Genomic DNA, 288,358 nt, shown 5'->3' with positions numbered 1-288,358 from the left:
AAAGCCAAAAATCTGAACAAGTTGTGTTTTAAATTTTAGGTTGATATCTCAAAAAATGAGCTTTCAGTGAGATTTAGTTTGGGCGCAGTACCACACTTTTTCACTAGTTGACATTACTGCCCATATAAGGGCGCCTGTATTTCCATATATGGTTTTTCTTTATTTCTAAAACATTTTCAGACCTTTTTTTCTAAAATAATTGAACAAATGCCATCTTTTGAACTCTTGGCATGAAAACAAACTGAGGTTTCTACCATTTTTTTCATGATTTTTCATGTTCATCACTATTTCAAAATGAACACCTGAACACTGAACACCTTAGGAATATGAAAATATTATTGTTGCAAATTGATAAATTACAGCTCCTCTGTAATATATTTTGAAAATCAGTCACCAAATATGAAAACTAGAGATTGTAAGCTTTCAAATGATATATAGTTTGTCAATATTAGTTTAGGTTTAGTATAGGATATTACTATTTTAAATATGTAATGAATTTGGGCCCACCGGTGGGCCGGTGACACTTAAGGAGTTTTAAAGTAAGAAATTTTTTTGAGACCGAATCTAGGGGCTCAACGGAGCCCCAGATAGGCCTTCTAAAACCAAAGCCAAATCCCAAGCCGGCATCCTAGTGCAAGTTGCAGGCCTTAGCCTCAGGGTGCCACGAAGGAAATGAGTAATCAGGGGGTCTCGACCCAAAGATGTACCACCCACCGGGGTGTGGAAAGCTGCAATATCCGCCACAAAACCTACAAGGTGGACGGACATAAACCTGACTCAAAGCGCTCCTGCAGGAACTCCAGTACTGTGTTTACTGAACAGGAAACCGGATCCCACTGACGCTGGTGACACCAAGAAGTGAAAAATCTCCACTTTAAAGTGTACAACTTCCTTGTAGCGGGAGCTCTGGAGCTTAGAATGGTCTCAACAACCTCGGTTGAGAGACCACTCTCTACGAATTGGGCCCCCTCAGAGGCCAAACCCATAGTTTCCAAATCTCTGGTCGGGGGTGAAATATTGTGCCCCCGGCCTGAGACAGAAGGTCTCTCCTGATCGGGATCTCCAAGGGAGAACCGTCTAGGAGATGAATCAGGTCCGCAAACCAGATTCCTCCAGAACTCCTGGGAGCAGAGCAACAGGGGGAAGGGCGTACAGCCGTAGCCTCAGCCACATCTGTACCATAGCATCCAGCCACAGGGGGGCTGGGTGAGTAAGGGAGAACCAAAGTGGACAGTGCGCCGTGTGATGAGACGCAAACAGGTCCACTTGAGCCTGGCCATAAAACTCCCATATCTTCTCCACCGCCTCAGGGTGGAGACTTCAATCCCCTGGCCTCAGCTCCTGCCTCGACAGGTCGTCTGCTCCGATATTATGTACCCCCGGAATATACACTGCCCTCAGAGAGCGTAATTCCGGCAAGCACAAGGTCCTCAGGTCTGGGAGGAAGTGCCTCAACGCATTGAAAACGGCCATCATCTCCAGGCAATATATGTGCCAAGAGAGATGATGACTCCTCCACAGACCCTGAGCTGAGCGGCCTTCCATTACTGCTCCTCAGCCAGTGAGGGAAGCATCTGTCGAGATCGCAACTCGATGACAAAGAGCTCCCAACACCGGCCCCGGGACAGGAACCAATGTTTCCTCCACATAACCAAGGCGCGGAGCACCGCCGCGTGATCTTGATTACCCGAAGTGGGTTTCCCCTCGGGGAGAACCCTCTGGTCCTGGGCCACCACTGCAAAAGGTCTCATGTACAGCAGGCCAAAGGGTATCACATTGGACGCCGCTGCCATGAGGCCCAACAGTCTCTCGAACTCTTTTACAGTGCGTGACTGGCCTAGCTTTAGCTCTTTCGTGGCTGTAAGGATAGCAGCTACACAAGCGGGCGATAGAACGGCCCGCATCGTGACTGAATCCCATACCACACCAAGAAAAGTGGTCCTCTGAAATGGAGACAGCACACTCTTCTTGGCGTTTGAGCCCCAACCCCACCGCATATAAGCGAGAACAACACCTCGGTGCCGAACCGCTAACTGCTCTGATTCCGCTAGAATCAGCCAGTCGTCTATGTAGTTCAGAATACGTACCCTGCAGCCTGGCGGGGCCAGAGCTGCATCTACGCATTTCGTGAACTTGCGGGATGATAGTGCTAGACCGAACGGAAGTACCCGATACTGGTATTCTTTGCCCCCGAAAGAAAACCTCAGGAACTTCCTGTGCTGAGGGAGGATGGAGATATGGAAGTAAGCGTCTTTCAGATCTATTGTAACAAACCAGTCCTCGGATCTGATTTGAATCACAAATCTAAAATGGGACGCAACCCCCCATCCTTTTTTGGAACGATGAAATAGCGGCTGTAAAAACCCGATTCCCTGTCGGGTGGAAACACCTGCTCTATAGCCTTCTTGGCTAACAGAGCTTTCACCTCTTGCTCCATCACCAGAGCCTGCTCGGGACGCACTAACGTGAGCAACACCCCGTTGTAGTGAGGAGGACGAGAACCAAACTGGATTCTGTATCCTTTCTCTACTATATGCAGGACCCATCGAGAAACATTTGACAGAATCTTCCTCTCTGACAGAAATTCTACTAAGGGAACCAGCCCCTCGGGGCTGGTCTCTGGTGTAACTGAGACACTCAGCTCGGGGACCTGAAACATACCGGCATGAACTACCCGAACTGATTGTTTTTGAACCCCCCTCAGAAGGTTCATTTCCGACTCAATGTCGGGTCGACCTTGCGCCAGACATACGCTGGGAACCACTGCGCCCCGAAGCACCAAGGGTGGCGGGGTTGGCAGAATGGTCCCCTGAGGACACCGAGGTGGAACGGACACCGTATACTGAGGTGTGACCCGCTGCACCCCGGGTGGGGCTGCCCTCACTGGTCTGACGCCATTGGCGTCAGGACCTTTTCTTCTGAGCCTTCTTAGCCTGAAGAACGGTCCTCAGATCCGGTTTCGGCATTGAAGACTTCGACTGAGAGTGTTGCGTCTGCTTCCAGTATTTTTGCGGAGGTGCACGGGACGCAACACTCTCCTTTTGCTGACCTCTATATGAGGAGCCTGACGGCTGGGACTGCTCACGCACAGCAGCCCCAGGGGGTTGGACTCGGCGAGGGAGAAATTTTTTAAACGCCTCTGACTGCTTCTTAGCCTCCTGGAATCTATCAACGACCGAATTGAAGGAGTCGCCGAAGAGACCAGAAGGCTCGACAGGAGTATCCAGCAGAAAAGCACGGCCTTTGTCTTTTAAATCTGCCAGATTCAGCCAGAGGTGCCTCTCAGTGGCTACAAGGGCTGCCATAGACCGCCCAATTGCTCTGGCGGTCTCCTTAGTAGCCCTGAGAGATAAATCTGTGGCCCGACGAAGTTCTCGAACCTCCTCGGGACCAACTCCCTCACTTTTATCCAAATCCCCCAGCAGATCAGCCTGATATGCCTGGAGCAGTGCCATAGTGTGCAGACACGCTCCAGCCTGACCTGCTGCCGTATATGCTTTGCCCACTAATGTAGATGTAGTTTTTAATGGCTTAGTGAGCAAAGCCGAGGTCTCCAGAGACGATGCTGAACCGGGTGACAGATAACTCGCGAGCATCTGTTCAGCCCGAGGCATCGACTCGTAACCATGCTCTCTCAGCCCTCTAGTCCCCGAATAAATATGAACTTGAGGACTAAAGAGCCGAGAAGAATACGGTTTATCCCACGATCTAGACAGCTCACTGTGAAGATCAGGAAAAAATGGAAGACCTCGTGGTGGAAGCGAAATATTAGAAGATAAGAAACGCTCGTCTAATTGCTTTTCGGACGAGCGCCCCTTTTCTCGGCTGGCCATTCAATATGTAATTTATCCACAGCACGAGTTATCACTTCCACCAGCTCCTCATATGCTGGAGAAGAGGATGGCGAGTCCCCTTCTCCAGTGATTGTGTCACTGCCAATGCTTAGTACATCTACCTCCTCGGAGCTAGAGCACTGAAGCATTGGGCTCTCTACCCGGGCAGAAGAAGCCGCAGAGCGGGCTTCCGACACCGGAGAGAGAGCGCTGGATCTCCCAGGACAGGAAGGAGATAAGGTCCTCGGACCCGTCTCCAACCCTTCTGAGAGATCCTTTTGCGATCCCCAGGAATGCATTCTCCGTGCTGCCTCGGCAACAGCGGGTCCTGCACCCTGAGGATCGCTAGCCTGACCACTCTCCTCGAAGAGTGACAGACGGGAGCGGAGCATGCGAAGCGGAAGCATCTCACAATGCTGGCAGTCAGCCCCCTCGAAGGCTGACACCGCATGCTCCACTCCCAAACACATTACACACAGCTCATGTGTGTCCCCACCCGTTAAACAACGCGGGCAGGGAGAAGCACACAGCCTGTATAATTGTTTCGCCATATTCCTAAGATATATATATATATATATATATATATAAATCACAGAAAACAGTAAATAGACAGACAGTCAGTACACAGATTTGTTTGCTGAGGCAAAAAAGCTGAAGTGCCGGTTTCACCGGATTCGCTTTTGTATCTTCCTGGTCATGACGTCACCCGCACGTGCCGCTCATTCATTCATTCCTTTGGACTAAGTTGACACAGCTGCTTCAGATACGTTCACGCTGTAGGCGTTCCCAAAGCGTCATCGACGCATCGCGAGTTCCCTCGAAAGGGAACTCCCACGTTGCTGTCTGTGATTGCTGTTACGTACGGAGACAAGAACAATTCCTCTCAGATCTTCAGATTTGGTCCTCAGTGGAATATACAATCAAACCCTGAGACGGACTTTGCTGAAGAGTCCCAAATTGAATAGGGTAATGTATTTTATGCTTACATAAAGTATGTATCTCGCCATGAAAAAGCCATGTTCCCTCTTGCTTTCTCAATCATTTCACTTTTTTAATTATCTATGCTTTTAGATCAAAGGAAACATGGTAACCAGTTATCACACCAGAATATTTTAAATAAAAGTATTAGAGAGAGGAAGAAAAATTATATTTTTAAAGCCATTTTTAATGTATATGTCCACCAATTATAAATCTATTCTGTTCAAGTGTTTCCTCATTGAAAGAGGCAAACGTGGCTCTTTGTTAGAGTCATCGGTCCTCATTTCTGCCATCCAGTGCTTCAGAAATGAAACCATTTCAAGAATCACACAGTTTTCTCTGTCTCTGGTGGAGCACTGTGCTCTTTAATGAGGTAATAATGTGGTAAAAGTGATGCACTGCATTGTCCAGCTCAACAGTGGTTATTGGAATTCCGTAGAGTTTTTAATGAAAACTCCATTGAACACGTTGCCGCCCGGTTCATTAAGGAAGCAAAGCTTTCGTATCCCAATCCCCAAGCGATGGTGTATACCTTTCTCATTAGCTAAAAAGGTACTCCATGTAGACATTTCCAGATTCTCATGAGGGCAACAATGCAACAAATTGATCCACATTATCTATATTGAAGCGGTGGCAAAATGTTGTGGTCTTTCCCTTCCTTGATCCTCTACCACATTGGTTTGACTCTGAGCAGGTAATAAAGAGGAAGATCAGACTCTAATGTTGGTTTGCTAAAAGGCTGATTCTTCTACTTGTCATTTAAAAGGAGAGACAGAGCATCATCTGCTGGAGAGACCATGAAAGACAGAGACTCAGAGCTGAAGCATTGACACTCCATCTACACTGAGGTTTGCTGGTTAAATCCCATTTTCACCTGGATTTAAAGGATTATTTCCCCCGTAATGATTTCTTATACTCATCCTCATTATGTTCCAAACCTGAGTGACTGAAAAAATAAGATGATATTTAGCATAATTTTAATTCTTATCTTTTCAATGCATGTGTGGCAAGAGAGGTCATAGGAGAACTTACCAGGTAACAAATGAAACAATAATCCTATAGTTGATTACGCCACCCAGAATACCCTGGGAAATAACAGCCTATGCAAGGGCATGCAGGTTCGTTGCCAAAGACAGGGTGAGCATGGAGACGGGGACAAAAATATATAGACAAATCACTTTATTCAAGCATATAAATAATTTATAAAAAGGTCAATCAATACAAAACTTCACACAAGTTCCCAAATCACAGCACAAAGACAATACCAAATAACATACCAAATAACATACAAATCCACAGGTACAATAATAAAAGAAACAGAGAGGGAGATGGCCAGCAGAGACCCTCAGATTTCTACCCCACACTCAATACCCACAACAGACATTGTGAAAGCAAGGCAAAATGTTAAGCACAGCACTGTAGACACACCAGTACAGGTTAACCATGCCCAACCCCTCTCACTTTAAAGATGTAACTCTACAGATAAAAAAAATACAAAAATAAACGAACAAGAAACTCAAACGTTAACTGGTACAAACTTCAGGGTGTAACTAATTAAACCCAAAAAGCAATAACACTTTAACAATAATCAAAAAGAAATTAAGTAAATAATTAACTCAAAAGGAACACATACCAATCAAATCATTTCAATGACAAATTAAGGAAACAAAATGGCCAGATTGCATAAACGTAGCCTCCCAGCTAAGTCCCACTCAGGCCAGTGCAATGCTGTGTCGGTGACTCCAACACAAACTTACACAAATATAACAAAACCTACCAAGGTGAGATCTAGGCACAACTGCAAGTTAAAACTATACCAAAGCAACAACAACAAAAAGCGCAGTGCAGTCACAACACTTAATGTGCATTTGGCTCCAATTAAAGTCATAGGAAACCCCTGGACGTGCAGTTAAACCTGCCGAACAAGAAAAAAGATGGCCGCCAGCGGGTTTCGAAACTTTCGCCTCTGACGCGCGTAAATTCCGCTTCAAATGTATGTTTTAACGCGCATAAATTTCGCTCTTGACGCGCGAATGGACACAAAGTGATCAAGCGTATAACTAGGCAGGCGCGAATTTGACGCGCTATTAGCGTCCGGTGTGAACGCACAGTTCACTACACTATTTATTGATTGTAATTTGACATTTTTATGATTTAATTAATTATTAACTTTTCATCACCTAACAAATTCCTTTGCGAACCCCAGTTTGAAACTCTGAAATAGGGAATGTTCAGGACTAAACTATCTAACAACCACACTGGAGTCAAACTGAATCATTACTTTATTCCTGTATATAGAGAGCAATGCCATTTTTCAAAAGCCACTTTGTCTTGAACTAAAAGCCTCCCAGAATAAGAGAAATGGGATGGGAATTAAGGTATGTCACTGATGCATTAAGATCGGAGAGAAGATAGATGTAATTTCACATTTGGAGAATCCTTGCGCAGAGGCAATTATCAAATGACATTAGGATGTGACAGACTGTGGGGGTTATCAAGAGGTCCTTAAGCCCTGCAAGACTGTTATAACTTTACTCAGTTCATCTGAGGACCCGGAGTTGTACTCGCAGCACCTCCAGTACATCAGCCAGCCTTCACACAAGTCTTGATTGAGAGATAAGAGTAGAACAACTTTGTAGGTCAGTCTGCACATAAACGGTTTGAAGTTTAAGATGAAGAAGTCAATGTAGAAAACAGTACAGTTGATCTTTTCTAGCCCTCTTTTTATTCGTTAATACAGTTAACCACAATTGTTCCAGTAATGTGGGTCTTTATGAGATAGTGAGAAAAATGTCAATGCCAATAAGAAATATTTTTGAGCAGTAAATCAGCATATTAAAATGATTTCTGAAGGATCATCTGACATTGAAGACTGAATTAATGATGCTGAAAATTCACCTTTGATCACAGGAAAAAATTACTTTTAGTGCTGGGCAACGATTAATCGCGATTAACCACACCTAAAATATAAGTTTGTGTTTACATAATATATGTGTGTGTACTGTGTTTATTTAATACAAAATATGTCAACCCGATCTCACCACAATTTGTACGTATTTCACGAAATGGCTAATTTGAACGAATTCGTAAGATTTTAGCAAAAACGTACATATTTTACGCGTTGCCCAATTCGTATGAGTTCGTACAAATGACCTACCCCTGACCCCACCCCTAAACCTACCCGTCACTGGTTTAGACAAATCAAATTCGTATGAATTAGTCACCTCGTACTCACTCGTACAAATTTGTACAAATTGGTCATGAGATAGCGTTAAATATTTATATATAATATAAATTATGTATAAATATATATACAGTATACATGCAAATATGTATTAAATATATACATGCATATGTGTGTATTTATACAAAATAATTATACACAGTACACAGACATATATTATGCAAAAACACACTTTTATTTTGGATGCAATTAATTGTGATTAATCGTTGCCCAGCACTAACTACTTTAGAATATGTTATTATTAATCTGTTTTTATATTTGTATTATTAATATATCATATTATTATTTTTAAATATATTACAACAGAAAACCATTATTTTAATATCATAAATCATAATATTCATTTAAATCATAATATTTCACAATATTACTGTTTTTACTGTCTTTATAAATGCAGCCGGTGGCTAAAGGTTTGGGAACTGAAGTAAATAACAAATATGAAAAGGAATGCTTCATTGCATCTTTTTGTTATACTGTGTGATTGAGGATCAATCATAATCAGTTTGTTTCTTTTTTAAATTATATTTGTAAATATAAACTATGATCTGCTAAATAAAAAATATTTACATTATTAATCATTGATTTCAGATTTGCTATAACTATCTGTCTGTCTCAGTGTCTTTTATGAAATCGTGGCTTATGAATCTGCATATCCTGTCATCACTCATTATGACGAGCCATCATCACCCACTGAAAGCCTAAGTGAACAGAGCAGTTTCTGTAGGAGAAACAGAGGGAGAGAAAAACCAAACAAGACTAGTGATGAGAACGACTCTGAACACAGTCACTCACACTTCTCCATGTAAATATGTAAATGTAACGGAGGCTAGCTAGTCAGAGCTATAGCCTACCTCACTCCCTTGGCCTGAAGAGGCACATTAGCAACTAGTGCTAGAGGCTGCCATCTTTAGCGCCATTGTTAGCGCACGCGCTTCCCATGCTAGAAACACCGGTTGCAATCCCGCTCGAAATGGTGTGAGTAGGACCGGAGGGGTTACATTAGTGTCGTGACCTGGATTGGAGTGAGGATTAGGGGAGTGAGTACAACAGGCCAGATAGTAGCGACTCAAGCTAGAAGCTGCTGTCTTTAGCGTCCTTGTTAGCGCACATCTTCCATGCAGGAGATTATTAAAGACTAGATAACATTGAATGAATGTTCTATTAATGTTACTGAAAGAAAGTTTGCGCATTACTTTGGCAGAACCTTGCCAGAACATTCTGAGAATGTTCCCTGTTTGCTGGATAGCCGTCGTTGGAGAAAAAAACGGGTTTGAAAGTCAATTGAGTTTGCTTGTGTGACAGTGTGGGCGATCACTGTTTAGATATTTCGCTGCTAATCACATTTCCAGAGTAACAGTGATTTCTCTGATTTGAGTCAATGCTGAAATATGCTTCAGGGTTAATGGTAGCACTTTTTTTTTCTTTGTAAGCATTGGTTTGGTGCTACGCAGGGGTGCGTTTCCCGAAAGCATTGTTAGCCAAATATGTTCACAAGTTATGTCGTTATCAGCATAGTTCAACAAGTCGGTGTTTCCCGAAACCTTCGTTCTAACAAATATTTGCAAACAGCATCGCAAAGTTGTGTGTTTGGAACGACAGCTCTCGACCTGTCGTTAGAAGCAGAGTTCTACCAGAAAGACTCGGGAGAATAAATACTGTGACAATTAAACATTTATTAGCAGCCCAGCAAGCAATCAAGTTCTTTGGCGTAGGCCCCGTCCGTAGCTTCCAATCCGAGGGTCCGGACTCTGCATATCCTGCCTGACGAAGGCAGGGGCGCAGCCGACCCCCTGCGAGGTATGGGAAGGGACCATCCTGATGATGGTGGGGTGGATGGAGGAAAGAGACATTCCTGGTGGGGGTGACCTCATCCCGATCTTTTATACCACAAGTATAAGAATATGATTGGATAGATGAGAAGGTAATAAGTGATGTAACAAAGGAGTCTTCCCGGCAGAACTTATGCTAAAGTTTTAATTTTCTCGTTTTCATGACATGTGGACTCAATACATCCTTATCATGAGCCAAATAAGCAAGCTGACATTCAGTACAATCTATATCTTATACTTAGAATACATACAAATGTCATTTACGTCTTTTAGTCAGTCAAGAGATTTAAAGTGTCGTTTTTGAAGAGTGCGCATGTGCAAACCTGCTCTAGTACGCAAGAACGAGCCTATGATTGAATCTGGAAATAAAGCAAAATAACTGAGAAAAATGAGAAATGATCTCCAGATGCGATGTCCATGTCATGTTTATAGCAAAACATCTAGCATTAATTCAATCTCAAACAGATTCATTAAAAGAAGTTATAACTCCACCACTTGCGTGACATTATTAACCAACGTGGTTGAACGACCAATTTGAGACAATATGACCAGCTAGGTGATTTCTGTACTATAACCAGCTAGGTGATTTCTGTACTATAAGCAGCGAGTTACGTCGTTGTACGGGAAACACACTCCTGGTCAATAGTGTAATAATGACAGCAAGGGTATCCGTGGTCTTGTGGACATTTAGAAATGAAACTCTCCTAAAACACTGTTCAAACTCACTTGTTTATTTAATCTGTCTACTACTTCACTTCTGCTCCTGAAGGTCCTGTAATTCTAAATGATCCTGAAGACCTTGATTCGCTTTTGCAGGTGTGTTTGATTACAGTGGAGCTCCAGGGGCTGAACTGAAGAACCCGGCTCTACTACTGAGATTGTAGGGTATATAAATCAATCACAGAGGAATGCTGTTCTTTTAGAAGAATATTGGGTAACACTTTACAATACGGTCCCATTATTTAACAATGGTTAATGCAATAACTAACATTGAGCAAAACATTTGTTCCAGTATTTATTAGTAGTATTTATTAGACATTATTCAAAATACAACGGTTCATTGTTAGTTCATGTTAGCTCAGTTTCATTAAATATTAACAAAAACAACTTTTGATTTTAATAGGGCTAGTACATGAATTAGTAAATGTTGAAATTAACATTAACTATGACTAATAAAGACTTTAGAAGTATTTTTCATTGTTGCCTCATATTATTTTGAACAAATCTTAACCATTTTGTGGTGGAAATGACATTAAGCATTTTTGGACTTTAAGCAACTTCTCTGTCTTGCTAAGAGTAATGGCATAACTAGTATTGCATGTGTCCTACATATATGAAGCTATATATATATATATATATATATATATATATATATATATTGATTTTTGCACATTGCACAATGACAAACTTTACATGATTTAATTAGTTTTAAATAAGTACAAATTTTGGGAATTTCAGAGTTTAGCATTGGGTCTGGGTCTGGGACGATGCACAAACATTAAAATCGATAGATTCATGCATTTGAAAAATATCAAAGTAAATAATGAGCGTGTTGAAAAAAAGTCAAAAACAGTTTTAATTTGGCTTTCATATTAGAAAAAATAAATAAAACTGTTACTTTAAATAAAAATAACCCCTGGGACGTAAAACTGGCCATAGTTGAAGAAACACCCAATGTTGAAGTTAGTGGTGCAAATAGATGGAAAAGTCCTGTTTAATTAAAACAACAAACTTATTTGCGGGGCTGAATGTAATGTTAAGAAGAACTATTATTTTTCTTTTCTTCAGCGTACAGAGTCTGCCCCAGTCTGTCTGTCTATAACTGAGAAAACAGAGATAAAAACACAGAGTGGGTAAAAAAAGTCTTAGGTCTGATAAAGGCAAACACAAAACGCAGACGCAGAGTTACTGCATGATGCATGGACACACATCTCATATACCACACTAATCTCTGAGCAAACACAAATAACTGCACGGCCATAAATGGAGCTGTGTGCCGGAGACGGGCTTGTGTGTGTGATAGCATCACAGACTCATCTCAGTCGAGCAGGAGGGCTGAGCAAATACAATCACTGGCGCTCAATCAGACCCTCGGCCCGGCCCATTCACTTCACAGGGACCGCAGGACACACACGACGTCCCACGTGCTCTCTGTGTGTGTGTCCATGTGTGGGCGATGAGGACTTCATGACGGATGATGAGTTATTCTCATTCAGCCGCATGTGCAGGAGCAAAACAATAATGACCACCAATAATGACCACTGTATTACTCACTGTCATGAGAGCGGATGCGCTGATTGCTGATCTTTAATATTTAGTGTAATAAGTGTTCAAATATGATCTCATACTGTAGCTTATAATGGTATTTTCTGACATAATTACTTACTTTTATTAGGTTTTTCATTTATATCAAAGACTACTTTGTCTCATATTTTAGCATTTTTCTTTTTTTCCATTAATTTATTGACAGCTTTATCTGAACGTAAAGAAGTGTGCCTTTTTTAAAGACCACTAACCATGTCCAAGGTGGTGTGTGTGTGTGTGGGTGTGTGTGTGTGGGTGTGTGTGTGTGTGTGTGTGTGTGTGTGTGTGTGTGTGTGTGTGTGTGTGTGTGTGTGTGTGTGTGTGTGTGTGTACACAAATTTGTATAATGACATGCGTATTACACTGGTATTACAACTTAAACGTGATTTATGAGGACATTGCATGAGTCCTCGTAATTCAAATAGCTTAAAAAACGATGTTTTACTAAAAATGTAAAAATGCAGAATGTTTCCTGTGATGGGTAGGTTTAGGGATAGGGGCCGTGTAAGAGGATATAATATACAGTTCTCCTATGGAGAGTCCTCATAATGTAGTTGCACCAACATTGCAATAATGCATTGCAAGCTCACCCATCTGGTTTCAAGCTCACACATTATGGGCCCTATTTTAACGATCTGAAACGCAAGTGTCAAAGCGCAAAGCGCAAGTAACTTTGTGGGCGGATCCCGGCGCTGTTGCTATTTTCCCGGCGGGATAAACGACTCTTGCGCCTGGAGCAAATCTAAAAGGGGTTGGTCTGAAGTAGCTTCATTATTCATAGGTGTGGTTTGGGCGTAACGTGAAATAAACCAATCAGAGCGTCCTCTCACATTCCCTTTAAGAGCAGACGCGCTTGTTCCACGGCGGATTGCTATTATAACGGCGGATTTGCCAGCGCACGCCAGGAGCAGTTCACAGCCGAGGAGACCGGCGTTCTCGTCAGGGCCGTAAAACACAGAGAAGGGACATTGGGGATGATGGGAGAAACCCACCCAAATTAGCTTCGGTTAAACAGGCGTATAATTTGGGTAAATGTGTAGCCTAATCTAGATTATTATTATTTTTTTATCTAGATAGATCTTTTTCACATCTTCACGGACACAACAATGATTTCCCTCGTGTGTTAATATTTTTCCTTGTAATAATGTATGATTTGCAAAAATGAAAACTGCTGCGTCTGTTTAGAATTATTAGAGAATCAAAGTGGATGCGCGTTAACACGCTACATTATGGCCAAGCACGCGCCCTTAAAATACCATATCACTAACGCGCAACGCGCCACTGTCTTTAGACTGTTTTTTTCTTGGTCAGTGGCGCAATTGCTTTCTAAAACTGGAAAATAGCACCAGGGAAGTTTTGCGCCAGAACACGCCTCCTCTTTTCGCTGAACCGCCCCGCGAGCGCAAGTTCATTCCCTAATTTACCAACGTGCGTCTGTGGAGGGAAAAGTCCGCTGTGCGCGGGTGCAAGATAGGAATGATACATGCGTCGGTGTTCAAAGTCAATTGCGCTGGGTGCAAGATAGGGCCCTATGAGTCATGGCTTGCTGAACAGATAACATTTTTAATAATAACCAAATGATTGAGATATCTATTAATAAAGTACACTTTAAATTCTGTATCCATATCAGTGAATTACTCTGAAATAAAATGCTGTTTCATCATGCTTTACATATCAAACATATGTTCAAATGACAGTGGTGGCCAATTGCACAGTTATATTCCAAATGTGAATTATTTAGTATCTTGTGTTTTTTAAGAAAAATGCCATGAAATCCACAGTAAATTTTTGTACAGTAAGACAAATATCGACAAATGTGATTGTGCTCTAAAGACTTTCCTCATATTCTAGTTATATAGTAATGTGTCTATACATATACATTTTTACTACTGAAACAGGTTTACTAAGTTAAACATCACCTGTTTTCATAAATGAAAGGCGTTAATTTAAAAATGATGAAGAAAACGCATTAACTATTACGTTTCAAACATACGACATATTGCATATTTACGGTACAGGCCTTGTGTTTCAGACCTGTACTGAGGAGATACAAAATAGCATATTTTGTAAATATTTTCATTTTAAATGTGGACAACTTGACATAAATATAAACATTTTATATCTCACTGCTATGACTGTGTTTAATTGGATGTTACTATGTTTTTTTACTTTTTATATAAGTTTATTTTTAAACTTCCCTTAAGTGAAGTTTAAACAAAGAGATACAAAGAGTTACTTAGTATCAACATACTCATTAAAAACGACTGATAAAAACCTTACACATGTGCATCTTATCACATCTCTAGCAGTGATGATGTTTATGATTTATTTTCTCCCTCACTGCGCCGTGCATGAGGATGTAAAGGACGGGACACAGCTACATCTAGTGGTGAGGAACGGCGCCGTGGACTAGGACAAGATTAATGATCTGCCTCTTCTACAGAGCCTTTGAGTGCTTTTTCTCTCCTTGATTCATTCCTTATTTATGTCAGGTATTGTTAACTTGACCTCAGAGCAAGAAAGGTGATGGAAAAGATCTTGGAAAGGTTACAACAGCATTTAAGTTCTGCGGACACTGGCGAATCCTCCTATTGCTCAGTTACAAGTAAACAGCACGTGAGGTCACACACTTGATTTTATTTTCAGCCTAATTGCTGAAAGCAAGACCCCATTTCCTTTGACCCATCTTCCTTTGGCCCATGTGTGCAGAGGGTCAAATACTCATAGGCCTACGTGTTGACCTACTTCTAACAAAAACTCTTCTAATTCACAAGGCGTTGGAAACTGCTGGGTTATGACCCAAAAATGTGTGGCAGGTCGGTCTGTTCTGAGTATTGTGGTTAGTGAAAATACTAAAGTGCAGCTAATCATTTAATCATGACACCTAGCGATGGTTAATTTAATCTGTGAACAAACGTGTCTGCTAACCCCGCTAACCCTGGTTTATGCTGGTATTGTGCTGGTCTAACTGGTTGACAGCATAGCCGTGGTAAAGCTGGTTCACCAGCATGGTCTTGTGGGGTTGAGTTTGAGTAGGCCAGCTGTCAGTATGCAAGCAGTGTTTTGTGGAAAAGCATTGCTTGCATATTTCTATTTTTAACACATTAATGATGTAAAGGAAAACCAATATACGATTAAAACATATGATTTATTGAAATATATCATTATATCTTTGTAATTTATTTGTTTCCTCGGTTTACAGTAGAACTGAAAATTATTATTTTTTTAGTTATGATTACATTATTAATCAATGTCATCTGAAGTTTTAAACAATGTAAAATTCAAACTGGTGAAACGTTTAAAAGGATTTGTCTCCTGTTTCAAAAGATCTTTAAACAAATCAGTTAAAAAGAGATGTTTTTAATCGGCTTAAAATCTGTTTTGTGTACATTGCAAAACAAAAACATTTAGATATGAAAACAATGAAAAATGCCCCAAAAAAACCTATATAATCATAAGCATTTTGTTCAATGACATGGGTTATGATAAGAGCTCTTGATTAGAAAGAGCTATTAATAATGAAAGCTCAAAATTGAAAGTTGCTGTTTTTAAAGACTTTAATGGTTATTTGGGAACGCACATGTCAAACTGCAGCTGTCAGTCACTGATCCCAAAAAGTGTACGTAAGGTGTGTCATTGCAGTCAGGAGCATAAAATATTGGGTCACACTTTATATTCAACACAGTCGTTGTTATATTAGGTGTCTTTAACCAGCAGCCATATTACCCTGTAGCCCAAGACTGGTTGCCCACTGAAGCTAAGCAGGGTTGAGCCTGGTCAGTTCCTGTATGGGAGACCTCCTGAGAAAACCAGGTCACTGCTGGAGGAGGTGTTAGTGAGGCCAGCAGGGGGCGCTCACCATGTGGTCTGAGTGGGTCCTAACACCTTAGTATAGTAATGGGGGCACTATACTTTCAAAAAGCACCATCCTTTGGATGAGACGTTAAACTGAGGTCCTGACTCTCTGTGGTCATTAAAAATCCCAGGATGTCTTTCGAAAAAAGAGTATGGGTTCAACCCCAGCATCTTGCTCATTTGCCCATATCTGTCCATCATGGCCTCCTGATCATCCCCACGTATACTGATTGGTTTGATCGCAGTAAGCTGGAGTGTGGTGGGCGTTCTGGCGCAATATGGCTGCCGTCGCATCATCCAGGTGGTGCTGCAATTTAATGGTGGTTGAGGAGATTTCCCCTTATATGTAAAGCGCTTTGAGTATCCGAAAAGCGCTATATAAATCTAACAAATTAATATTATTATTATAACCACTATGTACTTACATCAAAAAATAAGCACAATGTACTTATGTGCATGTTGTTTTGCAAAAGACTTGTGCTGCTATTGAGGTGGGATACTGGTAAGGTTGTAGGGATAGGTTTGGTGGTTTGGGTTGTTTACGGGTTGCTTTCAGGGTGGGTTAAGAGGTAGGGGAAGGGTCAACAGTGTGTTATTATAAATGTAATTACTGAAATTAATAACAGATCTAATTACATGCAGTCAATAGTGATAGCAGTTCAACCAAAGTCAAGGGCCAAGTGCCCAACTAAAAGTTACATGATGAAACACTAATCACCATAATGGCAACTTCAAACAGACTACAACATCTTTTAACACATACGCAAGTTTTGTTGTGGTCTTGCTTAAATTATATCAGCACCCAAAAGACAACATGTGCCAGTCATCCAGCATTTTAGCATGCAAAACCTTATGCTGGTATCCAGCAATGCTTGATTTTTCAGCAGGGAATAAGGGTCATTATCGAGATAAAGTGAGAACTTAAATGTGAGTGAACATCAATTAAAATAGATCTTTAAACTATTACATTTTCTATATTTCTTTATGGATACAACTCGTGCACTGTTAAAAGTGAATCACTTGCAGCATGGATAAACATGGTTGTACCACCCACAATATGTTTTGAGCAGTGAATTACTGGCTGCCAAGAGTATGAAACCATTGAAGACAAGAGACATTTAGAAAGCAAGCCCTCAAACTATAAAGACAAGCATTTTGAGTTTTTCAAAAGAAAACAGTGGGATCCAAATATATCACAACAAATCATTAAATGTACTTGGGTAACTTTTGGCCCTCTAGCAGTTAAAAAAACAAAACTTTTGTGGCAGAACATGGTTTTGGATGACTGTTATCCTACTGCTCACAAAACATTCACTACCAGGCTTTAGAGATATAACCAGTTTAGATGGAAAGGATATCAAGCTGACTTGCTGAAGACGCTACTATACCGACAAGTACTTCCTTGAAAATAAATTCCACCACAGCGCTACAACAACCATAATGAAATGACCCTTCACAATAGATAAAGATTTACAATAAACTGTTAGAGAGCTACATATGGCAATTTATCTGTTCAATAATATACAGTACCTTATTCACCTGTTGAGTAATAAAACCACCATCTCTACATCACTTTTACAATTCAAATCGCTCCGTTCTTGCCATCTCCGAAAACCCAAACCAATGTTGATTCTAGTTTTACTCAGATTACAATGAATTTTGAAGCCTTACAGTTTTTTTCAATCGCTAACAAGCGCTTACCCATACTTCAGATATTTTTTCTAAACTCTTAACACAGACTCACACCTACAAAACACAATTGGCCAAATGGTTGATTTTCTTCTCAAAAACACATTTTGTTAAATATATACTAACTCTTCATTTCAAAATAGAACACATCTTTCTCTGCACACACTAACTTTACCAAAACACTGGAAATCTGACTCAAAATGAAATTATTCTGTCAAAGAATAACACTTGATTTCTTTTCACAAGGTACATGCAGTCAATCAAAGTACACCAGGTTTCAAAATACTGGCTATTCTTGACATTACAAAAACTGCATAGACTTTTATGTTTCAGTTTTACAGGTATTTGCATGCAAACCATGCAATCCACCGTTTTTACACTAAATGTCTTGGTTGGGAACTGTATGTCCACATGTACAGTAATGTTCTCATTCAAAAGCATTCCAGTAAAAAGCAAATCAGTTTTTTTCCTTTTACTCTTTACTACAGGAGGTACAGTAGAAACACGGTATGATAGAACAGAAAAAGTTTTACAGTATTGCTTACAGTGAACAAAATATCCATGAAACACATAAGAGTATTCTGAACAAAACAAAAAAACAACAGCAAAAAGCACAAAATTACTGTATCTAATCTCTGCGATCTTCAGGGTTAGGCCACATGTTTTCATCAACATCACATCTGATATTATCCAAGGCGATGCACCTGGGATAAAACCACTAGGTATGTTGGATCCACCCTTGGCAATCAAGAACTGTGATGTCCCTGCACCAGCATCCATGGCTTCAAGGAGGGACATCTGGTCATGTGGTTGATGGTCATAAACCGTCCACCTCCATGCAGAAAATAACTCCTCTCTGGGGTTGAGGAAAGGTGAATAGGGTGGAAGGAAGAGACTTACCAGTCTTGGGTGGACTTCAAACCATGTTGTTATTGCTTGCGAATGATGGAAAGCCACATTGTCCCAGGTAATTACAAAGGTCCTCATGTTTTCACCCTCCTGATCCTGCTCTGGACCCAGGCGCTGGTGGAGATCATTGAGAAAGGCAAGGATGCGCTCGGTATTATAGGGTCCACTGGCTCACTGCACCTCTCACTACATCTCTCACTGCATCTCTCACTGCACCTCTCACTACATCTCTCACTGCATCTCTCACTGCATCTCTCACTGCATCTCTCACTACATCTCTCACTGCATCTCTCACTACATCTCTCACTGCATCTCTCACTGCATCTCTCACTGCATCTCTCACTGCATCTCTCACTACATCTCTCACTGCATCTCTCACTGCATCTCTCACTGCATCTCTCACTGCATCTCTCACTACATCTCTCACTGCATCTCTCACTACATCTCTCACTGCATCTCTCACTGCATCTCTCACTGCATCTCTCACTGCATCTCTCACTACATCTCTCACTGCATCTCTCACTGCATCTCTCACTGCATCTCTCACTGCATCTCTCACTGCATCTCTCACTGCACCTCTCACTACATCTCTCACTGCATCTCTCACTGCATCTCTCACTGGGCCGGCTCTTCTCACTGGGCCCCTTGCTCTTACTCTTCCTCTTCCAGACATTACAGTGTTTGTCTTTTTCTGTTTCTGTTTCCAAAAACATCACTCCTCACAGTCCTTCTTTTACTGTATAAGTGTCAATGTAATAGAAAAAATAACCCCTGCCACTCTAAGCCAGTCTAAGCCAGACTGGAATCAGCTGTGGTTGGCCCAATTTACCCAACATAAATAAGCTCTGTGTCAATTATTCAATTGTTTGTTTGTTATCAGCTGAGATATATTGTTTTTGAACTGATCATTGCAGATGCAGAGGTTTTTATACTGTATCTAAGGTTTGGAATATTGTTTTTGCTATTTTGGGATGTTGTGTGTTAACATTCGTAAATACTACAAAAACAATCCATAGTTTTATTGGGAGGTATAGCTTGTCTGTTAAGAAAATGTAAGCATTATGGAAATGTGTTCACTGACTGCATATTGTTTGAAAACGACATGAAATGTGTGAATGGTATGGCCACAAAAGACCGATGCTGTGCTAATTGTGTTTAGAGTTTTGAAAATGTGACAACTGGCTGGACAAACGCTTGTTAGCGACTGAAAAAAACTGTAATACAATCGGCAGAAATAGAAAGCTAGCCATAGGCTATAAACGATCGCTCGACTTCAACGCCACCACCAGCAAGCTTCCGACAACGCTTTCAGTCTTTATTTAAAGAAATGTTTTAGTTAAACATTAACTAATGTACTTTAAGTTCACTTGTATAGTTGCAGGAAAACATAGTTGTAAACTAACTGTGTACTCAGAGTTAACTATTGTTAGACTTAAAGTATACTTTTATACACTAATAAGTGGACAAAATTAGTCCCAGGTAGAATTGAAATAGTATACTTACCAATATACTATTAGTACATTGATATTAGTATACTTACTACATAAAGTATTCTTAAAGGGCACCTATTATGGAATTTTGAAATTTACCTTTCATGTAGTGTGTAACATAGATCTAAGTGAACAAAAACATCCTGCAAAGTTTGAAATATGAAAGTGCACCGTATATAAAGTTATTGTCTTTCAAAAGTAAGAGTCGACTCTGAGTCATTTTTATGAATCGTTAGAAGACCGAAGCTTTTTCTCTGACTAGATGACGTCAACTTGTCAAGTTATTTGAATACGATACGCCCACTTATTGCGCTCCAAGGCCAGGGAAAATATCATGGCGACGAGACGCTGTGTTCTGAAGTGCGACTCAAAAGCCAACTTTTTTCATCTGCCCAAGGAGGAGCATTTGAAGACTAAGTGGCTACAATTCATACAACTATACCACAGAAGTATAGTCCGAGCCTTGTGCTTTGTTCGCGCCATTTTGAAGACGATTGCTTTTTAAATGCAATCAAACTTGGATTCGCGAGCCGGTTGATATTGAAGGAAGGTTCATTTCTAAGTGTATTTGCATCAGCTTCCTCCTCCGTATCACAACCTGTAATTAATAATTGTTGCATTTATGTTTTATGTAGCAGGGTTAATAATTATTTTTTGTTGTGTAAGAACCGTTTAGCTTCTAGGTCTTCAATGACAATTGTATTGAGATATGTGAAGTGTTTGTCGTTGGTTTCGGAGTTGTCTTAAAGAATATAATAATACCTCATAGTAACGTAACTGCATTTTTTTTTTTTTTTTTTTTGTAAAAACGTTATGTTTATGCATCAGGCTAATGCAAACAAAGACTGATTGTGCTTTTACAATATGAACTCTGGGCTATGCTCGCTAACATAACATTAAATTCTTTATCTTATTTTTAGTTTTTTACTACAAACTACAAAGCAGTGGACTATAATCATTATTATAACACGATTTAATTGATAAAAGCATCATTGTACTCCGTGTTAAACAATAAGTATTATCTCTGTAAACACTGCTGGGTCATCTGACCAATGAACGCAGATTAGCGTCACGCAAAGGAGGGATTTGGAAAAATGAGTCGTTGAACGAATCATTTGGGAGTCGGTGAGCAAATCAAGTAAAAATAAATGCATATTATACGAAAACAAAAGTGTTTTTTGACATTGCATGCGCGTAAAACTGTTGTTGGGGACTCCCTAAACAACATTAGGAACATTTTAAATGTCATAATAGGTGCCCTTTAAACAATTACTTCAACTTTACTTAAGTATACTTAATAAAATTAACTTGAAGTATACTTTTTTTAGGGTATTCATACCATTTTGTTTACACAAAGACATTTTAAATACATTAATAAAGAGAATAAATAAATAAAAACAATAGTGCACACAATAGTATTGAAACGTGTTTGTGCTGGAACAAATTTAATGTAAAATATTTCTGTTGTTTTGTTTATTTTGATAACAGATTTAATTATTTAATGTCTGTAATTCTTTAAAGCTACACTGTGTGATTTTTACCCCCATCTAGCGGTGAAAAGGTATATGACCATCCAGTGAATATTAGTTTCTGTTCCTCTCAATTCCGATTTCGTTTTAACTCCTACGGTGGCCAATGTAGTCCAAGATTAACATGGCTTCCAGTTCGACCTCGTCCATTGTGTTCCTTCAAGTGATGAGGTTACTTTAGAAAACTATTATAATTTGCAGTAATTTAATTTGTCAGTTAACATATAGGTTATGACATCTATGTAAAATGAATAATAGTTTTATGTTTTTGTTATTTTTTTTACCATTTCATTGCTAACATCAGCTATCAGGTAACTATTGGAAACTATGATACAAATTTTCATGATTCTTTGATGAATAAAAAATTAAAAGAAAAGCATTCATTTACAAACTAAATATTTTGTAACATTACACACGTTTTAATGTCACCTTTGATAACTTTAATGCATTCTTACTGAAAAAAAAATTCTGACTAACCAACACATTTTTGAACGGCAGTGTACATTCAGTAGGTTATTATTTATTGCAATATAAACACTGTCAGAGTGATCAACAAGGTATCTCTTCATTTACCAGTCGAAGACGGAGCAACTTTCTGCTCTTATGTTTACTCCGTGCACTGTCAAGGTCTTCATCATATTTGTCGTGGTACCGGTCTTTGCAGCAATTATTTTACCGCAAATACTGCATCGCGCGCTGTTGGCATCGAGCCTGGAGAAATGTACCCACACTTTTGATCGACTTTTCCACATCTTTAAGGTATCATGTCAGTGTGCTCGCGTCTCAAATGAATATGTGCGCGGATAATTTGTGTGTGTGTGTGTGTGCTCTCGTCTCAAATGAATATGTGCGCGGAGAATTTGTGTGTGTGTGTGTGCTCGCGTCTCATATGAATGTGCGCGGAGAATTTGTGTGTGTTTGCTCGCGTCTCATATGAATGTGCGCGGAGAATTTGTATGTGTGTGTGTGTGTGCTCGCGTCTCATATGAATATGTACGCAGAGAGTTTGTGTGTGTGTGTGTGTGTGTGTGTGTGCTCGCGTCTCATATGAATATGTACGCGGAGAGTTTGTGTGTGTGTGTGTGTGTGTGTGTGTGTGTGTGTGTGTTTCTCGCGTCTCATTTGTCTTGTTGATTTGCCTGTTGCGTTGCCGTCTTAATTCTCTTTTTCGCTTCCTTGGCGACTCATACATATCCTCGAGAATAAGAGTGATTCAGGTTTTTATATAGCAGTCTCAAGCAATCCCCCTCTTCACATGTGCCGACACGGTGCCGTTCCATCGAGTGTTAAAACGCGAAAGGCGAAGCTTGAATTAACGGGTATGTCCCTCTTTGGCTAATGTACTTTCAAGATGGAGGGGCAACATGGCGACCGGCATTCGAACCCCCCACCCGTATGTATTTTCAATGGCATATTATACACTCACGAGAATACTTTATTACTTGAACGAAGTAAATATACATTAATGAGCACATATATTTTTGAAAGAACTAAGTGTTTTTAGCTAAGAATAAACTAAAAAAGTTACACAGTGTAGCTTAAATGTTATTCAAGGCTTTAATTCTCTTATTCGCTTTATTTATGGTTTAGAGCTCCACCTAGTGGCATTTAGGGTCATATCGCTGTATTCATTAAATATTTTATTTGCAATAATACTTTATTTGCAAGCAGTACAGAATATGTACAGAATATGACATTAATGTGGATGTTGATATGATGCTGTAACTATTAATTCCTGGACATTATTATTAAAATATGTTTATTTGTAGTTTCACTCTATACCCAAGACCATTAAACCTGTGGGCGAACAAACTTTTTGTCTTCAGAGTCGTGTGAGGGAAGGGAGTTTATCTGACTGTCAAAACACTAAAACTCTGTTGAGGACAGTAAAGTTTTGTATGTACTAGGGGTGTAACAATACCCTCATGTCACGATTCGATACACATCACGATACTGAACTCATATGATATTATTGCGATACTCCAAAACATATGTCTGTAAATCTTTGATGTGAACTCGCAGCACTCAGTAGGTTTGGAAATTTCTTCGCTGTTTTCTCGCAGGTTTCTTTTTAGAGCTCCCCCTACAGTTTCGGAATAGATATTTGAGAAAACTGTCGTCAAACCATTGGCAACGTTCCCCCCTCCCATCTTCTCCCTCTGGTCACGTGCATTTGTTTTCAGAGAAGCCGCCGGCGAACGCACGGAGCCATGTCCACTGAGGTATTAGAATGTGTGTATGATACTTACGTGTGCAGTGCCGTAAAGCAATTCGTTACATCGCGAGACTTGATATCACGCGATACTTCCTGACACGGAGCCCGCCGGCCCAAAGTTGCAAGTGTGGTTTTTCCGCTCACAGGCGCTCGGGGGGTGCGAGGCGACCACCATTCAACCCGAAAAAAGTCATATAACTATCCAATGACTCCGAAGCTGTTTGGTTAACGTAAAATAAGTTACTTAGAGCACCTTTAAACAAACGCCCCCTTTCAAAAATATTGCTTCCAGCTTTAATATAGTTATCATTATAATTATTGTAATTGGTGTGAATGGGCCTTAAATGTAACATCGTGTCTACAAGTAAGCAGCGTGACATGTCAAAAGCAAATAGAACCCATTGAAATCAGTGATGCTGTCTCACTGGATGCGGCGCAACACGTAAATTGAAGCCCCGGAAGAATAATCAATTCTTCAAAATATGAAGAATAGTAAATTCTATTCCTGACGCACTTCAAGCGCTCGCGCTGCTTCTGACACGAGGAACAAACCTTTTTTCAACGGTCGCTTTGTCTCATCTAGTGACAGCCTCAAGCTATTGTGGCGTGAAGTCCTTTGATGAGATTCATACAAAAACATATATATATATATATTTTATTTATGTTTTCGAACAAATCAAATCATTAATTTTTAGACAAAAATAAGCAAAACGGACACGCCTAAATCTAACCATCAATGGTGCACAAGAAGATATTACTAAAAAAAATACGGATGAGACTGTACGAATTCACCACCAATTCGCCAAAACATTCACTATGAATTGCCATGAGTGTGTAGGTTTATCATTTAAAAATACACAATTAAATTGTCTAACCAAGTCCTCAAGCAAAGCTTGTTAAGAACCGCTGGTGTATAAAATGTGTCTGAAAACCTTCCTTTAGAAGCCCCAGTTGCAGAAATCGCACTGCATCCTGACAGAGAGGAAACTAGGAGTGCAGTGAGAAGCGCCATGAGCCTTTTTTAATCTCTTGAGAGACATACTTGAACTGTTTGTGTGCGAGCGTGTGTATAATCTGTCCCTGTTGCTTGCAACATCTGTACACCTCATCATATGAAAGAATTCCTGTGTGTGACCCGGATATCTCATCTCTCTACCTCTGACCTGCTGCTATGATGGGTTGTAACTAGAGCCTGCTTTCCTCTTTGGAGTTTGAGGTTTAGGAAGGAAGACTAATTTACTGTGGAGGTCCCACACTGTGGCCTACATTTCAAACTGAGATCTCCTTCATGGCCGTAGCCTGGGGATAACGGAAAACACGATGAAGTGCAGAGGAGCTTTTACATACTAGTGATAAGCTTGGCTAACACTGGTTAATCAAACCAATGTCTGATCTATAAATATCTCAAGGAAGACTATGAGTGCCGTTTGCATTAAGAAGCATATAAGCCTAATTGGTACAAGAGGGTAGCAGATTTTTTACTCTCTGTTAGTCATATCACACACATGAGCTGCTAAAGACTATAAGAGAAATTGTCCATAAAACAGCACAAAGCTGGATTCTCTACTGAAATTCTGATGAAACTCACTGGACAAATCCAATGATGTGAACTAAAACCCAAACAAGGACAATCCCGCATGATATCAAAATGAAGGGTGTAAATGTTTGAGTTGGTGTGTGTGTAAGTCTACATTACGCTTGCACAGTCAGACTTGGCTGCCCACATTAAAGTTTATTCTGGCTAATTTGTTCCATTCGACTCAAAAAGTCTTCCCAGCTAACAATATGTTCTAAAAATATTTCGCTAACGTTTTTGTTAAGTTATTGGAAAAAAAAAATTCTGAATGTTTAAAATGTCCAGGGTTTTTTTTATGTTTATAAAAATATATATTTCTTGGTTATACGAATGTTTAACCAATTTTGCAAACATTGTGGAAACGTTATTTTTAAATTTTCTTTAAACGTTCTGAAACAAGTAGTAACACTTAAAAAAAAATGTTAGACAGACTAAGACACTTCAGAAAAATAGGTCCATGATCGATGTATAACATTTTTGTGCTCACGTTTTTTAGAATATTATTAAAGACCAGACAACTTTGGATGAATGAGCAATAATTAGTATGGCTGCACCCTAATAGTCAAAGAGATTTTATTAGTCGGTTAGTCGCAGAAAAAAAACTCCACAGGAAGTGGCAAAGTCACGCAGTCTGAGAGGGTCAACAAACGTTGTGCTTTTGTAAAATAAAGAAAACAAACAGGATGCGCTGTCTGCCGTCTTGGTCTCCCTAAACAGCAGTCCCATTAATGAACCGAAACGTACTCGGTTACTAACGTAACCTCGGTTCTCTCTAGGAGAGGGAACGAGTACTGCGTCGATTAGCGACGCTACGGGAAAGATATTTCTTTGTCGAGATTGAAGCCCAAAAATTAATCCTTAATTTTGTAATATGTAAAACGCTTTTCTGTAGCATACAACCCTAGGCGGAGCAATACAGCTCGCCCATTGGCTGCTCCGCCAGAAAAGCACAGCCTATGCGAGGCCAGTGACGCTGACCAATGAGGGCGCTTCGCGCCCTTCTGCGTCATCTCCCGCCGAAACAGGCGTGGCCTAGGTCTATAAATACCAAGCATAGCTGCTTCCACTCCGATTTTTGTCACAGAAGCGACACATCGTGGGCATGCACGGCATGAGACGCAGTACTCGTTCCCTCTCCTAGAGAGAACCGAGGTTACGTTAGTAACCGAGTACGTTCTCTTACGTAGAGTTCTCTCCTACTGCGTCGATTAGCGACGCTACGGGAACCCCTGTAAGACGCCGTGCGTGTTCTTGGACCGACACAGACACCCAAGGGCGCGCGCACGCGCCCTGGCATGCCAGAGCCTACACCAAGAGTATACAGGGAGAGCGGCTAGGATAGCATCATCCCTTTATAATAGGGCCCCTAAGGCCATAATAACATATATATGTAAATAATAGATATATATGGGGGGGTAAATAGCATGCTCATGGGACACATTGTCGGTGAGTGATGCTTAAACATTAGTGACCTGGGCCGCAGTGCGGGGCAGGAACACTATACCTGGTCTTAGACCGAGAGCAGTTTAGCCTGCAACGCAGGAACCTCTAGGTTATAGAACCTAATAAATGTAGACGGGGAGGCCCAGCCTGCCGCCATACAAATATCATGCAAAGAGATTCCGCTATACCAAGCCCACGACGAGGCCATGCCTCTCGTAGAATGTGCTCTGATGCCCAGGGGGCATTCCAAACCTCTAGATGCGTAGGCTAGCGCAATGGCATCCACTACCCATCGAGATAGGCTCTGTTTCGTCGCAGCACGCCCTTTAGAGCGCCCACTGAACGAAACGAAGAGCTGCTCCGTCTGTCGAAAAACAGCGGAGCGGGACACGTAAGCTCTTAATGCCCTGACCGGGCAAAGGAAGCTATTTCCGTCCTCAGAGGCCGGCAGAGCCGACAGGGAGATGACCTGAGCCCTGAACGGTGTGTTGAGGGACTTAGGTACATACCCGTGCTTCGGTTTCAACACGACTATAGAGTCGTTGGGCCCGAACTCCATACAAGAGGCTCTTACTGAGAGCGCTTGCAGATCCCCCACACGCTTCACTGAAGCGAGAGCCAAAAGAAACATGGTCTTGAGAGACAGATGTTTCATGTCAACTGAGTGAATAGGCTCGAAAGGGGCCCCTTTCATAGCGTTCAACACTGTAGAAAGGTCCCAAACGGGGACTGAGGGAGGCCTTGGAGGATTTAACCTTCTGGCTCCTCTAAGGAAACGTACCACCAGGTCGTTTCTGCCCAGTGCATGGCCAAGCGTCGGATTGACGAACGCTGATATGGCTGCCACATAGACTTTGAGCGTGGATGGGGTCCTACCCTTATCCAACAGCTCCTGCAGGAAGGAGAGAACCTCCGTTTCACCGCACTGAAGAGGTGATAGACCTTGGTCTGAACACCAGTCAGAGAACACCGACCATTTGGAAGCGTAGAGCCGTCTAGTAGACGGGGCCCTAGCCTGCTCGATCGTGTCTAACACTCCTCTTGGGAGTTTAGCGGGTACCCGTTTATGGCCCACACATGAAGGGACCATAGCTCTGGGTGAGGATGCAAAATCGAGCCCCTGGCCTGCGAGAGGAGATCCCTCCTCACCGGGATCGGCCACGGAGCAGTACTCTTGAGCTGCATCAAGACTGGGAACCAGGGTTGATTCGTCCAGTATGGTGCTACAAGAAGCACTGAGCATCCGCTTTTCCTGATTCGCTCGAGCACTTGGGGCAGGAGCGAGACAGGGGGAAAAGCATAGAGCGGACGGCGGGGCCAGACTCTGGCGAGCGCGTTCGTGCTCTTTGAAAAGAATTCCGGGCAGTGAGCGTTTTCCTGGTTTGCAAACAGGTCTATCTCCGCTCTGCCGAACGTTTTCCACAGCAGACGCACTGTCTGTGTGTGTAGGGACCATTCTCCTGTCGGAACATTGTTCCGTGAGAGTCTGTCTGGTCCTACATTCAGGCGACCAGGCACATGGATCGCTCTCAGCGAGCGCAGGTTGTGCTGGGCCCATACCAGTATGCGTTCCGTCAGCCTGTAAAGGTTTCGGGATCTCACGCCACCCTGGCGGTTTATATAGGCTACTACCGACGTGTTGTCCGAACGGACTAGGACGTGGTGTCCTTTTATCCGAGGACAGAAGCGCCTCAGCGCTAAGTCCACTGCCATCATTTCTAGGCAGTTTATGTGCGGTAGTTCGACTCGTTTTGCCCATTGGCCAAAAAACGGTCTGCCTTCGAGCAGTGCTCCCCAGCCTGAGGTGGACGCGTCCGTGGACACCACCTTCAGGCTCGAAGAAGTCCCCAGGCTTACACCTGACCGGTACCAGTCTGACGCTCTCCATGGTGTCAGGGCTGAAACGCATTCCTGATTGACCTTGAGGCGATAACGACCGTGGACCCATGCTCGGCGCGGTACACGCGCTTTTAGCCAGAACTGCAGTGGGCGCATGCGCAGCAGGCCCAACTGTAGAGCTGTCGATGCTGCGGCCATGAGGCCTAGCATTTTCTGAAATCTCTTGAGCGGCACTATGTGGCCGCTGCGGAAGGATTTCGCCATCCGCAGGGCATTTCGCCTGCGTTGTGATGACAGTCGAGCTGTCATAGACAGCGAGTTCAGCTCCAGTCCTAAAAAGGAGATCCTTTGACTGGGAAACAGTGAACTTTTCTCCCAATTGACTCTCAGACCCAAGCACTCGAGGTGATCGAGAATTAGGGTCTTGTGGCGGATGAGTTCTGAAGGTGATTGAGCTAGAATCAGCCAATCGTCCAAATAATTCAGAATTCGAATGCCGCGGAGTCTCAGGGGTGCCAGCGCCGCGTCCATGCACACTGTAAATGTACGAGGTGCTAGAGACAGGCCGAATGGCAGGACTGTGTACTGATATGCCTGGCCCTCGAAGGCGAATCTCAAAAATCGCCTGTGACGTGACGCAATTTGTATGTGAAAATACGCGTCTTTCAGATCTATTGCCATAAACCAGTCTCCTCGGCGAACCTGCGCGAGGATGGCTCTGGTCGTGAGCATTCTGAACTTTCGCTTTGTCAGCGCTTTGTTCAGATGCCTGAGATCTAAAATGGGTCTGAGACCCCCGTCTTTTTTCGGTACCAGAAAATATCTGCTGTACAGACCCCCTTCGCTCTGAGCTTGAGATAAAGGCTCTATGGCCCCTTTGCTCAATAGCTTCGCTATTTCGGCTCGAAGTAGATGTGCTACTTCTGTTTTTACCGTTGTTTCGACTTTCTCCGTGAAACGGGGAGGGCGTCGATGAAACTGTAGCGAATAGCCTCTTTTTATAGTCTCTAGCACCCATTCTGAGACCCCGGGAAGTCTTTCCCATGCATCTGCACGTGTGACTAGGGGTTGAATGTAATCTGGGCCCTGGTCGCGAAATGGCGGCGACACGAGAGCAACCGTGTGCTGTGACATGGACGCCGTGGCGTGTGAGGCGGGGGGCATGTTTAACACAGTATGCATCCCGCGCGCGCTCGGCTCTCTGTGTCGAGAGAGAGCGCGCGGGACGAGTCCCGTAGGGCTCGATATGTTTGTGAATAAACGTGGGCGCTTGGTGGCGGGCACATTTATAACACCGGGGACACTGTGTTTGTGTACTGACTGACCGTTCGTTAGTTTCGTTTTTACAGAAACCGCGGAACGTGCAGTGTGTAGTGGTTGTGGGCACTGGATAGTGGGCACGCTCACTACATGCAAAGCACAATCGGCATGAGCCGATTTTATGTGTGCAAACCCTGTGTTGAACGGGGCTGTGCTTGTGTGAATGAATGGGCACTGGGTGGGCATTGCAGTTACACACATTACACCATCGGCCTTGGCCGGAACACCAGAAATTAAACTCTTTTTTAGATTTATCTGGGTCGCCATGAAAACGGCGTTTGTGTGCAGGCAAACGGGCTTTACGGCCGGTTTGTTGGCTGCTAAATACACTGGTACAAACACGGAACTTAGGGCTGTACAAGCGAAAATCTTTGGTGGAAGTCCGGCCGCAGCGGGACCCGAACACCGTCTTTTTCCTAGCAGGGCTAGGATGGCGCCGAGGCCTCGGGCTTGAGTGAAATCTTGGGCCGAGGACCACGCGGTGGCGGGCGGCGTCCGGCGGAGCGAGACCGTGGTCTCTCTCGGGCCTGTTGCTGCTGGGCCGGTGCGGCGGGCGCGGGGCGCTGCTGAGTTCGGGCAGGCGGCTGTTTAGGGCGGCCTGTTACGGAACTGGAGCGCTTTGGCAGAAAATGTCTCATGGCCTGCGAAGTTTTCTGTACCTCGGCGAATCGGTCCGCGAAGTCCTTCACGGAGGATCCGAAGAGGCCCGTCGGTGAAATGGGAGCGTCGAGGAACGCAGAGCGCTCTGACTCCGCCATTTCAGAGAGAGTCAGCCACAAATGTCTCTCGGAAACAGTAGCTGAGGCCATAATCCTGCCGATGGCGTGTGCGGCGGACTTTGTAGCGCGAAGAGCTAGGTCTGTGGCGCTACGTAAGTCCGGAACACTGATCGCGCCCGGGCCTTCCTCGTCTAGCTTGCAGAGGAGGTTAGCCTGGTGGATTTGGAGCACCGCCATGGTGTGCAGCGCCGATGCAGCTTGTCCGGCGGCGGAATACACGCGGCCGTTCAGAGCTGACGATGTGCGGCAAGCTTTCGATGGTAGGACTCCCTTAGCCCGCCGTCCAGCAGAGGGTGGGCAAAGGTGAGTCGCTACAGCCTCCTCGACCGGAGGGAGAGCGTGGTAGCCTCTGTCTCGAGCACCGTCCACTACGGAGAATGCTGGCGAGGCAGAAGTACGTACTCTGGCTGAAAAAGGCGCCTTCCACGATTTCGCTACCTCTTCGTGAAGCTCAGGAAGAAATGGTGCGTGTCTGGAGGGGGGCGCAGCGCGGTCTCCAGAGAGGAAGCGGCCATCCAGCCGGTTGAGTGCAGGTTGTTCGGGCGTCGACCACTCGAGGCCGAGGCTCGACACGGCCTGTGTGAGCAGACGCATCAGCTCTGTCTCGATGCTGATCTTCCCTCCTCGACGTTCCGGAACGGCGGGGGAGGGGAGGTCCACAGAGCTCGCCCATCCCTCGCTCTCCGAAGCGAGAAGCGAACAGCAGTCGTCATCCCCCTCAGATACAGCTTGCTGGTCGTCCTCCATAACGGACAAAGCGGCGTGCTGCGGCTGTTGTCCGTCGGTGAGCGACTCGAGCGAAACATTGAGAGGAGCTAGCGGCGGTGGCGGCGGCGAGCTCCTCGTGGAGGGAGGTTCCGGGACCCGCTGAGCGCGGCGCTTCTTACGGCGCGGCGCTACAGGGGGCGGTTGAGCAGCTTCAGCGAAAGATGCCAGGCGAGTCCGCAGAGTCGCGATTGGCATCATGTCGCAGTGATGGCAGCCGCCATCACCGAGAGCGATAGCTGCATGTTCCTCGCCCAAGCAGGAAACACATAGTTCGTGGTGGTCCCCGTCGATGAGCGCAGCTCGGCAGGAGCCGCAGGAAACGCGAGACATCTTTAAAAAGACACTCGTTGCTCTTTTGTGAGGAAAAAATGTGTGACGCAGTAGGCGAACACACACACAAAACACACACAAAGACTGAAAGGATATTCCACGCCGGAGAAGCGCAGCAGGGAACGGCGGCTGAAGGCGGCGATGACCAGCGGCTTCAGGTAAGGGCTCGTCCTGCTGAGGTGCTGTGTCAGACGGCTGTGGTGGCTCGAATCCGGTCCAACGATGCGTGTAGCTTCGTGAAGTAAAGAAAATCGGAGTGGAAGCAGCTATGCTTGGTATTTATAGACCTAGGCCACGCCTGTTTCGGCGGGAGATGACGCAGAAGGGCGCGAAGCGCCCTCATTGGTCAGCGTCACTGGCCTCGCATAGGCTGTGCTTTTCTGGCGGAGCAGCCAATGGGCGAGCTGTATTGCTCCGCCTAGGGTTGTATGCTACAGAAAAGCGTTTTACATATTACAAAATTAAGGATTAATTTTTGGGCTTCAATCTCGACAAAGAAATATCTTTCCCGTAGCGTCGCTAATCGACGCAGTAGGAGAGAACTCTACGTAAGAGAACTCAGTGTATAGGCTACTTGCCTCACAGACATGAAAAATATATCTATAGAAAGCTTGAAATTGTGTATAAACCTTTGAAATGTGTTAAACCTTTATACCCTAGACCAACATATACAAACAGGAAATAGAGTATTTTCAGAAGAATGTCTCCATATCAAAAGTAAATAAGTCTGCTGGAAATGCTCTGACACTAGATGAGATTAACAAAGCTCTCCAACACATGCCAAACAACAAATCTCCCAGTCCAGATGGTTACACAGTTGAATTTAATAGAGTATTTTGGCATTCTCTGTCCCCTCCCTTTTTTTTGTGTTATTTTTAGGATTTATTAAAGGGAGACATCCTTCCGAAAGTACAAGACGGTTAACAAATGTAATTACTTTTTATAATAACTTCATGCCAGAAAATACATCACATTTCTTAATTGCATAGATGCCAGGTGGAATGGTCATTTATCTTCTCCACACTTTGTCATTTTGGTTTTAAAACACATTTTAACCAACTGGGTTAAAATACTGTATGAATCCCCTGCAGCCTCAGTTTTAACCAGAATAATTTCAAAGCCATTTCCCTTAAAAAGAGGTACTCGTCAAGGATGCCCATTGTGTCCTTTATTATTTGCACTCTTTATTGAACCACTGGCAGCGGCAATCAGGCAGTCCCATAGTATTTCTGGAATTCAATCAGATTCACACCATCATAACATAAGCCTTTATGCTGAAGATATTATTTTATATAGTGCATACCCATCATTTAGACATGGACAAAAAATTATGAAACAATTAGATATTAAGAATCTACCATTTATAGACACACCTTTAAAAATGCATCAAACCTAGTAAGCAATAGACGTCATTTCACCATCTAGGTTAACTATAGACCCGATCTAGTTCGGCTGTGAGTAACAAACTTCTAGCCAAAATAACCTTGAATTTGGTTACATGTCGATTTTGCCCAAAATAACTTGCGAGATGTATGATATTCCATCATGTAAGCGAAGTCAACAGTGATTACAAGGTTTTTGGTTTCATTTCTTCACTCATTTCTTTATGTAATTGATGACTAGTCTATTATTTCGCTATGTTTTAGACTATAACATTTTCAGACAGCCCAAATTTGTCCTTGTTTTAGCCTAGACATCTAGGCTGTGTTTGGACGGCTATTAGACGTCTTTTAACTGCTGGGCAGTTACTATCTCTAACACAATGAATGCCTGGTGGAATACTCACAAGGTATTAAAATACAATCAGATCATATGCCACTGTGGCACAAACAGGCCAAATATACACTGATGGTCTGCTTATGCTCAATTAAAATATAACATTCCAAACCAGGCCTACTTTCGAAACACACAGTACAGTTTAGAGAAGTAATAAGAAAAGCAGTTGGTTCAAGGAACTTACAAAACTATCCCCTCTTTACCAAGCCCTCTCACTTTTAAAACCATAGAAATTGCTGTCACAAATATATAAGTTATTAATAACAACCAAATTAATGACAAATTAATAGCCATTGCTGTCACGGTTCATGAATCGGCTGTCTCATGCTGATGTGTCTGAGTGAGTGTAATTGTGTGGGTGTGGTTACTCGTTGTGTTGATTAGTGTCACCAGCTGTCATTAATTCCAGTTCCCTTTATATGCCCAGTAATTTCCCTCTCATGTTGTCAGATCGTTGTGGTTGTTCCTCGGTGTGTGTCCTGTTCTCGTGCCTTGTCTGTAAAGTTCTTCATCTGGATTTCGTCAGTTCTTCGTGTCGTCTGGATGTTCCACGGTTCCTGGGTTTCACTCGAGCATGCTGACCACCGCACCACCACCGGATCGCCATCTCGTCCCTGCTTTGTTTGCCACCTGAGTGTTTGTCCCCGACCTGTGTCTTTACATCTGACCACACTATAATAAACTGAGTTGTACTTGCATCTTGCATCCTCCTGTTATTTCCTCACAGAACGATCTGACCAGACCATGGATGCAGCAAGCACGTCCCAGCTCAACGACTTCATTGCTCACAGCATCTCACGTATGGACCAACAAGAGGAGAGCATCTCGGGCACAGGTCGAGCGGTGCAAGCACTCATGAAGCAGGTGTCCGAGCTCACCCAACAGGTACAACTTCTACGGACTCCCACTGCGCCCCCCACGCCGCCCGTTCCCCCACCACCAGCGCCTGCAGCAGCAGAGAGACCAGAGCCACGCCTACCCACACCAGAGGGATATTCCGGTGATCCTGAATTTTGCAGAGCGTTCCTCACGAGGTGTTCCATGCATTTTGCCTTACAGCCACGCACTTTCCAGAGCGAACAGGCTAAGGTGGCATTTGTATTAACCCTGCTGTCAGGGAGAGCAGCGCTTTGGGGAACGGCGGTGTGGGAGAACGGAGACAACTGCTGCACCTCGTTCCAGGCACTCTCCGAAGAAATGAAGAGAGTTTTCGATCGTGCAGTGGCGGGTAAGGAGGCGGCCAGATTACTCGCCGAACTGCGACAGGGAGAAGGCTCGGTGGCGGACTTTTCCATTCGGTTCCGCACCCTGGCCGCAGAGTGCCGTTGGAACGAGGAGGCGCAGTGGGATATGTTCCTGCATGGGCTGGCTGACCGCGTTCAAAAGGAGATTTACGTGATGGACTTACCGGAGACGCTGAACGGACTGGTGGAACTTGCTCTGAGAGTAGACGCTCGACTGAACCGTGTGACCAGATTGACGCGCCCCAGCCGTCCACAGTCCAGCACGGAGGACCACCAGCCCGGTGGTGCGAGCGCGGTCAGCCCCGCATTCGACCACGAGCCCATGCAGGTGGGGAGAGCTCGGCTTTCCCGGGAGGAGAGGGAAAGGCGGAGATCCCAAGGACTCTGTCTATACTGTGGCCGGGCGGGCCACTTCATCCACTCCTGCCCAGTAAAAGAGCAAGCCCGGTAGTAAGTATGAGGCTACTATCGGGTGGGATCTCCGCCGAGAAGACCTCATCACCATCATCGACCCTCCTCCCGGTAAGACTGAGATGGCGAATGTCGACGCACTGCACCAACGCACTACTGGATTCGGGAGCGGAGGGTAATTTCATGGACTTCAAACTTGCACTTAAGCTTCAGATCCCCGTCACTCCTCTCTCGCACCAGATTACCGTCAACGCACTCAATGGTCAAGAACTTCCCCGGATTACACATTCCACTGAAGACATCACCCTCATCACTTCTGGCAATCACACAGAACTCATCTCATTCTTACTCATGGACTCACCACTTGCACCAGTGGTTTTGGGACACCCGTGGCTTTCCAGAAACAACCCCCGTGTCGACTGGTGCACCAACACTGTTTCCACATGGAGTAACCACTGTCATGAGTCCTGTTTAGTGTCTGCCTGTCCCTCTGTGTCTGGTTCTGTGTTTCAGAGTGAGGCAGCGGATTTGTCTAACGTGCCCGCGGAGTATCTCGACCTGAAGGAGGTGTTCAGTAAGTCTCGGGCTGCTTCTCTCCCTCCGCATCGTTCCTATGACTGTGCAATAGATCTACTGCCAGGTAAATATCCGCCTAAGGGCAAACTTTACTCTCTTTCTGTTCCTGAGAGGGAGGCCATGGAGAAATATATTTCTGATTCTCTGGCCTCTGGGTTCATCCAGCCTTCCTCTTCTCCTGCGGGGGCGGGGTTCTTTTTCGTTGGGAAGAAGGATGGTTCTCTGCGACCTTGCATTGATTACCGAGAGCTGAACAACATCACGGTAAAGAATTCTTATCCTTTGCCGTTGATGTCTTCCGCTTTCGAGAGGTTGCAGGGAGCATCCATTTTCACGAAACTGGACTTACGTAATGCATATCATTTGGTTCGCATCAGGAAGGGGGATGAATGGAAAACTGCTTTTAATACCCCTAGGGGGCACTTTGAATATTTGGTTATGCCTTTCGGGCTTTCCAACAGCCCAGCGGTTTTCCAGGCACTCGTGAATGACGTGTTGAGAGACATGGTAGATCAATTCATATATGTTTACCTGGATGATATATTGATTTTTTCTTCGTCTCTCCAGGAACACGTTCAACACGTCAGACGAGTGCTCCAGAGACTGTTAGAGAATGGGCTTTTCGTCAAGGCGGAGAAATGCGCGTTTCATGCACAGTCTGTTCCCTTCCTAGGGTACATCATCTCCTCTGAGGGAGTGCGCATGGATCCTGACAAGGTTAAGGCTGTGGTAGATTGGCCAAGTCCAGATTCCCGTAAGGCCCTACAGCGGTTTCTGGGGTTCGCCAATTTTTATCGGCGTTTCATTCGCAATTTCAGCCAACTAGTCGCACCTCTGACTGCCTTGACCTCCCCCCGAACGACGTTCAGGTGGTCGAACACTACCGAGGCAGTGTTCACCAACCTCAAAAGTCGCTTCGTTTCGGCTCCCATTCTTGTCACCCCTGATCCCAAACGTCAGTTCGTGGTGGAGGTCGATGCATCAGAGGTGGGAGTAGGAGCAGTGCTTTCACAACGCGCTTCCTCAGACGACAAGATGCATCCCTGCGCGTTTTTTTCTCATCGACTATCGCCTGCCGAACGTAATTATGACATTGGTTACAGAGAGTTGTTGGCAGTTAAGTTAGCGTTGGAGGAGTGGCGTCATTGGTTAGAGGGTTCGGGGGTACCCTTTATCGTTTGGACCGATCATAAGAATCTTGAATACATCAGATCTGCTAAAAGACTCAACTCCAGGCAGGCTCGGTGGGCTCTTTTTTTCGGACGTTTTGATTTTGTTCTCTCGTACCGCCCGGGGTCCAAAAACATCAAACCCGACTCTTTATCTCGTATTTTTGATCCATCCGAACGCCCGGTGACTCCCGAGTGTATTTTACCTGAGAAAGTTGTCATCTCCACTCTGGTATGGGAGGTCGAATCGAAGGTCAAGACAGCCTTAGAAGGGGTAACGCCTCCGCCTGGTTGCCCACCGAGTCGTTTGTTTGTTCCGGAGGGGTTACGGTCCGACGTTATTCGATGGGGTCATTGCTCCAACATGGCTTGTCATCCAGGAGTGACTCGCACCAGTTTTCTAGTTAAGCAACGATTCTGGTGGTCATTGATGGCTCGCGACATTCACGATTTTGTTTTGGCTTGCTCAGTCTGTGCCACTGGTAAGACATCTAACCAACCCCCAGACGGGTTACTTCGACCGCTGCCTGTCCCTTCGAGACCCTGGTCCCATATCGCTCTAGATTTTGTCACCGCCCTCCCGCCCTCCAATGGCATGACGGTTGTTTTAACCGTAGTGGACCGGTTCTCGAAGGCGGCACATTTCATCCCCTTGCCCAAATTACCTTCAGCCAAGGAGACAGCGGTCACAGTCATAGATCACGTCTTTCGGTTACATGGCCTCCCGATGGACGTGGTCTCTGACAGGGGTTCCCAATTCGTATCCAAATTTTGGCAAGAATTTTGTAAGTTACTGGGGGCCACGGTCAGTCTGTCCTCGAGCTATCATCCCCAGAGTAATGGCCAGTCTGAACGAGCCAATCAGGACCTCGAGAGAATGTTGCGATGTTTGGTTGCCAAGAATCCGTCGTCCTGGAGCCAACAGCTTTCTATGGTGGAGTACGCCCACAATTCGTTACCAGTGTCATCCACGGGCCTCTCGCCATTTAAGTGTAGTTTAGGTTACCAGCCACCAATTTTTCCGAGTCTGGAATCCGAGGTCGCGGTTCCCTCCGCTCACGCATTCGTCCAGAGGTGCCGCCGTACTTGGACTAGAGCCCGTGAGACTCTACTCCAAGCGGGGGGGCGCATGAAGGCCAAGGCCGATCGCCACCGGTCAAAGCCTCCCGTTTACGTCGTGGGTCAAAAAGTGTGGCTTTCTACCAAGAATATTCCACTCCGCTCCGTGTCTAACAAGTTAGCTCCCAAATTCATTGGCCCGTTTCCTGTCACCAAAATTATTAGTCCGGTGACAGTCCGACTCAAACTCCCTCCTGCGTACAGGAGAATTCACCCCGCCTTCCATGTGTCTAAAGTCAAGCCCGTGTTTTATTCTCACATTAATCCGCCTGCCCCGGTTCCCCCCCCGCCGCGACTCGTAGATGGGGAACCCACGTATTTGGTAAACCGCATTCTGGACTCGAGACGGAGGGGACGCGGATTTCAGTACTTGGTGGACTGGGAGGGTTACGGTCCGGAGGAGAGAAGTTGGGTACCTGCTAGAGACATACTGGATCACTCCCTTATCGATGATTACAATCGACAGGTAAGGTTGTCTGGGAACGCCAGGAGGCGTTCCTAGGGGGAGGGGTACTGTCACGGTTCATGAATCGGCTGTCTCATGCTGATGTGTCTGAGTGAGTGTAATTGTGTGGGTGTGGTTACTCGTTGTGTTGATTAGTGTCACCAGCTGTCATTAATTCCAGTTCCCTTTATATGCCCAGTAATTTCCCTCTCATGTTGTCAGATCGTTGTGGTTGTTCCTCGGTGTGTGTCCTGTTCTCGTGCCTTGTCTGTAAAGTTCTTCATCTGGATTTCGTCAGTTCTTCGTGTCGTCTGGATGTTCCACGGTTCCTGGGTTTCACTCGAGCACGCTGACCACCGCACCACCACCGGATCGCCATCTCGTCCCTGCTTCGTTTGCCACCTGAGTGTTTGTCCCCGACCTGTGTCTTTACATCTGACCACACTATAATAAACTGAGTTGTACTTGCATCTTGCATCCTCCTGTTATTTCCTCACAATTGCTTCCTACTCAAAAATGGACTACTGACATCCGGTACAGAGAACTGTCATTATGTCTGCAATAATATATACTCTGTATTGGATCAGTTGAATTTTACTATTACATGACAAACTGCTACATAGAACACATATTACAACGCAAAAACTTCACAAATGGGATATATAGACAACTACAATAAATGTACACTGTCCAACTTGATTATAATTTCTATGTCTTTTGATTTTGGTCGTGGGCAGGCTATCAGAGATTCTTGGGCTCAGCTTCCCAGTGTGTTTGAAAATAGAATTACTCTGAGATTTGTATACACTAACTATATCCAAACATCAAGAACAATCTATACTCATTACAACAAAAAAAATACTTAACTGGTACTAAACAAGTTAAGATTCTTCATAAGCTGAGCCCCAAGCTACTCTTACGATAGTGATACTCCATCATAGGTGATGTTAGATCAGATGCACTGCATGCATGAGCTAACATGTCCGTTACCTTACACTGGAATGCACGCAGCATTGTGCCGGCTTGCCTCTGACGAGTAATTATTTTCTGCATCCACTCTAACTTCACTCAGGTGTTTAATATGAGCATCATATGTCTTGAGAAATGCAAGTTTGGATTAGTTCACTGCACAAAAAGTGCATATATTATGCTTTTTCAGATATACATTTTTCATGCAGTGTGTAAATATAGTTGTTTGTGAATGTAAAAGGTCTTCAAAGTTTCAAAGATCTAAATTCACAATAATGAGTTATCAGTATTTCCAGTCTTACTTCCTGCACAAACCTATTGGTTTGTTACAAATTTGCATAATGCCGGCCTACGTCTTCATTGGCTGCCCGTGAACAACATTGCATTTGACTCGCCCTCAAACACTAGTTGTAGCTGAGGCCTGGAAGAATTTTGTTTGTGTTGTCGACATGTCGAGAATGCACTTTTTCTGCACTGTGAAAGCAAATTCACTTTGATGCACTTCCAAAGGATTAGGACTCGTGCTCGAATTGATACGGTAAAACTGTTGCCATTGTTACTCTTCTGCTGAGAAAGATCTGGAGCTGAAATCCAGATATGGTAATAAGCGTTTGGTATTTGACACATGCATTAAGCGGTAGACTAATCACAACCGCTGACTTGACCTGACTAACCTATCATAGCAGAGAAGACCAGTCACAACAGACTGGGCCATCTGACCAATGAGAGCAGAGTAGATCTCTCAGAAAGGAGGGGTTTAGAGAGACCGAATCCTTGATCGAACCGTTTCAGACACTGTGAAAAAAGAGGTGATGCTGCAACGTCAATTAGGAGATATTTAAAGTGTCTTTTGACCTTGGATGCATGTTAACCTATTCTAGGAGACCTCCAAAACAAAACTAGGAACTTTTAAAATAGCATAATTGGGACCCTTTAAGATAACTGATTGTGGAGCCGTGAGTGACACAGAGCCTTGTAGCTCCTTTCCATATTTATAGAAACATGCATCTCGCATTGCGTGCACGTTCTTGCCGAGGGCAAAGTTATGTACAGCTAAGCAGCTGTCTGCAAGCGTTTGCATGAGAGACACGCCTTGACATGAGCGATGTTGAGATGTAAAACATCTCTGACCAGTCGAACATTATTTTGTACATATCACACACCCTTCAATGAGGCAGTGTCACAGCTTCTCAATGTCTGCTGCATGGATGTGGGTAAGAAAGACAGAGACATACATTTGAAAGCTTCGATCTTGCTGTGAACCAGCTCTGAGGACAGTGGATGTGAGCACTGATGAATATTTAATTTATGCCCTTGCATCTGGGAATAAGACAATTCCGTGCATCTGATTAAAATGTGAGGTGCCTTACATCAACAGTTGCTTTTGTATTTGTTATTCACAGTTTACCACACAACAGGAAAGAATCACAGCTATCTAGAAAATTAAACACAAGGGAGAAACATCTATTTGGAGCGGGGAGGGGCATGAGGAAAAATGCGGTGTTGTTGTTGCTATTATGTCCAGATTACACAGGCCTGGTCCCCCATCTGCCACAGTCATAAGCATGAGTGGTGCACATCTAGCCTAGGGGCCTCCATATGTACTCGCTTCCCTTAAGTCATTATTATGAGCCTCGCTATCGAACACTGATTACAGCCTAAACAAACATGTAAAGGTACAATGACTGTAACGCTAAATTAAGTCTGTGGTTGCAACACTGCAAGACCTAATGCACAGATATAATATTCCCTTTCTAGGGAACTCAACGCCACGTCAGCTGAAACAATAGGGATGCGTCCTGCAGGACTCTGTATCTGAGGCACTGACGAGGGTTAGGATCCTATATAAATGAAGGTGACTTGACTTGACTTCAGGTGCCTTTTTATACGCTGGGGAGCACCTTGTGACGTCAACAATGTGATTTCAACAACATACGCTTTTAACAATATTTCTAGCAGAAAGACTCGGGAGATAAATTGATATAACAGCGTATATTTATTAACAGCCCAGCAAGCATGAATTTATAAAGTTCTTTGGCGTAGGCCCCGTCCTTAGAGAGCAATGCGAGGGTAGCGGAATCTGCATATCCTGCCTGAAGACGAAGGCAGGGGCGCAGCCGACCCCCCTGGAGTTTAAGGAAGGGACCATCCTGGTGGTGGTGGGGAGGATGAAGGGGAAGGTACCATCTTGGTGGTGGTTGGGGAGGATGGAGGTAATTGGCAGCGTCAGCATCTGCGAACTCAGACGAATGTAAGTACCAATCTTTTATACTGTGAGTGTTAGCACATGATTGGTTAGAAGTGAAGTATTACGTGGCGTGCTGATTGCGTCTTCCTGGCAGAACTTACGCTAAAGCTTTCATGGACTGTTTCAAAGCAGCTTTACAGTTATAATAGGAAATTAAAGTAACAGAGATAGTTTTGGCTTTACAGAAGCTCTAGAATAAAGTTATTGTCCAGCTAACTAAGAAAGTTAGTTTTGATCGATTCACTTCTGTTGCAAAGATCAGTTATTGACTTAGATTGTTTTTTTTGTTTGTTTTTTGTTTTTTACTAATGCCATGCTTCCTAATGATATCTCCCAAGGGTAGCATGTACAGAGTTAACAGCAATGGTCCTAGTACTGAGCTTTGTGATACCCTGCTAATGCAATTTCACTAATGCCAACATAATTTTCGAGTCTATTTAAAAGAATGTTGTGGTCAATAGTAAACATGTCATCACTTTCAATGTCTTCAGGAAGCTGCTTGTCTGTGTATTGTGTGAAGATTACAGTGTGTGAAACAAAAAGAGAAGGAAATATGGCGAGCAAACCGTTTAAACGCTCCATGCCAACGATTCATAATGCCTGGCGATGGTCACGGACCGGTATGTGTGTTATCTGTCAAGGAGTGGAGCATGTACGTTAAGTACGATGCATTCATTGCAATGATTTCTCACTGAGGAAGCTCCGCTCTCGGCTGGTGCTCTTCATGAGTGAAGAGAGTCAAGCTGCTGAGCCTCGCAGATCGAATTCTTCCAGCCTAGAGCCGTGGGGAACTCAGATGGAGCTGTGTGAGAAAGTTCCTTTCACTTCTCCCATATAGTTCTTGCTATCTTCATGCATAAAGCAGAAGCCAGCTCTGCGTGCTATTGTTCTCTGGAGAGGAAGATGAAGCTGAGCTTCCCGCTTAAGCGCTGCTTGCTCATGCTGAATCGGATTCACAGTTGACAGCCATGCTTGCCCAGACCTCTGTGCACTCGAACTTGTGTGTAATGTAACTCTGTGCTCTGAGTGATCTTGGCTGGATGATTGGTTACTGGGCGCGATGCGAAAATCGCCTTGCCCCCGTGTCTTTCTTCCCGGAGGTGCATGAAGAATATGAGGATTCAATGCTTGCTCGTGATCTTGAAGCAGTACTGCCGCTGAGACGGTGGTGAACTGGTTTAGAGACTTTCTTCTTCTCTTCCCTTTCTATCCTCCCTCCCTCTCTGAGGAGTGTGATGGGGTAATTAAGTTTTTAGATGAGAATAAAGTTTCCTACCTCCCCCTTTGAGGAGGGTTCGTTGTTGCAGCGAACTGCTTTTTTTAGGAGATTAATGATAAACGATATTTATGTTTAAGAGGAAAATAATTCTCCTTCCTCCCCCTCCCAGGAGGGCGTGGGGTACAGGAAGTTCTATAATCTCTTCCCGTGACCCCAGTTGAGGGTGTTGGGTGGGCAGTATGCTTTTTTTAATAGAAAAATGTATTCTCCTCCCTGCCCCTTCGAGGAGGGAGTTGGGGTACAGAGGATTGCTATTAGAGGAGAATAAGATATGGGTTGGCTCCCTGATATTATATTTGGACATAGAGCTGACAGATGTTTGAGATTATCATATGATTGTTATTCTCTCTTCTCTGTCACCTTCCTCAGGTATATGGGTATTAAGTGACGTTACGCTCCTTCCCATTGCAATGTTGTGCAGGGTGTTTGCCACTCGCTGGCTTTTGAGTTTCAGTGCCTAAGGTTCTAAGACTAGTTGTTGGTATTGACGTCCCCATTGCGTCAGTTGACGCGGCATTGAGTTCCCCTTAAAAGGGAACATCTCAGGTTACACATGTAACCATGGTTCCTTGAGAGGGGAACGAGATGCTGCGTCGCGTTGCCATGATTCAGACATTTGAAGCTGATGACATGTTCTCAGGTGCCCTTTTTATAAGTTGGGGAGCACCTTGCAACGTCATCACTGCATTGGCCATGATTGGCTAGTTGGTACACGTGCCTAAGAAAATGAGTTCTGCGGGACGCGTCCCCAATGCATCAGCTGACGCGGCGTCTAATTCCCCTCTCAGGGAACCATGGTTACATGCTTAACCTGAGAGGTTTTGTCCCATCTGTTTATATTTACATAAGACGAAACTCACTGTACTTACATTAAAGGATTAGTTCACTTCAGAATGACAAATTGGCAATCGATGGGTTGTAGGTCCAAATTGCAGTTTCAGTGCAGCTTCAAATGGCTCTACATGATCCCAGCCGAGAAATAAGGGTCATTATCTAGCCAAATGTTCTGTCATTTTCACACACAAAAAAAAAATTAGAAAATGAAACCGTTTCTCTAGATAAGACCCTTATTCCTCAGCTGGGATCATGTGGAGCCCTTTGAAGCTGCATTGAAACTGCAATTTGGACCTTCCATTATATTTAGAAAAATTCTGGAATGTTTTCCTCAAAAACCTTAATTTCATTTCGACTGAAGAAAGAAAGACAAACATCTTGAATGATATGGGGGTGAGTAAATGATCAGGAAATTTTAATTCTGAAGTGAACTAATCCTTTAAAACCCCACTGCTGAATTAATATTCGCTATTTCAGTGGGATGGTAAAATTGGATACTAAAAAGAAAAATAGAATTTTTTGTGTTTACTTGCATACAACAAAATATCAGTTGCAGATATTGGTGAAGAAATCTGAATTAGTTGACAATGTAAATTACCAACAGTAGCAGTTTGAAAATTCCAGAGTCAGCAGAAACAAAATGAGCGACAGCTAGAAAATACTGTGTATTGACATTTGGAAGCACTGGTTCCTGTAAAAGCGATCAGAACTTACATGAGAATGGAAAGCACTCAGCAACAGAGGAGGAGAATGTGGCTGGTGCTGGGGGAGCCCAGTGCTTGTTTATATTGCCTATAAGAGGGATGGTGTACATGTGTGCTCTGAGGGTTTCACATCAGATGTTTTCCACATCAACTCTCCCTGGACCATTCGGTGAACAGCCATTCTGACAGTAGTGCAGTTTAGAGATACTGAGGATGTCCAAGGTGAACTGTGGGTAATAACACACATACTGAATACGCATCTGGAAAGTGTAGATAACACACAAGCGGAAAAAAATTGTTCTGTGTATCGGATTTTTACATTGGGCAACTTCACTCTCAAATGTTTTCTTTTTTATGATTCACAATTTTTATTTTCTTCTCTTTCAGATTGACAAAACAGTACATTCATTCTCCAAAGTGGTTCACCAACCCCCCTCTCATATTAGGCCTACCCACAAATCCAACAGATTTTTTTTTCACATGATGAATGTGGATATTCTTGATTTTTCTACAGTATACACAGAAAACAAGAACAAATGAAAATGTGAGTGATCAAAATGACAGTGGTGTTTACTCATGCAAAAATCTGTAACAAAATGCACACTTTAAAAGGTAAACGTTAAATGTATTGGTAACTTACTGCCAGAACTTTATCTGTTAAGTTTACAGACATTTCCATTAACCCCAAAACACAACATGTATTGAAAGTACAAGTAAAACACCTGTGAACATTTTTTATGGAAAATTATTTCATATTAATAAAGAACATTGCATTTTTACTATTGTAACTATATTTACTGACATTTCTTGCAAATGTAGTTGCCTGGATTATGATTAAAAAGCCGTTTTGAAACACTGCCTTTTTAGTTTTACTGAAATAAGTGGATATTGGTTTTGTAAATTGGGTGAGCAAATTGCAAGAGTGCAGCGTCTGTTGTCCAGTAAAATGTTGTCAGACTGATTGCTTAGAAACAAAATAGCACAAATGCATGACTTGATAAATAATTACAGTGATAATTGCTTAAGCAAAGATAATTTATGACTAAGCAAAAAATAATGAGTCAGTTATAAACTTCATCTAAGAGCCACTAAAAAAGCATTTGAAAGCTTTAAAAATTAATGAAATAACCTGAAATGTGTCTACCTCCACTTTAGAAAACTCTCCAGCTATTTAAAGAAGGTATCAATGCTGCATTTAGACATGTCCCAGAAGCCAAATTCCTGCTGCCATGTTCTCTCTACACTGCACAGGTCTTCAACCAGAATCCTTTCTGTGATGCACCTTCATCCGTCTGGACAGCTGCCAAAACACAGCGCCGGCCAGCTATTGAAGAATGCCAGGTAGGGCGAAGGAATCAGAGCTTCTGATGGAGTCTTGTCAAATGTTTGATGTTCTCCCAGAGTTGGTATTGTCTGTTGACAGCAGATCTCAGAAAGAGTTGATTACACAGATTCCAAAGCCACTGAGATCAATCTTCATGTTGTAATGAAGCATATGCTTGAGCTGGAATCGTGGCTTGTCTCTGAAGACTAACAGCCTGCCCTTTCAGCAGCTCATTATATAGAAGCACGTCTCATTTATTCCCCAAACCCAACATGACCATGAGACTAAATATACTAGATGGTACAAAATTGGTAACAAGATGTTTATATTTTATGGAAAAAATATGAGAAGTTTACTTACATGCACATGCAAAAGTGGTTGTCTTGCTGTTGTTAATTTATTTTTAATGTGTTGCTATGTGGTGGCTTTTTGCAATACAATTTAATCCTTAAGAAGAAAAAAATATGTTAACACTTGTTTTTCCTCTCGACGATCCACTTTAGTTAATGCATCAACTAGTAGACTGTCTGCTTAATATCTGCTAACATTGCTCCATCAACAGACGTTCTACTGACTACAGTAAGTTTGCAACTACATGTCATATACTAAACCTAACCTCTAACAGTCTATTTACAGTCAACTAATAGTCTGGGAGTTAGTTTACTTGTAGTTGCAAAGTTACTTGTAGTTATTAGAATGTCTAAGGTGGACCATCAAAATAAAGTGTAACCAAAGTAATATTTGACTTATTTAAAAAGAAACTTTAAAGAATTGCCTTCATTCTGAACATTCTTACAAAAATGATCTTGCTGCGCTGTCAGAGGCAATCCATCCATGCAATAAATATATTGAAAAACATAACATTTTGCAGTTTATTTAGTAATTGTTTAAGCCTCTCGGATTTACGCAATTCACGTGGGTCATACTTTTCAGGTATAATACAGAAAAATCGAATCCCTGATAGAGTTAGAATTTTTTTGCTGAACTATCCCTTTAAGAAGCACTTTTTCAGGGCAAAGAAATTTCCATTTTCTTGATCTTTGGAATGTTTCTAGCATTGATCCAAGACATCAATCCACAGCCAAGCCTAAAATTCTTTTGGCCAGGTTGTTAATTAAGTTGGTAACTTCAGCCCAGAAAAACAACCTACTTTACTGTCTTATGAGACTCTTTGCCCCATTTGAGAAATTCTCCTGTAAACTCCACCATGTGTGCTACGCTTGTCACATTGTTAATGTGTTTTCTGTTGTTTCCATGGACTTTTAGGTTGTTTTTCTCATTCAGTGTTTTTCTTCATCTCTGTCGTCATTTTCATTAGTTCATTTTCGTCACCTGTTTAGTTAATTAGTCATTGTTAATCATCATCATCATCACCTGTCGTCACTCGTTATCATCTGTGTATTTAAGTTCCTGTCTTTCACCCTTCAGTTGTCGGTCAATGCTTATGTTTGTTTGTATATGTTATTGAGTATGGAGAGTGTTACCCTTGCCTGTACCAGTTTTGTTAAAGTTTTATTATAGTAAAAGTTTGAATTGGAACTTTGGGCCTCTGCCTGTCTTCATCCGCACCATACCCGTGACAGATTGACCGACCTAAAAAGTAATGGAGGAGGACGGTATGGAGGCATTTCTGTTTAATCAGAATGGGAGTTCATTGGAGGAGTTGGTGGAAGTTTACCTGCATCTTCATCAGGATGTTTACTGGGAGGAGGAGTTTCTGAAGCAACGGTTCTGGAGAGGACTTGATGATCCACTAGCCCAGATATTGCTGCTCAGGGACTTAGATAGACCTTTTATTGAGTTTATGGACAGAGCACTTTGGGTGTGTGGTTCCTCACTCACTGTGGGAGACATCCAGCCAGATCTTCGCGTCCAGCCAGATCTTCGCGTCCAGCCAGATCTTGAGCCCACTGACCCTGCGCCAGAGCCCTCATCGCTGCCCAGCACAGAGCCCTCATCGCTGCCCAGCACAGAGCCCTCATCGCTGCCCAGCACAGAGCCCTCATCGCTGCCCAGCACAGAGCCCTCATCGCTGCCCAGCACAGAGCCCTCATCGCTGCCCAGCACAGAGCCCTCATCGCTGCCCAGCACAGAGCCCTCATCGCTGCCCAGCACAGAGCCCTCATCGCTGCCCAGCACAGAGCCCTCATCGCTGCCCAGCACAGAGCCCTCATCGCTGCCCAGCACAGAGCCCTCATCGCTGCCCAGCACAGAGCCCTCATCGCTGCCCAGCACAGAGCCCTCATCGCTGCCCAGCACAGAGCCCTCATCGCTGCCCAGCACAGAGCCCTCATCGCTGCCCAGCACAGAGCCCTCATCGCTGCCCAGCACAGAGCCCTCATCGCTGCCCAGCACAGAGCCCTCATCGCTGCCCAGCACAGAGCCCTCATCGCTGCCCAGCACAGAGCCCTCATCGCTGCCCAGCACAGAGCCCTCATCGCTGCCCAGCACAGAGCCCTCATCGCTGCCCAGCACAGAGCCCTCATCGCTGCCCAGCACAGAGCCCTCATCGCTGCCCAGCACAGAGCCCTCATCGCTGCCCAGCACAGAGCCCTCATCGCTGCCCAGCACAGAGCCCTCATCGCTGCCCAGCACAGAGCCCTCATCGCTGCCCAGCACAGAGCCCTCATCGCTGCCCAGCACAGAGCCCTCATCGCTGCCCAGCACAGAGCCCTCATCGCTGCCCAGCACAGAGCCCTCATCGCTGCCCAGCACAGAGCCCTCATCGCTGCCCAGCACAGAGCCCTCATCGCTGCCCAGCACAGAGCCCTCATCGCTGCCCAGCACAGAGCCCTCATCGCTGCCCAGCACAGAGCCCTCATCGCTGCCCAGCACAGAGCCCTCATCGCTGCCCAGCACAGAGCCCTCATCGCTGCCCAGCACAGAGCCCTCATCGCTGCCCAGCACAGAGCCCTCATCGCTGCCCAGCACAGAGCCCTCATCGCTGCCCAGCACAGAGCCCTCATCGCTGCCCAGCACAGAGCCCTCATCGCTGCCCAGCACAGAGCCCTCATCGCTGCCCAGCACCGCTGGTCCCGTCCAGCCCAGAGCTTCCTGCACCGCTGGTCCCGTCCAGCCCTGAGCTTCCTGCACCGCTGGTCCCGTCCAGCCCAGAGCTTCCTGCACCGCTGGTCCCGTCCAGCCCAGAGCCTTCGCCGCTGGTCCCGTCCAGCCCAGAGCCTTCGCCGCTGGTCCCGTCCAGCCCAGAGCCTTCGCCGCTGGTCCCGTCCAGCCCAGAGCCTTCGCCGCTGGTCCCGTCCAGCCCAGAGCCTTCGCCGCTGGTCCCGTCCAGCCCAGAGCCTTCGCCGCTGGTCCCGTCCAGCCCAGAGCCTTCGCCGCTGGTCCCGTCCAGCCCAGAGCCTTCGCCGCTGGTCCCGTCCAGCCCAGAGCCTTCGCCGCTGGTCCCGTCCAGCCCAGAGCCTTCGCCGCTGGTCCCGTCCAGCCCAGAGCCTTCGCCGCTGGTCCCGTCCAGCCCAGAGCCTTCGCCGCTGGTCCCGTCCAGCCCAGAGCCTTCGCCGCTGGTCCCGGTCAGCTCAGAGCCCTCTTCGCCGCTGGTCCAGTCCAGTGCTGACCTCCCCAAGAAAATTTTGGGGGGGGGCAATAAGTCCTCTGAGGGGATCGTGGAGGCCCTGCCGACACGGTCGCCATGGCCGCCCGAAGGGTCCTCACCGCCATGGCCGCCCGAAGGGTCCTCACCGCCATGGCCGCCCGAAGGGTCCTCACCGCCATGGCCGCCCGAAGGGTCCTCACCGCCATGGCCGCCCGAAGGGTCCTCACCGCCATGGCCGCCCGAAGGGTCCTCACCGCCATGGCCGCCCGAAGGGTCCTCACCGCCATGGCCGCCTGAGGGTCCGTCTGCTCCGCCATGGCCACGCCCTCATCCTGCTCCGCCCTGGCCACCTGCACGTCCTGCTCCGCCCTGGAGGCTTCCTGCTCCAGATCGGCCACCTGTTCATCAGCCTCCAGGGCGCCCACCCTCCCACCCCTTTGGATGTTTTACGGCGCGAGGACGCGCCTGGGGGGAGGGGGGGGTTCTGTCACATTGTTAATGTGTTTTCTGTTGTTTCCATGGACTTTTAGGTTGTTTTTCTCATTCAGTGTTTTTCTTCATCTCTGTCGTCATTTTCATTAGTTCATTTTCGTCACCTGTTTAGTTAATTAGTCATTGTTAATCATCATCATCATCACCTGTCGTCACTCGTTATCATCTGTGTATTTAAGTTCCTGTCTTTCACCCTTCAGTTGTCGGTCAATGCTTATGTTTGTTTGTATATGTTATTGAGTATGGAGAGTGTTACCCTTGCCTGTACCAGTTTTGTTTAAGTTTTATTATAGTAAAAGTTTGAATTGGAACTTTGGGCCTCTGCCTGTCTTCATCCGCACCATACCCGTGACAACGCTAAGCCTGGAAGAACCCTGACAACAGCCATAAAACCTCACCCTAAAGCAGTGTTGAGTCATTTAGCATGATATCAGGGTTTTTTTCATGAGACTATTTTAGCCTGATGCTCAACCCAACATAGAGGCTCATAAAAGCAGATAGGACCATTCTTTAGAGATATCCAAACCCTTCCAAGAGTATTTATCATCTTCAAGACACTAGTAACCTCAAGATCACCCTTTTTGAGATGTTCCAGAATATTTCTCATTTCTCTCGCCTCTTCTCTCCTATGGAAAAAATTGTCATGGGTTCTTTTCCTCAACTCCTCTTGAACTACACACAAAAACACTTTTTTCAGGCATGGACATTTAAGGCTGGTTCTCAGCAGAGGTCCTCAGGCGGTAACACAAGTGGTCTTACCCCTGTGAGGCAGGTGGGAGTTATTAAAAGCATGCAGTTGCCAAATCCTTTCACAGTTTTCATCTGGAAGTGATGAAGTGTTGTGTGGCAGGACACCACCTGTTGGCACACCTACTGAGCCCTGGGAACAAGGCGAGGGTTTTCTTCCCTCAGGAACTGGAGGACTTGACATGAAACACATACCAGTCACTGTTGCGAGAGGTTCTTGGTGTGTTTTTGTTTGCAGGGTTAATTCAAAATAATTATTGTTTCTTTCCAGCTTGGTTAGGTCATTAGCAATCACCTCAATGGACACTTTTCACAGTTATTATCATCATAAATCTAGCACAGTTTTATAGATTTTCATTTAAAAATATATATATTTTTTAAATCATAATAAATATATGTAAACTATCAACTATGACAACTTCCACTTCTGAGAACCTTTCTGAGAAATGTGAAAAGGGTCCATGATCTAGACTCATGTTGACATACTGATAATTATTGAAAAAAATATATATATATATTTTGAATAATTCCTTAAAAAAAATGTCACTGGATTTGATTTATATGCTACTAACTCCCATCTGTCCGCAATTCTTTGAACTCTTCAAAAAATTTTTTATAAAAACCACACCATCTTGAATTTAACTTATGTGCAAAATTTTAATATCACGTAAAACATTTGCGAATAAAGCACCATTTCCATTGTATCTTAGTAGAGAGCATAAGATTTGTATGTGTATTTTTGGAATTTATGCGCATCTTGGCATTTCCATCCAGCAATTTTTTTTATGCAATATCCCAAAATGTGCATAAAAATAGTTTGATGGAAACATAGTTACTGATGAATGACCTATCAAAACCAGCAGATGGAAAGCTGTACTTTTCAGCAAAAATATTATATTTAAGTGAACTTGGCTGGCTTTTTGGCCATATTCTCAACTAAAAGACCCTCATATACCAAAAGTTAGAGCGTGTGTACATGCATAAGGAGCATGAGTTACGGGACCCAGGTCCCAGAGATTTACAGGCAGCTCTGTAACGGTGAGCATGACAGCCCAGCAGTCTCACCAGGCCATGGATTATGTTCTTCTGGAAATGTTCGACAGATCACCCCAGCTGCTCAGACTTATCATGCCAAGAGTTGTCGTTCTGGCTAAGGTCCACTGGCCAGGAGAGAAGAACCAGCAGCTGGTCTTTGTTATACATATTTCCATTTCCCCAGTTCTTCAAGAGAGGAACCAAACCACCTTGTTGAATCTGGGCTAATGCATGTTGCATCAAATGAGATGTGGGTTTTTTGCATTGTGTGATCACGAGGCCCCATGATTGACGAACTTTGTTGGCCGTTCTGAACACATTTTTGGGGATTTTTAGGTTTTAAAAAAAACTTTGTAGTTCAAAAAGTCAAAACCTTTGTGTTGTGTAAAGCTCAGTGGTTGTTCATCCAAGAGTAAGGAATGCTTCCACAGGACAGGTGCTTGCAATAGACCCAGCCTTGGTCCTGGAGTACCCCTCGCACTGCACATTTTAGATGTCTCACTAATCAAACACACATGATTCAACTCACCAGCTCATTAGTAAAGACCCAAAGCAGATGTGGGTGTCAGATAAGAGAGATCTCCAAAATGTGCTTGGGGGTCTTCAGGACCAGGATTGGGAATCATAAGCACATAAGCACTTGTTTACAGGTAATGTATGTCATTTCTGCAGTGCCCAACAGAATTAAAAAAATAATGACCAATTTTATTTGGTCTGTCAATGTTTATTCATCTATGAAATTGATTACTTAAGAATAGTCGTAAGCATGTTGCATTACAGAAAGTTAAGGTAAGCATCATTATTATTATTGCTTATAAGGGCTAGGGATTTTCCGTGCGTACCTCTTAATGCTTAGCTGCTGTGTACTTTTAGAAGCATCAAACAATTTTCACTTGGCAGACAACAAATATAATTTGCTTTGTCAAAAAAATTTAAAGCCAAGTAGGTACTACATTTTATGTGAACTTTTAAAAAGTATGTTCTAAATAGTATGGATGTAGAAAGACTCCTGTGGCCTCATAGGATAGTAAAATGTCCAGTGGTTGCGATTTCAGAATCTCACCAGGGAGTGAATTGTTCTATTTTGCACAACCCTGATATCTGGAAGCACAAAAGATGTTTGAGGCAACGGTCAAAGACATCCATTTAGTTCATCTATATGTCACAGGTCGGAGCGGACCATGTGAGTACCGCCCCTCCCTTGATTTCCACCTCAGGGAGGTTCCCAGGGATACCCCAGACGACCAGACACAACGATGACACTGTAGTGAAAGTTTAAAAATGCAATTCTTTATTACTCTACTTAAAATTAGGGGAAGGGGAAGTGGAGGGACTAAAATCCAGGGGGAACTGGAGGGTGAGGGCGCGCCTCGGAGCCCGCTGTCTCCGTCACAGAGGGACCTCAGACAAGTCGTCTCGTTCTTCGACTCAATGTCTAGCTCTGATGTCTTTCGGTTTGCTTACTCGTCTCTCCTCTTCTTTCCAGGTCGAACCTTCAGGGCGTCCACGCCACGGCTCACTCTTCCTCCCAGGCACAAGGAAACCTCAGATGAGTCGTCTCGTACTTGGGCTCAATGTTTGACCTCAAAGTCCTTCCGTTTGCTCACTCGTCTCTCCTTCTTGTTCCCAGGTCGCTCCTTTTGTCTCGGACGTGTTTCAGCGGCTTCCTATAGAGAGGGGTCGATGATCCGGTGGTATGAAGGTGAGAACCTCTCAAACACTCACGCCACGGCGCGCTCTTCCTCCTGGGCACAGAGACACAACAGAGAAGTACTGGGGGTCAGGGGGGATTGGGTTACCTTTAACCTCGGGCGTGGCTCGGCGGTTCCCTGGAGGGATGGGTCGATGGTCCGGCGGGGTGCAGGTAACCACCTCACAACATACACTGGATCTGGGTCAACACTGGGGCTTTCTGGTCGGTATACAGGTAAGTATAACTTTTCGCAGTGGGTCTCACTCACTGACTTCGTAGGCGCAATGCGTACATTCCTTTCTTGCTCTCAAGCTCGGGGTCGGCGATAGCTCGGGGGTCTGAACACGGCGGCGGTGCGGGATCAGGCGCTTCTCCGGCGACTCCAAACAGGTAAATGTTTCTTTTCCTCTATTTCGGCACTGCACACACACACAAGTTCCTCCAACACTGCTAACTATTACTACCGTTGCTCAAGGGGTTCTTACTTGGATCTGTTCGCTGGAGGTTGCAGAGACAGAGAGTGGCGGGATGTTTATGGCGCAAGTATGGACCAACTGCTCCGCCAGCTTCAGGATCCTCTCTTCTTCGTGGGAGGGAGTCGGTCTGGAAAGTAGTCTTATGGGACAACACGCACACAACACGGCAAACTTCAAGTGTACACTTCAAAGGTCAAAACACTGACTCACACACGGCACTCCACGCTCACTCCACGTGCACTGAAGGTCCGAAGACCACTTTTCCATATGTCATCTACCTCGGGGGATCACTGAAGCGCTGTTCTGGTTGGAGGACCAGCAAGAGAGACGTCGCTGCCACACCACCTCTGGCTCTCCCACGCTCACTTCCCTTGGTGGGGCCACTCGTGTTCTCGGATCCAACTGCACGAAGCTCACAGATGATACACTTTCGATGAATTTGTTACTGCATCAGTTTCTCGAACTACTCACACATGGATCAACCTGTATGCTCGTCTTGTGCTTTCTTGCAGCGTTCAGCTCGGGTCCTGGCCGCCGTTCTCTCTCTCTCTCTCCCAAAGGGATTCGGTGATCGGCGCTCCCGGGAAGCTGTCCTGTAGGTAACCTCTCCACAGCGAACACACACTTGACACTTGAATCACAATGCAAATCACGATCTGTATTATACTCAACCCCGTCTCTTCCTTTCTCTTCACAGTTCCCCGGATCTTCGTTCGCTCAGTCCACAATATTCACCATGTGTCGTCCTTGGTATTTTGCCCAGATGCCCAGATCCTCTCGCCGCAACGGCTGGAAGCGATTACCCCCACGCTTGGTGTGAACCCGACCCGGAACTAACAGCTGCGGCTGTGTGTGACCGCTGCAAAACAACTCGCCCAACTGATTTCTGGAAGCCTTCTTTATACTCCTCCTGCTTCTCCTTCGTCCAATCCAGAGATCGCGCTACTCATTGGCGCACCTGCCGTCGATTTACCCTGATTTTGGCGCTGGGAAGGTCAACCGGAAGTGGTGGTGTTTGATCAGGGCGGAACAAATCTCTGCCACTTTGGTTCCGCCCCAGGAAAAGTCACCCCGTGACATATACAAGCAATGCAGAGGAATCCACAAATGTGTTCTGTGTGTGAACGGATTCAATGTCTGAATGCACAGATGTCAATTTATGGCAGAAATCGGATTCAACTCTCAACACATTCCTGTACTTTGTCTTTAAGGACCCAAGCACCGTAAATCCCACTTCGCAGAGATACACTGTGGCAAGCAGCATCAGAAACATTATTGACTTGTTGTTGCAGCCATTGATGCATTTTAGAATGGGCAGGAAATTGTGAACAGACTGGGTTACTGAAATCGTTAAAATAAGTATGGTATCTTACATACTTAGAAATAAGTATGGTATCTTACCTCATAATAATGAAAATAAATATAAGTTCTAATGCATTTCAACAAAAATTATTTAAAAAAAAGAAATTTGTAACAGAGAATATATTTTTTATTATTTTAATGTAATATTTTAATTTGATTGATTTAGCCTAGGCCACAGCCTCCCGCAATACCACTGCGGTCCACACTATGGCAAACATTTCTCCTCCTAACAACATTGCAACATCGAAACATGGCACATACAAAGTTTCTCCGCGAGTAACAACAGCATTATAATACATAATTATAAACCTCAAACTTGCTGATGCAGATGAATAAATATAAGTCTAAAAAAAAAATATATTAAAAGCAAAGTAAATCTGTTAGAAGAGGTAGAAGATGGAGAGAAATGAAGCCCACTTAAACAAAGAAAATTCATTCTCAAGTCTTCATGTGTCTTCTGCAAACAAATATTAACAGAGCATTCAAGCAATTTGGCCTCCTCTCAGGACGTTCTTCCATCTTCTTTATCACACGGAATTGCTCACATCACCATTAATCCCCCTTCCCTCTGTTTGGATAGCTTTACCACTTGCTGTCCATCAACCCCTTGGAGAACTTTCCTCTACCACACTTCTACAGGTTGTAAATGAACTTGCCACACACTTGAGAGGAAACAGAATTTATGATGCATTGGTTCTATGGAAATGAATGAGCATCTTGAAGTGTAATGGATGGTCCTCACTGAGAAGGTAGTGGATTATCAGAGCTTATTGCCCACAGCTAAGAGTCTGTCTCTTCCAATAACGTTGTCCAGCAATCACCGGTCTAATTCACTGATTAAACTGTTGATTCTCCACTGCTGGTGAGAAGTGAGACCTCAGACTAAAATGAAAGGTGTCTCATGCACAGCCTGGAAGTCTTTTTAATACCCTGTTGGTGAGGACTTGGGTTTTCAAATCAGAATCGGATGCAAGTCCTCACACTTTCATTAGACCTAATTATAATTGCAAATTGACTAAGTAAATAAATAGCAATATTAGAAGCTGCTGAATGCTTTATTGAATCCATTTGGGTAATTTGGCACAGAGATTAAATAATGGGCTTCCGTTATTACAGGAAGTCGCAAGCTGTATTATTGTTCCAGTTGACAATGACTAAAACAGCCAGTAGATATGAAAATGACTCAAGTAATCTCAAAATAGTCTGTTTTTATTGCAGTAATAAAGGTTGTGGCTCTGAGGAAATCACACATCTGGTCGCAATTTAGAGTTATTAGCAATGTGTGACTAAATACTGTTTATTGAAGGAGAGCTACAAAACATTAACTTAACTTGCAGCCAAACAAATAATTGCATTCTGCCAAGGGTCTCCTCTTTTTTATTAATTTGTATGTTCTCATCTAGCCCTGAATAACCTGGTCTCCTGTGTCTCCAGGACCCTTTAAAGGCCCACTGAAGTGCCTTGGAACGCGCAGCTTTGTGTGATGCGTTCACGTAATTTCCACTGACACAGAAACCTAAGGCGGGACATATTGAATGGCTCCTCCCCCTTTTCAAATAGCCAATAGTGTTTAGTTTACCTCACAGATTGCAAGTTGTACTGCACCATGGAAGTGAATCCGAGCGCTGATGGTACGTTGGATTCAATAGTAGAGGTGTGAATAAATTCTAGCCATTTCATTCTTAACCAACGTACAGTTGGAAAACAGAATAAAACTCGAGCGTTCGAGCAACCGTACACACTCCAACCCATATTGCTCCGTGACATGTCAACGGCCGCTTTGGCCAAGTGGTATTTATTGCATAGGGGGCGGGAGTCGCGGGACGCTTTAGATTATAGAGAGCATTTGATTGGACAAAAGATGTGATGAGAAGCTGAAGTCCACGGTGACGTCATAAAACTCCGTGATCCATTTTAGCGGAAGTGAGAGACTGTAAGTTGATTACTTATATTTCCTAAATGCAAATGTTGTCATTGTTTTGGAACACCACAGTTTTTCCATAACCTTAAGACTAACATATTCATACTAAAATAGCATTGTTTTTTTAATTCACAATTTTATTTGCAAAACAAATTTTTACTTGCATTTGGCCTTTGGCAAATGTTTTTTGGGCCCTGCTGAGCATATTTACCACAGAACTGACATGACAAGGCATAAAGCGAGAACAAAGAGGAAACTCATATACTGAGATTTTAGTTTAGCCATAACTTCCCAATTGTTTTCATTATTTCATTATTTTTATTTTATTTCAAATTATGTAAATGATATGTTCTATGGAAGTTATACAGGTTTTGATCAACAGAAGTTTTAAACAGAACTTTTCCATAGCATGACCAATTTGTTTGGGCAATTTCAAACATATTGTAATATCCAAATCTAAGGCTTATTTGTTATGATCAAAGCTAACATGTCTGATCCATCCAGCCACTTCTCTAAACAAAAAGCACTGTATTAAATCAAGGTATATTGATTCTGACTCAAAGAGCTTTAAAGAACAGAGGCTCCATAAAACTGATTGGTTCTAGAACACAATACAATCCCATACAAGCACTAATAACAGTGTACATAAGAGAGCCAGGGCAGGGAGACTCTTGATTACACACTGTGAACTTCATCCTGCACATTAGAAAACCTACAGTACAAATGCAGTCAATTTCCTCAGGGATCAGTTGAGCCATATGTCAGTGGTTTGTTAGGATTTCAGGCACGGGATGCCATGCAAGTTCAGCACTCATGGGTATCATGCTCAGCTCTGGCTAATGAGCAGAGAAGGCTGAAGGAATCTGAGAACCGTGTTTGGTGGCAGCCAGAGGCTACTTGGCTCAACCCCTGCTGCCCACGCCGTCCGCCTACACCACAAAAATCACACACTGAAATCTATGTATCCTCTGTGCTAAGGTCTCTCTGACCCTTATTAGCTACAGATGCATGTTAATATCTGCTAACCCATTATATTAAACCTGTGTAATGATCAATGATATTAAGTGATCACAGACGTGCTGATATACATCCATCTGCGTAGACGGAGTGAAGTGTGCATTGTTTATCGTTATTCGCGCAAAAATATTTTCTCAGAACGTGACTTCTATTTTGAACACAATTTAAAGCGAAATTATCATGCGCCAAGCAATCCTCGTTGTAGTTAAAACATTAAAACACAACATGCCAAAGGAAAAGTGTTCAAAAGCTGTGCATCCACTACACATATTTCCATTTAAATTAATATATATAAAAAATTAACTAATTAATCATGATAATGATTTCATGAAATTTCAGTGCTTAACTCCATTAATGAGAGTGGCATATTTAACCTAAATGTGTATATCATAAGATGTTAAACAAGATTTTAAATCATTGTTTACTTCGCTCAATCCAGTCAAAGAGGGCGTACGCATGGTCTAGTAAAGAGGAGGGCAAACTACAGCCCGTAGGCCTTATACGGCTGCCGAACACTTGCGTCTGGCCCGTGAGCGAAAAATATTACACTTGAGTAACGATTTTGGTTCAGAATGACTAATTTGATGCAATACAAGCAAGCGCCAACAGATGGCAGTACAGTTAGAGCCTACTGTAGAATAAGAATACACTCTGTAACTCGGACGTTAATGAGTGAAAAAGAGTTTGGTGAAAAAAAGAAAAGTGGACTCTGAATGTCATGTGTCCAACGAAGAATGGACAGCAAAATCGGAGAGTAGTATTGGAGAGAAGGCATGTCTAATATGCTGAGAAAGTATTGCCGTTTTTAAAGACTACAGCCTCAGTCGTCATTATTCAAGCAAATGTGGCGGGACAGTTGTGGAAAGAGTTTGAAATCACACTTAAATTCCTACCAGACTACGCCACCCTGGTGGAGGACCAGGGAATTACTCCAGAAAGACACACAGGTAAGTATTACCCACTGAGGGCAAAGATATAAAACAGTGAGACAGGGGTCACGATACAAAAATATACTTTATTTTAATAAAACATCACAATCATCCTTAATACACAAATACTTCTCCAGGGCCAGGCTTCACAGGGACAAGGCAGGCCGGGCGCACTCGAGAGGTTGTCCAACCCTACTTAAATTCACCCCAAATCAGACTGCAAAGCACTGCAAGACAAAAGTGTCAATACACACACACTGTGAAGTACATGCCTCTATATCAAGGCAACCGGCCTCCCCCGTTCCACATCGAATCCTACTGGCTCCTGGAGACACACAAAAAATGGTCAGCCACTGATTAAATTAGAAAATTATAAACTACTACATAGACACACAATGAAACATACAAACACACAACGACACCTCAAAAAGGCACCTGTTTACCTCAGCAAGCCACGTAAACAGACGTCAAAATAAAGGTCTTTAAATACTACAGGTGCTCTCACCTCATTGGTCTTCTATCCACCCTCCAATAAACCAATAAACAAGCTCCTTTACCCTGCCACACAAACATTCGAATTATGCTGTCAACCTGTCATCTGCAGAAAAGGCAAGCAAGGCTTTAAAACTTGCCACAAACATAAAAGCCCAGCAAAGTACACTTACGAAACAGTGCTCTATTCAAGAATCTGTAACAAAAGCTAGTTATGTACTGGCACATAAAATTGCAAAGTACAACAAGCCTTTTTCGCATAGGGAATTTGTGAAAGACTGTATGGTGGAGACTGCTGACATTCTTTATCCTGGTTCTAAAAGTCAGTTTGAGAAAATTAGCTTAAACGAGGAGAACAAATACCAGGCACATGGAAGTGATCGCGCTTTCCGAACTAAAAAAAAAAAAGTAGACGGCTTCAGTCTTTTTTCTATCGCACTTGATGAAAGTACTGACATCACAGACACTGCTCAACTTTTGATTTTTGTCAGAAGAATAAATGAAAATGTCTAAATAACAGAGGAACTCCTCTGAATAGAATCAATGATGGGAATGACCAGGGGCGTGGATTTGTATGACAACGTCTCCGTCTGCTTGGAAAAAAATAACCTGCCGTGGAGAAAGCTATAGCGTCACAACAGATGGATCGCCAAATTTAACCCATAAAAACACTGAACTACTAAAAAGGTTACAAGACAAGTTTGTCACATGGTTACTGATATGATTAGTCATTCTCTCCAGTTGTGTGTCGTTAATTATCCTAGTTTGCCTGTGTATTTATCTGCCTGGGTTTTCAGGGGCCCGTACCATGATGGTAGTTGAACAAACTCAGGGTTACTGGATTAGTTTTGAGTTGACAAAACCAAACCAATCTAACCAGCCTTTGTTTGTACCATGTTGCTGATCATCAACTTTCTCTGTCAACTCAGGTCCTGATTTTAGGAGTTTAGGTGTGACATCAATAGCGAACAGCCAATCACATGCTGAGAAAGAGTGAAACTGCGATTCATTTTTCTCGAGAGAAGCAGCGCTATTCACTTCTCTCTTCAGCAGAATATTACGAGATTAAAGAATTTAAACAAATTCACACAGCAAGAATAAAATAGGCCTCGCTGTCTATGAAAGAGGGCAACTAAAAGAAAATGTATTTTTGTACAGTTGATTAAGGTAAAGAGAGAATTTAACATTTCTTTATATATTTATTCATTTAAACTATGCATAATAACAATTGATAAAATAAAATGATGTGTATCCTTGTAGATGTGTGATCAATTAGGGTGTATCTAATAAATAAATTAGATTTGTGAACTTCGGTTTGCAACATAACCTGCCCCGGACCAGGGGTGCGTTTCCCAAAAGCATCGTTAGCCATATGTTCGCAAGTTCCGTCGTTATCAGCGTAGTTCAACGAGTTTGTGTTTCCATTCGCAAACAGGGCAAACAGCATCGCAAACTTGTGTGGTTGGAACGACAGTGCTCGACCTGTGGTTAAAAGCATAGTTTCTAGTTTACATGACATATGGACTTAATAAATCCTTATCTTGAACCAAATAAGCAAGCTGACATTCAGTACAATCTATATCTTTTATTTAGAATACATACAAATGTCCTTTACGTCTTTTAGTTTGTCAAGAGATTTAAAGTGTCGTTTTTTGAACAGTACGCATGTGAGAACGTGCTCCAATACGTAAGAATGAGCCTATGATTTATATCTGGAAATAAAGCAAAATAACCGAGATAAATGAGAAATAGTCCTCGGATGCCATGTCTGTAATTTATATCAAAACATTTAGCATTAATTCGATCTCAAACCGTTTCATTAAAATAAGTTATTACTCCACCACGTGTGTGACGTCATAAACTAAGGTGGTTGAACGACCACTTTGAAACAACATGGCTTCGGGAAACAGTTGTGACTAGTTGATTTCTCCAACGATGCATCATACTATGGTAGTGTAGCAGCGAGTTACATAGTTGTACGGGGAACGCACCCCAGGTTAGCCGCAGAACGTAAGTTACTATGGTGATGAACACTGCTAAAAGCCAAACCGCTTTCATGGTGCCTAAAACCCAGAGTTGGCGGAGACTACACTGAAAAATAGGCTAGCCACCTAAACGAGCTTCTGTAATGAAATGACGAAGATGATTCAGTAGCAAGTACAAATATATTTATTAAAGAGAGCAGGTCAGAGACTGTGAGAGTGGTGGTGGATAATGTCCAGGGATGAAATGCACTTGGCAGCACAGGGATGCTGAGGACAGCCCAGACCTCCGGTGAAGAACGAAGGAACGCGCTGATCAGCTGCGGCTGGTGAGCTGATCAGCAGCAGTGATCAGCGGCTCCGCCCACACGCACACACACACAACAACAAGACGAGAGAGGAGACAGCGAATATATAAACCGTGACAGTACCCCTCCCCCTAGGGCGCTCCCTGGAGAACTTACCCGTTGATTGTAATCATCAATTAGGGAGTGATCCAGAATGTCCCTAGCAGAAACCCAACTTCTCTCCTCCGGACCGTAACCCTCCCAGTCCACCAGGTACTGGAATCCACGTCCCCTCCGTCTCGAGTCCAGAATACGATTGAGCGAATACGTAGGTTCCCCATCTACGAGTCGCGGCGGTGGGGGAACCGGGGCCGGCGGATTAAGGTGAGAACGAAAAACAGGCTTCAATTTGGAGACATGAAAGGCAGGGTGAATTCTATTGTACACCGGAGGAAGTTTGAGGCGGCCTGTCACCAGACTAATGATCTTGGTTACAGTGAGCGGGCCGATGAATTTGGGAGCTAGCTTATTAGACACAGCGCGGAGCAGAATGTTCTTGGTAGAAAGCCACACTTTTTGACCCGCGACGTATGCGGGAGGCCTTGACCGGTGGCGATCGGCCTTAGCCTTAGTGCGCGCCCCCACCTGGAGCAGAGTCTCATGGGCTCTGGTCCATGTGCGGTGGCACCTCTGGACAAAGGCGTGAGCAGAGGGGACCGCGACTACGGAATCCAGACTCGGAAAAATTTGTGGCTGGTACCCTAGACTACACTCAAACGGAGAGAGGCCAGAGGATGACACTGGTTACTAGTTATGTGCGTACTCAACCATAGAAAGTTGTTGGCTTCAGGATGAATGATTCTTGGGCACCAAACATCGCAACACTCTCTCCAAATCTTGGTTGGCTCGCTCGGTCTGACCATTGCTCTGGGGATGGTAACCCGAAGACAGACTGACTTTAGCCCCTAGTAATATACAGAACTCTTTCCAGAATTTGGACACAAATTGGGACCCCCTGTCGGAGACCACGTCCATCGGGAGGCCATGTAAACGAAAGACGTGGTCTACAACAGTCACCGCTGTCTCCTTGGCTGAAGGTAATTTGGGCAGGGGGATGAAATGTGCTGCCTTCGAGAACCAGTCCACTACGGTTAAGACAACCGTCATGCCATTAGAGGGCGGGAGGGCGGTGACAAAATCTAGCGCAATGTGGGACCAGGGTCTCGAAGGGAGTGGATGGAGTAACCCATCAGGAGGTCGGTTAGACATCTTACCAATGGCACAAACTGAGCAAGCCAAAACAAAACTGAGAATGTTGCGAGCCATTAATGGTCACCAAAATCATTGCTTTATTAAACAGCTAGTCCGGTTTACTCCTGGATGACAAGCAATGTTGGAGCAGTGACCCCATCGAATGACTTCGGATCGTAACTCCTCCGGTACAAACAATCGACTCGGTGGGCATCCGGGTGGAGGCGTTACTCCTTCTAAGGCCGACCTGACCTTCGATTCGACCTCCCATGTGAGTGTGGCGATAACTATCCTCTTGGACAACCTCATGGTTTTAAATTTAACTGGATTTGTGGGCAGTTCTAGCACATACGAAACTCACCGTCACTATGCTAGGGTGTTTCGGATGGTTGCCAGGGCATTGTTATCTAACCTACATCTACTTTCACACAATCAGTGCTTGACAACCATATATTTACAACCAGTTGTGACTCTCATACAACAAAAGCCTTTCTAAATGTGAATATTGTCAAGCCCCTATTCTCCTTAGCGATATGACTTCAGTTATCATTCAAGTCCATAGCATAAACAGTGCTGAATGAATTACACTGCAAAGTTTATTTTAGGAATTAAGGGTTTGTTCAAGTCAATTGCATATTCAAGGGACTCACAGATTTGTCAGATCACTAGAACAAAAACATTAAACAAAATCTCTATGAAAGAATGTGTTGAGCTGGATTATTGAGACTAGTAATTTATGTAAATAAAGAAAAACAATATGTTTCTGAAACCCTTTGTCACTGAAAGCCAAACCAAACCAAAACCACATAGAATAACATTTTAAAAGATTACAGAAATGCTTAGTTATATCACCACATTTCCATCTGATTAACAGTCCAACCACCAATCACACATTTACGCTCAAAATAGTATGTTTTCAGGCGGTTGACTAAGCTTGCTGTGATTGAATTTCTCAGTGCTCTTTGCCTCTATTCTGGCATATAATGAGTTGTATAATGAGATATTAAGCAAAGCCCATTCTCCAGCCACCAACAGTGTGCTTCAAGCTGTTAGTTAAAATAAAGAAATAACACAAGTTTACCATTGCATTGTTTTATGTAACCTCCTTCTAAAAAAAAAAAAAAATTATTTAAAAAATCTTTTTTTATGGATGGGCCCTTTCCAGACCCAATGAGTATATGCCATAGAGTACCTTATTGGGCCCTACTTGGCACAGCCCTGATTTTTCTTGCAGTATTTTAGTAGTATTAATTTTGAGGCCTAAAGTTGTTTCCCAGTGCTGAGAAGAATGTTGTGGGAAATCCAACAGAAGCTTATTTCTGTAAAATGAGAGCACTCACAGTCCACTTGCTTCATTCAGTGCTCTCGTTCCCCTGTTTGTCTGTCTAAGCTTGATCATTCCTTTAGTGTGTTAAACATTGTTTAACCACCAAAACAACCCTGTGCAGTAAGTAAGTGTGTAGTAAGTGTGCAGTAAGAATAGAAAATATGTCATTTACAGTTTTAGCAATGTTTTTTTAATAACTCACAGGGAAAGAGACCAACTTATGCAATTTTTTATTCTATGGCATTATGCCCAAATGCTCTGTGTGACCTCAGGTAAAGATTTCTCAAGGTTTGCCTCGACTAAATTATTGTATTGGCTCCATGCTCTGTGTTCAAATGTGACTTTGAGCTGCAGTGAAGAAAGCACCTAAATTAATTTGCCAGCTGTGGCTGAGAGACAAGGCTGGAATGATGAAAAGCATGCATTTCCTCCCGCTGTTGGAGGACGACAGAGAGAGAGAGAGGGGGGGGGGGGGGAGCGTGAAAAGAAAGCAAAATGAAGGATCCATATGCGCCTCACAGGGTGCGGAAAAGGAAGGATTGCAGCCTTATTGATGGGCACACGCTGACAGGACGCTACAATGGAGAAAAGCTGTGATATGTAATGCGACACGATAGATAGATAGATAGATGGATGGATGGATGGATGGATGGATGGATGGATGGATGGATGGATGGATGGATGGATGGATGGATGGATGGATAGATAGATAGATAGATAGATAGATAGATAGATAGATAGATAGATAGATAGATAGATAGATAGATAGATAGATAGATAGATAGTAATACGTAGCTATTTCACATGCAAGCATGTCAGCCAATCACAGCACTGGCCGGTTACACTGAATCTCACAGCAGACACGCCCCTTCAAACAGAGCGTTCAAATCAGAGGCTAAAATCAGGCTAGGAAAAATGACTTTTATTTCCAAATTATGACTATTTTTTATCTAAAAAACATACTAACATTATAAGGGAAACCCAGGAAACATTATAAAATAATAAAATAACCCCATGTCATGGGACCTTTAAAGGGTTATTTCAGCCAAAAATGGAAATTCATTATCATTAATGTCATTAATTACTCACCCTCATATCCAAACCCTTAAGACTTTCGATCATCTTCGAAACACAAAAAATCTGAGAGATTTATGTATCTTCATTGACAGTTACGCAACTACCACTTTAATGCTTCAAAAAGTTCATAAAGAGATTGTAAAACTAATCCATAAGAATTACGAAGTTTAGTCCAAAAGTTCTGAAGAGACTCGATTGCTTTGCAAAATGAACAAATTTAATTTAGGCTTTTATTCACATAAACATTGATCAGCAAACATAAACAGAAGCTCAACCGAACATGCAATGGCAATGATGTATATCAGTCCGTTCATCTGGGTAAATGAAACCGGAGCTACTTTCACATCTCTTCTTGTATCACACTTGAGCTGTGTCCAAAATCGCCCCCTATACCAGCACAATGCCAGGGCAATCGTAACTATTTTCCAAACACATTTTGGCAAATTGGTGTAACGCAGCAAACTCAAAGACGAGGGAGAGATGGATCCAAGTGTAGAAGTTTTATTAAAGTAATGTCAAATTACAATTAACTCAGAAACTGGAAAACAAAACACAAAGAGGCTGAACATTAGGTTACTTACTGTACGTAACCCCAGTTCTCTGATAAAATGAGTGAGGTTTCTTACTATGGGAAATGCCTTGGGTGTGACTGATCCTGGAAGCAGGGGCGGGGGAAGACTATCCAGCGCTGTGGGCAAAATAGGAATATGCCGCCCTCCTACGTTCACATTTTAAAGAAAGAAAAATGCCAATTTATCACATATTCACCCCTACTGTTGACTTAAACCATGTGTAATGAATTAATACAGTTGACTTGCCATTTTAAAAGGACCTTTCTTGCTTTGGATGCTGCGAACTCTTCTTGGAGTAGGCTATTCCAATTTGAGACAGATTTGGTGCTCAATTGGAATTTCGACCTATCCATTCAAACTTGTGGCTATGTTTACATGCACACCTTTTTCAATCGGACTGAATTTGTTCCGATTGATGAATCCGAACGCAGTGTTTACATGAACACTAAATAAAGATCGGGTTGGTGTGTGTGTGTTAATGTCATAAGCTTCAAATCGGATTAAAAAAATTTGACAGGCGCACATTGCACAAATTAGTTTCCTGCTGTTTGCGTATATTAACTATTTCCTACATTTGTTCTTTATTTGTTTTAAACAGCAGACTTAATATCGATCTCTGCTCATAATATGAACAGTTGTGCCATGCTGCTTATTTTATCATGGATTTAAAAGGAATAAACCACCCCTTTCAATCGAAATTTCATTCGGATCGAATTGGATTGATTAAGTTGTTTACATGAAGGCTTTTCAGTCCGATTGAGCCGTCAATCCGATTACAAACTGATTATTTGGTTGCATGTAAACGTATTGTCGATCGCAGATAGTTCTTCACAAGTTTGAGACGCTTGCCACTGCAGGAAGGGAAGTGTGGTGAGATACCTAACTCATGTTATCAGAGAACCGGGGTTACGTAAGTAACCTAAAGTTCTCTTGCAAACATTCGTTCGATATCTCACTATGGGATATAGATATAGATATGTGGGATATATAACTCCCGAATTGCAGATATGCTGTCTAAAGAGGGGCATGTCAACCAACTCAGTGATTTATGTAACATAAACACAACATCCGTAACAGGAATACATGTGAACAAAAAGCAAAAAACAACTCACAAGCAAGTGTTTTGTTTGTTTTATGTTTTATTACACACATATGATGGAATGAGCCATGAATGGCTCTGTGACATCCAGTCTATAAAATTGGACAAATGTGTGAGGCGAAGCCCAACTTGCTGCCACACATTTGTCCTGGACTGAAACGCCCTTAAATAGTGCCCATGATGTAGCAATACCTCTGGTAGGGCAGAATGAGCCCTCAGCCCTTCCCATGCTATTATAATCTAATATGGGGGACAGTGGAACAATCGCTGAAATTAAATAGGTTTATAGCCTTATGAGAATCAGCGGATGAAACAAATAACTGATAACATAGTGACGCAACGCACAGACAGGACACAAGCAATGAAGCCGCTCATCCTCCAATGAGGAAAAAGGCTGCAGATGGAACAGCCCGGTCTCACCCCAAAACGTCATATACTGACGGGTCTTGACCATACGTCAACATACGACGAAAAGGGTACCCCTATAACGTCAATATGAGATGCAGACATAAGCGCACCAGCAGCGCCTCCTAGCGGTACCCTAACGCATACCTAAACCCAACCATACCCGAATCGTCACACATGGACGTTAAAGGGTACCCTTTTCGTCGTATGTTGCCGTATGGTCAAGACCCGTCAGTATGTGACGTTTTGGGGTGAGACTGTGTTAGATGGAAAGCCAGTAAATCCACCTGTTTACAGGCGGGAGCTGACTCGCTCACTTTAGGCACAAACGCTGGATTAGTTTTGAGAGTTATTCTCGGGTAATCCATAGCAAACTGCATACAGGAGTTATGAACCGACAAAGCGTGAAGTTCATTAACCCGTTTCACGGTCAAGAGAGCCAATAATAAAGCAGACTTTAGCGAAAGGAGCTTTAATTCAATATTACATATAGGTTCAATATGGGGCTGAGATGCATTAAGGAGCAAAAGACAGATCCCACGGCGGAATAAGTGGCTTTGAAACCCTGTGCAAACGGCACGGACCTCTCATAAACCTGCAAATGAGGTGGTGTTGACCTATGGTATTCCTGTCAATCCACACATGACACGCAGAAATTGCAGCAAGATAAACCTTAAAAGTTGAAAAGGTTCTGCCCTTATCCCAAAGTTCCTGCAGAAAACACATCCAACAGAACAGAGAAAAGGAAAGACGTGTTTGTGTGTGCACCATCAATCAAACACATTCCATATCTGATCATATGCAGAGCCGCCCTCACATTCTGAATAGTCTCAATCACTCTCACAGGCAAACCCATATCATTCAAGTTTAAGCTCTCACGGGCCAGGCCCAAAGAGCCATTTTGTCCGTGGCCAAGTGAAAAATCTCCTCGCGTGCTTGAGAGAGGAGGTCCCTGACCAACGGGAGAGCCCAGGACTGGTCGCACAGGAGTTGAATAATCTCCGTCAGCCACAATTTCCCTGGCCAGTTTTAAGCGATTAATATGACTGAGTATCCCCTTAATATTTGTAGTGTTGGTACGATCAGAACAGCCGATCATCCCTATACTCAAAACTACGTAAGTTGCACAGGGCCCCAGAACCACCAGGGGGCCTCCTTGTAAATTACCATAATGTGAATATTTCTTTATAACATGTAGTGTATGTGCAGTGTCTACTAAATATTTATTTAGTCTATTTATTCAATAACTGTTTAGGACTTGGACATCTTTCAGTGCGGCAGATAATAACATGCGTCTTGACATGGCTATGGCTGCAAAACCAAACTATCCTTCTAGAACAGAAAAAAGTGCCAAGAACGAAGAAAGTATGTGTTTTTGTAATATTTAAATTTCTTATTTAGTCTTGACAAAGCAATAAATTCATAAGCAAGTCGTAAACCAATAACTCCAATCCAGGTCTCCAAACAAATGTGTTGTTAGAAATGTCCCATGATGAAATGTAACTTTTGGTTTGTGTTGGTACACATCAATAATCAAAACGTTCTTATAGGTGCATTATTTGCACATTAGTCCATATTTGACCCAAATTTGGGTTGAAACAACCATGCCTTTTTTGTTTTTCATGCTGTAACTTTTTCAGTAAATCGCGCATTTAAAAATCCAATTCGGCTGTGTGTTATAGTTTTTCTGACAGCTAGATGGTGCCAGAGCATTACTGTTAAAAAAGCATTTTTTACGATACTCTGTCAACACTGCATTGGGTCGTATAACATCGCATACATTTTAAAATATTGCTGATTACTTACAAAGCACTAAATGGTTTAGCTCCGCAGTACTTGAGCGAGCTCTTAACGCATTATAGTGCCTCACGTCTATTGCGATCTCAAAATTAATAATTTAATCGCCAATTAATAATACCTAGAATATCAAAATCGACTGCTGGCGGTAGATCCTTTTCCTCTCTAGCACCAAAACTTTGGAACAGTCTTCCTACCATTGTCCGGGAAGCAGACACACTCTGTCAGTTCAAAGCTAGATTAAAGACACATCTCTTTGACCTAGCATACACATAATGCATTATAGACTTCTATAATTCAATGTTAGGCTGCATAGATTAGGTCAGCCGGAACCGGGAACACTTCCCTTAAATCGTGATGTACTCGTTACATCATAAGAAGAATGGCATCTACGCTAATTTTAGCATCTTTGTTTATCCCGAGGTTTTCCCGCAGCCTGCCGGATCCAGGCCGTATCCAGATCTGACGAAGGACCTTCGCCTGGACCCGATGACAACGCAGTGCTGAAGTGCCAACTAGCCTCTCCCTATGGAGGATCCCTTTACCACTCTACAGATAAAGCATTGTCGGGGTAATTTTGGTTAAAAATTGGTTAAAGGTGATAAAACTCTGTATACATTTTTTTAAGGCCAGACCAGAAGTTTGTTTAGGCTTGGTTTGTAGGGAATTACAAACCTGCGCACATATATTTAAACGCACATAAGAATTAATTCTTAATGCGCACGTGAGCGCCATCAGCGTTTCTCACAGGTTCGCGTTTAAAGTCTGTGCAGAGAGAACGGTGTCGTCTTACGGTCTCTTATTTAATAACTAATGATCGTTGCGACGGAAGTGAATCAATCAAAACTAACTTCAGCTGGAAAATATATTTATTCAAGAACCGCTATAAAGCCGAAACAATCTGTTACCTTAAATTATCTGTTTATCACTGTAAAGCTGCTCTGAAACAATCTACATTGTTAAAAGCGCTATATAAATGAAGATGACTTGACTTGACAATCAGTCACTTAACTTAATGAAAAACTGAAATTTAAACCAACAAAATAAATGACATTACATTCAGTACACATGAAAACAAACACACAAACTTAGAAAAGAGAGCGGTTTCAGTAATAATAATTACAAATCAAAATACGAACTATTTTTGGAATTAGCTAAATCCTTACCAATCCTTACTCAAATATAGTATAGTCCATATTATCGCATTATCGACGGGAGCACTGTAGCCTACATAAATCTATTTGTGATGCATATAAAGTATGATTACCAGAAATGTAAAGGGAACTTCACATTTATTCCATTGTAAATGCATTACTGAGGAACAAGTCAAAATTATTTTCTGCGGCAGACTAAACCACAAGCAAAGAGAAAAAGTGAGTCATCCTTCAGTTCGTAAAGACGAAAATCTGTTTTTGAACTTAGAACCTTTCAGTCCTTTAATTGACCAGCATTTTTACCCAAGGTTAGCAAATGAGCATAGTAATATTGTGCCTATTTGACAGTGAACTTTCGTGGTACTCTTTCCCATTCATTTATTCTATGACTAGTTGATTTGATTATTTTGCAAACAATAGTTTTGTCACTGGCAATTAGTCTCTCATGCATTAATCATGCTTTAGAAAATAAGCTCTCGTGGCCTTTTAAAAGTTCATGGAACTGCTGGAGACAGAACAGAGCGGGAATGATACACAGAATGTGAATGTCTGAAAATGAAAAGGAGTGTGAGTGGGACACACTGAGGTGAGCATGTGTGTGCATATGCTCAAGACTCATTAATGTGTTTTAAAAGTGAGAAAACAGAACAGTGAGTAAGAGAAGAGTGGAGTTAGAAGAGAGCAAAGTGCAGGCACAAGGAGAAAGAGAACTTCAGGAAGCGCAGGTAATTGAGGAAGAGAGGGGATGGATGGAAGCCAAGTCTCCCAGCATTCCCTCCCCCTGTACAGGCCAGTTCAGAGGAGGAGTGTAGCGGTGGGAGTTAAGCACTTCTACAGATGTAGTTGACTGCTACTCCTGGAGTCTGACTTTCTCCAGATAAGCCTCCATCACTCAGAGCTCCCAACAGTTCCTGCTCAGTCAAGTACAGGGATAAACAAAATTACGGAACTTTAACAAGTCATCTGCAAACAATTACACACTTCGTCTTCCCCTGTAACGTTTTCTCAACAGGAATCTCGAGGTAAGACGCAATATTTGTTCACAGGGACTCAAGTTGAGATCTGTCTCAGCATCTAATTATCACAAATAGCATGCTATTTTTTTCCCTTCAGAGCTTTCTTGGTCATAAATATTTCAGTGCATATTGAGAAGTTCACTGTAGTTCCTCTTGGACATTAGGGGGAACTTTGTGGTTTCATTAGAATCTGAGTTTTATCCTATTTGAATAAATTCACATAAATTTGACTTATGACCTTGCATATTAAGCAGAACTGAAGACTGAGCTAAAGTTAACTTCAAAAGAAACGTTGAGGTTTGATGATTTTTTAAGTATCTTTGATATAATTATGTATGAATTTTGTTAATATTTTAAAAGTGAAGTGAATCTCTGTCTTGAGTTCCAGGGCAATCAGCCAGTATTCCACAGTAATTCAAGCCGCCAAAGATCAATTTGAATTAATTTCAACATAAATTATGCCCTCAAAAGTCAAAGCAGAACTAATTTGTATAAAACTTTAATACTACTAGAGACCCTATCATTTGCAAGATATAGTAAACTTGTGATTATGCTTTATTGCATACGCTGCCACTAGATCCTTACAGTGCAAGTGGTTTTCTGTGCAAGTAGGGTGTGAAACAGCAGTTAGACCAATGATAATTCATTCATGAAATGAAATGACCAAACCAGAAAATACTGGATGTAATTTGTTGGACTTATTTACAGGCCCATGTAAATATTCATTCAGTCAGTATCCTGATATATAGTTGTTATCCTACCAGCAGCTGGTAGCAGCATGAAAGAGACAGGAATGCAGAGTGAATAAAATTGTCCAAAATGGTCTGAGTCATCATGGGTCATCATCGGGTTTCTGTCAGCTGAATAAATCATGCCTGACGTTTCACCTTTTTGGCCGCTCTGCACTAAACAGCAGATTTGAGCAACCCAAGCTGGCAGAAAAGTAATTAAAATGCAAAACAGGCATTTCTGTGTCTCAAAATCAAAACATGTTTGTATTTAGAAAGTGTAACACTGTTCTTCTTCCTCTTAAATGTAGTTTGTGTAATTAAGCTGTGGATGAGTTGCCAGATTGTGGCAGGAAACCCATGCAATGCTTTACCTGAGACAAACATTTGAGCAAATTGTGTGTGTAAAAACATAGCAATATTTACATTTACATTTATTCATTTAGCAGACGCTTTTATCCAAAGCGACTTACAAATGAGAAACAATAGAAGCAATTAAACTAGCAGTAGGACAACAGTATGTAAGTGCTATAACCCTTCACAGTACAATCCAATATATTTGTTGTATATACAACACACAAAATATTCCTTAATATGTGCAGTAATTATAATTGGTTAAATTAGGTCACACTTCAGTGTCTACAGATTGTTAATATTAATAAATAACCTTTTTTTATTATTTAGTGAAACTAATTACTTGCTTATTGCCATTATAATTGATTAAATCACATCTGTCACAGATCAAATAAACTGATGTGTAGTATGTTCCTTGAATCACAGTTCCTCAGTCATTCTTTAAGAGACATATGTGGGGGTTTTTTGGGGGGTTTTAATGTTGCAATATGTTATCTCTGCTAGTCAGGCATGGGCACAACTTTCAGAGGTTTATGAGTCATCACACTTCAGGTGTATTTCACATGGCAACTCAAAAAGCTTAGGAGACATTCAACATCAATCCAACATCAAGTTCAAATCATTTTTTAAACATTTACATTTGTGTTTTGCTTAATTTTAACTTTCAATTATTTCTATATTTTGCAAGTGAAATTGTAGACTGACTGCTGTTACTTGATTTGTATCAACAAATTGCTAACATTGTAGTGTATGTGATTTGCAGTCACACTGTTCCTGAATCAGATAATGGCATGAGTGGGACATGGCTCCAGTGGGTGTACCTACTCTCCTGATGTTGGCAGCTCTGTATCTGCTGCTCATCTTGCCATCATGCTGCCTGTATGCATGCCCAAGGTCCTGTAGTTGCCCCAGTCCTAAGGAAGTGCACTGTACCTTCCGTCACCTCCCCTCTGCCCCACGAAACCTACCCCAGGACACAGAGAGACTCAACTTAGGGTAAGCTATTGTGTTGTTGGCTTTTGCTTTTAGCTAAATAACTACTGGCAGACCGAACATATTCATGTTTAAATACAAATGTGCATATAAAGAGGTCCCAAGATGAACACAGCATAACCACACCTTTTAAGAAAAACACTTCACAAAAAGAAGTTGATACTCAAAATGAAGAAAAAAAGGGTATTGTGACACCTGTGTTTGTATGATTTTTTTTTTATTAAATTCTATTTATTATTATTTTATTATATTATATTACTCTGTATCTTACCAAATTAAAGGGTAACCAATGTGATATGTCTTAAGCTAACAGTTTATCCTTAATCCTCTTTGTCTAAAAAAAAGCTATAACAGCATTGGCACGATTGGGCCTTCAGATTTTGTGAACCTACGGCAATTGGAAATGCTTATGCTCCATGGAAACGATATCTCCTCTGTGTCTTCCGGATCCTTTTACCACCTCCGTTCCCTCCAGGTATATATTCATATATGGTTATATGAGATGAAAGAAAAATACATTATATTTAACTACTGTACTGTAGCTTCTTTGTGTCTCTAGTTGTCCATAAAACTATATAAATAGTTATGGGACATCACTTTGAAATAGCATTTGAGTAATTGTTGTTCTTCTTTGGCACAGATACTCAAGTTGAGCTACAACAAACTGAAAAGAGTTGATCCCAGTTTGTTTGAGGGCTTGACAAGCCTTGTACGGCTCCATTTAGACCACAACCATATTGACTTCATTGAGCCCTTTTCATTCAGAGGACTCACATCATTAAAGCTATTGCAACTGGAGGGAAACAGACTGCAGGACCTTCACTCTCACGCATTTATTACTGTCTCAGTCCTGGGCACATTTTGGAGCTCAGGACTGCGGCACCTGCACCTGGCAGACAACCAACTAGAATACCTGCTGCCTGGAACTCTGCAGCACTTGCAGAGGCTGGAAGTCCTATCCCTGCATGGAAACCCCTGGGCCTGTGACTGCCACTTACATTGGCTCTTGGAGTGGGACAAAAATCATGAGGGTGAATCTACATTGATTGTATTTTCCAACCTTTGCATCACTCAGAATTTGATATAATGGGAATAAAATAAAACTAAAAACATACAACTATTTTGAATTTAGATGGTGTGTTCATACGTACATAATTTATTTTAAATTGTCAGATTTATCATCCGTCTTAAGGCCAATTCACTCCGCGGAGACAAATGGCAACAAACACCAACAAACAAGTCTGTCGGAGTTTGTTAGATCAGTGTGTTACCCCCTGTCAGCATTTGTTGGTGTTGGTCGGGGTTTGTTTTCACCCGGCTGAACATGTTCAATCGGTGTTTGGTGGGTCGTGGAATGTCTGAGCAGTGTGATATGATTTTCCAACAAACGGCAACACACTCTGAAGTAATCTGACTTGGCCACGAACCGTTGCCATGACGATGAGGCAAGTCCCTCTCTTGCAAATACTGCGTGTGTGCTCGCAGGGTAGATTCGTTACATGGATGCACTCTCGCGTTACAATAATGCGCTCTCAACATTTAACGCCATAGAGACCGCCTCAAATTAACTATGAAGGGTAATACCCTTTTGTATTTAGAGTCTTTACAGTTGTCATAAAGAGACAAGAAGAAAGTTGTGTCTGAAAGCAGCAATCTTTTATTTTTATTGGTTATTGGTTTTCCGTGGGTGCTCAACCATTTTCGTGGGTGTCGTTGGTTTTGTCGGTGTCTGTGTGAACATGACAGTTAATTTTCACAAAATTATAAATCTAACGCCCAACCCTTTTTTTTTTTTTTTGGTGTTTGTTGCCGTTTGTCTGTGCGGTGTGAATTGGCCCCTTAGATGCATTGTATTCATTAAATTTAAGGTTGAATGTGAACAACTCTACTGGCTGCAAATAACTGAAAATGTTTTTTTTTTACTGAAAAATTCTCTATCTCTCTCTTTCTAGGAGTTATTAAGTGCAAAAAGGACCGTGACTCTGGAGATGCTGGCAACTGTGCTGCATGTGCCTCACCACAGCCTTTGAATAACAGCCAGATCTTGCAGCTTTCAACCAATCAACTCACCTGTGGCCAACCCTCCCTTCAGTCCCCTCTAAAAATTGGAGAGAGTAGCGTGTGGGAAGATCAGGAGCCAGATTCCCCCTACATCAAGGACTTGGAGCGTCCTCTTGGCCACCTGACCTTTAGTCTTTCTGACAGCCATGGGAATCGAGCACACGTGGCTTGTAATGTAACACGTCCTGTTGAAGACACCTCCATGGTGTGGGAGCCAGTGAGGAGAACAGATGAGATTGCTGTAAATGTGACTCTACATACACTGCTGGAGTGTGAGATCGATAGAGATGCTCTTCAGAACCTTTGGAGGTTAGTTGCCTATTACTACGAGAGCCCAGCTATTTTGGAACGGGGAACCAGACTTGGAAATTCTTCCCAGGTGACTTTTCAATACTCTCAAGCCTCAAGTGAGGAATCACCATATTTTACAGAGCTCAAAGGACACTTAATAGCTGAACCAGACTGGCTTTTACAGCCAAGGGTCACCCTTCAGCTGAACAGGCGCAAAACTACAACTAAAAAACTGGTGCTGAACTTTTCCACTTTTATATCAAAGAACATCATTGGAAGAGGGGATGAGGAGGATGTGGTCTCCTCCTGGGCTATGATCCAAAGAGGAGCTCCAGGGAGAATTCAGTCAGTACTAGAACACTCTGAAGTAAGTCTGGATTGTAGTGTGCTCAGCACAGGGCATCAGCATGTGGAGTGGATGCTTCCAGATTTAACAACAGTGGATCAAACTGATTCCCATAAATTAAGGTTGGAGAATTACAGGCTAGTAATCAAAAACGCAAGCATAGCAGACTCTGGACTTTATCATTGCTTTGTGAGGACAGACACTAATGTAGACATCGTCTCCTATAGACTCACAGTCAGGATGCGTCTGTTAAGTCCCAGTGATTTAAATGGAAAGAAGATGTCTGTGGAGAATGGGGACACTCTTAGTCTTCCCTGTTTAGTAACATCTCCTCATCCAATTGAGACAAGATGGTACCTTCCAAACCATCAAATTCTCAACGCATCAGACATGAAAGGAAGGGTGTTCGTGTCACAGAACAACACTTTGATAATCAAAAAACTGACTTACGAGGATGCTGGAGAATATAGCTGTTTAGCAGCTAACCTCTATGGTGCTGATATGTTGTCTCATTTAATTGTTGTAACTGGTAAAAAGGAAGAAGCACAAAAAGGTGTTACCGTATCTAATGGTGAATTACCGCTTTTTGAGAGCGAGGACAGCGAAGGGTCAGGATATGAAGAAATCAAACGACCAACTGCTAAACTAACACATCAGAGAGTCAGTGGAAAATACAGAGAGGGCATTGTCCGACAAAATGCAAAACAAAAGAAAATAAAGGAGAGTGTGAGAAAACCGAATAACTCTGTCAAAGAGCTTGACCCCAGCCGCTGGGAACAGATTCTTGCAAAAGCTAATGCTAAACTCTCAACCATGCCACCAGTTACAACACAACTACAAATTACAAAAACCTCAAAAACAGTGACAGAGTCGTCAATGACTACAACCACCACCCCTTCGACAGCTGACACCTTTCAAACTACTCAAACAGATGTTACAGCAAGCAGTCCCAGCATAAGTTCAAGCATACGCAATTACAATGCGAAACAGCTGAAACCACCACCCCAAAATGAGTACGAAAAACAAGAACCTACACAAGGAGAAAAATCTAATTACAAGACAAGCGATTCTAACATTTCAGATTTGACTTTAGTACACGTGGATTCAACAACTGTACCTGAACATAAGACACAGCTGGTAAAACAGGTAGACAGACACACAATAGAAGAGAAAATAAGGGTTAACAATAATCCCATCTGGAACCAAAGGCGAAGATTCCCATATAGGCACCGCAGGCCTCCATCACGTAGACCACGTCCAAAGAGACCAAATTTCACCTTAGCTTACACTACAGCAGTACCATTCACCCAATCTCCAGTCACTGTGACCACTAACTCTTATTCTCCAACCCAAAACAAAACATCAATGATTTTAGAAGTTTCTCCTACTCATTACCCAGTAATTGAAAGCTTAGCCATGGCTGTCACAGAAGATCTTCTTAAAACACCTATAACAACATTCATAAAAAAGGAGAAGCTTAATGAATTTAAAGGCAAAACAAAACACTTTGGGTTAGTTCAGCTCCTAAGTACAACACATCTGCAAGAAACTGAAGTAGTTCCTGCTACACTTGCCCCCAGACAGATCAACAGGTATGGGCATGAAAACAGAGAGATCATTTTTAGAACTTATAGCCACCCAAATGGCAATAAGACCAGGCAGATTTCAGCCACAGCCATCCCTTATCTTCAAACCAGCAACATAAGTACTTCAGAAACTAAAAGAGCACATACGACTGGGAAACCAACCTTAACTAATGTGGACCAACAGAGTGTTTACAATTGGGGAATGCATCCTGAAGGTGTGCCTATTCACCCTTGGCTAATCCAAAAGAATACACCAAAAAAACAAATCTCAATTACACCACAGCCCTACACTCAGTCTCCCTTCTGGGCCAAGAACTATGGCATTCCCTTCTGGCCTACAGTTCATAGCTCAAGGCACCACCACTCCCAAGATAAAACTTGGTATTTCCAACAAAGGGGTGCAGGGGTCACCAACTGGCCTGAAATCACTGCTCAAACAGCAAAACCCACAGCTTACATTTCTGGGTCAGCAACAGCTTCCTTTCTGAGGACCATAGCTCCACATGTCAGCTCGACTCATGTACGCAACCACTTACTTTTCAACAGGCTCAGAAACAGATATAGGCAATCACAGCTTGATGCATATCGACAAGCCCAGCTGGGAAAGATTGTCACTTCTAAGTCAAGGACATATTATCCCACCCCACAGCCTCACCAAGCACCAAATGTCCCAAGCACCTACAAGCCTGTGACTCCCCCATCCTTACTAGCATATACAAACAAACCACCCTCCACAGCAAGCGTACCCTATGGTAGTCGCTGGCACTACAGTCATTTTGGAGCAAAGATCACTGCCATTCCCTTTCCAAACCTGATGGGCAGTGGCGTCAAACCCAGGATCACAGCAACTGAATCCGTTACTCTATCTGCTCTAGCAGAGGCAGATGTGCTCTTGTCTTGTAGATCATCTGGGGACCCCAAACCTGTTGTCTCATGGACCAAAATTTCAACAGGTTAGGCGATTTTTCATTACAAAACTTCTGTGGATGCGTTTATCTGAATTGAAGATGAGATCCCCTTTTAGAGTGCTTAATTTTGACAGTTAACAAATGCTTAATCATGCCATCATGCTTTGTCCAAGATAATACCAAAACTGATCACATTTATTTGGCCAACTATATTAGCCAAATTGAACATGCATGTGACAGGTTTCACTTGGTGTAAAATTATTGAAATTAAAACCATAAAATATTTAGATAGATTTCTAATACCAGAATTATTATTGCTGCTTCTCTTTGTTAGATAGGTTGGCCAGCATGCAATTTTACTTTTTTTCCTTCTTTTTTGAAGGAAGTGGCCCTAGAGTGCAACTGAAAATTATAAATATATATTATATTATAAAAAGATTAATTTGTTTTGTCCTAGAGGTCACTCTACATGTTTTGGAAGTTCACTAGCAGCAATAAAAAAGCAGAAAGACCCCATTGTGAGAGCTATACATAATACATGGTCCCGCTCTATTTTAGGTGTCTTTAACTACTATGTACTAACATTTAAAGGGGTCATGTGATGTGATTTCTTGTTTTCCTTTTTCTTTAGTGTGTTATGTAGCTGTTTGTGCATGTATAAGATCTGCAGCATTACAAAGCTCAAAGTCTCAAACCTAAAGAGATATTCTTTGTAAAAGTTAAGGCTCAGTCACGCAATGTCGTGGAGACGCTGTGTTTTTCGTTGCGAAAGCCAAACTACCCTTCCAAAAGAGGACACAATTATAAAACAGTGGTTAAGCTTTATTTACAGCACTGTTCCAGAAACAGTACAACCAAAATGTTGTATAAGTCATTATAATCAGTAAATATCCAATGAAATAGAACCTTACCAATCTGATAAGTTCTGGTCCAGTAGCGCTGGCAAAGTTGATATATCAGCTTGGTCATCTGCATTTTCTGGATCAGATTCTACCTCGAATTGATAAGGTTGTACGGACATTATCACCTGTCATTATTGCTTTGGGAGCTGATGTTCCAAATATGGTAAGGTGCGTGACATTTCCGTCACATCAGAGCACACCACGCTTTTCAGAACGATGAGCTTTGTAAAAATCGACGCGTTTCAGAAAGGCGGGGCATAGAGGAGCAACAATAATGTATGGTATGTGTAAAATAATGACTTTTTTAAACCTAAAACCGCGTAAACACATTGCATTATTCCAAATACACAAAAATAATGTGCTTTTTAGAACCATCATCTGACCCCTTTAAAATAATCGTTTACAATCCAATTATTGTGTGCATAAATGTTTTTACACTGTACGTAACTTGCTTGTAATTATAGCTGTAATTATTTTCTATAATAACATTAAACTATGTTTGGATTGTAATTTTTTTTTATTAGTTTGTTGATGTTTATGCTTTATTCTTTTTTTCAACTCCTTTACAGGTGCAACAATTCAGACCAACACAAAACTTGGACAAAGATTTGAGGTCCTTTCAAATGGTACTTTTGTGATTAAAAATGTCCAGTTGCAAGACAGAGGCCAGTACCTTTGCACAGCTCAAAACAAATTTGGCTCAGACCGCATGGTAGTTACCCTTGTTGTCCAGACTCAGCCTCCAAAGATCATGAGTTCAAGGGCCAGAGATGTCTCAGTGTTTTTGGGAAACCATGTCAGCTTGGACTGTATTGCCTTGGGTAAACCAGAAGCTCAGATTTCATGGATTCTTCCAGATAGGACGTTTGTGCGAGACATTGGTACCCTTGACCGAAGAATATCTCTTCTTCCAAATGGAACACTGAGTATTCATTCAGCAAACTTTTCCAATAAAGGGGATTATAAGTGTATTGCCAGCAATGTAGCAGGAGCTGATACATTCACATACCACATTCGTGTTGCAGCGCTACCTCCAATAATTGTTGAGATGTCATATGAGACAATGTTTACGAATGTTGGAAGAAACGTATATGTGGATTGCACTGCTAAAGGAGAGCCATTCCCTCTTATTAAGTGGGTTCTCCCTGATGGTTCACAAATCAAGCCCACACAGTTTATTGGAAGCCGGATATTTATTTTCCCAAATGGAACACTTTATATAAAGAACGTCACTCCCAGTGATTCTGGGAGGTATGAATGCTCAGCAACCAACCCAGTGGGTTTTGCTAAACGAACGGTCCAGATGGATGTTAGGCAAGAGGCTCCTGGCCCCTGGAAAGGCCTATACCAGCAACACAGTGTCATGGCAACATATGGATCCACAGTTTTCCTGCATTGTCCAGAGTCCATAGGTTCCCACAGAGGTACAGTCTGGAGACTGCCATCTAAAACCATACTGGAACATCAGTACAGGTAGCATGTTTATGCTATTAAATATAAGCTAAATGTATATATGTTCTATCTAGCAAGATTTTAAATTTCTCCTAATATAAAATAATGAAGAGTTTGTCTGCCTAATAATGTGGGAACTTATTTTCCCCTTCATAACAATCCTACAGTGGTCTTATTTAAGTCAAGCCGTCACAGCTGTATTGTTATTTCCCCTTTATTAAGTGTTTTACTTTTCTCTTCTGAGCAATTATTGGTCCTCACTGTTCAAGCTGACATATGCTCTCAAACTCACAGCAGGCCAACTTCATCACTAGTGGAATTCAAACAATGTCTGGCGTAGATTAAACAAGCAGTCTGTCTCAGCCCAAACAACCCCTGCTGATCCAGACAATACAGTAACAGAGCGGGATGCAAGGGCAATTTGTCTAAATGCTCAGCCAGCTATACAACAGGCTACTTAAAGCAGTTAGATAACAAATGTTTAACATTAGTCCGCCATTATCATGACATTAAATTATGTAAAAAAACTAAATCTTATTCAAATTTCTGAAATTTTGGTTCACAATCCAAATATAAAATAATGAAGAGTTTGTCTGCTTAATAATGTGGGAACTTATTTTACCCTTCATAAGGGGAAGTCTAGTTCCAATAGACTTTAGCTACAACATTTTAATGAAGAACCAATCCACCTTTTTCCTGACAAGCCTAATGCATTTTGAATTATGGGTGGCACTTCCGGTTTGGGGAACTTCCATTCAAAAAGACTTAAACAAATCATTTAAAAAAATAAGGTTGCACTAAAAATAATCATTATCAGCCATTTCTGAATGAGCTGTCAATTCCCCAAACATCTAATTTTTTTAGACGTCAGAAGAATTACATAACGCTTGGGGTTTTTTAATGTGCATCACAAGAATATGGCAAGAGCTCTTTTCAGTCGCTGCATTATTTTCCTCCTATTTTCTTTTTTCTTTGTATTCCGCTGTAACATGAAAAAGATAACATATACTGTGCATTTGTGGTCTGCTCTCCCAATTTAATTTACAATATATCCCATAAATAAATCACTGTAATGCACTGAGAATCTCTCATTTTTCTACCCAAATTCTCACGTCTCTTTCCAGGTGTGTTTTCACACGGATGCTTTACACTTATTATCCCTATTAGCAGTGTTTACTGTAACATTTCTAAAGTAGGTAACAGTATTTGTTATTCGTTAAGCACTTTGATATATTATCACTCAATGCTAAAGTTAATGAACATTAATTAAAGAAAAGTATGTTGCATATATATATTATATATATATACTCAGTGATATTTAACACACCCATAATATTGCTGTGGAAATTATCAAGCTTTTGGGGTTAATCGTGGTCTGTTCTTGTAATGTGTTAATCCTTTTACACTTAAATTTCCTTTTAATCCTTTTAATGTTAATGTGAATAATGTCACTTCATTGTACCCATATTTTTTTAAAGCTTATTATTGCGTCCATAGAGCGGACCCTTCACTGCTGTTTACAGTTTAACAGAAGTTACTCCCATAATTTGCACGGTGTCACTGGCCGTAGGAAAAAGGTGGTTAGGAGCAATTGATGATGATAGAATATACAGTTTTAAATCATTACGTCTATGGAATGTCCCCATAAAACATGAAAACCCAAAGTGTGTGTGGTGTGAAAGGGAGAGAGTGAGAGAGATATTCAATCAAACAACTAGTTGCCATGATTTTTACAGCAGCATTTCAGAGAAATGATGTTGTGGAGTAAGCTGCTGACTGAATCTATACGGGAGTAAATTATACGGCAGTTAAATACTGAATGTTAACGTGATTAAAATAAATATACAGCTTTCTGTTGTTTGTTAATTTACATTAACTATAATAATATTACATTAACTGCAATCTCGAATTGATTGGATTAATAAGCAGGAGTTATTACTCCACCACCTGCATGTGGGTACAAAAAAATCCCTTTCTTCAAGACAGCCACAAAGACAGAAGAATATCCAGATCAAAAAAATGATACAAAAAATCTAAAAGGAGAAACAACAATCTCCAAAAATCTTCCTAAAACTGCAGAAATAAACTCAGGGAAACTATCCAAAAGGCACAAAAGAAAACGTATTGGAACAAGAGCAGACTTACAGCAGTAACTTGCTTAGGAACAACAATAACCAAGCAAAGATACAGAGAAACAGACCAGCTTAAATACACAGCACAGAATGAGAAAACAATAGCACTGATTTCTAAAGGAACACATTTAGACATGCGAGTCCTATAGGGACCTCTAGTGGTCAAAATAAAACATTACAAAGCAAAAACTCTGACTCGATATGTCATTATCTACATTGATGAGCCAATGTCAAGTCAAGTCAAGTCATCTTTATTTATATAGCACTTTATATAATACAGATTGTTTAAAAATGATGCATGTCGGCTGTTGTTCAGCTAAAGACAGTTCAGTGTTGATATAACACGGTTCAGACAACAGAGGTGTTACTACGGTTTCGGAAAAACAATGCATACCACGATTCATTCATACGGAGTTATGCAGTAAGTTACGTCATTATATGCAAAACACACCCCTGAATGGATGTGGACTTCCCAGTCAGCGCTGTCAATCATGACCAAAATTGTAGATGTATCACACAGTCTGAATAAGCATAGATGCCACACTGTCCAGCTTAGTTTTTATGCAAAATCTCACCGGACTCATATATCTGACAAAATCTGACAAGTAACATTTGTAAAGGACAGGGGAAAGAAATTGCACGGTGTGCAGCAAGCGTAGGAAGAATTCTGAGCTATTTTATTCTATCATAGTTAATTACTATGAAAGAGTTCAGCTGTCATAAAAATGTGTAAACAATTTCTCTCTTTTTGTTCTCAGTCCACAAAGGCACATCACTGCTTTCCCCAATGGCACTCTGAGAATTCTGCGACTGACTGAGAAAGATGGAGGCAATTATTTGTGCATGTATCAAAGACCAAATGGTGAGGACATGGAGCTGTTCCAAGTAGAGGTTCTCATGAGGCCGCCAAAGATAGAGAACAATGCGGCACAACATAAAAGAATAGCTAATGGAGACAACTTCCTGGTGGACTGTGTAGCTTCTGGCCTTCCAGACCCTGAGGTTTCATGGAGCTTCCCAGATGGCACCATGATCAACAATGCCCTCCAGTCAGATGACAGCGGAACCCGTAACCGGCGCTACATCATCTTTGGGAATGGAACGCTTTTGTTGCAACAAATGGGAAAAAAGGATGAAGGCAATTATACATGCTTTGCTAAGAACAACCTGGGGGAGGATGCAATGAAAGTAAGTGTCCAAGTGGTGCCAAACTCAGTCCAAATATCTTCTAAAGAGCAGGTATCCATGTGGGCACCTTTCGGGCAATCAGTCCAAATGAAGTGTGATGCTACAGGTGTTTTACCACCTACGATCATCTGGATCTCACCAAGGAATGAGATAATTACCTCATCTTCAGTCAAATACCAAATCCTAAACGATGTGAGTCTTATCATAAAAAAACTGACTTTGGCTGATCAAGGAAAGTATGCCTGTGTGATACGGAACCCAGCCGGAGATTACATCAAGGATGTGAAGCTTCTAGTTGATGTTAAAGGGCCACAAATCAATGGACAGAGTGGGCGAACAGAGAACAAAGTTTTAGCAGTGTATTACCAGACACTGCTGCTGGACTGCAAAGCTGAGGGTATGCCTGAGCCACAGGTCACCTGGACCACACCTTATAGCATGTCTCTACCCACCCCATATTTGGGAGGCAGGTTCCAAGTCCACAGGAATGGCACTCTTGAATTGAGGGGCATTCGAAAGACTGACGAAGGTCGGTTTCTGTGCGTAGCCAAGAATTTCTTAGGGGAAGCAAGTCTAGCAGTTGACCTGGAAGTAGCATCACTTGCTGAGAAGCCGAGCTTTTCAGTGCCAAACATAGAGGTTCTTCCTCTCAAACCAGATGGTGATGACATTTCGTTGGAGTGTCGTGCTACAGGAAAACCAAAGCCAGAGTTTCTTTGGATTCTACCCAATGGAACAGCACTGAATCCAGGCATGAAACTTCAACGGTTCACTCACTTCCTGGGAAATGGGACTTTACACATTATGCAACCAGGTGTCATTGACAAAGGTGTATATCGATGCTTGGCCAAAAATGTAGCTGGACAAGGAGAAAAGCGCTATGCTTTAGAACCTGGACAGAAGCCTCAAATTAGAAGTTCTGGTGCTACAATGAAGATTTCATTTGGGCAGACACTGAATATGCCATGTAATGCGGATGGTTGGCCTCAGGCAACAATTACCTGGACTCTTCCAAATGGCCTGGTCTTGGACAAGCCTCAAGTTATTGGAAGAGTAACATATTTATCTAACGGCACACTTCAGGTAAAAGAAACTTCCAAATTTGATAGAGGAACATATACCTGCAAAGCCACAAACACATTTGGATCATCAACATTGTCATATCCAGTGAGTATTATGGTGTTTCCACCTCAAATCACTTATGCTCCACCTTCAATAACCAGAGTTAACAGGGGGTCTCCTGTGATTCTGAACTGCATAGCTGCTGGCATACCCAAACCAGACATTTCTTGGACTCTGCCTGGACGCACCACACTTGTACCCAATAGTCGCTTCACAGCACAGAGTGGAATTCACATGACAGAGGGGGGAAATTTGGTAATACAGGACCCAGGCCTCATGAACTCAGGGATTTACAAATGTAATGCTAGAAATGCCTTGGGAACGGACTTCAAAGCAACATACCTTCAAGTGATCTGAGCAATAGACAGAAATCCATTTCCAGAACATTTTGGACCTTTTGTAAAATGCAATAAAATCCACAATCTGTGATCTGTTAATTCTCTTGAACCTTTGTTTAACTGACAAAAGTACAAAGAAAAGTTTTTCTATGTTTTTTTTTTTACTGACCAACTGTTTTTTGTAAATATATGGCTGTAACACACTAAAAAAAAAGTTAATGTTGGGACAGAGGCTAAATAAAAGTGAAAAGATAATAGAATATCCAAGATAAACTCTTTTGAAACAGTCCACAATTAGCAGGTGAGTTATAGGTGAGGATATTGTGATTGGGTATAAAAGGAGATTCTCTGTCTTTGCAAGCAAAGATGAGTCATGGCTCACCACTCTGAGCCAAATTTTACGAGGGAATTGTCAAACAACTAAAAAAATCACATTTTTCAATGCAAGATTGCAAAGAATGTATGTCTTTCACCACCTACCATACATAATATTGTGAAAAGATTTAGGGAATCCAGAGAAATCTCAGTCTGTTTAGGGCAAGGCAGGAGACCTTCATTGAATGTGCGTTACCTTTGAGCCCTCAGATGGCACTGCATGAGAAACCATCATGCTACTGTTAAATATAGCCACATGTGCTCAGGAGTACTTCACCGTTTTCACTTAACACAGTCATTAAGAAATGCAACTTGAATCTCTGTTATGCAAGGAGAAAGCTACATCTGTTCATGAGATGCAGGCGATGCAGGCGAGTTCTCTGGGCCCACCTCATCTCAAATGGTCTAAAAGACAGTGGAAATATGTGCTGTGGTCAGATGAGTCAACGTTTCAACTTGTTTTTGCAAAAAACATACATCAAGTTCTTAGTCCCAAAGATGAACGGGACCATACAGACTTCCATCAACGACAGGTGCAAAGGCAAACATCTGTCCTGGTATGAGGGGGCATCAGTGCAAACGGCATGGGTGACTTGCATGTGTGAAGGTACAATTGACGTGGTGGCGTATATTGGGATTGTACAGAGACATATACATCTTTCCTGGGAAGCAAGACAATACTAGGCCTCATTCTGCAGGTGCTACAACAGAGTGGTTTATCAAAGGAGAATCAGACAATGATGACCACGGACTGTTGAGTAGATGTCTTATATCAGGTGAGATTGGGTAAAAATTCCACTTGCAAAACTGCAACAATTAGTATCCTCAAATTGTAATTAGAATGATTAAAAAGTATAATTAAAAGGAAAGATGATGTGACAGTGGTAAACATGCCTCTGTTTCCAATTTTTTGGAGTGTGTTGCAGCCATCCAAAAAAAAAAATTGTTTATATTTACAAAATACCATTAAGTTGGTCAGTGAAAACATTGGAAATATTTTTACATTTGTCAGTTAAATAAAAGTTCAAGAGAATTAACAAATCACAGATTCTTATTGCATTATACAAATAATGTATGGGATTATACAAATTATTATACAAATAATGTTGGGACATTATACAAAATGTCCCAACTTTTCTGGAAATTGGGTTTATATATATTGTACAAAAAAAAATATTAAGTGCACCAATGCACTTAAAATGCCCTCATCAATGTTGTTAAAAGTTTGTTAGCTTTGGATCTGCCCATTCATTGACCCAAGGATAAGATATATTTGGTATTCCGTTTTTAATTTATAAAAAAATTAGTTGGTACATATTTATATATTCCACAGAGTAAACAATCATTTTACATACCTTTTTTCTATCATAAATTGTACGAAAAACATTCCAGAATGTCTGCAATTTGTCTGAAATACTGTGTTGAATTTCTTGCATTCTTCAGTGCGTTAGAACAAAATGGCCTTGTCAGAGTAGAATGAGGCAATGTATGGTACAAATGTTGCTATTGATGTGGTAGCTGTACAAGAAAATAAGACAAGAACAGAATTATGTAAGATACTTACTGCCACACTGGGCAAATAAATAATACTATTATGGTCTTTTTGTTTCAACTCTTTAATATATATTTTTTTCATTTATTTTACAAAATGCCACAATTGCAAAATATTACTAAGTAAATACATGTGGGCCTATTAATTTAATTTGAGGTCTATTACATTTTAAATGTAAGATGCCACAGTGATGAATCAAGCAATAGTACTAATTAATGAATAGGAAATAAAAATCACAGTGAGATATGAATGAGATCATCTCCTCTGATTTGTCTGTTCTAGAGTTTGACTTCTCAACAATGTCACAATCTGTGCAATAGATTTGCCAAGATACTAAAGTTTGCAAACAAAAGTCAGATCTCAATATGAACTATGAAATATTAATATGCATTTTTTTTATTAAATTCACTCAAGACCAAACTATCTGAGCTATACACATTAGTTTTATGGATACATACTCTTAGTGTATATTATCAATTGTCAAGATTTTTTTTTTTCTCTGATTGATAAATTAAACACACCCTAAATGAACTCCATAAATCTATGAGCTATGGTAGAGCAATAAAATATGGTTAAAGGTCTGAAAATTAAAATTCTGTCATTATTGATTCATGCAGCAATGATTGCATTGAAATGTCATTCTCCATTCCACATATTAAAACTGAAGTGTAATTCTCAGTTACGATGACACATAGAAATGGCAAGTGTAGACAAAGACATCAAACCTTGCCATAGCCTACTATTTTTTAAATCTGAACAAAAATGCATTAAACATAACAGTTTTGCAGAGGGACATTTTCCGTCACTGTTTTGGTCTATTTCTCACATTGTAAGTATTATATGACTTCAGGCGACTTGAAGTTGCATGGCATGAGTCTTATGAAGTTCTTTTTTGTCACTTTTATGATGTTTTGTTGACATATGATCATTATGAACTGTCTGGAAAAGAGCTATAAAGATTCTTCCAAAATTATTTTGTATTCCACTCACTGCAATAATACCAGAAAGTTTGGAACAACATGAGAGTAAAATAATGACAGAATTATACATTTGGGGTGAACTATCCCTTTAAATTTAACTATGCAGTCATTTTTTATTCAACTAAGGGTAAAGTATCATTTATTTTTCAGCTATTATACGATTTTAATTGCGTTTAGGCTACTGCATCAGAGCTCTAGCATACTTGTCAGTTAGTCTATGTAAACTGCATCTGCAAAGGGAGTGTATCTGGCATCCCTTCCCCCATCCCCACCACCATCATCACCGCCCGGACCAGTGAACACCAGGCTCTGTACATCATTTCACCGTGATGGCAAATGAATTCCCAGAAAACAGAGAAAGAACTGCCAACTCACGCCATGCCAACATCACGTCGTCTCTAGACCTGAGCACGTCTCTAGACCACAGTGTGCAGACGCGGATTTTTAAAATCATTGTCATCGGGGACTCGAATGTGGGTAAGACCTGTTTAACCTTCCGCTTCACCGGCGGAGCCTTCCCCTGCAAGACTGAAGCCACCATCGGCGTGGATTTCAGGGAGAAAGCCGTGGAAATCGAAGGCGAGAAAATAAAGGTGGGATATATTGTCGGGGCTGGTCTCTTCCCGAACGCCGATATCTCGTTGTGTCACGATTGTATTGTGTGTTTGGGTGGACGTGTGACAGCAGCATCATGAGGAAGCTCAATGTTTACATTCTGAGTAATAATGACTCTTTCTGATCGCATGTTCAATTAAGGCGCATTAATCGACAAATTTAAAAATCATCTCACCTGCTATTTCATCTTAATGCACCTCCATGAATAAATTGGTCAATTGAACACATTTTCTAAGATTTTTTAAGATATCTTTAATACTTCTTGAGTTACAGGCATGCAAACTTGAGGCAAAAAAAACACTAGTGCTTTTTCCCATTCTTGAACTGTTGGCATAACCTATAATGCAACAAATATTGATAAAGTCAACAGATTTAACTAATAGAGCTACCAATCCCAGTGTAAAAATAAAATAATGATGCTGCTATCTTTCTAAAGTCATTTTTAACCCCGGCCGTGTAATTTGGCTCCAAATCTCAGGTGAAAATTGTCATTTTGACCCCACTATACCCCAAAATATTAGACTGGTGGAAAGGGCATGACATTACATAGATAACACAAATGCACACACAGACTCTATCTATCTATCTATCTATCTATCTATCTATCTATCTATCTATCTATCTATCTATCTATCTATCTGTCAGTCATCAGTCTATCTGTCTATACAGTGTGTGTGTGTGTGTGTGTGTGTGTGTGTGTGTGTGTGTGTGTGTGTGTGTGTGTGTGTGTGTGTGTGTGTGTGTGTGTGTGAATTTTGTACATTATTAAAAATGTATTTTGAGAAAGTAACACATCCGTCTAATGCAATAGAAGCAAGAAGGCTACTAAATATTCCAGATGTATCAACACTGAAATCATTTTTATGTTGAGCCAATATATTGTCATAAATTAAAAAAGAGAAACACTATGACATTTAAAGAGCACAGTCATATACAATTATAAGCAAAGGTCAAAGACTTGACCAGTAATCGTTTGGAATTAACATCACACCATGAATGCTTAAAAAAATGGCCAAAGTCAATTTATTTATTGCCATGCTAGTTTATTTCTGATGCATCCGTTTTCTCCGTTACCTTCTCTGCAACCTTAAAATTAGTTTATGTCTTGTTTCTTCTCTAACAGGTACAAGTATGGGACACAGCGGGCCAAGAGCGCTTTCGGAAGAGCATGGTGGAGCACTACTACCGCAATGTGCATGCTGTGGTATTTGTGTATGACGTCACAAAAATGGCCTCATTCCAGAACCTAAAGACCTGGATTCAGGAGTGTAACGGGCACGGGGTGTCATCCTCAGTCCCTCGAGTTCTGGTGGGAAACAAATGCGATCTATTCGACCATATCCAGGTCCCTTCCAACACTGCCCTTAAGTTTGCAGATTCCCATAACATGCTACTGTTTGAAACATCAGCCAAAGATCCCAAGGAGAGCCAGAACGTGGACTCCATTTTCATGTGCCTGGCATGTCGTCTAAAAGCCCAAAAGTCCCTGATCTACAGAGACGTGGAGAGAGAAGACGGCAGAGTGAGGCTGACGCATCCGCCCGATCCTAAGAGTACCTGCCCATGCTGAGGACCTTAAGCTGTGGAATTATTAACATTGATGATAATTCAGTGCAAGAATGTGCCTGCAACTCATTTTAGTTACTTTACGCCATGAACTATCCCTGTTTCTGTGTGTGCGCGTGTGCTTATCTTACATGTTGTTGTTGTTTTTCTGTTTTTCTTTTTTTTCAATTACACCATCACTAAAAGGCAAATCCCACAAAAGCAGTTAAGAATATGTCCGGGTCGTATTTCATCTCAAAATCAAAGGAAAGAAATGAGAAAGAAAATAATGCCACTTTTCCATTGTTACATTGTTTTCATGACAATTAAGCACATTTCTCCAAAAATGCACATTACTGCCCCTAGTGAAAAATAAATGTACTAAAATGTATTTGAAATACGTTTATTTTATGCTAAGTATACTACAAATACATTTACATGTTTCGTACTTAAATACCTAAGTACTTAATGCACTTAATGAAAAAGTGCTGAGGTCCAACTAAAGATATACTTAAGTAAATTTGATTCTGCTAAAGTGATACTATTGCAAGTATACATTAGGTACACTTTAAATATCTTGCATTTAAAGACTGATACAGAGATCATACTATCCTTACTAATAGTGATATTAAAACACATTTTAAGGCTTAATATTAAGAAATGTGCATTAAAGAAGTATTCCAAATTAAGTTTAATGCTAATTTTATGTCAGCAAGTCTCAAGCGATATGTCATTAAATATGTTAATGGTTTCTATGATAATTAGTATGAAGTAAGTGTATTTTAAATACATTTTGGTATAGCGTTTTTTTCACTTGGGTATAATGGTGAAAAAATCTTATTTTCATTGTTGTAATGCAAACCAAATGTATTATTAGTAGTAATATTTTTGAGTATAAGTATTATCAAGTATTTATTTTATAATGACAAAAAAAATAAGTAGTTTACTCAAAAGTAAAAGATCAGGTACATTTTTTTGAGATTTCTGGTGAGGAAAAATTAGAAAATATAATGGCCCTTCAATATGCTTCATTTTTGTCATGTCCAGCTAGACTGGTTTACACAAGGTGTCATGCATGTGTAGAAGAATTTTTTTTTTTTAATCCCTCATGCTTAATTCAGGGTGCACTTTATCCGCAAAATACCACTTATAAGTAACCTTTAAAGGATTGAGAAAATGTGACATTTGTTAGATTTACAGTCATTTGTCACACACATTTAGATTCATTAATTGGCATAACAACATCTCCAACATCATTTGCTGATGGTCTTAAAGGGACGGTTCACCCAAAAGTAAAAGTTCTGTTATCTCTTACTCCCACTCAAGTTGTTAAACCTGTATGAGTATCTTTGCTCTGTTGAACACACACAAATAATAATTATATTTTGAAGAATGTGAATAACCAAACTGTTTCTGGTGACCATTGATTTCCATGTTTTGTTTTGTTTTGTTTTATATATATATATATATATATATATATATATATATATATACTATGGAAGTCAGTGGGGACCAGCGACTGTTTGGTTACCCACATTCTTCAAAATATATTTTTTGTGTTTGTTCAACAGAACATAAAAATGTTTAGAACAACTTGAGGGTGAGTAAATAATGAAAGGATTTTCATTTTTAGCTGAACTATCCCTTTAAGGTTTCAGCCGTCAGGAATGCACATGGAGTCCAAACCCTCCAGTACTGCAGTTTTTACAATGATCATTCAAATGTTTGTATTGCCTTAAAACATATTCATTTCTTTTTCCTATAGCCTTGTGGTTACTCATGCTAAAATATTTCTAACATTAACCCTCACTAACAGCATGGATGTATTTGTTACTCATTCAAATTATGAAACTATTAGTACATATTCTGATAGTTAGCATTAAATAGTCTAGTGACCCAACAAAATGCTTAATGTAATCTGATACCGCTCATAATTCACCACATGCACATCGGGGACGAGTGGAACCGTGTTGGGAAGTTTTATGTGGCATCACAGTATTTCACCAGCTTAAAGTGGTTCTTCCAAATGCATAAAGACTCAGATATCTACAAAATTAAGGTTCAAACTGGCTTATTGTTACATTTTGATTCAAAATAACCAGAAAAAAACGTATATTAACATGACAAAGAATGGCGGTGTAAGTGTTTTTGGAAATGTTGATTATGAAAAAAGAGTGTAATAATATGGTGCCCCTGTAAGTTTGTTTTTAGTTATTATAACCTCTATCCAATGCCTATTCTGTTCTTTTGGTTCTACAGGAGAAGTTGCAGTTTTTCTGTGTGTGGTTTCAAATGTATTCAGATTCATAAGAGAATTATCTGGTTTCAATCGTGTTAGCCTTGTATCTGCTGAAGACATTGAAGCCTTATGATTTGTCTTGTTTTGTGCCATTGTAATCTGTCACATGTTACAATATGTATGTTAGGTTTTGAGCACCAAATTAAATCTCACATATCCTGAAGCCCCAGCCCTTTCATTAGCTGAGTCCTAATGAAATGAATAACAATAGTAATGTTAACATATTATGCTGAAAAGAGTTTACAAACACTTGTAAAATCCTACTCTGCTGAAATTATTAATGGATTTATTGAGGACATGCAGTATTAACAATACTAATAGACTAACATTATGCATTGATAATCATCCTGTTGTAATGAATGCAAAAAAAAGAAAGAAAGAATTTATTATAAAATAAATCATTTTTCACTGTACTAAATATAAACAAGTGGAAAAAGCCATAATAAATGTTACCCAGAGTGCTTGTGTAATCAGGCTTTTGAATATTATTTTTGCATTCACAGAACAGTCATGAATTTAAAAGTGAAATTAAACTTTAGTCAAAAGTGCCTATGGTTAAGATATACTCTCAGGCCTGGTTTCACAGACAGGGCTTAGAATAAGCCATGATTAGGCCAAATTATGACATTTAATTTGCTTTTATAAACTTGACTTAGAAAAATATATATTACTGGAGTGTATCTGGAGACAAGAGATATCTTACTCTCAGAGTTAAGCAATGGCTCCAAAATCTCTTCATATGAATACAAATATATAAATAATAGGCTACAATAAATATAAACTATATAATAAAGATAAAATTACAACCCTTTTTGTATTTATTGCATTTCAAAATCAATGTGTAAGGTATTTGTATGCATATTGAATAATCTTTTCTATAGAAATATGGCCTGGTTTCAACGCCAGGATTGCCATAGTTTAATTAGGACCTTTAGGTAGCTTTTATAAATGTGTTTAGAGGGGAAAAAAAGACAAAAAATCTACAGAGACAAAAAAATGGCACTGAAATATTTTAAGCTGTGTTAGTGCAAGTTTCTTTCAGGTAAAATAGCTCAGAAGTGCATTTTAGTCTGGGACTAGCCTTACATTTTCTGTGAATCCGAGGGTAAATGGAAATGCCATATATTTTAAAGTTAAACTCATAATTAATTTGCAGCCTGTAATTTATTTATTTTAAATAGGCTATATCTTTTTAAGAGCATTAAACACAATAATCAAGTAACAGAAGTGTACCAAAAAGCACCATCTTTTTACTGGCAACTCTCCACATTTTATTTTTTGCACATTATGTAATTAATGTGCCATTGGAAAAATGGAGAAATAAGTTGTTGTAACTGCTGTCTCTTTAAAAAAACTTTTATGAAATAATCTTAAAACGTTTTTAAATTATTTAAATGTAATATATAATGTTCCCTGTCATTTCCTTTGATGAAGTGGCGTGCTGGAGCGGAAATGCGTTGATGAGACGGACAGTAGATGTCGCTGTTTACACGCTCTCCGTAATGACTCAGCGTGAGAGACTTTTATTTTGAAACATAACGTTACATGGTCGCTTTATCCAGATTCACTTTATTGTGTCGCTAGCAGACAGTCGACCTTTCGGCGGTAGCAGCGGGTCTGTGGGCTCGGTTCTGTGGCTGTTGACGGGCCGGAGATGGCGGAGTACAGTCAGACGGGTATATTAACGGCCCTGCTGCTGTTTACTGTGGTAACGGTGAAGGATATTTATGTGGGCCGCAACAGCATGACTCAGCAAGACAGCACCGTACCCGACATGCACACACAGAGACCGAACAAACACACGTTATACACGGGTCCGGTTCTCAAGTTCCAGTTCTGGTGAGAGACTCCACAGACATTCATGTTATTCAGTGTTTTCACTGTCTGTTTAAAGCCTAAAGGGGGTGCTAAGCTAATACGGCTAGCATGACATGCCCGAATAAATATAAAACCTATTTAAATTGATAAATATACATTAAAATAATGATAACCTTCATAAAAATTTGATTTACACAATAAAGAGGATGAATTTAGATAAATTGAGCCGGTTTTGTCATGGGATGAATGCCAGGCGATTTACGTCAATCGCAATTTACGTTAATCCACGTCAATCTACGCTATATGCGTAATAATCGTAAAGCATCTTTTACAACACATGTACATGATTTAACATCATTGCTGCGACAAACTGCTCGGGTTATCGTGCATTTATTGTCTTTACGTGAAATGTTGAAACCAGCAGATTATTATTAATCTGTTTAAAACTATTATGGATTAACGTTAGGCTACATTGCTCCTTTTTTACTGTCTATGATTGTTCCTGTTAAAATTTAATATATCCAAATACAGTGGGAAATAGTGACATATTAGACTTTAATTTAACATGTTATTTTTTTTCTGATAAAGCTAGATGTTGTTTAATATTATATAAGTGAAAGTGTTTTAAAATCATATTTGTAGAATTTTTTCTCACTTAAAATGCTTGTAATATTTTGCACCAGTTACTTATATCTTAGGTCAAACAATTGTAATTTTCACAACTTTTTTTACAATCTCTCTCTGACATTTAGAATTGTCTCTCTACTGTACTTTAAAAGTCACCATGAAACAAATTAGCCTAACTTTTGTGTATTTTTTATTAATGGTTCACCCGCAAAATTAATGTGCTCTCTTAATCTTAAATCAAAATCCCTCTTGCAGTGACAGCTCTTCTCCTGATGATGTGTTTACTGGTGTGAGGGTGGGGCAACCTGTCACTCACATGAGATCCACCAATAGCAAACCACAACCATCCAATCAATTCTCCATTATAAAATGAAGCCACACCCTACATTTTTTTCTTGTTTGAGAAGCCGTTTCTCTCTGTTATGTCACAATAAGGATGAAAAGATGATTGTAACTAAAAGGGATAGTTCATTCAAAAAATGATATTAGCCCATGATTTAGCCTTCTCTCACTGAAATCATCCTAGGTGTATATGACATTCTTCTTTTTAGACAAATACAATCGGAGAAATAAAGGCTTTTTGAAGTGAAGCGATGCATTCGTGTAAGAAAAATATCCATGTTTAGAACTTTATCGACAAAAATAACTAGCAGACGGCCGTACGCAAGTCGACTTACGCCAAAAGAGTAACACTTGAAGTTTAACTTGACACACAACGTAATGACAAACACGGTTGCCCAGCCCTGTTTGTTTTAACCACGAGAGGAGTCAAAGCCTACGCTACTCCTACATCCTACTTCATCCATCAAGTGTTACGCCCTCTTTTGGCGTAAGTCGACTTGCGTACGGCCGTCTGCCGGAAGCTAGTTATTTTAGTCGATAAAGTTTTAAATATCCTATTTTTCTCACACGAACGCTTCACTTCGGAAGGCTTTTATTAACCCCGCGGAGCCGTGTGGAGCACTTTTATCACGGATGGATGCGATTTGATGGACTTCCAAATAAAAAAAATTTATATAACTACGATTGTATTCGTCTGAAAGAAGAATGTCATATACACCTAGGATGGCTTCAGGGTGAGTAAGTCATGGGCTAATTTTCCTTTTTGGCTGAACTATTCCTTTAAGTTTCATGATTGAATGACCTCATGTACCAGTGTAGACCATTTTCTCATAGGTGTTGGTATTTAAGTGCATATAGAAGTGATAAATCTTTCCTTCCATATTGTGACGTACATCTAGGTGTAACGCATTATCGAGGAAGAAAAACTGTAGTGTGGAGCTTGGCTCTTTGTACCGGTTGTTGATTGTATGACTGAACTATTGGAGAAGACCTCACTAGAGAGAAGATGCAGTCATGACACTTTGATTTAACATTACAAAGTTTTAAAAAAAGTAAAAATATCTTCATATTCATTTCTAAAGTGATTGATCTCGGCCATTAACTTGTTTGTTTCCAGTATATCCTGAGGTTACAGTAAGGTGTACCAGGAGTACTCCCGGTCCATCAGCCAGCTGTACCCGGACATCCGAATCGAGGGAGAGAATTACCCTCCCAAACCCATCAACAAGTGAGAGAGCATTTTTCCTCATGTTGTGGAGTTGACCCTCTGTGGGAAACTGGTTTAGTCCTGACTTAACTTGTCATGTGTCTTCCTCTGCAGATACTTAGGAAACTTCATCTCTTATTTCAAACTGCTTGCCATCGCTTTGATTGTGACTGGACAAAATCCTTTTCAAATGTTAGGAATGGACACTCCAAGAATATGGTCCTGGGGACAGGAGAATAAGGTAATGTTGTTAAAATAGACTTGGACTCTAACCTGGTTTTATAGCTGAGTCGAAGCTGAAGATAAACTTTCACTGTCATATTTTTAGGAGAGCCTGGTTATATCAGCAGAAAATTAGTTTCAAATGCTGGAAGTTCCTTTATGGAACAGTTATGAAAACAAAAAGTTTGTTAGATTAATTAGCTGTGCAGTTCTTGGTAGCCTTGTCCGTCTAAATGAATTATAAATAAACATAAAAACTAGTAGGCTATTTGCAGTATATTAAATAGTTTTTGACCTAATTATTGTGCACTGAAATGACACACTCGAGTCTGTCGGGACAGCATCACGTGCACCTGCGCAATATCATAGCCTATGATTTCAACTAGTGATATCAGCACAAGAACTGTCTAAGAATATGCAACATAATTTAGACAATTGTTTATTGTCATATGTTCTGACAGACACTATAATTTCAGCCGCTCTGTGTATGTCCTCGCACAGAGCGAGGCTGAACATAGGAGCTCAGCTTCGCGGCTGAGACACGAATAAACCAGATCAAGACGAGAGCAGACACGAAATAGTGCTTAACTGAAAAATAAAGCGTAGGCTCAAAACGAATATATACAGTGGTCACAGCGCAATTGACCGTTCGCAAAGACCCGCCCCCTTTAGTTACTGTTGCTGTGTCCGACCAACAAGCTACGCTGCTCTCACGCAGTAAAAAATACATTGCGGAGCAGAGAGGACACTGACACGCGCTGACAGACCAGGTTACTTTAATATTAAACAAAGTCTCACCTTTCAAATTTTGTCTTTTTTTTTTTTTAAAGAAATGTAAATAATAAATACCGTTTTGTGGCTCTTTAATGTGCCTGACAGATCGCTGTAGAGCCTCAGTTAAAGCTGCTCGTGAACCGATCATCTCTTCCGTCTAGTTCATTTTTATAGCATCAAATAAACATAAGAAGGAATGTTGTTTTAACCGCGGAAAGGTGTCAGTACACTCCGCTTTTCAAGTTCAAATCCTCCCATGTTAATCCACTAACTCTCCTGACTGCTTTGTCGGACAAATGGTGGATGGCGAAGTATGATTGGGCAGATCGTATGAAGGTAAATGAGTAGCAAAACTCGAGAGCACGTAGATGTGAATTTGAGAACTTGTACAATAAATATTTGTACTTGTATGCTCAAATTTAAACTCACAGCTCTGATGTGAAAACCTGTAAAATAAAAATCTGAAGTTGAATGTTGAAATTTGTACTCGCACAGAATCGTCTCAAACCTGTATTCTGAATTTGAAGCTGCAGACAAGTAGTCACAAATGTGTAAAATGCCATTCACAAAAATACGACTGACACAAACGTGTAATATATATTTGCACTTCTTCTTACATTCATATTCCCAGTACAACCTCAAATAGGCACTTGCAACTCCTCAAATCTGTCACTACAAGTTCAAATTTCGCGCCTTGACTTTTGCTACTCTTTTCGCGATATATGAGGTGCAAAACTGACTTGTGCACTTGCAACTCAGAGGCGCGAGAGAAGGGGCGCGGGCGGGAGCGGGGGTGTTTAAAGGAGCCGCTCTATTGGCTGGCGCCTAGCCAATGAAATGGGTCTTCTATTGTACGTGATGATGTCACGAAACCCGCCTCCTCGTGGAATATCTGAAACGCTAACATGGCACGCAAGCTGATTTTCACAAGCAATCATTTTTGACTTGGTGTTTGGCTTAACTTCATAACTTAACTTCTCTCCTCACTCGTTTTTTATTTGGAATAATAAATATATTACACACCAAAGAAAAGCTTTATTTTTTAAAACATTAGTTGGAGTCTGATATAGCCTATACTATTAGTTGGTCAGTTGTTGAATTCTGATGGCGAGTTTTGGGGTATTACTGTCATATTTCTGTTAAAGAATATTTTATTGTAATCAATTCTATTTCTGCCAAAATTTGATCTCTATTCAGAAAGCAGGGCTCTTGGTGTAACGCAGTAGGAAGTAAATTCTCCAAACATTTGTTTTTAGATAAACTTGATTTAATTAATGATTAATGCAGTAACCAATCGATTAGATCTCTTTTTGTTAATATTTCTTCTCCTCCATCTAAATTTGTTTGGGTTATGTTTCCCTCATTTGAGTGGGAACAATATTGATTTGTTTTTGTTATTATGAAAATTGTATATTCATCAAACTAAATGGAGTACCTCAAAACACAATTTTGCTAATTTTAAAGCAGCCTTTAAAATGTAGTTTGAGTCTGTAAAGTTTTTAAAAAATCAAAAAGCCCAGAGATCTGTATCTCTGCTAAATTAATTTAACATAGCCTATGTTTGTGATGCCCTTTATTATTATTATTTTTTTAATGTTTGTTTCTTTCTTTTTGTTTCAAGTTATACAAAATGTGAAAATGTGTATAAAAAATGAAAAGAAATAACAAGAACTTGATATTGATTTCTGTAATTTTGAAAATTCAATAAAATATATAAATAAAAAATAAGGTGGATAGATATCCCCCATTTAGCAAAAAATAAATAAAAATAAATAATGCCTTTAGACTGATATTAGGCTAAAAGAAATACATTATATTATCAAACTCAGTAAACACCATAGCCTATTGTACATTGTACTTAGTACGTTTAATTGTACATTACGCATTTTCCTCCCAGAGAAAACCAAGAAAACGCTTAATGAGGCTTAATGGCTGTATAAAAATGCTTTGTAAAAATAAAAAACACACAATTCGTTATTATTAATAAAACAGGTAGCAGGTTTATTTGCACTGAACTCAAATTTGCTTTCTTATGTCATATCCTGGGCTCGTCTGCTTTATAATAGGCTATGCTTAATTACTTTTGGTGTTTACTGAGTTTGATAATATCATTTATTTATTTAAAATCAGTCTAATGCATTAAAGCCATGTTAGCGTTTCAGATATTCCACGAGGAGGCGGGTTTCGTGACATCATCACGTACAATAGAAGACCCATTTCATTGGCTAGGCGCCAGCCAATAGAACGGCTCCTTTAAACACCCCCGCTCCCGCCCGCGCCCCTTCTCTCGCGCCTCTGAGTTGCAAGTGCACAAGTCAGTTTTGCACCTCATATATCGCGAAAAGAGTAGCAAAAGTCAAGGCGCGAAATTTGAACTTGTAGTGACAGATTTGAGGAGTTGCAAGTGCCTATTTGAGGTTGTACTGGGAATATGAATGTAAGAAGAAGTGCAAATATATATTACACGTTTGTGTCAGTCGTATTTTTGTGAATGGCATTTTACACATTTGTGACTACTTGTCTGCAGCTTCAAATTCAGAATACAGGTTTGAGACGATTCTGTGCGAGTACAAATTTCAACATTCAACTTCAGATTTTTATTTTACAGGTTTTCACATCAGAGCTGTGAGTTTAAATTTGAGCATACAAGTACAAATATTTATTGTACAAGTTCTCAAATTCACATCTACGTGCTCTCGAGTTTTGCTACTTATTTACCTTCATAAGATCGCCTGTCAATCAAGCTCCCTGCAAAGGGTCAATTGCGACTTGCGCTCCAGTGGGTTAGGCTAATCCAAAAAAAGTGAAAACAAGGGGGGTGTTCTGAAGACAGACCTGTGAAGCAGGGGTGCTCTGATGACACCCCCATTAGCAATTAGTGCTTTCCACCTGATGAAATTAACACGGCAAAAAAATCTACCAATCAGAATTTTGGTCGAGCCAGAACGTATCGATCAATAAGTCGACTGGGAGATTACAGCCCTAGGTCATGATTTAATGAAAGTAGCGTGTGTGTGTATTTTGTATATTATTAAAAATGTATTTTGATAAAGTAACACATCCGTCTAATGCAATAGAAGCAAGAAGGCTACTAAATATTCCAGATGCATCAACACTGAAATCATTTTTATGTTGAGCCAATATATGTTGTCATAAATTAAAAAAGGGAAACACTATGACATTTGAATAGAGCACGGTCATATACAATTATGAGCAAAGGTCAAAGACTTGACCAGTAATCGTTTGGAATTAACATCACACCATGAATGCTTAAAAAAAATGGCGTGTGTGTGTGTGCGCTAAACAGATTATCGAAGAAGAAAGTGTTGGACAGGACTTGCTTGTGTGCATCGATTGTTGACTGGATGGAGGCAGATTTGAATGAAAGTTTGAAGCCAATTGTCAGAAAAGTGCGGGTTTAAGCAGACAGAATGATTGGAGAAGTCCAGCATTTCACTGGAATATTGTGATTAATAAGTACAATGTCTAAGATAATTAAGAACTGAAACACATGCACAGATTAATTGTCCACATTAAGATCAATTACAGAGAGGGGGAGAATTTACATTTTATGCCAACTGCATTTTGTCCTCTGTCTGCGTAGTGTCGAATCTGTACCAGTTTCTCACGGCTGATGGTCTGTTTTGCAGATTTTCTCCTGCCTTATGGCATTCTTCCTTAGTAACATGTTGGAGACCCATTTCCTCTCGACAGGGGCTTTTGAGGTTACATTGAATGGTAATGTAATTTGGATGACCACTCGAAAAAAGAAACTTTAATATATATATATATATATATATATGAACAATATATGTATGTCACAGATGCATAACTATCTTTCTGTTTTAGATGTACCAATTTGGTCCAAGTTGCAATCTGGATACGTGCCCAACATTCAGGAGCTTTTCCAGATCTTGGATAACCACCTTAAGATGAATCAGGTTGACAAGATGAACTTTCCCTCACCGTAGAGCTGTTTTTGCCGGGAGACATGTAAGTGGTCAAACCTGTACAATGACGTCACAGCATGTTTGTTGTTGTTGCTTTCAGTACAGGTGTTTCCATTGACTTGCAGATCATATGCAAAACTTGAATCTGTCGCTTGCATGGTGTTTCAGTATCGAATTTACATTACTGTTCAAAAGTTTGAGGTCAGCAAGATTGTTTTTGAAAGACTCTTATGCTCACTAAAGCCCTATTTGGACAGGACTAGTTTTCCAGGGGGACGTTAGAGAAATCTGCGTTTCACAGACATACTATTTTAATCCCGCCTGAATCTTCCAAGACTGTTTTTCTCCCACAACCCCTGTAAAAATTCCAGAGTTGTATGCTTGTATATGTGGTTTCAAATACAGCATTTGTGAAGGATCAAGAACCAGCTCTACGGTCATTTGCTCATGAATTGGACTAAACCACTCATGCTGTATGTTTGGTTTAATGTGTTTTTCCCCAAAATAGAGCTTTCCTGCTGTTATTTTGCTGGACTCTGCCTTTTTATTTCCTTGCATTCAATTCAGACAGCAAAATCACATTCACAACGATTTAGTTTACCTTGGCTATGGAGATTCAGCAGTGGCAGCATAGAAAAGTGATGGGGCATGTACCTTTCTAGGGGGGAAATGTAGTTCTTCTGTCCCTGCATTACATGCATAATTTTACCCAAGAACACCATCAAGTGTCCTCTCGTCTGCAGGTCTTCGGAGCCGTTTCTCTGTTCAGAGGGACTGTGGACTGTGGCATAATGAAGGTCTGTGCTGAAAACAGCACGCTGTGAGCGCAGACTCGATGCTCGGCCACCACACACACTCCTCCTGCCCAGCGACACGCATCTCCGGATCGACTACATCGCTTCAGAGCATCAAACTTCATGCATTTGTAGTAGGAGAGTAACATGAGCGCTAAAGGCACTACATTTATTACTTAATGCTGAAGTTAGGGGTTTTTTTGTTTTGTTTTTTCGTTCGGTTTGTAACAAGTGCTTTCAACTGAAATTGAATGGAATGTTCCGTCTTTCTCGAGGGCAACTGTGATGTTTTCTTAATGTAGATGTCTTTAAATGGCCTTTAACATGATCATGTGTTTGCACTGGTGTAGACTGTACTGTACTCGGGGGAATCTGACCTTTTTAAGTAGTGGGAATGTCTGTACTGTGGAAACATGCAGGGTTTCTTTTAGAGTGAGCTTATGTTTTTTGTTTTTTTTTATGCTTGAAGTGGTACATTTCTGTTGTGATTGTCACAGGTTCACTGGTTAGATTCATAAGTACTGCATGTGAATGAAGGCCAGATCTTCTGACTTTAACTGTATACACTGCCAGAGTGACCTGTAAAATCGTATGCAGTCGTCCTAATCATAGTGTGATTGAGTGTTGCATATCAGAAGATATGAATGGGAACTCCAAAGACATCCACTATTTTTCCAGCTCTCTCCATATAGATGTGGCGGCAAGCAATGTACCCCTGATAGTTTAGTGTATCTGTGAATTTGTAACAAAAGTGATGCTGATAGTTGGGATTAAGTTGCATTGAGAGAAGAAATTACACTCTTTCACAGCGATGTAAAATAAAGATTCAAATATATTACAAAAATGTGATTGTGGATTTTTTTTTTTTTATCAGTTTTCATATATAATTGAACATTGTTAATATGGTTTCTGTTTTTGTGCTTGATTGAATTATTGAACATGATGAAGAAATAGTGCAGTGTCTTCAGGTTTATGTTTTAATAGGTGAAGTACTGCATTTGCGAATATAAAAGTATTTTGATAGAAAATAGACAAAGATCTTTTGTTTTTCTATTATAAAGCTATTTTTTCACCAAATATTTTCTAATGAGGTGCATTTGGTTATGTTTAAAATTGGCATGAAACTGAAGTTGCAAGGTTTTTTCCCCTATTGTGATACAGAAGTGGCCGAAAGTGATGTCCGCACGGGATATTAAGCTTGATTAAACCATCAAAATATGAGGAAAAATATATTTAAATTAAAATATTTAAAATTTGAGGGAAGAACAAAACGCTATACTTGGTTCAGGTATTTATGTGGCAAAAAAGTAAATCTGCAGCTACAGGTTATAGCTTTGCAAAACAAAAAGCTCACAGGAAAAAGCATACATTGATGACAATAAACAGTTCTTAGTATTTATATATTTTTGGTTCTCTTGTTTTTGCATATGGTCATAATTTATTTGAATGAGAGCCTGGCCAAAAATGATGTCTGCACACATTATTTTTATCATAATTGATATAATGCATATTTTTGAATTATGAACAATGTGTTTAAACAAGTTTTAGTTGTTAAATAACATTGTTTAGTGTTAAAGTGTTTAATTTAATTTTCTGACTTTTTATGTCAGGCGGTGCAACCAAATAGTCTTATAAAGTTGTACCACCTGACGTGTACTAACTTACCCATAACTGAGCAGGTTTTAGCAGTATATGAGAGAGATCTACAAACCTTTTCACTGCCACAAGGATCAGTCGGGCTCCTCTGGATGATGCATTATCATGTTTAATGTTAGTACCTTGTCAATTCATAATAAAATAACCATGTTTGCAGTTGTGCCACCCTGACATACAAATTGCTGGACAAAAGTTTTTCAATTATCTCAACAGCTTTTTAAACCACTGATATTTATCAAATTTGTTTATATTAAATATTTCAAACCTAAAATTATGCTGTATTGTTTCGTTTTAAATTTTGTATTATTAAGACACCACGTCATGTCATTGACCATTATCCGAGTGAGACGACTTCTCGAACAAGAACAAATGTGGGGTGGGTCTTGATTTTGTTATGGGGAACTGATGGATCTCATGTGAGTGACAGGTTATCCTGTGCCAGTCATCAGAATATGTAAATTCATGAGCACAACTGTATCGTGAAGCCGAACCTTAGGGTTTATCTACCATGGCTAATCTTGGAATAGTTCATATTCATCCGTGCATCATCTGGAATGGACTCCCTGAACGTTAAAAGCAAAAGGAAAGGTACGTGATATGAACATCCAATAGTTTCATTTTTTCTGTGTGCTAAAAGCTGAACATTCATGTACTTCACAATTGACTGTAAGATTATTTCCAGAAAATAAAGTCAGTTGCTCTCTGGGGAACATATTACATGTATTAATAGTGCTTTGAAAACATCTGTCAGCTGTGAATTGGGCTCTTGTCTGATTTCGTCCTACTGTTGGTCACATGACATCAGGCCCATATAAGGGGGCTATAATTTGTGAAAGATACAGAATATTTTACAGCCTTTAAAATATGGTGTCTCTGCTTTTAGAGTTTACATTGTGTCCCAGCTAACTAGAGCGGTAGAGCTTGAACAGCAGGGAACACACTGTGACTCTTCTGGCGTCGGGATCGTCCGGCTCTGTGGTCAAAGAGATTTCTTCACTTTTCAAGAGCACTCAAAATCATCAACCGTACATGATGTGAGAGTATATTGGCATATTACACATTTTAATAGGCCTATTAAGGAAACTGAAATGTGAAAACTGATTCCATTTTCTATATGTGCATCTTTGCAGCTTCTCCTTTACCTTATGAGATTCTCAAACCACCCACGACTTTATAACTGTGTAATAGAATAATAGGATAAATAATATTGAGCAGGTGTTTTATCGAGAAGGACCCCCATCCTAAAATTTAAAAGGCATCTTGTATTAAAAAATGACCAATGACCCCCAAATAAGGATCACCCTCATGTGAGGGATCCCCATTCTTAAATTTAAAAGGTATAGTTTCTTGTAAAGACCCAGTTTATACCACAAAAAAGTTATTTTATAAATATGTCTGAATATTATTTGGAAAATATTTAGTTTTAAAGGGTTAAAGCTAGAGTAGGTAATGTTGGAGAGCTAGCCAGATTTGAAAGTGGCACCTCTTCTAAGCTCCGCCCCCTCCTGTCAGTGCTCCGTCCAAAGCTACGCCCCCCCACAAACATGAACGCGCATCCACATTTGGAGTCAGCTGCATGTACCTACCAGTGATGCGCGGGTTGATCCAAAATGAGCAGGTGCCTGCGGTTACCCGCGGTTACGAGTCATCCAAAAATATTTTTAATGATATTCGGGTCGCGGTCGGTCGGGTCGTTTACCTTTGTAATTTATATAGTAGGCCTACTAGACACAATGTTCTATGAAATACACAGGTCTACAATTTATTGTCTGAATGCGCGAGGATGACGCACGAGCAGTCTGCAGATGACAGTGGGAAATCCTTATTTACCTGAATGTTGAGCGCGTTATTAACTTTTGAATAAAAGCTGACGCGGGACAAAATGCCCGATTTCCCAACGCGTTGAACTGAGCAATGCCATTGTGCCATTTTAATAGGCTACTTTTAAACGCATATAGCTCAGTAATGTCAGTTTTATGTAGCCTATTTGCTGAGAGGGGGCGGGATTTTTGTTGGGAAGGTCCGGGGAGAGACGCACACGTCGATTAGACTGGATAAACACATGCAGCATCTTAATTGTTAAGAAAATGAAACGAAATAAATGAATAAATCAAGCCTTTATTACAAAACACTAGGCTATATCATACAGCATTCTGAAAAATGCGCACCCCTAGTTCCTCCGTCTATGGCCCATGACGCGATGAGCATTTACTATAGCTACTTTAAAAAACGCGGGTCGGGTACAATATTTTATTTCTTTTTTTTTGCGGTCCGAGTTGCGGGCGGGTTAGTTGAAAACGTCGGTCGGGTGCGGGTTGTTTATACATTGACCCGCGCATCACTGCTGTGCACGCAGTGGTGCTCGGGCACGAGACATGAAGGCATCTGATTGGTTCTTTACATTCGCACCGAATGGCAGTGATTGGTCAGAGTTTTTACTGTCCTACAGCTGCTACAGAGGTCAGATTTGTTTCATTCCTTTTTCTGAACACATAATGTATTGACTACTATCAGAATGGAAGGACCATTTCACCCAGTATAAAAAATGTTTCTGAACAGGATTACCAACCCTACCTTTAATTCACCCAAAAATGAAAATTCTGTCATTACCCTCATGTCGTTCCAAAATCGTAAGACTTTCGTTCATCTTCACAACAGAAATGAAGATCTTTTTAATTAAATCTGAGAGTTTTCTGTCCCTCATTGACAGTCTACATGCAACTACCACTTTCAAGCCCCAGAAAGGTAAAGACATCATAAAAGTAATGTGACTCCAGTGATTTAACCTCAATTTTATGAAGCGATGCGATTGCTTTGTTTGTGCAAAGTACATATATATATATTTTTTTTTTTACCACTTTATTTACAAAATATTACTCTCCAAAGCATGAGTTGGAGTTAGTCAAGTCAAGTCACCTTCATTTATATAGCACTTTAAACAATATAGATTGTTTCAAAGCAGCTTTACAGTGATAATAGGAAATTACAGTAACAGAGATTGCTTTGGCTTTACAGAAGCTCTAGAATAAAGTTATTGTCCAGCTAAAGTTAGTTTTTATTGATTGATTCACTTCCGTTGCAAAGATCATTAGTTATTTAACTTAAGGGCCGCTAACACGACACCGCTGTAACAGAAAACACTCACCGTGCTCCGGCCGCTCACCCGCACAACAACAGTGCCTGGTGGCTCGAGGATGCAAACCCTGGAAAAGGTGCTGCCTTGAAAAAAATTTGGGGGAAAAAGGTCATCTTTTTTTTCGCATCACGTGTTTAGTCTATAGATATGAGCGTTTGAATATGTGCACAGTGTAGTCTTTCTTTACAAACCAACCCTCAACAAACTACTTGCCTGGCCTTAAAAATTATTTATAATAAAGAATTGTTTACCGCTTCCGGCTAGCCACGTGAACAGGAATTATCCCGACAACGTTTTAGGTAAATGGAAAGGAGGCCTTTACAGGGGAGAGGCTAGTTGACACTTCAGGACTGCGTTGTCATCGTGTCCAAGCACAGGTCCTTCATCAGATCCGGATACGGCCTGGATTTATGGGAAGTATTCCCGGATCCGGTTGACCTAATCTATGCATCCACTGAATTATAGAAGTCTATAATGTGTTATGTGTATGCTAGGCCAAAGAGAAGTGTTTTTAGTCTAGATTTGAACTGACAGAGTGTGTCTGTTTCCCGGACAATGGTAGGAAGACTGTTCCAGAGTTTTGGAGCTAAATAGGAAAAGGATCTACCGCCAGCAGTCGATTTTGATATTTTAGGTATTATTAACTGGCCGGAATTTCGATGTTTAATAGGCAGCCAATGCAGTTTTGACAGAACGGGGCTAATATGGTCATACTTCCTGGTTCTGGTAAGAACTCGAGCTGCTGCGTTTTGAACTAGCTGTACATTTACATTTAGTCATTTAGCAGACGCTTTTATCCAAAGCGACTTACAACTGAGGACTACAGCAAGCGAGTCATCGTGAAGAGGCAAAAATAACGCAAGAAGTGCTCAAAATACAAAGTTCTGGCATTACTCAGAGTAGCATAAGCCAAAACAACGGAGGATTAAAGAGAAGGGTTTTTTATTTTTATTTTTTTTATGTCAAGTGCTCACGGAAGAGATGAGTTTTCAGTTAATAATAATAATTATAATCACAGGAAATCGTGATTGAGAATGTTCTGGAGAATGATTTTGTGGCTCTCTGTGATGGTACCACGAGCCGTCGCTCGTTGACCCGCAGGCTTCTGGTAGGGATGTAGACTCGTAGGAGCGAGTGAAAGTAGGAGGGAGCTGAGCCTGTGGTCGATCTGTAAGCAAGCGTCAATGCCTTGAACTTGATGCGAGCAGCGAGTGGTAGCCAGTGCAGAGAGATGAACAGAGGAGTGACGTGGGCCCTTTTGGGCTCGTTGAAGACAAGACGGGATGCAGCATTCTGGATCATTTGTAGAGGTTTAGTTTCACATGATGGAAGACCGGCCAGAAGAGCATTGCAGTAATCAAGCCTAGAGATAACCAAGGCCTGGGCGAGAAGTTGTGTTGCATGCTCAGTTAGGAAGGGCCTGATCTTCCTGATGTTGTGCAGTGCAAACCTGCATGATCGAGCTGTCTTTGTGATGTGGTCATCAAATGTTACTCCAAGTTTTCTGACCGACCTTGATGGGGTGATTAAAGTTGAATCTAGCTGGATAGTGAAGTCGTGCTGTAGAGACGGATTGGCAGGGAGGACGAGAAGCTCAGTCTTTGCCAGGTTGAGCTGCAGGTGATGTTCCTTCATCCATGTCGAGATGCCCGCCAGGCAGCTTGAGATACGTGCAGCTACTGTGGGATCATCAGGTTGAAATGAGAGGTAGAGCTGGGTGTCATCAGCAAAGCAATGGTAAGAGAAGCCATGTGCCTGTATGCTAGCTGTAGTTTGTTTGTTAAGCGTGCAGGGCAACCACCCAGTAGAGCATTACAATAATCTAGCCTTGAGGTCATGAACGCATGAACTAATTGTTCCGCATTTGTCAATGAGAGCATATGACGTAATTTAGATATATTTTTAAGATGGAAAAATGCGGTTTTACAGATACTAGACACGTGACTTTCAAATGAAAGATTGGTATCAAAGAGCACACCCAGGTTCCTAACGGACGACGAAGACTTAACAGAGCAGCCATCAAGTGTTAGACAGTATTCTAGATTATTACGTGTGGAAGTTTTTTGTCCAATAATTAGAATATAGAAAATATTTTTTTTCAGAATTAAGTTACTACATTATCAAGTTTCCTTTTTCTACTTTTACAGCACTGTACTGTACTGTTCAATGTATTTATTTACTTATTTATTGTATTAAAAAAAATTACTAATTTGTTTATTTTAATCAAAAATGTACTTAAAAAATATATGGAGACAGAAGGCCTTTCTAAATTATTTGTTATCTGTATGGCAAAGTGTGTGTGTGTGTGTGTGTGGTAATGTTGCCCCTATGGATGCTAAGAAAAGATTGGCAGTTCATGAAAATGCATACATCCTGAATACCTCCGGTCCCACAGGTGGCGCTGTGACTGGAGCAGAACTGTGCCTCTTATTCTACTGTATTTTTCTACTGTAGCTTTTAAGGGCTGACTACTGGAGAGAGTGTTAAGTATGTAACCGGCTATTCTGTAAAACTGACGATAATGTTGATTTAATATGTGATATCTAAATATAAAAGCGAGTATACTAATGTATTAAGCAATCATTTAACCAAACGTACATTTCTAGAATCAAGCTAGCTGTCAGCTAACAATGAGACCATGTTAGCTAATTAGCGAACTAGCTACTATTTAAAAACACTTTTTGACAGGTTCTTTAATGAACACGTTAAGTATTTATTATTGTTTACAAAATAACAAAACGCGCCTTTTGTCCATGCTTACTTCACGGTTTTCTATGAATTTTAGTAGCCTAATGTAAATAACTTAAGGCTAGCTGGCTAATGCAGATATTCAACTCGCTCATTTATTTACATACGATATTTGACACAAGGATTTTATCTTGTGAGAATATAGCAAGCTACGTATCATTTAAAACGAGTGATGTGTCGTCAGGAGTAAATAATGGTCATATTTAGACTGAATTGCTAAGATTTGAATAAATACTGTGTCTAAACAGTTTGTGTCATTATAATACGACTAATTTGTGTTTTAGCATTTAATATCCGTTTCGAGGAATTATCTGTTGACTAAGTGAAATTTCGAGGCATATTGGAGTTGTGAACACCAGTCATCATGAGTAATGCTGTGAGTATGGCTGATCATGTGACCACTCACGTGATTAGTGCTGATTAAATGTAAACTATTGCAGCTTGTTGAATGGTAGTTTCCCTGTTTCCAAACAATAACAGTAACACAATAGCTGTACTATAGTAACCACTTGTGTCTCCTGTGTTTAGACCCAGAGGAAAAAACGAACATCATCCACTACATGTTCAATCCGTGTCAGCAGAAAGAGGAACCGGGCCCAGATGTCTCAGGCGGTGATGGAGACTATTGATGTGCTGGAAAGTGACAGAACTAACAGTGAGTTTGCTTTTGTTTTGCCAGATGAGTCATTCACTTCTCATATGGTCGATGTATCAGTTATCAAGCACGACATGCAGCGGTTCACTGGAAAGACCCTATGATCAACAATATCCTGTTTAAACAAAGCATTGAACAATAAACTAGCAATATCTTTGCATCACATTTTGCAGGAGGGTTGAGCAACATTCAGATTTTACAGTTTTCTTCTCAGTTTGTGAGCTGTAGTGCAACAGTCTGGTTCCGGAAGGGAAAATCCCATTCATTTTCTCCATAGGGAAATTGATTTTGAATAATAACTTATAAACTAGGGCTGTCACTTTTGTGAAAAAATCCTGTTATATTTTTGAGACATAAGTGTTCATTGAATCGATTGTAAAATCGATTTTCCATGTCTAAAGACGTTTCCATTTTCCAACCAAATATAGGCAAATCCACGGACAACTAACAGGCATTAGGACGAGCGTAAAGAGGGCGCTTGAGATGCGCACAAGTCAGCAATATTTCTGATGATTTATTGGCGTGAAGTTTCGTGCAAAATGACAAACAGGAGTGCAACATTCAGGGATTGAAATTAGCAACCGCCAATCCGCCAAATGCGGGTAAAAATTAACTTTGGTGGGTAACGCTGTCAAATCACGAGCCAATTTGGCGTGTTTCTATGTTTACTCACTTTGCTGGGGAAGTTTGTGTAGCCAAATCTGCGCGGATTTAGCGCAAATATGCAACTCGTGAGTCATCATGATATATTAAATACAACGTATTGCGCAGAATCTGCGCATTTCTGGCTTACTTGAACACACACGTCAGAAAATACATTGTTATTTTCCAACATCCTACATGTTCCGTGTATTGTATTGATCTGTCCACCTAAAACAACTTTTTTGGTAAAAAAAAAAAGGCCTTTAAAAAATCGATTCCCTATTTTCATTTTCGAATCTTGGGTTGGTTGGTCCGATCGATTGTGCAATCGATTTTCGAACGTAAAGTGACAGCCCTATTATAAACCGTTAAAGACCAGCTTCCAGAGTGGCTATATATATATATGAACCAAAATAACTTTTTTTTTACAACAAAAATGAACCATTGTTGCAGTATGTTTACTGCATTATCTCTGTAATGGACTTGACTTGACTTGACCTACTGTACACTCCAAGGTTGTTAATCGATGATATATGCTTTTGTTGAAGTCATCAGCCTGCATTATTTCAACTTCATTTTTTAAATACTAATCTTTAATGGGAAATCCTTGTGAGAACCTGCATTACCCTAGCCTGGGTTTCCCCATGCTGCCTTGTGCGCAGCTAGATTTTATTCACGCTGCTCCCATGGATCCGATTTTCGCCTCAACGAGGGGACCAATCACAGAGCGGGGAGGGAGCAGCAAGACGATGGCGACGTCTATGCGACACACTGAAGCAGTTTGTTTATATCAACATGTGCACTGCAGATTTACCTTCTACCCTCATGTTTGTCTTGCACAAACGGAAATAGTCGCTGAACGCCATCGTGTACACATAAATCTATGACCCATCGTCTTCTTTCTCGTCGAATTTCTGTCGCTCTACATACGTCATCTGGTATAATTGAAACGATTGGCTATGAGCTACGTACAGGCGCATTTGATAGACATTCGTAGCGCCCAATAAACAGCTCTGGGCATTCGTAAACCACGCCTCAAATACGAGAAAATGAACATGTGGTTCCCAGACCACAGGTCTGACGGTAGCCAGGCTAGCATTACTCATGATTCTGCAGAGAAATATTCACCAATCAGAGAATTGAAACAAGCAAATCATGGCAATATAATTATTTAGTGCCTGTCCACTCCCATGAAGCACTGCAAATGTAGTAAATAAATAAATAAATATATATAAAATATGCACATTTTGCAGGAAATATTGTGTATAAATATAAAAACATATATATTTAAATCTTAAAATCAATAGTTTTATATTTCTACATTGTTTCTAATTTGATTGTCATTCGCATTGCTTCATGGGATTGTATTTCCAGAACACTGAAATTCCCATAACAGAGGAATTGTAAAAATATTGAAGATGGCTATCATAACAGATTTTAATTTTGCTCATACTACAAACACAATACCATATTCCCTAATCTTCTCGAAAAACCTTGAATATTTCTGTAAAAATGTGTTGTGGTGACATTTTGATGAATTTAATTCATACTAAAAATGAAATGTATTAAAACCATTTTGTATATGAATCAAGAATATTCTAATGATTGTCATTCCTTATTTATTTAAATAAAATAACATTTTAAATTTTAAGCTGGGGACACACTTAACGACTGTAAGGCCGATTATGAGTGTAACTTGATACGACTGATCATGCGAGTCGTTCAGTCGATGTTCACAGTTGGTGTTTAGAGTCATTGGAAACAGTCTCCGTGTGCTCAGTCAGTCTCGAGTGTCTCAGCTAGTCGTTAAGTGTGTGCCCGGCATTAAATTAAAATGAACAACAATTGTATTCTCTCTTTTTTGTAACTAATTTGAAATAATTCTCTGACAGATTTAGGGCCTGTTTACACCGGGTCACTTCATGCATTTTCTCTGATCGGATAGGATAGCTATTTGATCCTGGAAAGACCTGACCACCGGTTGCATAAACTGCTAAGACTAATCTTACAAGTTAGTCATAGTTTTTTTCCTTTAAGACTGTTCATATCTTTTTTAAGTCAGTTACATAAAATCCTAGATCGGTCTAATTTGATCCCTAAAAGTAAGACTGATTACCCCAATTAACTGTTAGTTGTTCGCACTAGTTCTTAAGACAGTCTTAAAACATATGGCGCTTTTCCAATGCATGGTTCGGCTCGCTTTTATTTTCCACTGCGTGGTACGACTCGGCTCTGCACGGCTCGGTTCGCTTCAGCTCGGTTTGCTTTTCCACTACAGTTAGTACCGCTTCAAAGTAGGTGGGATTATAGACTGATCGTTATAGTTTATCCACTCCTCGGCAACCAACAAGAGGAACGTCTGCACTTCGTCTACTGACCACGATTCAGACATTTCTTTTTTGGAAGTTTTTTTTTTTCTTCAAGCAAGTCAAGCAAGTAGTTTAAAAACAGGTGCAACAGCGGTGGCTATTACTGGCTATTTAAATCTAGCGGGTTTGGTGTCTCGTGTCGGGCAAATACAATGACGCTGGTAGTGACGAGTCTGTCTGACCAATCAGTGATCTGCAGTGTTTTCACCTAGTATCGGTACGGTACGCTTGGAACCTCAACAGAGGTGAAGCAAGCCGTACTGTACCGTACCGTACCATGCAGTGGAAAAGCGCCACAAAGTGAGCCGTACCGTATCATGCAGTGGAAAAGCACCAATAATGACTGTTTGCAACTGGCCCTCTTAAACTGATTTAAATCCGATCACTCAAAACACTTCACTACGCGTGTGAGGGCCTGTTATAGGGTCCCGTTTCCCTGTAGTCACATGACGGCGATACTGCAACACAGATATGGGCCACCCCAGATGAGTAGCAACCAACATGCAAATTAAAGTAGAGACTAAATGATCCACCAATGCTGATGCCGCTCTCTCTCCTATTGCTGGCTTTGATCTGGAAATGAGCTGAGGAGAAAGAAACACAAGTGTAAATGGAAGAGTTTTAACAAAAAGGTTCGCTAGCCGATCAGTAAAAGTGCACGAGGTGACCAGGTGTAAACAGGCCCGTAGCGTCCTACTAAAGTCTCCTGATCTAGACTGCTAACGTGTTTCTCTTTCATGCTGTCTTGTCAAAGGTGAAGATGTAGTAGATTTAACGTGTGAAGGGTCTGAAACTGCGGTTGTTGACCTCACCAATAATGATTCTATTGTGGTGAGTCTTCAACTCTTGTACTATAGTATAGGTTTGACTGAAGCATGTGCTTTCTATTCTTTGGTTGTGTTGATATTATTACGTTGTTGTTATTGATGTTGTTTTTTATTAATTCTGTCTCTCCCTTTTCTCGTCGTCTCATGGGATCAAGGTTGTGGAAGATGGTAATGTATCATTTTGTTTTTCTTTTGCTGATGTAATTAAACTTCTCATTTGTGAGTCGTTTTTGATAAAAGCATATCATAAACAAATAAAGCTAATGTAAATGTAGTTTTCGTTAAATATGAAGTAACTCTGGGGTGGATTTCAAATAATATGACAGAATACAGAATCCTTATTGTAGTGGCATGAGGTTTTAAAAATGTGATAACATTCATGTCTGTGTTGCAGGTGTGCAGAGCAGACGCGGACCGGGCACAGAGAGTTACGTTCTGAGCAGTGATGAAGAGGAAGAGTCCAGTCTCAGACTCAGTCCAGGTTTACTGTCCACCCTACAAGCCAGTTCACAGGCCAGGTACATCCACGCTTCTCACACAGATTACATCAGCCCATCAGTCTTGGAACCTATTTCAAAGCCACCAAACACTGTCGTTGTGCAAATGAACAGCCAGAACGCATTTAACAAACATGTAAATGGTGTCGTGTAAGCGGACCCTAACTACTGGTAATGATTTGTTACAACGGAAGTGAATCAATCAAAAAAACGTACTTTAGCTGGACAATATCTTTATTCTAGAGCTGCCGTAAAACCAAAACAAACTCTGTTCCATTAATTTCCTGTTATCACTGTAAAGCTGCTTTGAGACAATCTATATTTAAAAGCGCTTTAAAAATGAAGGTGACATGACATATGCTAAACAATAGTCTTCATCCTTGTATGTACATTTTGTGGATGCAGCTTTGTGAACTTTTACACAACAGTACCGTCTAGTTAACTCTAGATCAGTGTGTATTCCTCCATCTTCTCGTGTTGACTTGTTTTGTGGTGTTGTGTTGGCTGTAGGACTACACCAGGAGCCGTTAGCTGTCCTGTTTGCATGGATGCTTATTCAGAGGTGAGTCTGTATATGTGGTAAATATTCATATATGCAGTTCATTTAAGCCCAAAGTATTCTTCATTTGACACATTACAACAACTCTGTCCAGTACCAGTACCTGGGCAATCTCTCTTCATGAGTTAAAGCCAGTTGAACAAATGAGGGTACTTTCTGCTTTCTTTGCACAATCTCTCATCCATGTAGCCGTCCGTTGTTGGCACGTTTCTCGTTTTGTGAGATATAAACTCGCAATTGTGTCTGAGAATCACGCAAGTCTGAGATGTAAAGTAAAAAGATGTAAACTCACAATTGTGAGGGGAAAAAAGTCAGAATTGTGAGATGAAAAAGTCGCAATTACCTTTTTATTTTTCATTCTGTGGCGGAAACGGCTTCCATAGAAGATGATGCCGTGTGAATGGGCTTTTCTGAATAAGTTTGGATGATTAAAAAAAACAATAAAGATCACGATTCTCCCACGATTTTGGATAGACAACTAAACAAAATAACATGGAATTTACTAGTTCTTACAAAATGTGCAGTCTATTAAAAAGAATATAGAATATATAATATATATATATTTTTAATTTTTTATAAATGATTCAATGACTCGCTAATAAAGATTCACTTCCATTACTGAATGAATCCGAATTTTTTTAACAAATCTCTTGAATGAATGATTCAATAAATACATCTGTCACTTGTCGCCACCTACTGGTGTAACGATGTAATTAATACAATCTTTATTTTAAGTGTCAACCTGCTTTCAAAAGGTGATTTACTCTATTTTGATCGCTACCATAGACATCAAACCATAACCTGTTATTCCCAGTACTTCTGTTAAAATGTGAGTTACTGTAACACAGAATAATGATGCTGTGTGGTTAAAAAGAAGCTGTTTTATACCTATACATGACAACTGCTCTCTCTTCATCTGTTCTCATCATTCATAAGCTGAAAAATTTGTTCTGAAAGTGGTTCCTGCAATATTCTTCTGTGCCGTTATTGTTATAGTTGTGGTGTGTGATTCTATTTTTTAGAAGCGTATCGTTATTGTTATACTTGGTGTGAACGGGCCTTTTAATGATGAATCGTTTTGATGTTGGATGAAATAATTTAATTGAACTATACATATTTCTTCTAGTTTTATAATATGATGTATTTCTCTGGTTAAATAAACCGTCTGATCTTGTAAATGAATCTTTGATCCCGTTTGCAGATCATTGACAGCGGCCGGCTCATGGTCTCCACGAAGTGCGGGCATCTCTTCTGCAGTCAGTGCATCCGCGACTCTCTCAGCAGAGCTCACAGCTGCCCTACATGCAGAAAGAAACTCACACAAAAACAATATCACCCAATATACATCTAATGATCAGACGAGCAACTCGCTGGTCTCCATTTCTGCAGTGCGTTCTCATCAAACAGCTGCACACCTCCATGTTTTCACTGGCTGTTTCATATTTGACACATCAGTGCCGAGATGATATCTGGCACAACAACAGAAAAAGACGACCGTGTATGATTTTGTTGGAACTGAAAGGGCACTTAGTCTAGGATTAAGTATTTTAAAATTGTGAATACAAACACTGTTTTGAAGGTTAGAGGTATTGGGAATATAAACTGACATTAGGTAGTCTGGGTTTGGCTGCTATAATAATAATTCACCCTTTTTTTTTTTTTTGGTCACTCAACTCTGCCCAGTTTAAGTATTGAGTAAAATGGTTAAAGTTAGGGTCCAGTTTGAATGGAAAATGAGTGACCAACCATCACAGTAGCATGTAGTAATGTTAGTTTAGTCTTGAGAAGAAAATGGCTCAGTGCTGTGGTGGTCTCAATTCTTGTTTAGTGAAATTTGTCAGTGAAATTTGTGAGCTTTTAGTGAACGGGGCTCATTGATGGACAGTGAGGTCACCCGTCCCTGTACCTGCTCTCATTTATTTGTATAGCCTTGTTAGCTTGTCACTCACAGGTAACTTGTTCATTCATTATCTCTTTATTTGATGGGAATTAATATTTAGATTCATGATTTGTCATTAAGTGTATTGTTACGTTCAGATCAATATTTGAAGGAACAATGACCTCTGGTCAACACTGTAAAGGTGTCGTCCTGATATCAGAAGCACTTTTAAAATCATCATTTGCTGACCGGTTAGCAGTGGGTGAACAGGGACTGGAGCTAGCAAGGCTCGTTTGCCAACTATACATGTTAAATGTTGATATTTGTATATATTTTCATGTATAAAGGACCTGTAAGTTAAGAGGTGTTAGTATTGTAAAGACCATAACATTTATTTCAATAAACGTTTTGATCACTGATTGTGTACTTACTTTATTTCATGGGGTTTAAGACATTTTGATAAATACTGAATTGTTAAAAGAAGTTGTACAAACAGAGCAGTTTCCTCATTTGAGGTAGCTAACTATAAGATTATCAGTATTTTACAAAGACAAATAATAATCAAGAATGGCTTAAGGACAAAAAACTGACATGTCTTTAAAATACAATGCCTGAACAATGTCTCGAGGTGTCGTAGGGTAGGCGGAATAATTGACTCCGGTCCGTTGAATTATTAGAAAATAATGCACACGCAAGGTGTGTTTTCTAATATTCAACGGCCTGTTGTCAATTATTCCTTTTTTATTTATATACTATTATAGAATGTATTTATATTTTGTATTTTCTTTTATATTTTAGGTTTTCATTTAAAAAATGTGGTGTGTGCGTGCAGTGCAGGGTAGTAACTAATTGTATGTAATGTGGATTATGTAAATTACATGTAATTTGATGATATTACATTTTAAAATACTCAGATGACAGTTAGATTTTTGTTGATTACATGATATTTACAAAATGGCTGGAAATGATTCATAGTTTAATTTGATTCTTGAGTCAAAAGTAAAGTATTCAAAAAGCACGCTACATTTTGTATTGTAATATATTGCATTACTAAGTACTGTTTTATAAGTAAATTTGTATTCAGAAATGGACTACAATTCATAAGTAATCTACCCAGCACTGTATATATGAACATTTTTAAATTGTTTAGTTAACAAGAACAACACTACCTTTTGTACACGTTTCATCTTGACAGTACCAGAATTCACCACAAGATGGCGGCACGTCTTCATAAATATAAAGCAAGTTTTGCAAGTATAGTTGATCGCTGGTTTGAAGGATTTATTCTCCCCAGTTGAGGGCAGTGATGAGCCAGTTTTGGATGAGCTGTGTTTGTTCTGGGACTTTTTTTATTTTTATTTTATTTTTACACTTTATAGCCTAAGTCCACAAACAAATTTAAATGTGTGCAACAACATATGTGCATATTTGTACAACATTGTCTACAAAGTACAAGTACAACACACATACTTACATTAGATTAATATGTGTAGGCTACCACATGTGCCCAGGATCTGCATAAAAGCATAACAACAAACTTAAAAACTTCACCACACTGGTAGCCTAAACTGGCCAGCTGTGAGATATTATTCCAGTCTCTCTAAAGCGTTGTTTCCTGAGGGTCTCCCATGTTAAGACACTTTTAGTGTTGTTTGCAGACTTTAGTTGATACTATCACTTCTTATGCCACTCAAAGTCCTGTGCTCACTAGTGTGATTGGGTGTGTAATTATTGTTATTGGTCTTTTGAATGTCAGACAGTTGCAAATTACATTTGTTCAGGTTTTTAGAACGTGGTAAAATTACGTTTTGCTGTTAGAATTGTGATTTCAGTTATTCAAAGCAAATAGAAATATATAATATAATACAAATAACCAAAATAAATAATATAAAGATTAAGTAATATGTTATTTTTATTTAGTCTATTGATCTTATTATTATTATTATTATCCTTATTATTATTATTAAAGAGTTAAACAGTGAGAGTGAATTGGCTCGCTGTGATTGGTCTAAAGTTGGCCGTAGGGCTGGACCGTCTCACACTCCTCAGTGTGTGTGTGTGTGTGTGTGTGTGTGTAAGCGTGTGTCTGGACTGCGGAATATTTAGTTAACGGTATTTAAAAAACCGTTTTGATACAAATTTCGGTGCTGTAAATAATTTGTCTTGTGTGTTTTGTTATCAGACGAAACGTGGAGATGAAGTCTCTGTGATTTGAAGCGCTTGCGCGACACAGCGCGCAGTGACTGTCATCAACAGAAGTTTACGGCGATCATCAGCGCGTGTATTAAAAAGTGTCGCGCGAAAATACATGACGTCAGAGCGTTGAGGAATACAGTCGCGCGTGGTAATTAAACCTGTTGAATTCACTGGTCCCAGTGTTGCGTGCGTGAGGATTTCTGACGTAGCGCCCAGAGTACATTTGGCATGATTTGTCTGGAGTGTTTTAGCAGGATGTAAGCATGATATTTCATCTATCAGTCGCGAGGAACAGATTTATCAACGGTTTCAGCTTTTGGTAAGTCTTGTATTTTTGACTTGGAATATTTTATTGCACGTTTTATGTTTTAAAATGTACCTTATACCCACTTGAAACCGCTTTTTATGGACATTTGCTGGTTATTGCATGAATCAAATATATCCTTGCTGCAAGTTGTGCTGTGTTGTGATTTCACTGAAACTTTATAAGACAACTGAAGTTGTGTTAGAATTGTAATTCAATCCTACACATGTTTACAACGGTGCAGCAGAAGTTCATTTGAGTTTTGGCATTGCAGTTTTAGATTTATCAGTTCTTGTCCTCACTAAAATATTTATTTATTTTATAGATTGAAGAACCAGAGAGCTTTAATAGGGACATCATGGAACTCTTTTGGATTGTTTTCTTCATTTTTGACATTATTTTCATAACAGACTGCGCTAGAGGTGAGTAAAAGTATATTTGCCCTTGTAAAATGTCTGGGGGGAAAACGAAGCCATTACAGCAAACTCGTGGTAAATGCTACATGTGAAAGAAATTAAATTATTGTTTTTAATCATTTCATATTTTAATATTCTTGACTGATCGTTTGGCTGGCAACTTTATAAAAAATAAATAAATAAAAAACGCTGGCGGGGAAAGAGTTAATTAACAGTTTAGAATTGTGTCACTACAGGTTGAGTTTATGAACGAAATATTGTTGTTCCAGTTACAGTCACTAAATAGTCACATGCATGTCATGTGTGCTTGTCAGTATGCTCAAGATTTATATTAAAAAGATTTTAAGCTTATAATGTAACAAACTTGTCAGGTATCAAACCTTCAGACTAAATCCACCTAGTATGTTCAATAAATTCATCAAGTAATGTGCTTTAAAACCTATCCAAAATATTCACTTTAATGTTCAAATATTGACAAGAATCATTCAGCTGCTTTTATTATTGTTATTTTCAACCTTAATATGTGACATATTGGTCTTTATTTGATGTTAGATTTAACTGCAGTATGTTTGGTATTATGTTCCCTATGAAAGAAAAGAAAAGAAATCACTTTCCGGGTTCAGTTGTGATGGTTCAGTTGACTCATTAATCGGATGTGATATTCTATTGATATGCTAAACGTGATTTAAAACCTGATTTTAAATGATAGCATGAAAACGTCTAAATTCAGTCCATCTCTTGCATTTAGCGAGTTGAAATTCAATTCCCTGGACTTTAAAAGCTTCCTTTAACCTGTCTATTGAGTTCAGGACCAGATTGAGAGCTTGAGACTTTCAGGTTATGTCACTGGCATTGTTTGCTGAATGCAGTCCTCTCGCAATAGCCGTTCTCCGGTCTTCCTTTTGGACTGAAATGAACCATCATTTCCATTCAGAATGGGTTGAATGGGGGCCGGGGCCGCTGATGGGCAGATAGTACAGCTCACTGCCTCCACTCCATCAGGGCTGCATGTGAAGCGTGATGGAGTCTCCCTTTAGCGTTAGCGTACACCTCAGACTCAACAGCCTGTCACCGGAGCTAGAGAGAGAGAGAGAGCGACGTCTGTGCAGATTGCATCTGTGAGGGGCCCTGAACAATGTGGCATTCACGGTCACATAGCCCTGGCCTTCATGGAGATGCTTAGCCAAAAGTAAACAAAAATGCAGAAAGCAATGCGATTAGATTAGCCAATTATGTTTGTTTGCTGTGCAATACCGAAGGTGTTCCTCCAAACCAGACAGATTTGTGTTTGTAAGCAAACGCAGACAATTTGCCGCCTCGATCGTATCTGAGGCTCAAAGATGCGGGTGAAATATGTTGTTACATTTGTTACATAGAACGTGACTGATGAAGATTGTTCAATGATAGTTGCATTTCCTCATAAAGGAACCTTATTTTTAAGAGCAGTTGTATGCTTTGGTTCAAAGATCTCAATTCTCCCAAAATGCACATTTGAGTGGAATTAATTGCCCTTAAAGGGATAGTTCACTTTAAAATGAAAATTCTGTCATCATATACTCACCCTCAAGTATGAATTTCTTTCTTCTGCTGAACAAAAAGGAAGATATTTTGAAGAATGTCAGTAACCAAACAGTTAACTGGAGCAATTGACTGCCATAGTATTTTTTTGACTTCCTACTATGGAAGTCAATGGGACCTGGTAACTGTTTGGTTACTTACATTCTTCAAAATATCTTCCTTTGTGTTCAGCGGAAGAAAGAAATTCATACAGGTTTGAAACGATTTGAGGGGGAGTAAATGATGACATACTTTTCATTTTAAAGTGAACTATCCCTTTAAAGGAATAGTTTAGCTAAAACGTACAATTCTGTCATAATTTTATCTCCTTCATGTCATTCCAAACCCATGACTTTTGTTCATCTTTAAACCACAAATGAAGATATTTTAAATTTAAAGCTGTGAGATTTCTTTGGAAGCTTGTTTCCGCCACAGAATAAAACATTTTAAAAGATAATTGCAACTTTTTATCTCAGCATGTAAACTCGCAATTGTGAAAAAAAAGTCAGAATTGTGAAATAAAAAGTCGCAATTACCTTTTTTGTTTTTCATTCTGTGGCAGAAACTAGATTTCTGTCCCTCCATTGAAATATTTAATTTAGGTTTTTATTCACGTATAAACATTGACTAACGCGCTAACATAAGAGCACATCGAATGTGGGAAATGGAAACTCGAACTTGCTTGACACACCAGGACCAATAAGATTTGTTCTCACGTGTCACGCACGGTTGAGCTGCCGTTGACCATATTTGATGTGAATAAAAACCTGAATAAAATCTGTTGATCATAAAAAGGTCATATCTCTTCAGGAGACTTGGATTAAAACATTGATTCATATGTAATACTTTTACAATCTCTTTATGAATGTTTTGAACCATCCGAGTTTTGATGGAATTAACTTTTAATGGTGGGACAAAAATATCTTAGGTTTCATTAAAATCTTCTTAAGTTGTGGTTTGAAGATGACTGACAGTCTTATGGGTTTGGAACAAAATGAGGGTTAGTAAATAATGACACGATTTTTATTTCAGATCCCTTTAAATACTGAACCATCTGACAGAAGTGAAATGTTTTTACTCATACAGATACATCATACATGAGACCAATATATTAATGTCAACATGCATTCACATTTTATTTTCGACTTTATTTTCTCCATCCGGAATTTTTGTTGTTGTTACAAACCAAACCAAAGCCTAGGGGTAGAATTGATTTTATTAAGTGTATTGGCTTTATTGGTGATGTCTGTGGAAAAGCTATTTCATTCAGATAAAAAAGGAAGACACTTTTTTCACCTCAGATTACCTGTGGAATAATGTGCACTGATGAATCGTACACAGAAAAGCCTGCAACGGTCAGTAAGAAAGTAAAGGATTTCAAATTTTGACATTAAAGGTTCTTTAGTGTTTCTTTAGCATTTTCCACTTTATTTGATTTACATGATTGGAATGAGATTGCAACAGTGCTCCGTTTATTTGGGAGTGATAGCGCAGGACCCGTGGAGTGAGATTGCACTGTCCTTGACGTGAGGGGAGTTCTTCACACGAGATGACAAATATTTTCCGTTGTTAAAGGAAGTGTAGTTTGTGCAACGCTTCCAAAGAAACTTTACAGTTGTGCAGCCTTCGCTATGTTTACGGGTCCAGGCATCTCGAGGTAGAAGAATTAACATCCGATTCCTTCCACTGGCCACTCGTTCCAGCTGGCGATTTTGAATGTACGTAAATGCAACATGCATCCAATCCCCTCTGAATCCCTTTCGACCCGTTCACCAGCCATGCCAGAAGCAGAGTTTTACAATCCCATGTGGAATTTCAACAATTTGTCCACAGGAAAAAACTTAAAGTGTGCAGTTTATATGATGCAATGGCCTTGTAGCTTGAATGGACGTCATTGTGTGTAAGACACTGGGAGGCTGTAATGAAGACCCTCAAGCCTTGTAAGTTACAGCTTCCCATTTTTGTTTTCTCAAATCATATCGACATGAATTATGTCCTCTGAAATGGATAACTTCAACATTTGCTCATACAATACAAAAATATATTTGTGTGTGCTTGTGTTAACAATGCAGAAATTGCTGTTCACGTTTTTTACTCAAGAATTGGGCTCGTGTGTGGGTATTTTAGTAAGGAACACAGTCGCAGGGATAGTAGAAGAGTGTTTTGGGAACATATGGCGAGCTCTGAAGATGGGCTGAAGTGTTTGTAGGCACACGCTGATTTGTTTACACTGATGTGGACCACCCTTGAAGCATATGTCGATACTCACTAAGATGTGTGGATCCAAAATCTCAATGGAGCAAACAGTCAGATGGCAAAATAATCACCCTTATGAACTCCAATCTGATGGACATTAAATCTAAATCTCTGGGAAAAAATACCTAGAAAAACTAGAGTCGCAAAACCAAGTCCTCACCTCCCCCTTCAATTTCTCTTCCTTTTTTTACCTTTTCCTTTTTTCCACCTCGTGGTTTATCACCAGCAAAACGTCCAGGAAGTTAATTTACTGTGTTTAGGAAACATGGTGTTACAGTTTGGTAGCTCCATTCATCCCACTTAAATGTGTGTCAAAACAGTGGTTTGATTATCAGTTTTCCTTTATCCTCAAACTTCCTCTAGTCGTGCAGCATGAGTTACGGTCTAAACCGAAGCGCAGTCTAGTACCAATTAGATGGTTGAATGCATGGTTTACCGAGAGGATAGCCGGTATAAGTAAAGAAGGCTGTAAATCTCATTTCCATTGAGGAAGACTCAAAGAATGGCTGTTAAGTGGGACCAATAAAGTAGTTATTGAAGTCAAATGGTGTTTACACAGTGGCCATTTTTGTGTCACCTACTCCCATTTGCAATAGACTGTGAGGGACATTCTTCTGTAATGAGGCGGAAAAATGGTTGGGGAACATAAATGGTGTCATTTATTTTACCGGGACTCTGTATGTGATGCTGAAGTACTGACCATTAAAAAAAATTGCAATAAATGAAATAGATGTTGATTTTGCACAACTTATTTTAATTTATTCTTAATTATTTAACTCTTTTGAAATGAAATATTGTATCAGCCAATTACTATGTTGGTCAGTTATTTACTAAGACTTCTAGTAAAAAAATTACTATTTTAGATTAACAAATTACTAATTATAGATACTTTTATTCAGCAAAAATGCATAACATTTTTCAAAAAAGACAGGAAAGACATTTTGTAATGTGGCATATTAGGGTATGTTTACATGACAACGAATCAACGATGTATTAAAAACAGACGACAACATTGTCAAAACGATCCCCATCCACACAGATCTGCGATAATGACTTAAAGGCTGTATTACTGTATGCCAGGCCAGGCCAGTAGTTGGCGATTTCCCTTTGTCACGAAAACCCCTGCGAACATGTAATACGCATGCACATGTCACCATTTTCACAAATTCACATTCTTGTTGTTTACAACCTTGCACTTTGAAACTCGTTTTCAAAAGCTTGCATTTGCAGGCCTCCAAAACGCTGTTGTCTTGTAAATGAATTGCCAAAATGCATAAAAAGTTTTCCATTTTCAGTTGAGAACGATGTAGTGTAAACATACCTCAGAATGATTTCTGACACTTAAGACTGGAGTAATGATGCTGAAATGGTGCAGCAATGAATATATTACAATAAGGAACAGTTATTTTAAATTGTAAGAATATTTCACAGATTTGCTGTTTTTACTGTAGGCCCTATTTGTTATAAATGCAGCTTTGATGAGCAAAAGAGAGTTTTTTCAAAAACATTAAAAAAAAATTACCAACCCAAAAATTTTGAATGGTAGTATATATAAAAAAAAATAGGATTTTATCATAGTAAATGAGTCATAAGCGCGTGTGAGATTTGAAATGATTTATTTTATACACTATTTACTCAAAAAATGCACAAAAAATATTTCAAATAAAAGCAATATACCAATTGTCAATGCTTTAGATTTTGGATGCTAACACATTTCTGTTAACCATGGATTGCTAGCAAGCAATTGATGCCAATCATCTAGCCAGACTAGTATGTCGATCTGTCACTAGTTTTGTCTGTCAGGTTCATTTGGATGACTTCAGACACCACTGATGGTGTTATGAAATTGCTATTGATCTGTGTCACTCTGGCTGATTTGAATTTGATTGGGCCATAAAAAAGACCAAAAGGTCACTGGATGAGTGGCATATGGTGACTCTTATGGTGGCTAATAGAGCTTCACAGATCCTGCAGTTCAGGTTGGGAGTTCCTTCTCTGGCCTTGGCGCCTCACGGTGCCTGGATGCTGGTGCGGGATCTTGTTACTCCATGGGGGAGGTGCTCGTAATGATGGGAGTGTGAAAAGAGGAAAAACAGCCCAAATTGAATTGGGGGTTGCACAAATATTTAGCTAAATGTGTGACTAGAAGTATGAGTCCACCGAGCAGCTGTTCCCAGCAGGGAAAGGAATGAACTTTTCCATGTAAGAGCCCATATTAGATTTGCAGGACTTTTGGCCGGGCAATTGTTATAATTAACTCATTAAATGTATCTGCATTGTCTTTTAAGTCAAATATTTGCATTTAACCAATAACTTGCCAATCAGTCAGAATACTATAGTATAGACTGTTACCATTAAAATGTTATCAACATCAAAAAGTCATCTGCAAAGGTGGAACAGAAGCTGATCTGACATGGCGTTAATGTTTAATGCTGCTTAAAGCTGGCATACATGTATTTACACAACAATTGTATAATGAACATTGCTATTATATAAATAAATAAAAAACAAGAACTCATAACAGGGTCAAAATTTGGCAAAAATAAAATACACATCAATTAATTGAGTTCAAAACCATTTTGTTTTGGGGAAACGGCACGTAACGTAATATCTTGTCTACACAGACAAAAGCTAAGAACCGGTTTTGAATTTGTTTGTTTTTTACGCATTTTAAAAGAAAGACTTCACTTTGATTATTTTTAAGTAGCATGAAACATAAAATGGCTATTCAAACATGGGAAAGTGTTCTGCACTCTCGTAAATAACCACTGAATCTATCTACGCCACAAAATTAATCTCTTACTTGCATTGTATCTGCACTTTGTTGTTTATGATGAGAGACTTTGCAAGAGTTCAGAAAAGCAGTTGGCGCTCTGAACAAAACATTTTCAGCAGCGACTAATCTAAACGCCTCTGTTTGGGCATCGCATTCATAAGAAAATTGTGTAGTTGTTTATATTGGTTGACACTATAAAAGCAACAGTTTACACTTTTCATTCATTTTCACATTTCACTTTAATCATGACAGCCGTAGTAGATATAGTGTAATTGAGCAGTGGCATTTTTTTCCCCCCCTTATCTTGAATTTGGAGGGCATTTCTGCTCATTTTGGTGCCATTTATTCAATTACCCCAATTCATTTCCAACCCTGGTGTCCAGTATGTAGGTTGTCCCAGACTGGAATTTGAAAGCCAATTACAGATGTCATCCATACATTTATTGTCCAGCTCCTAAATTCCTCTTAAAATAGCAAATTTACTATTTTAAAAAATGGTGTGTCCCAAAGCAGTAAATCTCAGTCAAATGTGAAGCTTGTTAAGCAGTCCGCTGATGGCTGCTGGGAATCAGTCCTACACGTTTCACACGCTCACTCGCACTTCCTGGTCGTAGCATAGGCTGAATAGCTCATTGTGTTAGGCCGGTGGTCTGTGTTTGGCCAGTGCTCAGCAGGAAAGGTCAAAGGTCAGTATAGAGGACCAGAGACAAGGCTAGATTGGGTTGCATGCCTGACCCCACACCAGAGGTCTTACAATAACATTTCTCCTGTTTTGTCTGCCTGAGCGTCACTCTTCCAAGCGCTTCCCGTTTTGCGATTCGGGCTTGTTGCCTCGGCGCTCCTCTGCGCTGTCTGGGACACCTCCCGCCCCCATATCCCCAGCTGTTCTTTTGGTTGCATTACAAATGATATGTTGAAAAGCAGTCCTCAGACTGGAGACAGCTCCCCTTGTTTTCTTTGGGATTTGGCATGTCAGTTTGTGTTGGGGCCTGTGCCTCTCCAGCAGCTGTGTATATGTCATGTGTCAGAGAGGGCTCTGGTGCTCCCCGTGCAGCAGAAGCCCAGGACAACCTCCAACAAAGAAGCTATGCACGTGATTGATGGATGGCATCTATTGCAGTTATGCCGTCCGCTGGCACGCAAATGCGTCAGCTTCCCGAAAACTTTTTCTTTTGTTTGTTTGTTTGTTTAGGCAAGGCAGGGCACTTAACCGTACCGCCCGTCAGCCTGTGTCTGACCTGCCCCAGATATCAGCCACATGCCACCCTGCACTTCTGAATATCAAGGGCTTGGACTTGTGTCAAAGAAATTGCTTTGCATGGAATTGCGTCATATGTTGCTTTCCGATTGTCTAAGGTTTTGCTGTAACTGTAACTGTATGCAAACACTTAAAGGGACAGTTCACCCAAAAATGAAAATTAGCCCAAGATTTGTTCACCCTCAAGTCATCCTAGGTGTATATGACATTCTTCTTTCAGACGAATACATTCAAAGTTGTATTAAAAAATGTCCTGGCTCTTCCAAGCTTTATAATGGCAGTGAATGGCCGTTTCTGTTGTGAAGTCCATAAATGTGCATCTATCCATCATTAAAGTGCATCTATCCTTCATTAAAGTGCATCTATCCATCATTAAAGTGCATCTATTCATCATTAAAGTGCATCTATCCATCATTAAAGTGCATCTATCCATAATTAAAGTGCATCTATCCATCATTAAAGTGCATCTATCCATCATTAAAGTGCATCTATCCATCATTAAAGTGCTCCACACGGCTCCGGGGGGTGTTAATAAATGTCTTCTGAAGCGAATCGATGTGTTGTGTAAGAAACATGTCCATATTTAAAACTTTATAAACTATAATAACTAGCTTCCGCCAGACGACTGTACTTTACTACGCAAGTTGACTTGAGTAACCCGTGACGTGTGTATGACTTATGATGTAGGAGTATCGTAAGCTTAGGCGCCTCTCGTGGTTTAAACAAATCGGGCTGTGCGACAACCTGAAGCATCTCTCCTATTATATAGAAATCCTCAGACATTTCTCTTCAAAATTTCCAATTCACGACCGGTGTTTTGTTTTGCTCTTTCCTCTGAGTTTGCGCATTCGTCATTGCGTTGTGTGTCGGACAGGGGTTAGTCTTCCACCGTAAATCAATCCGTATGGCCGTCTGTCGAAAGCCAGTATTTATAGTTTATAAAGTTTAAATATGAATATTTTTCTTGCACAAACTCGTCGCTTCACTTCAGAAGGCCGCTATTAACCCCCCGGAGCCGAGTGGAGCACTTTTATGATGGATAGATGCACTTTTATGATGGATAGATGCACTTTTATAATGGATAGATGCACTTTAATGGACTTCAAAACAGAAACGGCCATTTACTGCCATTATAAAGCTTGGAAGAGCCAGGACATTTTTTTTATATAACTTCGATTGTATTCGTCTGAAAGAAGAATGTCATATACACCTAGGATGACTTCAGGGTGAGTAAATCATGGGCTAATTTTCATTTTTGGGTGAACCGTCCCTTTAAGTTAAAAATATTATTGCATACCTCATACTGTCGATCAACAAATACATTATTTTTGTTAAATGTTTGCTTGAAAAAATTTATTGCTATTGTAATGCTATTTTGTTTGATAATGCCGTAACATTCATACATATTTTAAGTGTGACTCAGGGCTCCAAACACTTCTTGTGACTGTTGTATTCGGCTGTTCTCCTCGCGTGAGTCTAGAGGTTTGCGGTTCAGTTTTTTCTTCTTGCAATTTGTTTTCAAGCCAATTAGGAATGTAACCCTCTGACCCCCTTAATACCAAGCTACCTCTTTGTCTCTTAAACATCATGACATGCCTCCCCTGCTGGCATACCCTGTTCAAGGTGAAAGGTTTCCCGTGCCTAAACAACAGCCGCAGAGTTGACTGACGTTAAGTGACCGGTGGAATGCAGAAAGATTTCCTCACCATTGTCAGACAGGACATGCGACAGATGTTCTGCCCAACATGATTATTTTATTTCATTTATATATATATTATATATTATATATATATATATATATATATATATATATATATATATATATATATATATATATTCAAGCTGGCTATTTATAATAATTTTTTGAATAGTACTTGTCTTATTGCATTCTTTTTTTTAACCATTTTATTTTATAATTATTTTGTGAAGACAAATATTTCTAATTTTAAAAAATATATATACTAAGTATGCAATTTTTTTTAAATCTCAAGGGATTGTGGGAAAACATATGAGACGAAGTCGCTACTGAAATGAGTGTTGTTTCTATTTTTCTTTCATTAATGAACATGTTTAAATGTGTTGCACTCATTAATGGTTATTTTATGGTGTGGTTGCCCAGGCTGAATCTTTACAGTTGGTTTCTGTTTTTTTGTCTGTTATAAGAGTGAAAAGCATAGCCAGCTGTTAGTTGAAATCCACACAGCAGTTGGAATGTGTGAAGTGTGTGAGAGTTGTGGAAGTGGTTTCAGCGCTTGGGAATCGCTGAGGCTCCAATCTGCATTTGTGTGAGCCGAAGAGATTTTCTGTACAGTCAAGTCACCATTATTTATATAGTGCTTTATACAATACCGATTGTTTCACAGCAGCTTTACAGTGATAAAAGGAAAATGAATGAAATTAGAGTCAGTTCAGTATGAATTCAGTTCCGTTGTAAAGATCATCATTTATTTAATTAGTTATTTTTACTAATTGGCTTGTGTATGTCGTCATCCAGCTCAGTTCAGTTCTCAATCAGTAGTGTCAGTGCAGTCAAATCAATAGTGTGCTATTGAGAATATAGTTATGCAATAGAGTTTGCCACTCTATTGCATGAAATATTTTAAACACAATTGAAATACTGGTGAATCGCTCCAACAGCTGCTGGCTGTAATATGTCTCTCAGCCTCTCCAAGGATCAGGCCTGATAAAATTACCTATATGGGGATATAAGAGGCTCTTTTGTAGCAGGTGTAGGTGTCATTTTCCCAAATCCCAAATCCATTGTCCATTGGAGGTCCAGTTAAACTCTCAAACCTCATACTGTGTTGATGTACGCATACTATGTTGAAATACATTTGTGATGCTGGCTGTCTTGTTAAAGGAATAGTTCACCCCCAAAAAATATTCATTTATGTAGTTCAAAAACAAAAAGCTCCATAAAAGTATCTTTAAAACGTTAAAAATAGCAATGATGATTTGTGAAATATTTTTCGTTGAATTGGTGGATCCAATTCACAAAACCTGAATGACTGATTCGTTTACTGAATAATTCATTCATGAGTCAGACTAATGCGGGTCTCGAGTTCGCAGTGATTCACTGAATTATCAGGAATTCATTTAATTTCAGTGTGTCACACCAAATGATGGTTTGACTTCATAAAAATTCATGCAGTTGACACTATGATGGTGTTTTACATCCTTTTTTAAGCTTCATTGTAATAGGTTGAAAAAGAGCAACCTGCACATTATTCAAAATATCTCCTCTCTTGTGTTCCACGGAAGAAATGAGGGTGATTAAATGGTGACAGAATTTACATTTTGTATGAAATATCTCTTTAAACACTTTTTTTTAAACAGCACAATGCGTGTTTGAGACACTAGAGCTGTGTTTCAAGTAGAGGCCCTGTTTCTAAAAATATTTGGCAGGATAGCTGATTCACAGCCGGCTCCCGTGGGTCTGATCATTTTATTTTGAGCGGGAGTGGAAACGGAGACGAAGGTTGTTCACGGGGCGGAACCGCCAGTGAAAGACCCTCACGTGACGCCAGTGCAAAGGAAAATAACCGCGAGGCAGATGACAGATCAGCGTCCCGCAAGGGCAAAATTCGATGTACACTGACAGGTACAAGTGCTGTGACGACGGATTCATTTGAGACAATATTCCATGATTGCCGGCCACGTGAGGTTCCCCTTCAGTCAATGGACAATTTGTCGGATCTGGCTGTGCCTTTCGGGGTCAGGGTATTCTTCTCCTGTGGCGCCACAATGAATACAGGGCTGAAGCGCTTTACAAGGACAAGCTGACGGGGGAAGGGGGAGATCGGAACGGGAAACTACAGAAGTGCTGCGTTTGTAATTTTATACAGGTACTTCATGTGGACCCCATTATGCAAATAGCACGCCATAAGCCTTGGACCAAAAACTCGGCTTTTTTCCAGTCACTTTTCTTTTTTTTTTTAACTGAAAATGATACAAAGCCCCTCTATGACCAGATTTTATATTGCACATTAAGAACACATGGGCCGAGCGTCGACCCGGCACTACTTCACTCCCAGCTGACGTTGTGTGAGCGCAAGAGCTTTGAGAGGAATGTCCTGCAACCCCCTTCCTCTGGTGCATCTCACTACCTCTCCAGACAAATGGAGGGCTGTCCTCATGATACACCCAGTCTACATTAGATCCCAGTACTGGATGCCATTCTTTTTCACGGGTCAGCTTGACTCGAGGTGTCTTATGTGCCGCTTTGCCCTGGTCAGGTGCCCACAGAGCGTGTAGATGAAACGCTTTCTGATGGAGAGCGGCACAGACAAACGAGGTTAGTCATGGCCGAGACACGGTGTGGAATGTGTGTGAGGCGGGAGGAGCGAACAGACTCCGGCAGAGGCCCGGGAATGCCAGGGAAGACACTTATAGTGGAAATTGGAGTTTGATTTTGGAGGGAATTATTATTATTAATAAAATAATTATGTGTTTAAATGTGTTTTATGTTTGTATATGTGTGGATGGGGTATATATATATTTAATATTTTTTTGCTTTTATGCATTCAAAAAATAATAGAACTCAAACACACACAAAATTAAAACAAAACTCTCATTGCTAAGATATTCTGGGTGGTTGCCAGGGTGTTGTGCTGTGGTTGCCAAGGAGTTTTGAGTGGTTGATAAAATGTTCTGGGTGGTTGCTTGTAGGGGCAACATTTTATATCACAATATTCTTTCAACTTTGGTTTATAATGATATTATAACAAAAAAAAACAAAAGTTTTATGGAAATGTGATTATAAAGTACTGAAAAAAAGAATTGTCCTTAGACCACAAAATTAATGGTAGATCACAAATGTATTTATTTGTTTTAAGTTTACATTACCATTCAAAAGTTTTGGGATGGTAAAAAAAAACATATTTTTGAAAGAAGTCTCTTATGCTCACCAATATATTTGGAATAATTTAATATATAAAAAAATATATAAAAAAATTCCTGTGATGCAAAGCTGAATACGCTATTCTTCAGTGTCACATGATCCTTCAGAATTCATACCAATACTATGATTTTCTGCTTAAGATGCATTTCTTATTATACAATGATTGATCTGCAGCCAGAATGCTGCAGCCCGTCTTGTCTTCAACGAGCCGAAAAGGGCCCACGTCACTCCTCTGTTCATCTCTCTGCACTGGCTACCACTCGCTGCTCGCATCAAGTTCAAGGCATTGACACTTGCTTACAGAACGACCACAGGCTCAGCTCCCTCGTACTTTCACTCGCTCCTACGAGTCTACATCCCTACCAGAAGCCTGCGATCGGTCAATGAGCGACGGCTCGTGGTACCATCACAGAGAGCTACAAAATCACTCTCCAGAACATTCTCATTCACGGTTCCATGCTGGTGGAATGATCTCCCTACCCTCGTCCAGAATGCAGAATCCCTGACTACATTCAAAAGACAACTGAAAACTCATCTCTTCCGTGAGCACTTGACATAAAAAAAAAAAAAATAAAAAAAAAAAAAAAAAACTCTTATCCTCCCTTGTTTGGCTTATGCTACTCTGAGCAATGCCTGAACTTTGTATTTTGAGCACTTCTTGCGTTATTTTTGCCTCTTCACGATGACTCGCTTGCTGTAGTCCTCAGTTGTAAGTCGCTTTGGATAAAAGCGTCTGCTAAATGACTAAATGTAAATGTAAATGATCTGTCTGAATACGCTATTTTGATTTGCTGGAAGGTGTGCAATAAAACCGTTTAATGCACATGTAGTTCAGAGTCAGTTTATTCACCATTCTATATTAATGCACTGTTTTCATTGAAACAAACACACACACGTCACTGGGAGATCGTGCTGCGCACACATTCAGGGGCACAGAAACTCATCAACGCTGCCCAACAACTTTTATTGATAAAATAGCTTCACTACTGAATCGCTCGTTTATATTTCTCAGCAATGAGGGGGTAACGCCGCTGGTTTTGAAGTAATTAAACTTAAAGCTTTGTTATTAATAGAGATAGATGCCGAACAGACACCGTTAATTCACACACACACACAAACACACACACACACACACACACACACACACACACACACCTCTCATCTCTCTCTTTGAACTTATGAACGCTATTGTAAATACTCATGATCAATGCAGTGAAACAGTTTCATGTAGGCCTACTTACATTCTTCAATATAAAACATTGTGGCCCTTTTATCATGCAGAATATCAAAAGTGATTGCTTATTCAAAAATAACAAGCCTCTCCTCAATATATTGAAAATACCTCGTTGATAATACCACAATATGGATTAGGCTTCAACCTGCATCTGTTGATGTAGTGCAATGGGGCTCCTAGTTAACGAATATAGAAAGTTTATTACAAAAGTGAGCGATTGCAGGTGCTGGCCTCCTATCTGAAGTGGGGTTGTGCCCTGAGCACAGATAAGACAGAGAAGTGTGATCGGACAGGCTCGTCTCAGCCTTTATCAGGCAGCTGGAGGCTGTCACTGTTAAATATTAGCCATAGAGATATCGGCCACCCGTCCCTCCGGCACACACTGCTAATAGTTTCCCTTTGCTATACTGTTTTGATATCAAGTTGTCCTTGTGCTGTGTCACAATCTTTCTCCCTCCTCTTTTCAGCACTCCACACTTTGACCTGTGCTTGTAACCTCAAACCCAGCTAAAGCTGTCTCGGCCATTTCATGTTTTTCAATGGTAATTTCATACTTGCGACTTAAGTAACTAATTCATCATCGTATACTCCAAAATCGGCTTTGATCTCAATGGATTGTCAGCCTGACATCATTACGTTTTAAACGTCTAACATTTGATTCAAGCCACCAGTTGCCTTGTGGAAAGATGCAAATTGCAGATGCTGTAGACTGGTGTGTGATGAGCGACCATTTATAGCTGTGTTTTTATTCTTTGTTGTCCTGGGGGAGAGAAGGGGTGGATATCTTTTGCTCATGCTCTGCATTCCCGGCCTCTGTGAGCCGCTTGTCTGAGTGGTAAAGTGGAATTAGCCGCTTCGCCCTGCCAAATAGAACACACTCGGGTGTGTGATTCGCTGGGCCGGTTCGCCTTGCACTGGTCTCATAAACGGGGCTTTGTGAGTTGATGAAAAGCTAATAATTAATTTAAACAAATGTAACATTCAAACAAAGAAATGGGGCTGTACAAGTAATCAAAATGAAACTCAAATAGCAGAATATCTGATTAAATGGCATGTGTTTCAGAGTGAAGCACGGCACTGTGTTCATTTAAACACATACAGTTGATAATAGTGTTTCAGAGCTCAGTTCATGGTAAATGCTGCTTATCAGGAACTCCATCTCTGCAAGCGCTGCAAGTTTAACATGCATTTGGGAACGTAATGTGTGATAGGCTCATTCGCATAATTTTCTAAACTATTTGTGGACAGAAGTTTGGCATTTCATCAATATAACAATTTTTGGGCCAAGTCATACAGCCCTATATTCACCAGACAGAAATTTGGAATAATTAGTTTTTTTTAATAAATCTCTTATGCTCGCCAACCTGCATTTATTTTATTTGATGCAGTAAAAACAGTAATAAACAGTTGTGCTGCTTAATATTTTTGTGGAGGAAAAAATATTTATTTGTTTAGTAAACAGATTTTGCTGTCACTTTTGATCAATTTAATTCATCCTCGCTGAATAAAAGTATTCATTTCTTTTTCCCCTGTAAAAATCTTGCTTACCCCATGGTAGTGTATCACGGTTTTCACAAAAATATGAATCAGCACAACTGTTTTCAATATTGATTATAATAATAAATATTTTTTGGAGCAGCAAATCAGCATATTAGAATAATTTCTGGTGGTTTATGTGACACTGAAGATTGGAGTAATGATGCTGAAAATTCAGCTTTGCATCACAGGAATACATTTGAAAATATATTCACATAAAAATCTGTTATTTTAAATTGTAATAATATTTCACAATATTACTGTTTTCATTGTACGGTACTTTTTGATCACATAAATGCTGCCTTTGTGAGCGTAAGAGACTTCTTTCAAAAACATGATACAAAATTTAATTTTTTACAAACTTTTGACTGGAAGTATATATAAATAGGGTAACACTTTACAATAAGGTTCATTAGTTAACATTAATTATTGTATTAAGTTACATTAATTAACAATGATCAATGAATTTGATACAGTATTTATTAATCTTTGTTAACGTTAGTTAATAAAAATACAGCTGTTCATTGCTTGTTCATGTTAGTTCATTAACTAATGTCAACAAATACAACCTTTGATTTTAATAATGTATTAGTAAATGTTGGAATTAATATGAGCCAAGATTAATAAATGCTGTAGAAGTATTGTTCATTCTTAGTTCATGTTAACTAAGGTAGTTAACTAATAAACCTTATTGTAAAGTGTTACCATAAATAGTTTTAAAGTAAAAGCAATCAAAATAAAACACTTCACAACAAAAGATGTGATGTTTTACCTGCATGTCATGTGACCATTAACCAACATCAGAGAACTGTGAACATGCAAAGTTGATGTTAAATTATAAAAATATTAACTAATCTCAGGGGGTACTTCAAGAAAACATAAGGTGTTTCGCTGACTGAAATGTTTGGGAACCGCTGGTCTAGCGTACCATATGCTACCCAAACATATTGTCCTGGTTCATACGTGTGTTCCCGACTCAGCCATTAGCCATCGCTGAGTCCACACGGCTAACCCGGCACCCTGTGGAGGTCATTTTTATCTCCCCCTGTGAAACATAAAGCCCCCACAGCAGCCACGTGTAATTGAAGTTGTGGCCTTTAACACAGTTTTTCGCCAGCGTGCAATAAGAAGCTGGCTTTTCCTTCGGTTTCCAGGCTGAGGTCGCAGCCCTGGGAATTCTGTGCTCTGTATTTTTTCAGGCTCCCCTTTCACGTCCAATACATCTGGATAATTGTCATCCAGACCCAAGTTTCTTCTATTGAGCTCTCATAAAAGTCTTTATAACCAGTGGAAGTATGTCGTCCTTTAAATACTCCTCGGTTCTTGGCTCTTTAGCTTGCGAAAACAACGCCTGCTGAACGTGTCCTTTTCATAGCTTTTCAGCACTCTGATTTCCAGACTTTACTGCAACATTTCGTTTCTCAATTCGTTTACACCGAGAAGACAGGTGCTGTTTAAAACGAACATGATCTGGGTTAATTTGGAAGGACAAACCATGCTTTGTTTCCAGTGAACCTGTGGCCGTTATATAAGGTGAGATGGAGGTTTACACTCCTCAGAACTGACAGCTTTAAATGTTTCTGGAATAAGTCCCATTGAGGTCTGGCTCTTTGACCAGCATTATTCATTTCCCATCAAAGACTCTTTCTACTTTGACAATTATATATTGGCCCAGACTTTACATGGCAAAAAAGAACAACAAAAGAAGTTAAAAAAAGTGTGTGTGTGTGTGTGTGTGTGTTTGTGTGTGTGAACATCTAAACAAGATACATTTACTTTAAAAGCAAAGTTGTGTTTTAGGAAAGTATATCTTCTTCATTGACATTTTAAACCTCACCATTTTTTTTTTATGCTTAGATTATTTAAATGTATTCGTAAAAATACACTATGGGAATGTAGTATGAAAACTAGCATTGAGCATCTTTGTTTTAAAAAATAAAGAGATTGTGTCGTGTCCCTATAGTGTGCAATGTCAGAACAGCAAACGGAACTTAAAAACTTTAAAGAATCTGCTGACTGGTCGACATGGCAACTTTATCTGCTCAACACCCAACACCCAACTGGCTTCTGGTTCTGAGATTCCCAGAAAAGTGTGTCTCCTTTGGGGCCATGGCAGAACGGCAGAGCCAGCCAAACCTCTCTTTTTCCCACCGCTCCAGCCCTTCATTAGATAAACCACTCACTCACTCACTGCTCCAGTTTGTGGGATCCTGTGCCATTCACAACATGGTTTCTTTACCCTCATCTGGAAACCCAATACATGATGCCTAATGCATGTCATGTTTTGTTCTGTATCTGTTTTTAAATTGATTGCATGTAATAATATTGATTAAAGGCCTGTTTAACTGTGCGTTACATTACTATTTATTTGAAACTTCCAATAAGACGTATAAAGTTTTTTCATTCTTGACTTTTGTGTGATTTCAAGGCTACTTAAAAAAAATTCAATTGTAGACTTTTCCATTTGTTAAATTTATTAATAATTTAAACTTACAATGTAAGACAAAACAAAATTGTTGAAAAACAAATAATGTTCTGGCCTTACGCGGAAGAGAATGAAATTGGTGTTCGCGTGTTGCTCTGTGTGCGCACAGAAAACAGACCATGAGGTCGAATTGACTTTCACTTCTTGTGCTCGAATGGTTTAAAATCGCTTGAATGTTTAAACTGACAGGACCTAAAACACGTGCAAATGATAAACTTTCGCTCACGTGCGTTTCGATCAATTACAATACCCATACCAATCCGTCTATCACGGATGCACACATCGCAATTTCAATGCTAAAGTGATACATTGTGAAATATCGGAATACACGATTGCGTATACTTTGTTACGACCGTCTAGAGCAGCCGTAACAAGTGCTCACACACAATGTGAATGTTAAGCAAAAGTGAGTTTATTAACAAGAAAATAGTGAAAACCAGAAACAATGGGATCAAATTCAGGAGGGAACAAGGCCAAAATAACAAACAAAAATAACTAGTTTAGTACCCTCTTAATTCCCCAAAAGAAAGAAAGCACATCAAAAGAAAAATACAATGTAGCTTCCCTAACTCCCTTTACCCAAAACATAGAGTTGCTTTCGAAACATGAAAGCTGCGTGGACATGACACAGCGCAAGAGACGGAGTGGATTGCAGAAAATGAAGTATTCCTGACCCACCCTCGGGCCCCCTCCACATAAGTCTTGATTTTTTTTATATGGATATGCCAATGTAAGTCTATGGGATTTTCCCCTCAATTACACTTTCGATCAACAGAATACATTGCAGATTTCTTGGAGGTCTTGTCTGATGGAAAGACGACCAGCCCACCGCCTCAGGGCAGCGTTAACTGTCATGCTTTTGCAATTGGTAGCAATTGACCTATTGACAGCAGGGGAAATGTCTGTTCTTTACCTGTCTGAATGAGTGCAATATCCCCGTCACTTTCACGTGTGGCCCCAGGCAGTGACAGAAACACAAGGGGAGGAGATGGGCTCTTAGATGAGACAGCAGATTACAGATATTACTTGCATATCTGAGATATACAGTCTTTCTAATGCTACATATTTACAGCTCTTGCAATCCGTTGTTATTTCTCCGATGGTTTGATCTAAACCCCTACATACTGGACTTCTGCAATTATTCAGCCTAAACCACATTGTGTTTTTGTATAATTATTAGCCTTAGATATGCTGTGAATTTTTTTTATGATAATTTAATAATGATGTCCCTTTGACTACAGTACAGTATTTGCATAATTAATTATTATTGGTCTAGTCTTCCTTGCATTTGTTTATATTTTACATACTACTAAAACTTTCAACACTGGTATTTCTTTCTGGAAATGCAAAACTTCCAACATATAATATTTTGCATGTTATATGTGTGTGTTTGTGTAAGCTGCAAATGAAGGAACACAGTTATGCATGAAAAGCAGAAAAGCTTTTTGACTCTGGCCATGCCTTAAAATTCCTGATTTGCTGCGGATTTAGTATCACATAAATGTGGTCTTAAAAAAATAATGATGTCTTTCTTTCTTTTAGTGTTTGTGTGTAACTGTACTTAGCGGTGTAAATAAGATTACCATTGATTACTTATAGTCATTGAGTTGCTGAATTTTGGTTTCATTTTAAAACAGAACCTCATAATAAGACACCGATGCCCCAGAGTCAAAATGACCTTGAATGTAGGTTTGTTTTCCAACAGAAATAGTAAAGATGAAATTATTCCAAAAAATGTTCCAATGATTACAGTTTTGTGTTCTAACTTTCCAAATGCTGGTTAAATTATAGTGTAGTTTGCATTCTAAGTTTTGACATGCAATAGTTAGTCTCACAAATTGAAGAAAAACAATGTATGCGATTGACATCTTTTGTAACTACTAAAGTTTTGACCATTTTCAGCCTGATCAGTTTTTCAGTTTTGCTTGTGTAGCTGTTGGCTCTCAAAACCTCATGGTGGCAACATGTGATATCCCACAAACCCCTTCATTGCAGCTTTCCCCGAGGGAGACCCTTACTCAATCTGGCAAATGTTTTAAGAGGTTTTTCATTTCATCCGACTCTCGTTGGCTCTTTTCCGCCCTTGGTCGGCTTTAGTAAACAGATTCTGGAGCTCACCGAACAGAGCGTTTCAATGTTAATTGCCGGTTGGACTTCCTGGACACAAAAATGTTTAAATACTTCATAAGCAACAAGAAAGCTATTAATATGACAAATGGTGAGGTTGTTTTCATGCATGTCCTAGTTGTTAAGGATCTGTAAATACAAGTGAAGTCACTTAATTCCATCTCACTTGTGTCACCTTGGGAAAAATCTTAGTTTGCACTGAAGGCCAACCCCAGCTGTTAGAGACCACACCATACATCATAACTGGAGGATGTTTACATTCCTTGTTCTACATTTTCGGCCAGCCATGAACCATCCTTCAAGATGGTGTAAATCTACAATAATTACTCTGATTTAATGCAATCAAACTCATAACATCCTTTATTTAATGTGATGTTCATGGTGTTTAGAGGTTGGGAGCCGCAGACTATGTTCTTTGACTCAGAATGACTTGTGGTCTTAAACTGAAATGGGATCTTAAAGTGCCCCTATTATGCTATTATGCTAATTTTGTTTTAGAGGTCTCCTACAACAGGTTTACATGCATCAAAGATAAAAAAACCACTTCCATTTTCTCACAGTAATTATATATTGTTTAATTCTCAAACGACTTGTCGGATGAATCCGTTTCTCTAAATCCCTCCTTTCTGCGAGCCTACTCTGCTCTGATTGGCCAGACGGCCTAGTCTGTTACGATTGGTCTACCGCTTACAGTGCACGTCAGAAGCTAAATTCTCATTACCATAACTGAACTTCAGCTCCGGAGGCTATTATGAAACCATAATAGGGACACTTTAATTTCTGCTTTGACAGATTTGATTGTATGTGTTTGGTCTGTTTGATTTGAACTAAAATATTCTTGATTTAAATACAACTTAATAAATATATAGGACTAAGAACTGTGGACCAGTACAGTTTGTCTCTCAGTTTGTAAAAAGAATAAACAAAGAAAAAACGTGGTGTTATCACCCTGTCATCATTTACTCATCATTGACAGCATCATTTACTCTCCCTCATGTCATTCCAAACTTTCGGTCATTACATAAATTAGGATTTTTTCAATATTTTCCCATATTTTTTGTCTGTCTTTGTTTCTTGTGTTGTTGTTTTTTACCATATTTTATATTTTCTATGTATGCGTGTTGATGTGCAATGTTTATAAATGAATAAAAGCCTAAATGAAATCTGTTTATTATTAAAAACAAAGCGATTGTCTCTCCTCAGAAGACTTTGATCAAACTGCTTAATTCATATGGATTAATTTTACAACGTCAACTTTTTGAAAATTAAAAAGGTTTATTACAAAGACTTTCAATGGATATACAAAAAAAATTTACAAAATAAAAAATATCTACATTTGTGTTTTCCGAAGATGAACTAAAGTCATACAGATTTGGAACCACGTGAGAGTGTTTAAACAATAAAATAATTGTCATTTTTTTGGTGACCTTGGACTTAAAATTTACTCAAATGTATCAGAGGGTTTCAAAAGTAGACTAGAAATGTGAATATCTGTTTAAGCTCTTATCCAAATATTATCATTTTGAATGTGGTGGAACTACTTTTCTAGGAGGATATGGTTTTACGTTACCCACATAATTCCTGAGCGTTTTGCTTCATTTAAAAAGTGTTTTGTTCATAGTTATATCCCATTTGTTCATTGGAAGCTTATGTTGCATCTGACCTATAATATTCCTTTAATTTCCACAGCTCCAGAGCTGTTAGTTTTGGGCATATTCACAATCCATTTCCGGGAATTAATGGTGGAAAGCAAATAGGGTTAGCAATAAAACAGCCTCCTGTAAGACAGAGGAAGTGAAGGCAGGGTGAAGGTTATCTTACTCTATCACAGCCCGCTTCCTGAAGGTGAATACATTGGCACTCGTGAGCTCAGACCTGCTCGAGAAATTATATTCAAACACATTCTTGCGCTCCAAAGCATGTCCCGTGCTCCCTACACGAGGCCAATCAAAATATTATTCCTCCACTTCTTTCGCACCAAAGGGCCCTATCTAGCTGGCTCAAGGAGAGATATCGATTCTTCAGGGAATGCTTTCTTTACGCCACTCGCCTTGGAGAGGCTTTTTGGCTGAGGGCTGGAGTTAAAAGAAAGTATATGATGGAATGCTACTTGTGTTGGCCTCTTACCGAATCATTTTTTTCCCCCTCATTAGTCGACATTCCAGACGTGCATGTTGGGATACCTTAAGCCAACAAGCCGTAAAAGGGAAGGAGGGATATGGAAGACTGCAACTCGCTGAGAGTTCCCCGGTGCATATGCGAATGAGCGACCGGCCTCCGTATTGTATAGTGCTCTGACAGAAGGGAATGCGTTTATGTTGAATGGAGAAAACAGATTGCCTTTTAAAGAGTTTGACCTGCCGTTCCCCTCATTCAACAAGCTCTTTCCTCACAAATACTCTCACACACCCAATATTTACACAGACGTGCAGGCTTTTTAAAGTACCTGCTGTTAAAAAGTGTGTTGTTGCGCATTGGAAACACGTTTATTTATTCAGACATTGATAATACTGTCACTCCATGTTGTCATTTCTCTTTTCGGAGGGTGCTTTCTCCGACTTTTGTGGGCGCCGTTGCATTAACCAAGGCCATCTTTGGGCCGGAGGGAGAAGAGTTGGAAGGCAAACCGAGCACTGTGAAAGTTCAGGGCCTTTGTTTTCTCCCGCACGCCTCTGATCTGTGAAACGTGCAGTGCTGTCGGTCTGCGAGGAGGAGAAGGCCTCGGGACCGACCTGCGAACAGAAGACCCGGAGCGGGAGGGTCGTAAATCTGCTCAAAGAGGGGGCGTACGGGCCTCCAAAAGGAGAATGAGATTTCAATCTGTGAAACGGCTCACCAGGACGATTTTACTCTGATTTGAAATGGAGCAGGAGAACTGGACTCTGGCGAGTTCCTGCCTGTGACTAATTTCTTTTTCACACTTTCAAACATCATCCATCAACATGTCAGCTAGCCACTGGTGTCTGTGGGACACAGTAGTGTGCTGTAGTCAGGCTGGCTCCAAATCTGTGCCAGGGACTCCTTCATGCTCCCACTAAGCACAACGTCATATCAAAGCAGTGTGAAACCAGGCATGAGATACATTTTTCACTGGAAGTCCCCTTTGATTCGACATCAAACACTTTTGCTGTTAGACTTCATGGACAATTGATATCTATCAGCATATAAAACCGTTTAAAGAATTTCAACATTGCTCTTTTTTCATAGCAAATGTAGATGGTGATGTGTATGGTGCAGAGCTTCAAATAAGGGCATAAAATAGTGCACTTGTGCACTTATCCAAGCAGTAATGATAAACTTCAGTGCTCTAAAATCTTATTTGGTTTGGTTTTCTGTAATATATTCTAAATTGTTGTAATAGTCTTGAAAAACATCTGTAAAAAATATGTTTAAAACTACATACTATTCAGTAGTATTTTGCGTGGTATGCTAATATTTTTAGGGAACAAATAAAGATAAAAATGCATTGCTAAAAATAAAAGTGGTTACTTGATATCTGGTCTCTCCTAGTTTTTGTAAATTTAAAAAAGCAATATACTATCAAAGATTTTTTTTTATGCATTGCTAAAAAAAAAAGGTAATTATTTTGTGGTATTCAGAAGAAGAAAAAATCCTTACTGTATGTCGATGTCTGAAAATGATTTAAAATAAGACAAAGAAGTTAAACTAAGCTAAAACAACTATAATTAAATTCTTTTTAAAAAAGAAGCTATTTCTTTTTTTTCTTTTTTCATCTCCTCAGCAACTTTTTTGTTTTGTTTTTTAAAGATTTTTTGTTGAGATTTTTTTTTTTTTTTTTTTTTTTTAGGTATGCTAAGGGCTGCTTATTTTATGGGCTAGTTTCTATATATTAAAAAAGTTGGAAATTACAGCAGATACACAAAGTAAATTTATTAGCCTACATTTTACATAACTTTACATAAAAGTCTTGCATCATTACAAAACCTTTTGTAACATTTGGTATAAAAATACCTAAAACAGTAATACATTACAAATATGATCATCTCAGCCATGTGAGGCCGTTATAAATTAGCAGATATACATAGAGTGACACACCTGTGATCACTTGAGTTATTAATACGGCAAGTTGCGACCTTAACCTTCAGTTACATCATGTTTACACCATACCCTCATATTAACCTGACATATGGCTTCAGATGACTTTTTCAGATGGGTTTTCCAGACTCATCCTCTGTCATTCAGATGATATCTTTCATCAGATTGCAGATTTAATTTGTCGAGACGGATTTTGAAATGGTTATGTGTTGGATGAACGTCTGATAAAATACTCCTACCTCTTCATTTATCCGAGTGATGGCTACAATTACGGGCGTAAAACGCTATATCCTTTCGTGCGTATGACTGCATGTGGAAATCTGTTTCTCAATTTTTTCACCACAAGATCTTCTTAAGCCCGGTTTTGTGGCAGCTAAATGGATCCAATCTGGCATTAGCCTTACGTAAACAGCTATTAGAGTGACTCACACAGCCTTGAGAGGAACGAGTACGGACAGTATTTGCAGACTCTGACCTTTCTGACCTCCTCGGAGCCTCCAACTGAGGAGCGCACAAACAATGCAGGCCAGTAGCGGACTACGCCAGCGAGACATGGCTGGCTGACACGGGACTGCGGTTACAATTTCCCCACAGACATAAACAGTGACAATATCAATTTCCTGCATTCGGTCTTTTAACGGGAGCGAGCAACATGTGCGTGGGCAGGGGGAAGCCTTCGCTCCGCTCTGCCGGGCCAAGACTCTCTAAACCGCCAACTGATCTCTGAAGCTTTCACTTTACCTCAGTCCAACAGCCGGTATACAAGAATACTGCAGAGTGAACTGCTAAGAAACCATTGAGGATTTTCAGGACAGATAATTCAGCATGATGATCAGAAATTGCGACCAACTTTTGTTCCCTATATTGACGTATTTGTTTGAGTGAAACCGTTTCTTGAATAAGAAACAAGTAAGATGGCACTTGATTTGTTAATTGGGTGTTTATTTGATTGTAGAAAGTTGTTGTTTGCTAATTGCTTGATCGGTTCACGCTGGTCAAGTCAAGTCATCTTTATTTATATAGCGCTTTTTACAATACAGATTTTTTCAAAGCAGCTTTACAGGAAAATAATGCAACAAAGTTTGTTTCTAGAAGAAAATAGCATCATAGTCCAGTTTAAGTAAGTTCAGTGAAGGTTAATTTTTGTTGTAAAAGTTAGTGATAAGCATTGATCCTAAAGGTCTGTTGGTTTGTTTAGAATTCGGGTGCGGAGGACCAGCCCGATCTCATCCCAAGGCGCCATATACTGACGCTTTGACAAATGGCACCCTTTAGCGTCAATATGAGACGCAGATAGATATGGGCCAGAAGGCGCCTCCTAGCGGTCTAACCCTAACCCTACCCCAGACCTAAACCCAACCATAACCGAACAAAGCTCTGTGCGTGTCATATTGACGCTAAAGGGTGCCATGTGCGTTAGATGTAGACGATTTGTCAAAAGCGTCAGTATATGACGCCCAAGGATGAGAATGCGTTGGGAGGACCCACTCGATTCACTTTAAAAAGTCGAAAGTTTGAGTTCATGTGAGCATAATCTAACAGTGAACTTTTTGAATTTTGAATTCTGGTCTCTTTGACGTTCATAACAACAGGAAGGAAGGAAGGAAGGAAGGAAGGAAGGAAGGAAGGAAGGAAGGAAGGAAGGAAGGAAGGAAGGAAGGAAGGAAGGAAGGAAGGAAGGAAGGAAGGAAGGAAGGAAGGAAGGAAGGAAGGAAGGAAGGAAGGAAGGAAGGAAGGAAGGAAGGAAGGAAGGAAGGAAGGAAGGAAGGAAGGAAGGAAGGAAGGAAGGAAGGAAGGAAGGAAGGAAGGAAGGAAGGAAGGAAGGAAGGAAGGAAGGAAGGAAGGAAGGAAGGAAGGAAGGAAGGAAGGAAGGAAGGAAGGAAGGAAGGAAGGAAGGAAGGAAGGAAGGAAGGAAGGAAGGAAGGAAGGAAGGAAGGAAGGAATTTCATGTTCTCACCACAGGTGATGTTTTGAGACCAGTGGCTCTTCGTCAGTCTGATAAAGTCACCTGTGGTCAGACTGATGTGAGCCACTGGGCTCATAACATGAAATAAATGTTTCTATTTTTGGAGCTTTGGTGTGCCAACTTTTCTTTCCTTTTTACTCTTTGATATTCATGTAATTTGTGTAAAATGTGGCCCAGTTTGATTTCAGATAGATTGGGAATATGTTACGTATAGTTTGTGTCCGTAAATACTTCTGGTGGTACGCAAGGATTTTGCAACTAACTTATCACATTATAGAACTCACAGTTTTTGTCTTTTGACTAAATGTCTTTTCATTGTAGTTCATATTTTTGTCATTTGTCCTTTTTTTGTTATTTTTACTCTTGTGGAATTGAATTTAAAAATATTAGTCACATACCAAACACTGTATTCATTAATCAATAATGCATTAATATTGTAATAAAGTATGAAATATATCCATGATGTATCATTACCAAAATACAATTATTGTTAATTTTGCAAATGTAAACCATAATATCATGTTGGTAAAACATTACAATAAGGTTTGATTTGTTCCTTATTGTACAATAGTTAACTGCACTAATTAAAATACCTACAATGCATTTATTTATAGTTCATATCAAAATGTACTAATACATTATTAAAATCAAACGTATCTGTTAAAATAATTGAATGCACCTGAGCTAACATGAACTAAAACTCAACAGTTGTATAATGTTAACAAAGATTAATAAATATTGTATTGAATGTATTTCTCATTGTTAGTTTATGTTAGTTAAAGGGACAGTTCACTCAAAAATTAAAATTAGCCCCTGATTTACTCACCCTCAAGTGACCCATAAAAATGCACCTATCCATCATAAAAGTGCCTCTATCCATCATCAAAAGTCCTCCACATAGATGATAGATGCACTTTTATGGACTTCAAAACAGAAACAGCCATTCACTGCCATTATAAATCTCGCAAGAGCCAGGACATTTTTTTAATATAACTCCGATTGTATTCGTCTGAAAGAAGAATGTCATATACACCTAGGATGACTCGAGGGTGAGTAGATCATGGGCTAATTTTCATTTTTGGGTGAACTGTCCCTTTAATGCATTAATTAACGTTAAATAGTGTGATTAGGTGATTAATCTCATAACGCGGCTATATGGGCTAATTAATTGTTGAGCTAATTAACCCGCTAACAAAGCTCTTTGTTTTACCAGTGTTAATATCCAGCAGCTCAATCTCTAACATACTTTTTCAACTCGTCGTTTTGTTTCTCCTACATTTTCATCAGTAAGTTAACAGGGAGAAGGGTTTGAATTTGTGGCATGTATATGAAGACAGCGCTCTACAATTAAGGAATTACCATCATCTTGTTCTCTGTAGGTCCTCCACGTGTAGCAGAGAAGATCGCCCACCGGCAGACCGTCAGAATCGGACGCACCATGAAGCTTCAGTGTCCCGTGGAGGGCGATCCGCCACCCCTCATCATGTGGACCAAAGACGGACGAAACATCCACAGCGGTTGGATGCGCTTCAGGGTCCTTCAGCAAGCCCTGCGCATCAAAGAGGTGGAGGCAGAGGATGCTGGGACTTTCATTTGTAAAGCCACCAATGGCTTTGGCAGCGTCAACATTAACTACACCCTCATCGTCATCGGTAAGCTTGTTTAGCTTATTTTTCACGAAACCTCTCAAAATAGCAGTTTATTTTGAGAACAATGGCTTTCATGCAGTAATACGTGTGCCTTATTTCATATTTGTACTATCCGGAGAAATTCAGATAAAAAAATTCCACCTAAATGTGTACACAATATGAATGTGTTCTAAAATTAATGCATTTGGAGTATTATAAATGAGTTACCGTGTGCCAGAGGTTAGTCGACTCATTTGCATAAACGTAACAGCCCAAACGATCTCCATATAAGGCTTTCTGCACAGCCTTTCCTTTATAGCCTTTCGTCGCTCACAGCAAACATGAGACTCTCTAAAGATGCGCTTTTACTTGCAAGATCCTCAAAATCAGTTCAAACACAGTTCAACGCGTTTTTAGCCGTTTTTGCTGATCCGTTTGAACGGGGATCGTTTTGACAATGTTGCGGGGGGGAAAAAACTGGAAAAACTTTTCTCATTTTAGTACATCGTTGTAGTGCCCTTAGTTTGGTTTTGTTCTTTTATTGTTTGGCTGTGTTCCCAATACTTTTTTGTTTCTATACTTACTGATCATGGTCTAGTTTGTTTCCATAGTTACTGATTAGTTTAACCTGCATTTCATTTAGCTCCCTTTGTTTGCCCTGTGTATTTATACCCTTACATTTACTGTATATGAGGGAATATATTTAAGATGAAGGATCCATGTATAGATATTATAAGGCCACCCAGAGTATGCAATTGTTTGTTGTTTCAGTTTGTTTAGTACAGTTATTTGTACATTTAGAATTAATTTATTAAAGTTGTTAGTGAATTGTGATTTTTTTTTTTTTGTGAAAACGTTTGAATGCAGATTTCCCAAAGACCCATTATCTCCTAATCTGAACCTTTTTCAATATATTGTAAGCCTACCTGGCCGAAGCATTGACAGAGACAACAACCAGAAATGGCCTAATGTTTAAATAGTTGATCCAGTTTTTTTTATTATTCCTTCCCCACAAAATAAAATATGATGTCTGTAGCCATGAACAGCAACTTTATTTGTTCAGTCAACCAGCAATGGGCAAATCAAAATGAGCACAAGGAACCGTAAAATACTTAATCCTCAACTCTCTGATCATTCTGGATTTTCGATGGCCTTTTCTCAGACCTGTCATCCAGTAGATGGACCTTTGTTCTGCTGTGTGTAAAGTTTAGAGGGCTGAATGAGCACGCTGGCCACTCGCCAAGTTAATCAGGGCTTAATTTGGCCGCGTTCCACATGGTGATCCGTCCACTTACGTGAGGAGGGGCTCTGGGCCGGTCTTGTGATCTCACCAACCCCTTACTGACTTTCTGAGGACATGAACCCTGCTCCAAGTACATTCATCAGAGATGGTACACCGTCGGGACGGCAAATCACCAGGACCTTCTGCATGTAGTCACCTTAAACTTGAAGGATGATAATGTTAACCAGTGGGGTAATTTGGGACTGCAAAAGCATCCATCTAAAGCAATGCCAAGTCTAAATGGAGGCCCTGGTGGAGTGCCTCTTTCAGGGGGAGTTTTATATTAGCTGGACTAAGTTAATGATCCTTTTATTTGCCTCTTAGATGAGCCCTATGTAATGCAAGACAATGGAGCTTAATTACAGGAATTGAGAACATCCCCAGCAGTGAATGGGCTGTTTGTTTTGTAGCGTACAGTGGGTCATTAGTAATCTTGACCCCTGCATGTACATCTTTTAGAACAACGGCTTCATAAACCTGCTGTATCCCCCGGTCGCCTTACTGATAACTGGGCGTAGAAAATCTTTTTCCTTTGCCCTGTTAATTATTGCATTTTCCTGTTAAAGGGCGTTGTATAATGTGTGTCAAAGTGTGCGTGCTAATTTATAATCTCCTGTGATTTAATATCTGACTGATATATAAAAAAACAGACAAAGTGAAGCTGATTCTAAATCAAGTCAAGAGACCTTTTCACAATGAGGACACAACAAAATGACGATAAAAACAAATACAAATTGTAAATTAAAGTAAAATTTACTTTGGGCATCCATATACCGTTATTTGATCCATAAAATGTATTGGATATATTGCTACTCTCCTGACATTAAACAGTGGAAATTATAGCAGTGTGATAGGAATGCATCATAGTATAATTATAGTAATAATTGCTTGTTTTTAACCAAATTTAAATAATATTAAAAGCACACTATGTAATTTTTTGCCACTAGAGGTCGTTTATTCAAAACAAAGGCGTAGCTTGATGACGGCTTGATCTCGCAGAATCATGGGATCGTTGTCTTCACCTCTACAGCCGGTGGAGAATATGACGTGACTCGGGCAGATATCATATTCATGGATGACCGGTAATGTATTAAAGATTTATTATTGTTACGAAAGGAAAGCCGTCGGAGCGGAACGAGGCCGCTGGAGCGATTGCTAATAAGAGACGAGCGCGACACACGTCTCGAGAGCAGTGGAGCTTTTATTATACTGCAGACACCGCTTCCGCTTCTTCCAGTCATGCGTATGTGGGGAAACGCAGCGCTGTTTTATCATATTAGATACATTTGAGTGTGTTTAAAGTTGTTATAATGCTACTCTGTGCGTTCGCTCGGCAGACATTTGTTGCACACTGCAGTGAGCTAGATCGATATTAGGCATGGTAAAACATGGTACTCACGGTAAATTAAGAAAACGAGATTTAAACAAAAAGACTAACTGTGTTGAGCTGTATAACAATGATTCGTTTTTTTGTTGATAAAGGTATCCAAACAGTTGCTCACCTGTTTAAAAAACACATAATATACTAAAGAGTCTTTGGTGTTTCCATGGTTTCTACAAAATAAAACCGGATATCGATGGTATCGTGGGTATGATGTCATTGATAGGCGACACACAGACATGGTCTGTGTCCTGGTTAAAACTGCTTATTTCTCTGGATTTAAACATTCTTAGAAACATTTGGGATAATGTAAGTACACAAATCAACAAAATATATAACATTGTTCTAGTGGTTTTGGGATATTTTGATCCAAAAATCTTACATAGTGTGCCTTTTGATACACTTTTTTTTTTTTTTTTTACATACGGCCTGGTGGGTATTGAATGTGCTTGACATTTTGTATGGTAAGGCTTATATATGAGCAACCCAAATTACACTGTCTCTACACCGGACGTGACAAAACGACCATTTAAATCATTGTGTTCTTCATATTAGAAGTAGCGCGAGGGCTTGAAGTACGTCAGGTATAGAATGGGGCATCAGTTTACTGTCAGGGATTTGTCATGTTGTGTCGTGTCGCTCCGCATCCAGTGTAGACAGCATCACTGATTATAATGGGTTTTATTCGCTTTTTGCATCACATTGCGCAGCTCGCATTTGGTGTAGACGTTAGACGTAGACGTAGAGTTAGGGTCCAACTGGGGTCAATTCACAGCTTTATATCTATCGAAATGCTGGAATCGTGTGAAATAAGATTCAGTTATTAAAAATGTTTAGTTTAGTTAAAAAATAGTTAAAAAAAAAAGGTAATAAGAAATTACACTCAATTTTTTTGACAGATTTATAACACCATAAAAGTTTTTTGTGTTTTTGTTGTTTTAATTGAAGCATGTCTAAGTTTCCCTCTCTGAGGGACTTTTCAATACAAGATGTCTAATCATAAATGCTTTAAAAAAACAGCAACATGTCGTAAATTCACACTCTCTCACTGCAGGCTGTCTAACAAACCAATTAAATCTGCAAATGTAAAAGGTTGGCTGGTTATCAAAGCTATTTTAGAAAGTTAAATAAATAATAAATTAATATAAAGCATGAAATCTACCCGTTCCCTCTCCACTCTAGTTTAAAAAAACTGAGTATGAAACGGCATGAAACATGCGAGGAGAATCTAAGCAGGCAATATGAGAATAAGAAAACAAGCGTGTATAAAAACTCTTCTCATAATTAAGCATGAATGAGAAGTTTCTTTGCAGCTGAAGGCAATAAGCGAACCCCTGAACTTGGTGTGGGTAGGGAGGGGGAGGCAGGGGCAGCTGCCAAGATGACCTCAGTTGAGCAGCTGCACCCACTGTGCTGGGACGCCCAAGATGTGCCAGGACGGCTTTGATGCACCGCAACCGTCTCCGCCATGCTGTTTAGTCAGGGCCCTTGAACTTGGACTTGTTTGTTAATCCTTCTGCTGGCACATCCCACCCTCGACGTAACTCAAGTCGTGCCAGTGGAGGTCCCAGTGTAGTTTGATAGGTGTTACGTTGTGTAGTAGTGCTTCGGAAAGCCAAGATTTTTACAAATAAAGAAAGATATTAAATATTGAAAACATCTTTGTCATGATTCTATGAAATTCCAACACTATGTGAAGTTTTACCGACATCTCTGGACTGGTATTGTATTTAGAATAAAGCATTTTTATATTTGTAGATGTCAGATTTTTACATGATTTGCTTTGGCTTATAGAGGAAATTCCCCTTGTGGAATAGTTTTATGAGATGTCATAACATCCACGTTATGCTCTTTATATGGTGTTCCATGTGGTAAAATAAAGCGACATCCATGTTTCCTTCAGTGGAGTGAGAACCATGAATGTGAGGATTTAAAGTAATCTATTCATTTCCCAAGATGTGGTTTCAATAATTAGTCCAGGTCATCTGAACTCTTGTTTATTATTCTATATGCACTTTTGAATTCAGTGATGAATATTGACACCTTTTTCTTATTATGGCTGCTTCTTCACACCCCGCCAACTCCTCTATCGCAGACCGTGTTTCATTTGTATAAATATTTTCACAGTTTTCCTTTCCATCTTTGTTATATTTCATGGCACTAAAACACGTCTGCACAGAAGCCAGAACTGCATTATACCACGATCTGTAAGAAAAAAAGAACACTTTCCTGATGTTTTTCTTGCGCTCTTGAACTGATTTTCTTTTTTTTACATTCGCTTGGTTTGGTTTTCTCTGCCCCTTTTTCACTCCATTTGAAACGTCGATTTCAGGACAACATCAACTCGCAAGATAATTTCTCAAACCACTAATTAATCCTCCACTTCCAAATCTTGTTCTGTTAGTTAATGGATCTAATCTTTCAAATACCCATGTGGCATGTGTACGCAAAGCATGTCAACATCAGATCTCCTCCCATGTGGAAAACGTATTTCCACTTTGCATCAAAACCAATACTTTTGGAGTTGGACCTGTGATGTATTGGTTACATGTTGAGTCATGGTGCTCATTAGGAATACTCAGGTTCGAATCCAGCTTGCAACATTTCAGATCCCATTTCCTTCATCTGCCCATAAATTTCTGTCCGATCTGTCCTGTGCCAAAAAAAAAGCAGAAAAATTCATTTAGTATTTAATTATTTGATTTGCAGTTGTTAAGGTTTAAAATTATTTTTAAAAAGCTCATGATTTCATAGAACCATTTTAGGTTCCCCAAAAAACCTTTCAGGGATCAGTTCTTGAAAGAACCATTTTTTTTCTAAGTGTAAAGAACTCTGTGGAATACTTGATTCTGATTGGTCAAGCGCACCATCCAGCAGTGTGTTATCCCCCGATTATACCCCAACATTTTCTTTTGGTGAGCTAATAAATATGAACTCAAATAAAAAAAAAATTGTACAGTTATTTAATTGTCATCCGGGTATGGCAGACACACTCTATTGTCTCAAACAAACGCAGGCACTACCATTTTGCGACGATTGTTTTATACACTGTAATAGATTATATGATAACAAACATGTACGATTTTAAAACAGTTTAATCTCCAAACAATATACAACATTAATATATATCTTAATATAATATATATCCCAACATCAACATTAATATTAATAATATATATCTTATACCCATAATTATTTATGTGGTGAAATACCGTGTAATAAGTGACTGTCTGTCTAGTTAAAACTTGCCACTTGCTAGCGACTGGTCTCTCAGCGGAAGCTTTGCGTTTAAAGAGCTAATAAAATATTTCGACTCAGATCAATATTTCATATCTAATTATTTACTTATCTGGCAAGTAGCCGTGTAATAAGCAGAATAATGTACATCCAGCCGGTTGTTATCGCAGAATAAACCCCTTCAGACTGATGCAAGATCACCCTGTCGTGGTTTATTATGCGATAATAACCGGCTTGGATGTACATTATCCCTTATCTAACCTTTTTCCACTATGAAGAACCTGTTGGAAATGGAAAGGTTTCATGGATGCTAATGGTTCTTTATGATCTTTATATCTTAATGCTGACAAAAAAATAAAAGTCAGAACTGCGTGGTAAACTCGCAATTGTGAGATAAAAAGTTATAATTATCTTTTAAAATGTTTTATACTGTGGCGAAAAGCGACAAGTCTGACGAGAGTGACGAAAGGCTGTAAGGAAAGCGTGTGTGGATGCCCTTATATGGAGATGGTTTGGGCGTGTTTTATGCAAATGACTAACCTAGTGCACTCGGTCGCTCATTTAGAATAATTAATGTGCGTATGAGCGTGTTTTGAATTAGGTTTTTCGTGAGAAGTTCTCCTGTGCGTACAAATACAAAATAATCCATGCAATTATTAGTGAATGAGAGCCAGTGTGCTGCTATTCCAACATCTAACATCTTCATCTCAGCCCTTGTATCCTAACATCAGGTCGAGTCATTAGTTATCCGGGAGCTTTTGCGTAGTAGAACAGCATGTGTAGTCTGTTTCTGTCCTGTGTGGCTCAGTGATCAAATGTCCCTGTGAGGACAGAAGACCTGTGTTGATAGGGCTCATTAGTGGCGTTGCCCTTCCTCAAACCAGATGGCAAAGACATTACTGTCCATCTATCATGGGCCGCTTTGGCTTTAAGCAGCTCTCTCTTCTTACCAACTCCAAGCATTCCCAGTCCGCTAGGCCTGCTCTGTTTCTTTTTACTCCCTGAATGCCTATGCCTACTCATTCACTGCCATCTCCTCTCCTTATTTATTAGCTTTTTGGTTGACATTTGTATTGTTGCACCAGATGCATCACTGGCAAAGATAATGATAAGAAAGGTGGCTTTCAGGGCATCCAGCGGAAGCAAGGAGTGATGGAGGGGGAAAAGACTGATTGAAAGAGCAGATTTCATATTTTATTTCAGTTCTCTTGTTCCCGGTTGTTGTGTTTGTTGGCCCTCACCTGCATAAACTGACTATCGCTAGAAAAACAAGATCAAGATTAGATTTACCGTCCCTTTGTGATGACAGTGCAGACATGATTGTGGAATTGAGACGTGTAGGAAGCTGCTGGGAAGTGCCTGGTGATTTATGGCGATTTGTGGAGTTTGCTCGGGCCGTTGAAGCTGCCGTTCAGCCAACATCTGGTAATGATCGCGGTGCAGGAAAACTGGAGCTTGAGATATCTACTGATCTCTATGCAGGGTTTCCCTCTGGACTTCAAGAGGCCCTATCACGGTCAAACTAGCATTGGGTGCTTGAAGTTCTACTGATCTTTCTGAAACATCACGAGTAACACTCACTTTTTTGTTCAGTTTTGTCTGAACTCTACTCTTTATGCACTTTTGTGTATTAGATTAAATTGAATTGTTTGTAAAAAAAAATCTTGAGGATACATGCAGATGAGTTCAGATTGTTGCATGTTTTGTCTGTGGGTTTAGGCTTCGTTCCATTCAAGGTCAGATCTGGATATCTCAGTCTTCCGACCAACGCTCTATTGTCTGAACCATGGCATTGTACAGAATACAAATGAAAGATATGAATAAACAAGACGACAATGCTGACATTTATTTTGCAGGTGTGTTTTTTTTGTATCATTTTTCCATGACTCTGATGGCATTTGTGTGACATCATGTACCTGCATCTCGGCAAAGTTGAACATTTCCACTTGAGTTTCCAAGTTAGACAGCCTAACTTCAGTGACATTTTATTGCGGTTTTCCTGTAAATTCCAGAAGTTGAAAATTGACTTTCCAAGTTGAATACTGAATGATTATTAATTTATTCCTGGTATTTTAGTTTTTCTGTATATATTATTAACAGAATGAAGTCTCTTTGAAGTATCTTGATGATTTTTGAGCATTGTTCATTCATTGAGCAATTCATATTCCCTACATCCCCATGATATCGATAATTTGTTTTTCCACGCCTGTTCAACAACTGAATTAACCAAAACCAAAAGTTTAGAGTCAAGTAAATAACACTTTTATTCAGCTAGAATGCCTTAAATTGATCAAAAGTGACAGCAAATACATTTGTGATAATACAAAATTCTGCTCTTTTGAACTTTCTATTCATCAAATAATCCTGAATAAATGTATCTCAGTTTCTATAAAAAAATATCAATATAATATTAATATAATAATATTAACTGTTTTCAATATTGATAAAAATGAGAAATGTTTCTTGACCAGTAAATCGGCATATTAGAATGATTTCTGACTGGATTATTGAATAATAAATTACTTTTTAAAACACATTAAAATAAAAAAACTATTTTAATTGTAATAATATTTAACAATATTACGGTTTTACTGTACTTTTTATCCAATAAAAAATGCAGCCTTGCTGAGCATAAGAGACTTAATGATAAAAAAACACATTATTGAATGGTATTGTATTTTTAGGCGTCTTTGGCCATCACAACCTGCACAGTTTTCTGAAGACAGAAAACTCCTAATGCGTTTTTGGCGTTTCAAACACACAACAACGGCGCCCCGGCAGCGTCTAATAGTAGGCCTCAAAGTGCACGTTTTTTAAAAACGAGTTTTGAAAATGATACATCCCTGTGCAAACCTCAAAAACACGGATCTGAGAAAACAGCGATGGCACAAAACCATTTAGTGTTTTGTAAGTAATCAGCAAGATTTTAACATGTATACAATGTTTAATAGGGGAGCCAATGCAGTGTTGACAGAACCGGGCTAATTTGGTCATACTTCCTGGTTCTAGTAAGAACTCGAGCTGCTGCGTTTTGGACCAGCTGGAGTTTGTTTATTAAGCGTGCAGTAGAGCACCCAGTAGAGCATTACCGGTACACTCCATCCGCAAAACACATCTCATGTAAACGTCCTCTAAAGATTGTGTCTGATCAGGTCAGTTGACCTTAAAGCCATGAACTGCCGTTAGACAAGTCAATATTAAAAATACCGTGCTGCTCTCCCTGTAATCTTCTTTTCACACACACACACTCACACACACACAAACTATGATTCATGATGCAAGTGTCAGATTCCACAGATGTCTTGAGGATAAAGTTAAACAAAACAGATCTGATAGCATCCTTCATAGAGTCCATCTGAAATAACTTATTAATATTGATTTGAAATTCAAAGACCTAGAAGACTTATCTGGTTTCATCAGCTTATTTGAGAAATCTGTGTCTCATCCTCAGTCACCGTCTTAAAGAATGTACCGTAGCTGTGTTATATTTCTCAACAGCAGGTATCTCTCAGATTAGGTTTGCGTGACACTTCTCAGTTACTCTACTGAAAAATCTGAATTACAGGTTTGACTGATATATGATTTTTTTTTATGGTACTGCTTTCTAATCGTTGTAAAATAATAGCAAAGAATGAACGTCCATCTTATATAATGATGGATGCTGTGCTTGAATTATGGGCAAGGGAATTGCTGAGAGACTGAGAAAGAATAGACTGATGATTTCAGGAACGGTTTTCCCCTTCATTTTCTCTATGGCATTTCAAAATATTTTTCAAAATAAAGAGTTATAAATCTTAAATCTACTAAATCTTATACATTACAACAAGTCAGTTGAAGGAAACTACTTTCTGAACATAGAAAATGGGGAATGAATGACATTACTTCAATCTGATAAGGTTTTTTTTTCATATGATTTTTTTTCAGAGGGTGCCAGTATGTTTATTATGCTTAAGTTCCTTGACCTGTAACTAATATTGGTTTGATAGCTAGCTTGGTGGTATAGTACTTCAAAGAAGGGGGAAGGGTTTTTAAATTAGAATAAGGAGTGTAAGTGGAGAGACATACATGGAAAGATGGAGTGCTTCTACCTCATATTCCCAAACGTTTTTTGTCAACTGAACCTTTTATAGCCATAAAATATTTACTTAAAGTACCCCCTGATATTTTGTTAATATTTCAATAATTGAACGCCACCTTTGCATGTTGGCGGTTCTCTAATATTGGTTATTAGTCACATATCATGCAGGTAAACAAATAAAATATTTAATATTTTTTAGTATTAATCATTTTATTCTTACTCTGTACCTGGTAAGTGGGCTCAAAGTGGGCTCAAAACTCATTTTAGCTGTGATAGTGTGTGACAGAGTCCACATTACATTCACACTGGTGTTTTGGAACCCAAATAAACTGAATACTAATAATAGTTATAATAAAAATGATTAACTCTAATTCTAAAAATTAAGACCGAAATATATTACTCTTGCAATTTACAATTGTACTGTGAAATAAAATAACATTTATATTTGATAATAATTATAAAACATTTGTATTTTACACTACATGTTACAACACTAATATGTTCTGTTTTCAGATGCACATTAAACTCACAGCACATGCGGAGATGGAGTTTGCTGCATTTATTGTGAATTGAGCCGCTGAAAACACTGAACACACAGTCAGAGCTGCTGTCGTGTAAATGAACACAGTGCGGCGCATCAGAAATATACAGTTATTTAATAGCAGCCTTTGATTTGATAATCATATGCTCTATTGCGATTATCATTTAATTTAATTTTAGATTTGATATAATTATTCATTGTTAACTTTTCATATACTCACAAACCCCTTTTGGGAAACCCTGTTCAAGACTATTTTAGAAACTTGGCAGATTTTTCTTGTACTCCGCTAAGCCTCAATAGTCATGTCACATGACTATGGCCTCTACACACCACGACCCGTCCAAGTGACATGCATGGCAAAACCAGGTGGACCAGGCCCTTAGAAGAGCAGCTGGTGTGGAGTTGGAGCCACACATGCCCTTATACGTCCTCCAGGTTTTGCCCAACTCTGTTTCTTCAAGATGAAAAACAGGCTTTGTTGTAATGGCAGTCATGGTTCAAAGGAGAGAGAGAATGAGAAATAGTGGCTTATGAAAGCACGGAGGAAAGAAAAATCTGGCTGACGTTCACATTTCAAGCCTATGAATTTACAACGATGATAGTGATTGAGTTACGATTGTTTTGATCGTTACAATGTGGTACAAAACATATTATTCTTTGATCGTGGTTTATAGGATGTGTTTATCATAACCAAACATTAGTGAACTTTCAAACCATCCCAAAAAAAGCAGAGGATGAGATTATCTTTTATTTGCCCTCAAACGAACCTCATACAAAACACTGCCACATTCTTATCCACAATAATTGGCCTTGCGTCAACATTTCATTCAAGGCGAGTTGAGATAAATTCGATGAACCCTCGAGTCTCTTTATAGTCAACGCAGCACCGGATCCTCCCCTTTCTCATTGTTTTTAAGCGACTCCTGCGGAAATAGGGCTCAGGAAATGAAGACGCCATTTTAAACACACGATTATGAAAACATGCCGCCTGTCCCGTTACAGGTGGGGGTGAGCTTGGGTTTCAAAGGCACTGGTGGAGGGAAACACTCCAAAAGCCGGAAAAGGAAAAACACAAACAAAACTTTGAAGCAGCCAGGCCGCTTGAATGCACGAGGCCTGGGATTACGTTTCACGCCCCCCGTTTATGAAGTCAACGTCCAGCCTGCACTGGCGTTCTGCATCGCTTCACCTTCTGTGGAAGACAGACACCAGAAAGAGAAGAAAGAGGAGGCGCATTCCAATCTGCAGGGTTGAGCATTCATGAGACGTGCCTCAGATAGGTGTGCCAGATACTATTCACGTAGGAGAGAGAGAGATGATGGACTCCAAGGATTCATAGATGAGGAATCTCTGATGAAGAGGAACCTTCGGTGAAGAATAAACCATGATGAGTCAAATTAGTTTGATACATTTTGACAATTCAAAAACATGCTGAATGTATTGTTCTCAAATCATTCAGTACTAAATAACAGTGCTTATAAGGTCAATTCACACCGCACCGACAGACACCGACCAACGGCGACAGTCACCAGACTACTGCACGCACTTCTCAGACAGTCTAAATCCGATTCAGCATGTTCAGTCGATGAAAACAAGCTCTGACAGACGCTAACAGACTTGGCTAACAAACTAATCCGGCAAAACCCGACGAAAGGTATGTTGCAGTCTGTGGGTGTGAATCGGCTTTATTACGCATCTGCTTACACGCATACGCTTTTTGCGTATGTGGGGTAACGCAGCGCTGTTTTACATGGTTCAAATAAAAAATAATAATACTTAATTCATTTGAGTGTGTTGAAAGTAATGTTTTAACGTTACTCTGTGCGTTTGCTTGTGGCTTGTATGCGAGATTTCTAGCAGTAATCTAGATCGATATTAGAATATCCTATTAATAAAAACTTGATGACTTGTGTTGCTACATGACTTGCAAGTAATTTTAAAATATATTGTATGATGACAAAACTTGACAATTGTTTCCGTGAGACAAGGTAAAAACATGGTAAAAACATGGTACTCGCGGTAAATCAAGAAATTTGAATAATTTTTTTTAAAAAAGTGATTCAAACAATAAGATTAACCATGTCGAGCTGTTCAACAATGATTAGTTTTCTGTCAATAAAGGTATCCAAACAGTTGCTCGCCTGTCTAATGAAACGCATAATATATTAAAGTGTCTTTGGTGTTTCCATGGTTTCCCGAAAGTAATACTGGAAATCAAGGGAAACAATCAACGCACGGACACGGCCCGTGTCCTGGTTAAAATGGCTGACTTCTCTTGATTTAAAAACTGTTGGAAACGTTTGGAATAATGTAAGTACAACAAAATATATAACATTGTTGTAGTGATTTTTGGATATTTTAATCTAACAATCTTACATATTGTGCCTTTAATATTTGATTACGATTATGATTATCAGGCCCATTTCTGCATTATTGATTTTAGTAAAGAATGGTTATTATAGTTGAGTAAAACAAAACAAAAAAGTTACTAAAAATTTGATTACATTAACTTAAATTAAAATAAATATTAACAAATTAAATTTTTAATTTTTTTTAAATTTGGCAACATTTCTAATTTTTGTTTAGTTTCACTAAAGACTAAAACTTAATCAAAACTACTGTATGTGCATATTTAATGAAAATGTAAAAATAAAAAATTTATAAAAAAATATTAACGAATAGCATATCAGTGATACTTAAATAACACTGGAATAAAGTAAGTTACTTGTTGTGGTTTTCTCCCCAGTTGTAATTTATTACAGAATATTTAGAGAATATACCAAGCAACTCATGAAGATTATTTGTTCATTAATATAAAGTTGATTCGGCTTGATTTAAATATGGTAATTATTACCATAGGATTTTGAAACTGTTCCAAACGCCTGTTTTGTGTTTCTTGTCGTGCTGCTTGGAATAAAGCGTCCTGATATTTGAAGGGCTTATTAATTTGTAGCTTTTTGTTGATCCCTCATCACTGAAATGGCCAAGATTTTGTACCCCTGGAGGTATCTAGAAACACCCCTAGGAGTTGAACTGCAATGTGAGGTTTGGTCCCCAGAACTCTTCATTTTGCCCGGCTTCATAAGCCGATTATGTGTCATTTCGCTTTAATAGATTCCTTATAGACGTCTCGCGCTTCTTGTGCGGTGGAGGGAAAGAAGAAAGCCTGTGTGCTACATGCCTCATCGGCGGTCTGGTTGCTCGTCCTTTCACGGTGTGAATGGGGTTTTGGCTCTTTGTTGTTTTTTTTGGTCCGCTGCAGCCCACGTAGGCATTTATGTTCTGAAACGGGCACGCTAGCATGCTACAACCCAAAAAACCTGCTTTTGGTTATTTTAGCTTTAAAGAGCAGCTCCTGCCCCTTGTTCCTGCTTCATTGTCCCAAATGCACGATTGCAAACTCCATCGTTTCTGTGCAATTGGAAAGACGAGTCAGGAATGGGGCCTCTTCAACATAGAGCTTCTATACGTCGAGCCAAAGCCGGACCATTCTCACGGATCTCAAAACCATCTCATCTTCAACCTAGGACACTTGAAAACGCAGGACAAGAGAGGATAGGGGCAGCAAAGGAATGAGGTCCGGGAGACCTGAAAAGGACTGGGGCATTTGTCCCTGATTAGCACCAAAGTAAGGGAGGACATTTTTCTGTGAAAAGAAAGCTTATAGCTCATTATGAGCTGGCAGGGATTAAGCTTGTTCCTCTATTGTTACCAGAGAAGGAACCAAAGGTCTGTCACAGAGGGAGGTGCCTCACTCCTTTGAGCGTATGTCTGCACACCTATCCAGAGTTTCCACTCTTTTAAAGATCCATAATAGCTTTTTCTTTCCTCTGTAGTTGGTAGCTAGTGTAGTGGAAGAATCCTCTCTCATTAGACATAGTCTTTATCCGCTTGCTTTGCGGGCTTTTGTGAGTCCGGCCGCTGAATGTCAGGCCTCGTCTCCATAGTCATGCAACCTGTAAGAAATGAAACAAGTAGAGTGAGGTCAGAGAGAATAGATTCACCAATTAGTTTAAAAGTGTTTGAGGAGAGGACACGGCGCCTGTAGTTTGTAGTCCCTTTGAAGTCTTCGCAATCTTTTGTTGTGTTTTTTCAACTCTTCCATTGGAGTGTGCTGCTTTTTGGTATTGTTTTGATCGTTGTATGTTTGTGCCTTTAGAAATGTCGTAATGATGCTTTCGCTTTGATCGTGAAGTAGAACTTGAGGACTTTTTGTAACGTTTGTAACGCATTGCTGTTCCTGTAAAGTACTTCTATAGTTCACCTGTATTAGTTGTGTTTCTACATAACAGGTGGTGAAATGTAATTATCATAATAGCCTAGTCGTGACAACTCTCATTGTCTACTGTCATACAGTCCCAAACCCTTCCCTAGCAACTGTCCAGAGCTGAGACGAGCTGTTCTAGGTCCTTTGAACAAGGGGACAGATGTAGTTCATGTATCAGTTGTAATATTGGCCTGGTTTCACAGTCAGGGCTTAAATTAAGCCAGGATTATCCCTTAGGTCATTAGGACATTTATTTATTTTATAAACGTGCCTATGAAAAAAACATTAGCCTATTGGTGTGCATCTTGAGTAAAAAAACAAAGGCACTGATATAATTGAAAATATGTTGGAGCAAGTTGCTTTCATTTAAATCAGCTCAATAATACATTTTAGTCTGGGACTAGCCTTAAGCATTGTCTTTGAAACCAGGGGTTTGTCTTTTTGAGTTTTATGTGGAAGTATATGCATTGTCATTATTGTACATATAGCGAGACCAAAGACCCATTTTCACCTAAAGCAGGATAATAAAGTTTTAAAGTTCGCTAAGCAGCAAAACCCTGAGCTCTTGGCTTTAATATTCAAATGCCATTCAGTTCTTTCAGTCTCATTGCCAATGTTGATGTTGAAAATCTGTTTAAAAGTCATATTTAAATATTTAAATCAATCAAACCCGTCACTGACATTAGCAACCTGAGACGGACGCCTGCAGTAAGTTTGATGAATGACTGTAATTAAGTTTGGATCAAAAGTAGTTTTTCACACTCTTTTTTTGTTTCGAGTCCATAACCAACACACTGACAGTTTACTCAAAGGATTCCTTAAATGTGTTAACAAAAAGAGACTTGTGTAGTTAAATTTACCGTTGGTGGAATGAAGCCACTGCTGCCAACATTTCCCTTTTTTTAAGGTGAGCTTTGATGTGGTCTGAAACCCCTCACTGTATTATGTTCAATTTAAGTGTGATCGCGCTGGAACTCACAGTACAAGTCTGTTCGAGAAAGACAGAAAGAGGAGGGGTTGAAAAAAGACTGGACATGTGTTGTTGATAGGGAGAAACTCCACAGATTTGGCACCATATCTTTATCTATCAACTCCTCTCGACAGCCTCAAAGGTGACGAGGTGTTGCTGCGGCCTAACGCTGAAAGTATGTGTTGACTGACAGCATCAAGCAAAACTATATCTGCCATTTTCACATGCATGAAACAACATTTTCAAGTCTGCACCGTGGCTTCAATTTAATGTATTGGAGGAAGAAATAGTATTCACACAATTGAGCTTGCTTTCCAAGAGCCTGCAAACACAAGCATTAGATGAAATTAAATCAGGGCTTTCTAAATGCAATTCCAAAACTTTATTTTACCTCAGGCTTGTATGGAATAATATTAATATTACCGTTTTCCTGGAAACAGATGTAACAACCCTTTCCTTTTTAGATTTCCTTGCTTTATCAGTGAAATGCAGTTTGTTTCCAAGCATCTTTTAGTTTCCTGTTAGTTTTAATTTAGCCGGTGAGTAACTGACACCCCACGTCTTGCTCCTTTAAGGGCCTTTTTTATTTCAAAATAATTTGGGCGGAACAGAGGCCAGTTCAAAGTGCAGGGGAGGAGGTGTCTGTTTCAAAGAGAGCGCCGCGTGATCAATATGTGAGATATGTTAATTCGGTAAAGCTCCGTCCTGTCCTTGATGTTTGCTAGAGTTACAGGCAGGCAGCTGGAACGCCGAGGGTGGACAGTAGAAGCGGGGTCCTGTGCCAACCCCCTGGAAACATACCACGAATCCTCTTCAGCATCTTCCATACAAACTCGTTTTTGTCTTGACAGCTCAGCATGGAGAGAAGCCATTAAGCGGCTTTCAACCTGGCACTGCGGAGAATGGATGCCAGCTTGCTCCTGTCAATTCAAAGGGATGTTTTATGGATGTGTTTTAGAGCCATTCTAAAGTTTCTTAAGTACTTTTAGTTCCCCCGCTAAATTAGTGTACAAACACCAGAGCTTTGGACTCGAGATGGGACGTCTTTATCTCTCCCAGCATGCCACAGTGGAGGCTTTCTTGTTGCTAAAAGCTTGTTCTGTAAGGAGTAACACAATGGATGATTCTTTGAATGGGCTGTGGTGTGGGTGTAAGCTTGTCCTCCTACAGCTCATACCGTGACCATCCCACATAGTTCAGCAGTCCATCCATACCAATGGAAAGCTGGAAATTATTCGGATTTCATTTTCCGTGGCATATAAATGAAGTGTGAACATGATATAAAGCAGACGCTGAATGCCGGCACGAGGAGAATGTGCTGTCCAACTGGTGTGGCGTGCTGAGGCTGGCAAAGAGCGAATCAGTTACTGCAGATGCACAGAAGCTAAAATTATATTAGTAATGTCTGTAATAATATTATTAAAGTTCATTTAGAAGAGGAACATTGCAGAAATCCTGTAAACCACAATGCGGTGCACTTGACTTGATCTTCCATATCAATAGTGATGATTGAACCAAAGGTGATTTTTATTTTTATCAACTCTCCAGATGCTGTTATATAAAATTTTAACCACATTTTACAATAGCTATATGTGACCAATAAATTCAAATAATAGTTTATTAGCTATTATGACCAGGGCTATGCGATCTGGGGGGAAAAAAAATACTATCACAATTTTTAGATTAATATTGCAATTTTGATTTTAATCATGATTTTGAACCAATATTTCCTTACACAACACACACTTGTCTGTATAATTCTTTGGAAGCCGTCTTTATTGATGATATTTGCGGGATATTGAAGATATTGAATATCTTTGCATAAATAATACATTGTATATATAATACAGTTATTTCTTTGTGCCTTTTTTTTACTTTCCGCTACTCTCTTTTGCCGCAATGGTAGTTTGACTGGTCTTGCAAATTACCTGGGTCTATGATACATAATCTCTCCTGTATCAAAAGTATTCCCAAACCACAAATGTTTTTGAATTCACCTTCCCTTCTGTGCATTCTTGCATGTCTATTTATGTAAATAGTTTATATTTGCAAACCATTTCACTTGCATGTTTCCAGGTGAACCAGGATTATTTGATCTGATTATCTGAATTGACACCCAAAAGTTAAGACAAATGTTTAATGAAAAGCTCAAAATAACAAATAGCTGAGATTCTTTATTATGGGCCATTGCAAAATGTTTTTAAGTTCAAAAAATGTGCACAGTTTCGAGCAGGGGCGCAAGCACGTTTTCTAGCTCTGTTTGTTCTCCCACCCCACAGCACAGGCTGTAAAGTAGGTTTCTCTTTGTCCTATCACAGGTGGCCGCAATTACCTTTGAGCCCACCAATCGTATCCCATCAAACATCTGTTGTTACAAGCCACTCTAGAGCTCTACACACATTTAGAGTTTCAACAAAATGTCCATGTTGACACACATGCGCGCACAGAAATACAGGTTTCAGTTTGCTCTACATTGTGATGTAATCACATGTATTTGTGGGCCAGGGCCCTTTAATGTGGAAAGTGTGGAAGATTTGTTGGTTCAAACCTTAGTTCCCAAACATTCTCTCATTTGCTCAGATGTTTTAGCATGACAGATCTGATGTCTCATTTTGTGCAGGGAGTGCAAATAAACCACAATTTTACGGTTTGTGTTTCTTTTATAGTGTTCAGTTCCAGGGTTTGCGCAAATGTATTACTTTAAATGCAACGCATCATGAATAATGGCAGTTCTACAGTTTTCTTGTTGTTTTAAATGGGTAAAAAGTACTTGAGTAATTGTACTTCAGTAATATACTTAAGTATTATTTTGGTGAAGTTTGTCCTTGATTACATTTGAAATGTAAGACTTGCACTCCTTGCAATTTCATTTAGTATAACAAATACATTTCAAACGCATTTCAAGTGTAGATTTCTTTGGATTTATTGAAAGTTTTAATTTAATTAGCTTGCCAGTTCAGTAAGGTGTGTGACGTGTGTGTGTGTGTGTGTGTGTGTGTGTGTGTGTGTGTGTGTGTGTGTGTGTGTGTGTGTGTGGTTTTTTGAGGAAAGTTTACATTTGAAATGTAAGTCTTGCACTCCTTGCAATTTCATTTAGTATTACATATACATGTCAAATGTACTTTCCTCAAAAAAACAAACACACACAATCTTACTTGAACTAGCAAGAAATCATAACTTTCACTAAAATCCAAAGAAATCCATTTCAAGACAAAAGGTTCAATTTGTTGTGTATTATAGAGATTTACAATGTCTAGACAAATAAAATTGTGATTTCTGAAATAAATGTAAAAAATTCAGTGAACAGAGATTGTTTTGTTATTTATATTTCTGTCATATGTTTAATTCCACAAATTGCCCCTGTACGACACCGGCCAGGTCTTACTTGACGTTTTCCTTTTGTAATGTGAATTCAGCTGGTCAGGAAAGCCCTTAGGGTAGACATGGTCTCGTCAAGGCTCTTCGCTTTTCCCTCTGCTCTGCTCCGGTAATCCTTAAAAGAGAAACGGAAACACTTAATGCGAGGTCAGTCCTCAGCTCCGGGAACGAAGGCCTCTCTAAATCTGCCTGGTGCTCCACAGCTGAAGAACGGATTCAGGCCTGGGATTGTTAGGGATTGTGCCAAAGCAGGAATGACTGTAGATGATCAGGCTGACTCAGAAGTTGACGTTATGGAACAGGTCAACATTGAAGCCGCTGGAGCAAGTCTTATACCTTCTGGAAACTCTCCAGATGCTGTCATATATATATATATATATATATATATATATATATATATATTTAACCACATTTTACAATAGCTATATGTGACCAATACATTTAAATATTAGTTTGAGAGAGTTAGGTTACTTTTAGTTAAATATCTAGCTAGCTTTTTATTGTCTATTGGAATAAAAAATCTTTTAAAATAAAACATGTGTAATAAGAAAGTAAATGGGTTCAATCGCGATTTGGTGTTCATAGATGCTACGACCATAATACAGCGGCTTTAACATCAAGCTGCTCGTGATGTTCAAATGAAAAAGTTAATCTTAAGCTAATGTAGGCAGAATTCAATAAGTTCACTGATATAAAAACAGCTTGATATAAAAACGTTTGAGCCAGGTCACAGTTTTTCGTATTGTGAAACATCCACAAGTGAGGTTCTTCTACCCCCAAATACGTAGTGGCCAAAAGATACATTGGTGAGATCGAACATAAATATGCTTGGCGGGCAGTTAATCTGTCAACTTCTTAGTGTTATTCATTCTCGGGTTAGTCTGTAGTCAGTAATGTAGTAACGTCTCTGCTGTGACCACGGCCCATAAATTTTCACAGTTTAGAGCTGGCTGTTAATATAGAGCTGTGTAGCAGTAGAGTTGGTAATGGTTTCCATAAGCCAGTGCTGGAATTCAGTAAATCAAAGCCAAGGTAAAGGCGAACAGTTAGCACTCCATATTGTCTCTCCTGTCAAGATTTCATAGCTGACTTCACCAAAGACGTAGAGGATGACAGCATAATTAGCATGTTGTGTTCAGAAACACTGTTTTGCTTTGAGCAAAGGTGGCTGCTTTGCTTCCAGAAAAACGTGGTGACTGTTCAACTTCATCAATGCAACGATTCAGATTTTTTGACAGGACTGGAGGTCATAAACCGAACATGCAAGCGCAATAAATCTTGCACACCAGTGGGTTTTTGCTACCCCTGAAAGACATGGTACAGCCAAGTTGGATGTTTCATGCTTAGCGAGGGACTAGCAGGTCTTGCCAAAGTCCACAGAAACTCTTGCCAGAGAGCAAAAGAGGGTACCTGGTCTGCAACCTCACCAATGAACATTACATCTAGAAGGCCACAAACCTGGTGGAAACCCAGTGGAGCAGAGCCCTGCGCTCAGATTTCCTGCAGAAAAAGCCCGTTTTCTACTGCCGTCTCCACTGCAGACATGAAAGCAAACACATGAAGGGTTATGCAAACATCTCAGTCATATTGAGCTTGTTCAAAATTATGAACACGCCTAGATGGTCAACGTGTGAAATGTGGCACGCTACGGTGTCACTTCACCTTAATGAAAGGGAAACAGGAGTTTGTTTGGTTTAGAAACCTGACAACCCTCATACTTCTAAGTTTTGTTGACTTTCCATGAATCAAACTCGTTTTTTCCTCAGACACCTTTATAGGCATTGGGAAGTCTTGAAGTATGTGTGCATGGTTTATGAGCTCACAGAGCGCTATATATGTTATGGAAGTTCTGAAGCAGTTTTTGAACACGCAAACTACATTTATGAATTATATTAAAATGACAAACCTAAGGGTAATCCTGAAAGCGCTGTTAAGGTGCCAATGAAAATATATGTGCAATGAGCGTGAGCCCGACATGAACAAAAGAGCTGTGTAGAGTGACCGTACTCTATAGTAATTAAGCTGTTTGCCCAGCAATGAGCTGTAGACTGGAACCTCTCCTTCAGGAGCGTTACACCCCCACCACCCCGACGGCTTCAAAGAGCTGACAGGCCTGAAAAAAACAGTCATGTGGTGAACGGATGAGCTGGGGCTGTAACTAGAGCAGAAGGGCCACAGATTTCCAGCCATAGTTTTCACTCTTTACCACACGTGACTTTAGATGTTTGCCTTGAATTTTGGACATATCTTCTCAGGTGAGAAGATTCAGTAGAACTTAAAGGGATAGTTTACCCTAAAATGATAATGAAATCTTAATTTACTCACCCTGGTGTTGTTCTGATGCCATATGGCCTTCTCGCGCTCATCCATATAGTGGCATTGAATTGCAACCAGCATCAAGATTTTATTTTTTTTAAAGACGCACAATTATCACTGGATTATCCCATGCTGTATATTTCAAGTGTTGTGAAGGTATTTGATGTGGTTTGATGAAAACAAATTGTATGTATTATGAAGCTGTTCGGGAGACAGTTATATTTTGGTTTAGGCGGTTGAAGGAATGCAGCGATTTGGCTGAAGAATTATAGTAATCTGATTGAAAATACTCAATTCTCCCTCTCTTTTTCTCTCTCTAGATGACTCCAGTGCTGGGAGGGAAGGTGCAAGACCAGCTGGTGAAACCGAGTACTCCACTGACCCGACAGGAAAACTGGGTAAGGTGCTACAGTCCTCTGATCCCCTTTGATCTCCTTCATTCCTGGTATTTATAATTGCTGCCCAGAAAGTAACTGAAAATATGCACTACAGCTGCCAAGATGTTTCATAAGCTGCTTTTCATGAATTGCAACTTTTTGTTTTATATTGTATTACAAATTTAAAGAAGAACTTTGAAACATTTAGATATTGTAAATGGGCTTAGCTCTTCTATTTCCAGCAGTCTTTGAAAATGTAGAAAAATGTCACTGGTGTTTTCTTGTAATATAGTAGTAGTGAAATTTTCTTATAGCATTGCAGCATTGCCTTTTTGTTGTAGTATAGCAGTAGTGATATTTTCTGCTACTATGTTGTAGTACACTGTAGTAGCGCTGTTGTTACTAAAGAGTAATACTGTAGTACTCGAATGCGTGAGAATTAATAAAAACTTTTCATAGTCTTGCACAATGCATGCTGTGTGCTGGAAGAGCATTAGTGATCTAGGTTTGATGTGGAAAAACGTGACCAATTGAATGGAAACTGAGCCTGTCACAGAGTGTTTGGACAGCATGTACAGTCTGTCACCCCTGTATTTCCCCTTCAAACCCCCGTCTCCAGGCCGGCACACATGTGGCTGAACCTTCCCAGATACTGACAGGTTGCCCTGTGGTCTGAGATTGGACAGTCCCCCACTATTTCCCATGGCCCACTACTCCCTGGAGTCAAGACAAGTCAAGCCAAGTCTCCTTTATTTATATAGCACTTTTTACAATGCAGAATGTTTCAAAGCAGTGATAACTGGAAAATAATGCAACAAAGTTTGTTTCGGCTGTACAGCAGCTCTAGAAGAAAATAGAGTCATAATCCAGTTTAAGTAAGTTCAGTGTTGATTATTTTCTGTTGTAAAAAAAAGTTATTAATTTAGTTAATTTATCTATGTCCCCAACTAAGCAAGCCATAGGCTACAGTGGAAAGGAAACTCCATCAGGTGATAAAATGGAGGAGGAAAAACCTTGGGAGAAGGCAAGTTCTCCTCTGGCCAACGCATGAACAGTGTATGATTATGAATCGGCTGCATTATAGGTCAGAAGTCAGACACTCCTACCTCTGGAGCCCAGTGTTTGCTTTTGTAATTGCGTTTGCCGAGCGAAAGAGCAGGCTATTTATGTGAAGTGTGAGGGGGGAAGCATTCCATTCCCCTCTGACGGCCGGCGTCTGATTTGATATTGGAGCAGCGCTAAACTCGGCAGTGTTCAAAGAGGGCCTGACCTGCTTGTTTTTGTACTGTGGAGCGTAGCAGTTTTGATGGCTGCTAGCGGGAGATGCTTAGTTCACTATTGTATTTGCTTTTGTGGTGTTTGTTCAGAGTCTACTGTGAGCAGTAACAGTCAGCAGGGAACTAAAGAGTGAAACTACAGAGGAGCTGCTGTTTGCTTTGTCTGATTGCATTCATGGTGTGGTGCATTGCTCAGTAAATTTGCCCACACAAGAACTTCATGTCCGCTCTTTTATGCTTTATTTTCTTTGTAATGTTAGCGGTGTTGTGTAAATTCTGATGATAAATCAGTATTCTGCTTTTCTCCCTTTATTTATTTAAGCTCTTAAGTGTGGAAAAGCAGTATTCATTATTTTATTTTTATTTATGTATCAGATTGGACAAATGTCATAAGAATGGATAATATGTTTACCCCCAAAAAATCGAAAGAACATAAAGATGGATATGAAAGGAATAATTCACTTCAAAATGAAAATTGTGTCATCATTTGCTCACCCTCAAGTTGTTTCAAACATGGATGAATTTCTTTCTTCTTCTGAACACAAAGGAAGATGTTTTACCAGAAGTAACCAAACATTTGATGGACCCCATTGACTTCAATAGTATTTTTTTTCTTACCATGGAAGTCATCAACTGTCAGGTTACCAACATTCCTCAAAATATCTTCCTTTGTGTTCAGCAAAAGAAAGAAACTCATACATGTTTGAAACAACTTGAGGGTGAGTTATTGATGACAGCATTTTCATATTAAAGTGAACTACTCCTTTAAGATTTTTTTGCGTTGTGCATTTTTATTCCCCTAAATTCTCATTACTGTAATGTTTTCAGATATTTTGAGTAGTTGAAAGCATAATATTAAATATTTTTCTAATCTTTTTAACATTTCTTACTGTATTATGGTAAAAATTGCTGTTTTTAATTAAGCATAAAAGCATTACACATATGATATCATAACATACTGTAAAAATACCATTGTAAATACTAAATTGTTTATACTGTAAAACAACAAAAATCTTATAAATTCTTAATAATTTCTTGAATTTTTAAGTTAAAAATGACAGAAACAAGCTTTGAGAAATAAATAAAAAATAACTAAACTTCTTAATAAAGTAAACCTGACAAAACTGCTAGAAACCTGTTCTTTCAGGTTTTATGTAACTGTAGTCCAGAAAAGAAAGGTGCTGTCTATCCTTATCTTTCCTTACTTTTTCTTTCTTTGTAGTGCGGCCCCGCTTCACGCAGCCAGCCAAGATGAGAAAGCGCGTGATCGCGCGTCCAGTGGGGAGCTCAGTAAGGCTGAAGTGCACCGCGAGCGGGAACCCCAGACCCGACATCATCTGGCTGAAGGACAGCAGGCCTCTGACGCCCGGAGAGGTGGGCGAGGGCCGCAAGAAGAAGTGGACTCTCAGCCTGAAGAACCTCACGCCTGAACACAGCGGCAAATACACATGTCACGTGTCCAACCGCGCCGGGGAGATCAACGCCACCTATAAAGTGGAAGTCATCCGTGAGTCATTCACCTCGCCTCTGTGATGTTCTCCTGGAGTTTGATGACTCACTTCTATAGTGTAGACTGAAAGCATGAACATGCAGCAACAGTTTAACATTACCTCTCTCGTAGCTGGATGCGGTTCAGGGGGGTTAACAGCTGTTTTGGCAAGAGTTTGGTGTTGGGAAGAATTGATCTAATCATTCCTAGTAAACTAGAGTAGCGTTCTTTATTAGCAGCACTAATGCACTGCAGCACCAGCCAAACGTCTCACAATGGCTTATCATTAGGGATGCCTGATATTTAAGCATTTTACTATTATTATTACAATTTGAATTCTATATTATATTCTATCTATATCTATATTATGGCCTCCCAATTACTAAAATAGATGAATAATATTTAAATGTATTCCTAAGTGCAATCTGAGTGAGTTTAAAGTTGTCACGGTTCAGTTACCTTTTGAGTGGTTAGTTTGGTTTGGTAACGACTGAAAAGAAAGATTTTATCCAGTGCAATTGCTATTTGCTCCAGATTAATTTGCGGATATGTCTGCTGACTTTCCAACCACATCCACATTGGGAAGTTTGGGAACTTGCTCTCAGTAGAGTCATATGTGACTTTTTTTTTTTTACTCGAAATAGCATAAAACAATTTTTAGTACAGAAAATAGAAAGAGCAATCTGAACAGCATGGACCCACAATTGTGTTAAATACTGATTAGAAAATAAAATCTTCCTTATTTCATTATAGAGCGCACGAATTCCAAGCCCATCTTGACGGGCACTCATCCAGTAAACACTACAGTGGACTACGGTGGCACCACGTCCTTCCAGTGCAAAGTCCGCAGTGACGTGAAGCCGGTCATCCAATGGTTGAAAAGGGTCGAACCAGGCGGTGAGAGCAAGTACAACTCCACTATTGAGGTCGGAGACCATCGCTTCGTTGTGTTGCCCACGGGTGAAGTGTGGTCACGACCAGATGGATCCTATTTGAACAAGCTGCTTATCACTCGAGCCAAAGAGGAGGACGCCGGCATGTACATCTGCCTTGGGGCCAATACCATGGGCTACAGCTTCCGCAGTGCCTTCCTCACTGTGCTGCCCGGTCAGTGTCCTTCTCTCACACTTCTGCAGCTTCTGCAGCTTTCACGGAAGTCCACTTTAATATTAGTCAATTCATGTTATTTTTGTAAATACAGTTGCAAAAACGGCATGAAAAAAAAAAACATTCAGTAAAAAAATTGTAAAGTCTCTTACACTCGCCAATGCATCATTTATTTGATCCTGTGATCATTACTCCTGTCTTCAGTGTCACATGATCCTTCAGAAATCATTCATATGATGATTTGCTGCTCATGAAACATTTTTTATTATTGAAAACAGTTGTGCAGCTTCATATTTTGGAGAAAACAGTGATACGGTTTTTAGGATTCTTAGATTAATAGAGAACATCTAATTAAGAGCAACATTTATTTGAATTAGATTAGATTAGAAATCTTTTGGACATTTTTTTTAAAGGTCTTTACTGTAACTATTGATTATTTTAAAATATAAAAAAATACTTTATCTTATAATTATTTATATATATATATATATATATATATATATATATATATATATATATCGTTTTCATTATTAATATTAGTAGATTTATATTAATGCATATTATTGAATATTATTATTAATAATATTATCAAAATATACTTTATTTCGATTCATCATTCATTTTATTTAAAAAAAATACGTTTGGTTTGATTTCTAGCCTAAATGTCTCTTCTGATACTCATGTAAAGTCATTCAACCATGATCTTCATGATCATGTGACACTGGCCCTGTGATCAGACTGATGAAAGTGCTTCCAGGTGTAAACATGTGGTCTATATTTGAATTCTTCTGTCAGTTTTGTTGTTCTTTACATTGTGGTGTTTACGTCTCTGTCTTCATCCAGACCCAAAGCCGCCATTCTCTCCAATCCCGTCGGTTCTGCCTCCCAGTCTTCCCTGGCCCGTCATCATCGGCATCCCTGCAGGAGTGGTGTTTATTCTTGGTACCGTCCTGCTCTGGTTCTGCCAGTCCAGAAAGCACTGTTCCTCAGGAGCCATAATCTCAGCCCAGTCCTTACCCAACGGCCCCCGGCCAGCCCCGAGAGACCGGGCGCTCGCTGCTGATAAAGACTGCCTCGGCTCCGTCACCTACGAGGAGTATTTGGCTCAGCAACAGCAACAACAGCTTCTGCTGGCTCAAGCGGCTCCCAAAGTCTATCCAAAGATCTACTCAGACGTTCACACACACACACACTCGCACGTGGACGGCAAAATTCACCAGCACCAACACATCCACTACCAATGTTAGCATGTACCGAGGCCTTCATGCTTGGTTTTTCTTCACATATTTCTTCAGTCTTTGGACCCAGCGTGTTAACCACTGCCTCAATCAAACATTTCTGCTCAAATTCGGAAGAATAGAAAGACAATTGAGCCATGTTGTTGCAGTCTAACCAGTCCCTTTATGAACAGTGGGCAAGGCTAACGGGAAAATTATGATATTTGAGTCTGTTTTGAAATGGAGAAACGTTTCACAAAAAACACTGCTGGCAGAGCAAACACTTTCGCAGATTTGTATGGGAACAAACACACTCAAATGTATTGTCTCTTCAATACGTATCTGCTTTCAAACTGTGAAATGCTACAATATTTTAATACGATTTTGTCATACGTCCATTGACTAATCTTGTGGATGGGGCCAAAAGGATTTTTTTTTTTTTTTTTTGGATTAGCACCAAATCTCAGTGAAACGTGCGTATGCATGCATTAAGACATTTGTTTGCAGATCCAGTTACAGTGTATTTTGTTCCATCCGATTGAATGCATGAGAGCATACAGTATGTTGATTTTTTTTGCAGGTATGGTCTACCTTGTTTCGACTTTAAGAAATAGTGTAGGTTCAGTCAATCTAGTTTTGTATCTTTGATGGAAAAAGAGAATATTAATGAGCTATGGTTATACCGTAACTAAAGATACAAAGAGATTTTGCCAATGTACGTTCTGGCAAGGGGGTTCCTTGTGTTTTTCATTAACTTTATACTTTTCTTTTCAGGGCCTGCTCTGAATAACCTGAGGTACCGTGTGTGTGTGTGCGTGCGTGCGTGTGTGTGTGTGTGTGTGTGTATGTGTGTGTGTGTGAGGGAAGTTGTATTATCATAAGCTTGACCACTATAATGAATACTGTGTAAAATGCCTTTGACTGCTCATGTAATGCCTGCCCTTTTAATATTTACAGAAGTGAGTCAGAGTTTCAAAAACAAAGCATAGACTAAAGCTCAGACGTATTGTGCAGTGACGTGCATGTGTTTACCGTGATGTTCATGGTAATGGGTCAATGCTGAAAGGACTGCGGTAATACAGGAATGCACTTAACCCAGACATCTGACAAAAAAAAAACGTTGAAATTCATTGCCCCTGTTGTTTTAACAAAGTCAGCCAAAAGAGGAAAGTGATTCTAAAATAGTTAATTTATTTGTAAGCAATGACTTGATGCTTTGAATTGGGCATAATCTAGATGTGTTAAACCAAAAGCGAGTAAACAGCGTTGTGTTCCCTTAGCTGCAGTGTAAGCTATGTAGCATATATCAAGTGTTGAATATTTATATGCGCTGTTGAACAAATAACACAACGGTCGTAATTAGTTATCTCTGTATGGACAATCTTGTACAGTCTGGCCTGTTTTTAAGTTAAAAAATATATATGTTTGTTACATTGAAACATTAAAATCATTTTATCATTATCATAAAATGATAAAGCTCTTGTTCACCAGGTATGAAAACGTGTTGTGTGTCATTGTCTGTCAGTCATTGCCTTTAACAATCTTTTATTTGGAATGCCATAAAATTTGTCTAATTTTATACCCACTGTTTGAAGTGGCAAAATATTATTATTGCCTTATAAATTAATATAGTTCATAAGCAAATTGGAAAATAGTTATTTATATTACAATTAGTACAAAATGTATGAGATTATTTTTTAAACCGCTTATACATGATATTTCTTCGAGATATTTATTCAGGCTGTATTTATAATTCAGTGTAATATGAAAGTCATGTGAATAAATCACATAAATACTGTAGCAGATACTCTGGTGTTACACTACCATTCAAAACTTTGGGTCAATCATATTTTTACATGTTTTTTAATAGAGGTGTCACCAAATTTATTTAATCAAAAATACAGTAAGAACTGCAATATTGTAAAATATTTAAAGTAACTGTTTTCTATTATATTTTAAAATGTAGTTTATTCCTATGATCAAAGCTTCATTTTCAGCATCATTACTCCAATCTTCAGTCACATGATCCTTCAGAAATCATTTCTAATATGCTGAATTATCAATGTTGAAATTAGTTTGTTCTGGTTAATATTTTTGTGGAAACCATGGTATTTTTTCTTCTTCTTCTTCTTCCTCCTCATCTACCACCTCTTCTTCCTCCTCTTCTTCCTCTTCTTCTTCCTCCTCATCCACCACCTCTTCTTCTTCTTCCTCTTCCTCCTCATCCACCACCTCTTCTTCTTCCTCTTCCTCCTCATCCACCACCTCTTCTTCTTCTTCCTCTTCCTCCTCATCCACCACCTCTTCTTCTTCCTCCTCCTCATCCACCACCTCTTCTTCTTCTTCCTCCTCATCCACCACCTCTTCTTCTTCTTCTTCTTCTTCTTCTTCTTCTTCTTCTTCCTCCTCATCCACCACCTCTTCTTCTTCTTCTTCTTCCTCCTCATCCACCACCTCTTCTTCTTCTTCTTCCTCCTCCTCATCCACCACCTCTTCTTCTTCTTCCTCCTCATCCACCACCTCTTCTTCTTTTTCTTCCTCCTCATCCACCTCTTCTTCTTCTTCTTCCACCATGGAAGTCTATGGAAGCCGATATAACCGCTTGCAGGAAAATCTGTTCCCATAGCAGATTTGGAGTATCTTACTCAACCCCTCTAGCGCCACCAACTGTACAAATTTGCACTCTTGTTTATGCAAATAACTTTTGAACCGTTGGGCTAGAAACAAACTTTTCCTTTGATTCCTTGGTTCAAAACGATTCGATTGCACTCTACGCGAAATGTTCCGTCATGAAGTTTTTTTCAAATCTTTCCAAAAAAACTACTTTTTCTAACACTCCTAGACCATTGCTCCGATTTTCACCATAATTTACCCTTTCCCCATTTTCAGGTTTCTCAGAAGCGGAAGTCGCATAGTTGGGTAAAATTCTATGGTGGTGACAGAAGAATACATGAAATAGGGGGAGACCGAGGAGTGTTGTAACACTGTCAGTTGTAATACTCAGTTTGACAAGGCAGAAAAGAGTTGTGATGTCGTCATCAATGTCATACACCTTTTTGAGCTCACAGGAGAAGTGTCATGTGACTGTGAGCAAGATTGTAGATTCACGCCTCCGGGACGCTTTAGCATATTTAAACCAAACGTATGCCTTGTCCAAATACGGTACCCACACTTGCCGTCTTTGCACTTGACCACTTGTCTACTTGCATGACGTATTTCCTCTATTTGGCCCAAGTGTTCAAGTGTGTGTGGAACTTTGCATTACTCGATGGGACACACTTATAGTCTTGCAAAAAATGCAAGTGATTACAGATTTTTATTTAGTATATTTTCAATACTTTGTATTTTAAAATAAATTTACTAACAGAAGTTACGAACAGAAGACAAAAATAAAAAATGGTGGTGCTTCTAATAAAGTGATAAAAACAGTTGTACAAAATAAGGCCTACACATACCTTACCTTTGCACCAATAAAATCTGCAACAATTTATGTTTTTACAATCAAATTATATGTATCTAATTAGTTTAAATTACAGTGGAAAGTTTTCCTCGACATTTCGTGATTTCGGGGCACATGAGTTCCCGAACATAATGCATGATGGGTTATAATAAGCATCTAAATCATATTCCTAGTGTATTTGATTTTTCAGCCATTTGCCTAAAATAATCTAAAAATGTCTTTAATGACTCACTGTGTAATGCTCACAGTCATGTTCGCAGGACTCATCATGCCGTTTTGAGCTTGGCCCGTGAACTGCTGCTTGCAGTTATATTTATAATTGACTTTACTGTCACTTTTGATCAATTTAGTGCATTCTTTCATTTCAGTAGTAGTAGAAAAGTAGTCATTTCTTTATTTTAAAAAAAGGGGGGTTATTATTATGAATTATTTAGCATTATATGTACTATATATTGTTTTGTTTGTAGTTCTCATTAAACATTATATTATCAGCATATTGTGTATACATAAGTTCAGTAATGTCCATGTGTAATCAGGAAGCTAGAGTACCAAACGGCTTTCAAAGCACGACCGGTCATCTCACCGCTTCATTCTGCTCTGGTTCTTCATGTAGCGACGAGTGAGCGTCTTGAGTGAGACACAGAAAGCGTGAGTGTCTCTAAATCCAACACCTGGGAATACCTGGCTGTTCCTTTCAAAGAATGAACCCTCTGTTTGCTTTCCTCCTTTTTTCAAACAGTCATAATGGCCCGATCGACAACAAAGACGCCAATTGAAAGAGCGAAAATAAAAAACACCCCCCTCTGAAAACTGGTTGCCAGTGGCTTTCCTGAAATGTTTACCTTGCGTACAAAAAGAGAAAGATGCAGAGAGCGAGAGGAGAAAAAAAAAAAGTGTCTGCAAGTTGGGACCAGAGCCAAAGCCTTTAAAGTCCGCAACAGAACCATGACAAAAGCAGCTTAATCTCGGTGTTGTCTTTCGGCCTTTCTTTACACATCCTGCCAAGCTGCCTTAGAGGAACGGATTCTTTCTACAGTCTAGCTGACATCATGAAAGCCCGGGATGAAATCAGGGTCATCAAAGCTATTCACATGTGGGACATCTGTGCAAGTGTGTTAAAACACACGAGCGCTGTGCTTTTACAACCCTTACCTGGTCGTGTTTTTCTGAAGCCACAACAGACTTCCAAAATACCTCAAACTATAACAGATGCTTATCATTCAAGGTGAGCCATTCGGGAGAAGCACGCCGACAATTCAACAGGAAGTTGCTTATAGCCATTCACACGGATAAAAGCCTCTTTAGCACCTTGAAAGAAACCAGAGGATTCAGATAAGCGCGGAGGAAGTGCCGTCATTGTGTTCGGCAGGTGTTGTGACACATTGTTTGGATTAAATTCAACCATCCAAGGGCATCCTCATCATTTCACTTATTTCCTGTAATTACTCACAGAACTGCAGGTCGCGACCGCGCGCATTGTCCATGTCCACACTTGTAAAATTATATTATCATTAATCACAGCTGTGGTGAGTAGTTGATGATGGGGGACCGATTTCATGGCTGTGTTGATAATAACCCACTGCGCAATGTGGCGTCGGAGTGACGTCTTTTCTATGACATTTTTGGACGTCCAATTTCGGTCCACTGAAGGGGTTGTTTTGTAACGCAGACGACGTCTTTTTCCGACATCTAATGTTGACATCTGTGGGACCTCCGTGTAAGGGTTATTTATAGTCCAAATGTGGTCGTTTGTGGACGTCTTTTCAACATCAAATTTAGACTAATTTTACGTTGTTTTTATACAACTTCTATAACTGTAGTCCCATGTTTCAAAAGGGTGAAGGACGTGTTTTCTGTACCATTGTATTTACATTTATGCATTTGGCTAATGCCAAAGTGACTTACATTGCATTACACATTTATATTCCTATTAGTTCTTGCTTTCCCTGGGAATCGAACTCATTATCTTGCGTTGCAAGTGCCAATGCTCTACTGTTGAGCTACAGGAAAACTATATTACACTGCGTCTCCAGGTATCACCTGGTGCTTTTCAAATCAAAGACAATCAAATGGTGTTTTTGGAAAACGATCTTAAATAATTATTAATAATCTTTATTCATATGTATTAATCATGTTGATAACAACAATGTTGATATTTGTAAATAAAAAATATGATATATTAATCATGTCAATTTCCTGCACCTGTCATAGACATCCAAATGACGTTGAAAAAATTACCCATTTCAAATGTTGAATGTCAATATGCCGTCCAAGTTGGGTCATGGTTGGACGTCCAAATTGTGGACCTAGTTTGGACGTTGAATAGATGTCCAGAATTGGTCATGGACCGATGGACCCAATATAGACATGATCTGCACGTCTATCCGACATCCAATGTTTAGTGGGAAGGTTGATTTACCTCAGAACTGCTAAAAAAAATGGTTTCATTTCATTCAAATATCGTTTCATTTAATTTTTGTTCAAATTTTAATAGTGATATATAGTGACCATGAGCTACGTTAGCGATATCCAACGAATTGCAAATCGTATTTTACATGACCAACCCAGACAAAACATCATTTCAAAATACTAATAATGGCAATACAACAGCCACTTTGTTACATGATATAAGCCACCTTAGTACATAAGTTCTCCATAAAATGATTTATTGAACAGATTTTATGCTGTCTGCAAATTATGGCCGCCAAAAGTTGCCAAAGCAGAGCACAAGAAAAAACACCTTCTATGGACACTTCCTAAACAGTTATAAAACTGTTAACACACATATGTGTCTTACAGTGTGCACAGAATCAAAGTTTAATCTAAACATTTTGACTTATTATTTATTATTGTTTCTTTACCAACTTTAATTTAGCAAGAGCAAAAGCTTCAAAAGAAAATGCTTCTGTGTTTACTCTGACTATTGTGTAAAGCAAATGAAACATAACTTCATTTCAAATGCAAAAGAGCAATAAAAATCAATAAATTATACCTGCTTTGGGTAAAGCGTTTCAAGATGTTGGGGTCAGAAGTGTCAAGCATAAATCAATTGACTCCAGCTGAAAGCACAAAGACTCTCTGTTTTAAAGTTGGACAATCACTTATGCCAACTCTCGAACTGTTTTCTTTATCTCACTGAAGCAGCACAACTCATTTGTACACCCTGGGGCTGTACAAAGGAAGTCTGATTTATATTTTTCTCAGGCTGCATGACACAATGACAGCCTACCCGAGGGCTGAATTTCACTCTCGCTGGACCCGGGACAGGAAATTACCCGAAATCCCTCTGAAGCCCCAGAGTTCAGGCACATTTCACATGTACAATACTGTCTGTTCGCACCTCGCCCCTCTTAGAGAGCTGGATGTCTTGACAAAACAGACGTAATATTGGACACGCTCGCACTCAAGACACACACGAGACGGTGAATTACCAGTCGGGGCAGATCACGACAGGCCGAGTGATGATAATCGCTCCCCATTCACATGCATCTGTCACCTGCCATGTTCTCATGGAGTATGGAAACCCTAACACAGACAAATGAATACATAATAATTGTATTATGTACACAGAGAACTGTATCAATTACTAATAATTATTGGAGTTATTGATAATTTCTTATGTGTTATTATTATTATTATTATTATTATCTTGCAACCCTGCAGAGGATAAGCGATTTGGAGAATGGATGGATCATAATTATGATTATTTATAGTATTACACTTTACAATGAGGTTCATTAGTCAACATGAACTAAGAATGAACAATAGAGACCGGGGATGGTTGTAACACGGGTCAGTTGTAACAATTCCAATCTCTCCGATCATGAACTGGTTACAAATCACCTGATTCACTTCGCACATGCTCAGTTTAGATATTTTCCATGCAAGTTGTAGTGCTAATGTTTTGCCTGTTAGCTGTAAGGAGCTAGTTCATGGCTACAAGACTCTGGGTTAGTTGTAACAACAATGAAACACACACACACACACACACACACACACACACACACACACACACACACACACACACACACACACACACACACACACACACACACACACACACACACACACACACACACACACACACACACACACACACACACACACACACACAATATTCAAGTGTTCAATTTTATTTTATTATGGCCAATACTAACACTGGCAGTAACAAACATGCTTACAAACAAACAATGTTTGTGTTCAAGTTCAATTTATAATGGTCAATTACTATGACTGAGAGTGGCAAACACACCAAGACTAAGAGTGACACACACACATCAGTTATATTGAAAAGTCAGTGTTGAATAAAAACCTTTCAAAATATTTTTTTTTGTCAAAATCCTTATTTCATTATGTTACATCTTACCCCGGTGGATATCATAATGTTACATCTCACCCCAGGGTGTGTTACAACTAACCAGACTATGGGGTGAATTGTAACATTTCACTCCTCGTGTTTGAAACTAAACCATGCATTTTCTGTTTGTGTTGCAAAGATAATAGCTATGTCATTTAATAGCAGACACTTGTAACTAGTTTGGATCACATTTTGAGTACTACAAGACTTCAAAGTACTACAAGATGTAGACAGAAAGGTCAAAATTGTTACAACCATCCCCGGTCTCCCCTACTTCTACAGCATTTATTATTCTTAGTTCATTTTAATTTCAACATTTACTAATACATTGTTGATCTAAATCAACACTGAACTGACTTCAGCCAAAATGCATCTTTTTCGTGTCATCGCTTAAAGCTGCTTTGAAACAATCTTGTATGAAGCGCTATAAATAAAGGTGACGACTTTCTTGGTGCATATGCAGAAAAAATTGCTTGGTAATACCATGGCATGTTTTTGTTGGTGATGTTTATTGTGTGAAGAGGATATACATTGACAAATAGTCTTTTCATGGACTGATGTTCTGCCTGTCATCCAAGTGGAGTGTTTGATTTATTGTGTGCGGTATGAAATATGAGGCTCATCGTGTGGTTTCGTGTGTTTGTGTCAAGCTTTGGGGGATTAAATGATTTAAGCGTCTGACACATACATAGTTTCCTAATGTTCCTGTTGGAAATGTATTTGTCTCTTGACAGGCATTACATCTAAATATTCCCCTCCGTTTACCCTGGCTCAGTGCAAATAACTCAACGTCACTGTTATTTCCATATTCCAACTTTGAAAATAAGTTTTTTCTGCTTTACGTTTCAGAGTGTTGCGGCTCGAATAACACTGTAATTAGGGCCTGATGTCACTGCTTGTGTTCTGGCCGCTGCTACCATGTTGTGTGTCAGTCTGGTGATCGCTGTGTGTGTCGGTGTGTTTGATGTGGTGCTTGTGTCGTGTTTGCTAACATACTGCCCTGATGATGTTATTTCTTTTGTGGTTGCTGAATGACAGTTTCATTTCTTTCTTTTTTTCAATCTGTGCTTTTGTGCGTGGCATGTTTTTGGAAATGTCTCTTTCTTCACTTTATTAACACATTTCCTCACACCTCTATTGCTTTCTTCACAAACCTCAAGACTGCTTGATATGTATAATGAACATGTTTACAACTAGCTAAATTGTACAAAAAAATACTATGGTATTAAAATGTTTTTCTGTATCATTAAATTCTTTGAAATACTTCATCAATTATTTGACTGTTTAGAATTTGTTTTTTGTTTATGTGAAATTTTGTATGAAATTTTAGTATGGCCATCTTGTAAGAAATGACAGAAGAATGAAAAACAAAACAAAAACACAGAAATGGAAAACAGCTAAATAGATATCGATATAATAAGATGGTAAGCAATGCAATGACACATCTTCTGAAAGAGTACTGAATCTCCTGATCAAAATACAGGCTAAGAAAATGCAGGAACAGGCGATCTCATATGTAATCACGTGTAAAATAACGCGACCATCAACATTGAACAGCATATAAATCAAAACGGCCTAATGTTCCTGAATGAGATGTCGGCCCAGAAGGAGCTACAGGTCCGTTCCCACGGCTCTCAGCCCCGCACCGCTTGCCACAGTAACACATGAACGAGAATGTTTATATAAGAATGAGAATACTTGCTTCTATGTATACTTATTTAACTAATAATATCCTGTTGCATACTATAGTTAAATAGGCAGTATACATATATACAGTGTTCTACAAAAAACGTTGAAACCATTACATATTAAGTTCTGTATTTAATTCCACAAGCCGCATTCAGTCTGAAATATAACATTATTTTGCATTTCACCTCACTTTTGTGTAATAACTATATCTTTTGGTAGAACGATGAAATCGTAGGTAAAAAAAAGATGACTTCTGGTTTAATTGGGAAAAGGAATGCCGTATTGTATTGTGGTATGTGATACTGTAAGCCACACAAGGCTGTGTCCATTTTAACATTAGCATAGCATTAGTTTTCCTCTGGCTGCTGTAAGTGTGTGTTTATAAAGCACATTTGTTATATCTAGAAAAGCCAACAGAAAATGTGATCAGGTGATGAAGGCTATTGATAATGAACTGATCTCATTCAGAGTGTAATGCTCTGGTTATATAGGTAAATGTGTTGATTTTATATCATTCATTATAGTAGTCATGTGATTCTACAGTATGAGATCAAGCATAGTCGTGGTAATCGAATAAGATGCAGGATTTTAAAGACATAGTACACAAATGTTTACGGCATTACTTAGACACACAGACATCATTCATATGCAGATATGAATCTCAACAATGGTGACAATCAATCAAATGCTGCAGTGCATGCTGGGTACCACCGATCAAAGCTCACCCATGGCTCCCAGCGATATTATGCAGCTCAATTGTTTGATTAATTGTCTTTGATTCTTAATATCAGTTTTTTTGTGATTTTTTTTAGCAACTTGTTTTATGTTCAGAGTTGATTTGTTTATCTGCTTTTTTTATTTATTATTGTCACCATATTGAGATTCATACGCTGATTCTTGATGTCTGTGTGTGTTTATGTAATGATGTAAACTAAACTGAAAAGCTTTTGTGCATTAAATGTTTCTAAAATCCTGCATTTTAATCGCATAACACAACACTGCTGTATCTCATACTGTAAAACCACATGGCTAATAAATTCATAAAACAAAATAAATAATTTTGGTAATAATTACCTATAATAAAAGCATTAGACTCTGAATGAGATCATTGAGGCCTCTACATGATGATTGTTATCATCAAAATACATCATCATCATCATCATCACCTGATGACTTCATCATCATCATCATCACCTGATGACTTCATCATCATCATCATCATCATCATCATCACATGATCACATTCTCTCTTGGTGTTCTTTGCTATATTAAATGTATAAACACAGTTACAGCAGCCAGAGAACACTAATGTTAAAAAGTCAAGGGTCAAGAGCCCAACTAAAGCAAACACTGATCTCAATCATGGTGACTTCAATGTTATACATGTAGACATAAATGTTGTTTTGAGTGTACATTAGCCATGTTGTCACGTGACCGTCCAGTGTCAGTCACTGCCATGCACAGATCCTCTCCTATGGCCTCATGGGATAAGTGGTGTCTCAGAAAAGTGTCTATCTAAAAGTAAAAAAGTAAAAAAGGGTACACTTCGGAATCTCGCCAGTAGAAAATCATCCGGGTTATTTTGCCGGCTCTTTTACTGTACATTTTGACATAGTCTTTTATCACATACTGTTTTTCACCTATAGAGAAGTATGCCGATTTTTGGGCACAGCCACTGTGCTAAATAGAGCATATCATCCAAGTATATTCACAAAACGTTCACATTATCTGCACAGTATACATCCTGTAAAATCAGTATCAGTCGAACTTTGGTATTTGGCTATAGCCTGGCACCGCCCTCCTGCGTACTTCCGCTCGATTTCATTTCTCTTAGAGAAATGAAATCGAGCGGAAGTACGCAGGAGGGCGGTGCCAGGCTAATTTGGCTATACCCGACCTAACAAATCTTTTCCACACATTTACGGTCATCTTCATCCTAATGGTGGAAACACACCACTGCATGTCTTTTAATGAAGTGCATAATGCATCCTCAATGTCTGTACAACTCAATTAACACACTGTTCAATCTTGCCACCGTTTAACAAACTTTCATAAGGCAAACATATGTAACCAGGCATTCAATTACAGCCATTCCAGGGCTTCGTCGAGCTGTTGGCCATTTGAAACTTTATGCCTAACCACTGCTTGATTTGCGGTGATGCAATGAAACGCACAAAACACCAACATTTCAGAGGACGTTTCCCTCTGTCGAGACCTTGAACACGGAGTATCCCAGATTTAGTGCTGTATTCCCAGAGATTGAGTTAAGGAGAGGTGAGCCCTCATGATGGCCATTTCCACTGCATATGGATGGATAATGAGTTCCAGGTGTGTGTGCCAGTGTCTCAGATGAACCTATTAAAACTTTCATACTTTCATGCTCACAGCCTCTTAAGCTCCACCTACTAAATATGGCACTTTTGTGCGTGTGTGTGTGTGTGTGTGTGTGTGTGTGTGTGTGTGTGTGTGTGTGTGTGTGTGTGCGTGCGTGCGTGCGTGCATGCGTACGTGTGTGTGTGTTTCCTTTGCATTCCAAAGAGGTGAGCAGGCTGGAAACAACTGCCTCCAACAAGTTTTTTCCTTCTGTTGTTGTAATTGTGGGAAGTGATTATTGTAAACACACACACGCTCGCTCACAGTGCCCGATATGAATGTACACCACCACATCAGGAGAAAACGGCAACCAGATGTGCTGTTAGCAGAATGACCAGAGGAAACACAGCCTATTAAAGGTAGGTGTGTGTGTGTGTGTGTGTGTGTGTGTGTGTGTGTGTGTGTGTGTGTGTGTGTGTGTGTGTGTGTGTGTGTGTGTGTGTGTGTGTGTGTGTGTGTGTGTGTGTGTGTGTGTGTGTGTGTGTGTGTGTGTGTGTGTGTGTGTGTGTGTGTGTGTGTGTGTGTGTGTAGAAGCACCATTAATAATCACAAATTAATGTAACTGTTGGTTTGATAAATCTACAGGTGTCCTGCAACTGCAGTTTAAAAAAAAAAATGACATCTTTATACTGTATCTGTCACCCCGTTCCCTTGATACATTCATTTCCTAAAATAATTAAAGACAAATGTTTAAGGAGCTGTGCCATCTTTCTCTGCAGCTTGTGTAACATGGCAGATATGACACTGGAACAATCTCTGCTGTCGTTTGATCAGTCGAGGCCCTCAAGCTACAACCGTCTCTTCTTTCACTGAACACTTTACGCTGTCACAGCTCTTCAGGTTTAGTGCTAAAGTGTTCATAATCTGCTCTGTGTGCAGCTGTTAGATTCATGAGGATTGTGCTTTAGACAATATAAAATACTTCGAGTACCTGGAGGCGTTTGATATTTGACGGAGCTGGAACTCATTTAGCTCTTGCGGTTTTCCATAAACCTGCAGCTGGGAGGAGCACAGCGACATTGGCATTATTCTAATGGCTAGTTTGCTTGCTTTGAAACTATCTATATTGTAAATAAAGTGCTATATAAATAAAATAAAGCTGACTTGACTTGACAACATTAGCAGTTACATTAGCAAGCATCACTGTTACTATTGTTCACTTCACACTCATTGGTGTCAATCTCATTTATCAATCTAACGTAGAAACATGTGCAGAAATCAGAAATGCTGATTTATGAAACTTGTTCCCATCATAGGAATGATTGTATATTGAAATGTGGCGGTGTCATGACAACGGGTCTCCCCAAACTGTCATAAAGTGATCATTTAAAATACGCACTATATAATGCGGATGAAAACACATTAGTGTATTTGAAACCAACTGAACGTAATTTCTTACATTTGATAATTAATAAATAATAATAATAGCCTATAAAGTGAATAATTGAACATCATTAATTTGTTTTATATATAAATGAAATATTTGGATATTTAACACTTAATTTAACACAATTACATTAAGATGATTGAGAATTAATAGTAGGGTAAGTGTAAATGTGTGTAGCCTATAAGCTATCAGGCTAATCGCGCACCTGTAGCTATGCTATGCTAGTATAAGCTAACTAATACAGACATAAACTAAACTATAAAATAAAACACAAATTAGGCCATAGTGGTATAAAAACATAGCTAATGGGCTAACCTCTCATTCGGCAAGAATCCAAATAGCCTGTGTTTACATATTTGCCATGTAACATTTGGTTGCTAAACCCGCTACTTGTCACACAGTTGGTTTTTTTTATTTTTATATCTGTTTATTAAATTAAGGGAACTATATTTTGTGTAGTCCTATTTATTTTATTCCTTTATATAGGCCTCGTTAATATTGTGTGCGTGATGTGACAATGTGTGAATTCTCATGTTCTTTGTTGCTTTTTGTGAATGTAAAGCTAAACCCCAAAAAATAAAAACATTTGTGTTCACAGACACCCTTTGTCTATAAGGACAAAAAAACATTAATAAATATTATAATATCATAATCTTTAAACATTTTATTATTATTAATAAACAACAACTTTTACTTGTGTACATGTAACATGACGCCTCAGTCGGTTTTATGAGGAAACTGTGCTATTGTTTTTATAACTTATGATTTTTAACTCTAATAAAACATTGATGGTTGTTTCCACTGAAGACGGGTGTCTTATGGACCAGGGAATGTATTACAGGAAAAAAGCTACCCCAGAATCCTATTCTATCTGTATAGTAACCATGGTAATTTCACTGAAAAAATGGAACATTTTCCCAATATTGGGAAACTTTATAATAACTGCATGCAATGAATCATTGGTTAAGCATTAGTAAATATAAACTCATTATTCATGATGAAGTTCATTATTTATAAAGCACTAAAAGACATATAAATACAGCTACAAATGCTTTATTTATCTATAATGTGTTTAATAATTGTAATTTCATACTTTATTAATGATCAATTTATAATTTATAATCGTGAATTACAGTAATACGTGTTAATAAAGCATTTATTAATACACGTAACTGAGTAACTATTACTATAGTCTATAGATGTATAAATGTACATTTATATAGTTAATTTATCTTGCACTTTCTAAATCAACTTATGAACTACTAAATAACTGGTTTGTAAAAAATGTAATAACTTAGAAGAGATAAATTGATCATTAATAAAGTATGAAAATACAATTATTAAACACATTATAGAAATGCTTATAAATCTAGAATAAAGCATTAATAGCTGTATTTAAAAACTGCTTATTAATGTCTATTAATGCTCAGTAAATGAGGAATTAACTATTTACTGATGCTTAAGCATCAGTTATTATAAATTGATACCGGTTTGGATGATCCCAAGATTTGATTATCGGTAGATGCATCTCACAACTTACCAGGATAATAAACAAGAGAAAACAAACTCAAGCCACATTATCAGATGCATCAATTTAATCAATGTAAACAAGGTTTGAAAACCTCAACCTCAAATGCTATCAGTGTGAAATCAGAAGAGCATCAGAACAGAAACATGTGGCAGAGAACATATTGGATGTGATTAACAGCACATGTTGCTGACACAATGCAAGTCATGTACAAAATGGCATATTAAAATTCACAGTCACAAACCACTCAATGAGGGTCTGTGATTAATTGCTACGATACATAGGAACATTTATGGAAACAAGAGCACAGATGTTCATTGAGAAGCAGTGTTAATACACATCATAAGAGAGTCAGTTACAGGTCAGCGCTGCAGTGTGTTCATCGCTCGACTACAGACCTGGATGTTGATAACAGAAAGGCCTGATGTCTTTTTCCTAAAAGTATCTGGTAAAAACAGCAGAGCTTTGTGACATACAATAATAATTTGAGATGTGATAAGCCGTATTGCTTTTGGACTGGAGTGTACAGTCAGAGAGGCGGTCCCAGGGACGACACAGAACCGTATTTGTAGGCCGAGGGCAGTTTGAACACAGGCGTTTCCCATGATGACTCTCTGCGGTAGGCCATATTAGGGGATGGACTCATCGCAGACTCACGTAGACCACTGGAGAATTCCCTACTGCAAGAGATACTTCTCGTGTTACTCCGGGCGTTCATGCTAAGATAGAATAGTTTTTCAAGATACAAGACAGAAGAGTCATTCTTTAGAGGAAGAAATACCTGACAATGGCACTGAATGGCGCTGAATGGCTTCCCATAGAGCTCTGACTTGATGCCCTGTGAGGAACTGAACCTAAAAGGAGGAGACCATTCATTACAGAACAAAGTATACAGCTAGATCATATAAATGGATTGTTGATATCATTGTGAAATGAGTGCTGCTCCTGAGATGTCAGAAGTACTATCCACTCTTCTCAGAGGAGTCGGAAATAAAATAAAAAGGTGGCCGATATATTTGCCCGAAAACTGACAAAAAAAACAAAGCTTTTGAATTTAATTCTGTTAATCTGTATGATACATTATATTATATTGATACATTATAACATTTCAATAACTGGATTTAGGTATTAGGGGTGTAAGAAAATAGATACATGTGAATATCGCAATATTATGTTTGGCGTTAATGTATCGATTTTTAAAAACACTATCGATATTAATTTATTTGTTTACATCCAAGATTCGTGTCAGTGGCTTTGCGTTTGGTTTAAACCCAACCGCTAGATGGCAGTGTTATTTCAGAATGTGAACTGTGATGCGGAGAAGCGCAAAGGTGCATCGCTAGCTTTAGCATTATTAGCAAACCCAGCTAACAAGACAATAGAAATATAACAGCTCCCGCCACGGTGTTCAGTGTGTACTCATTTTGACTCACTATAAAGAAACCACTAGACACACTAAAGTCCTGTTGTTTGACAAGAGTCACACTGTATATGCATGTCAGGCCAGTAGTTGGTGGTGTCACTTCATAAACAAAAACTACGTGGCTATAGACTGAACACGCAATACACACGCGCATGACGACACCGGTTTCACAAATTTGCGTTTTTGTAGTTTACAGGCTATAATGGTATCGTTTTCAAAAACTTGCACTTTGAAACCTGTTCAAAATGTTTTCAGGCCCTCAAAACACTGTTGTCATGTAAATGAATGGCCAAAACGGATAAAAAGGATTATCATTTAGCATTTATCAACCCATATACATGGGCGTATATTTCACGGGGGACGTGTCTGTCACTGTAAAGAAAGTAAGTAGTCATGTGGTATCTGAATTGTGTTGCACAATGATGAAGAACTCTGCCTATTTCTCTTTGTTGAATAATTAACAAGTTTTGTTGTAAAAATATTTCACTGCCCGCACAAATTGTCAATCTTTTTTTATTCGTAATGTCTTTTATTTTCACAGATATATTATCAAAGCCCTTCAAATTAGAATAAACATAGTGGTTGTTAATGCTGCAATTGTATTTTCATGCATCTGCTTGAATCAGGCAGCATTGTACATGTACATGATGTTTACCATAATTCGGTAGGCCTAACACTTTACAATTAGACAAAAAAGTGTGTAGACAAACTAAGTTCTCTTGAAAAAGCCTAACCAGAAAGTTTGAAATAGTTTTAAAAGCTTGAAGTTTGAAGGTTTTCAACTGCAAAGTTTTAGTTTAGACAGAAGACAGACAGATATAGATAGATAGATAATAATAAATAGTATTATATTAATAATAAATGGGGAATGCGAGGATGATTCTGATTTAATTTCATTTAAATGTAAGTGGCGATTGATAGCCTATAGTTGATAATAATACACTGACAGTAACAAAGTTGCGCTGTTTCAATTTGAAATGAAAGATGGAGTTAATCAAAATTAATCGTTTAATAAAATTAGGGAAAAACTGCCCTTTATAAAAGTAAAAAAACGTATTCTGATAAGAATGTTTTCCAACAGTGATGTAATGAAACATTGACTATTTAAGTTTGAAGGGAGCCTCGGTTTAGGAAATGTAATTTTGCCAAAAGAAGAACTTTTATTTTAAATAAATGTTATTTTTAAAGCAGCCTACTTCAGTGTAATATTTTACCAGAGAATTTGAATAATTTGAATGTGATAATGTAATGTGATGATCAGATGCAGATATCTAAATCAGAGAATATCATAGGTTTGGGCGGTTGGATTATTCATTTTTAACAGCGGATTGGGGGGACTCAAAGTGCACCAGATTAATGAATGTATCTTTAAAATGTACAAAATGCCAGCAGCCATATCACCCTGTAGCCCAAGACCAGTTGCCCACTGAAGCTAAGCAGGGCTGAGCCTGATTAGTACTTTAATGGGAGACATTCTGGGAAAACCAGGTTGCTGCTGGAAGAGGTGTTAGTGAGGCCAGCAGGGGGCGCTCACCCTGTGGTCTGTAAGGGTCCTAATGCCCCAGTAGAGTGATGTGGACTGATGGGCACCGTCCTTCGGATGAGATGTTAAACCGAGGTCCTGACTCTCTGTGGTCACAAAAAATCCAGGATGTCTTTCGAAAGAGTAGGGGTGTAACCCCGGCATCCTGGCCAAATTTGCCCAGTGGCCTCTGCACTCTAAAAACTAATTCAGAGGACCTTTAGTCATTATTTAAATATACATATTGTTGTGAAATAAAAAATCAAGTTCTGAGATACAGTTAGACTTTTTACTTGTAATTGTTATTTTATTGAGCTTGGATGACACACAAATTATGCCTATTGATTCAATATACTATCATGACTTGTCAGAGTTTAACATTTTCAGTCAATCAAAAATAATTTAATTTTAAGTTCTGTTAATGTAAAATACAATTTGATGACGTGTAAACGGCCCACAGTTTCCGCGCGCATGCATGTTCAATGCCAGGCGACGAGTGGGACCACACAGTTGAAACTCAATCTGGTGAATGGTTAGTCATTTTATGTTTAATTACACATTTGCATTCGCTCAGGATTCTGTTGGTGATAGCCTGTATAGTAACCGAATACCGAAATCTCGAAGTCCTTATTCTGAAATTTGAGTTGAGTGTTGATAGTATATGTATGTGCGTTCACACCGGACGCGAATAGCGCGTCAAATTCGCGCCTGCCGCGTCTAATTTGACGCTTGAACATTTTGAATGCATTCGAATGCAATTGACGCACGTCCGAGGCGAAATCCGCTTCTTCTGGGAGAGGCAAGTGCTGCGGGAAATTTAAAAATACTACTGTTATTGTGTCACGAAATGTAGTTTTAAGAGTTGTTCAGTCGAGAATGTAGTTGTTTAAAGCTCAAATCTGTGGTTTATTTATAAAGATAGCGCCTATTTAAAACATTTGATCGGACGTTTTCGGGTTGTGTGAGACCCAGGGGATCACCGGGTGCTCGAGCCCATGTAAGCCGCCTGGAACAGCCTTTACCTCGGCTGGTCCTCCTGACGTCTGCCGCTGGTAAACGACTCGAGAAATGTTTAAATTCACAATATATAGCTTCTGTTCTATTATATGAAACATATAATTTAAAGGACATTAATGTCTCGTTATAACGTATGTCAAACGACTTCTTTAATTATTTTAATATTATTATATATTAATATTATAGTTCATTTAAATGTTTTGAAAGGGAAATATATTAAAAGATGAATGTTACATGTATGTTTAAAAGAGAAATATATTACAATTTAAAAATGGTGCTAAAAAGATAAATAGTGATTGGAAAGCTGTTTAAAAATATACATAATTCCTTATAAAAGTCAGTCATTTCATTTGTGTTATTTAAAATTAGGGCTGGTCCGAATACCATTTTTGAGCTTCGAAGCTTCGGTAGGAAAAAACTTCTTCACCTAACTTAAAACATTATGTTGGATCAACTTATTTACTTGCATTCATGTTGAAAATTATTAAGTTCATGTTACTTAGAAATGCGTTTTATTGTGGACTAAAGGGTAATTCACCATACTCAAAACATCGCTTTGAATTAATGTAATTATGCCAGCAGTCTTAACTTAAAAATTCTAGTGGAAAACGTTAACATATTTTTTTTTGTTGACCCAATGTTTTATTTTTTAGAGTGTGTCCATCATGGCCTCCTAAACATCCCCATATATATATATATATATATATACACACATTGGCTTCATCACTCTGTCTCCTCTCCACCAGTAAGCTGGAGTGTGGTGGGCGTTCTGGCGCAATATGGCTGCCGTCGCATCATCCAGGTGGATGCTGCACATTGATGGTGGTTGAGGAGATTCCCCCTTCTATGTAAAGTGCTTTGAGTGTCGAGAAAAGCGCTATATAAATGTAATGGATTTATTATTCTTAAAATTTTCTTCTGGGGGAGCAAGTCCCCGGACCCCCCTAAAGGTATCAAGATCCACCTACAAAAATCCTGTGAAAAACACATTTTGCTTTATGATGGTCTACGAAAAATTTAAATTTAATTGTCTTATTAAAATACATGATCACGATTTTACCACCTCCACCTCGTTTTGAGCCAGGAAAAACCCTGCAATATAAAGTACTGAACATCTGCATTTCTTTCTTTCTTTCTCTTTCTCTTTCTTTCTTTCTCTTTCTTTGTTTTTCTTTCTTTCTTTCTTTTTCTTTCTTTCTTTCTCTTTCTTTCTTTCTTTCTCTTCCTTTCTCTTTCTTTCTTTCTTTCTTTCTTTCTTTCTTTCTTTCTTTCTTTCTTTCAAAAAATAAATAGCATATTAGCAAAAACCTGCCAACAAAAGTCTGGGGTCATTCTGTCCCCCTCTCTTTTGAAATGATGGCTACGCCCCTGATTACACACACACACACGAAACTCGAAAAATGTCAATATCATGCAAAAGTTCATTTCAGTAATTCAACTTAAAAGGTGAAACTAATATATTATATAGACTACATGCAAAGTGAGATATTTCAAGCCTTTTGTTATCATTTTGATTATTAAAATGATTATTAAATTATTTGATTTTTATATTAGAACATTGTGAAAATGTTTTCATAAGCTGTAAGCAGTGTTGGTCAAGTTACTTGGAAATAGTAATTAGTTACTGATTACTTCTCCAAGAAAGTAATCCAGTTACTTTACTGATTACTTATTTTCAAAAGTAATTAGTTACTTTACTAGTTACTTTACTAGTTACTTTACTTCAAAAACATGATGCACGACCTGAAAATGCTATAAAAGCAGACCTTTCAGCCTAATTATATTCTTTCTGCATATTCCATCCATCATCTAAAATTGAATCAAATTAAACATTCTCTTTTTTAAAACTTGTTTAATTAGTTTCAATATTTTAACTTTATGCACATTGCATCAACCAAAAATTTAATTAAATGCAACAGTCTCAGACTTGAAGAAAAATGTTGAACATTTAACCAATTTCTGCAGAGTCCACCATATTTTAACGAAATACACAAAGTCCTTCTTCTGTTAACTTATATTTCTGCATATTCCAGCATATAAAATGCAAATATTTTTTTGTAAAATCCTCTATTCGATTAGATTCAAATAAAATACAGCAATAAACTAATTAAAATGAAAGTCTCTCATGACTGTATTCCAAATTATTAACAGTTACGTCTTTTAACATTAAAGAGCAGATTCGTTTTGTTTTTGTAAATCGTCAGACATGTTTTTACCATTTCATTGAGTTTTCCTTTGTAGAAAGCTTTTCTTTAAAGTGAATTTCGTTTTGTATAAATTGTATCTTAATTTTAATAAATATTGCATCAACCAATTGCATGTATTTAATAAATAAAAAGCAAATATAGCAGACAATATAATAACCGCGCATTGAGGCGGTAGCGCGCCGCGTTCACTTGCATTGCATTGTTAAAAGCCTTTCTTTAAAAGTGAATTTCGTTTTGTATAAATTCAATTATTTTTGTATCTTATTTTAATAAATGTTTCATCAACCATTTGCATGTATTTAACAAATACAAGGCAAATATAGCAGACAATAGCCTAACCGTGACATGGAGGAGCTGGCGCGCCGCGTTCACTTTCACTTTCATTGTTAACTAGAGCGCGCACCTCATAAATGAATGAAACTCAGCGTAGGCCGATGTCTCATGATACATTAGCATTAAATATCTTTGCTGCATCCTTTCTAGAACAGACAAGGGCTTTCTCGCGGCTCGCATCAGCATTTACGGATGATGAGTTTTGTGATGCGGTTGCGGATTAAATAAATAATACCCCATTCGCGCAGCTCTATCGATAACAACATTGAACACTAGGCTACACAAATAGTATTTTTTTATTTTATTTAGGCGATTAATTTTCCATAGTGACATAGGAGGTGCCGGATCCAATAAAAAGGTTCCGTATCCAACGTCGGGCGTGTTCCGGCTCAAATTAAGCCACGACTCACGAGACAGTCTAACGAAACAACATCACAGTAACGCAGTAACGCAGCCTCCTTACGGGAAAGTAACAGTAATCTAATTACTGTTTTTGCAATTGTAATCCCTTACTTTACTCGTTACTTGAAAAAAGTAATGGGATTACAGTAACGCGTTACTTCTAACGCGTTACTGCCCATCACTGGCTGTAAGCCATAATCATCAAAATGACAAATAAAGTGAAATATCTCACTTTGCATGTAGTCTATATAATATATTAGTTTCACCTTTTAATTTCTAAAACAAATTAACTTTTGCACGATATTCAATTTTTTTTAGTTTCACCTGTATATATGCCTAATGAATCCTGCAAGCACTTTACTATTACTTACCATTACTTAGATTACACAAAATACTAGTGATTAGTGATTAATCAAAACAGTGGGATCTGCATTTGCATTTATCAACCTTTTTGCTAAGGTTTTATGCATATTGGTGTGTTCTTTGACAGTTTTTCTAAAATTAGATCCTCTTCCTAAAAGCAAAAACAAGAAATATCACAATATTTGTTTCACATGTATTGACCACAATAGGGCGCCAAAGCCAACAGCAAAGGCTGCTGAAGAGAAAATTAATAGACTTAAAAATGAAAGACAAGGGAAATTGACACAGCTAACACGCAAAATGAACGAGATTGACAAATAAATGCAACATGAAAAAGATGTGAAGACTGTTGAAAGAGAACTAAATTGAAGATATAAAAGATCATCAGATTAACTGGTTTCAACCCAAGATTAAACGTTTCCAGCCATTTATATTTGATGTGAAAAAGTAAAGAAAATGAGCCTGATGAGCATGAACTTCAGGATGAAGATGACGACAACAATAAACTAAATGAAAGTGATTAAGTGATAAATTATAGAGGCTCGTAAAGATAGAAGGAAAAGTGGATCTGTGACAAGTAGCTCTATGGCACAACCAGTTCTGCTCGTGTTAAGGCAGAGGCTAAGCGTGCAGCACTTTTAGCCCAGGCATTTACTTTAAGAAAGAGACAAGAATTAGAGGCTGAAGGCTAAAAAAAGAACAGTTTGAACTGAAATTGCTGCATCAAATGCTGAACTCAAAGTAATAAAAGAGTATGAAGAAGGTCAAGATGGCATGAATGTTTACTACAGGTCACAGACTGGATCCCAAGCTGGTGATTAATTTAAAAGCAGAAAGGAACGTTAAATTAAGTCAGTATCTAACCTTTGTAAAAAGTCTGAGCCTACAGTACGTCAAGCACCCAAAGCTCTACCCAGAGACCATCTCAACAAATACAGATCATGGTAATTCTCCAGTCAATTGATGGCAGATACTGTATCTGTTCAAAGTGATGCAATAGCAAAACGAAATAACTGAATTGTCAATCAGCAGAGCTCATCTCAATTGCCGCAAAGAGATGTGCCCGTGTTTTCTGGAGATCCTCTTGCCTACAGTATATTTCTTTTATAAGGGCCATCGAGCATGTGATTAGAACAAGACTAATAGCTCACAAGACAGGTTATACTATCTTGAACAGTTCACAAGTGAATAAACAGCAGAAACGATGGGCCTTGTAATGCAGTGAAGACGGCTCTTGGCAAAATAAATCAGAATGGAATGTGAATGGACCAAAGGAAGAGAGCATCAGGCAAGAAAATCTGGTTACACAGCTATACAATGAATTGTATATCTGTGGAGAAGATTGAAGATTTGCTGGTGAAGCAGTTCCATCTTGATTTTCCTGAATGTCGTTCTGAGGATACATGCAAGTCTGAAATGTCTCAAGACAAACAGACAGTTTATGATGTATGTGAACAAGTCTACTCAGCTTCTGGATGCTCATTACTGCATGAAAATACTGCAGGCTCAGCTCCCTCCTACTTTCACTCGCTCCTACATAATAATAATAATAATAATAATAATAATTTGTTACATTTATATAGCGCTTTTTCTGAGACCTCAAAGCGTTACGAGTCTACATCTCTACCAGAAGCCTGCGATAGGTCAAAGAGCGACGGCTCGTGGTACCATAACAGAGAGACACAAAATCACTTTCCAGAACATTCTGATTCACGGTTCCATGCTGGTGGAATGACCTCCCAACCCTCATCCGGAATGCAGAATCCCTGACTACATTCAAAAGACAACTGAAAACTCATTTCTTCCGTGAGCACTTAACATAAAAAAATTAAATAAAAGATCCTTTCCTTTTCCTTTAATCCTCACTTGTCTGGCTTATGCTACTCTGAGCAATGCCTGAACTTTGTATTTTGAGCACTTCTTGCATTGTTTTTGCCACTTCGCGATGACTCGCTTGCTTTAGTCCTCAGTTGTAAGTCGCTTTGGATAAAAGCGTCTGCTAAATGACTAAATGTAAATGGTCTCTGAAAAACAACAAGATCCAGATGCTCAAGAGCCTTAAAAAAAAAAAAGACTCAAAAAGAATCCCAAGTTCCATGAGGATTACACTGGATTTATGAACAACATCATTGAGAAAGGATATGCAGAAGGTACCTGGTGAAGAGTTGCACCTTGATGATGGAAAGGTGTGGTACATTCCTCACCACAGGGTTTATCATCATCAGAAGAAAATCTATATTGTCTTTGACTGCAATGCATCTTACCATGGGTTTTCTTTGAATGATCAGTTACTTCAGGGGCCCAACCTCACCAACACACTTATCAGAGTCTTGGTCAGATTCTATGAGGAGCCGATTGCAATGATGGCTGACATTGAATCAATGTTCGAGTACCTAGTGTGGATGCAGACTTTCTGAGGTTCCTTTGGTGGTAGCAGGGCAACCTAGATCAAGAGGAAGTGGGGTACAGGATGTGTGAACACGTATTTGGTGCAACCTCTTCACCAAGTTGTTCTTGTTACGCTCTTCGAAGAACAGAAGAAGATGGAATCAACAAAACTACTCCAGAAGCAGCTCAGACAGTTTTGAAGAATTTTTACATTGATGATTGCCTTATATCAGTGACAACTGAAGAACAAGCAATCACTCTTGTAAGGGATATCAGAGCGCTTTGTAAGCAAGGTGGGATCCATTTGACAAAATAGACAAGTAATAGCAGAGCTGTACTTTCATCCATACCTGAAGAAGAACGAGACACAGTAACTCGAGGTCTTTTATGTCAGACACTCGTTCAGAGTTACTTCCCATGGAAACCCCTCGAACATTGGGAATTCGCTGGTGTACAGAAGACGACATTTAAAAAAAGCAAAGCTTATTCTGAGGAACCTGTGTAAAGAGAAAGTAGGATGGGGTGAAGAAATTGTAGAGAAAAAGGCTGAAAGATGGCTATCCTGGCTGGAAGATTTGCAGAAGCTCGCAAACTTGTGTGAGAAGATCAACCTGCAAGTTGTGGGCATGTCAAGATTTTCAGTTGCACCCCTTTGTAGATGATAGTGATAATGGATACGGGACTGTCACGTACCTCTTGTTGACAAACGAGCATGATCAAAAGAGCTGCACATTCATGATGGGAAAGTCCAGAGTAGCGCCACTCAAGCAGGTTACTATAGTTGACAGCAGCCACCATCGCAGTCAACATGGATAGAATGCTGAGACAGGAACTTCAAATTGATCTTGGTCTACTTTTGGACTGACAGTACCACAGTGCTGAAATACATTGAGAAGACTCCACAAGATTTAAGACATTTGTTACAACCGAATCTCATTCATTAGAGAGGCTTCTAAACCTTCTCAATGGAGATATGCAAGCTCTTCAGAAAATCCTGCGGACCAAGCTTCGAGAGGTTTGAATGCGGACAACTTGATCAGAAGCAAAAACGGGATCAAAGTTTTTCAGTAGTCAAACTGGATCAGTAGTTTCCTGCTGAAACCGCAATGTCCGGTTCGACCAGAGCATTCAGTGTCATTTGCAGATGACGACAGAGAGCTCAAAAAGAGTTTCCAATGTCAACGCAATATGCACTCAGGACTATATATAAATGCCTCATTCATTCAGTAAGGAAGAACTAGAACGTCTTGTTTGTTATTCAAGCTGGCATCGTCTAAAAAAGGCTGTAGCACAGTTAACGCTTCTCAAATAAATTCAGCTGGATATAAGTTGCAAGAGGAAGGAGATTCAGAAGAGGATCAGCCAAACAGAAAAATCCCAATAAACAAAATGCTCTAGTACAGAAGGCAATGGCTACCTACAAAAGAAAAATCTGCAAAAAAGAACACTTACCATGATGTTGATTGTATCATTTATGGTGATTGTTGAGCTGGATCTAATTCGTTACAGCCTAAAAATGTTGCAACAAGGAAAGATGCACGTCAGGAAAGACAGCTGCATATTCCGATTGGAACCTTACCTTGAGTATGGTGTGTTAAGAGTTGAAGGAAGATTAAGCAGATCGGCAATGCCTGAAGAATCAAAGCATCCCATCATCTTGCATAAAGACCTCCATATATGCCCTCTAATTCTTCAACATTTCCACCAAGGCGTTGGTCACTCCGTACGAAACCATGTTCTTGCTAAGCTAAGATAAAAATACTGGCTTCCTAAAGAAAATTCTGCAGTTAGAAGAACAATTCATGTGTGTCTTGTCTGCAGACGACTACATGCAAAGACTGTTGTGCAAAAGATGGCCGATTTGCCAGAAGATAGGCTGCTGCCAGACAAACCAAACATTCACTAATACTGGAGTTGATTACTTTGGACCATTTGAGGTGAGAAGAGGATGCTCTATGGTCAAGAGATATGGTGTGCTTTTTTACCTGCCTCACCATTAGAAACATTCATTTAGAAGTTGCACCTTCCCTGGACACAGATGGGTGTGTCAATGCTACTGCATTAGAAGAAGAGGTCATGTTTCAGTAATCCGTTCAGACAATGGAAAGAACTTCACAGGAGCTGAAAAGGAGTTGTGTGAAGCATTACAGAATTTGAATCAGTCAACAATTGAGAAAGAGATGGTAAAGAGAGAAATTCAGTGGATATTTAACACTCCTGGCGCATCTCACCATGGCGGAGTCTGGGAACGTCAGATTCGCACTGTGAGAAAGGTACTGAATTCTGTAATGAAACAGCAAGTATTGGACGATGATGGCTTACATACCTTCCTACCTACCTACACACCTTGTATGAGGTGGTCATCAATAATAGGACCATTCCCAAAACTTCTGATGACCCTAACAACCTTGAAGTCTTGACCATCTGTTGTTGAGGAGGAAACAACCAGCCTCCAGGTGTGTTAAAAAAAGATGACGTCTATGCAAGGCATAGATGGAAACAAATTCAATACCTGGTGGATTTTTTCTGGCATCGGTGGACGCTGGAATATATACTCCAGCAGGAATGTCAGCGATGGTCCAGACTGAAAAGAAACTTTGAGATTGGAGACATAGTTCTGATTGTTGATTCCAATGCACCCCGGAATTCATGGATGATATCATCAAAACAATGCCAGACTCTAAGGTCAATGTTCACAGTGTGTGTGTTAAGACGAAAAGCAACACACTGAAGCGATCCATCTCCAATATACGTCTTCTACAAGAAGCTGTCTGACTATAGATTGAATGGAAGTTCGAATTGTGACTTCAAAGACTCTAAAGGTTTATGGCTCTAGATAATCAAGTAATTGATATAGTTTGTCTGCCTTATACAATTAGGGGCTAGGTAAGTTAATACTTGGAGCCAAAATTGGAATAATAAACATTTATGCCTTTAGTGTTGAATTTTAGAGTAAATATTTGAATTAGTTAAGGTTTATGTTAGTATGTACATTCATGTAGCACCCCCTTGTTTATGTTGTAATGGTTAGCTCCATTTTAGTATTGGACTGTCTTTAGCGCTTTTAAGAATTGGCGTTCCCTTTAAGATTGGCTCACTTCCTTTAAGAACTAAAGAAAATGGAGCAACAGTTTTTGACAGGGGTTTATTTATTGTTTGTGCAAGAACTTTCAGTAAACAAATGAAACCTGAACGAAGACCAGCGTCAATTCTTTGCCTGAAATAATTACGAAGGATTATTGCTACTACAGTGACAATATGTATTGTGCACAGTTCACCCAAAATGACAATTACATGGGGGGGAGGGGGGGATTTTTTAGTATCAGTACTACATTAAACTACTATATATAATGTGGAATATAATGTATAATAATGCAATGGGGTAATATTTGTGGGCCCTGATAATGCCAAATGTCTTATATTACCAGTAAAAAGTGGCCTACTTTATTTTTAATGTATTTAGTCAGTACAGAGTGAAAGCATATTCGTCTAAAATAATTCTGTATTTTCAGCTACAGAATCATGAATATTTTAATTCTGGTGTCAAGCATTGGTTTACCAGCACCAAGTCCCAGCTTATTAATTTACACCCACAATGTAATAACAAATTTATCATTTTAATCAACCGTACATTTTTTGTTCATCTTTTATCATATGTCTTGGGAGTATCACAATAATATTGTATCATGAGTTCAGTATCGTGATTTGTATTGAATCGTGACAATTGTTATGAAATCGTGGTATTGTTAACACCCCAATTACTTACACAAATGTAAAATAATGCGATCATCAAACAGCATATAAAAGATCGAAACTGCCTAACGTTACCTAATGAAATGTCGACCCAGGAAGAACCCTTCCCACGACTGTGAAGCTTTGGGGGTGTTGATCGACTCGATGTTTTGATCATCGTTCTGAATCCAATCCGGACGTAGTCTTTGCCAAAAATGTAAAATTCAGCTTTTTGTTTAAAATGTTGCCATTTTTAATTAAACCTACCCACATTAAGTATACTTAATAAAATAAACTTGAAGTACCGGTATACTTATTTTTAGTAGGGGTGTCATGAATGATGTAAATGATTGTTGATGTAAAACTCCAGATGAGTGGCAACAGAGATCCCACAGTTTGACATGGCTTACAGTGGGGCTCATGTTCGTACAGTCAAACAAGCAACAGTCATAAAGGACTATTATAAATTGTACAGTGTGAACTCCGCATCAGTCAAAACAGGGTCGGCAAAAAGAATACAAGATTGCCGTCATTATTACAGACTAAATGTAGACTATTCTTTTTTTCCGACACAAAGCCTAAAACTACCTTTTATTAAAACAACACACTTTTAGTGTGACTGGCCAAATTAGTCCAGTTTAGAGATGACATTACCTTGCATCCCCGCCGTTTCCTAGTTGTTGCCAATAGTAACTAATTTTAAAGAGGACCAAGAAAAAGCATTGGTCTAATAATATTAGACATATATTTCAGAGTAAAATAAATGAGAGCGAAGGTATTCTTTAATGAGTTTCTCTAATTCATCTAAAAGGTCAGGTGAGGGTGATAAGCGCATTGACATCTCTTGTAATAGTGCAAAAAAGCTGCTTAAACATTATTCAAGATACCAAAAATAATATCTAGTCTAAATACATACAATAATGTACACTAATTGTGTTTATTCTTGTTGCCAGTTTTTTTAAAATAATGATTAGTTTAATGATTATGAACAATACCATGGCAAACCAAATTAATATACAACTGATGAAACCACAAAGCTGGCCCGGGGTATAATTACAATGCAAGTAGCTTTTATTTGACTGTAAATAAGCTGCATGTAGGATAAAACTATGTGACTGTGACATTGTTTTTGCGACAACTCTCTGACGAACGAGTGAGCGATTTCAGACACAGTAACGGAGTCAACGAGAGTCAATTCCTGTGCTGGAGTCAACTCCGACATTAGGGCATGTGTTATAGCCTATTATGATTATATTAAATTAATTATCACAAGGAAACCGCAATAATTATACAGTGGTGAGATCATGGCTAGTTAATTCAATTTTTATTTACAGTACAGTTTTCACTATTTTGCAGTTAGTTTTAGTTGTTTTCAGAATTTTCTAGTATTTTGTTTTATTTTAGTTTGACTATTTTTGGGCTGCCAAAATGTACAAAAAAACCTATTTAAAAATGTTTTCATGGCATTGAATTTCTCAGTAGTCTCTCAGATATTACTATCTTGGGGCATTTTCAATGCAGGCTGAATGTAATGGTTTCAGGTTTTATAATTTATCAATGTATTAAAAACTAAAATGAATTTTTATTTTATTTTAGCTAGTCAAGTCAAGTCACCTTTATTTATATAGCGCTTTTTACAATACAGATTGTATCAAAGCAGCTTCACAGTGATAACATGAAAATAATACAAAAAACAATTTCATCATCATCCACCTTTAAGGCAGATCTATAATATTGTTGAATACTAAATGTCCCCAACTAAGCAAGCCAGAAGGTAAGGCAACAGATTATTTCTACAATAGTAGCGGATTGTAGAAATAATATTAGAACAAGTAGCTCTTTTAAAATTTCGATTACCAACCAGGTTTACAACATAAAACAGTGTTGCTCTGAGATTTATTGGATGTAGTAATATGGTCAACAACAAAAAAATGATATAAATGGAATCAGGTGTGACTATTGTCTGTTACGACACTGTTTTGTCTTTGCATTTGGCCTCTAAATAAAGCTTTTTTTTTTTTTAAATAAATCTTCTATTATGTGCACGAGCTCCTCTCCTTGTTGAACTTTGGTGAGTAAACTAAAAAAACATCAAAGTCATTTTTATTTACCAATTTTTTCAGTATTCTACAGCTTTTTGGCTGTATTTGACTTTTATCTCGTTTTGTAATGATGCAAATATATTTTACTGGAGGTATTATTGTTTTATTTTAGCTACTGAAAATGTTATATTACAAACAATAATAATACTTGTTCTGATTGCTAAATGTGGTGTGTAAAGTTTTCTCAAATTACAACTATTTTGTGTCAAGTTAGTGATTTTTAATTAATTAGCAAAAACATTTTGTTAGAATGGTTAATGTATATATAGTAAAAAAAAATAAAAAGTTGCTTATTGCATTGGCTTCAATAAGCTGTTGATTATCGGTTACTGGCCCAGAACAGCCATATCAGTGCACCTTTAACATATGCAAACCCTGTTCAGGCAATCCAAAACCAACAACGGCAATGATGAATCTAAAAAAAACAGCATAATCTACAGAGCTGACAAACCTATGCGGCAGTTCTGCGGTGAGCTTCTGAGACAAATCCTACTCAAGGCGTCTGTCTATTGGAGAAACAGAAGTATAGGATGCAAAGTCACAACAGAGTTTTATATACTCTACAGAAAACCACACAAGTATACAGAAAAATAGGGCAAGTTTACTTTGTGAGAGAGCCCCCTGCTGTCGATTTCTATGCTATCAGCTCTGAGAAAGAAAAAACAAACTAATGTTAAAATCACAAGCAAGATTTAATCACAATCAGTGATTAAAGCAGAGTATCCTGAAAAAACACATGACAGATACTATTTCATTGACGTTCTCATGGGATGTTGTTGACTTTTCAAAGAAACCATCAAACACAGACAGCTGGAATATAATTAAAATCAGGTATACATTTCTCTGCCGTGTCAGTTTTGTACTGTTGATTATGAAACAGTTTAATGCTAATAAATCAAATATAAAAATAAATAATTATGAAACTATGTGAAATGAGAAACAAAAGAACGTAGTTTAAACCTTCCCCAGAGATCTGAACTGATCATATACTCACAGGCTAGCAGAGGATAATGATCGTGACATTAAGAGTGTAGAAGAATAGGGAACTTTTGTCACTGAAGAACCTGAAATAAACAGAGAAACAGTTTTTTTAAATGATATAATAACTCTTAATATATATATATATACATATATATATATATATATATATATATATATATAATAGCTAAAATATCTTAAACTCTAACCGTTTGGACAATCTGTTCATATTACAGATTTAAAGAGAGCTAAAAACAAGCTAGAACGCACCTTGTCTTTGACTTGCTGACTGTAGATCTCGGTTGGACTGTAATGCCAGTCTTGAACTGGAATGATTTCAATGACAAGTGATGCATTAATAAAGTACAAGTTTAATGCGTTTTCTTCTTCTATTTCCACATCCATCATATGTTGTATTTCATTAGAAGGATACATGCCATAATTCACAGTGCATATAAATAATATTCACTGCCTCTGACGTTTTATGTTTCTTTATTGTTTTCAGTTATTATATAATATATTAAATATGTGTTTTATTCATGTGATGCAAAGCTGAATTTTCAGCAGCCAGTACTCCAGTCTTCAGTGTAACATTACTATTTTAATTAGGATAATAATATTAGAATAATAATGTTTGGATTTATTAATGAATAGAAAGTTTAGTAACACTTAACACCACGCTTGCACCTTGGAATCTATTTCATGGATCTATTCATCTATTTGCGTTCTCGAGCCACCAGGCACGGTTGTGCAAATGAGCGGCCGGAGCGTGTTAAGGGTTTTCTGCTAAAACGGTGTCGTGTTTTAGTTAATAACTAAGTTAATAACTAATGATCTTTGCAATGGAAGTGAATCAATCAAAACTAACTTTAACTGGACAATAGCATTATTCTAGAGCTGCTGCAAAGCCAAAACAATATGTTACTTTAATTTCCTATTATCACTGTAAAGCTGCTTTGAAACAATTCATATTGTTTCAATGAAGGTGACTTGACTTAAAGGTAGGGTAGGCAATTTTGGAGAGGCTAGCAATAGCAAGCTAGCTTTGAAAGCATGTCAGCCTCCCGTCAGAGCGTTGTTCAAAGCCATGAATGCACACCGCTAGAGCAAAGTCTGCAAAGCGTCATGAGAGACCATGAGAATTGCCTCATGTCTAAAAAATAAAAAAGCACATAACATTACAATAATAATGAAAGTAAACAACTTGCAGAGCTCTGACTTGTGGTAACCAGATTAATTTCATCGTTGATAGTGTTGCCATAGAAACGCGTCTGAGGATGTGAACAGCTCCAGGGAATTTCAGAATTATGCTTATGCAATGCATAAGCTTTTTTGATCAGGAGGAACTGTAAAACGTGGCTGCTGTTTGTTTGTGGAGCTCAATGACACAACACTGAGGCATAGCCTTACAGAACGTGCTGATGACGTGTGATGTCTGCGTGAGCAGGTGCGCGGAGGTATGGGAATACATATGTTGACAGGCAGGTAGGGCATCCTATGCGTTAAATATTCTATGTATTTTACCGAATGCAATGATTGGATGAAAATGTTTTGGTCCTGAGACTTCCACAGAAGATACTGTATGTGCATTTTGTAATATTTAGACCACTTCTATTATTGATTACTATCAGGATGTGAAGAGAGTTTTAACCAGTATAACAAAAAGTGCAAATAACAATGCCTTCACTACCTTTAAAGCGGTTACGTATAATGCATTATACAGTTATTTTCAATGCATTAGTTATGCTTTGTAATGCACCTTCCATTGTATGGTCTCATAAATAATTGTAATCACAGATATAATACTCCATTGAACACACCTTTAGAAAGGATAATGCATTAAAACATGATAATCAACCAAGTTCAGATTTAACAAGGAATCTGATAATTTTATAAAGCATTTTAACCTTGGTTACAATTATTTATGAAAATATGTAATGCATTATAACATACATTATTAATATATTTATAATGCATTATACAAAAGTAAATTGTTAATGGAATTTAAATAGAACAGCCTTTATATGAAGTAGAAATATTTTGTAAAGACATTACAAATGTTGTTACTGTTACACTGTAAAAAATAAAACATAGATTTTATTTATATTTAATTAATAAAAATGAGGCAACAGATTACAAGCAATATTATTAATTACATTTAACAAATTAGAATTGAGTAATAATTAATCAAATTAATTCCTTAAATGTTAACCATTTAAAAGGAGTAAAATTTACCAAATATATGTTATTGCCAACATTGAAGACACCTGATGTTAACAAGCAGAATCACTGAAGGAGAAAACCATAATTAAAGTCACCATTATGGAGATCAGTGTGTGTTTTACTGCACCCACACACCGGACGCGAATAGCGCGTCAGGCGCGAGTGATTTCAATGTTAAGTCAATGCAAAGACGCGTTACACGCGTTTTACGCGCGTAACGCGTCTTTGCATTGACTTAACATTGAAATCACTCGCGCCTGACGCGCTATTCGCGTCCGGTGTGAACGCACCATTAGTTGGGCTCTTCACACTTATATTATTAACTTTAAGTTTTGTTTGGCTGCTGTACATGAGTTATAGCGGCCAGATGAACAAATAGAAAAGTTGATCTGATGGTATCGGTTGTGTTTCATAATTTCACAATCATTTGAATTGAATCACTGATCTCATGTAGAGTCCAATTTATGAGTTAAATTTATTTTATTAATTCTAGCTGCATAATATTATTAGCCTTTTCAATGAAATCCAAATGATCAAATCAATAATAATAAAAAATATATGTGGTTTTTTTTTTAGGCGCACACAGACATCAAGATTTAGCGTATGAATCTCAGCAATGGTGACAACCTCTGATCATAAGCTCATTATTTATTCATGCAGCAATACATGATGGGAGCCATGAATGAGTTTTGATTGGTGCAACCCAGAATGCACTGCAACATGCTTTATAAATGTTGAGATTCACAGTCTGATTCATAATGTCTGGGTTTTTTTTTTTTTGTACAAGAGAAACTTTTTAGAAATTATTTGGATTACATTGTAAAAGTTAAAAATATTATGGTGTACAAGGCCAGTACTTCTATAGTTAATAAAGTTAACTTAAGTCACAAATTGGACTCCATTTGAGTTCAGTGATTCAGATTAAATGATTGTAAAATAATGATTATGTTCAAACACAACCAACATCACCGTTTGTTCATCTGGCTGTTATAACTCACGTACAGCAGCCAAACAAAAACTTAAAGTTAATAATTTAAGGGTGAAGAGCCCAACTAAAACACACACTGATCTCCATAATGGTGACTTTAATTATGGTTTTCTCCTTCAGTGATTCTGCTTGTTAACATCAGGTGTCTTCAATGTTGGCAATAACATATATTTTGTACTTTTTACTCATTTTAAATGGTTAACATTTAAGGAATTAATTTGATTAATTATTACTCAATTCTAATTTGTTAAATTTAATTAATAATATTGCTTGTAATCTGTTGCCTCATTTTTATTAATTAAATATAAATAAAATCTATGTTTTATTTTTTACAGTGTACTTTTGATAAATTTAATGTGCCCTCTTTTTTTTTTAAATTACAACACTTCTAGTGTTCACTTTTAAACCTATTATTAACTAATAATGTAGGCTATTTGTTATTCTCGAAATCAGGAATTAAAAACGAATTGGTTCGTTCTGAAAAAAACAACTACTATACTTTATCATTGCAGACTTCCCAGTTACTAAAAAATCAAATGTTACTGCTTTATTTATCCCAAAACAGAAGTAATTTAAAATTTTATTTGTTATTTAATTTTTAATTTGATCAGTCTACAGTAAATGTATGATGCTCCCAATGCAATACGGGACTGTCACTGGAAACTCAATAGCTAGACTTCAGTTGACAGAAGAGCTGCAGAGGTATTCAAAGCACTGTATTTCCTCATATTTCTTCAAATTATTTATTTATTTGGTAGGTAGCCATGTAATAAGCGGGATAATGTATAGCGAGTTGGTTGTTATAGCGAATACAACTCCCTTTAGGCTGATTCAAGACCCCTCCGCATAATCAGCCTGTCGGGAGTTGTATTCGCTATAACAACCGCCTCGCCATTATCCCTTACATAGCATATATAAATCATTTTATTTACAAATGTCATGTTTGTGATTTTTTATCCATTAGACTATTTAAATCAATAAATATTCAGAAACAAGTGCTGTTATAAGCTACCATTTTATTTATTTTCAGTTGAACTTTTATTAGACTGCAGATCGAAATAAAATAATTCGGTAAAAATGCTTATTCTGAATTTTTACAGAATGCAGTTTCACCCTTTTCATCTGCAGACCAAAATGAACAACCTTAAAACATTTAACTTGTGATTTAACTTATGAAACAATAAACAAGAAACATCCAAACAAGAAACAAATATGTGACATTTGATGTTTGACAGGGAAAGCATCTCCACAGCATAGTCACTGTCATCAGCCGCAAATATTATATTGTTTTGAAAAAAAAAAAAAAAATTGTTAAGATGACTCGCAGCAACTGGTTCTTAAATTCTAAGGGCCCTATTTTAACTATCTAAGTGCAGGGTTTAAAGCGCACGGCGCAGGTGTCCGAATCCACTTCCAATGAAGTGGAAGTGTTTAATGACGGGAAAAATGGTCAGGGCACCCAGCGCATGGTCTAAAAGGGTTGTCCCTATTCTCGTAATGAGTAATGGGTGTGTTTTGGGCGTAACATGCAATAAACCAATCAGAGTCTCATCTCCCATTCCCTTTTAAAGCCAGTTGCGCTCGCGCCATCACGGATTCGCTATTTACATGGCGGAATTTGGAAGCGGAAAGACTAAACGCTTCTCCAGAGAGGAAACGGATCTGCTCGTGCACGAGGTTAACACTGTGTCCTAACCAGACGCGATGCAATAAGATTGCAGTGACAAATAATTTGTCTGTCCACACTAGACGCGACGCGACTGCAAGATGCGTCAAAATCAAACAAAACCCACAGCCAATCAGAACAGCGTGTGGGCGGAGTGCGTGTGCACAACACCAGAGAGTAATCTTGACGGCACTCCCAAGAAAATGGATTTTGCATAATCAAATTCACAAATATTACACCATTTAAACATTATTTAAATAAATAGGCTACTGAGTTACAAAACAATCTGTCAAATAATACACTCGTTTCTTCACAGTTTGAATGTTCTCGTTTCCATTTGTTTAATTTCAAGATCTGAGGTGAATTATCCATTGTTGCTTTTACAGCTACAAAGCTGGAGCACTAAATCATATTCAAAGTCACATTACACGCTTTTAACATTAAATAAAGCACATAAACTGTACCCGAGATTATCATTGCCACACTTTGTTTTTGTTGTTCCAGCCGCGACGTTGCAGAAAAATAGAAACCGTTTCTAAAATAGAATCGTCGCGTGTCGCTGTCGTGGCTGGTTATAACAAAAACTCTGAATAACATGGAAAAAATGCCTTTTATCGTGCGTCGCGTGTAGTTAGGACACGGTGTAAAGCACAAGCAGACCATCTACGGGACAAAGCACATTACTAACGCGCTCTTTAAAAGGAACACGCCAACTTTTTGGGACTTTAGCTTATTCACCATATCCCCATATGCCGTAACTCTGTCTGATGCACCCACCGCTAGCATAGCTTAGCACAAAGACTGGAGGTAAACGGCTCCAGCTAAGCATACTGCTCCCAAAAAGTGACAGAATAACGCCAACATTTTCCTATTTACATTTGTTGTTGTACAGTTGTGATTTTGTATAGTCACAGCATGTACAAATAACAAGGTCAGATGAGACACAGCCATCTTCTAACCGTATACATACTGGGAACTATATTCTCAGAAGGCGAAGCACTGCTACTTGGGCGGAGTGATTAGCGCAACACACCACGGGGCTTCTCAGGTGCTCTGAGCAAATCACTCCGCAGAAGCTAAAGTCCCAAAAAGTTAGCGTGTTCCTTTAAATAACAAAAAAATAAATACTGCGCTATTGACTTTAGATCGTTGTTCCGATTCTGATACTAGTATCGGAAATGCCGCCGATACCAATAAAAATTCGGGCATCGGTATCGGCGAGTACATCTACCCATGTACCGATCCAATACCATTTTATTAAACAATACAAATTTTATTAAACAAAACAAAACAATAGCTTTGCTAAACGCTGCAAATCGGAGATCAATTCTTCTTCGCTGCTAGCGGACATACTGCTAGCGCACACGTTTTCATTTCTTCTTCGCTGCTCTAAACAGTGGTTGCTTGTGGCAACACAGGAAGTTGTGCTGTTGCCACAAGCAACCACTGTTTAGAGCAGCAAAGAAGAAATGAAAACGTGTGCGCTAGCAGTATGTCCGCTGTTTGGCAGTATTTCAGTATTTTATTTTGGCCCAACATCAAATGGCAAACGTAATGAAAGCAAAACAAAACTGCGCTACTCGTTATTTTGTGCTTCACGGACCATTTATCAGTTTGGACCAATGCAGCACGAGCCGATCTTGATCCATCTTGATCAAGCGACACTGTTACTACACAGCGCTAAGGCAGTGTGTCCACCAAAGCGTTTTTAGCCAGCTGAAAATGCTAGGCGCTCTGCTGAAAACGGCGAGCTATGTGCGCTTTAGAGCGTTTTGGCAGCGCAGTTTTTTTTCAGTTGAGACACTTATATCCGTTGGTCGGTGTGGTATTAGTCCCACTCCTCCTCCACTGTGATTGGACGGTTGGGTAAACAGTGACAGTGATGAGTGCTGCGTTTTACCCAATGTTGAACATTCTTCAACTCTCGGCGACCTGTAAAAAACACTGAAACACTCAGCGCTTCAGTGTGAAAAAGACGCTCAGCGCCTCGTTACTACGCTCATGGCGTTTTAAAAACGCAGCGTTCCCATTGAAAACAATTGAAAAAACAGGCCAGCCGTGTAAAAAAACACTTTGGTGTTTTAGTGTAAAAAAAACACTTTTGCAAACTTCACAGTCTAAAGAAAGCATTTGAATTTGCCACTGAAGTAATAACATCGCTGCGAGATCCAGTGAGAAGCATTCAGATTTCTCCGTTATTAACGGATCAAACAGCGCTGACGTGGAAACCAGGAAGAAACATTGTTCTTTCAAGTAACGTTACGTCGTTTTTATTTTGACATTATGAATAAAATTGCTGCCCTCAAATGTTAATCTGAAATTAAAAAAAACTGTGTTTATAACTACAATATTACATTTCTTTTTTTATAAGGAGCTGTTTTTGTTTTATATGTTAAGTATACCGTAGCTCCATCATTGCTCAAAGTAAAAAATTATCCTACTTTATGATTTAAAAAAAAAATTAAATCAAGGAAATTTCTCTGGCCTTTCTTTCTTTTTGCTGTATCGAAAACGTACTGAACCGTGACACCAGTGTATCGTATCGAACCGAACACCTAGGGTTGCCAACTTATGGAAAGGAAAATAAGGGACAATCGTGGTTCTTTATAGGAAAATAAGAGCCAGAATAAGGGACACAAAATAAGTACTGTAGGCTACAGTGCATATCATTTCAGCATCTGCAGTTAAATATGTGTACAAAATATGTGTACAAAAGATGTATAAAAAGGTTCTAATCTAGGTTCTAAGGTGATTTCGTGGAAAAATCAACCAAATTTCAGAAACTATCCCAGCTCAAATTTTTTATTTTGTTAAAAAATATATTCTGAAGAAAGACAAACGTAAATGAAGAAGAAAGTCAAAATATTAGACTATGTGATGGATGTATACAAGTAGGCTAAACAGCCGGTAGAGGATTTTGCTGGGTCTTGCCTGCCCCGAACATCTATGTTTGCGAATCAAACACAGATTTGTCTCAAAGAAATGGTTAATTCTCAATTTAGATCTTGTGCCTGAAAATACAGGACAAACTGCGTACTTCACTGGACACTTCATTGATGCCTTAAATACGGGTCGATTCTGTATTATACGGAACGGTTGGCAACCCTAGTTACACACCTATTATTCATATATCATTTTTTAGATTCCTAGATGTATTTGTTGCACTTTTTTATACAGTTATATTGTAAAACAAAACAAAACTGTTTTAGTTTACAGTATGTGTGGCTGCATTTGAAGTTCTTTTTCACTTAAGAAAAAATAAATAATATATTGCTGTGAAATGTATGTCAGATAATAAAAATACTTCACTGTATGTATTTGTTTATGTTTTATTAAGGGATAAGTCTGAAGCACACCATAAAATAATTTGATCAATTCATACAGGGCTAGTATGAATTGCAGCTGTATAGATACACATCCAGGTATCGGATCAGTACTCGGTATCGGCCGATACCCCGAGTCCAGGTATTGGAATCGGTATTGGGAAGGGAAAAAGGGTACCGGAACATCTCTGGCACAGTCTATTTCAGTTGCCTCAAAATAGCAGCGCTCCAATAATGCGCCTGAACACACCTCGTTTTCAGACCAGCAGCACATGGGCGCACAAATGGCCGCAAATGCATTTGCCATTTAAACAACGTGGCGCAGGACGTGAAAATGAAAACTGCGTCGGGCTGAAACTAGCAAAAAACACTTGCGTCGCGCCTGGCTCCACATTGCGCCGGAAGTATGATAGGGCCCTAGGACTAGAATCTTAGTAGACTAGGACTAGTAGAGACACTGAACACTAGACAACTTTAAACACAGACTGAGCCTGATCAGTCGTCACAACTGCATAATCGGCCGACAGTCGTGTAGTGTGTTCCTGGCTTAAGACAATGACCCCACAGCTACAGAGGAATGTCTTCAAGACAACTGGAGTAGCCAAATCAGAGTCCAGATCTCAATCCAACTGAGAATTTAAGTTGGATTTAAGTTAAAAAGTTGACTTGACATAGGCTGTCCACTCATGATCTCCATGTTAACTGACTGAGATTGAGCAGTTCTGTCAAGAGGAATGGAGAACATTGCACTGGACAGATGTGCAAAGCATTATCCACATACATTCCAGACTGGAGCTGGACGGCCTAAGGCGCATCTACTAAATGTGTTGTATTTGTGTAATAGTTTTTGACCAATGTTTTCTAATTTCGATATGAAAGAATATTTTCCTGGTAATCTAAAGTAAATTCTTTGTGGTTTAATGTTGTAAAACTATTCGACTATATATTTAGAGATTCATGTAGAAATACCTTTGATCTTGAACAGTCATCTCTAATTTTGATATGTAGGCATTCTGTTCTGAAATTGTCCTGCTCAAAATAGAAACCAAGAGTTAAGGCAAAAATGCTAAAAGAAATGGCTTTACTAATGCGATACTCGTCCTTACTTGGACATCTTCTGCATCTCTTGTTGCATTTTCAGTTCATCCTTCTTCATTCTCTCAACCTGTGCTCAGAGTGTTGTGTGACATTAATTTGATTCAGTAATAATAAGCCATGTTAAGGGCAGGATTCTCTCACCTTCTGCTGATAGTGGGCCAGTAATCGCTTCTGGTGCATGGCCTGGAATTCGAAGACCTACAAAGCATAATAAATGTCTTTATAAGTGCTACTGCTGCATGATTGATTAACATATCTACAATCTACTCCTTTTATGTACATGATCACCTTGCTTATATCTGAGAGGTACTTGACAGCAACTGCATTGACATCTGAGAAAAATTCCTGAACCTCTGAGCTGCTCTATGAAAACAATACGCAGATTAGGGACAGTTCATTAATATTAATCTCTACGACATAAAACTCTCTTGTATCTTACCTTATCAGACAGTGGAGAGATTTGACACTTTGCTTTGCAAACGAGACACACACCTTGATTTCCTTAGGGGGAAACAAACACAGACTGCTCTCAGTACTCTATTATTTCCAGCAGAGGGCAGCATATTCACATATTTAATTTATAATTTCACTAACAAAAAAACTCATACTGAAATTTTAGTACTGCAATTCAATACAAAATACTTTTCCAGAAGCATACTTTTACTAGGAATACCATGATAATTATAGGAATTGTTATAACTCACATCCAGTGTTATAAATGCTTAGAGCAACTACAGATAAAAGCAGCACCGTTATACCATCTATAAATCTGAACATACCTCTCTGAAAGCAAACATTACAGATGATGTGGCCACAGTTTGTGACAGACAGCTGACGCTCAGGACCAGGTGACATGAAGCACGAGTTGCAACAGATCCAGTGAGACATTATTCTGTTTGAGTACAACATCATTACGGTTGTTTGCTTAAACCTCTAAAAGTGAGCTTATAGAGAACACAGACTGAAGGCCTGTCCATCATGCCCAAAACTGCTGTTTAAATTAATGACAAAAATTGTATGCACCTGTTATTGAAACTATGAAACATTTCCGCCACATAAGTAGAAGAAAAAAGGTAATAACCCTGGTTTCAGGGACAAGGCTTGATTAAGCCAGGGGTCAGCTTTGGTTAATTTAACGTTAGGACATTTAAGTAGCTTTTATAAATATACCGTAAACAAACAAACATTACTGGCCTGCATCTTGACACAAAACAATGGAAAGGACATATTTTAAGATATGTTATTGCAAGTTGTTTTCAGTTAAGGCAGCTCAATAATGAATTTTAGTCTGAGACTAGGTTTAGGCCTCGTCTATGAAACCGGTCAAGAACAAGACAAGCATAGCTAAATCATAATTATGAAATTTAAAAAAACTACAATTATTTAATAGTCGATATTTGGATTTTGTCATAATTTGACAAGTCAAGACATAATTTCGATTTACTATGTCATCATTTCAAATTAAGTAATTAATTAATATATAAACTGTGTTCTCTTTTATTTCAGAAAGGAATAATTGACTGAAAAATATGATCAAGACGAATTGATTAAATGTACAACGGGGGGTGTAACTGTTAAAGGTTATATTAACCCAATGAACAGGCAGATGTTTAGCGTTTGAGCTAAATAAATAAATATTGTAACTGCTCACACCTAATGTTACTGTAATAACGTTAGGTCAAAACTTATCACCAAAACTAAGACCCCATGGACAACCAAGCATTTGTAAGTTATACAATTCCCCCGAGGACTTCACGAAAGTTCGCCAGTGCTGAGGACACTAAATCTCAAAAGTAAAAACAACAACAAAACACATACCTCGACACCTGTATCTTCCTTTACGCGATATCTAGATTGGTATCAGTAGTGTGTATGCTAAAATGTAGGTTAGCAGATTTAGCAGTGCTAATTGAAACGATGACGTCACCGCACGGAAATCGCGCACACCGCATGTCCATGGCGACCGTAGTTTCCGGCAAATACTACGGCTAGTATTTAAACCGTTTATACTGTCTATGATTTAAACTGTAAGTCATAATGATTAAATGCTTACATTATAGTTTAAATAAAACATTTAACAAAATGTATATTTCTGCTATTGTATTTTTATTTCTGATTAAAGGTGATCGTTTTACTGTAGTAGCCTAGTAATTGTGTAATTAAGGGACCAAATAATAGCCTATGGTGGAAACAGCTAGGCTAGTTACCATATTAAAAGTTTGTTGATGAATTTAGGCTATAAAATAAATATTTTTAGTGGAACCTCTAGTCTAGAGTGAAATAAAACACATAGAGAAAAAAAGTAATAAGTAGCCTTTATAGTAGCCTATGAATTTATTAAATTCAGTACAGTCATGAAATATTCTCTTTGCAGAGTAAATTATTGTTTACTCTCAAATTAGATCATTTAGACTTCTACATATCAAAATACTTGAAACAATGTAGAATTATCTAAACATACAATTAGTCATTTTCATAAAGCTAAACCAACTTCTTTTCGATGAGAAAGTCTTTGAGGTTTTTCATTTGCCAGAATCCAACAGAGAGGAGGATTGATGTCTGAATAATGGCCCACCACAAAACGTTTCCATTTGTTTCCTCACTCATTTGGCGAAACTTCTCCTCACGTTCCTGGTTGCAGTAAAATAAACATACAAATTGCATATAATCACTGAGAGTAAGTAAACCTTGGAAAATATGGACAGTTGACACTCGGTCTAGTCCTCATTCCGATTCTGGCAAGCAATTAATATGGTAACATTTTGTTGTCAGGCCATCCTGTGTTTGCTTACCCTTTGGAAATGTTGCTGCCTGCTAATGTAATGCATCTGGTCAATGAGATGTTGCAGGTTGTATTCCATTGCTTTCATAGTGTCCTTTGCCTCAGCAGCATTATCAATTGTGTGCTCGCCCATCTGGACATCTAAATGGACTTTCTGTGCATAAAGACAAAAGTAAAAGCCCCTAAGAGACATTTTAATCAGGTCAAATTCAACATGAGGCCACAGCATCACACAACTCACCAGACGATCACCAGCGAACACGGAGAACCTGGTGGAGTTGGATTGCATGCACACGAAATGTTGACCCGAAGCATGGGATTTAAAGGTGAATTTTCCATATCTCCCAAAGCGTTTTAACAAGACCACCTGCACATGACAGAACGAATCAAAAGATCCAGGTGGTAATAGTTAGCAGTTTGTGTCATTTTCAGTTATTTCATAGGCTACATAAAGAGTTGAATGCCTCATACCTCATGGTTAGGGTCTCTCACAGTCACTGTCAAACCAAGGTGTGGAGTGTTGTCCTTCTTATTTTCATCCCAGTGCTCTAACAAAAAGACACCTGAAGGGAGAAACCAATAGTCAGCGATGTAGTCCTTATAACAACATTTTTACTGTCCACAAGGATTAACATAGCTACTTTTATACTTTTAAGACCCACAAAGCTAAATTCCCTATTAATTGTTCAAATCTTGATGGAATAAGGTTTTAACATAAGAGCTTTCCTGTATAGCTCAAACAGTAGCAACGCCAAGGTCATGGGTTCGATTCCCAGGGAAAGCAAGAACTGATAAGAATGTAAAATGTGTACCTTGAAATGCAATGTAAGTCGCTTTGGATAAAAGCGTCTGCTAAATGCATAAATGTGTAAATGTGTAAAAAAAAAAAAAAAAAAAAACCCCATCAATATCAGTGGCATCAAGACACCTGGCTTTAGAAAAGGGCTACTCTCTGAAAAAACAGATTCCCTGTTATAGTCATGTGTTCCCTTGTTTTATGTGCCATGTTTTCATTGTTCACAGGTGTCCCTTGTCTTGTCATTAGTCTTGTGTGTATTTAAGCCCTCATGTTTGCCACATGTCCTGGTCAAGTATTATTTCCCTGTAACCACTGTGGTAAGCGTCATGTTTATGCTTTGAGTTCATGCCATGGCTTTGTTTTATGTTTGATCACGTTTTGTGAATAAACTGCACTTGGGTTCTCTACAAACTTGCTTTCAGTGGACATATGTTACATTTATAAATAAAGGTGACTTGAATTGATTATGTAATTGGCATGATACATTTACCTGACTAATAATAAATTGTTACATTTGAATTTATTCAGATTTTCTCTTAAATGATTAACTCTAGATTACGCTGCATCCACTGTTACCGCAAATCTGCGTCCAGGGTTAAGTACATGGTTACACTTTATTTCGATAGTCCACTTTAGACATTCTACTAATTATAAGTAACTTATCAACTACATGTCAACTAACTCTCACTAGAGTATTAGTAGACTGTCAGTATACTGTTAGATTATAGTTAGGATTTGGGTTAGTAGAATAAATTGCTTTAACTAAGTTGTTATATAGGTGATTGTAGGGGGCAGAATAAACAGAAATGTGTTTTAAATAATGCCGTGGGATCCGCTTAAAAAAGAACAGCCGGCGCGAGACCCTATTAGTAACAGAAAGAAAGTTTGGAATTAAATTACTTTGCCACACTAAAACACTGCGAAGGCGCAGTTATCCTTCACCCACCCTAGAAACCGTTGTTGGGGTGATTGGGTGGGCCTTACGAGCAATACTGTAATACAATGTTTTGAGGTCCATCAAAGTGCGTCCAACCACCATAAAGACGGCTGTACGCATACTATGCAAGTCAACTTGCACCACAAGAGTAATGTAGGATGTAGGAGCTACATTACACGCTGCATAAAAGGTCACATCAGAAAAATCATAAGGACACTTTAAGGAAATTATTATGCTGGACTTAATGTTACTGTATGTACTGTAGTTGAATGTGACAGATTTCACAACCATTATATTCCAGTTCCTGTTTAATATCAGATGCCATTGTTAAACACATTTTTATTTAATTAATTATAATAAATGTGGGACTTTTAAATGAAAAAAAAAAATGAAAAACATGAAATACTGTGATTGTATCAGTATAAGCCCCTAAATTGTCTCTGGCCTGTGAACTGTTGTTATCTAGATAAGAAAAGACAGGTAACACACTTTGTATTTAAGATTAAATACATTCAGTTACATGCAGATATTTGCATCCATCAGAATTTATGTTGATGTTTGCAACATAAACATTAAGTTGTCTTAATAACAGGGTATCCATACGGCCTAAATATGCATCCAAAGTAACACAAAAAAAGACTATAAATATGAAGTCAACAATCAATGTTCTACATTAAGTATAATTAATTATATTTTAAAATAGAATATCAAATTGCTCCTTAATGTAGCCTATATATTGAATCTTCACTGACCTGTCACAAGTGTGTCCTCTGGAATCTCCTCAATGAGACACTTTTCCTCCTGTTCCCCTAAATCAAAATACATTGCCGAAGCCAAAATGACAAAGCTGGCTAGCAGCAGGCCTGTCAGCCTAACATTTACTGCAGTAAAACCATTCATTTTGAAGGTAGGAAAGCTAGAAGTAACATTAACAGCTAGCCAAGGAAGCTAGTAAAGCTTTATGTGCACAGCAGGTTTAGTGTGTGAAATCTGCAGCTGCTGTTTGTAGACTGAAGGTAAAAGTAATGATAAATTATGATAAGACCAGTAAGAAACCTAAATATGTTGATCAATAGTCTATTACCTGCCTTAAGTTTAAAAGTGTAATGGATAGTAATTGTTTACTAAGTCCACCTAAGAACTATGTCCAAATACTCAGACAATTTATAGTGAGTAATTTTCTTACTTAGAAAATTTTTTTTTTTTTTTCCCACACAAACATGACAAATTCAGAGGAAATGTGTTTTTATTGTATTGTATTGTATTTACAATTTTATGTACAGTTTTGCAATTAATATACAGATATCATCCACAGATGCAACATTTTTACTGATGAATTTTATCTCAACTATTGAGCTTGATAATGTCACTGGTGAGTTTCTTCCACCAGAGAGCATCAGACTCAATGAACAGTGCATGAGGACAGTGTGTGAAAATTCAGTCTATAGACTCCAGCTATTAGGGCAAATATTGTAAAAAAGTATTTTTTGCCGGTGACATCTGCATTCCTAATAACTAACTTTGGATTTGTAGTCAAGTCTGTTTCATTACCATAACCTTGTTAACTCACCCACTACATCACAGCCTCACAGTAAGCAGTCATTCCCTTTAAAACGTCTCAAAACATTTTAAAGCTGGTAACCAGTTTGAATCCGGTCCTCGCCATGTCCTCTTTATATTCACACACAGTTATCAGGGATACAGAGCTTCTTTTCCTCTAGAATTGGACAGACAGCCCCGGTGTTTGCAGGATGCATGTGAATATAGCGAGTTCTGTGTTTTACCCCTTTCTCACCACACTGACCCTTACAAAGACCCCAAGGTGACCAGACAGACACCTCACAGTCCAGAGGGGTATCTGTAGGGGGGGAAAGAGACATTGATTATAGTACCGTTGATGTTAAAAGAATAGTTTACATAATATTAAAAAAAATTGTTCAATAAAATAAAATCATAATAAAAGCACCCTCAAAACTGACTGATAAAACTTATGGATGCACTATTTCTTTTAATAAGGCTAAGCAACCCAAACACGTGAGAAACCAGTTGATGGTGAATTCGCATGATTTGAATCATAAAAAAACATACAGATTATAGAAAAAACTAAGCATGAATGTCCACCGCTATACCTAACCTTCAGTGGGGCGTAATGAAAAAGATTGTTTGAATTTTGTGCTCATGATAACTTTAGTTCTGAGGGTTGTTTTTTTTCAATCTTAACTTTACCTCTAGGGTTTTTTTTTTTTTTTTTTTTTTAAATCTTGATTCAATCTGATATTTTAATTAATATTGGACAACAAAAGCAAGATCTTTAAATTTTGTAGAAATAATAGTTTGACTAGACTAGAGAGATCTCCTGATTCAATGATGCTTTCCAGAAGTCCTGTCCTTATAAAAGGTTGATATGTATCACAGACTGGGACTTTTGTACGAGTAGGAAAACAGAAGGATGGAATAAAAGCACACATTTCACTTCCATGACAAACACTTCCTGAGTGCTGAGTGGCAGAAAACTTTTAAAATGGTTGGCCTACATTATCGTGTTTGCCGTTTGTTGTGTTGGTTACCATGGGGATGGATAAACCTTTCTACAGCCCATGATTCAATAACCACAAGTTCTCTCAACAGATTTGTAGTGTTTCCTCGAAAATGGAATACATGCATATAAGACTCAAACACAAGTACTGTTTATCAACTCTGCTATTTGCATAAATAGGTACTGTATGATAAGACTTTCCGAGCATTAGAACATATTACATGTAATAAACAATTCCCAATGCTTACTTATTAAAGATCCGTCTATTTCATTCCCGTTTGGAATCTGATTAGACTGAGTTGGCTGAATGGGTAAGCTGAAGATCTGGTTGTTCTTGATCTTAGTTAGGGAGACTTTGGCTATTGGGGGAAGATTCTTCAGTCTGGGATAGTAGAAGGAGTTTGCAGGGTGGCTTGGAAATGATGAGGTTATCTGTCGAGGAGAAGACACATCTGTAACAAGTTCCATAACAAGACTTGCATCCCTGCTGAATAAAGGTGGTTAGGTGGTCTAGCAGCCGGCCTGGTTTGCTGGTTTAGAGAGGATTTGGTCATTGGCAGACCAACTTAACCAGCTAATATGCAAGCAAGCAAACCACTGTAGGATGGTTCCCAAAGTGCTGCAAAAACATATCTAAAACCAGCCTAAAATGTTTTGAGGGTCTCAGCTCGTCTCCAAGTCTGGTCAGGCTGGTCTGTTTGGCTGAGGGATTTTGGAAACTTTTCAGTTGGCCAGGCTGGGAGAGCAGCTTAAACCAAACAATACCAACAAACCATGCTGGTCTAAGGATTTTTTCATGGAAAATATAAAAAGATTTCTAGGGTTATCGTCTTTTAGACATTACCTGAGTGACCTTGTCTTGAGGAATGGTCTCAAAGTTTGGTGAGGAAAAGGTAAAACCACTGTCTGTGCCGGCATCGTAGGGGTAAAGATCTAGGCTTATGTTTCCTTTCCAGTGATCGCCCTCACACAAGTTCAGACTGTCTATTCCAACAAACCAGTCAGGACTTGGCACAATGCGGACAATGAAGGACAGCTGCAAAACAAGAAGACCATTAGTGTTCGGTTGCTCTGTGTTTTTAGCTTGCTCATTAGCCTGAATGAGCTGCCACTAGGTTGTTTTCATTTGGAAAGTTTTATTATTTACAATTCACTCTATAATATTTTATATGGAATGCCTGGGAGGCCAATGAAGTATGTGCATGTAGAGAGCTAATTCCAAAAGAATGCTTTGGACACAGTATGAAAGTGTCCACATCTTTGGACTGAAAACATCTGCGGTTAAAAAAACACACAAAAAAACAGTTATAACAACATCTTAAACCAGCCTACGGTGGTTTAATGATCCTAAGTGGTCTAACCTGGTCTCCCTGCCTAGTTAAACCAGTGTTTATCTGGTTTATCTGGTTGGTACAGTGGTGTTCCAGCTAAACCAGCTGACAGGACCAGCAATACAGCATGGCCAGGCTGGGGGACCAGCGTAGGCTGGTTAAAGCTAGCAAAACAACTGGATTTAATATCCGTTTTAATGTCAAATGGTGTGGATTTGCATAAAAATGCATATTGCAATGCACAGTGTACTTACTAAAGAGTGTCTTGCATAGACCTCAAATTCTGTGGTTGCCTGGCCGGTTCCTCCAACCACTCCTGGTGCTGAGAAGAGGCTATAGACGCTCTGGATCCGTTCCCCAGCTGCCTCCACTTCCTTTATCAAGGTCCAGGCCTCTCCTCTCTCAGAGAACTCTCTTACCCCATTACTGACATACTCGTTCCTTTGCCATATGTGATAATCTGAGCTGTGAGTTACCCCTAGAATGAAAATGATATTGATATAATTTTTTATGTGAACTTCAGCTTTAATTGACTTTTCTTTTCTTTTTTAAGTAAAATACTTTTTACAGGCAAATTTTAGGGGTAATACATCTTGTGCAATCCAGATTGTTTTTAACATCCCTATTGCAGAGTAACCAGCAACAAGTCATGTCAACATTGGAGTATTAGTAGATATTGTCTGCTTAATATCTGCTAACTATTTATTGTGATGGTCCTCCAACTGACTATAAGTAACTTTGCAACTACATGTCAACTTATTCTTTCCTAACCCTACAGTCTACTAATACTCTACTAACACTCTGAGTTAGTATGTAGGTGCAACGTTACTTATGGTCAACAGAATGTGTTAAAAGGACCATCAAAATAAAGTGAACCGAGTAACCAATGTTATCTATTTTTAAAATTCCAGAATTGAAAAACGCTATAGTTTTTTTATACTTTTGTGATGCTGTACATAAATCTATAAGAAACTGATAAATACTTTTAGTATTTAATAATCTAATAATGATCAGTGAACAGCCATACTTAAAATATGGACCATGGCTAATTTTCAATAGTTACCAAAACCCTGAAATTCTTATCGAGTTTCTTTATTGGCATCTGTGGTTCCATGGAACCTTTAACATCAATAGAACCTTTCCATTCCACTAAATCTTCTTTATAGTGGAGGTTCTTTTGATCATTAAAATGTTTTTTTTTTACACAAAGAGAAAGTCTTAGATCTTTTAAGAACTGTTCACTGAAAGGTTCTTTGGGGTCTTCTATGAAATCGCTGCGAAACCCCCCAATTGGAAACCTTTGTTTTGACTTTTTGGTTAAAGTCATAATTGCTTGGTCAATCCCCCTTTGGGTGGGCCTTTGCACTCATTACAACCCAAAAAGTGAGGCAACACATGTAGAAATTTTGAAAGCAATAATGGTTACTTACTACTACCCTCTTCTTACATATAAGAGCAGCCCACTCACCAATGATGGGGGACCACTGAGCAGGCGGCCTGTACAGAGGGTAGTGTTTGGGGAAGGCAGTCTGAGTCCACTGGCCGGTAAACGTCAGTCTGTACTTGGCCGTAGACGGCACCGTGCATTCGCGGTCCATGTCAACCGGCATTGCAGGGACTCCACTCAGCAGGGCCAGAGTCACGGTAAGCCACTGCAGCCAGCAGCTCACTTTTAGAGATGTCATGTCCATGCTGGTTCTCTGAAGGAACAATGAACTATTTTAAAATGCGAAAGATGTGGATACAAACCACAACCAGGTTTGGACGCTTTGGACCACTCCTTCCATGCTAAACTAAGTGACAAACAAGGGAATTAAACTATTTACATAAACTGCCTCTGTGAGTGATTTGATATAACTGTGTCAAACACTGACTAAGAAGAAAGGAATGTAGGTCAGGATAACTGAATTCACTCTGTGTTTCCAGTCACAGTTATGGCATTTTCAGAAAAAGTAGGATTGGCAATGAAATTGCATAATTTGTTGAAATTGTTATACTCAATAAAATATTGTATTAATATTTAATTGTTACAATTTAAATTATTAATATTATACAAATTTTCAAATTTCATGCACCATTTAGACATTACCATATTTAAAATAGAATCCATTAATTATGTATAGTAATGTGTATTTGTCATTTAAAATACTACCTTTGAATTATAGGCTCTGAAAAATATTTAAATTTAACGTAATAGGCAGAAGCGATTCAACATCATGCAGCATGAATAAAACATAATTAAATCACTTACAGTGTTTGCAGAGACAGAAGAGTTTCCTGCAGAAGAGTTTAATGGAGGTCACCTGCGCCCAGGCATTCAGAGGAAGACTGCAAGATGACTGTGTGTCTTCCAGCTATTTATGCGTTTCTAGCAGTCCCCACAGTCTAACAATATCAATAACCTCCTGACCCCTCCCAGGCGTAGTGTCGAGCTCTCCACACTTTACATTACATCTCCATCTGGGATTTCCCCTTTGGTCTCGGCAAACAAGTCACTGTTTGAATCAAGATTCACACATTTATTCCTTTCCCAACCAGAGATGCACAGAGAAAGCCGCATTATGAAGCTCCTGAGGGTTTCACAGTCCGAAGAGGAAGTTATGGGGTTATTTGATTGTGGAAAAAGACTTGGCTGGTGGCTCAGCAGCTTGGAGGCACCCAGCAAGCCGAAAGCTAACCGATCCTGCCTGCAGCCAGTAATTGCTTCCACATGCTCACGTTTTGCCCCTCACCCTTTTCTAATTCTCTCCAGTTTCTTGACATATAATTTGCTGAGAGCTGTTTGGATTTTGCAAACCAGTTCAATTTCTGAGACCTGGCTTTAAGCGTTTTTAATATTCCTCCGTTGTAAATTGGGCTTGGGCCCAAATGGATTGCGACATCTAATGTGTTTGACATGTGTTTTATGTCTGTCTCAATCTAGGGTCAGTTTCTGTTAACCATTCCTCATTGTTTATTTGAGTTGCCTCACATGTCACTCCATTTGGTCACAATGGACTAACTGAAATATTATTAGCGACTACAGAGAGAGTCAGAAAGTGTGTTAAAATGAGCTTGGATTGAATCCACACAAATGGATCCATTTAACAATAACTTTAAGGGAGTAATAAATACATGAGAGTCTCTTTAAAGGCCAAAATGTAGGTCATCATTTGCAAAAACCTAGGTTTTAGGTATCACTCAGTCCTAATGTCTTTACCAAGTGCAATTGTGAGGACAATGAATGCAGAAAGATGTGCATAGATATATTCTACTAATTTATAACTTAAGGTGTTTTATTTTGACATGAACAAAGATTTGTGACCAGTATTTAACCTTGGCATTAATCTAGTAATTCTGTTGCAATGCCCCATTCATACCGCCAGCGACAGCCAGCGACAAAGCGACATGATCCCACTCATATTCAGTGGAAAGCTGGCGACAAGAGCGACAGAATGTTGTCAAGCAACGGGAGTCACACGAAAAAAGTTCTGAAATTTCAACTTTATGCAAATGAGCAGCGAATTTCACTAGCTAATTTTACCGTCTCAAGTGCAGGCAAGACAGGACAGAGTTCCAAAGTGAATTCACTTTTTTATATGATTTGATTATAACCACATACAGTACATGGATATAATAAAATGATGCGTGGAAAAGAAAACTATTAATATGATGTTTTATTAACAAAGTTCGGGAAGAGCATGTTCAGATAATTAACACAAGTGGAGAGCATTCAGCAATCAATGAAAAGATAGATTCAGCAGTCTCACCTCAATCCATTGACAGTTTAGCAGCATCCCTCCACCACCCCTTCTCCACGCTTCTAGTCCTAGCCACTTACATCTGGGGGGAGTACTCTCGGTTCAGGCCGAACTCCGAGCTCGGAGCTCTCCCCCGGACAGCACGCCAAATACGCATTAAACTTTACCCCCTCCAATTGTATGTAAGTGTGAACTCGTGAAACATTGATAATTCGTGTTATTAATTATATGATGTAGTATACACTCTACAACACAAACAGTAGAGTGTTGGCGCTAGCAACGCCAAGGTCATGGGTTCGATTCCCAGGGAAAGCATGCAAGAACTGACAAAAATGTTAAATGTGTACCTTGAATGCAATGTAAGTCGCTTTGGATAAAAGCGTCTGCCAAATGCATAAATGTAAATGTAAATTAACAGTTTAGCACTGCTGCAGTTCATTTTACAGTTTTTTACCATTTGTATCCTGTCTCCTGTTTGGGTCTGGCCACAAAACCTCATCAACAAGCAATGTTCTCTCTGGCTATGTATCCAGCCCTGGCATGCCCCCTCGTCTGTGTCACCAGGCCTCCTCAATCGCTCGGAGAAGGGTTATACATTGGTGGGGTTGGCGATCGCATACCAAAAATACCAATAATAATATGGTGGCAGGTTGAGCATCAAACATTGCGGATGTTCATTGAACCGATTGCGGACCAGGGCAGTCCGATGGAAACTTATGTTGTCCCAGATGACAACCAACCTTGACTGCTCTCGTACATTCCTCTGGTCATTGGGAACGAGGATATTATGCAGGGTATCAAGAAATGTGATAATGTGGGCGGGACCAAGAGTGGCATGATGATGAAGGACACCATTGTGACTAATGGTTTCCACCACGCTGTCCAGGGACATTGACGATGGTGCGTTGCTCTATAAGGTTTCTTCCCCTACATGTTGTTTTGTATATACTGTAGGTTAAATCCGACCTCGTCAACAAAGATAAAATCATGATGTTCTGCAGTAGCTTCTAGTTCCTTAACTCCGAAACAGACAAGACAAAACATTGTAAAGTACGAACACACCGTATAAACACACATAGAGAAGTCAATAAGGATAATATAGCTTACTTGTACATATTGTTGTTTCACTGTTGTTCACATTGTTGTCAGAATTTTGTTCAAATGGTACTCTGTAGAGCTGCTTCATTCGAATCTGCGTTTCAGGAGATTGTGTATTGTGGATAAACTCCTATTTATGTTACTGAATGTTGTGTTTAGTGATGATGTGTTATTGCTGTTGTCGTAAACGTATGCTGTTGTTTGCTATGACCATATTTACTATGTGTTGTTCCTGCCCTGCTGTGAACAACCGTCTTCTTCCTCTGATGCAGGGTCGTCTAGCAATTCTGCAAAAACATGAAGTGAATGGTTAGGATGCAAGGTTTCTTTCAGTATGCAATGAAAAGTTTCTGTAGTGCTGTAAGTACCATGTTATAGAGGGTAGGTTTACTTACCTGTTCTCATTTTGAAATGTCCAAGTGACACTAGCTACCGTGTACCGTGTAGCAGGCTGGACCCTCTGCCCAGCCACCACATGGTACAACAAAGTGGCCCGGATCTCATTCGTAAATTTTTCTCCTCTGTCCTCTTCCTTGTCGTACTCCTTGTCCTCCTCCTCTTTGTCCTCTTCCTCGTCCCCCTCATACTCTAACTCAGCTTCCTCAAACTCTTTCTTCAAAATTGGCCTCCATTTTTGTCCAAACCAAGAAATCCATCCTAAAGCCTATATATAGTGCTCAAGCTCTAATTTCTGAGTGAACTAATTAGCGGTAACACTTTAGAAAAATGGTCCATCATTAATAAGTAATTATGCAGGACTAATTCTACATTAACACTTCAGCTACTACTATTAACTAATATGGAAACAAGCTTAAATAATCAGTAAGTAATATCGAATTTAAGTCGTCACCTTCATTTATATAGCACTTTTAACAATATAGATTGTATCAAAGCAGCTTTACAGTGATAATGGGAAATTAAAGGATAATTCCGGTATTTAACACCTTGAGTCTATATTGTAGATTGTTTTGGATGAACAAGAGTGGTGGACAACATTTTTTTGACAATGGTTCCTCTCTCAAGTTTTTGACTATAAAAGAATTGGCCATGGACCCATTTAACATTGGAGTCAATGGGCATGTCCGAAAATGTCATTAAAACAACCTTTAACATTAGTTTTCAAAACTGTGCAACTCACCGAGTGATTAGTGATGTTAGTTGATGTTCCAGAAACAAATAGTGTTGCGAAATACAGTTTCTGTCGTGTTTTATTCGTCATTTTGTAAAATCCCATTGAATTCTGTTGAAGGACTGAGTGCTCGTTAATATAAATGCGCTACCGGAAACGGAAAGGGGGCTGTTTACATTTGGTCGATGTAGTCTTTTTGCTCGCTTCCGTTTCTCATAAGGCTAGCGAGCAGAGCAACTGTGCAGTTTTTGACCGCACAAATTCTAACCATATTGAAAGACGTGACCACTGACCAGTGCAATATGAAGTTGAACTCGACTGTGACCGTGAGTGTCCCGCGAGACATAAACATCGGTTATCGCCATCAAGTGGTCGGGAGTGTGCTAACGCTTCAGATTCAAATATTGAGCGGAAGTTACACGGTTGTGAAGTGTCTGAAAAAATAGTTCCACTATAGCAAAATAAAAGGATTGGAATCATATATTGCGACGATATATTGTTTATAATCATCAACGAACACCACTAACCACTCGGTGAGTTTAACAGTTTTGTAAACGAACATTATTGGCTGTTTTAATGACATTTTCGGACATGCCCATTGACTCCAATGTTAAATGGGTCCATGGCCAATTCTATTATAGTCAAAAACTCGAGAGAGGAACCATTGTCAAAAAAATGTTGTCCACCACTCTTGTTCATCCAAAACAAACTACAATATAGACTCAAGGTGTTAAATACCGGAATTATCCTTTAAAGTAACAGCGATTGTTTTGGCTTTACAGCAGCTCTAGATTAAAGTTATTGTCCAGCTAAAGTTAGATTTGATTGATTCACTTCCGTCGCAACGATCATTAGTTATTAAGTATTCTAAGTATGCTTGGCTTGTTTACCCTTTTGATTGAGTAGCCTATTAAATAATATTTTTTTCCCACATAGTTTTACATACTGTCTTATAAACTTACATTGTTTGAAAATATTGATTTATAAAGAAAGCAGATATGTTCCAAATTGTGAGTTTGTGAATTTTTGTTCAGGGTTAAAGGAATTTACTTCAAATCTACTTTACTCTTTCCCTGCCACTGACTCCTGACACTGAATTTTCCAGCTATCCATTTTACTGAAAAAGAAGAGTGTGTTGATTGAGTTAATAAGTTCATTGTCGCTTGTGTTGATGAGCCACTAACAAAATAATCTATTCACATCATGTTTTCTCTCTTAAGCAAGTGTAAATGTCAGCATTATCATATGTCTAAAGATTTGAAGTCTATCAAGTAAAACAAGAGCTTATTGATTCAGTTCAGTCTGTCTGCTATTTTATTCCAACTGTTACTCCTGATAGCAGGCTTCCGTAAATATTTGGTTTATACATAGAGTTACGCTTCAACAAAGTTTAATTGTGCAACCACTGATCTCTAGAGATGTAACGCAAAAATAATTAGTAGTGCGTAAGTTGTAATTTAGTGCACATTTACGTCAAAACAAGGCTAAATTGTAACTTACGCACAGCTGGTGCAACAGGCCACAGCTCTTTATCTCAAACTGACCTACTGTATGATTTCAAGAATTGCAACATCTGGAACGCAGATGTTGTTTATAATCAGAAATGTATCAAAGAATAACAGGAATAAATTCACATGGCATGATTCTTTTATCCTTCAGACAATGTCTCATATTTTTCCCAATTTCCTTTCCAAAACATTTTGGCATAAACATCAAACATCACATGATTTTCCAAGGTCGTTTAAAGTCACATTTTCAAAAATCATAGTAAAAAATTTACTCCCCAACTGTTTTTTTTTTGTGTCTCAAATGGACACCTATATACAGAATATATTGTGGCACAATAAATGTACAGTATGTACAAACATCATAACATGTTTTTCCAAGACCATTTAAGCATGTATCAAGACATATGTGTTGGATTTAATTCCTTCAGACATGCAGATGAAGTCACATTTGGCTGAACTCAACTGGACCGCGTTCACATTTTTATCATCCTCTTTAAATTCTACATTGCAAACTAATGCCAAATCACTGTTTCTGTCATCATTGACAGACGTTTCAGGTTTTGACCTTTGAGTGAATCAAGTCTCAAGTCTCAAGGTATTAAGGTTTTAGGTTAGATTCAACATAACAGAAAGAAAAATTGCTTGAATTGTGAAAGAATGAATGTAAATATAATTTTTCTATAATATTGTGCCTAGAAGTGTTTGTATAAAAACACAACATTTAGCCTAAGGCCCAGCCTCAAACCAATATGTAAGATGTTTGTATTCAAATATCCAAAAACCACTTGCACAATGTTATATATTTCGTTCAATTGTGTACTTACTTTACATTATCCTAAATGTTTAGAAGAATTAGTAAATTCAGAGAAATTCACAATTTTAAATAGTGCCCGTCTCTTGTCACTTGTCACCTATCAATAACATAATATCTGCGTTATCCCATGGTTTACGCTTGTACTGCCATATACTGCCATGGCAACAGACGTGGACAACTGCGCAACGTCTAGCTTTCATTCAAACATTATGGACCATGGCAAGCAGACTTTGGGACAAAAGGAGAAATAAAACGACTTTTAATCAATAAATGGCGTTTCCAAGATGCCGAGAGCTTCGTGACAAACTTACATAAGTGTGCAAATGTACATAAAACGAATCAATGTTGCTCAACATGATGAAATGTTAGAATATGATCTGTTTGATATTTTAATGTTGATCTAGCTTACTGCTAGTCTGTCTCATTAGCAATCGCACCCTGCTTCATACTATTGTCATGTTAAAAAACATGAATGCATTCACTCATTTATAAACATTATTTCCCCTTAAACATTATTAGATCTATCGGCATGACGACAAGTTCCATGATTCCACGCTCATTCACTGAGTCATCAATCTACGCCTTTGTTATTGTTTTGAAGAGGTTAGCGACCAGTGTTAGTTACTTTGGAAAGTAGTTAATTAGGTTACAACGTAACCATCAATTAAAAGTAATCAGTTACGTTACTGCGTTATCTATTCATAAAAGTAACGCGTTAGAGTACTCATGCGTTACCAAAAATTAAAAGCCGTTTGCAGCGCCTCACACATGCTGCAGCTTAATTTACAGACACGGCCCCCTTTAAATGCACCTAGAAGTCGTGACTCCTGGCAATGAATAACGTCAGTCATCCGACTAAATTAACACTGCAGGATAACAATAACAGGAAAGACAGTCATAGGCTATTCCACATAGCGTTTTATTTATTTATTATCACAGAACATATTAATCAAAATTCACACCTTCCCAGCCCGGGTAGTAGAGATGCGCGGATGGGCTATTAATTTCAATAAAAAAATCAATAATTATAATGGCGATATTATTTCAGTATAGAAATGCAGACATCCCAAGTCTATCGGAAGTTCCGGGAGTCTCCCGCATATTGATAGCGGCTCACTGATGCCCGCGAATTAGTTAAAATCTCCCGGAATCTAGAGCGAGCGCGCCCGCGAGACAGAGACTGTGCTCCAAACCGCGCAGCGTGTGCATGGCAGAGCGGGAGAGAGAGAGAGCAAGAGACTGCGCGCGTGTGCCTTAATGAAGCTGGAGGGTGGTGGGGTATTGAAGCGCAGAAACACTGTCTTGATCCTGGGGAACAACCATTTTCCTTTCCTTAAAATAACGGATTACTTTTTTTTAAAAATAACGAAGTTACTGATTACTTAACGCACAAAACTAACGCGTTAAGTTACACATTTCACGAAAAAGGTAATTAGAGTACTCTAACGCGTTACTTTATAACGCGTTACCCACAACACTGTTAGCGACACCTATTATATAGGTGTATAGCGACACACGCATATAGCGACTTGCGCATATTACTGCATGTACACCATATACACATAGACACCTACTGTAATACTACATATTGTGCCTTTAAAGGTGCAGTATGTAATATTGACAGCTAGTGGTTGAAATGGGTTCTGCAGTTCAAATTCAAAATATTGGAGTGGGTTGTTTGTCAACAACCCCTTTTTAGGTCATGTAAAATCTGCATCTCTGACCTAGTTTGTTTGCTGGCTTCCGTGGCTACAATATGCTGTATTTTCTGCCAGCTGGCTTTATAAAGCAAAATGCAGATATGAGCTGCATTTTATTTACACCAACGATTCCATTTACACCTGGTCACATAAATGTGTTTTCGCAAATGGAAATCCGATCTTCAATTCAGATTTAGAATTCATCACCGAAAGCAAGGGTATCGAAATTATTGGGTAAATTGGCAGTGGGCAGGATCACAGACCAAAACAAAAATGGACATTCTGACATGGAGTGCATATTTCAAAAGAGAATAACTGGATGTAGCATTATTTTTCGGAGAAACAATTATGTTTACTTAGAATGTTTCCTAAATATCTGCAAATATATTATGGTATTTTTGTGCTTTAGTACGTTGTTGTGAACTTTTTCTTCTAATGTGTAGGAAACTCAGAAGCGAAGACCAGGAGACTCGGGTATATCTTCAGCAGGATTCTTTATTGAGAACACGAGCTGTTGGTAGCTGCAGTCGTCGAAATCTCAACTAAGGGATTTGTACATTATAGAGTTTATACTTTTCAAAGAGGGGAGGGATAACATAGAGAAGGGAGAAAGTTTGGTAACGAGGCGTTAGCTCATTACCAAACTTTCCGCGGCTCTAATCTCATCAGCATAACAGTTATTCAGAACATTGATGCTAATCCAATCAGCCAGACTAGATTACTCAAACCTTAACATTATCATAGAGACAAAGGCACAGCTGTATCTTGAGCTTAATGGTCAGGAAGTGCATAAAGACAAAAGCTAATGTCAGACACCTGAATTGCTTGACTTAATCTTCTTTGAATCTCATTATCTATGCCTCAAATACTACCTTCTGTCTACTAAAATGTCTAAGTTTATATTGGAACCTAAATTAAACCTTTAATAAATTTGTAACACAACACAGTCAAAAAATTAAATTTCCAAGATTTGAATTATGTCCCATGGGATTAAAGACAGGGCATGATGGCTACTGAGGATGAATAAAATAAAAATGTATGATTACTCCACATGTAACTTTTAGCTGTCCAAAACAAAGAACCAAGAAGAAATGGCTTTTGGGTAAAATTCAAAAATACCCTGAAATCATGATTTTATAGCAAATGATGTTAATTCTCCAGCACCTTGATATGAACATTATTGTGTTAATTGTTTTTCAACAGTAAATGTAATGAATATTTAATTAAGCAATATCACACAAACAATGTAAGTTTGCCAGTTGGTTTTTCTCCGCCAAAGAAAATGTTTGCAAAAGAATCCAAAGCATCAAGCTGATTGTGGAACAGTGAAACAGCAATTCCCCGTACCCAACTGTATTAAATGACAATTCATCCACTGAGGTTCCATAAAAGAAAGTCTGGAGTAGACACAGATCTCTAATGAGTGACACAGAAAAATAACATTTAAAGGATACAAAGGTTACGTTCCGGGTTACTTGACTGTAACCCTGTTCCCTGAAAAAGCGGAACGAGATGCTGCAATGCTTAGCGCATTGGGAACGTCTTTGATTGTGACCTGCTGTGAATATAGTGTGTAAACACGTCGATGAAATCGACCGGAAGTAATATAGCCCCGGTCGGTGACGTCATCGACGCGCACCCCCGACGCAAGGCTATAAATAGATGAGCCACAGGTGCATCGTCAGGATATTTTGTCTGAAGTCCTAGGACATCATCAGCATGGCAAAGTAGCGCAGCATCTCGTTCCGCTTTTTCAGGGAACAGGGTTACAGTCAAGTAACCCGGAACGTTCCCTTTCAAAAGCTACAATCGATGCTGCGCTGCTTAGCGCATTGGGAACGAGAATACCCACGCCGCCGTGCTTGAAGGTGTCTGGACTCCTTACGGTTGTGTAGGTGTGCTCACAAGTAACGCTAGAAAGCCCTAGACATTAGCTTGCGATGTCGACTCAAGGACGTGAATGTGGCATGAACATCTAAATTTCTCATATAATGGCGTATAACCAGGCAGATTAATATTCTTGTTAAATATTAAATTAAATGTTAAATTGAATGTCCCCAACTAAGCAAATCAAAAGCCAATGGCAATTAAGATGAAAAAGGTGACAGCGACAGTGACAAGGAACCAAAACTCCATCAGTGGCAGAATGGAGAAAAAACGTTGGCCAATGAACTAACAGTGTATGATTATGATTCAGGCAACATTACAGGTCAGAAGTATTGGAACAATCAGAATATTATCCAGTTGCATCTGGTTGAAGATCGGAGTCATCACGCCAGTATGGAGTTTGTTGATCAGTGATCAGTGACACAATGATCAGTGCCGATGGCTGTCGTGACAACGAGGCCTTCACAGGGGAGAGTCTAATTGTTATAGATAAAAGACAAGAAAAGCACATTGAACTCAGCGGGGTTATCATCTAACAATGCTCCCGAACCAATCAAGGAATTGGTGAACAATCTTTGCAGAGCGACACCTTGCTCACTCCAAAACTGCTGGGACAGATTCTTCTTCCATCTTCTTCACACCTTTAATGTTCTTCCCAGCACCAGTGGTCAATCCCAGTGCCCTCCTCTGACTCAGCAGAGGATTGCAACAGATTCCTAGTGCAGTGCTCTCTTATGCTAGAGATTTCCAATGGATCAATCCAAAATAGCCTACATAATGTTGATGCTTTCCAGATTTGCCCTGCAGTGGGCTCAAACCATCTCAGGCTAGCCCAATTACATCATTACGTGCTTTCCTCACTCACTTCCATGAGGCTTTTGGACACCCAACCCATCTATAAACAACTTTACTACCTACTCCAGAAAGAATGAGCCATCACAGATTATTATGCCTTGCAATTCAGAACCCTGGAGGCTAATAGTGGGTGGAACAAGCCGGTTCTCTTCACAGTCTACTGACAGCCTGGAATCATCCATTCGACTGCATCTCTCTGCCTACAAAGACACCACGAGCTTCAAGCTTTTCATCCAGCTCTCCATCAGGGTCTCCATTATGGTCAGATGAAGTCTTGCCTCCACAAGCATCCTGCCCTGCAATCCACCACAGACATCATCCTGGGGTGTCCTTTGCTTCAACAACACTAGTGTTGTTGAAGCAAAGGACACCCCAGGATGATGTCTGTGGTGGATTGTCTGTGATTGTCTCTCATGGACCACTGAGAAGGTGTTGTCATGGGGAGAATCCTTTTTCCAATGATGCCTCCACATTCGTATTCCAGTGATTCATAAATGAGGTGTTCCGGCAGTACCTCCATCCGGCAGTACCACCTCGTGTGTGCGTACATTGATGATATCCTCAACTCAGGCATGAAAACAGGTCAGGGGTAAAAAAGGTGAGAAGGATGCGGCATATATACCATCCCCCGAACCCCCCCCCCCCCCCCCCCCCCAAAAAAAAAAAAAAAAAAAACAACAACAACAAAAAAACAACTTGTAATCTGCATTGGCATTGTAGTAGGCTACCAGTGTTTCTCACAGGATTTTTGGATCACTGTGATGAGTGGTCCTCTGCCACTCTAGGGGGGTTCGGGGGCATGCTCCCCCGTAAGAAAATTTTGTGCTTTTTAATGTGAAATTCATCAATCTGGTGCAAATTAAACAAAGAAAATTTCAAAACTCTTTTAGTTACAGTGTCTGTCTACATTACTACTACAATAATAGTTATAATATTAATCCCATGATAGTAATAGCCATATAGCCTATTGTAAAACAAATGCACTGAAAAATAAAGGAAACTTTCATAATTAGTTTTGTACTAATTTCTATACTTGAAAGAGTATATTTCTATACTTCACATTAAAGATGTGATTGGGCTAGCCCAGTGTCAATCAAGAAAAGAACCAATGGGCCGCTGATCTACGTATTTCATCGGGTCTCAGAGAAAAAAAAATATTTACTACTACTATTTATCCCAAAAATGCCCCAAACCAGTCGTCTGTATGATAATCTGAAACAAGCACTGGTGAGCCGTTGTCCTGCTTCACTTCACAGATGCTGAGTGAAAGGAGAATTATAGAATGAAAGGATATTCATTTATATGACACTTTATTAATCAGGAGAACAGCTTGTTCAGCGCGTCATACGTCGTCCTTTCAGTTTCGGTTTTCAATCGATCAAGTTTTTTCACGTTCTCTCGATAAACCACCCCTTTCAATCCGATCGAAATAATTTGTAATAGAGCTGACACTTTGAGTTTTTAACGGGTTATGTTAAAGCCCTACTTGTTATGTTTTTATAAAATATCTATAGTGAATGCATTATCATATCACCGTATTATTTACCGCCATGCAACTGCGAGCCACAAATTAAAGCTTGGCGAGCCGCATGAGGAGAACGCATGAGGAGCCGCAATGAATACTTGTTCCTGCTCGCTCAGCGCTCACGGCGCCCGCGCCCACTCGCGATATTATCTCGCCCACTTCTATGTCAAAATAAAAAATAATGACATTGGCAACATCGCTGTCTGTATCTGACAGGACAGTTAACATTGTAAGCTAACTTACCTCAGGCTTGCTTTCCGACGTGCGGTTCTTTGTTCGGCAGTGTGTCCAGTTCTCAGACTCGCGGTGTAAAAGACTTTGAAAACATTTCTGCCCTAACGTTACTCTGACTCGTATTGGCTGTCATGTTTCGGCATTCGGAATGATGATTGTTTTTTAAAGCTTATAGTTTTGTAAAGTTTATGGTAACTTTATAGGGGATAAATGCTGGCCTCGACCTCGAACACCCCCCCCCCCCCTCTCTAAAATATTTTCTCATCGGATCTGCACAAATCACGTAGGTGACCCTTTTAGGTTTTAAAACGGCGAATTTCGCCGAAAGGTGAGGAGTTTTCATGCCTGTCAACTACTACCAAAAGAGACTGAACATTGTTGTCATGTGGTGCTGGAAAGGCTTTGAGAGCATCATCCGTTCCTCAATTTGGAGAAGTGTGAATTCCATCAGACATCAATCCAGCCCTCATTGAGTACAGATGGACTAGGGGAAGGTCCAAGTAGTACAGAGATGGCCAGAAAAATCCAACATCAAGGATCTTCAACATTTCCTGGATTTTGCTAACTTCTATTGCTACTTTGTACAAAACTATAGCATGATAACCGTGCTTCTTAAAACACTCCTCTGATCCAAGTCCAAGACTCGAACACCCAATTCAAACATCTGAAGGATGCCTTAACTACTGTCCCTATTCTTATGCATCTAGATTCACTTGTTGGAGCAGTGCTATCTCAGTGGCAGGGGAACCAATAAAGCTTCATCCTTGTGCCTTCTTTTCCCAGAAGTTGTCCCTAGCACTGTGTGGTCGGCCACGGCATTGGAGTGTCACAGTTCAGGGTGCTCATAAAAACTCATAAAGATTTTGAGCACAGTTGTTATGGTGTGCAGGGACGTGGAGAGGTTAGGATCTAATCATAAATCTAATCTAATCAGAAGTGCATTCTGATGTGCATTCAACAACGAGATTGGTTTGCGGTGATATACCTTAAAGACATGTACTTTTGATGCGTACGTTACTATTGTAAGAGTGGTCCTTACCACCTTTGTGATACGAGAGACTCTGGCAACTTACTGTGGTTGGGAAGGTTATGGCGTGGCCTGAGTGTGCCTGCTATGAGCTATGAGCCTGCTATGAGCCTGCTATGCATATACTAATTTATTTTAAGTATAATAAATAAAACATAAAAAGCAAATGCAGATCAGAACATTTAAAGAACAAAACCGGGTTCTGTACGTCAGACAGTAGTCGAAAGCCGGCCGATAAAGGTGAAACATCCACAAATCCAGAGGAGCAAAGAAACGAATGAGACTAAATAGCGGAAAAATCAAATGAAAAAAGAAATAGTGCAAGCAAGGCTACATTAGTCACATTATAAATTAAAGTTGTACGTTATGTTTGATAGCTGAGGCTCAATTAAACGCAATACTCACGTATCCTTGCTCGATGATGAATGAGAACACAATGAGCCCAACAGGTGGTTGGAATTTAAAAGGCTGATTTTCCCGCTTCAGGGCAGTGAGTACATTATGTAGTCCAGTGGTTGTCCAGACACCCTCGGCACAACCTTAATCAATGGCCCTGAACGGTGGTTTAATGTCAACATTGTGACAACGCTGTAACAACCTTCACCACACAACGTAGTTATAGCAACCTTTTGGCCATGTTGTTAAAGGGGTGGTAAAACAGACTTTTTCGAAGGCTTGATTGTGTTTGTGGGGTGCACTGTAACATGTGTTCATGCTTCGTTTTTAAAAAAATGCGTTATTTATCATATATTTCACCTTTATTCCACACTGCTTTGTCCTTCCTTGTAAAAACGCTCGGATAGTTTCCGGGTTCTATGAAGGCCCAAACATGACAATCTGGGCCTCAGGTCAGGAAGCAGACAGACTGGCTTAACCGACCGTCTGCTAGCGGCCTCACGTCACCAAGGTCAGATAAATCCCATCACATAGAGCCTCTTTCACCTAGATATCATCATAGAGACTGTGTCTATTCCCCGAACTTGGAAATCCAAAATACGTTCAAACCCATCTAAGGTTAAAAATTTAACTGATCTTCAACAAATAAAAAACAGATATAATACAAATGAGCAAATGATAAAGCTTGGGTTGCTGAATATTCGATCTCTTACTTCAAAAGCGCTAATAGTTAATGATATGATTACAGATTATAACCTAGATGTGCTGTGTTTAACAGAAACCTGGCTAAAACCAAACGATTACATTGCTTTAAATGAGTCAACCCCACAAGATTACGGTTATAAACATGAACCTCGTCTGAAACGCAAAGGAGGAGGTGTTGCTGTAATTTATAGTAATATTTTCAAAACCACTAAGAAATCTAGTTGTAAATATAATTCTTTTGAAGTGTTGGTGCTTAATGTAAAAATATATAGTGTAAACGATAAATCACGTTTGAAAATTCTGCTGGCTACTGTATACAGGCCACCAGGGCACCATACAGACTTTATAAAAGAATTTGCAGACTTTCTATCAGAGTTAGTATTGGCTGCAGATAAAGTACTAATTGTTGGTGACTTTAATATACACATAGATAATGAAAAAGATGCATTGGGATTGGCATTTAAAGACATTATAAACTCAATTGGAGTTAGACAACACGTGTCAGGACCGACTCATTGTCGTAATCATACTCTAGATCTAATACTATCACATGGAATAGATGTTGATGCCGTTGAAATACTGCAACAGAGCGATGACATCTCAGATCACTATCTAGTCTCGTGTAAATTACATTTAGCTAAGGCTGCAAAGCCGACTCCGTGTTATAAATATGTTAGACCTATCACTTCTGCCACTAAAGATTGCTTTATCAATAATCTTCCTAATCAGTTTCATCATCTCAGCATCCCGGATAGCTTAGAAGAACTTGATATTGCAACAGAAACTTTTAACTCTCTCTTTTCCAGCACTTTAGACACAGTTGCTCCGCTGTGCTTAAAGAAGATTAAAGAACATAGTCCAACGCCGTGGCACAACGAGCACACTCAGGCCCTTAAGAGAGCAGCCAGAAAAATGGAGCGCAACTGGAAGAAAACAAAACTAGAGGTGTTTCGGATTTCATGGAAGGAGAGCTCGATTGCTTACAGAGAGGCTTTAAAAGCTGATAGATCTGCTTATTTTTCAACCCTATTAGAAGAAAATAAACATAATCCTAGGTATTTATTTGAAACAGTGGCTAAACTAACGAAAAAGAAAGCTTCAAGCCCAGAAGTTTACAAGCAACACAGCAGTAATGACTTTATGAACTTCTTCACTTATAAGATCGATAATATCAGGGACAAAATTATAACTATGCAACCGTCTAATACAGTATCGCATCAGGAAGTGCATTCTGAGGGAAAATTTGATTCATTCATTGCTATAGGAGAGGAAGAATTTTGCAAACTCGTCAAATCATCTAAATCGACAACGTGCATGTTAGACCCTATACCGACTAAGCTGCTGAAAGAGATGCTTCCAGATGTCATAGATCCTCTTCTTAATATCATTAATTCATCTTTGTCTCTAGGATACGTACCAAAATCCTTTAAGCTAGCTATGATTAAACCGCTTGTTAAAAAACAGCAACTTGATCCTACAAAACTAGTCAATTACAGGCCGATCTCTAATCTGCCATTTCTGTCAAAGATATTAGAAAAAGCAGTATCCTCACAACTGTGTTCTTTTCTTGAAAGAAATGATATCTGCGAGGATTTTCAGTCCGGATTTAGACCGTACCATAGTACCGAGACAGCTCTCGTTAGAGTCACAAATGATTTGCTCTTATCATCCGATCGTGGTTGTATCTCTCTATTAGTATTACTGGATCTTAGTGCTGCATTTGACACCATTGACCACAACATCCTTTTAAATAGACTCGAACATTATGTTGGCATTAGTGGAATTGCACTAGCATGGTTTAAATCATACTTATCTGACCGTTATCAGTTTGTAGCAGTAAATGAAGAGATGTCTTATCAATCACAAGTTCAGTATGGCGTACCACAAGGCTCAGTACTAGGACCGCTGCTGTTCACTCTGTATATGCTACCATTAGGAGATATCATTAGGAAACATGGAATTAGCTTTCACTGTTATGCCGACGATACTCAGCTGTATATTTCTTCAAAACCTAACGAAACCTACCAATTCACAAAATTAACGGAATGCATAGCTGATATAAAAAATTGGATGACTAGTAATTTCCTACTACTAAATTCAGAAAAAACAGAGATTCTAATTATTGGACAAAAAACTTCCACACGTAATAACCTAGAGTACTCTCTAACACTTGATGGCTGCTCTGTTAAGTCTTCGTCGTCGGTTAGGAACCTGGGTGTGCTCTTTGATACCAATCTTTCATTTGAAAGTCATGTGTCTAGTATCTGTAAAACCGCTTTCTTCCATCTTAAAAATATATCTAAATTATGTCATATGCTCTCAATGAATAATGCAGAACAATTAGTTCATGCGTTTATGACCTCAAGGCTAGATTATTGTAATGCTCTACTGGGTGGTTGCCCTGCACGCTTAATAAACAAACTACAGCTAGTTCAAAACGCAGCAGCTCGAGTTCTTACTAGAACCAGGAACTATGACCATATTAGCCCTGTTCTGTCAACACTGCATTGGCTGCCTATTAAACATCGTATAAATTTTAAAATATTGCTGATCACTTACAAAGCACTAAATGGTTTAGCTCCGCAGTACTTGAGCGAGCTCTTATCGCATTATAGTCCTTCACGTCTACTGCGATCTCAAAATTCCGGCCAGTTAATAATACACAGAATATCAAAATCGACTGCTGGCGGTAGATCCTTTTCCTACTTAGCACCAAAACTTTGGAACAGTCTTCCTACCATTGTCCGGGAAGCAGACACACTCTGTCAGTTCAAATCTAGACTAAAAACACATCTCTTCGGCCTAGCATACACATAACACATTATAGACTTCTATAATTAGGCTGCATAGTTTAGAACAGCCGGGACCGGGAACACTTCCCGTAATCCTGATGTACTTGGTACATCATAAGAAGGATGGCGTCTACGCTAATATTAGTCTCTCTGTCTATCCCGAGGTTTACTGCTGTCCACCGGAACCAGGCCGTATCCAGATCTGATGAATGACCAGCGCCAGGACACGACGACGCTGACCTGAAGTGTCAACCAGTCTCTCCTCCTCTCCACTCCGACTTCAACCAACCGGAACTGGACAAATACTCTGATTCATTCTGAACTTCATACACTGTTCACTCATTGGCCAGAGGAGAACTGGCCCCCGACTGAGCCTGGGTTCTCCCAAGGTTTTTTTCTCCATTCTGTCGCCTGATGGAGTTTTGGTTCCTTGCCGCTGTTGCCTTACCCTTCTGGCTTGCTTAGTTGGGGACATTTAATATTCAACAATATTATAGATCTGCCTTAAAGGTGGACGATGATGAAATAATTTTTTGTATTATTTTCATGTTATCACTGTGAAGCTGCTTTGATACAAACTGTATTGTAAAAAGCGCTATATAAATAAAGATGACTTGACTTGACTTGAAGCCAGTCCCTCAAAAATACGCAATGGGCTCAGATTGGTTAGCTGGCCCAGTGTGATGTGATTCGCTAACCGCCTAGTCCACGTTTTTCAGAAACGTCACGCCCCTTACCTTTAACGGTAGTCTGCGCTGTGGTGGTATTAGAAATAATGGCGTCAATCAAACCATACCAATTTGAGCCAGAATCGGATCCAGAAAATTTTAGTGAAGATGAAAGAGCAGAACCTGTTCGAAGACGGCTGTTAAACGACGTTTCAGAATGGTTTGTTTTTTGTTGGTGTCTCATAATTTAAAGATATGTTGTTATATAATTGTACCAATTATAATAGTTGATGTTTAATTTATAACAATAATAAGTGTTTGTCTATTAATAGTCTTTTCAATAATTTATATATATATATATTACTCTACTAGGTGTACATGTAATAACTGTGCAAAAATGGCAACTGAAGTGGAAAACATCTGCTGCAAAGAAATACAGAAGGTAGTGTAATAAGTTAGTACCAAAATTATGCTATATGCTTATTTATAGTTATGTAAAATCCTTTTTTCATATTTAAAAGACATTTTTCTTTTAGTTGTACAGTATATACTCATTGTCTTACATTAATGTTTAGGTTGTAAAACGAATGATGGAGATTCCAGACCATCTTATATGTATGGTTGACCATCCAGGTTTCGAACCAAACTGCCTAAATCCGTATACTTTACAAAACATCAATAATATTTACAGAGCCGACTATGGACCAGTAAGGCGCAGAAATGAAGAGGAGTAAGTATTTATTAAATTTAATGAAATTGTTGTGTGAAATAATATAAATAAAAGACAATAGATTCAAAATTATATATACACAAGCCATGATAATCATAAACATTTTTTTACTAAATTTGTTGTGTATTAAAGACAAAAACTACCAAAATAGTACAAAACCTAACATATTTACACATCACATATACATGTTTCCTTTATACCACTGGTTTTATTTACAATATTGTGGTTTTCTATTCCTGCCATAGGCGTTTCCGGTATCTGGCATATCGTAGCTTTGTCAGCTGGTGCTGGGGCTACCTAGGACGTAGTGTGAGGGTTGTCATCCCGTCATGTGTTGTGCGCCGGATACGCCAGCAGTTTCCTGATCCAGCTGGACAGTATGTTGGGTTCCGGCCACCCCTCGACTGAATCGTGACACACGGTGGGCAATCACCTCTTCTTTGGAGGGTTTTTCAAACTGTGATGACAGAGGAGGTGGAATGGGGATTGTGTGCAGCTCGTCAGCATATGGCTTGATCCACAAAGACTTTGGGCCCTATCTTGCACCCAGCGCAATTGACTTTGAACACAGACGCATGTATCATTCCTATTTTGCACCCGCGCACAGCGGACTTTTCCCTCCACAGACGCACGTCGGTAAATTAGGAAATGAACTTGCGCTCGCGGGGGCGGTTCAGCGCAAAGAGAAGGCGTGTTCCGGCGCAAAACTTCCATGGTGCTATTTTCCAGTTTTAGAAAGCAATTGCGCCACTGACCAGGAGAAAAACAGTCTAAAGACAGTGGCGCGTTGCGCGTTAGTAATATGGTATTTTAAGGGCGCGTGCTTGGCCATAATGTTAACGCGCATCCACTTTGATTCTCTAATATAAACAGATGCAGCAGTTTTCATTTTTGCAAATCATACATTATTACAAGGAAAAATATTAACACACGAGGGAAATCATTGTTGTGTCCGTGAAGATGAGAAAAAGATCTATCTAGATAAAAAAAAAAAATCTAGATTAGGCTACACATTTACTACCCAAATTATACGCCTGTTTAACCGAAGCTAATTTGTGTGGTTTCTCCCATCATCGCCAATGTCACTTCTCTGTGTTTTACAGCCCTGACGAGAACGTCGGCCTCCTCGGCTGTGAACCGCTCCTGGCGTGCGCCGGCAAATTCGCCGTTATAATAGTAATCCGCCGTGGAACAAGCGCGTCTGCTCTTAAAGGGAATGTGAGAGGACGCTCTGATTGGTTTATTTCACGTTACGCCCAAACCACACCTATGATAATGAAGCGACTTCAGACCAACCCCTTTTAGATTTGCGTCGGGCGCAAGAGTCATTTATCCCGCGGGGAAAATAGCAACAGCGCCGGGATCCGCCCACAAAGTTACTTGCGCTTTGCACTTTGACACTTGCGTTTCAGGTCGTTAAAATAGGGCCCCTTATGTAGCAGAAGGCTCATAAGGTCATCGACATAGTCTGTTATAAGAGAACACAGATACACTCTATGGTTTTACAGAATTACTGATAAATAATCTTCCTTTTGTTGTATAATTTAAAATACTGTAATATTTAGAAATATTTTTATGTTTATATTTATTATAGGTTTTTTTATATTATTGTAAATAAAATATATTTTACAACTTACTGTATGTTGGGTCTATTTTCACTGGCTTTGCTGTGCATTCCCCCTTTTTGGACTTTGGAAAAATGAATTTATACACAGCCTGTCATTCAGTTGTTGTTGCTTGCTCACGGTTAGCATTTTCATTAAAGTGCATTGCTGCAAGATACAGCCTGTAATCATTGCACAATACATAAAATATGCAAAGATTAGTAGACTGTATTGTTGGAAATATATAAAAAATTCTGAATAAGAGAAAAATGTTCAATCAATGATTATAATGGTTAGTTTCTTGCAAGAAAGGCTCACAGTCACACAGCCAGTCAAGAAAATGTGAGAGTGTGCACCAAGACGGTGAGGCTCTCTACCTCTTTATATCTCTGCTACGCATAACATAGATAACATGGGGCCACAGACAATGCTTCTAGCCAACTGAATTTTTTTATGCCTTATTAGGAAAATACATTATTTATTATAGGGATTGATCATTAATATAAATAAAATAATGAATAAAACAATTTTTACATCACAATTCTTAGAAACTATGTATATAAATAGTTTTATTAGATAAGACATTACTGATTATGTCAAAGATTATTACCTGCACAACATTCCTATGAAAGGGAAGACGACGTTCTTTGGGGCAAAACGCAAAATCAGACTGTGGAATGCCTCCAGTGACGACGTCTGAAAGTGGTGGCTGAGCTTTTCTATGTCCTTGAGAACTCGCTTGTTGTATAATGGCTTTTCCACTTTGTGGAGTGCTATTGATCCTGTATCCAGATTAAAAAATATTAATAAAATACACAAATTTTAACAGATTTAACAGTCATTTTATTTAGTGTCTCTATATAGTCATACCTGGTTGGAACCATTTTGTTGGATCCCTTGAAACTTTGTCTGGGTGCTCACACTTGGGAAAAAGGGGATTATCATGAACATGTACATTTTGTATGTGGTTGTGCAGTGAATTCCACTTCGCCACCTTTTCTGGCCCAGAACAAGATTTCGCACTCCAGTAAACATGGTTCTTGATGCTGTGCAACCATTTTTTCAGCAGCTCGCAGTCCTTATTTTTTGAAAGTTTGTCAAGCTTCTTAGACAAACCTGTACAATGTAAAAGCTTGGTTGTACAATCATTATTTCAAGATAATCAAATTACACCAAAAATAAAAATGAACAAGTTAGGTTGAACAGTTAAACATAATTAATTTAACAAGAATCAAATTTGTATTTGATTAAATACACAAAGATAAATAATTACCTTTCTCAAAGTGCCACACATCATAGAACTGAGTGATATTGCGGTCCCTCAGGTACTTCTGAATCTGCGGATGGCGATCGGTGACTATGTAGTCAACAGCTAAACCATTACACTGCAGCTTGTCGAGACAACGCTTTAATCCCTCCTTTTCCATATGATACCAACCTCGTTGCTCTGTTGTTGGGTACACAACAATTCAAATACAGGAATATAAACAATAACAGATTAAAGAAAGTGTCAAAATTATTTTATATACTTAAGAATTATTAACCTGAACTAGTTGAAGATCCAGAATTTTGTTGGTTTCCATGTGCATAATGGTGTAGCTGCCAAATTTGGCTGAGTGTCCTATTGTAAACATCATAATTATATATTTATATAATGTTACTGAGAACATCAATATCATAATATTTTATGAAAAATCAAAGACTATAAAATAAACAGCATGAATTTTTTTATAGTCTAAACGTGCCTGGTGTGTCAGCACGCATATCTCCAGCCACAGCAACATTTCCTCCCTCTTGCAGCTGCCTAATAAGATTCAGTTGATCTCGGTTCCACTTGTGTATTATGGTAGGCTCAATGAAATTCCTGGCATGAATCCTAAAAGTTACATAATGCATCATCTGGAGCTTCATGGCCTTGAAAATCTAAGAAAATAGAAAATAAATAACATTTATACAGTACTTATACTGAAACAACACAGTACTTTTATTTTATTTTAATGTAATTGTAATACCTTCTCTAGTTGTTTAAAAGATCCACCAGTAAAATATGTTGCTGCAGACAATAGCAGGTTTCCAAGTGGGGTACTCCCTACAATGGGCTGGCTCTGCCACTGTCTGTGGTAGTTACACTTTTCACAAAGCTGGGTGAATGCAACAAATGTCCCCCTTCGTCTGCTCTGGACGTCACACTTTGTCTTACAAATTGGACATGACACAAACAGCTCTCGAAGACAGCTTTCAAAAACAATGTATTTGTTATCGCTGTTGTCGGGCTGTGGATCTATCCTAATGCAATATAAAATGAATAAATATTAGTAAGTTGCTTTCATTTTATATACATTTTGAAAACACAAATGTATTAGTTAAAATGTATGTAAATATGTATTTATATCTTACGTCAATTCAGATTCTTGAGTGACAACAGAATCTGGGTTATATGTGGAGTCATGGGGTTCGACATGTAATTCTGATTCTTCCTCCTCATCTAACACCAGACGAGGTCTCTTGCTGGGCCTAAAGATTGAGCCCCTTAATGGTGTTGATGACAGTGGTGCATCAGGAAACATGTCAGTTGTTCAAAGTCCAAAAACAAATAAAAAATGTATGTAAATAATCTAAAACATCTGCCATGCTATTACCTTTTTTTTTTTTTTAAGTGTTACGCATAAGCCACTTTCTAATGCACATAATTAGCCTGTATTACAATTAGAATTAAAATTATGTACTAGTACTACATATGATAAAGTAACACATATACATTTAATGTCTGTATTTCATACCTTTGCTCCGGAAGTGGAAATTGCTGAATGTACCCATTGAAAGTTGTGTGCCCACTGATCTCATCTTGGGCTTTATCTCTGTGGCTACAGTTTCAGTCTCTATAGGGTCTGACTGACATCCAACTTCATGGAGTGTAGATGTAGTGGGGATCTCTTGGGAACTCGAACCCTGCTGAGATGTTGTCTGTAAGAAATAATGACATTATGTCATCAATGATCAAATAAGAGTAAAACATACATTTGAACTGTAAAAGAGTTTTAAAAAATCATTACTGTGTAATAATCATTACAACACAAAAAATTAACTTCATAAACAAGAATTCAATATAGGCTAACCGTTCTAACAAATAGCCTACAGTCCTCAAATTTATTACTTTGAGTAAAGACTGCGTATATACTCAATAGTGATCAATACTGAATGGCACCGTTACTTCTGTATGTTTTGAAAGATTGTAAGTTAGCCAAATATCTGTCGTAAAAACTATTAACCTCCAAACGAACACTAAACATTGGCTTTAGTACAGTAACGTTAGCCAAATCAAACACAGAACCTTGTTTAGCATAACTGTAGATAAAGCATGTAGATAAAAAAAACACATAAAAGCTATAATCAAAGAATAATTTACAATAATTAAAAGTTCGTTGTTGAGATTAAAAAAAGTTTATAACGTTAGGTGTTTGTCGGATAACGTTAAATATGAAGAGCATATAACAAACTGCGTCATTTGTTTACTTCCTTGCTACAACGTACAATTAACAATACGAACTAGCTATTACAGGAAAACACAACGACGAAAAATAAATCGTACTTACAGGTTGTGGTCCGTAAACAGCTTCTGTTTTTAACGTTGGAACTGCTCCATCTTTCAGAACAAGCCGTTTTGCAAATCCTGCATTGAACTCGCGAAGATTGTGGAAGTCCGTAAAATGTGCAGCACAGAGAGCGAGATTTGGATAATAATTAAGAGGGACCGAATTAAAAATAAATTTCAACCATTGCTCTCTAACTCCCTCGTCCCTAGGAAGGTTGAACAAAGTGGACGTGCAATCCGGATGAAAATAACAACGTCTCCTCGGCATTGCGGCAACAAAACTCCAGCCTACTACACAACAACTCTCCGTCTCGCCCCCCTTATTTAATATTCTCGGAGGAGGGGTTTATGTAAATATTGGGCATAGTGACGTCCGCAAGCCCACAGGAATGTGGTGTAGTCTCTAGCGGCCGTTTTCTGTAGTTCTTAGAAATGGATTTATTTAAAAGCAAATATCTCCCTTTGCTTTGAACTTTGATCGTTGTAACTTTGCAGATGCTGTTTATGCTCAAACAGCAACGTTACACTCTAACTAAAGTTAAAAAAGTGACATTGTGTTTTACCACCCCTTTAAAACGTTGTTAGAAGGTGTAGCAACATTGACAATGATAGCTGCTTTTCAAATTAATGAATCGTGATTCTCTAATACACTTCATTCGTTGTCTGAACAGACAAGAGAGCTGTCTCTTTCTCCCATTCACACACACAAAGAGACACGTAATAGAACACCAACATTCCTCACAGCAAGTTACGCACACACGTAATATGACACCCAACGTCTCCAGAGAGGAGCACACACACACACAAGAGACTTTTCTTCAAACGAATCATATTTAAGACATTACCAAATGCATTCTGTGTTGCCATTTATATGTCATGTATGTCAGGTTTGGGATTTAATGTAAGTTTTAATGTGTACTAGTCAAACTCTAAATGCTTCTAATCTGTATATTTTATGTAACTTTCTTATCATATAATCTGAACATGAGGTGTTTCATACCATTTTGAATCTGGAGACCTAACGGAGTTGAATCTCGATAATAGACTGCAATGGTATGATTATTTCGATATGAATTCTTTCCAGTCATAGGAATTACTTAAGCCCTATCATAAATTATAAAGCAGGGGGTCTCTTCTCGACAAGACAAAGAGAGTTTCCCGCTTTCGAAACACTGAAGGCTATTGGCTACTCGCGCCAATCGAAGGTGGAGCCATACATTCTTTAAAAGCCAAATGCTCCTCCAACTTCTTTCTCTCTCGTTCCCTGCTCTTCCTGTCGTCAGCATGTGAAATCTTTGGTCAGGGACTCCCTCCAGGAGTTCCCTCCCTTTTATTTTCTTTATCTCAGTCTTTTGTTTAATTTTCAAATTCCACTTTGTTCGCTTCCACCTACGAGTCAAACGAACGAAGCCTGAATTCCTTCAGTAACATATCACTTCCAAAAGAGGCCTTCTTCAAAGCTCCCGCGGAAAACGTGCTCTGGCAACGAGCACGCGCCCTGCTCCGAGGCTTCACGAGAGAACGCGCCTCAACCCGAGCGCGCGCACTCTGCTCCGAGGAGGCCACACGCAGGCTGTTCTCAGACACATTACGCACACACGACCTTTTGCAAGTATCCACTCTAACGAGTTTTAATGTTTTAAGGTTCGATGCATTTTGATGGCTCTCAAGGTTTCTGTGATGTTGTTGTTCTATGGTCACTCGTGACCATTCTCTCTCTCTCTCTCTACAACCTCAGCGCGTGCTTCGGCGCGCGCGCCCCCATTCTCTCATTCTCTCACTCTCTCTCTCTCTCTCTCCCTCTCTCATCTGACTTTTATCCGTTTCATCTTGTATTGTTTACTGTAAGCTATGTACATAGATATAATCGGTGTATATTGAGTAGTACTATATTCTATATTCTGTAGTTGTGCATTTATTAAAACCATATATTATAAATGACTGGTGACTGTTTAACGATCATAAAAATACAAACGTCAATGAGGTAGATCCAAGAGCTACCGCGCTCAATATTTACTACATTAAGTAGTTTTAATTTTATAAACACCGGAAAATTAATGTTCCCGGCCGGAAGTTAATGTTTCTTGGAGTTTATGAGGAGGGATAGCTTTACTGAGAGGTTGATGGGTGATCTTTGATGGTTTTTGGCAGGACAAACACCTATTTGATCATTACATGAATTTCCCTTAAAGGTTATCTCATAATCGAAATTAAATAAGATTATTGATATATGAATGAGGAATTATAAGACGTTGTGATCGATTATTCATATATTCATATAATCTATACATTTTCAATTTCGATAATTTAATGTAACTGTAATATGCAAAATATTAATCATATTCATGATTAGTTATTAAAATTCCCTATGGATCATTTGAGTTAATTCATACGGACCCAGAGTCCGAGGCATATACGCTACAAAGGTCGGGTACGTTGTGCCAACTGAGATGGCGTTTTTATTAATGAAAATTAAGCTTTTTGAAAACGGTCTCCAAAGTGGATAAAATTGAATACACAGTGTTTGCGTTATAGTGTGGACTGTGAAAACTGAGGTATTTGAAAACGATGAAGCATGTTTATGACGCATATTGTACCAATAGATATTCATGTTTATTGTGCCTGTTATGTGCCATTCCCTTATTTTGCCCGGAACTTAGAGTACTGTCAAGGAACATAGACGAGTCAGCTATGTATATATAGGCCTCAGAACTTTGTTAATGAAACATTTATTTGAGTTATACTGTTGCTCTTATATCGGCTCGAACCAGGCCCGTCTCCCCTGACCCCGGCATCAACAAGGCATTTTCACCCACAGTGCCTCTCATTGGATATTTTCTCTTTTTTGGACCATTCTCTGTAAACCCTAGAGATGGTTGTGTGTGAAAATCCCCAGTAGATCAGCAGTTTCTGAATAACTCAGACCAGCTTGTCTGGCACCAAAAACCATGCCATGTTCAAAGTCACTAAGATCCCCTTTCTTCCCCATTCTCATACTCAGTTTGAACTTCAGCAGATCGTCTTGACCATGTCTACATGCCTACATGTATTGAGATGATGCCATGTGATTGGCTGATGAAGTATTTGCATTAAAGGTGCTCTAAGCAGTCTAATTATTGGACAAAAAACTTCCACACGTAATAATCTAGAATAACTGTCTAACACTTGATGGCTGCTCTGTTAAGTCTTCGTCGTCGGTTAGGAACCTGGGTGTGCTCTTTGATACCAATCTTTCATTTGAAAGTCATGTGTCTAGTATCTGTAAAACCACTTTCTTCCATCTTAAAAATATATCTTAAATTACGTCATATGCTCTCAATGAATAATGCAGAACAATTAGTTCATGCGTTTATGACCTCAAGGCTAGATTATTGTAATGCTCTACTGGGTGGTTGCCCTTCACGCTTAATAAACAAACTACAGCTGGTCCAAAACGCAGCAGCTCGAGTTCTTACCAGAACCAGGAAGTATGACCATATTAGCCCCGTTCTGTCAACACTGCATTGGCTGCCTATTAAACCTCGTATAAATTTTAAAATATTGCTGATCACTTACAAAGCACTAAATGATTTAGCTCCGCAGTACTTGAGCGAGCTCTTAACGCATTATAGTCCTTCACGTCTACTGCGATCTCAAAATTCCGGCCAGTTAATAATACCTAGAATATCAAAATCGACTGCTGGCGGTAGAACCTTTTCCTATTTAGCACCAAAACTTTGGAACAGTCTTCCTACCATTGTCCGGGAAGCAGACACACTCTGTCAGTTCAAATCTAGACTAAAAACACATCTCTTCGGCCTAGCATACACATAACACATTATAGACTTCTATAATTAGGCTGCATAGTTTAGAACAGCCGGGACCGGGAACACTTCCCGTAAATCCTGATGTACTTGGTACATCATAATAAGGATGGCGTTTACACTAATATTAGTCTCTCTGTCTATCCCGAGGTTTACCGCTGTCCACCGGAACCAGGCCGTATCCAGATCTGATGAAGGACCAGCGCCAGGACACGACGACGACGCTGACATGAAGTGTCAACCAGTCTCTCCTCCTCTCCACTCCGACTTCACCAAACCGGAACTGGACAAATACTCTGATTCATTCTGACTTCTGACCTGTAATGCTCCTGAATCATAATCATACACTGCTCGCTCATTGGCCAGAGGAGAACTGGCCCCCGACTGAGCCTGGGTTCTCCCAAGGTTTTTTTCTCCATTCTGTCACCTGATGGAGTTTTGGTTCCTTGCCGCTGTTGCCTTACCTTCTGGCTTGCTTAGTTGGGGACATTTAATATTCAACAATATTATAGATCTGCCTTAAAGGTGGACGATGATGAAATTGTTTTTTGTATTATTTTCATGTTATCACTGTGAAGCTGCTTTGATACAATCTGTATTGTAAAAAGCACTATATAAATAAAGGTGACTTGACTTGACTTGACTTGACTAAGCGATCTCGCGCGTTTTAGGCCAAAACATTTTTTTTTTTACATACCGCAAACATCTCCTCACTATCCGCTAGCTGCCTGTCCCCTGAACACACTGTAAAAAAACGCGGTCTCTGCAGACACCCCAGGCTCCACAAACAGCAGCAAAAACAAACTGAGCAATAAACAGAGCGACCCGCACCACGAAACATAACAAACTGTTCCGGCCAATAACCGACAAGAATGATGTGGGGTGGGGTTTGGGGGGTTATTGCGTGGATGAGGAGGAGGGAGGGTCTAGCTAAACCTCCGTTTTGTTTGATAATAATTCAAACATCAACAAGAGGTTACGCCAACCGAGATCGCTTAGAGCACCTTTAACGAGCAGTTGAAAAGGTGTAACTAATAAAGTGGCTAGTGAGTATATAGCAATTATTCTAACCGACTTACAAAATTGTTATATTTTAATAGCTGACATTGTTCATTTTGTGCCACAACTGCATAACCCATAAAATGGATTTTGCACCATTTCAAATCAAATATGTCATGCCAAAGACTAAATATCAAGCAGGGGTTCTGTGACGTTCAGAAATGAGGATGCAATAATGCAAGTAAAATGGATTTATTGGAAGTTCACAGAAAAGTCAGATTTAAACAAACACACAACACAGTGGCAGCAACAGGGAACAGGAAACAACACCTGGAAACTCCACAACGATCTGACATCACAAGACAGCGTTCACTAAGCATATAAAGATGCGTAGATAGGGATCAGCTGGCGCTGACAAGCTGTTACCAATGTCATAGTTGCGTTCGGCAGGTGACAAACGATGGGACAAAAACGCGCAAGATGCACTGACGTGATGGGCTATAAGGATGGGAGCTGAAACAAAGCAGCCTTTCAGTTTGGTGAATACAGCCTCAGCTGTATCCGACCACCTGAACGTAGTTTTGGGGGAGGTCAAGGCAGTCAGAGGAGCAGCTAGTTGGCTGAAATTGCGAATGAAACGGCGATAGAAATTGGCGAACCCCAGAAACCTCTGTAGGGCCTTACGGGAATCTGGACTTGGCCAATCTACCACAGCCTTAAAATTCTCAGGATCCATACTCATTCCCTAAGACGAGATGATATAACCTAAGAAAGGAACAGACTGTGCATGTAAAACGTTTCCACATGGAGTACGCTTGTGGATATTTGAATATTACATAATAAAGCAATAAAGCGCCGGACGAGAGCCTGGAAGACCGCTGGGGAGTTGGACAGACCGAAAGGCATGACCAAATATTCAAAGTGCCCCCTGGGGGTGTTAAACGCGGTCTTCCATTCATCCCCCTTCCTTATGCGAACCAAATGATAGGCATTACGTAAGTCCAGTTTTGAGAAGACCGATGCTCCCTGCAACCTCTCGAAAGCTGAAGACATCAACGGCGAAGGATAAGTATTTTTTACCGTGATGTTGTTCAACCCCCAGTAATCAATACAAGGTCGCAGAGAACCATCCTTCTTCCCCGCAAAAAAGAACCCCGCCCCCGCTGGAGAAGAGGAAGGACGGATGAACCCTGTTGCTAGAGAATCAGAAATATATTTCTCCATGGCCTCCCTTTCTGGAGCAGAAAGGGAATAAAGCTTGCCCTTAGGCGGAGACTTACCTGGCAGTAAATCTATGCCACAGTCGTAGGGACGATGCGGAAGAAGGGAAGCAGCACGGGACTTACTAAACACTTCCTTCAGGTCGAGGTACTCCGCGGGCACGGTAGACAAATCAACTGCCTCCTCCTGAAACACAGAACCAGATACAAACAGACAAGCAGACACTAGACATGACTCATGACACTGATTACTCCATGTGGAAACGGAGCTCTGACGCCAGTCCACTCTGGGATTGTGTTGGGTTAACCAGGGGTGACCAAGGACAACGGGTGCAAGTGGAGAGTCCATGAGGAGAAATGACAATGTTTCGGTATGGTTGCCTGAAGTGGTGAGTGTGAGGAGTCCGGTGGTGAATGAGATGTTTGGGAGCTCCTGACCCTTAAGTGCATTGACTGCTATCTTGTGGGTGAGGGGTGTGACAGGGATCTAAAATCTGTGAGCGAAATTGAAGTCCATGAAGTTACCTTCAGCTCCGGAATCCAAAAGTGCCTCTCCTTCTCCTCCCTGGAAAGGCAAGCTGATGGGAAGGACGCGACGTTCCATCCTGGATATGCGGGCGTCCACCCGCAGGGCCAGCTCAATAAGTCCGTTGAGACTCGTCGGAAAGTCCAGAGCGTATGTCTCCTTCTGGACACGGTCAGACAGCCCACACAGGAATATGTCACACTGAGCCTCCTTGTTCCATTGGCACTCTGCCGCCAGGGTGCGGAACTCGATGGAATAGTCCGAGACCGAGCGGTCTCCTTGGCACAGGTCAGTGAGTATCCTGGCCGCCTCTCTACCCGCCACCGCCCAGTCAAACACTCCCCGCATCTCCTCGGAGAGTGCCTGGAACAAGGCGCAGCATGGATCCTGGTTCTCCCACACCGCAGTTCTCCATAACGCCGCTCTTCCAGTCAGCAGGGTTAGGACGAACGCCACCTTCGACCGTTTGGTGTTGAAGGTGCTGGGTTGCAAGGAAAAGTGCATGGAACATCTGGTCAGGAAGGCTCTGCAGTAGCTGGGTTCTCCCGAATATGCCTCTGGAACAGGTAGGCGAGGTTCTGACTGGAAGGGCGGCTCCGGTGGTGGGGGTTGATCCGGCGGTGTGGGTGGCACAGCGGGACCTCTCAGGTGTTGGAGTTGCTGGGTGAGCTCGGACACCTGCGCCACTAGCGCCTGCACCGTCTGCCCTGTGTTGGTGAGACTCTCCTCTTGTGCATCCATTCTCGTGATGCTGCGGGCGATGATCTCGTCCAGACTGATCGTGGATTCACCTGCTGCATCCATGGGTGGGAAGATCGTTCTGAGACGATCAGAAATGAGGATGCAATAATGCAAATAAAATTGATTTATTGGAAGTTCACAGAAAAGTCAGATTTAAACAAACACACAACACAGTGGCAGCAGAGTGGCGCAGGGACTGCATGGTGCTGATGGATGTGAGGCTGGAGAAGTGTCCTTGAAGTGCTGGGAGAGTCACGTAATCCAGATGGTGAACGATGAACTCAGTAAACAATCCAGACTGGAACGATGAACATCCAAACAGGAAACACCGACCACGAAGACGCCAGACAGAAACGGGAACCGGAAACAACACCGGAAAACTCCACAATGATCTGACAACACAAGACACTGAGCATATAAAGATGCGTAGACAGGGATTAGCTGGCGCTGATAATCAGTGAGCGCTGGTGCACGGCTGGCGCTGATGAACAGCAGTAACGGCAGGACACGCCCACACACACACACATACACATACGAGACAAGGAAGAGACAGTGAATTCATGAACCGTGACAGGTTCAAGTTCACTGCGAAATGCCACCAAGCTGGAAAATGAATCTGTCTTTAGGAAGGACTCTGTAAATCATGCAGGGGCGATTCCAGGATATTTTAAATGGGGGGGCACAGGGGGGACCAAGAACCAGTCAGGGGGGGCCAATCAGAAAATTCAACTAAAAATAAATACTGGTTTAGAAAATATTAAGCACGATCACCAAAATATAGATGGTATTACATTTTTCTTTTTTGCATGGATCAGGGGTTGTCAAACCTTTTGGAGCCAGGGACCCCTCCCTTCATATTTATAACAGTGACTGAGCCCAAAGTTAATGAGGGAGCGGGTACTGAAATATTTTTGCACAAATGGTCTTCATCCAGGGTCGTATGCAGAGTTTTCTAAATAGCCTACTGATGTCTGAAAAGTGATCTTACTAGGGGGGTTTGGGGGCATGCCCCCCCGAGGAATTTTTGTCTTTCTTGATCTACACATGTGCATTTCAAAGTGTTTTAAGGCAAAAACATTGGATAACTACAGCTTTCCAAGTCCATTCCGTCTTTGTTATTCCAATACTTATACACATTCGAGGTACACAAATATAGCCTAGCCTATATTTATACAATAATAATGGAAATATGTTTAATAGGTGATTGTGTTATTTAATTGCACTTATATCCACTGTAATTAGCGGGAAAACACATACAGTATATCGGTGTTAAATAGAAATACATTGTAAAATGTTATCCAGGTCTCATCCTGTAGCTATATTTCCTTTCCCAAAGCTGAGCTTTGGATACTTTGCATACTGATTGTTTCTATTGTTCGTTTAAAACTTCTAGGCCTATATCTAAAATAGCTGTTTAGTTTAGCTATTTAAATCTTATCTCGCACTTTATGACTGTTAACTGCAGCGTCGTGCAGGAATTCACACTGGGCTTGTAGCTTCGATATTTCAAAATATATTTAGTGTGTAACTTACATACTTTCCTGCTGTTTTAAAAACGCGCAACTGTGCTTCCTCTTCGCGCGAGTCTCAAATCAAGCAGTGATTGAAAGCGCTCTGGTCCAATGGTGCGGTGTGCATTTTCAGGTTGGTTGACAGCAAATCTAACCCAATGAGATTGGAGGGGGGGCCGGTGCCCCTGAAATCATGCTCTTTATACCTCCGGCCTATGAGTATGTAATAAACCTATTGGGGAGGTCAGATTGTTACAGCTAGAGGCCTCCACTCTACAAAGCAAACAGGACCATAGAAGTAGAAACAATTATCTTTATTTAGTATAATTCATGCAGTTACCACACATGTCAGACTGGGTCAGGTTCTTGAAGTCCCAAACACAAATGCTAATCTGCCTGGGCGAACAACACCACGATGGAGCATGCTACACAGAAAACACTGCAATAAATAAAGCCCTACCAAAGCTAACAACCACGCAATAAATATAATAAAAAGCTAGAGGACACACCTCACCCCCAGAGGGCACTGCACCCATTCACAATGCACGTGAACTTCACACTCAAGACGCCCTCAGACTACTACAGAAGAATTTAGTTCATCAGAACCCTCCCACCCCGTCATGAAATGGATATACTGCCAGATTTAAAATCACACACACACACACACACACACACACACACACACACACACACACACACACACACACACACACACACACACACACACACACACACAAGTTAAACACTTAACTCTCCCAGGATGCGAGACCCTCCCCCGGGGTCTAGGCTTTGGCGCTGGTTGGCAATGGGAGAAGGCAGACACCAGTCCAGCGCTCGTGAGGCCTCCGGAACTGTAGCGGAAACAGAGCACCCCTTACTGAGAAGCCGCGTCGCCCACGCACTCATATACCCACGTTAATCTACAGGTTAGCCCGCTACGCTATCTTCGCCGCCGGCAGCCCTAAATAGCATACGAACGGCACCCACCCCCCAACCTTGAGTGCAGCTCGGCGTTATCAACAACACACCGCTTCTCAGCCTCTCTCCCCTTCACTGAGCTCGTCTTTTTATTCTCGCCCTCTCCTCCAAATTCACGCTCATCAGACATCAGGTGTGAACACTCACGTAACTCAACCCACTCTTCCACAAATCCCTCCCCCCCCCCCCCCCCCCCACACACACGGCAGTCATAACAATACATTTATCCAACGTCACTTCATTACACTCCCCCCACCCATAAGGCAGACTCGTCCTCGAGTCGAATTCAACACATTTCATAGTCCAAGGACCACACTGGTGCCCTCCTTAGTCGTCCCTGGCGTAAGTCTTTAGATAGCGATGCACCTTGCTGGGCCTCTCCGATCATTGTAGAATGGCTAGTCATGGATGTTTGCATCTGCCCAGTGTGTGAAAATTCTTGACCACCTTGGTTCTGTGTGGCCGAAGCCGGCCGGTCTCTTTGCCCCTGTGATCCCACTAAGGCAGCACAGCTTCCTGGCACCTTGCTTGCTGCCCTTGTAGGTGTGACTGGGGGCACCGCAGATCTGGCCCCTGGCACTACCACCTCGCTCTCTCGACCCGCTGTAGAAGCCGAAGTCTGCAGCCAGGTCTCCTTAGGTGGGATGCCAGCTATCCGTGGGCTCTCTGCACCCTCTTGGTTGATAACCTCTGTTACAGAAGAAAGACATGGTTTAAGTCGGTTGAAGTGCACCACTATTTCTGTCCCTCCCTCAACTGGCACAAGTCTATACAGAACTTCGGTTATTCTCTCTGTGACTTTATAAGGCCCCTTAAACCTTCGTTGTAATTTTGGACAAAGCCCTCTCTTCCTAGCTTTCCCCCGAACCCACACCAATTCTCCTTCAGAATAGTATTGGAAATGTGCTCTGAAGTCATATTCTCCCTTCTGTTTCACAGAGGCTCTTAGCTGATGGCCCCTTACCGCCTCTACCACTGTAGACAATGTCTCCAACAATCTAGACACATACTCTGAAGCGGAAGAGAATCTTTCCCCACCACCCAGGTTAAGCATAACATCCACCGGAAGGACTATCTCTTTCCCAAAAACAACTTTGTAGGGTGTAAACCCAGTGCTGGAGTGAACGCTGCTTCTATAGGCCATCATCACATAAGGCAACAGAATGTCCCAATTAGCTTGGTTATCATCTACAAACAGAGACAACATGGAGGCCAATGTTCTATTAAACCTTTCAACCATCCCATCAGATTGAGGATGGTACGGTGATGTCCTAGTCTTATGGATGTTCAGCAACTGGCACACTTCTTTAAATAACCTAGATTCAAAATTTCGGCCCTGATCCGTATGGATTATCCTGGGGGCTCCGAAGCGGCACACCCACTGTTCCACCAACAACTTGGCCACCGTCTCAGCTTCCTGATTAGGAAGAGGAAAAGCCTCTGTCCATTTGGAAAAGTAATCCCCAATAACTACAATATATTTGTTTCCTTTGGGGGTTTCGGGGAGAGGTCCCAAAATATCCAACGCCACCCGCTCATATGGCCTTAATGCTACGACCGATTGTAGTGGGGCCCGCCACTGTTTCCCCACAGCTTTTCTAGACCCACAATCCACACATTCGCTACACCATCGCTTAACATCCCCAAACCAGCCCAACCAATAGAAACGGTCTTTCACTTTTGCTTGTAGTTTCTGTATTCCCAAGTGTCCCCCCGTAATATCATTATGCAACTGTCTTAAAATTTCTGCCACCATTACAGTGGGAATAACCACTTGGACCTGGTTTGCAGCGTCCGAATTCGATGGGGGAAACCTCACCAACCGGGAGCCCTGCATTTGTAACTGGGACCATACCGGTGCATACTTTTGTAGATCGTCCGGTGGTTGCAAACAAGTCCCTCCCTCTTTTTTTAGAGCAATGATCTTTTGTAACTCGGCATCTTCCCACTGTGCCCGGGCCAACTCATCCCCTTCCCACCCTGGGGTTACATTGGTAGGCACATTTTGTACTGCCGCTATTACAGGCACCTCTCGTGTCTGTGGGGCTGGCTCCGGGGGCCCTGGAGTTGACCGGTAAGCAGGCAGCCTAGAAAGGGCGTCAGCATTAGCATGCCCTCGCCCAGGGCGGTGAACAATTTTATATTGGAAGCTTGCTAACTGCTCCACCCATCTGGCTAACTGTCCCTCTAAACCCTGGAAATTATGCAGCCACCTCAAGGAATTATGATCTGTTCGCAGGACAAATTCCTTACCCAACAGGTAATGTTTAAAATGCTTGATGAACGTGACCATACTTAACAATTCCTTCTTGGTTGTGGCATATTTTCTTTCCTGCTTAGTAAGGGCTCTGCTAGCATATGCTATAACATGTTCACCCCCCCCCCTCTTCTTGTGACAACACAGCCCCAATACCTGCATCGCTAGCATCTGTATCTAAAACGAATGTTTTGGAGGGATCAGGATATATAAGAACAGGTGCTGACATTAAACTCAGCTTAAGCTGTTCAAAGGCTGTTTGGCATGCCTCTGTCCATTTAAAACGCCTGCCTTTCTCAGTGAGCTGGTGCAGGGGGCGAGCAATCTCAGCAAACCCCTTCACAAACCTCCGATAGTACGAGGCTAAACCCACAAAGCTCCTGACCTCTGTCTGATTTTTGGGCACCGGCCACTGACGCACAGCCTCCACTTTGGCGGGATCTGCTTTCACCCCCTTTGATGAAATGATATGTCCCAAATACTGCACCTGAGTGGCAAACAAGTTACACTTAGCGGGCTTGACTTTAAGGTTAGCCTGGCGTAGTTTTCTCAAAACTTCGTCCAGACGACCCAAATGTTCCTGAAATGTCCGTCCAAATATAATAATATCGTCTAAGTACACCAGACAGGTAGTCCACTGAAGATCTGCCAGCACCAGATCCATCAGTCGCTGAAATGTACTTGGACTATTGCAAAGACCAAAACTAAGGACATTAAATTCAAACAGACCTTGCCGAGTGATAAAAGCAGTCTTATATTTATCCTTAGGATCCAACTCCACCTGCCAGTAACCACTGGCTAAATCGAGAGTGGAGAACCAACAAGCCTTATTTAGACTATCAAGGGCATCATCGATCCGTGGCAACGGATACGCGTCCTTCCGGGTTACATCGTTTAACTTGCGATAATCCACGCAAAAACGGAGGCCGCCGTCACGCTTGCGTACCAAAACTACTGGTGCTGCCCATGGACTATGAGAAGGCTGAATTATGTTATTTGCCAACATTTGCTTTACATGGTCAGACACCTCATGTTGTAAATGGAGGGGAACACGCCGGGGTGGTAACTTCACAGGCTTCGCATCCCCTGTATCGATCTGGTGCAGTGTTAGGTGAGTTCTCCCCAAATCCCCCTCCCCCTCACTAAACACAGACATATTTCTCCGTAAAAGCTCACGAATATCTGTTAAGTCAGATGGAGTAAAATTCTTCTGATGCAACCCAAAATGAGCAATAAGCTTATCAACAGACCAAGGCTCATTTGGGCCATCCTCATCCTCCCCCATGCCCAAATGTTCAGCCCTACAGCCCACCTCGATGTCAGTATGTAAAGTTCCCAACCTCATACCCCCCTTTAATGTAAGGGCATCTTTAGTTACATTAATCACTCGTACCGGCAGTCTACCCCTTTCCACTGTACAGACCACCCGAGCGATCATTACATCACATTGGTTGGATAATGTGTCTGATGGTTCCAACATACCCTCACAATGGGCCACGAAGGAATTCTCCACCTTCCCAGCAATGATTGCCTCACTACGTGGGGGAATTACAGTGTCTTCCAAGACTATCACAGTCCGGGGTTTATCAAGATCTGCCGGAATAATCAGGGGAAACATTTTACCCATTATTCGACACTCCTTCTTACCAAAGTCCATAACAACCCCATATTTACTCAAAAAGTCAAAACCCAAAAGAATATCCTGGGAAGGCACATCAGCTACCAAAAACTCCACAATTAATGCCAATGAATCAAACTGGCAGACGGTTTGCCATTTTCCCAAAATCCCCATCAACCCTCCATTGGCTGCAGACACCTCACCATGATGTCCAGACAGTTCTGTTCCCCCCTTAGTGATTTCAAGCCAAAGTTGTTTTGGTATGACTGATAATGTTGCCCCACTATCTACCAAGAGAAGGGAGTCTGACGCACCTATTTTGGCTCCAATGTATCCAGAGCCACCCTGGTTGCTTGCAGAGGCCGCATATGTACCAAATCGCCGGGGGGCAGGCAGCGGGCCTACAGTGCCTGCCCCCTGTAGTTTCCCTGCAAATATGGGCAATCTCTTTTGATGTGTCTTGTACACCCACACTCCCAACAACCACCCCCCGCCCCTCTGGCTCGATCTACAGACCCTTGGGAACCACTGTTCCTGGGCTCTCGTACAGGTTCCCTGGAAATTTGAGTGGGAGTGGGGTTTGCCATAGACTGTTGCATATTACTCACTGTTGTACGAAGAGATTTTACTTCCTGCCTCAACTCCTCCACCATTCCTAGCATCATTTGCATTTGTTCTTCACTTTTGGGTTTATTCTCAACCACTCCCCTTACTTTTGCATCAGGCATCAGACAGGTTTGCTCCATATTCCTAAGCAGCTCTAATTCAGAAGCAAGATCAATTGCATCTTCTAGGGTATTAGGTTTTGCTCTACGCAAGCTAATACGGAAGTCACCAGTTGCAAAATGTGTAAGAAACTGATCTCTTGCCAACATATCACAAGTACAATTATCAGCTGTGGGGTAAGCTTTAGTAGCAAGACGGCGTAAAGCATTTCCGAATTCCCTTGCGGTCTCATTATGCATACGACGGCGGGCTGTAAATGTAGCTCTACTCCAGTCGCTACTGTCACAAGGCTCAAAACATCTAGCCATAGCGGCTTTCAGCAGCGCATAGTTTCCTTTAGCCTCACCGGACAAACCACTATAAATATCTCTTGCACGCCCAGAGAGTAGTAGAGACATAAATTTAAGTTTTAAGGGTTCATCCCAATTATTTACATCAGCAGCCAGTTCAAATTGCTCTGACCAATCAGACCACTCCCGGCCTACACCCGTAAACGTCTCGGGCATAAACACTGGCCTCACCGTAGCTCTTAATGGTCCCACCTCCCTTGCGCGGTCCACCTCAGGCCCAGCATTATCCTCCCCCTGTAACATTTTTGCAACAGTGTATAGGTTTTATAGGGTTCACAAAAATTAAGCAAGGCCCACCGCTGCCACCAGTGTAATAAACCTATTGGGGAGGTCAGATTGTTACAGCTAGAGGCCTCCACTCTACAAAGCAAACAGGACCATAGAAGTAGAAACAATTATCTTTATTTAGTATAATTCATGCAGTTACCACACATGTCAGACTGGGTCAGGTTCTTGAAGTCCCAAACACAAATGCTAATCTGCCTGGGCGAACACCACCACGATGGAGCATGCTACACAGAAAACACTGCAATAAATAAAGCCCTACCAAAGCTAACAACCACGCAATAAATATAATAAAAAGCTAGAGGACACACCTCACCCCCAGAGGGCACTGCACCCATTCACAATGCACGTGAACTTCACACTCAAGACGCCCTCAGACTACTACAGAAGAATTTAGTTCATCAGAACCCTCCCACCCCGTCATGAAATGGATATACTGCCAGATTTAAAATCACACACACACACACACACACACACACACACACACACACACACACACACACACACACACACACACACACAAAGTTAAACACTTAACTCTCCCAGGATGCGAGACCCTCCCCCGGGGTCTAGGCTTTGGCGCTGGTTGGCAATGGGAGAAGGCAGACACCAGTCCAGCGCTCGTGAGGCCTCCGGAACTGTAGCGGAAACAGAGCACCCCTTACTGAGAAGCCGCGTCGCCCACGCACTCCTATACCCACGTTAATCTACAGGTTAGCCCGCTACGCTATCTTCGCCGCCGGCAGCCCTAAATAGCATACGAACGGCACCCACCCCCCAACCTTGAGTGCAGCTCGGCGTTATCAACAACACACCGCTTCTCAGCCTCTCTCCCCTTCACTGAGCTCGTCTTTTTATTCTCGCCCTCTCCTCCAAATTCACGCTCATCAGACATCAGGTGTGAACACTCACGTAACTCAACCCACTCTTCCACAAATCCCTCCCCCCCCCCACACACACGGCAGTCATAACAATACATTTATCCAACGTCACTTCATTACAAGTAGATGGTCACACTGGGAATTGTAAATGGAAATAACAGGAAAGTTTAACTTTATGAATCAACAGCAGACCTCTTGTTTTTATAAGAGATAGCATGCATCAGAAAGACCTGACAGGGCCTAAATGTACAGTGTAATGACTCTTTTTTTTTTTTTTTAAGTGTGGTGACTCTAAATTATAATTACAAATCATGTTGTGGGAGATCTGTCATAAATGAGAGTATACAATACACATGAATAGTTATAGACATGGATTATTATATAAATGATATACAGTGATGGAAGACCAACATCTAATGTATTTCACTAATTACTATATTTTCAGGCTTCAGTAAAAAACATGCATTGGTTCCTCTGTAAACACATTTTCAGTTTAGTCATAAATTCAGGTACTGTTTCCAAGAAAAACAATATGACCTAGTTAAAGGCACCATTTCAGGAACTGGTGCATGGTTTCATAACCATTCTTGCCAAGAACTGAACAGTCTTTATTGGTAACATACAATATTTGTTTCATTTATTTACTGATTAATTTACTGACTATTTACTTCGAAGAAATAAACAAAAAAAAGAGGCCAGCAATCTTCAGGAAAACCTGAAAGCAGAACAAGAAAATAAAACACTAATATGAAATGTTAGCATTGGTAGTAGTCCTTAAAATAAAAGTTGCATATTTAGGAAGTGCCTTTCAAGAATAAAGTTACATTTAGTAATGTAATTAATTAACTGAATTTCAATAATTTTTTTGATAAGATAATGTATGTTTGCATCTACCTGCACTCTATTTTTTTAATCCTATTTTTAAAAGTTTGTTTTTCTCCATTAACCAATATTACAGCTTTTTCCAAATTGCTTACACACCCTATTTTAAAGTCCGCGTGAACCGGAAGTTGCAAACGACTTTTCTCAAGTGTTGTGACGCATTTCCGAGTGAAACGGAATATTGAACAGAGGGCAGGGTTTTACTTTAGCGCTCCTCCTCTCCATCTCTCGCCCATAGCAGAGTAACGGTTTGAGGGGAGTGGTTAAGCGATTAACCAACCCAAGTCGTCAAGCCTATGTCATCAGAAAAAGAACCATTCCAGACCCGGAAGTAACTTTTCAGACTTTCATTAAAGATAACTTCGGCAAACAATTTTTTTCCGTGTATTAACTTGCACGGATTAATTGTTCACCACAAGACTAGTAATATCCGCTAACAAAGTAAATAAGGTCAATTTTGATTTCATGCCGACTTTAATGATCTGAAACGCAAGTATCAAACGCGAAACACAAGTAACTTTGTGGGCGGATCCCGGGCGCTATCGCTATTTTACCGGCAGGATAAATTACTCTTGCGCCAGACGCAAATCTAAAATGGGTTGGTCTGAAGTAGCTTCATTATTCAAAAGTGTGGTTTGGGTGTAACGTGAAATAAACCAATCAGAGCGTCCTCTCCCTTTAAGAGCAGGCGCGCTTGTTCCATGGCGGATTGCTATTATAACGCCGGATTTGCCAGGTGCACGCCAGGAACAGTTCACAGCCGAGGAGACCGACGTTCTCGTCAGGGCTGTAAAAGACAGGTAAGTGACATTGTATGAGGATGGGAGAAACCCACCCAAATTAGCTTCGGTTAAACAGGCGTATAATAATTTGGGTAAATGTGTAAACTAGATTTATGGACACAACAATGATTTCGCTCTTCTGTTAATATTTTTCCTTGTAATAATGTATGATTTGCAGAAATGAAAACTGCTGCATCTGTTTAGATTAGAGAATCAAAGTGTATTAACTCACATTGCTCACACGCTACATAATGGCCAAGCATGCACCCTTAAAATAGCATATGACTACCGCGCAACCCGCAACTGACTTTAGACTAGGTTTTTAGGTTTTTCCTGGTCAGTGGCAGAATTGTTTTCTCAAACTGCAAAATGGCTCCAGGGAACGTTTGCGCCAGAACACGCCTCCTCTTTTTGCTGAAATTAGAAGCACTCACTTCCTGATGGCTGAGCGTACTGCACAGCCTCAAACTGAGCTTGATGACGTAGATGTGACGTGAGCAACCTGTCTGACAGTTGTAAGTCTTCTAGTAGCTGTGCCAAGAGAAATCTGAATCATAACATTCCGAATCTTGTAGAGACGGGGAGCGTGAGTAGGAGCTGTCCGTGAGCTAGCAGCAGGATCAACTTTATCACTCGCTATGGGCTTCTCCCTTGACTTTATGCCTCCACGTCCCCCCGATTGCCTGCGAGCTTCTCCTCCTGGTAATTTATCTACTGTGCGACAGAGAGTTGCGTGGTTATGACACAATCGTTAGCCCATTTTTATTCATCCTCTTGGCCCCTTTGAGAAAGCGAATCACGAGGTTGATTTTTCCTAATGACTGGGCGGCCACGGGAGCATGGTATGCTGCTATGGCCGCCACATATACCTTGAGCGTGGAGGGGGTGCGTCGAGGAATAGAGACGTCTTGTAGACGGCGCTCTAGCCTCAGTGCTAGTATTCAGGACTCTCTCTGGGAGGTCCCAGTATACCCGTTGAGGGGCCACACATGGAGGGCCCGGGTGCCAAATCGACCCATCCACCTGTGTGAGGAGATCCTTCCTCATTGGTACAGGCCAGGGGGCAGTGTCCATCATCTGTGCCAGCTCTGGGAACCATACTTGGGTCTTCCAGAGCGGAGCTACTAGGAGGACTGCGCATCTGCTCTCCCTGGTATGCTCGATGACCTGAGGCATCATCGAGACGGGAGGGAACACATAGAGAGGGCATCTGGGCCAAGCATGGGCCTTGCGTCCTTGCTCTTCGAAAAGAACATTGTGCAGTGAGTGTTGCTCTCTGAGGCGAAGAGGTCTACCTCTGCCCTGCCAAACACACTCCAGATCCAATGGACCACGCTGTTACTGCTGCTGCTGTGAGTTTGTTTGCTTCGAGGCTGTAAGCTCCGTCTAAGCCTCGTATTAGCTTCGTATTTCTTTCTGTTTTGAACCATCATTTACTATAATTTCTAGTTGTTTATACTACTAAAAACAGCTTACCCAACATCTCAGAATAACCTGACATTGCTAGCTTCCGTTATTGTTAGCACAATACGCTAGTAACTCACTAGCCTGTTAACGCTGTGCGCTCAGTTATTTATTTTTATTTTGCGCACCCGCGCCTTTAAGTTCATAAAAGCCCAGGTAAGTAAGAATCAGTCAACAAACACGTCGGTGAATAATGTCTTGTCCTGTTATTGTCACCTGCACTTCATGTCACATGTTTACCATAGCCTTCTCTGTCAGCAATATGGGATTTATATGTGATAAATGCAAGCAGACAGTCAGGCTGACAGAGAAGATTTCAGAACTAGAGACACGCATCCAAACTTTAATCGAGAATAGTAAGAAGAGTGCTAGAGCTTTAGATACTATTTTGGATGTGCCTAGCCTAGTGAACTCTTTACATGATTCGGTTCCGGCTGAAGTAGAGCCCGTGCAGCAGGGCAGATGGGTGACAGTGAGGGATCGCTCTAGTCGCGGATCAAAAAAACACTTTTCTGAAAATGGACAGCCAGAAAAATGGAGCGCAACTGGAAGAAAACAAAACTAAGGGTATTTCGGATTTAATGGAAGGAGAGCTCGATTGCTTACAGAGAGGCTTTAAAAGCTGCTAGATCTGCTTATTTTTCAACCCTATTAGAAGAAAATAAACATAATCCTAGGTACTTATTTGAAACAGTGGCTAAACTAACGAAAAAGAAAGCTTCAAACCCAGAAGTTTCTAAGCAACACAGCAGTAATGACTTTATGAACTTCTTCACTTATAAGATCGATAATATCAGGGACAAAATTATAACTATGCAACCGTCTCTAATACAGTATCGCATCAGGAAGTGCATTGTAGTCTCCCTGAGGGAAAATTTTATTCATTCATTGCTATAGGAGAGGAAGAATTTTGCAAACTCGTCAAATCATCTAAATCGACAACTTGTATGTTAGACCCTATACCGACTAAGCTACTGAAATAGATGCTTCCAGATGTCATAGATCCTCTTCTTAATATCATTAATTCATCTTTGTCTCTGATACGTACCAAAAACCTTTAAGCTAGCTATGATTAAACCGCTTGTTAAAAAAACGCAACTTGATCCTACAAAATTGGTCAATTACAGGCCGATCTCGAATCTGCCTTTTCTGTCAAAGATATTGGAAAAAGCAGTATCCTCACAACTGTGTTCCTTTCTTGAAAGAAATGATATCTGCGAGGATTTCCAGTCCGGATTTAGACCGTACCATAGTACAGAGACAGCTCTCGTTAAAGTCACAAATGATTTGCTCTTATCATCCGATCGTGGTTGTATCTCTCTATTAGTGTTACTTGAGCTTAGTGCTGCATTTGACACCATTGACCACAACATCCTTTTAAATAGACTCGAACATTATGTTGGCATTAGTGGAATTGCACTAGCATGGTTTAAATCATACTTATCTGACCGTTATCAGTTTGTAGCAGTAAATGAAGAGATGTCTTATCGATCACAAGTTCAGTATGGCGTACCACAAGGCTCAGTACTAGGACCGCTGCTGTTCACTCTGTACATGCTACCATTAGGAGATATCATTAGGAAACATGGAATTAGCTTTCACTGTTATGCCAATGATACTCAGCTGTATATTTCTTCACGAGAACGAAACTTACCAATTCAAGTCAAGTCAAGTCACCTTTATTTATATAGCGCTTTTTACAATACAGATTGTATCAAAGCAGCTTCACAGTGATAACATGAAAATAATACAAAATTCACAAAATTAACAGAATGCATAGCTAATATAAAAAATTGGATGACTAGTCATTTCCTACTACTAAATTCAGAAAAAAACAGAGATTCTAATTATTGGACAAAAAACTTCCACACGTAATAACCTAGAATACTGTCTAACACTTGATGGCTGCTCTGTTAAGTCTTCTTCATCGGTTAGGAACCTGGGTGTGCTCTTTGATACCAATCTTTTATTTGAAAGTCATGTGTCTAGTATCTGTAAAACCAGATTTTTCCATCTTAAAAATATATCTAAATTACGCCATATGCTCTCATTGACAAATGCGGAATAACTAGTTCATGCATTCATGACCTCAAGGCTAGATTATTGTAATGCTCTACTGGCTGGTTGCCCTGCACAATAAACAAACAAACTACAGCTAGTTCAAAACGCAGCAGCTCGAGTTCTTACCAGAACCAGGAAGTATGATCATATTAGCCCCGTTCTGTCAACACTGCATTGGCTGCATATTAAACATCGTATAAATTTTAAAATATTGCTGATTACTTACAAAGCACTAAATGGTTTAGCTCCGCAGTACTTGAGCGAGCTCTTAACGCATTATAGTCATCATCATCATTTATCTTCATCCCCTATGGGACATAAGGCTTCAATGAGCACTCTCCATTGTATTCGATCCCTGGCAGCATGTTGGGCCTCTCCCCATAGCCCCATTCACACAGCACTTTGAACCCGGCAAATTGCCGGCAAATTGCCGGAACGCCTTCTGTGTGAACGCAAACACGACCCGGGTTTAATGCCGGGATCGATGCCGGGTTGGGGACCTAGTAACATTGCCGTGTTCAGACCCGGAACGCGCGCTGTGTGAACAAAAGCCAGGACAAATGCCGTAAGGGGTGTGTCGTAGAGATGATGCACGAGCCTTCGCAATGACGTAGTTATCGTGTTACTCTGTTAGAAGAAAGTTTGTGTTCGTCATCGATACAAGAAAGAACGAAAAGATGTCTGCAAACTGGACTGAAGCAGAGACCTGAGAGCTCCTTGCAATCCGCGCCGAAGCTGAGATCGTTCGCCACCTTATACGTCACATCATAACGTCACGCGTCTATCCGGGACATACCCGGGTTGTGTGTGAACGCGCTCTCTGATTCCGGCAAATCACTGGCAGTGTGAATGAACCATTTTCAAACGAACCCGGGTCAAATCCCGGGTCACTTTATCCGTGTATTTTCCGGAATCTCTGTGTGAAAGGGGCTCATGACAGGTTCATCTGTTCCAGCTCTTGTGTCACAGTTCTGCGCCAGGTGGTTCTGGGTCTCCCAGGTTTTCTTTTACCAGGTGGTGTCCATCTTAGGGTGAATTTTGTGATGCTGTCCTGCTCCATCCTTAACACATGTCCTAGCCATCTCAAGCGTCTGTGTGTAATCTCCTTGGTGATGCTCCAGCTTCCCGTTTTCTTATACAGATCATTGTTGGAGATCTTATTTGGCCAAAATATCTGGCATATTCGTCGGAGGCATCCATTATGGAACACTTCTATTCTCCTCATGTCCGTTTTGATAACTGGCCAGCTCTCTGAACCATACAGCAGAACAGACTTTACATTACAGTTATATAGGAGCATCTTTGTTTTAAGGCTGTATTGTTTTGATCTCCATATAAAACGGAGTTGGGAGAAGGCACGCTGAGCCTTTCGCAGCCTTGCTTTAATATCTTTAGATGCCCCACTGTCCTTGCTGATGAGACTACCCAGATAGGTGAAATCTTCCACAAACTCAAGTGGTTCCTCATTAACAAGGATAGGTGCTGTGGGGGTGGAGATGACACACATCACTTGTGTTTTGGAGGTGTTGTTACTGAGCCCAACTTGTCTGGCAAAGTTGTTCAGCCTATCAGTTTTAGCCTGCATGTTGTTTTGGTTGGTTGATAGGAGAGCAAGATCATCAGCAAAGTCAAGATCTTCCAGCTGGGAGAACATTGTCCACTGGATGCCTCTGGGTCTGTCTGCTATGGTGTTTGTTGTGATCCAGTCTATGGCGACCAGGAAGAGGATAGGGGAGATGATGCACCCTTGTCTCACTCCAGACTGTACAGAGAACCACTCGGAGAGGTGATTTCCCATAATGACACTACACTTAAAATGGTCATAGAATGTTTTTATGATTGAGATGATCTTTGATGGTATTCCATAGGAGTGCAGTATCTTCCAGAGGGTATGTCGATGTACACTGTCAAAGGCCTTCCAGAAATCCACGAAGTTGATATAAAGGGGTGTATTCCATTCCAAGCACTGCTCTATGATGTTACGCAAAGCAAATATCTGGTCCATACATCCCCTTCCCTTCCTGAAGCCTGCTTGTTCCTGTCTAATCCTGGTGTCAATGGCTGTCTCCATGCGGTTGAGAAGGACTCTGCAGAAAACCTTGCTTGGGATAGACAGAAGAGTGATTCCACGCCAGTTGTCACAGTTCTTAATGTTGCCTTTCTTTGGGACTTTGACAATGAGGCCTTTGGACCAATCTTCAGGGATGGTATTACTGTTCCAGATGTTTTGGAATAGGTCCGTCAGCACTCTTGTTGATGTTAGAATGTCAACCTTGAGCATCTCGGCATGAATAGCATCTATGCCACATGCCTTGCTACTTTTCAGGGTTTGGATGGCAGCTTTAACCTCAGCAGAGTCAGGGGGGTTAGTGTTGATTTCCAGAACATCCTCTGTTGTTGTGATGTTGGCAGGTTGTTCGGGCTCAGGGAGGTTCAGTACTTCCTGGAAGTGTTGAACCCATCTGGCTGCTTGTTCGCTCTCTGATGTACAGATGTTGCCATTCTTGTCCCAGACATGTGTAGTTTGGTTTGTGCATCTGCCGCAGAGTTGCTTTGTGATTTTGTACACTGAGCCCAGATTTCCACAGGCTGCAGCTTTCTCAGCTTTACTTGCCAGGTGTTCAACAAAGACCCTTTAGTCTTTTCTAGCACTCCTCTTCACCTCTCTGTCCTTATTTTTATAGGACATCTTCGCTTTCTCGAGGAGTCGTTGGGACTTGGTGTTAAGCATCTTTGCCTTCAGCTGTTTCCTCTCTTCCACTTTCAGCCAAGTATTAGCGGATATCCATTATTTGGCTCATTTCTGTTTGAAGCCAATAACTTTTTGTGCTGTTTCAGAGTATATGGTTTTGATAGCATTCCATTTGCTGTTTATGGTGTTAATGGTGGGTTCTTCTTCCATTTCAGGAAGAGCCGCTGGCGTGCTAAAGCGGTTTCTGAGTTCCAACACAAACTCCTTGTTTTCTTTTGGGTACTGGAGTTTTGCAATGTCCAGTTTCTTCTGCCGATGGCCTTGTGGGATCGACTTCTTCAGCTTGAGTTTAATGGTGGCAGCGATTAGGTAATGGTCGCTATAGGCATCTGCACCTCGGTAGGCTCTAACATCTTGCAGTGACCTGCGCCATTTACCATTAATGATGATGTGGTCGATTTGGTTGATTGTCCTACCATCAGGTGACTGCCATGTGAGCTTATGGATGTTTTTGTGTGGTGCCGCCGATGACCAGGTTGTAACTCATGCAGAAATCAACGAGGCGTTCACCATTGTTGTTTCTGTCACCACATCCATGTCTACCCATTGCTCTCTCATTGTTAAAGTTGTTGGTTCCCACTTTAGCATTCATGTCACCAGTTAGGAGAAGAACATTGTGTTGGGGTACTTTGGAAACCGCCATTTGCAGTTGTTCATACCAGTCTTTTTTTACCTCCTCCTCAGCCTCATTGGTTGGTGCATAGCACTGTAAGATGGTGAGTTTACAGAACTTTGAGTTGAAGCGTACTCTGATCAGTCGTTCACTTATTGGTTCCCACTCCAGCAGGGTTTTGGCTTTCTCTTTGGAGATTATAACGGCTACGCCATGTGTATGGGTGTTCTCATGACCAGAATGGAGGATGACAGACCCTTCATGCAGGACTTGACGCCCGGAGCCGATCCAGTGACTCTCACTTATCCCCAGGATGTCCATGTTGTACCTTTTCATTTCACTGAGGACTTGTGCTGTCTTGGTGGTCTCCCACATGGTTCGGACGTTCCATGTTCCAATGCGGATCTTGGTTTTAGGCCCTAGTAGGCCCTCTTTCTCACTCCTGACTTCCCTTCGGATTTCATCAGGGGTGGTCATACTGCCATCCGAGGAGTTTGGGTGGCCAGGGTCTAATATGGGCCTGATGTCAGTAGAATTTCTCATTTTAGTTTCCGTAACAGCAGATTTTTTTACGGGGTGGCATTGTTAGCGCCACGCCCAACCCCCAACCTGGAGGGCCAGGTGCTGCCTTTCGTCTCGCTCCTCACCCAAGATCAGTCTGGTATGGTTGAACCTGCCAGGAGCCATATGCTCCCTCCAGCATAGCTCTCGGGATCATAGAAGCACGCAAGCCTCTCCACCACGACAAGGTCGCAGCACATGGAGAAGAACGCATTATAGTCCTTCACGTCTATTGCGATCTCAAAATTTCGTCCAGTTAATAATACCTAGAATATCAAAGTCGACTGCTGGCGGTAGATCCTTTTCCTATTTAGCACCAAAACTTTGGAACAGTGTTCCTACCATTGTCCGGGAAGCAGACACACTCTGTCAGTTCAAAGCTAGATTAAAGACACATCTCTTTGACCTAGCATTCTCATAATTTCTATAACTCAATGTTAGGCTGCATAGATTAGGTCAGCCGGAACTGGGAACACTTCCCTTAAATTCTGATGTACTCGTTACATCATAAGAAGAATGGCATCTACGCTAATTTTAGTGTCTTTTTTTATCCCGAGGTTTTCCCGCAGCCTGCCGGATCCAGGCCGTATCCAGATCTGACGAAGGACCTTCGCCTGGACCCGATGTCAACGCAGTGCTGAAGTGCCAACTAATCTCTCCCTATGGAGGATCCCTTTACCACTCTACAGATAAAGCATTGTGGAAAAATTGCGTATCTACCCCGTACTGATGAAATAAAATAAAATTCTGTATCAAATTTATAGGCAGGACAAGTAGTTTGTATAGGCTTGGTTTGTAGAGAATTACAAACATGCGCACATATATTCAAACGCACATAACTATAGAATTAATTCTTGATGCGCACGTGAGCGCCATCAGCGTTTCTCACAGGTTCGCGTTTAAAGTCTGTGTAGAGAGAACGGTGTCGTCTTAGTGGCCCATAATGTCCCTAAATATCACCGCAAAATGCACGACTTAATGCGTAGTGAAAAGAAAAGAAACATCCCGGACGAGCCCCCATTTGTCACGACCCGGCTCAGAGGTTGTGACAAAAAGGTAGGGCGCAAAAACTTAATCAAAAGATAACCAGGTATGCAGGCTGTCACAAATAACAAATTATCCTTTCGACGGAAGTGAATCAATCAAAACTAACTTTAGCTGGAAAATAACATTTATTCAAGAACCGCTATAAAGCCAAAACAATCAGTTACCTTAAATTATACATTTATCTCTGTAAAGCAGCTTTGAAACAATCTACATTGTTAAAAGCACTATATAAATGAAGATGACTTGACTTGACTTGACTTGAGGGTTGCAAGACCATTCCCCGGAGGGAGTTTTGTTTCGGGACAGCATGTCTGCACCCAGATTCTGGATTCACGGGACATGAACAGCTCTCAGGGAGCGCAGGTTGACTTGTGCCCAAAGGAGGAGGTTTCTGGCCATGACATGCCTGACCTGAGGCCGCCCTGGCAATTTATGTTGGACACCACCGACATGTTGTCCATTCGGACTAAGACGTGGTGTCCCCTTAGGTCCGGCAGAAAACCTCTGAGGACTAGACAGACTGCTCTCATTTCGAGGCAGTTTATGTGTAAGCTCTTCTCCATGCTCGACCAGAGGCTGGAGACAGGCTTACCCTCGTGCAGCACCCCCCAACCTAGGTTGGAGGCATCTGTAAAAATTCAACACAATCTTAGGTCGGGGGCCCTGTGGCCGCGGGTGCTGGTAGCCATTAGCCGGTCGTGAGCGCAGCTGGGTATCAGCCGCAGGGCGGGACTGAGAAACCCGAGGCGCTGGCTTTGCTAGCTGAGGAGCTTGCGTTCTTCTGGGTCAGCTCGAAGCAGAACTGGAGCATTTTGGCAGGAAGTGTCGCATAGCTTGTGATGACTTCTGTGCCTTGATAAACCGCTCCGCGAACCCCTTTACAGCTGGGCCAAAGAGGCCAGTGCTGGAGACTGGTGAGTTGAGGAACGCCGTTCTTTCCGCCTCCTTGATGTCAGTGAGGTTTAGCCAAAGATGGCGCTTGAGCACGATCAATTTAGCCATACCTCTGCCGATAGCCTGAGCAGTAGCCTTCGTAGCATGCAGTGCTAAGTCCGTGGCGCTGCGAAGGTCTCTTAATGACTCAGGGTCCGAGCGTTGGTCCGCCTGAGTAAACAGGACTGTGATGGAGAAAGCGATGCACGCGGGGACGTGGCCGGCGTGGGCTCGATGAAACTCCATGTGCTCAGGTTGACGCTGGCTGAGACGTTTCTTCTTCCACTGGAAGTAGTGCGGGAAAAGGAAGCGCAGAAGGACAGGTGCCGCCATCTTGCTTCAAGAGAGCTAACCATGTCCACAGCGTGGAGATGGGCAGACTTGTGGCACTGTGGGCATCCACCGGCGGAGAGAGCAGCTTCCGCGTGGGGGCGACCCAGACAGGCCCATCAGCTAGGGGTTGCATGACTACTGGTTTCTGATCAAAACAATACTCATGTCTCAATACTCAAAACAATGTTATCACTGTGAAGCTGCTTTGATACAATCTGTATTGTAAAAAGCGCTATATAAATAAAGGTGACTTGACTTGACTTGACTCGAGTTACTCGACTACTCGTGGTTCATGCTACTGTAAATGAAAAGACATGAAATAGTTCTTATCAATAAATATTTATTAACTCATAGCCTAATGCAACAATTACATAAGTAAACTCTCAAAACATTATAATTATGACATTAAATATTAGAATTTTCATGTAACAGAGTAAAGCCAAATAAATAGCTGTTCTTGCCTGTCATTTCAGAAGCAATGTCCGCTTTTAGGGGCCGTTCACATATCGCGTCTTTTGCGCGGTCAAGTTCGTTATTTCAAATGTAGGCGCGCGCATGTGGTGCGGTGTGATGTGATAAAAAAACAACCGATCACCTTCGGCCTTTCCGTAACATCATCGAAAGCTCGAGGTGGAGGAATTCCTCTACGGAAGTCTCAATTGGGCGGTGGTCCTGGGAGATGGCAAGAAGCAGATCGGCCGGGTCTAGTGGACTGAGGAGGATGCCCATATTGTTGTCTGTCGGTAATTGGTCCGATCTTCTGTTACGGAATGAGACTCGGGCGACAGAGATAAATGCAAACAGGAAGTTTATTGACAACAACAGGGCTGGTGAACGGGAAGCATGTGAGTCGGAGGTGCAATGCTGGATCGGAGAGTGGTGTGCTGGCAGTGAAAGGAATGTGTCTTCTTACAGGGATGGTGGTGAATCGGTGGAGACGTGGAGAGATGAGATGCAGGATCGGTGGAGACTTGGTGAACAGACAGGGAGAACGTTGGAGAAGTCAGGGAGATTGTGGAAGGCAAGGCGAGTAGTTCTCTTTCCAACCAACGAGATACATCACTTATTTTCTCAAGTGTTACTTAGTCACTATGCAGGATCTACTGTACGAGTGATCTGATTCTGGACCATTATTTTAAAGAGAAAAACTTATTTTTCACATTAAAATAATGGTCCAGATCACTAGTAATCCTTGAAGAGTGACTAAGTACTTGAGTAATTAGTGATGCATTTTATGACCATGTTCTGAGCAAAAAAAGACAATCTTCAAGAACTACTAGTAATCTGGACCATTATTTTAATTATACTTTTAAGTATATCTCGATAAAAAGATTCAGTACATGTATAGTCAAAATATACTCAGTCCTGTCTGTCAGTATAAGTCAAGATACTCAAGTATACAATTTTAAGCACATTTCTGATAATTAGATAAAAAGTAGACTGAAAGCATACTATTTTATTTTTTGTTTAAAAGAACTATACTGATAGCACACTTGAATAAACTTCTTTTTCGTAAGGGAATACATGAACTGTACGACGCTGAAAAAACTACGAAGGTGAGGCAGTTGGCAGAGGGTACTTTTATTGGAGACCACTGGACATCAGTAAATAATTTATAAAACCGCCGTTTCATAAAGGAGGGAACGGAGACGTCACATCGGACTGGCTTCATGGGGTCTTGTCTGGGAGCCCAATCACCTCCAAGTGGTAACTAAACAAACCAATGGGCCAGTGAGATTTGCATCCCGAGTCACACCCACCCATACTTACAAGTATAAATACGGCATTACTCACTTTATTCGTGTTTTGCCGAGGAGCCAAGACAGGGTTCAGGGCTTTGGTAGACATAGAAAATTGGAAAAGTTTTTGGGGCAGACCTGACCTTTTGAAAAGATATGGTATTCATCCCTCCTGGGATGGTGCTGCTGTTCTCTCTGGTAATATGGCACATAGTATTAGAGCTCAAACATGAATTGGGGCTCAGGTCAGGAAGCAGACAGACTGGCTAAGCCGACCGTCTGCTAGTTGTCTCACGTCAGTGAGGTCAGATTAACCCCATCACAGACTCTTTCATCTAGATATCACCTAGATAACTCCTTATAATAATATCTAATAATTCTAATAATATCTTATTGTATAAAAACGTTATATGTAGAAACAGCCAACACAAACATTAAAGTCAGTTTGTACAGATTGAAAATTAATTATAGAACATAATATATTATATTTATAATAATAATAATGTTTCGGCTGCAGACTAATAACAAACACATAAATGCATTACATTACAAGTTTATGTAGGATATGTTAATTCATTAAATTAAGACAAGGCACATTTTGTAAAACAGATGTACAATAAGTGATCTCTGACGGATCCGTGACCGTAATTTTTCCCGCCGGTGGCCGAACCACATTCTGACGGCGGACCGGGCAACCCGATGAAGGAGCTGGGACAGTGTGCACATATCGCCGTCATCATATAACTCCATCATATCGCCGGGATTATAATCATCCGGTCTATAGTGAACGATACACAATACCGGGTTTTTCAAAGCAGATGCAGAAGTGAAGTCCCGTCTCTTACCCTGTACTAGGGATGGGAACCGAGAACCGATTCTTCTTCAGAACCGGTGCCCAGTGAATCAATTCCTTGGAACCGTTAGCATGCCTGCGTATCGATTCCGCGTATCGGTTCCGCTCGTTGCAAATGTGTCATGACGTCACACACGCGCTGCGTTGTTTTGATTCAGAACACGGCAAACATGGCAGAGGCAGAAGTTCGACGCAGAAGTATAATGAGGCCTTTAACGGGACGCCATGTTGCTTTCCGACCAGCCATCGCGTGCCGTCTCACACACATTCACTCGCACTCACTGCACACACACACACTCGCGCTCACTCACTCACACACACGCGCGCACACATATACAGTCACTCACTAGCGCTCACACGCTATCTCGCGCTCACGCACACACTCTCGCTCACTCATAAGCGCACATACACACTCTCTCGCGCTCACACACGCACTCTCTCGCGCTCACTCACTCTCACACACACACACACACACACGCACACATGCTCACTCACTCACACACTATCTCGCGCTCACTCACACACACGCGCGCGCACACACTCTCGCTCACTCACTCTCGCTCACTCACTAGCGCACACACTCTCGCTCACTCACTCGCGCTCACTCACTAGCGCACACACTCTCGCTCACTCACTAGCGCACACACGTTTTGTTTCAGGTTGAATCCAAATGAGCACTGTTAATATTCCAAAAGGCACAAGCTCTTCCTTGACTGTTTTCAGTCTGTGTTTTTCGTTTTTATGGCACATAAATGGCAGTTTTTTGTTTTTTTGTCTGGACCAATGAATGCGAAGGCACTAAGGCACTCTTCTTGATAATCTTTCAAGGCACACACTAGCGTGCCATGGCATACTGGTTGAGAAACACTGCGGCTATAGGTCCCTGGACTTTCCTTTGAGAAGTACCTACTTTTAGGTTTGTTCTGAGGTTGCTACACATAATTTGTGTACATGTGCTCTGTGCTGTGTCTTCTGATCAGATATTAAAGCGAGTTAATACAAACAAACTAATTTGTTCTTATTCCCTCACCCAATGAGAATCGATAAGAGAATCGATAAGGAATCGGATCGATAAGCAATATCGATAATGGAATCGGAATCGTTAAATCCTTACCCATCCCTACCCTGTACAAAACGCACACAGTCACGGAAGATAGCACCGTCCTTTTTCATGTTCGGAAACCTGTGGATTCAATGTCCTGACAGGCCATAATTCACAATCATTTACCACGACGATGATTAATTGAAATACAATAACCACCGAAAACACACTGAATCATGAATACCAACCTCCAACTGAATACCAACTTATTCTGCACTGAGCAAATGCAGAGCCCGGCAAACGACTCCCTCTTGTGGCGTAATATGACACGATGGTGAAAAAACACGGTCAACACGGTCAAGGAAATGTCACGTTTTCTACTAAATTTGTGACCTTATGTCTTTCAAAACAATTTGTAATCCTGCATTTTCTTTTCATATGGTATTTTCATACAAGGTTATATATTATTTTTCGAGGGAAAAAAACTGCAATATGCCCTTTAATATGATTACAGACTATAACCTAGATGTGCTGTGTTTGACAGAAATCTGGCTAAAACCAAATGAGGCTAAAACCATTACTTTAAAGGGCACCTATTATGCCCCTTTTCACAAGATGTAAAATAAGTTTCTGATGTCCCCAGAGTGTGTACAGTATGTGAAGTTTTAGCTCAAAATACCCCACAGATAATTTTTACAGCATGTTTAAATTGTCATTTTTTGGTGGCTGAGAAAAACGCACCGTTTTAGTGTGTCTCCTTTAAAAGTTAATGAGATGTGTTTCCACGCACAGGGGGCGGAGCCTAACCAGCTCGCACTCAGAGCCAGGACAATGTCATCTCACAGAAAGATGACAATAGAGGGTTTTCACCAATGTCACGTTCTGGGCGGTAACCCGGATGCGCGGCCATTATGGAGGTACTCGGATGTAAACAACTGCATGGATTGCACTGTTTATGTACGACTGAACACATTGTTCCACTAATAAACCACAGAAAAAACACGTGGAAGCTGCGAAAAAAAGTATAGACGAGGACTTGGTAAGCAGGAAAGAGCACAAAATTTTGACAAACTAAAAGTTAATATGTGGTCCGAATAAGATCCGAACGAGCTAGCTTCTCTAGCCCTTACTGCAATTCTTCCTTCTATTTCTTATCTTGACATAGGCTACGTTCAGATTGTCAGTCCAAAAAAACACATGAAATCCGTTTCAAGCTACATCCATATGTGGTTTGAAATCCTATAAATCACATATCAGGACATCAGCTTCAGTCAGAACGCTCTGATCGGATTTTGCGTGGTATGTGACTCACGCCACGTAAAATGTAAACGTCAGACGTTGTTATAGGAACATGCTTAAAGTCGCTGCCGAAACAATGCTGTGTTGTTGCAAAGTGCTGGACGAGCAGAAAATTATTATTTTTGAAACACCGGCGCAGACAAGAGCGTGGAAAAAAGCTGTACATACCAGCCTCCTACTGTCACAGTGTTGGGTTATGTTTCCTGGTGTCCACTAGAGGTCCCCTTCCCCCACACGGTGTCATTCTCATTAGGAACTGCATTCCCCACAATCCTTGTCTGCACTCATCACTGTTCATTGTACCCAGCTGTTGCCCATCATGATTGTTAGTTCTGTGTGTATTTATACCCTGTCTGTTTTAGTGTCTATTACGGAGTCCTTGTTATTCGTCACACCACTTTTGAGGTCTGTTTCCACTCTGTCTTTTGCCTGTTTATTGTTTTGTGTTTTCGGATCGCTTATTTGGATTTTGACCCCTGCCTGGACTGGTTTACGATATTGGATTACCCTATTAAAATACTGCTTATGGATCTACCCCTGTTTACCAAGTGTGTAACGTGACAGAAGGACTCCGTCACAGACAAGATCCAGCGGTATGTGTGCCAATGTCTTTTCCCCAGCCACTGAGCGGGAGAGAGGACAATTTTTTGAGGGGACCCGGTTGGTCAAATTCCGCGGGACCCGTGGAGGCCGCAGTAGAGGAGGTGGTCGAGAGGCATCCCGACACCACTCTTCACTCTGGCCCCTCTTCGACCCTGGGTTGGTGATGTCCAGCCCAGAGCACCATCCGCCGCTGATTCCGCCCAGCCCAGAGCTCTGTTCGCCGTGGTTCCCGTCCAGCCCAGAACCTGCACATAGCCATCAGAAACAGCGGAGGAGGAGTAAGACCTCCAGTCTCCCCAAGGAACCAGAGGTGGAGCCTCATATGACTTTATTTGAATGTTTCGCTTGGTGGGATCATCTCACTGAGCAGAGTGCTGTGTTCTCGCTGGATTCCGGGGTGACAGCAGCATCCACTCGCTCTCGAACACGGTGCAGGAGGAGGAAGACTTCCTGCCTCCCTAATGACCCGGAGAACGCAACTCCGTGCAGGGCCGTGCTGAAACAAGTGAAACAACTGAAAACAGCACTATTTGCTGTTACTGACAGAGAAATCACTTCATATGATTCAGTGAGAGAGCGGGCCGAACGAATCCGAGTTTAGACCGTCATGCAAACTCGTTTAGAAAGAATCTAACCAAAAGAATTAATAATTCACGAATGATTGGTATCGTTGGTTCAGTAGACAGAAATACAGGACACAAATAATAACTGCTGAAATATTCGGACATAAAACGTTTCTCAGGTCAATCGGAGCGCGTATCAAACTAAATTAGCCGCACCGCCAGGAAAAGAGGAGGGAGGTTGGTGCCGTCGGGCCAGATGGAGATGATTGGCAGGCCAGATTTGGCCAAGGGGTAAGCCAGCACCCGGAAAGCGAAGCTTCCCCGGGGGCTGCCATTGGCTAGCAAGCCATCACCTGCAGTTAGCATTCCATTAACTCGCATTCATTTTGGCGTCACTTTGACAGCGAATAACTTTACATCTGAGGCGTTTAAAGACTCCATTTGTCCATAGTTAATTTCTAAAGAAACACGACAATGTATAAAAGGCTCCATTACCATGTATCTTACGTTATGGCCCCATAGAAGCCGTTTTTGTAAAAATAGGCTAACGATTGCATCATAACCATGCGACTCTCTGTCGCACAGTAGAGAAATTACCGTATAGACAGGAGGAGAAGCTCGCAGGCAATCGGAGGGACGTGGAGGCATAAAGTCAAGGGAGAAGCCCATAGAGAGTCATAAAGTTGATCCTGCTCCTAATTCACGGACAGCTCCTACTCACGCTCTCCGTCTCTTCAAGATTCGGAAGGGAATGATTCAGATTTCTCTCGACACAGCTACTAGAAGACTTACAACTGTCAGACAGGTTGCTCACGTCACAACTACATCGTCAAGCTCAGTTTGAGGCTGCACAATACACTTAGCCATCAGGAAGTGAGTGCTTCTAATTGACATCACTTTTCTCCGTTGAAATCTATGGGGTCGCTGTACCCATTTCTTTTATTGTCTATGGATTTGTCCGGCAGTTCATCTTTGTCATTAGGATACGTACCAAAAACTTTTAAGCTATCTATGAATAAACCGCTTGTTAAAAAAACGCAACTTGAGGAATTAGTTAATTACAGGCCGATCTCGATTCTACCTTTTCTGTCAAAGATACTAGAAAAGGCCATATCTTCACAACTGCGTTCCTTTTTAGCAAGAAATGATAACTGCGAGGATTTTAAATCAGGTTTTAGACCGTACCATAGTACTGAGACAGCTCTCATTAGAGTCACAAATGATTTGTTCTTATCATCTGATCGTGGTTGTATCTCTCTTATTAGTGTTACTATTTGATAACATCGACCACAACATTCTTTTGAACAGACTCAAAAAAGATGTTGGCATTAGTGGAATTGCACTAGCATGGTTTAAATCATAATTATCTGACCGTTATCGGTTTGTAGCACTAAATGAAGAGATGTCTTATCGATCAAAAGTTCAGTATGGTGTACCACAAGGCTCAGTACTAGGACCGTTGCTGTTCACTCTGTACATGCTACCCTTAGGAGATATCATTTGGAAGCATGGCATTAGTTTTCACTCTCAATCACATAGAGAACACACGGCAGGATCACATAACTAACACAGGGAATCACATGACAAGACATGAAACATGACTGACATGAAACATGAACCAAAACAAGACGTGACACTATGATTTCTGTGATGTAAAGGAAGGATAAAGCTTTGCCTCCACGGTAACGCTTTAGATTACAGCCCGGAATGTACTTGTAACCCTTTATAATTAAACAAATTAATTATAAAAAGGAATTAAATAAAGAGTTGTTAAAACTAACCAGAAATTATTAAAGAGTGCAAGAAAAATGATAAATTCAAAAAGAAACGCATTTCATTGTGCTGATTGACATCTTAATGATTGTCCAATTGCGTGAGATTTATTGTTGATGTCCCGCCCCACCACGTTAGTTTCTGTATGGGGGAAGCCATTTTATATTTCTCTGCGTTACTGTGAGACGACAACTTTGTGTGTACAAGTTACGATCGACAGAGAGGATCGAAAAAGAGACATTTATACAATCTATTTTCTTTGGATTTGGTGAGTACACATTTTGAAATGTGTAAATTTAGTTAATTGTGTACAGATGTGTTCAATTGAGAGAGAGTGAAAACGTATTTCTTTGTCGGTATGAAATGCTGATAAGATCTGATGTTTAACGAGCAAAAAGGTTATGTAATGATAAGAATATGTGTATATGAGTTCGTAATGTTCATATTTTGTTGTTGATTATATTGAACGAGTGATTTTCCTTGTTTAAGTTGTATACTGTTATCTAAGCTGTCGAATTACGATTGAAGTGCAGCACAATATGTTCAACAGGATAACAAGTGCTACTATTTTCTGTTGTTAAAGGGTTAGTTCACCCAAAAATGAAAATAATGTCATTAATGACTCACCCTCATGTCGTTCTAAGCCCGTAAGACCTCCGTTCATCTTCGGAACACAGTTTAAGATATTTTAGATTTAGTCCGAGAGCTTTCTGTCCGTCCATTGAAACTGTATATACAGTATACTGTCCATGTCCATAAAGGTAATAAAAACATCATCACAGTAGTCCATGTGACATCAGTGGGTTAGTTAGAAGTTTTTGAAGCATCGAAAATACTTTTTGGTCCAAAAATAACACAAAATAAGACTTTATTGAGCATTGTATTCTCTCCCGGGTCTGTTGTCAATCCTTCACAGTTACGCTGATGGCGTAAGACGCTGATGACGTGTTATCTGGTGCGCCCGAGCTTCATTTATAGACTGAGGGAAACGCACGCTGTAAAAGTGTCTCATCCGCGACATGCACATTTACGCACCATTAAAAAAATTATATCCACGCAAACAATGTAGAATAGCTTGAATATAGCGTGCGTCTCCCTCAGACTGTAAACGAAGCTCGGGCGCACCAGATAACACGTCATCAGCGTCTTACGTCAGCAGCGTCACTGCGGAGTCCTGAACGCAGATTGACAACAGACCCGGGAGAGAATACAATGCTGAATAAAGTCTTATTTTGTGTTATTTTTGGACCAAAAAGTATTTTCGATGCTTCAAAAACTTCTAACTGACCCACTGATGTCACATGGACTACTTTAATTATATTTTTATTACCTTTATGGACATGGACAGTATACTGTATATACAGTTTCAATGGATGGACAGAAAGCTCTCGGACTAAATCTAAAATATCTTAAACTGTGTTCCGAAGATGAACGGAGGTCTTACGGGCTTAGAACGACATGAGGGTGAGTCATTAATGACATTATTTTCATTTTTGGGTGAACTAACCCTTTAACCTAAAAGCAGTGAATCTAATGTGTGTTGTGAACTAAATACTGCCTGTTAAATATGCAGGTCGGGTTTTTTTGTACTACGCTGGAACTGCGTTCATTTCAGCGTGACGATCTAAGATGGCGAGCCTTCCCAGCGAGATTAACGTTTTTTTCTGCACAACAGATTTTTCTTCGGAATCAAAGAATATTTTTTTTCCCCACGAATCTTTTGAACTGAATCTTTTGAATCAAATTTTTTGAACTGAATCTTTTGAAACAAATTTTTTGAATCTGAGCCTCTAAACGAACTTGAACTGACTTTTTCAAACAAACCTTTTGAATTGATTCATTGAACTGCTGTCTACTGAACTGTTGTTTGTATTTTGTTCAATTCGGTTGAGTTTATTTTTGAATGTGATTCAGTGATCTGTCAACTTTACAAATTGTGACAATTTGTAAGGGTTTTTGAAGGTGTAGTATTTTAAGGATATCTTTATAGCCTAGAGGGTGCACCCAACTAATTGAACGAACAGAGTCAAGTGAAATTGTTCATTGATTGTGAATTTAATCCATATAACTGTGGTCGGATATTGATCAAAAGACTGTCACCAATTGTTTATTTATTTTAATTTATTTTATTTTTTTCGAATATCAACAATTACTTCCAATCATTCATTTAAATACAAAGATTTACTTTATCATTTAACCAGTGTTGTCTTTATTACACCTCCATAGTCGAACCTACTGGCCTATAGTGAATATTAGTAACAAGTTCAATATTATTTGACACGTGTGCTACATAAAAAGTGGCGAGCCAGCCAGGTGTAATTAATAGCTTTATTTATACTTTACATCCAAAAAAAAATTTGAGAAAAGAGACATTCAAATCAGTTTATTAGTGTGGGAAGTAAATTGACTTTGAAAACATGGAAAT

The 288,358-nt window shown here is 39.9% G+C and overlaps 10 protein-coding genes across 16 annotated transcripts; 5 read left to right on the top strand and 5 right to left on the bottom strand.

Annotated features, from left to right (window-relative positions):
• Window positions 1-71,520: 71,520 nt before the first annotated feature.
• Window positions 71,521-88,464, top strand: LOC307007601 (matrix-remodeling-associated protein 5). The gene is made up of 7 exons (XM_079629769.1): window positions 71,521-71,715; window positions 73,555-73,787; window positions 74,130-74,259; window positions 74,425-74,815; window positions 75,737-79,021; window positions 80,448-81,351; window positions 84,221-88,464. The coding sequence occupies exons 2-7, from the start codon at window positions 73,594-73,596 to the stop codon at window positions 86,127-86,129; spliced, it is 6,813 nt and encodes a 2,270-aa protein (XP_079485895.1). The 5' UTR covers window positions 71,521-71,715; window positions 73,555-73,593; the 3' UTR covers window positions 86,130-88,464.
• Window positions 88,465-89,141: 677 nt separating this feature from the next.
• Window positions 89,142-92,592, top strand: rab33a (RAB33A, member RAS oncogene family). The gene is made up of 2 exons (XM_079629768.1): window positions 89,142-89,610; window positions 90,756-92,592. The coding sequence occupies exons 1-2, from the start codon at window positions 89,347-89,349 to the stop codon at window positions 91,200-91,202; spliced, it is 711 nt and encodes a 236-aa protein (XP_079485894.1). The 5' UTR covers window positions 89,142-89,346; the 3' UTR covers window positions 91,203-92,592.
• Window positions 92,593-94,908: 2,316 nt separating this feature from the next.
• On the top strand, window positions 94,909-104,054 carry selenot2 (selenoprotein T, 2). The gene is made up of 6 exons (XM_079630765.1): window positions 94,909-95,315; window positions 97,381-97,491; window positions 97,585-97,711; window positions 102,117-102,204; window positions 102,316-102,459; window positions 103,160-104,054. The coding sequence occupies exons 1-5, from the start codon at window positions 95,131-95,133 to the stop codon at window positions 102,435-102,437; spliced, it is 633 nt and encodes a 210-aa protein (XP_079486891.1). The 5' UTR covers window positions 94,909-95,130; the 3' UTR covers window positions 102,438-102,459; window positions 103,160-104,054.
• Window positions 104,055-110,390: 6,336 nt separating this feature from the next.
• On the top strand, window positions 110,391-118,595 carry rnf4 (ring finger protein 4). 6 transcript variants are annotated; one of them, XM_079631623.1, is made up of 8 exons: window positions 110,391-110,489; window positions 111,035-111,126; window positions 111,279-111,405; window positions 115,171-115,247; window positions 115,399-115,411; window positions 115,638-115,761; window positions 116,251-116,302; window positions 117,501-118,595. In XM_079631623.1, the coding sequence occupies exons 2-8, from the start codon at window positions 111,115-111,117 to the stop codon at window positions 117,648-117,650; spliced, it is 555 nt and encodes a 184-aa protein (XP_079487749.1). In that variant the 5' UTR covers window positions 110,391-110,489; window positions 111,035-111,114; the 3' UTR covers window positions 117,651-118,595. The 6 variants fall into 6 exon arrangements, with proteins under 6 accessions (XP_079487749.1, XP_079487748.1, XP_079487750.1 ...); XM_079631622.1 differs by having other exon boundaries at window positions 115,399-115,462; XM_079631624.1 differs by lacking the exon at window positions 115,399-115,411 and having other exon boundaries at window positions 115,171-115,251.
• A 1,621-nt stretch (window positions 118,596-120,216) lies between these two features.
• fgfrl1a (fibroblast growth factor receptor like 1a) lies at window positions 120,217-177,286 on the top strand. The gene is made up of 7 exons (XM_079631018.1): window positions 120,217-120,693; window positions 121,004-121,100; window positions 148,625-148,897; window positions 170,644-170,721; window positions 173,200-173,484; window positions 174,220-174,573; window positions 175,417-177,286. Exons 2-7 carry the CDS (start codon window positions 121,037-121,039, stop codon window positions 175,818-175,820), a joined length of 1,458 nt encoding a protein of 485 aa, XP_079487144.1. The 5' UTR covers window positions 120,217-120,693; window positions 121,004-121,036; the 3' UTR covers window positions 175,821-177,286.
• A 13,181-nt stretch (window positions 177,287-190,467) lies between these two features.
• On the bottom strand, window positions 190,468-218,326 carry rnf212 (ring finger protein 212). 2 transcript variants are annotated; one of them, XM_079630419.1, is made up of 13 exons: window positions 218,168-218,326; window positions 217,129-217,241; window positions 216,789-216,850; window positions 216,638-216,712; window positions 216,491-216,547; window positions 216,358-216,416; window positions 216,221-216,280; window positions 207,322-207,377; window positions 207,068-207,137; window positions 206,679-206,721; window positions 206,525-206,579; window positions 191,366-191,438; window positions 190,468-191,264 (listed from the first exon to the last, which is right to left on the bottom strand). In XM_079630419.1, exons 2-13 carry the CDS (start codon window positions 217,235-217,237, stop codon window positions 191,114-191,116), a joined length of 870 nt encoding a protein of 289 aa, XP_079486545.1. In that variant the 5' UTR covers window positions 217,238-217,241; window positions 218,168-218,326; the 3' UTR covers window positions 190,468-191,113. The 2 variants fall into 2 exon arrangements, with proteins under 2 accessions (XP_079486545.1, XP_079486546.1); XM_079630420.1 differs by having other exon boundaries at window positions 190,630-191,264; window positions 216,638-216,707; window positions 218,168-218,316.
• Window positions 218,327-218,653: 327 nt separating this feature from the next.
• Window positions 218,654-221,767, bottom strand: LOC307007929 (transmembrane emp24 domain-containing protein 11; the record flags this gene model as incomplete). The annotated part of the gene is made up of 5 exons (XM_079630418.1): window positions 218,654-218,980; window positions 219,142-219,285; window positions 219,373-219,498; window positions 219,603-219,694; window positions 221,620-221,767. The coding sequence occupies 5 exons, from the start codon at window positions 221,765-221,767 to the stop codon at window positions 218,831-218,833; spliced, it is 660 nt and encodes a 219-aa protein (XP_079486544.1). The 3' UTR covers window positions 218,654-218,830.
• Window positions 221,768-222,097: 330 nt separating this feature from the next.
• spon2b (spondin 2b, extracellular matrix protein) lies at window positions 222,098-227,611 on the bottom strand. The gene is made up of 6 exons (XM_079630905.1): window positions 226,986-227,611; window positions 226,203-226,434; window positions 224,989-225,212; window positions 224,248-224,439; window positions 223,652-223,835; window positions 222,098-222,725 (listed from the first exon to the last, which is right to left on the bottom strand). Exons 2-6 carry the CDS (start codon window positions 226,423-226,425, stop codon window positions 222,547-222,549), a joined length of 1,002 nt encoding a protein of 333 aa, XP_079487031.1. The 5' UTR covers window positions 226,426-226,434; window positions 226,986-227,611; the 3' UTR covers window positions 222,098-222,546.
• A 17,922-nt stretch (window positions 227,612-245,533) lies between these two features.
• On the bottom strand, window positions 245,534-251,038 carry LOC307008245 (uncharacterized protein). Its single transcript, XM_079630931.1, has 12 exons — window positions 250,740-251,038; window positions 249,927-250,110; window positions 249,544-249,675; window positions 249,159-249,432; window positions 248,892-249,069; window positions 248,691-248,767; window positions 248,420-248,593; window positions 248,017-248,262; window positions 247,757-247,928; window positions 247,180-247,328; window positions 246,971-247,010; window positions 245,534-246,068 (listed from the first exon to the last, which is right to left on the bottom strand). Exons 7-10 carry the CDS (start codon window positions 248,571-248,573, stop codon window positions 247,262-247,264), a joined length of 639 nt encoding a protein of 212 aa, XP_079487057.1. The 5' UTR covers window positions 248,574-248,593; window positions 248,691-248,767; window positions 248,892-249,069; window positions 249,159-249,432; window positions 249,544-249,675; window positions 249,927-250,110; window positions 250,740-251,038; the 3' UTR covers window positions 245,534-246,068; window positions 246,971-247,010; window positions 247,180-247,261.
• Window positions 251,039-260,773: 9,735 nt separating this feature from the next.
• LOC307008593 (uncharacterized protein) lies at window positions 260,774-266,748 on the bottom strand. The gene is made up of 2 exons (XM_079631534.1): window positions 264,256-266,748; window positions 260,774-261,206 (listed from the first exon to the last, which is right to left on the bottom strand). Exons 1-2 carry the CDS (start codon window positions 264,563-264,565, stop codon window positions 260,803-260,805), a joined length of 714 nt encoding a protein of 237 aa, XP_079487660.1. The 5' UTR covers window positions 264,566-266,748; the 3' UTR covers window positions 260,774-260,802.
• Window positions 266,749-288,358: the final 21,610 nt, after the last annotated feature.

Source organism: Phoxinus phoxinus (genome assembly GCF_949152265.1).
Source record: "Phoxinus phoxinus genome assembly, chromosome: 12".
Lineage (NCBI taxonomy): Eukaryota > Metazoa > Chordata > Actinopteri > Cypriniformes > Leuciscidae > Phoxinus > Phoxinus phoxinus.
This window is presented reverse-complemented; position numbering and strand designations above follow the sequence as displayed.

Bases quoted from the DNA above. Each gene is read 5' to 3' on its own strand.
- LOC307007601 (XM_079629769.1), top strand. From the start codon at position 73,594: ATGGCTCCAGTGGGTGTACCTACTCTCCTGATGTTGGCAGCTCTGTAT. The intron at 73,788-74,129 runs GTAAGCTATTGT...TCTAAAAAAAAG, and splicing joins ACAGAGAGACTCAACTTAGG to CTATAACAGCATTGGCACGA. The intron at 79,022-80,447 runs GTTAGGCGATTT...ACTCCTTTACAG, and splicing joins ATGGACCAAAATTTCAACAG to GTGCAACAATTCAGACCAAC.
- rab33a (XM_079629768.1), top strand. From the start codon at position 89,347: ATGGCAAATGAATTCCCAGAAAACAGAGAAAGAACTGCCAACTCACGC. The intron at 89,611-90,755 runs GTGGGATATATT...CTTCTCTAACAG, and splicing joins TCGAAGGCGAGAAAATAAAG to GTACAAGTATGGGACACAGC.
- rnf4 (XM_079631622.1), top strand. The intron at 111,406-115,170 runs GTGAGTTTGCTT...GTCTTGTCAAAG, and splicing joins GGAAAGTGACAGAACTAACA to GTGAAGATGTAGTAGATTTA. The intron at 116,303-117,500 runs GTGAGTCTGTAT...TCCCGTTTGCAG, and splicing joins GCATGGATGCTTATTCAGAG to ATCATTGACAGCGGCCGGCT.
- fgfrl1a (XM_079631018.1), top strand. From the start codon at position 121,037: ATGGAACTCTTTTGGATTGTTTTCTTCATTTTTGACATTATTTTCATA. The intron at 121,101-148,624 runs GTGAGTAAAAGT...TGTTCTCTGTAG, and splicing joins CATAACAGACTGCGCTAGAG to GTCCTCCACGTGTAGCAGAG. The intron at 170,722-173,199 runs GTAAGGTGCTAC...CTTTCTTTGTAG, and splicing joins TGACCCGACAGGAAAACTGG to TGCGGCCCCGCTTCACGCAG.
- rnf212 (XM_079630419.1), bottom strand. From the start codon at position 217,237: ATGTCTCACTGGATCTGTTGCAACTCGTGCTTCATGTCACCTGGTCCT. The intron at 216,851-217,128 runs GTATGTTCAGAT...TTTCCCCCTAAG, and splicing joins TAATGTTTGCTTTCAGAGAG to GAAATCAAGGTGTGTGTCTC. The intron at 207,378-216,220 runs GTATTTCTACAT...AAATCATTCCAG, and splicing joins ATGACTGTTCAAGATCAAAG to TTCAAGACTGGCATTACAGT.
- spon2b (XM_079630905.1), bottom strand. From the start codon at position 226,425: ATGGACATGACATCTCTAAAAGTGAGCTGCTGGCTGCAGTGGCTTACC. The intron at 224,440-224,988 runs GTAAGTACACTG...CTTGTTTTGCAG, and splicing joins TCTATGCAAGACACTCTTTA to CTGTCCTTCATTGTCCGCAT. The intron at 223,836-224,247 runs GTAATGTCTAAA...TCTCCTCGACAG, and splicing joins CTCAAGACAAGGTCACTCAG to ATAACCTCATCATTTCCAAG.
- LOC307008245 (XM_079630931.1), bottom strand. From the start codon at position 248,573: ATGGAAAAGGAGGGATTAAAGCGTTGTCTCGACAAGCTGCAGTGTAAT. The intron at 248,263-248,419 runs GTAATTATTTAT...TACATTGTACAG, and splicing joins TGTGTGGCACTTTGAGAAAG to GTTTGTCTAAGAAGCTTGAC. The intron at 247,929-248,016 runs GTATGACTATAT...ATCTGGATACAG, and splicing joins AACAAAATGGTTCCAACCAG to GATCAATAGCACTCCACAAA.
- LOC307008593 (XM_079631534.1), bottom strand. From the start codon at position 264,565: ATGGGGATTTTGGGAAAATGGCAAACCGTCTGCCAGTTTGATTCATTG. The intron at 261,207-264,255 runs GTATGTTGGAAC...CTTCTGTAACAG, and splicing joins CTTCGTGGCCCATTGTGAGG to AGGTTATCAACCAAGAGGGT.